At 44.9% G+C, this 228,001-nt stretch overlaps 1 protein-coding gene and 1 long non-coding RNA gene across 5 annotated transcripts in view; one reads left to right on the top strand and one right to left on the bottom strand.

Moving 5' to 3' along the window:
* Positions 1 to 4,963: 4,963 nt before the first annotated feature.
* Positions 4,964 to 210,965, bottom strand: DGKG (diacylglycerol kinase gamma). 4 transcript variants are annotated; one of them, XM_036066663.2, is made up of 27 exons: positions 210,687 to 210,965; positions 176,641 to 176,951; positions 163,881 to 163,957; positions 155,863 to 156,025; positions 155,222 to 155,284; positions 146,948 to 147,118; positions 139,142 to 139,191; positions 135,849 to 135,923; positions 135,065 to 135,187; positions 130,263 to 130,380; positions 128,626 to 128,714; positions 125,482 to 125,598; positions 124,422 to 124,514; positions 122,839 to 122,898; positions 120,157 to 120,236; positions 118,965 to 119,039; positions 116,330 to 116,415; positions 112,013 to 112,102; positions 109,755 to 109,915; positions 101,332 to 101,396; positions 72,379 to 72,469; positions 52,329 to 52,506; positions 30,692 to 30,812; positions 28,082 to 28,142; positions 15,691 to 18,028; positions 6,053 to 6,199; positions 4,964 to 5,958 (listed from the first exon to the last, which is right to left on the bottom strand). In XM_036066663.2, exons 2-25 carry the CDS (start codon positions 176,705 to 176,707, stop codon positions 17,930 to 17,932), a joined length of 2,373 nt encoding a protein of 790 aa, XP_035922556.1. In that variant the 5' UTR covers positions 176,708 to 176,951; positions 210,687 to 210,965; the 3' UTR covers positions 4,964 to 5,958; positions 6,053 to 6,199; positions 15,691 to 17,929. The 4 variants fall into 4 exon arrangements, with proteins under 4 accessions (XP_035922556.1, XP_035922555.1, XP_035922558.1 ...); XM_036066662.2 differs by having other exon boundaries at positions 6,057 to 6,199; XM_036066665.2 differs by lacking the exon at positions 125,482 to 125,598 and having other exon boundaries at positions 6,057 to 6,199.
* A 12,397-nt stretch (positions 210,966 to 223,362) lies between these two features.
* Positions 223,363 to 228,001, top strand: part of LOC118519285 (uncharacterized) — an 11,574-nt gene continuing 6,935 nt past the window's right edge. The window contains exons 1-3 of the long non-coding RNA XR_004909087.1: positions 223,363 to 223,485; positions 226,416 to 226,560; positions 227,159 to 227,315. This is a non-coding gene — a long non-coding RNA (uncharacterized LOC118519285). The remainder of the gene's footprint in view (positions 223,486 to 226,415; positions 226,561 to 227,158; positions 227,316 to 228,001) is intronic.

Here is a 228,001-nt window from a genome sequence, read left to right as displayed (position 1 = left end):
GGAACAAACAAGGAGGCAGATGGTAGGAGCTGGCTCCCTTTCTCAAATTTTGGTTTGCTTTTCATTACTTTTCCCTCTCTCGATAGGGACAAAGCTGCTGTAGGATTCAAACTTGGCCAGATAGGAATGATTTATTTCCATTTTATTAGACAAGGAACGCAAACTAACATTTACAGAAAGTCTGATGTTTGCAAGATACATGTCATCTTCATAGTTACCTATGAGGTAAATATTATCATCCCCATTTTATAGATGAGGAAATCAGGGCTAAGCGGGGTAAGGTAAGTAGCACACAATCACTCCCAAACCCCTGCAGTGAGCTCCCTGTAAGTGGTCACCTCGCTGGAATTTGAATCTAAGTCTGTTGGACACTGAGACTCTGCTCTCTTCATAATGCTTCCGGAGGTTTAGGAGGAGGCAAGATCCGGTGAAATGATGACGTGTTTTATTGTCAGATCCTTAGGTTCGAACCCAAGCTCTTCCTGTACTGCTTACATAGGCGAGCTTGCATCCCTTCCTTCCTTGCTTCCTTGTCAAATGTCCATCAAGGGCCTATGATTATCCATGTCAAACACGGAGCCCGGAGCCGGGACATACCAGTTAACTCACGGTCCCAGCCCTGCTAGACCTCCTCCAGTCTGATGGATAACGCAGACCGTGAAGCAGGCAGTTATCACGTGGTTGGAGAAGGGTTATGCGGGGGCGGAGCATCAGATGCGGTGGGAGCACCTCGAGCTTCTCTGTCTGGCGCAGCAGCTACTCCCCCCTGGCTAGCGCCGGCATGTCAAATAAATACTGGGTTTTGAAGGCTTCGTACAAAAAAATGATGTTCAGTATTTAAGTATTAAATTAACTATTTCAAAGTATTCAAATTATTATTTAAAGTTGTTTAAAATTATTTCAAGTATTGAAGTGTTTAACTGATTATTAAGTAATTAATACCTTTTATATTGATTACATATGAAAATGATAATATCTGGGAAATTTTTGAGTTAAAGAAAATATTTTATTAAAGTTAATTGCACCTGCTCCCTTTTACCCTTTTTATGTGGCTGCTAGAAAATGTAAACTTACATATGTGGCTCACATTATATTTCTATTGAACAGCTTTGCTCCAGAAGAATAAGAACATGGGATGATATTTCCCATCTTAGCACAATGATCTGAGACCCTTTGCCATGTGACCTCCCCAGGAAGGTGCATGAGAGATGGGTAACACGTCCTCTCCCTTCTCATGACATTTCAGTGGCCACTGTTCATTGCGGGACCCTTGGCCTTCTGATAACATGGAGAGGGTGTCTGGTGACAGCTGCAGAGCTTCTGGCTCGGCCCCCTTGAGGATTCCTTAGTCTTTGGGTCCGACATCTTGAGATGTAACTCTCGTAATCCTTCCTTCCCCTCCCCCACCCCCTAAAACGCAGGGCTGGCAATCAATTGAAATAGATGTTGCTTGCCTTGGCCCCTAGCCATCTTTGCTTTTCTTTATTGTAGCAAAAGAAAACCATGTGAAATATTTGGAGTGAAATCTGTTGTCCAATATAGTCATTGGATTAAAAGAGAAGATCCATTGGACTAACGGTAAGGTCTTTTTCTACATTAGGTTCATGAAACTGGGAGAAGTCTTGGGAATGGACTAGTTCGGCGCCCCCTCCTGGGAAAGTGAGGCTCTGAGAGGCTAAGTGGCTTGTGTAGGGTAGCAGAGCCCTCGGCGGTGGTGGGCTTTGGAACCCAGTCTTCCCCCTACCCCAACATGCCGCACTATGCTGCCCATTCTTCTCTGAGATGCTCCCTTTCCAGCTCCTTCCTCCTTCCTTGTTTGGTCCTTCATCCTCTTCTGCTGCCTTCTCTCTTTGACCCATTGTCTTCACTTTAATATATGGGGCAGCAGAAATGGGAGTCAAAAAGATCTAGACAGGTTCGAGGATGGGCAGAAATTAACAAGACAAAATGGAACGGAAAAAAGAAAAAAATGTTTTAAAAAAGATTGTATTTATTTATTGACACAGAGAGAGAGCGCGCACAAGCAGGGGGAGTGGCAGGCAGAGGGAGAGGGAGAAGCAGGCTCTTCTCTGAGCAGGGAGCCTGATGTGGGGCTCTATCCCAGGACCCTGGGATCATAACCTGAGCTGAAGGCAGATGTTTGACTGAGCCACCCGGGTGCCCCGAAAAAGATTTTGAGTAGACACTAACAAATGGAGCCAGGGAGACTTTCTTGGCCTTAATAGACGTTCAAGTGAAAAGGCAACATGGGTGTGTGTGGAGGAGCAAGGGCTTGGAACCACAGGCTCAGGGCGTGAAGCCTGGCCATGCGGCCTTGGAAAAACCTTAGCTTCCTCATCTCTAGTCACCCTCCCGGAGCTGTGGTGAGGAGTAAACGAGGCCGTGTTTCTGAAGGGACTTGGTGATCAGTGAAACACCGCCCCAACGGTAGTGACTGGCGCTCCCGGGAGGTGGGAGATGGCTGCCGTGAGAGGGGGTGCCCTAGCAGAGCCATCTGGCTGCCAAGGGAAGCGAATGCAGAGTCCAGAGCGCGGGATGTGGCTCTGCGCTTATCCACCCGTTTCTGGGGCACTGGGTTCGGTTCTGGGAATTGCATTTTAAGAGGGACCTTGGCAAACTGTTGTTGTTTGTTGTTCCAGAGAAAGTTCCAGAGAAAGAATAGCTTAGGGTCTGAGAGTCATGACATATAAGGGATGATTTAAGGATTTGGGGGATGTTTAGTCTGGAGGGGAAAAAAAGGACGAGGTCGCTGTTCTGAGGTATCTGCGCCCTGTCCTACAGCAGAGGTGAATGTATTTTGGGTTGCTAGTGGCCAAGCTGGGGCCCAGTGGATGGGAGTCAATGAGAGGTAGACTTGGGTGTAATAGGAGCCTGCCTAAGGCTCAGAGACCTTCTGGAGGTGCTCCCTGGCAATGTGGCGGGCTGCCCATCAGCAGAAGTCTTGAGGCAGGGGTGACCATGCACAGGACAGGGGCTGTAAAGCTGAGTCTCGCTCTGGCTGAGAGGTCAGACTCGGTGCTCTCTGCAAGCCCTCCAATCTGAGACCACTGTTTTTCCTTCGAACCTCTCTGATCTTTCTTTCTGAAAGATCCTTGCCACGTTGGCTCTCTTTGACTTTCTCCTCCCTCTCTGAATGGCTTGAAGGTTTTAGATTCAGAAATATTTCTGTAATAATTGATAGTCTGGTTTAATGGAAAGTAGGAGGGAAGAACATTTAAAAACAAAGGCAGTGTTGTTACTTTTAAAGGCACACAGTAACCTGTTAAGTGGGGGAAGGAGCAGGAACATGGTCACATGTGTTAGAAAATCTTGTAAATGCTTCAGCAAATGGCTTATTCTTTGCTATTGTTTAAAATGCAAACACAACTGCTAAGGGCCTTTGTTCTTGAATGGAGCAGAATTTTCCTTGTTTACCCAATTCTTTTCCTAGCTACAGAGATGGGAGAGAATTCTCACTCTAAGAGCTCTGTATCATAAACCACTTTGTGCATTCATAATTTAAATGTTTTGCTGATTTGGTTGCATCAAATTCTGTACAGGAGGTGTTTTCTTGATTTCTTGACTCCAGAAAAGCCATTTCCTTGAGGAAAATATTTGTCCCACATAGTTAGTGTTGCAGCGGGCTGGGTGAGACCGTGGCTGACTGTCCCCAGTTGAGCGGCCGTGGAGCTATTTCCAGAATCTTGTCCTGCCCCCAGTAGGAGTGATGCATCTGTCTCACAGTGCCCCACCTCAAACATCCCCACCATCACTTCAGAAACCTCCACCTGGACTCCAGGGCACAAAAGAGAGCTCGGCAGATCCAGGTGGAAAGGGGAGGGAATGGGTAGGAGTGAGTAACATGTTGGTGAGGTTCCCTGAGGCCAGAGTCCTTGCCCAGCCCCAAGGATGACAGCAGGGACACGGAGAAGACAGACTTCAGGGCCTGAGTTCTGGGTCTTTTGGAACACCGTTGGTCACTTGTGGTAGGAAGGACCTGGCGAGGCAAAGATGATGGCTCTTCGGATCCTGGGACTGGCCAGTCAGGCGGGGCTGGGCAGGGTGATGGCGACTGAAAAGGCAGTAGGGGCTGCACCATTGTAGGTCGCTGTCCCCAAGGCTGCCGGGTTGAGCCCACACCCCCTTGCCTAGCCCCACCCGGGTGTGACTTTGAACCCTTGGCTTGAGACCGCTCAGCCTGGAGACGAGCTGATGGACCTGTTGTTGGGGTCCACCTTCTGGGGCGAGGGGCCAGCCAACTCTGATGTGCAGTGCACAGCCTTGCTTCTTCCCAGATCTGTCTCCCCTCTGGGTCTCTTCTGTCTCATGGCGCTCTTCCACAGACTCCAGTTTCTGAGCTCTGCTAAAGTGCTGGCTTGGCTGGGCCTCGCAGAGTGGTCCTGTCCCCCCAGCAGGGTGCGGCGCGGTGGGCGCAAGGATTTATGTACCGACCCAGATTTGAGGGTCCCACTCTCAGAGACCATGATTCAGGAGGTCTGACGGGGCTCAGGAATCCAGACCTCAGGTGTTTCTGATGTTAGCAGTCCCCGGCCCCCCCTCGGAGAAACACTGGTGTAGAGGAAAGAGCAAGACTGGGATATGAGAGAAGAACTGGGTTACTTATTATGTTACTTGTGAGCAGGTTAATGACCACTTATGAGCCTCTGATTCCTGATCTCTAAAATGCTCATCCCTTCAGAGGGGAGTTTTCTGATATCAATGAAATGAGGACTATGAAACGTTTAGTAAAGGCTTATTTAATAGGATTTTTGGCTCCCTCTCCCACTCCTGCAACACCAGGAAAGCGGCAACAGAGAGCTTCCCTTCTTCCCAGTCCCTGCGTCTGAGCAGAGCCGTGGCAGGGGGCACCTGTGAAGGGCCACAGACCAGCCTCGGGGAGCCTGCTCGTCTCCGGCGCCCTGTGGCTGATCAGACAAGTCCGGTTTCTCGAGCGGCGGCTTGGAAAGAAACCACCAGGAGGTCAGAGGTCAGCGGTCCGCTGTCAGGTTTATTTGTAGTAAACCACAGAGTCAGGACACACGTACACACGGCACATTACAGGAACAAGTCCACGGCACTCCGGCAGGCAGACAGGCAGGCTCGAGCAGGCAACCACCCTGACGGAGTAGCGTATCTACGGGTGGACGAGGCAGCGGAGGTGGACGAGTGAGGAGTGAAGGATCGGGACCCTGGCACCGTGCTACCCAGTCACTGCCTCAGTCTCGGCTGGCAAGAGTCTGCATTTACGGGCCGCAGGTGAGGTGCGTTAGGACGTGTAGCTTCAACCTATGCCCAGGGTCACCCCAAACACTGTGCTTTAGCTAAGTTCTCTAAAAGGAAGTGGTGCTTTTCCACTGGTGGGAATGGATTCTCTCCTAACACACTGGCAATGAGAAAGGGTAAAATAGGTTTGATCCACAGAATGGAAAATGCTTACACGTCAGGGATCGAGTATGTGTGTTTGTGTATGTGTGTGTGCGTGTGTGTAAAGGTGGAGGGCTTACCAAAGAGTTTCCTTGTCGGTTTTTTTTTTATGTTGGCCCCCCATATCAGCTGATTTCTGAGCATGATCAATCCTGAAGAGGAAAGAGAAGATTCCTTAAGGGGGGAAGAGTAGCCCTCCAGGGTAGCAGGGCTGGGGGGAGCCTTGGGCCTGCTGGAAGACCCGTAAGAACAAGGACCCCACCCCCTCTCCCATGGCCGCAGGATTTACTCCAGGTAAGGGCAAGATCATTGAAGAGGGAAAGTCTTTAGAGCCCCCTTGTTGGATAGACGGAGAAAGAAAGGTCCCAGAAGGCTAAAGGACATGTCCAAGGCCATGTGGCTGAGACAGCATGTAGCCTACTCCCCGTGTTGCTCTTGTTTCCCAGGCAGTGTTTCATCCCTCACATCATCCTGGCACATGGAATGGCTCCTTCCACAGCAGCTCTATGGAACAGTGGCCAGACTTTTCCAAGCTTGAAGGGTCTTACTTGTTTCCTGCAGAGAGAGAAAAGCATCCGTCAGAACCCCTTTAGCAGTGGCTTCTTTGGGTTATGCTTCCTGGCTAACAAGAACACTTTCTCACACGTACCCACCGAGTGTGGAGGATGATGGTACAGAGAGGCACAAGAAGTTACTTCTGCCCATTCGATGGAAGAGGGCAGCTGTGATAGAACTTGGGTCAGCAACTTGCTGTAGGACCCTCTTCTCTTTAGTTTGATCTCCTGCCTCTTGCCATCTGAAGAAGAAAGGAAGAAAGAAAATGCTGTAGATTTTGAAATCTGCCTCCTTGTCCGGTGACCTACTCACTAGGCACACTGCCTCCCTCAAGACTGTGAGCCACCTTGGCAGGTTCACACAGATCTGAGAGAGCAACATTTGGTGCATCGGGCCCTGCCCAAGTGTAGACCTGGCCTGCCTCCTCCCCAGAGGCCAGGAAAAATGGCTTTGGAGGGGAATTCTGTATATGGTCACATTGGAACCGAGATTGAATGACCACCATTTGTAACTCAACTACCATCAACAGACCACAGACCTGGTGCTACGCTGGCTACCAGCTCAGCATGCGAGGCTGAACTCGATGACATCTAAGGAAGAGCCTTTCCAACAATAGGGGACTGATTCCAGAACTCCCTGCTCAGTGGACTTTTTGTGTTAACTGAGGTAGTCGATCCGAAATTGCGACTCCAGTAGGATTATGCTTGAGGGTTATTGCTTATTCTGTTTTTGTTGATTTCACAGAAGTCAAACCCACTTCACTGCCATGGCCTCTGGTCCCTTTGCTCCTGATTCTGTTGTTTTCATACTAATACCCTCTGGTCTGGGATGTTCAGCTACGTTGCTTTGCATTAAACTTCCCAATGGTTCTATATCCACAAAGGTGCTCTATGCCTGAGATGTGACTCAAAGGGTAAAGAGAAAAAGGAGAATAGTGCTGAATAGAGGGGTTTCAGTTAGACACTGGGGATAATTTCTTGATGGCAGAAGCTGTGAGACACTCAAATTACATCCTGAAATCGGGCTCTGGACTATGTTCTCTGATCTTCCCTGGGCCTTTTCAGCACAGCCTTGCCTGGAGATAACAAAGTGGGCAAATGTCCCCTTAAGATCCCTGCGATCCTCTGATTTTATGTATGAAAGCTCTAAAAATAGAATTGTGGGAGAAAAGGGAAGAGAAACATCATGAGAATAAAAGAAAGAAGAAAAGGTGGAAGAAGTGGGCATTGGGGGTGGGTGGAGGTTGGGAAAAGCAGAATGGGATGGGAAATGGTGGAGAAAAAGCAAGAGAATCGTGTTGAAACAGGTTAAGAAGTTAGGGTCCAGTGCCTGGCAAATAGACATTGGTTAATAACACAATATTTATCGATGGATAAATGAACAAATATATGAACCAGCGTCTCCAGCCCCATCTGACAGGCGGGAAAGGTGAGACATGATCTGACACTTGCCCATGTCCCTACTGCTGCTTGGTGTGAGGCAGGAGGTGGTGTTGGCCTCGGGAGAGGAGCAGGGGGAGGAGAGGGCAACCCCCCCTTGCCTGTGGGTACTAAGCGCCCCGGGTCCCGGCCTGTGAAGCTCAGGAAGGAGAATGAGGAGGCAAAGGCTGAGCTCCTCCGTCTTGTCTGGCACTGCCCCTAGCTGCCCAGGCCTGGAGTGATGGGGGCAGCAGAGGGAGCCCATCACAGCCAGGCACCCCCCCCCCACCTGCTCCTCCACCTCCTTTTCGTCCCTCAGGGGCAGGAGAAGAACCAAATCCCTTCTCCTCTTGGGAGCTATGTAAAACATCCACTGAATTTGGAGATTGGGTTGACAGCCTTCCCTTTCTCTCTCTCCTCCCTTCTCTTTGAGTTTCCAGAGCGCAGTTCCCCCATGTTTCCCCAAACTGTCTTTCCTCCCTCAAGACAATGGCATCTGGGAGAGGAAAGGAGTTTTCACCAAGTCTTTGGGACACAGGATCAATTTCCTGCCAAGGGGAACACCTGGAAGATCTCCATTAATGTTCTGTTTCTTCCTTTGGGGGAAGAGGAGGGTTTCCATCTTATTTTGTCTCTCCTTGCCCTAGACCTTGCTCACAAACATCTCAGAAGGGACATCAGAGCGGGAGTCCTCTGAGATGGCAAGGCTGCTTCGGCCCTTATGGCTTTCACTGCTCTTCTGGGTGACGGAAGCCGCATGGGCTCCTCATAGACAAGAGCCGAGAGAAGGGGTAGTGCCAGTGTGAGGGGGCTCAAGGCCTGCAGGTGAATTCTGTCTCGTAGATACTATTTCTCCCCCTCAGAAAACATCTGCCAGTTTGAGTCACTGGGATTTAGGAGGGAACACTGTGCTTCCTTCTCCCAGCTACAAAGCCACTAATGAGCAGGAGGACAAATCGGCCTCTCTGTTCTGAGGAGATAGAGAAGAGAAAAATCACATTGCCTAGACAAGGCAAATGTGAGCATGCTCCCAGGGAAGGCCTGCCAAGAGCTCTTATATAAGCTCCAGTGAGCTCATGTGTTTTCTCGCCCATCAGCGGATCCTGGGCTCCTCAGGGCCAGGGGTGAGGCTGGAGGAGGGAGCTCAGGAGAGACTGTGTGCTTCCAAAGAGGGGGCGCTCTGGGAAGAAAGCATGTTCCTACTCTCAGGAGGATGGAAACAATTTTCATCGCCGAGTCAGTCAACAGAGACTTGCCTTCCTTATGGCAGCAATGTTACGAGAAAAGGAGGTGCTTCTTCTTATGAGCCTCATGGTGTGGGGGAAGGGGTGGTGGGGTGGGGTGTTTCATGAGTCAAAAAGAAGTAGATGTGCCCTGGGGGTATGGATAAGGAAGTTTTTCCTCCTGATGCATGGAAAGCCAGATGGGTGCTCAGTTAGGTCCACCAGCCACAGGCTGGGTATCAGGCCTTGGTTTCCAGTTGTTGCAGCCACCTAGGCTGTTTTGAATAGGAAACTTATTTTATTTATTGATGGAGACAGGCTGAACATTCTGGAACCTGCTGTCCCTCATTTTGCCTGCTTCTCTTTTGTTCGGCAGAATCACTGAGCCGGCAGACTTTTGTAAGCAAACCACCCAACCACCTTGCCCGCCATCTTGCTCAGAACATCTGCGGTTAGCCTGCCCTGACCCCAGCAGCGAAGCACAGAGCAAGTGGAATGATATCTGCTTTCCTTACTCTTTGCCTACTGAAAATGATATCTTACCCGGCATAAGTGAGCCAACGCTTCTCAACCAAGCTTCCCAGACGTTCTCTTGGGAGTTGACGCACTTCCAGTTCAGTTATGCCCCAGCGGAGGGGGAGGACCTGTCTGTACATCTCAGCAGCTCACCTCCCGCCCCACCCAGTCTAGCGCCATGTTCATCACATGGTGGGGGCAAAAACCACAACGGTCTTTTCTATGATTAAAGGAATCTGCAGATAGAATGTTTTACTGTTTTACCTGTGCCCAGTCTTTCTGTAATTACCCATGTTTTAAACAATTTTTATTTCAAAAACAAGAACATGCACTGTTTAGGTAAATTTCTACCTCCTCCAAGTGCTTTGAGTTTTCTCTCTGGTATCATTAGTGCTTGTAACAAACACTTCCCCACTTCTTACCTTCTGAGAATTTAGTTAATGTGCTGTTGACTTTCCTCTCTCTAGATCAATCAGGAACGTTTTGAATACAGCTAAGACCTTCCTTGGGTTCCTCCCAAAACTTTCTCCTCATTAGTATTAGAGTGATGTCCTGATTAACTTCTATTTGTGAATGAGAAGTGACCGAGCTTACCAGAGCACCCAGACATCTTCTGACAGCAGTGTGTTTGATATACACAGCCTTTCCCACATCAAGAAGGATCCCCTATAATGATATATGTGAAAGTATTTTGGTGTGAGATGTCATGACGTCTGTAATTTACTTTAAAATACCTCAGAAAAAAAATGAAACAGATATGGCAAAATGATAATGATTGTTGAATCTAAGTGACAGGTATATGTGTTCTCATTATACTCATGGCTCTGCTTTTCTGTATTTTGAAAATTTCCATGATAAAAAGAAATTATTCCCAGCTATTCTAATTCAGGAAAGTATATTTAACCTGGACGGCCATGGTGGGAAGCTTTAGGAGGCTGACAGGGAGAGGGAGGGAGTTGGGATTACTTCATCCTTTTAGGTTTATTATCATTACCTACATGCCTGGTGGTGGCAGAGTATGATGATAGCAAACCCCAAACAGCAATTTAATGATATCCTCTATTATTAACACCTTCCGTGGATGTACGTTGCTGTGAGTTAAAAGATCTAGTTAGTTCTCAATCCTTTTACCTCAAAGATGTCGGGGAGAGAGGAAATATTCACCAAGAAAATTTTTCTTTTCTTGAAGAGCATGCCATTTTCTGGTAACCAACTGGTACCAGTTTTTTAAAAAAATAAATAAGAACAAAAAATAAGTTCATTAATTACTTTGAACGTACTGATGTTTAATCCCTCAACAGAAAATGCACACTTTCTGGAATCTTTTTCTGGATTGCTATTTACATTGTGAGGTTTAGAAATTAATTTCCTTTTGTCTTGTCTAAGGAAAAAAGAGATTACCATTTTATTATCACTCACCTTGTAATTCTTGCTAAGTTTCAATTTTTAAAAGGATTTTTTGGGGGATTTTTTTGGAAAGGAAAAAGTTCAAAAAATTTTTTTGCATCATTCTAGAGCAGTCTTCTTACCCCAAATTATGATTTATCCAAGAGATTTTTAAAAAGATGTTTCGGATCTCTGTTCCACCTTTACTTATCTGTTACTGAATTCAGATGTTTGACTACCTGACCTCATTTCACTTGCTCCTGATCCTTAATATGGTCTCTGTATCCTTTAAGGTGGTCTTTCATATCATGTGAACAGCGTGATCTGGTGAGTTCTTTACCAGCTGTCCATTGTTGACTGAGCCAGGTCCTAGAACAAGGCCCAGCTGGCGCCTCTGGAGAGAGGGCCTGAGAAGAAGGGAGGGTAAGGTGTGCGTGCGCCCACGGGACTGGTTTGGGGTAGTAAATCCCTGCCACTGTGCTTGGAGCTCAGAGGAATCCACACTGGCCCTGCAGGCACAGGCCTGGCTTTGAAGGTAGATCCTGATGGAGCTGCCGCTAGGGGATTTGCTCTGTTTCTCAGTTTCCTTGTTTCTCAAGTAGGGAACTTTACACCACCAACTTCATTAGGGTTCCTGTTGCAGGTTAACAGTGCTCATCAAAGTAATAGGCTTGGGACCACACAATAAATGATAGTTACTTACTAACAATATCATTAATGCCTGGACATGTCCATCTTCCCATTAACTCAACTTTTAAGCTGCTTTTTTTTTTTTTTTAAAGGATTTGTTGGTCCTTTCTTTCATTTTTGAACTATAGTGCTCAGCTCCCTTGCCCAAATAAATCTGCTAAAAAAACATCCAGTTCTCCATGTCTTTTCATCTCTTGAATCTGTCCCTTATTATGTCGATCTCTTACTGTGTTGTAACCCCACTTGTGTTGCCTTTTTATTCTTTGTCCATTCTGACCCGATGGCTAAGAAGTAGATTGCAAATATTTCTGTCTTTCTGTCCAGGTTGAATTTCATATTTTCTGAATCATGAAACTGCCCTCCATGTGACCTAGAAAGCCCTTTGATGATCCATATTTAGCTGTGTCCATCATTCAACAGATGTCTGTGTAGTTAGAGGCCCCCATGAGCTCCCTCTACATCCTGTGGTTTCAAGTTCCTGAGTTGTTAGTTAAAAAGCTTTCATCGCCTCTACCTCCCCTTCCCCTACCCATTCCAGGATAGAAGGACAGATGCCCACTTTAGCTATTTATTCATTTAACACATATTTATTCATTACCTACTACATGCTTGATACTGGGTTATATGTTCTCTTCTTTGCTTCCAACTTGCATTTTCCTAATTTGGAGCATTTCGAGTTGTCCTCACGTTTTCTGATTATCCCTCTAGAATCTGCACTGAGCATCCAGTCATATGGCCTCTCCTAGCTGCTGTGCTTCCTGGCCCTTGGGAGACTTGCAGGCTTCCCTGCAAACTCTGGTGCCTTGTTATAATGCACCTGCCACTGCAGCCACAGATTTCAGGATAACGTGGGTTCATCGTGGGTGCTAAGGGAGTTGAGCTAGCAGATGAGGCTGCAGGGCTCGGCTTGCCATTCTGCACCATGGGCATGAAGAATGAAGTGGTGGCCGGGGGGCGGGGGGGTGCCCAGCAAGTTAAGCCGTTAATTTCCAAAAACCCTTGGCTTTCTGTGTCCCTTTTCCCACAGAGATCCCCGTGCAGAAAGATGCCTGTCTGCTTTTTGAGCTCTCTGGATCTTCCCATTAGATAGCTTCTCTTGGCATCTGAAAGGCAGCCTGCCATTCTGTTCTCCTGTGGAATACAGATGGCCCAGCCCACGCCTATCACTAATGAGGAGCACATGCAGAGCCTTCTTGCTGGAGGCTCCCGTCAACAACACCAGCCCTCCTTCCCCGTGCAGGCCAGTCACCATTGACCATGGCATTTACGTCTGAGAAGGCTGCTTGTTGCTCTCCCACTCACGGAGTTGAACAGAAAATTTATTAGGGAGCCCTGGGAAACGAGTCCCATTCCGCTAGAATCTGAAACACTGAAGATCGAGTTTTGGCTGCCAATCTGATTGCAAAGTTGAGGTTTGGGGTTCCAGCTGCCCACGGAGGTTGCTGAGTTTAAATGTGAGCAAGCACTGTAAGTTCTTTAGTAGGAACATGATTAGATGGCTATATAGAGGTGGACCTGATAGATCAACCTGCCAATGCCGTGTAACCTCACCCAGAGTGATTGCAGGGTTGGGAACAGACGAGGATGGTAAAAGCACTGAAGTATCGTAGAAAAAGCATACATTTTTGGTGAGACAGATCCATGTCAAGTCTTAGCTGTTACTACTTACTATCTTTTTGACCTTGGACAAGGTACTTCACCTTTCTATGCACTAATTCCTTTATCTGTGAAATAAGTACAACGCCCATATCATAGGCTATTCTGAGGATTAAATGGGACAGCACATGAATAGACCTTGACATGGTGCCTTGTAGCCAGTAAGCAATAAATGGGAATTCCCTCTCCTGTCTCCTTTTCCTGTTTTCTCTCTATAGTAGAAAGTTGAAAGACCTACTCCAGCATGATGAGACATCAAGGTGAGCTACAAACAATGGCTCCATGTGAAATTCTATACAATTCTGCTCTCTTGTTTTATCTAAAACTGGATTGATATTTGAGATGTGGGATGGTTTCTTTTTCCTGGTTATCGCAAGCCAGATGCAGGTCTGGTATTTGTCGGACAAGAAGAGTTCCACACTGCCAATATGGACCCCAGTAAGAAAGGCAGATCCTCTTTTCGTCTGAATACTGTACCTCATTCCTTTAACTCTCCAAGCTACTGAGGGGAGATCACCACATATTAGGTGTGGTCTAACTGGTTAGTACCCGCTGATCCAGAAATCTCTCTGGGAGTCATTTTCATTCTTTCAGAAAACAGGGGACACTGAGGTATGCTGTTCAAAACGAAGTAACAGATATTGACTTAACATTGTTGCTGACAAAACCAGTTTCAATAGCTTGTTGGACAAGGTAGATCAATCATTGCTTCTGCCCCACCTAACACTTCCCATAAGAGCGGCTAACTGTTCATTGCCCCGGAAGGCAGCCCCTTCCATATTTGGCCAGTTCCAAAAGAAGTCATTAAATTGAATACAAATCAACCTCCCTCTGACTGTGCTGTTTACACCTGGTTCTGTTCTCTGGAGCTACACAGATGAAGTCTGACCCCTGGCAGCTATCATGTGTCCCCAGTCCCTCCTTCCCCTCCCGCCTCCCCCCCCCGGGGGGACAAAGAGTCCAGATCCTTGATTCTTGCTTGAAGACATGTAGAGGAGAATAAAAATAGTTAAAGAATCACATAGAAGAAACTAAAGAGTGTCTTAAGACTGGAGATTCCTTGTCCTAGAGAAGTACTTTTTGGAACATTATTGCTGAGGATGGTTACTTGTGTGTTCCCATCCCCACTGAGAACAAAAAGAAGAAATGGTGGGCATAAGGCAGTGTTTCTAATCTATAGATGTTGGCAGACAAACAAAGGACCCTATGGTTCTTTACTGTGAATTCTTAGAGTTAAGCCTTTCTATGTCTCTCCTAGAAAGGGAGCTAGTACTTGATCAAAGAACTCTGTTTTCATGGGGCATTTTATGGCTACTAGCATTTTGTGAAACACATCTTAGGAAATTATGGTCTCAGATATGCTGTGGGGACTTAGACATTTGAAATAACTTCCTGACTGGTTATTGTTGGATCCTGGAACTGGTAGCCAAGGAACACTATGAAGTTTCCTTCTTTGGAGGGTTGGTAGACTCTTCCTCCCTTCCTCCCTCCCCTCTGCCCTCCTCTCTCCCTTTGGTATTAACATTAGGCACCCACTTGCCTGGGAATGTTGAGGTGTAGGCCTGGGACATAGGGGAATCTGGAAGTCTAGATCCTTCCCATCCCCATGATTCTATTTTTATGGACCCAATTGTGGTGTGTTCCATGGAAGGTACAGCTTAGCTGGGACAGGAGGTAACTGAGGGTTTTGGCCAAGAGGAGAGGGGGCTAGAGATGGGAAAAGTTGATGCAATTATTTTTGTCAGGAATTGGAACCAAAGCAGCAGGAGAGAGTAAGTTTTAAGACTCTCTGGCAAAGTAACTTCCTAATCTGTCACTGAGTATGTGTAAAAAAGTGATTAGTGGGTCTCTATATTTATCATGATTACTCACAAATATGTAATTTGCATAATATATACAGCACATTAAGTACTATGTCACCTTATATAATGTGCATATGTATAATGTATATGCATGTTATGTAACGCCAGTCTGGAGGCTCTTCCAGATTCTGCCAAGTATTTCCTAATTTATTTGGCAATTTTAACATATCTTTTCCATCTGTGGAAAGAACTATCTTGAGAGGAGCTGGTCTCTGACCTGAAATATAATCATTCTACTAAGCCTATCTCCATTCTCAACTCACTGGAGGAAATCCACAAAGACCAAGCCATAATGAGATGCAACTCTCAGCTCAATAGTCCAGGGACAACATGATGTACTGAAGATTTTCTGTTTCATTATTTTTATTGCTGGTAGGGTAGAACCGTGGGGGCAGGTGGGAACATGTCTGTTGCATGGTCACAATCAGAATAGGATGAAGACTAAGGGACTGGATTCTGCCGACTGCCTTAGTGTGTGACTTTGAGAAGTCACTGAACCCTTATTAAGCTTCACTGTCTCATTATTAAGATCGGGAGATTAATACCTTCTCCACCAACCTCTGAGATTGCTGGGAGGCCCACTATGGTGAGGTACTCTACAGGAAGAAACCATGGTCACAGTAGTTAAGGAATGAGTTGCAATATCACACTAAACAACACCACTAGACTTACTGAGGTTACCAAATTGGAAGTACTATTCCACTGCCTTGTTATACTCTGTGGCTCTAGGGAGGCTTTGGGACATGTCTCTCAGGCAACACTGCAAGTACTATGCACTAGACTAGAACAGGCAGGGGCCGCTCTGACTTGTGAATCTCTGCAACTCAGCTTCACCTGTCCATAGTGCCACGTCTCAACAGCCTCAATCTTGGGGGATTGGGGTTGAAACACATGCAAAAACTTCTGTAAATTTCTCAGAATCAGTGACCTCAAATCTGAACCTGCCTCTGTTTCAAAATCAAGTGGCTTCCAAGACAGTACCTGTTGTTATTCTGGAACTTGTTGGTCCATCCCATCACCAAGGATCCCATCATTCAGGACATTCTTCAGGTGGCCTGGTTGTCCCCTCACCCACTGTTTCGCACTGTTGGGTCCAGCAGGATGGTCTAGATGATTGCTTCCTTCAGAGTTAGGATCAGTGTATACACACAATCTTAATTTCCCTTCCTTGTGCAAAGCTCCTGACTCAGTGCAAGGAGATTAGAGAGCGCACAGTGGAGTGATGTCGAGTGGGCCCACGTGTCCTCTTAAGACATCTCGGAGGGGATGGAGGTCCAATGGAGCAAAGGCGCCAAGGCAAATGTTTCTGTCTACTAATGAAGCTCTACACAGACTTGCCCTCGCAAAAGGAGGGTAATGCTGGCACCAGCTGCATGAACCCACTGAGCTCTGCTGGGAGCCCTCTGGGTATTGGCTGGCAACACCTTGCAGAAGGTGCCTTGGTCCTTCTTCTGAGTCTCCAACTGAGGTCATCCCTGCAGCCAGAGGTGCTTCCAGACTAAGAGGCCATGACGACCATGACGAGCTGACATGTGGAGAGCTTAATCTGATGATCTGTCTAGTGCCTTCAACCCAGACCAACTTCTTACCAGTTCAGGCCAGAGAGAATCTCTGGGAAGCATCATGAGGCCCTCATTTCCTTGTGTGGGCCTGTCACATCCACACATGTGCTACGCATTCATCCTTCCCTGGAAACCTGGATTCGAATGGAATAATTTCTCAGTGACCAGAAATGACCCTATTCTAAGACGTGTGGATTCTTCTCTCTAATAAACATCCTCTTAGTGGCACCTATTCTCAAACCACATTAGTTAAGATACCATGTACAAGTCTCTTAACTTTTCTGAGACTCTCTCTTTCTGGCAAGTGGGAGAGTAATTCTGTCCAGCATATCTTTCATGGCTGTTTTGAGAATCCAGAATAGGAATTCTTAGTCTCTTTATGATAAGAAGCTACTTTCATTTCCCTTAAATCTCATGATCGCCACGGGGAAATGTGTCTTGACAATGAAATGGTGGGATGGGGGAGTAAGAACCTACTTTTTCTTTCCTACTTTCTGTTCCTCGTCTACATATGTTTTTTTTTTTCAATCAGGAAAAGTCCATCAGTAAATAAATATTTATATATATAAATATATATGCTACATATATGTACACACACATAAGACCATCAGAAGGGCCCTCAGGTCATGCTCTGGGAGTGGTAGGTGCAAAGAGGCAGGTGGGAGCCACCTGATGGGTTTGTCTCCTGGTCTTCTCAGCAAAAGGCCCTTCCTTCTCATCTTCTCTGCCTTCAGGAGTAGTCTGCCACCAGGGCTTGGAACTCAAAACAGGAAACACGCTTTGGCTTGAAAAAGAAAGAAACTGGGGGTGGTTTTTTTTTTCTTCCCTTTTTACACAATATTATGACACCAATTTGAAAAATAAATCCCAGTTTCTCTGCTTTCCCTCCCAGGTGTTCACAGAACTAAGAAAATAAATACCACATCGAAGGTGCGCTGTGCAGGCTGCTCTGGGGGCTCTTGGAGCCGTCTCTAAACAAACACACAGCCACCAGGAGAAGCCTTTGGGAAAATAACAAGTGCCCACTGACAGCGTGGAGAACCAAGAATGGAAACACAGCTTTCCACAGCCTTTCTGCCTCCTCAGCAAGTTCAGGGAGAAGTTGCTGCTTGAAGGACAACTAAGCAACCAACGTGCGCTTGCTGAGCCCTGCCAAGGGTTATGCTCTGAGCGCTGGAGGCCGTTGGTCTCTGTACAGAGGGACCTTTGTGTAAATTCTCTGGAATGGGAGCTCTTTCCCTTGGCCACATCCGATCTCAACATAGGCAGGAAACCTGCAGCCTGCTTCTTGTGAGCGTCCGTGAGGGAACTTGCAGGACTGGCGGGAAGAAAGGGGGACTTCTCCTTCAGTCTCAGAAAGTCCCACTCACGGCCTTCTGGGAATGTGGAGGTTGCCATACGAGCCAACCACACCCCGGTCGGCCCTAAGTCTGTTCAAAATTTTCTGTCGGTACTGGCTCTGTTGGGGTGTGTCCACTGTTGAAGTAGAGAGCATGTACGGCAAGATGAAGATTTCTTCCTGATGGGTGGCTTTGCTTCCACTGGTTAGAGATGAGTGTGCGTGTGTGTGCGCGTGCGTGTGTGTGTGTGTGTGTGTGTGTGTGTGTGTTACAGTCTCTTGTTTTCTCTCTTGGCTTAACTGGCATTTGGCATATTATTTAGTCTTTTGAACGGCTCTTCCTCCTCAGCGAAAAGAAGCTGCTCTTCTGGGGAGGCCCCATCATCATAGGCGCTTGATTCTTGTGAGTAATTTTAATCTAAAAGCAAAGAGACATAAATGAATTAGTAGCATGCAAATCCCAGTAACCTATGAGAGAGGGAGTTGCAGAGGGAGGAAGGCAGGCCAGCTTCGGGTTGGAAGGAGCCCCATGCAGAAGGACGACTGTCCTTGAACAGCTTTAAAATTGGCAACTGGACCCTCACTGGGCCTGGAGTTTGGCACTGCTGGAAGTGAGGGGCGGAAACACTGGGGAGAGACAGGTGTGAGCTTCCCACATGGTGATCAGCTCGCACCTGTCTTGCGTCCTTGCTATTCATAGATTCTCCAAGTGTCACAGCCGGAGGAGATCTCAGGGACCATCTCATTCAACCTCTCTGCAGGACAGATAAAGGAATGGAGGCCCAAGGCTCTGTTGAGCCTTGGATTAGCCTAAGGTCACACAGAGGGGGCAGAATAGCGAGGGTCCAGTTCTTGGGATTCCTAGCTTCCACTGCTCCTGGCCGTTCCTGTCCAGGCAGTGCAGAGATATCAACCAGTGAACTTCAAGTCAACCTAGAGGCTTCAGTCTGACATCTGACCCAAGCCACATCATGTGGAAAGTTTCAAGTGAGTCCCTTAGGTGTTTCCTCTTTTCTTAGCTTTCCAGGAAAAAAAACAACTTTCTTTTTAAAAGCCTCTTCTTCTTTTTTTTTAAATTTTAGGTTCTCTATGAGTTTTTTTCTCCTGCAGACTTTAAGTCAGTTGGAAGTGAAAGACACTAGTGAATTCTCATTTTTGCCTTTCTTCCCAACCTTATCCTTAGGGCGTGGCTTCAGAATGCTAAATCCCTATTTGAATATGACCTGATGACACTGCACATTACTAATCTGCATTATCAGTCCATCAGCATTTATCAAGTGTGACACATGTCCAGAGTAGGAAGATGATGTGGGAACAAGGCACTTAGGATTCAAGGACCTGGGTTTGGGTCCCTGATCTCCTGCTTCTTTGCTGTATGACTCTGGACGAATCATTTAACCTTCAAAGCCATGCTTGCTGAACTGTAAAATGAGGGTAATAACATTTGTCCTGTTTTCCTCACAAAGTTGTTGTGAAGATCAAATGGGAGACTGTCCATGAAAGCCCGCTGTGATCTGTAAAATGGGATGTAACGGTTAGTTAAATAATTGTTATCTTACATTGGAGGTGAAGGAGAAAGATGTATGTCAAAAGAAGCCATCTGTGAGCTCATTCTCATGGTTTCTATGTTATTAGAAATGACAGTGTGGCCACAGAGAACCACAGAAGAACTCTTGAAGAGAGAGACCCATCCACAAGTTTAAATTAATGTAGGGATAGACCAACTGGTGTCAAAAAGAAGGTAAGGAAGGAGAAGAGTCTGGATGCAGCAACCAAGGAAGAGTTTTAAGAGCTGAACAGAAGGGAAGGAGATGTATTGGTGAAAAGAGAAAGGGAAGGCACCGGGTAGAAGGGCCACGTATGAAAAGGTTGAGTGCAGGGCAAAGGATGAGAGATGAGGTCAGAGATGCAGGTGGGGCAGTTAGTCTAGGGTTTTCAAGGGGAGGTGGCAGAGGCCGGGTTTAATGTGAGGTAATGGGGAGCCATGATAACTTTTAAGCTGGAGAATAACAACATGATGAAGAAAAGAGTTCCAGGGAAATTATTCCATAGTTCTTGTCAGGGTAAGTTGGAGTGGGGGAGACTCTGGCTAAAAGGGTACTAGGGTGAGCCAGGTATAAATTTAGAAGTCCCCAGGATATGGGAAGACAAGGATGAAACCAAAAGACATTGTGGAGAATTAGCATAACCTGGGTGATGGAAGCTGCAAATGACTCTTATGCTGGTTTTCACCACCCAGCAGCTCCAGGAGGGGAGGACATCTTTGTTTTTGTGGCAGTCCTCGGAAGAACAAACCAAGAATATATCAAGTACCATTTTGTGTTATGGGCCTTATTATGGGCATTGTGTTTATTCCAGAATTCACGGAAGCGAGACATAGATGAGGGACTCTGACAGAGCTTGTCTGCGGTGTGTGATTTAGCACTAATTGACCAGAGTGACTTGTGGCACATGTCCTTGTGTTGTGGTGAGCCTCTTCTCATTCCTGGGCACCAGAGCCCCCTATGGGGAAGAACTTCATCTTCTTCATCATGCTACTCCCTGAACCAGTGCTCAGCATTTTGACAGCACGGGCCGTGGAAGTGCTGATGGCTGAGCACGACCCAGGAGAGAGAGAGAACGTCCTGGCAGTGGAGATGGCTATGTTTGGGGCAGACAGCGGCAGCTGATGCACTGCCTACATTTCCCGCTGATAGAGCCCGTTTTTTTTAGATGATGGAAGACCCTTACTTCTCCTTTTTCTTTCTCTAGCTGAGCAATTTATTTGCTTGTTAGCACCTCCAGGACAAAGAGGAGGAAGTGAAACTCAGATCCCTCCCATTTGGGTTTTCAGCAGTTTTGACAAAGGTCTCGATGGGGTAGGAGTTTGGAGATGCTGGCTGATGAGATTTTGATGTGGTCTGTGGCTTCCAGGGCTGTAGGTAACTGAGAGCGCACTTATAGGTACTACACTGAAGGTAAGAAGTAGGAGATCCTATTTTCATTTTGAGTCAAAGAGATGTTTATCCCCTTCTCCCCTATTTGGGAGAGGCTAGTGGGTTAACTAGCTCAGAGCCCATTGGAGGAGGTAGTTGGACATGGTGAAGCTTGCCTTTTCAACCCCTGATGGAAAGACAGCAACCACTATCTCCGTAGTTAGAACCCAAATTTCCCTGCTAGTTGGGCTGGTCAGGCAATGAACTGAGGTCTTTATGATTTTCTTAAAGACCTTTCAAGAGATTTACAACATCTGCACTAAGAATAGCAGCCCCATTTTCTTAGTTCTCTGCTCCATCAGGGAGAGCACCGATACAGTAGGCTCTTGTGTCACAACTCAAAATTCACAAAACTACTGCAGCATGTAATTTCCCCTTTAAAATGGAGTACATTTTAAAATTTTACTAGTGCTGGGTGTTGAGTCTGTTTTGGGGACCATTTCCCGCACATCAGCACATTTTTATTACCTCAAGAGAAGCAATAAACTGAGGGACTCCTTCCTGAACGTTGCCCCCTCTGGGCAGATGACTCAGATGATGCCCGACAAAACAGCCAATAACTCTAAGTGTGGACCCCTCCCAAGTCATTTGGGAAATACTCCTGCTTAAAGGGAGGCTAGGGGAGATGGGAGAGGGCTTGTACAATCTTTTTCAGGTCTTAGCTAAGTTCTTAGGATGCCCTGCTTCACGAGAGGGTTTCTTGCCACTGGAGGCTTTCAGATGTAGCTGGACAATTGGGTTTTGCTAGTGGTGGAGGAGAAATCTGGGATTTGTTGGTAAGTCAGGAAGTTTGACTAGATTATTGGTTCTCCAAGTGTGGTCCCTACACCAACAGCGTCAGCATCTCTTGGGAACTTGTCAGAAATGCAAATTCTCAGGCATCCAGAATTACTGAATCAGAAACCCAGCAACCTGTATTTTAAAAGCCTTCCAGGTTATTTGGATACACACTTAAGTTTGGGATTCATTGGACTAGATAACTGGAATCCCTTTCCACTTTGATATCCTAACTGCGGGGGAATATTCTTAATTTTAAGGCTCAAATTATGCTGCCTAACTGATGATAAAACATGAGAGGTCATCTTACCGTGCTGCAAGCACAAGGCAAGTTTGCTTAATAATACATTTCTTATATACATATATTTATATGTATAAACAAACATATGCTCCTTTTTGAGAATTTGGGAAGTATGGAAAAATTTAAAAACCACCTAGAGGTAATTGCCATTAACTTTTGGGTATATGTTTTTTGGTTTATTTGTATGTTTATACATTTTCAATACATTGAAATCAGCTTCTTACTCTGTTTTCATTTAGCATTATTTTACAAGCATTTCTGATGTCATTAGATATTCATTAACATGGTTTTCATTGACTGAAAATTATTCTATTTGATGAATCTCACATAGCTTATTTAACCCTTTTCTTAAATGTTGGGTTTTTCTCCCATTTTTTTCACTGATAACCTATATTTTACTTAAAATAAATTCCTAAAAGAATAATGAACAAAATTTTAAGGGTCAAAGGAAATGAACTGGATCAGGGTATATTAATATTTGTAAGGTTCTTCTTGATATATGGCTCCCAATATTTTCCAGAACGGCTTTCTGGTTTTACTTTTTTTTTTTTTTTTTTTAAAGACTTACTTATTTGAGAGAAAGAGCACACGTGTGCCACATGCGAGTTGGGTGAGGGGCAGAGGGAAAGAATCCCAAGCAGACTTCCTACTGAGCGTGGAGCCCCACGTGGGACTGGATCCCACGACCCCGAGATCACGACCGGAGCCAAAATCAAGAGTTGGAGGCTCAACTGACTGAGCCACCCAGGTGCCCCTCTGGTTTACACTCTTATCTCACCCCTTGTGTGTTGGCCTCAACACATCTCGACAGCAATGAGTATTATTTTAAAAAGAAAACCAAATTGTGCTACTTTGACAAGTGAAACATGGCATGGTTTTCTCACTATTTCAATTTGAAATTCTTTCCCCCCTTTTTTCTTAATTTATGATATTAAATAATATTTCACGGCTTTGGTAGTCCATGGTATTTGGTGAACTACTGCATTGTTAGCATCTTCTCCTGGTTTCTAAGAGCTCTTTAGACATTATGGGAATGAATCTCTTCTCTGAGATAGCTATTGCAAACATCTTGTTCTTGGACTTTACAATTTCTACATTGATTCTTGACTTGTAGACTTTTCAATGTGCTAATAGTTAAATGTGTCACCTTTTCCTCAGAAATTCCATGCTCACAGTGTGAATATAGTCATCTATATTTCCCCCTAGGTAGTCCTAATTTTTAATTGAATTGGAGTTTTTCTGGTTTTGTTTTTGGAGTATAGTTTGAGGTGAGAGGTTTTGATATATAATGACATTTTCCCAAATGCAATTTCTTGGATACTCTATGTTAAAGAGTCCATTCTTTTCAAATTAATTTATGATCTTTTTTCTTCCTTTTTTAAAATAGATTTTATGTATACTAGGGTTTCTTAGGGCTCTCTTCTGTACTATTGATATATCTATTCAATATCATGCCAATTATTGTGGCTCTGTAACTATTTTAATACCTTGTGAGAAGTCCTTCCTCATAGCTCTTCCATAAAACACCTCAATTATTGCATTGTTTTCCCAAGTTAAAAAAGATAATTGCATTGAGATTTTGCTTGCGATCCCTGTTTAGAAACATGGGATGTTTTAAAACTCAAATATATATATTTTTTATATTGGTCAAGTCTTACTAGTTTTCATTTTTTCTTCACAATTCAGTTTAATATTTTGGTTTTGGTTGTTGCTATTATATTTTAATTTTTTCTATTATATTCTTCTGATTAGTTAGTGCTGGAATATACAAAAGCTATTAACTTTTGTCTTTCTATAGAGCTTCACTGAAATAATTTAATCTTTGGGGTTTTCAGTTGATTCCATTAGCTTTCTATATACATAATCATAGTATTTGCAAATAATGACAAGTTTTGACTCTTTTCCAAATGGTCACATTTTTTTTTCTGTGTCATTCATATTGCGTTAGCTAAAACTTCCAAACAGTATTAGTGTACATGTCTTGTCCAGGATTTTAATGAGAATTCTGCTCGTGTTTTACTATCAAATAAAATATTCATTATTGGTTTAAGATAAATATTTTTTTATTATTTTGAGGGAGTATTTTTCTGGTTTTAGTTTCTTAAGAGTTTTTTCTTAAAAAATCACAATTTTGGGGTGCCTGGGTGACTCGGTCAGTTAAGTTAAGTGTCTCCTTCTTGGTTTCGGCTCAGATCATGATCCCAGGGTCATGAGGCTGAGCCCCGTGTCAGGCTCCACACTCAGCGGAGTCTGCTGGAGATTCTCTTTCCCTCTCCCCCTCCCCCTGCTCATGCGCTCTCTCTCTAAAATAAATAAGTCAAATCTTAAAAAAAAATCATAATTTCTGTTCGGTTTTTGTATCTGTCCCAACTTCATGAAATGGATCAGGTGACTTTTCTATTTTGTTTATAATATGGAACAGTTTACATGAATATTTATTTCCTAATAGTATGGAAGAACTCACCAGTAAGACCATCTGTTTTAAGATCATTTTGGATGTAATTCTTTGAAGGCATTTTCTCTTTCATTAGAGGTTATCTGGAATTTTCATGAGATGATCAAGTTTATTAGAATCAAGATGATTATATATTAAATATGTCATATTATGTCTTATAATTAAATGAAACCATCACATTCATGTTTATATTTTATTACATTATATATTTTATATTTTAATGTCTCTGATTTTTTTGTTTTTAAAATTGGCTTTCAAATATTTGACATGTTAAAGAATTAGTTCTCAATTTTCCTGCTTCCTAATTATGTAATTTCTACTCTTATCCTTATTATTTTCTTCCTTCTGCTTCTCCTGTTTGTTTTACTGTTGTTCTTCTAATTTTGCAATTATTCATTACATGTCTTCCCTTTTTAAATGATGGAAGTATATGATACTTTGAATTTACTTCCAAATATAGTTTAGGCTATATTCTACAGTTTTTGAATGAGAACCTTCTGATTTTTATTATTTTTGGAATAGTCTATGATGGTGGTTTTGATCTCCTTGTGAATCTACTGTTCTTTAGGAGAATTTAAAAATCAAGTGATTGGATTTTGCTTGTTTATTCATTTACCCTTCTATTATTAATTTCTGATTTTGTTGCCTTATGATCAAATAAAATAACCTTTACGATTTTTCCTTCTGGCTTTATATAGATTTTTTTCTTTGTGAACTAGTTTAAGATCTATTTTAGTAAATACTCTCTGGATCCTTGAAAAAAATGAGATATTTAATTTGTTTATAGGTTATAGAGTTATTTCATCTAGTGTTGTGATATTTATTTTTGCTTCTTGACCTCAGAGGTAGAAACAAATATTTTAAAGCTTCTCAATACTTGTATGTCTGTCAACTTCTTCTTTTATATCTATTTTTTTCTCAGTATATATATTCATCCTGTTTTTCACAGTGTATATTTTGATTCTGTTATTGCACACCTACAATTTTATGACTATTACATCTCAGAAATGAGTGTACCTTTTATCCAATAAAAAGTGACCTTTTTTATTCCACTTCATGCTTTTGACATGTTGGAAGGTTAGTTTGCCTAAAATTAATGTAATTAATAATATCATTTTTTACTTTTAATTTCTCCATGCTTGATAACGAATAAAATAAAAAGATATATACGTCCTTTTGCTTTAAGTATATCTTTTACAAGAAACACATCATTGGGTTTTAATTTTTAACCCAATATGAGAGTACTGTTCTTTTAATAGGGGACTTTAGCACATTTTTTGGGTCGTTATTGATATAGTTAGTCTTAACCTCCTTCATCTCGCCTTAAAATTTTTTTAAAGTTTGCTTGTTATTGTTAGGGTGATGTATGGGATTGTCGAATCACTATATTGTACAGCTGAAACTAATATAACACTGTATGTTAACTAACTTGAATTAAAATGAAAACTTAAAAAAATTAAATGTTTGCTTGTTATTTGCTTTCTGTCTGGTTCACATTGATAGGGTTCATGAGATTTAAACCCTCCCAGATTTGAAAGGTGTGCACCCTGTTTTTGATTTCACTAGTGATTATCTAATTATTCAAATTTTCTTCTGACTTAAGACTTCTTCATTATCAATGTGCAGAGAGACAATGAAAAGATTCAGCATATTTTTGCTCTCCCTTTTTTTAACTTTTAAAAAAATTTTTATTTTTTATTTATTTTTTAAAATTTTTATTTATTTATTATTTTTTTACTATCCCTTCACTGAGGCCTCCCACGTGCTTTCAGCCTTGGTTAATCTAACCTTAGGTTTGGGACCCAGCTCCCTAATGTTTACATGACAGATCTTCCATCTCCTGGAATGATTTTCACCACGTGCATTCAGTGGTACAACCATATTTAACAGTTTTTATTTTCCTTCATCCTAATTTAACTGGTTTCAATTTTTACCAAAAATTGTTTTGTGTCATGATGTCCTGTCATTAAGCCTTTCACTCTGAGTTACTTCCCAGCTGGTGTGTGCCTTCAGGAAAACGTTTCAACAAGGGGACTTTTGTTTTCACTCTTGTGAGCTGAAGGTGACTTTCTGTTATGCCCTGAATTACGTCTCCCCCAAATTCATATGTGGAAGCCTTAACCCCCACTGTGACTGTATTTGGACACAGGATCTTTAAGGGGGTAATTAAGGGTAGGTAAAGTCAGAACGGTGGGGCCCTAATCCATGAGGAAGAAGAAGAGACACCAGGAGTGTGCACACACAGAGAAAAAGCCATGTGAGGACACAGCAAGAAGGTGGCTGTCTGCAAGTAAGGAAGAGAAGCCACACCAGGACAACCCCACCAGCACCTTGGTCTTAGACTTCCAGCCTCCAGAGCCGTGGGATAATACATTTCTGTTGTTGAAGCTGCCCCGTCTGTGGTATTCTGTGATGGCAGCCTGAGCGGACTCCTACATCTTCACACGTGGCTATCCACGGACTGTATCTTAAGATCACTGGGTCACAAATGTTTTCCCAGTGAGGTGAAATCTCTGAAGGGTGGCCTGGAGAGAGGGTCAGGGTGGGGGCAGGAGAAGCGTTTGTTTCAAAAACGAAGTCCTTGCAGTAAGAGAAATGGCAATCCAGTTTCCAGATCTCGCTGAGCCAGGTGGGAGAGGATTTGATTTCTTCCAGCCTTTTTTTAGAAGACAAGAGGAGTTTGGATAGATTTTTCTCAATTTAGCTCCATCAAAATTATAAGTAGTAGAAATTTCCTCCATCCTTTCTAATTCTAACAAAGTGGTAAGCTATTATTAGTTTTTGCTGTAGTGTGTTTTCATCTTTTTCTTAGGCTTCATAGAAGCCCGAAGATTGAGGTAAGGTTTTGCAGAAAAATCTCTGCTTTTGATACCCTTTATAGAAGTTGCCATCCCTAGAGTCTGTCTCCAGGGGCCAGTTTTATAATCTGTAGAAGTCACATGGAACCAAGAGTGATGGAAATACATCTACGATTCAGGCCTGGTAGAAATCTCATGCAAACCCTTCCGCTAGTAGAAGAAAACTTGATGTTCTGAGGGTTCAAAATAGTAGGTTTTTGAGCTATCTGAATACTCCACAAGTGAGGGAACTTAGAAACACTACTTTTGCCTCTTGAAGTTTGCACATTCACGATAGCACTGAAGGTGATACTAATGTAATAGCCCAGGGAGCACCCTGGCCCCGAACACCGGGATAGTGCTTTCTCTTCACCACCGAGTTTTTAGCTGGGTTTCTAGCTAAGCAGGAAGGATGCCTGACCCCTGTCGTGGTGCTAAATGGAGGGCTGCTGTGGGTATGGTAAGTTGGGGAAGGAGGATGTTCCCTTTCTTTTGCTTGCTCATTTGTTCAGGGCTTTACTCATTGTTCAACAGATATCATTGTGCACCTGTTCCGCGCCAGGCACAGTGCTGGGTGCTGAGTGAGACCTCGCCATCTCCCCTTGCAGTGGGGAGTTCAGGTCGGTGCCTCTGTGGTGAAGTGTGTGCACTGCGGGGTCCTCCCCCTGGGGCTCCGGGGGTCACAGTGCCTGGGAGGAAGTTCCGGCGTGAGGGTACACACTTGGCTTCTATATAAGGAGACGCTTTCTAGCAATTAGACTTATTCATCAACAGAGCAGGTTTCCTTTTGGGGCGGCAAGTTCTCTGCCACTGCAGTGACTCTAGAGGAGATGAGATGCTCAAGGCTACTGCACATGAAGTCTTAGAATTCACCAGTTCCAAGTGTGAGCACTTTGGGGACAGGTCTTTGTTTCACTCGGTTGGGGGACTGGTACCTCACAGGCCCGACACATAGTGGGTGTTCAATAAAGGCTTAGCAGGTATGTGAATGGGTGGATGAAAAAAGTGGAAGACAGGCTGCACTAGATGATTTCCCCAAACCCTGGGCAACTCTGAGAGTCAGCGACTTCATACTATCAGTGCCCCAAAGGAGCCCAAGAGAAAACTTCTCACCCTCATCACTCACCGTGCATGGGGGCTGCATCCAGGGCTCTCCATCCACTTGCATTGGCAGCAGCTTGTTTGTCCTGGAATACCAAGAACCGAGAGAACACAGTGAGCTTTGTCGCTTCTGGAGTCCAAGAATTTTAGGGTGGTCCTCACAAAGGAGACAGAAGTGGGAAGACCTTCTCTGCCCACCTAGGAGTGGTTCCCTAAGACTCCCCTGGAGGGCTTGTTAAAAATTGATTTCTGAGCCCACCTCAGGAATTCTGACCAGGCAGGTCCCAGGGTCACAATTCAGGCTATGGGCGATTCTGTTGCATTGGTGCTCAGACCCTAGTTTGAGAAACATTGTCCGGGGTGAGCAGTAAAGTCCACGGAAGTCTGGGAAACAGCGGCCAACAAGGATGGCAGCACCACTGCTGAGCAGACCCTCAGTCAACAACCAGCCGGAGGGCCTACAGACTGTGCCAGAAACTCCACAGTGAAATGGGAACGGTTATGAAATGGGAAAAGGCCTGGTTTCTCTGTTGAGTGAGAGGTTGCATCATGTCAATGAAGTAACGTCTCCATCCTATGCAAGGTACAGCTCAGGTCTGAGTGTGTTTGCCTTGCCCCCGCTCCTAACTATCCTCTCTTTTATGTCTTGAACAGTAGGGCACTCTGTGGTTGTATTGGACTATGAACCTGACTTAGCTGGGAAATGGGGTCATTGTGAATACTGTCCCCACAGGTAGAAGGAGAGGAGAGAAGACCGTGTTGCTTTCCTGTTTGGGACAAGGCTTCTCTGCCATACAGATTCTTTAAAGGAGAGAGATGAGGTCTTTTGACTCCCTTCTGCGGAAGAGTTGTGAATTCGTACTATATTGCCTTCGGGAGAAAAGGCAAGTCCTTTTGGAAGCCTCTGGTCTGGGTGAGCAGGGAACAATTGCTACCCACTGTCTGGGAAGCTCTCACCTGGGTTTGGCATCTGCCCTGCTTTTGAAATGATAAAATGAGGGACCCAGGCTATGTTCTGATGTCGATGACTCTCTGACTGATCTTGAGAATATTTAATAATAAAAAATAATAAACCTAATAATAAAACCAATCATAAGAGGAGAGAGTGGTATTTTGGTTCTTGGGACTGAGGAGGGTGTCTGGGAAATGCCCAGGAGGATGGGGATCTTGGCTCACCCCCTCTGTCCTATCTGAAAATAGGTCCACTGAATGTGAAGAAAAAGTCCTCCCTCTCACACATGGCTTTTTTGATTCCCCTGGGACTAAGATGTTACGTTCTCTGTGGTCCATATCAGTTATGGCTTAGCTGTGCGAACAGACTGGACCTACTCAGTGCTGGAGTCGTGGAGGACAGACAAGGAAGTAAATGTGGAGATTAATGTGGAAAACAGGGGCCCCAGAATGACAATAGCCCAGAGAGAAAACAAGCAAAGCTCTGGGTAATACTAGAAAAGACAAAGAAGATACAGGGAGGGAATGAAGAAAAGGGTTTAGTGGGATAGACCTTTAGCTAAGAGATGTCAGGGAACCAGCTCTGGGGATCTTTCCGAGGGATACAGGGTAGCGCCAAGAGCAGCATTTCCCTAAAAGTGTGCTGAGGACACTCGCCCAAGAGGTTTTGGGAGAAAAGGGTTCTGTGGTCAAATAACTTTGGGAAACCTGCATACTGTGGCCCCTCCAGGAGATCCCTAAGGCACACTATAAGATTTGAACTGTAAAAATTGGATGGGGAAAAGGAAGGGAATAAAGGCTTCTCAAATAATCAGGTGGAGAAGAACCTGATGAGTTTTATTGACTAAACAGAAGCAACTGAAATCAGAGGATCCCCCCTCTGAGACTCCATTTCTTCCAGCAGCCTGCAGTGACTGACCTGTGAGGTCCACACCCTGCAGAAGCATCACCCTCTTAGGCAATTACGACCCATTTGCTGATGTTGATGGATTGGCTCTACAAAGGCAAATAGGGAACAGTATTTCTAAGGCCACTATCCAAGAAAGAGTGAGCTGAGAACCTGGTTTCTGTCATAGTGTGCCCTCTGGCATACATCTAGCATCTTAATTTGTAAAGATAAGAAAGGCAACACCAAGCAGAGAATTATAGGGGGAGGGAGGGAAAACTGAAAGGGAAGAAATCAGAGAGGGAGACAAACCACAAGAGACTATTAAATCCAGGAAGCAAACTGAGGGTTGCTGGAGGGGTGATGGGGTAACTGGAGAATGGGCATTAAGGAGGGCACGTGATGTGATGAGCACCGGGTGTTCTACATAACTGATGAATAACTGAACTCTACATCTGAAATGAATGGTGTACTATAGGTTGGCTAATTGAATTAAAAAAAAAAAAAAGAAAGGCAAGAAGTTGGATCTCTGGTTCTCTGGACCTCATAATCTTATACTATTTAGAGAATTTCACCAATTAATTGTAAGGTAATAGCAAACAGGTCATGGTGGACCCTTCAGTTGATGTCTTGGATGGTTGGGAAATGGTCTCTAAAGACATTCTTTATAAATGTTATCAAGCTTCTGTCCCGCACTCTCCCTGCACTGAAATCCAAAGATGGCTTCCTAGTTCTTGTCTGTAAGAACTCTGAGGGGGGCGGAAGACCTGGAGGCTGCTGGATAATGAGGAAGCATACCTGATGGTGACCGAGGAGCACTGGGCCAGCCTCCTGCCAGCACTCTTCAGGCCAGTGTAGATCTGCCCCATCTCCATGGCTCCCTCTAGCCCCACCACTTCAAGGAGCTGGTCACTGAGGTCTGCAGAGTGAGACAAACAGAAGTAGTGCATACACATCTCTCTGTTCCTCAGGCTGGTTTTTGTCAGAAACCCAGATCTATCAAAAATACCCTTTCATCTCCCACCAAACAGCATTTTCAAACTCATTCTGAATAGGGAATTTCCCCAAAGGTCAATAAATGTACTTCTCATGAACAGAAACCCAGTTCTAGTGAAAAAAGGTTTTGATTCAGAACATTAATATGCATCCAATGAATAGGTTGGCAATTCTAGAAGCCTCTTTAAATGGAGAGCAACAAATGGTGAACCAGCTATTTCTGAAATGATTTTCAAATCCCACCCCCACCCCCACCCAGTGCAGCTAAAGACACATAGGAAGGAATGGTGACAAAAGTCCTTCTCCAAGCTGGTTCAAGTTTCTTTTCTCTGAATGTCGGAATAACATCATGGCCCTAATGATGATGACTGATGGTTAACCAACCTCAAATTTGGCCTGTAGGAAGCCAGTGTGAGCCAACCTCCTTGGACATCCTTGGGGAAATCAGTGACCTCTTTCAGGACACCAGGTACCTCATCTGAGCCAAGGAAAAGAGTATTTCACCTACACCAGATTATTCTGGGTCCACAGTAGAAAAAGTGGGACAGAAAATATGAGTCTAAGTCTCAGAGTCACATAGGATCAATGGCTTCCCACAGTGGCAGTTACTTCTGATTCAGCACCTGGAAGATGTCTTTTGTTCAGAGTTCCCGAGGCTTGGGCTGTCCCTACCTGATTTCTTGTGAAAGCAATGGCAGAATCAAGGTTTGATGTTGGGAACAAGACTCACTTTTACAACACAACTTTTGTAGTTGAAACAGAAACAAAACAAAAAGGCAGATTCTTTAAAAGCTTCCATTCTTTTGCCTACTAAAGCAAAGGTACTTGGGGCGCCTGGGTGGCTCAGTCATTAAGTGTCTGCCTTCGGCTCAGGTCATGGTCCCAGGGTCCTGGGATCGAGCCCCGCATCGGGCTCCCTGCTCAGCAGGAAGCCTGCTTCTCCCTCTCCCACTCCTCCTGCTTGTGTTCCCTCTCTCGCTGTCTCTATCAAATAAATAAAATCTTAAAAAAAAAAAAATAAAGCAAAGGTACTTTTCTCACAGATTGTACTTAGTCACTAATATCCCAAACTAGAAAGTTAATGTTTTTATTTATTTAATAGATGGGTTTTGTCTAAGGTGCCTCCTGGTATAGTATAATGGTGTTTGTTAAGATTGTCAAGGAGATATTTGGGTTTGTCTTTACTTTTTTGTTTAGAAGACTGTTGTTTAAAAACATTTTCTTGATGGATGCATTTCTAATGAAGAGTTAAGCAGACCACGGAGCTGACCACAAATGTGTCAACACTGCTCCAGTCCAGCCTACTGATGATCACTGATGGACAGCAGCTGCCAACAGATACACAAACTGCACTCCTTCATCTTCCTGTGACAGGCACAGAGCTTTCCCCTCTATTTCAATCCACACTCCCATTCTCCTTCTCTGGTTCTCCTTCTTCTTCTTCTTTTTCATATCTGTGAAAAGATACTGTCTCCTTAAACTCTCTATCTCATTTGGGCTTGGAACAAGAAGCCATGAAAGAGCAGTGTTTGTTTAGGAGAATGCTCCAGGCTCTCCTAAGGAGTTTGGATCCAATAAACAACAAATATCTAAACCTCTAGTCATTTAATTAGTTCCCTTCTTACCAAAGAGCATTAAATAACCATTGGATAGTCTTAGCTTACTGTGTCATTTTAACAGTGTCTGTGAAATCAGCACGGGTTATGAATGAGAGAGGGGAGAGAAAGGGAGGAAGGGGGAGGAGGGAGGAGGGAGGAGAGAAACAGAGGAGTGTGTCTAGGGGTGAGGAGGGTGGGGGAGTTATACTGGGGTAGGAGAAAAAAAGCAGCAGAACTCTTCAGAGGTTCCCCTAATGGCAGAAAGACAGATGTCTTGTAAAATGTTGCTCTTTGTACCAGGCTTGGGTATCTGACAGTGCTGTTAGAGTTCAGCGTTTTCCCTCCTTGAAACATTTCCTGGTAACAAAATGTTCTAAGAAGCAAGGGACTTAATAGACTCAAGTGTTTCAGCTTTTACAATGTCTTGGTCTTTTAACAAATTTTCCTGTTGAATGGCTTTAAGTTGTTATCACTTCCCACACATTACCTTGCAGCTATCACTTCCCACACATTACCTTGCTTCCTGGCTCTAGAAGAGAAGTAATGAAGGCTGATCTCATCCACATGGTGGGTGGGTGGGGGGCAGAGGCTCACACACATGTGGGACTGAGGAGATAAATGCAGGGTAAGGGGCTAGGATATACTGGTATACTTTTTGCCATTTTGCTTTTGAATTTGTACTCTGAATCTTCCCTGGCATAAAGAGGCTAGGATGACTCCTGTCTACCACTGAAGGAAGACTTGATTGTTCTTCTTTTTTTTTTTTTTTTTTAAAGATTTTATTTATTTATTTGACAGAGAGAGACACAGCGAGAGAGGGAACACAAGCAGGGGGAGCGGGAGAGGGAGAAGCAGGCTTCCCGCCAAGCAGGGAGCCCGATGCGGGGCTCGATCCCAGGACCCTGGGATCATGACCTGAGCCGAAGGCAGACGCTTAACGACTGAGCCACCCAGGCGCCCAAGACTTGATTGTTCTTCTACTTCTCCACCATTGCCTAGCTGATCTTTCTTTCAATTTCTTACAATGCCTACCATGAGGTTCTGAGATAAAGAAATCTATTTAACGTTGTTTCCCAAACTTATGGGACCACAAGTCTCTTCTTTTGTGTGATACCTATAAATAGTCCATGGTAGTTTTCTTTGATACACACTTTGGGATATTTTGGCATCACTTAATTCCCTTTACTTCCTTTAGCACAGAGATACTTATGCATAAATTAAATTTGGAGTTAAAATGAAACAGAATAGAGTGCAAGTCAACATCCAAGCACACAGAACAATTAATGTTTGAAGCTCAGAATCCAGAATCAGGTCATCTGTTATATCAGGTCTGTTTTACCTGGTACCAGTGATTCAGAGTGTGGTTTTGGCAATTCACATCATCTCCCTATTGTCTGTCTTTACACTTTTCAACTCATTAGTATTTAAGCTGGAATACCCATGCACCTTAGTAAAACAGGAATTCATTCATTCCTTCATTCGTTCATAAGTTACTGAGTAGCAACTGAGTGCCAGATAAGAACTGGGAATACAAAATGTTCTACTCTTGAAGGACTCTTGACCAAGAGGGAGAAAATGTATTAGGTGTAGAAAATGCTGTAATTGAACTATAGGGATAGGGAGGCCTGAGTAACTGATTCTGACTCGGCTAAGTATGGGAAGAAGGTGTCACAGATATTTAAGGAAAGTCTTGAAGGATGAATGCCAGGTAATTTGCTGTGTTAAGAAGGAGAAGGAGCAAAGATGTTCCAGGGACAGAGATGATCATATGTAGGGTTGGATGGTCACAGAATGCAGAAAGAAATTAATTTAGCAATAAATCCACTTGGCAATTTCATTGAAAAATATAAAAAAGTATTTCTACCTAAGGAGAATTATTGTCCACAAATTATTATTATTATTATTATTATTTTTTTTTTTTTACAGAACTATAAGAAGAGGGTCACTGAGCTGGGCACGAGTTTGTTGCAACCACTAGAGCTATAGGCCTTTTAGCTCTGCTCTTGGTAACAAAGCCTTGTGTTTGTGTGCAGGGAACACTTAGTGTACTCTCTCTGAGGAGGAAAAAACGAAGAATGGGAAAATGGAAAAAGGAGAATGTGGAAGCAAAGCAGGAACGGCAAGGACGGCAATAGCAGCTCCAATCTGGCCCACTTGACTCAGCCTCCAGTATGTGATTTTATAGATGCAAATCTGCTCATGTCATCCTTATACCAAAAATCCTTCAGTGGCACCAATCATAACACCAAGTGCTGGCAAGAGAAGATGAAATGTGCATTCTTTCACACCTATGATGAAAGTGTAAATTGGCAAAAACTTTTTAGAAAGAAATTTGACAATGGGAGTCTACAATTTTCATACTGTTGATTCATTAATTTCTTTTTTGGTACCAATCACAAGAAATCATTGACAGGATCTAAGCGCACACAAATATGAACACTGTTGTATCATTTATAATAGTGACATCCCCTTCTTCCTCATTTCCGTCTGTATGAGAATAAAGTATATGGTATCCATGATGATAGACTTTTGTGCTGCCATTAAGATATTTACAAAATTTCAAAAACATTAAATATGTATATAACATTAAGTGTGAAGGTGAGATATACACTTATTTATACAGAGCATGCCCTCAGCTAAGTAAAAATATGTATCGGAGAAAAGGACAAATACCCTTAAAATCTTAACAGCGGTGAGTTCTGGATAATTAGATTCAAGATCATTGTTATTTTCTACTTGATGCTTTTCTACATTTTTCGTATTTTCTGTAAGTATGTATTAATGTTATAACTTAAAAGTCCTTTAAAAAAAACCTGTCAACTGACTGCTCTTCATACTTGTAAACATGACGTAAACTCCCTGGCTTGATGCCCAAGGCCTGTACCCATCTGTCAAGAGGCTGCCTCTGCAGTTTTGTTTCCTGGCACTGTGGGGCCAGGTACCTGCTCCAGACATGCACAACAGCATGACGTTCTCCAAGTTATCCCTCCTCTGTGCTTCTACGTATGCTGTACCCCTGCTGGAAATGCCCACTTCCACTTTTACTTTTTCATTAAGACTCAGCTCAAGCACCATCAACTTCGAGAAGCCTCCCTACACTTGCATGCCTGCAGTTTGGTTTAGATCCTCCAACTTTTCCAGGTGGATGTGGTCAGAGAAAGAACAAGAGGGTTGATGTACCACTGCTGGTGGGCAAGAGAAGGCTGAGATACTGTAGCATGGGGTCTAGTCTGAATAGGGAAGGAGACGAAGGACTGGAGGAAAGGGAGGAGGGGGAGTTCTAGAAGGTGTTGAGAGCCAGTGGGAGAAGGAGGGCTGGAAAGAGGTGCGGTGAGCAGTGCTAGTACATGCCGAGTGCCTCGTATGACCCCAGTGCTGGGCAGCTGAAGAAGAGGGTGGTGATGGGCCTTAGCATCAAGGCGAAGTGAGGCTAGGTCAGTGGTTGCCATACTTTGCTGCACGTTAGTGTTACCTGGAAAGTTTTTACAAATAACAATGCCCAGATTGCATCTATACCAGTTAAATCAGAATGTGTGGGACTGGGAGCTAGGTATCAGTGTTTGTTTTTAAAGATCCCCAGGCGATTCCAAAAGGCAGCACAGTTTGGGAACCGCTGGGCTGGGTTGTTGGGTGGATCATCCCCTGAGGCTAATGGTTCTCAGAGTGTGGTCTTGGAGCAGCAGCCTCAGTGTCACCCAGGAACTTGTTAGAGACACAAATCCTCAGGCCCCACCCCAGACCTACTGAATCAGAAACTCCGGGGCTTAGGCCCAGCGGTCTGTGTTCTAACAAGCCCTCTGGAAGATTTTGAGGCATGCTCAAGATTGAGAACCTGAGCCTTAGGCAATAAAACTGCCCAAAATATATGCGGGAGTTAGAGTGAAAAGAATTATAAACAAGTTCCTTCCTGACTACTTTGATCTAGAGCTTTTTCACTTGAAAATTAGGAGTTAGGAATAATAATGCTGACCTCAAGTGTGGTTATGAGATTGAAATGGCAGAGCTGAATGCTAAAGTGTCTGGCACAGGGTGGGCACTAAAAATCTATTAGTTTCACTTTCCTTTTCTGCCAGATTCAGTCTGACAACTCCCAATTGTCTGTTTGGCTACCTTCCTAGAGTTGTGTACAAGTGTCCTCAAACCCCAGTATTCAGGCTAAAATTTTTAAAACACCTTCAGTGGTCCTCATAGTTTCACACCTAAACACAGAGGCCACAAATTCAGGGGAGCTTTACATTAAATGGACATCCCGCTCAGTCTGTTTTTCCTTCCTCTTATCTCTTCCCTCCCTCTGCCCCTCTTTCTACTTCTTTGATCTCAACAGTCCCATTTTGCTTTTATTTTCTTAGTCCTGCCCACTGTCGGCAGGAGAGATTGGAGCTAACAGGTAAAGTTGGCAGAGCATTCATAGTGAAGGGGCATGTCTGATCTGTCCACTCCCTCCTTCAGACCCTTCAGAGGCTCTGGAAGCCCAAGGGACAGTGCCTTGGCTCCTCAGCCAGTCATGCAAGGTCATCTGCTAGCTGGCCCTGTTCCCTGCACTGGTGTCCCTCTGCTTGGAGAACTCCTGTTTACCTTCCCGGGATACCCCAGGCACCGTGCTTCTTCCTCCTCCTTTGCTCAGACAGTGGATCTTAGCAAAAGACAACTGTTTCTGAACATATCACTCTCCCAGCTCCAGTGAGAGTTGAAAGTGGGGATGCTTTCCTGTTTTGTTTATCTTTGTAACCCTAGCAACTAGCCTAGCCCTGGGCATATAGAAGGCTCCCAATAAATGTTGGTTGAATAAACTGAATAAGATACATGCTTTAGTGCCAAAGACCTTAATAGGTTTGACCTGAAGGAGGAAAATGATAGTGAATAATATAATAATAATAACAACAACAACTACTTGCCTAGATTGAATTGGGTAGTAGACTTTCCATGAATTAACTTATTTAATCTACGTATAACAGGTAATGATAACCCAGTCTGGTTTTTGCTTCTTTTTTTTAAAAATATTTTATTTATTTATTTGAGAGAGAGAGAGAGAGAGAGAGCATGAGCAGGGTGGAGAGGCAGAGGGAGAGGGAGAAGCAGACTCTCTGCTGAGCAGGGAGCCCGACGTGGGGCTCCATCCCAGGACCCTGGGATCATGACCTGAGCCGAAGGCAGACGCTTAACCGACTGAGCCACCCAGGCTCCCATTGCCTCTCTCTCTTAATGCATAATTTTTATGATCATCCCTATCTTGGCTTCTGGTTCACACTCATGAAAATTCAATCATTTAAGATGCAAGGGAAGCTCAGAATATAGAGTGGCATGATTTGAGCTCCTTGCTTGCCATACCATAGGGAAGCACAGGAGATCCGTAGCCTAACAGGATGCCTTGCTACCCTCAAGCCCACTCCTACCCGTTTCTCCTTCAGTCAGTCACACTCTGGATTTAGGTCTGAGAACTGCAATGGGCCAGCCTAGGGAACAAAGCAACCCCCAATGGAGGTGCTGAAACCCTACCTGATGGCACTCAGAGAGTTTCTGAACCATCCCACCATATTGCCCCACACCCTAGGGTGCCTATGGGCACTGTCCCTTTACCTGGATTCTAGCAACATGGGTGGACTGAGATGTTGGGCGTCATTGCTTTGGGTTGGAGTCCCATCAGCTCAGTGGGTAATACTAGTCAGCTAATGCTCATCTGAAGCCTTCCCGGCAGGGTGTGTGTCTGACTAATTAGAGACGCAAGAAGGAATTTGTCTCTACTTAATAAATGGCCTCTGGGAGACAAATAAGGAGTCACAGGGTTCACGGCAAATGCTGAGAAACTCTGTAGAAGGTCTGGAGTTTGGGGCTAACAGCTTCAGTTTAATCTCTGTGTCCATATAGGGCAGGCTATTTGTCTTTTCTGAGTCTGTTAGTTTGCTAAGCCTGCCATAACAAAATCCCACGAGGCTGGGTGGCTTAAAACAACACAAGTTTATTTTCTCACAGTTGTGTTGGCTGGACAGCTAAGATCAAGGTGTTGGCAGGGTCGGTTTCCCTTGAGGCCTATCTTCTTGGTCTGCAGATGGCCACCCCCTGGCTGTCTCTTCACATGACCTTTCCTCTGAGCGTGTGCATCCCTGGCATTTCTCTCTGTGCGTCCAAATCTCTTCTTCTAAGGACACCAGTGAGATTAGATTAGGACCCACCCTCACTGCCTCATTTCATCCTGATCACTTCTTTAAAGGTCCTGTCTCCGAATACAGTCACATTCTGAGGTAGAGGATTAGGGCTTCAACATACGAATTTTGGGGGTGACAAAATTCCCCCCAGGTCCCTGCCCCATAACAGGCACAATAATAAAACCTACTTCATGAGTTATTTCGAGGACAAAAGAGTTAAAAAATGTGAAGATGTTCTATAAACAGCAATTAGAAAGGTTCCTCATCCCTTTGCTAGAGAGAAGCTGACCTGCACTGGAGGGGGACGGGGCAGTGGGACCTTCTTACCATCCTCAGAAGGAAAGGATGCAAGTGGAGCTCTGCCTTGTGGTGGGGCCAGGTTCCGTCCCCACAGTCTAGACAGGTGAATGGTAGCTGGCAAGCCTCTCTCAGACTTGGCCTGCCAAGGCTGTAGCAGGTGTCACCTTGGACTCCTTTCCTGCCTCCAAATTTCCATGGAGATGGGCCACGTGCCCTTGGCCGCTCAGGCACCTAGAGCCCCACAAACCCAGACACTGATCAGACCGCTTCAGCTTCCCACTGGGTCTGGTCGGCACAGATGAAAGCCTGCTCCAGGCTAAAGAGCTTCAGAGCCAACTCAGAAGCCTGGCAGCCCGAAAAGAGCCTGGGCACAGGGAGATGGAGAACCCCACAAGACTGTTGCTTGATTTTCTGGAGGGGAGAGGCTCTGGGGTTTCCTTGGGCACAAAAGGGTGAGTAAGGAAGGAAGGCTGTAACTGACAATCAGGATTTTCACTGGCCGTGTTCCCACCTGGCCTCTCAAAGCACCAGGCCCTCAGGTAGCCCAACCACATCTACCCTGAAGAATAATCTAGGACCAATGCTCTTCCTAGAGATCCAAGCTCAGACACAGGATAGAGGCAGAGGGACATTTACCGGCAAACTGAGCAGGCAGAAGGGGACATTCCTTGGCATTCTGCAAACCCAACGTGAAGAATGTGCCCCTGAGACAAGCTGTGGGGCACAGAGCATGGGCTCTGGACAGGCTTACATCAATTACTACTGCTTGGCACCCACTAGTGTTATTACCTTGGGAGAAGTATGCTTCTCGCTTCCCCGAGTCTTTCTTTTTTTTTTTTTTTTAAGTGGGTTGCATGCCCAGTGTGGAGCCCAACAGGGGGCTTGAATTCACAACCCCGAGCCGAGATCAAGAATCAGATGCCCAACCAACTGAGCCACCCAAGTGCCCCCACCCCCCAAGTCTGTCTTTTATCTGGCAAATGGAGATATAATAACTCACTGGCAGGGTCGCAGTGAGGTTTAGAAGTGAAGCAATCAGGAGCCCTGCACAGAAAGCCCTCGAGAAACAGTGGCAGTAATTGTGATTTTATGTTTCCTTAGAAAGAGGTGTCTTCAGAATATCCTGTCTTTGCTACATGGTAAGTGAGTGGCCCTCTGCGGATGGTCATTAATGTGACCCAGAGAAGGTAGTGAAGGAGGGAAAAAAAAAGGAGGGAGAAGAGGAGATGGAAGATGGGGGAGGGGTGGCTAGGAAAAGAGGGAGGAGAAGGTAAGGGAAGAATGAAGTGCTGGAAAGAAAAGCAGACATACCATGATGGCCAGAGATACTGTGACCTTGAGCTTTTGGGATGACTGCCCCTCCTGGCAAATGAAGCACCCCTATTTCTACTTCTTTTACTCTAAAGCAGGGAGGAGGCTCAGCATTTTATTTGGAAATGAGTTCCTTTAGTTCCTTTCCTTTCCCTGAATTCCTGTGTGTGTGTGTGTGTGTGTGTGTGTGTGTGTGTGTGAGAGAGAGAGAGAGAGAGAGAGAAAGAGAGGAGAGAGAGATACAATCCCACAGTGATGCACTGTTCCTGGGCTGAGCAAGGAGAGAGTCGAGGAGGATCTGGAGATATTTCAGGCATAATTTTGACACCCCTGGTCTAGCTAGGCACCTCCTTGGAGGGAAGTTTCCTTTGTGCCCTGCTGTTGTCATACTTGCAGGTTTCTTCTACTCCCAGGGGTCTGTAAAACCCCATAAGAGCAGATACTGAGTGGTCTTTGCCTCTGGATGATAATCCAGATGGCAATAGGAGAAATAGCCCAGAGCCTCCACTTTCTGAAGAGGAGAGGTGTAGGGTTGGAGTGAAAGGGAATGTGTTGATGTAGCAGGCAGGAGCTGGGATTTTTGTCTCTGCTCTGGCTGTCTAGTTGGGTGACCTTGGGCAAGTCACTTTCTTCCTCAGGGCCTCCATTCTCCCTGACTTTGGGTGGGGGCAATCTAGCCTTCAAGTCTGTTTGAGCTGTTCCCACAGAAGTAGAGTCCGCATTTCCTGACTGTCTGGATCAAAAGCAGATTGGCCACAACCATTCCTTACACTGTGCAGAAGACAGAACATTCTGTGCAACCCTACACTAAGGCAAGAGAAAAAGCAAATGCGGGTTCACAATGGCCATTGTTGCTGGCTCCTGAAAGCCTGCTGTGTGGTGGGGTGGGGAGGAAAGAGTGGGGGCCTCCATTCTGTGTGGCTTCCTGGGTTGGGCAGGGCTCTGACGAAAGCTCTGTCTTTTGTGAAAGGGGGGCTTCTAGTCCCCTCTGTGCCCAAGGGTCAGGTGATTGAGAAGGGGAGGTGCAGTGTGCTAGGGAAGTTGTGTGGTGAGGAATTTTTCAGGAAGAAATGATCTCCTGGAAGATCTGAAGTGAGGGTCTGACATCATCATGCCTCCAAGAAAAACCAAGAGTGAGAATGTCTTAGAAGGCCTGGGAGGCAGTGGAGGTATGGGGAATCTCGACTGGGTGGTCCCAATGAAGACATGAAGAGAATGACCAGTACTGAGCACAGACTCTGGGCCAGGCCTAGAGCTTTACAAAGGTTATTGCTTTTAACCCTCATGGCAACTCTTATTAGATAGAAACTATTATCTCAACATAGAAAAAAAAAAAAACTCTTGAGGCTCAGAGGGCTTGAGGAGTTTGCCTAGTATCACAAAGCATGCGGTATAGCTGGAATTCAAACCAAGGCTTGTCTGACTCCAAAAATAAGCTCAGAATAAAGAACTCAAGGCAGAGACAAAATACCTAGGAGTGATATGGTGTCTGATAGGCAGGAAATGAGCATGGAGGGGCTGAGCCTCTTCTCGGCTCCTCTCAGGGAAGACTTCTTGGCTGCACAATCTTATTAAATGGAATGCTGAATTTCTCGGCTTGAATGTGAAATGCTATTGTTGGTATTTTGTTGGTATATTATCTGGCTTTATTTTGCTCACAGAGCTTGAGAAGCTTCAGTTCCAGATACAATGTAAATAATAAAATAAACCAATTAGTGGTGAGATTTTCCAGTTCAACTCAAACCTGATTCTCAGGCATGACACATATAATAAGGTACATTGCACACATCTACACCCACCAAGCTAATCACAGCTCAGAAAGATGTGCACACCACCCACCTGCCCCAGAAAGGCAAAAGTAGAGACTTGTGATCAGGAGGGACTGTTTCTGGTTGTTGGGTCAGGATTGGCCAGAGATGGGGAGGTGGGGGAGGATACTGCAGTGTCTATCGAGAGAACACCATGTTTGCAATACTAGGACTTGGCCCTAGTCCCAGATCCACCAATTAGTGTTTGGCTTTGGACAGGTCAATTAACCTCCCTGAGTCTCCTTTTTCTAATTATAAAGTGTTTCTCAAGGGTGCTGTAGGGGATTAAAATGAGATGATGAGTATAAAATATTTCTAGCATCTAGTGCTAAATTCAAGTAGATGCTTAACCAGTATTGGACGAAGTGGCCTGAAAATGGGAAGTGGTGGGTGCCGGCAGCACGCTGGAGGTGGAAAAGACCCAGGTTCCGGTGCAAGGCCGCCGCTCTGTGAACACGGGGAGCGGTTTGGTGCGGAGGCAGACAGGAGGGCGGAGCGTGTGGGTAGAAGCTGGGATTCTGTTGGGTGGTTTGTGGGGAGGGCAGAACCACCCACGGGGCAGCGTCCCCTTTGTCAGTCCCCTACTTCCTCCTGGCTTTTGTTCTCTATTGGCCTCTGGTCTCCTGACGCCCGCCCCTTTCCCTGTCCTCTAACCCAAACTGCACACTCCTCTCCCATCTTACTGCTCTGGGCTTAAATACCTTCACCTCTTCCTCTCTTCCTATTATTCGAGAATCATGGACAAATTCCATGGCACATGACTCAAAGATCTCTTATCTTTCCAGCCTTTCTTTTTCCTACCTCTGCAGGCTAGTGTTCTAGCCCATAGTGCCCTTCTCTCACTCACTGTCTTTTCAAAACCTTGCCAGCTTCGCGTGTCAGCATATAGACGTTCTGTATCTGGCTCATTCATTCATTCATCCATTCATTCTGACATCAAATAGTTCCTGATCTCCTGGGTGCAGGGCACAGTACTGGCAGCCCAGGATCAAGTTCCTAAGGAAAGCCCTCCTTGTCTTACCCCCGGCATTCTTATGATACTCTGTTTCTGCCACTCCACGGGGCTCGCCTATCATACCAGTGCTAACAGGATTGTTCTCCATGTATTTTCTGGAGGTAGACTGTGAGTTCCTGGAGGTCTGGACACCTCACACTCTTGCTTGCATCCTCCATAGCACCTGGAGCCCTACAGGTACTTGAAGGCAAGTTTGAATCCAGGCTCTGTCCCTTACTGTCTGTGTTCTTGGGCCACGTAACCCTATTGACCTCAGTGTCCTCAGCCATAAAGTAGATTAAATACAGAAGGTTTCCGACTTACAATTTTATGGTGATGCAAAAGCAATATACTTCACGTTTTGAAACCATACTTTACATTTTGAATTTTGATCTCTTCCCAGGCCAGTGACTGGTGGTACCATACTGTCTCGTGCTGCTGGGCAGGGGAGCAAACCGCAGCTCCCAGTCAGTCACGCGATCACGGGGTAGATGATGGCTATGCAGACAGGTATTCTGGTTTTCAGTTTCAGCACAGGATTCATTATATTAAATGAGATATTTAACACTTTATTTTAAAATAGGCTTTGTGTTAGATGTTAGTGTTCTGAGCACATTTAAGGTAGGCTATGCTAAGCTACGATGTTCGGTAGGTTCAGTGTAGTAAATACACTTTCAACTTACAGTATTTTCAGCATACAACGGGGTTACTAGGGTGTAACCCCATTGTAAGTCAAGGAATATTTATAATTAAATATGCAACAGGCTTTGCCCGTAAGTAAGTGCTCAGTAAAAAGCAGCCCAATACATATTAATTGATTAATTAAGAACATGAAACACTTCTTACTCAAATTAGGAACAGATGAAGAACACCAATGTTCAGGCCATGTGGAGCGGAATGGCCAGTCTGGAGTTTTGCTGTGGGTTGAGTCTTAGCAGACACCTGGTATCAAATGGCTAAGAAGATGCTACAGAGAAACAGGGACTGGTGTGTGGGCCAAGGTGGGGCAAGCAAAGGCAGAAAAATCTAAGGTATCTAGACCTGCCAAAGAGCTACTCTAGAAGTTTCTTCTCCATGTGAAAAATGAAGGGTTCATTGGCTCTGTGGTTCTATCTTGAGCAGCAAACTTCTTAAGGCAGGAATTAAGTTGAAGTTTAACTTGAACCTGAGTAGGCACGTTTCCCCCTGCCAACGCTGAGCAGCCTCCAGAGGTACAAGTCTACCTTGCCAGCCCCTCCCGGGTCTTGGCTGGGGAGGAGGTGGGGAAGAGGACGAGACACAGCTGGAGTCAGAGCCCTCTTGATTCAGCAGTCAGCTGAGGAAGGACGAGGGACGGCTTTTCTTGACTTTCCGGTGAATTTAGTTGGGTCAGGGCCAGCCAGAAATGAGGAGGCCGGGGCCGGTACTCTGGTGTGTGCAGAAAGAATTCGATGTTGGGCTCTGGTCCCATATCCACCAATGTGTGTGACCATGGCAGGTCCACAAATCTCCCCGGGGTCTCATTTTTCTAATCTACAAAGTTTCTTCTTGGCATTCTTGGGCAGGGGGGCAGCCAGGCTCACCAGTGCCCTGTTTCTCAAACTCCAACACACATATGATCACCCGGGGGCCTCGTGGAAATGCAGATTTGGCTTCATCAGTCTGCCCTAGGACCCGAGGGTCCATCTTGCTAACACTGTCAGGTGATGCCCTTGCTGCTGGTTGTGGACCACATGAGGTTCTGGAGCAGAAATGGGCAAACCACAGCTCGTGGGCCAAATCCAGCCTGCTGCTTGTTTGTGTCAACAAAGTTGTGTTGCAACACAGCCGTGAGCATTCATTTGTGTATTGTCTACGGCTGCTTTCACACTAAGTGGATGGAATGAGGTAGCTGCATCAGAGACCGTACGGCCCACGAAGCCTTATTATCTTAATAGTTACTATGTGACCCTTTACAGGAAAAGCCTGCGAATGCCTGCTCTCGGGTACTGAGAACTGGCCCGTGTGAGCTAAAAGACCTGCACTTCAGTCCGGGTTGGGCCAAGGACAAGCCACTTCACCTTGCTCTCACGTTTCTTATCTGGAGGACACAATGATCTCTGAATTTCTAAGGAACTTGGGATTCTGGGATTTCAGTGCTACACAGGAACATCATAGTCTCTATAGAAACAGCCTTCTGAGAAGCAGGTGGTGTGGCCTTGATTTGGAAGCTGCAAAAAGCCTACCTGGCCGAACCTGCAGATTGAGCAGGCAGCTCTGACAGGTGCCCTGAGAACCACACCTAATGTAGGGTCAGCTGGGAACAGACAGGGGCTTGGAGAGGGAAGAGTGAGGATAGGGAGGTGGACCTCCCGGCCTTCGGTAGAGCTTGGTGCTGGCACAGAGGCCCTGGGACGTTATGCCTCAGCACCACACCCCCAAATTCCACTTTGCTGAGAGAGCAACTCAAACACAACTTCCTAACTCACCATGCCAGGTGCCCCTGACTCTGGGTGCTTTTGGTCAACCAATATTAATAAGCCCTTTCGAGGTCTCAGGGACTGTGCTGGGCACAAGAATATAGAGAGAACTATGACATCTGGAGCTGAGGAGCTCATAGTCGGGTGGGAGACACCAGGGAAGGAAATAATTGTAGAAGAGTTCCACAAGCCAGCTGTGAAAGGAAATGCATGACTCTGGGTCTCTAGCGTGGGCCACAGGTATTGCCATTAACAAGGCAAGGAGCATGGGCAGGGGGCGGTGGGCTTTAGGAGGGGAGAGGGTGTGTAAATAAGATAATGCTTCACTGGGGGCATGTTGATTCCAGCGTGGGCACCCGAAGAACTGAAAGACAATGCTGTGAAAAGCAACACAGATTCTCTCTGTAGGCCTGCAACGGGTTAAGAGGAATGACATGTATGTTGCCATGGTTACTCCCCAGCCCTTAGGGGACACCCAGTGCACACCCAAGTACTCCCGGCTCTTTAGGGATCACTTGCCTTGCTCTATCTCAGCCCCCAGGAGAGACCTTGGCCCGAGAGACCTCTGTGGAATGCGCACTTGTTAGGAACATTTCTACTTTCTCTCAACACCCATGAGCAGTAAGTGGCTGACTACTGTTCATTATGACTGTCTTTCTGGTCAGCTCCCCACCAAATGGGAAAATTGGGAACCTACAACTCTGGACAGCTCCTGAACCCAAGAGGTCACCTTCTGTTATGGTTTCATGCAAGTGAAAAGCCCTGAGAAGCAAGGAATTCACAGGCTCACAATTATTTTCTTGGCTCATCTGAGCTCCAGCTCCTCACCTGGGAACAGGAGCCTGAGATGGCTGGATGGCAGCCCACTCCCTTGCTTTGACATTTAGGGTACGGGCCATACAATCCGTGAAAATCCACATGGGCACAGCATGGAGGCAGAGAGAACCACGTGTGCCCCTGAAGTAGTGGAATCAGCTGAAGTGCAAGATTTCCCCTTCCCAGGCAAGACATCTGCATCGGGGCAGATTTAGGACTCTCTGTTTGCTAGGAGGGTACCTGTGTGAGGCCTGCTCGGTTGGTTTGGGGACGAGGCTAGGGGGGCATCGCTGTGAACCCCACACTGGCTGGCTGGCCTCGCTGGGGGTCCAGGTAGACCTGCGACTCTGCTTCTTTGCCACTTATCACAGATCCTAATTATATGCTTATCTTTTGGATTATTGTATTGAGGCCTGGCTCCCATGCTCCCTAATGGCTACAGGGACCACGTCTGTTTTTGCTCATCACTGTCCCCTGGTGCCTGGCACTTGATAGGTGCTTCATAATGTGTGCTGAATAGATGACAGAAAGCCTGTCCCCGCTGCTGGAAAACTGACACGAAGGATACACTCTACCAGTGGTGGTCTGTCTCCCTGTCTTCATTTACCAGGTATTACAAAAATTATTACCAACGGAAGTCTGGGGAGATTTTGCCCTCTCCCTTGTATAGGACACCCTGTTTGCAGTTCAAATGGGATTGACTAAGAAATCACTGAGAAAAGTGTTGCTTTAATAGCAGATAGACAGACGGGCTTAGGTGTGGATGACTTAGCCTCAAGGCTATTGCTCTTTTAAGGGTAAAGGCTGGATTGCGACAGATAACGAGGCTCAGTGAAGAATGTGAGAAAATGTGTAGGAAGTCCCCTCATTCATACCTCGAGTGGGGCTAAAGAGAAACAATGGCAGAGCTTCCCAGCCTTCACTCCCCAACCTTGCAGGGACTGGTCCAGCCTTGTGTCATGCCCTTGGTGCTTCACCTGGATTCAAGACTTGGCACACTTACTCTTATCTTGCTTCACTGGAGAGCCAGCTCAGGGGTAACTCCCATATTGGAAGCAATAGCCAAACCAACTGAAGCATAATGCCATCAAATAACCCTAGAGGTACAGGTTTTCAGAGCCACAGGTAATTTAAAAATAATCTAGATCAAATTTCTGAAAGCAGAGGTTAAGAGAGCGAAGCTCTAAATCTGGCCCCTTTCTTATGATACGCTAAATATTTATCACCATCCATTTATCACTAAACAATAATTCTGATTACTATTGATCAAGCTCTCACCATGTTCCAGGCACTCTGCTAAATGCTCTACATGGATGATTTCATTTAACCCTCAAAACAATGCTGAGTGAGAGAGACTATAATTGTTTCCATTTTGTATGGGTTGAAATGGAGACTTGGGGAGGTTTAATGACTTAACCAATGTCACGTGGCTGGTGGTAGGAAGGCCTGGGTCTTTCAACTTCTAGCTCAATGTTTCGTCCCTTATCCTACATTGATTCTAAGTCCTCAAGATAGATCTGAATTACTTATTTGCAGATAGTTGCCACATTTTACTTATCAATTGAGTCTAATGGTATCACGAGATGAAACTCTCAGCCTCATAAATACTCACATGTAACTCTTTAAAATACCTTTTTTTTTTTTTCAAGATTTCCACTGAGTGCTTGTTCCTGTTCCCTCCCTCCAAAAAACATTTCTGTAGAACAACGTGAGCCAGGTGGGTAAGATGTTAGGCTTTGAAGGGAACACAAAGATGAAGATCACATGCTCCCCATTTTCCTGGTACTGGCAGGAGAAAGAAATGACAATGATACACATGCCTATGAAACAGGGTGACCCATAATCAGCGTACTGTCAAGACAGCAAAATCAAGTGCTCTAGGAATACAGAGGTTGGATTCACTTCCAGAGGTGCCACCATAGGCTCCAGAAAGGAGACAGCCCTGGACGTAGACCTTAAAGGATGAGCAGAATTTTCACAAGTCTATGTGGAGCCTTTCCTTGGCCTGGTATATAAACATTTTCTGTTTTCTGAGTGTCTGGCATGTACAATACATGCAGTAGGATTTTCAAATAAATTTTCTGGTTGGACACTAGCCACTTGAGGCCAGCTAGGAATCATGGACTTGGTTCTGATGCTACCACTGGATGTAAATTGTGTAAAAGGCCCCCTTCTCTGGGCCTCTGTTTTTCCCCAGCTATGAAGTAGGGATATGGAAGGGAGTGGGTGTAACCTTGCTCATGGGTCTCTGGTTAGGATCACCTGAAGTTAATATATGCAAAACTAATTGTAAGCCAAAATGAAATGCAAATATAAGGGATTATCTATCACTCTTCTTATTGGTGTTATAAAAATGAAAAAGAACCAATGCCCACGTACTGCTCATTATCTAACAACTTTGTTTTGACTAACCACACTGGGTCAGGCACTGGGGATACAAAGATGACTACGCCAAGCCTCCATGCTTGGAACATGAAAGGTCTAGGAAAGGAGATGTCGGTACAATTGATGTTATAAGTTGAATGTGCTAGGACAATGGTTGAGCTGGACTTTGGCAGAAGCTCTGCTCCTTTTTATTGCTAGTACAGGTAGATGGCAATGCTAAAGTTAAGAACTTCAAAATCAGAAATTTAACAAGTATGCCCCAGAATAAACTAGGATGAAAGGTGAGGGGAAATTTTTTAAGTTTGAGCTTATACTATGTTCCAGGCACTTTCACATCCATCATCTTCATAAAAAGTTAGATATTATTATGCCCATTTTACAGATGAGGAAGCTGAGACTCCCAGGAAGTTGGGTTTATAAAACCGGAAGGTGTAAAGCCTAAATGTAAACCCACGTCATTCAATTGCAAGCGTGGTGCTTTTCCCAGCACTCATTGTGTTCTAACTAGGCAATGTTTTTATAGAACTCATTCCATGCTCATTTTGAACGACCTTATTTCTTAGATTGCTTTTCGAAGGAGAAAGACTGATCTGTGATGAAGAGGTCTGACAGTAACCCCTTCTAGTGTCATTTCCTCTTATACCTCCTAAGAGAAATTGCTTCCCTCCCACTGCTCTCTCCTGACTTCTTCCTCACCTCTAATCCCAATGAAATTGCCAAGGAGTAAAGAACAGCAGAATTTTCAAATGAAGAGCCTGTTGAGAGAGATTCCTGCCTTCTCAGCAGCTGGCCTAAAAACTGAAACAAAACACACTGAAAGATGAAAGGAACCTGCCATATGATTTAGCTCAAGGAGCCCACCTAGACCGACACCTAGCCATGCCTTAATTTTGTGGAGCTGCAAGGAAGGTGCAAGGATCTATAGGAGCCTATGTGATTGTCACAGTTGCCTATTTTACAGATAATGAAAACTGAAACCCAACAGGGTGAAAGACTTGCCCAACATCACACACTAGTGAGAGGCAGAGTATGGACTGGAACCCAGTCTCTCGACTGTCAGGCCAATGTTCTCTATTAAAATAGGTTGTCTCTTTAGCTTTCCCCCATTAACATCTCAACGTAAATGAGATCACAGCCCTTTCAAAAGAAAGCTCAATACCACTTTCTCTGTAAAGCCCAGAAGCCAGGCCCCACTTCGGCCTTGGCTCTGATCAACTTATGTCCTCATCTAAAGAACAGGAAGTAGCTTCATTTTTAGCTCTGAAAGCACATTCTGGGGGTGGGAAAGGGGGATTTGGGGAAGAGAGTTCCTGTAGATGATGGGTAGGAGTGATCAGCAGACACATACATACCTCTTGCTGGAAGGGGAAGATACATGGTTCAATATGTAAGGAGAAGATAAGTCCTTGAGTCCTAACCAGAACATGTCCTCAGCAAGAGCTTCTCCACACCCTGGGGGGGGGGGGGCGGGTAGGGGGAAGATTCTGTCCTGATTCTGTTCTGCTGGAACTGGATGTCAGGGTGGGTGTGGGGTAGGAGCACCAGGGTGGGAAAATTTGTACAAACTTTCTACAACCTCCAATGCTTCCCCACCCTCTGCTAGCACCCACAACTTCCCCTGCCAAGGGAGGAAGGAGGAACACATTATTCAGTTTAATAATTTATACAAATTGAAAAGTTTACTGTGTGAAATAAAGGGGACTTAAGAGGGCAACAGAGAAATAAAAATTCCTGAGTCCTCTCTTAAAGGCTTGAGGTGTAGAGATGACGCCTCTTGATGACCTTGCCTTGGAATAGAACAATCTGTCTAACAGATGGGTCTGAAATAAACAAGTAACCCCTCCCTTTGATGGTCAGCCAAATTTTGTCTCCTTCTATGGTAGGATCACATCCAGTGTTAGCACTTGTCAGCCAGGGACATCAAAGAACAGAGATCCAGATCCACGGATAGTTTGTCTATGTTAGTGGTTCTCAAAACTGGCAGCCCATCAGAGTTGTCTGGGAAGCTCATTATAAATTTAGATTCCCAGGAACCAACCCGGTGATTATTAGGTAGATCTGGGGTAGGGCTCAGGAACCTTCATTTCCAATAAGCAGGCCTGGTGTAAGAACCAACGATCTGGTTCAACCCCATTCATTCAGCTATCAAAATTTTACACGAAATCCTGGTTTTACAGCAGAGAAAACTGAGACGCCAAAAATAGTTAGTGCCAGTACTTGGACTTGAACCCAGCCTCCTGCCTCTTGGTGTGGTATCTTTGCCAATACCCTCACACATGGCTTTCTTCCCTCAGCTCACCAGTCCACTGAGAACCCCTGAGGATCAGTGGGTGCCATTTATCCAAACCACAGAGAAATCAGAGCTGCCCAGGTACTCTGATTAAGTTCCTACTTGGTTCATTGGTGGAAATGGCTGGTAAGGGGTAGGGGTGAAGGTGTGTTCGGTATCCTGGTGGGCTGATAGGGCAAGGTCCAGCTGATGGCCTCTAAGGCATACTTCCCAGTTGCTCCAGTCAGCAAGTATAGTCAGTCCATAGAAGCAACCTGCTGTGTTAGAGGAGATAGGGTGTCAGAGGCAGAGGGATGAGGGGGAGAGTGATAGAAGATGAAGTCACTAAGGTAATGTGAGGCCAGACTATCTAGGGCCCTCTGGGCCACATATAGATCTTTGGCTTTTACTCTGAGCCACTGCAGGATTTTGAGCCAGAGAGTGGCATAATCTGACATATTTTCCCAGGGGTCCTCTGATGTAGTGGTGAGAACAGACTCTATAGGGCAGGGAGGGATAGAAGCAAGGAATCCAGTTAGGAGGATTTGTAGTAAGCCAGGGGACAGAGGAAGGTGGCTCAGATCAAGGTGGCAGAAATGCAGGGGTGAGAAGTGACTGGATCCTGGATGCTTTTTTAAAAGTAGAGCTAACAGCTTTTCTGATGGGTGGGATGGGAGGTGTGAGATAAAAAGGAGTCAAGGATGGTGCCAAGTGTTTTGGCTCGAGCAACGGGCAGGCTGGAGTTAACATCAACTGAAATGGAGAAGGCTATGGGTGGAGAAGGTCTGTGGGAGGGACATCAGGAGTTTGGTTTTGGGCATGCTGAGTCACTGACACTCACGTGGTATTTAAATAAAGTCTCACGCCTGGATGAGGTCATCAAAAGAGTGAGTACAGACAGAAAAGAGGATTGAGGCCCTTGCCGGTGGGCTGCCAGCACAAGAGATTAGAGAGATGGAGAATCAGTGAAAGAGACTAGAAAAGGGTAACCAGTCGGGGAGCAGGAAAACAGGAACCTGTGGAATCCTAGTATTTGCAGGAACAGGGAGGGATTGGGTGAAATGCCACTGCTGAGTGAAGGAAGATCAAGTGTGAGAACTGACTACTGGATTTAGTTACTGGAGGGCACTGGTGACCTTGAGAGCAGCGTTTCACTCCTGACCTCAGAGTCTCAGTTTGACAACTGACTGTTATTTAGGGCTCCCTTACTGTTAATTTTCTCTTCTCAATTAGGTTGTAAACATTGCAACAACAGGGATGATGAGTTGGCATAGCCCCAGAGCAACGGGCCCTGGTAGAGTGTGCTAACAGACCCACCTGAGTGCCCCTCTCCACTGGGGCGCCGACCTAGAGCAATTTTCCTCATGCCTTGCTTACCTTGGACGCAGAATTTCAGTTCTTTGGGGTCAGTGACGACTTTCCTGCTTTCCCGGATCACAGCCCGGTTCTTCTTGGTTTCTCCCCAGAGATTGGTGCCACCGTACATGCTGGGAATGTTGAGAATGGCAATGCCCTCAAGGAAGATGTTGCTCAGGTCTACCCCAACCCCGTCACACTGAGGGGCAGAGAGAAAAGATCATTGGTTAGTGTTCTCAGTGTACCCCGACCCAAGCGCTATGTGTATGTGTGTGTGTGGTGGGGGCTCTCATGAAGGGTGTGATGGGCCCTCAGCCAGCAGCTCAATCTTGAGCAAGGTGGCGGAGGCCTAATGCCTTGGCCATTGAAGTGGGTTGGGGAGATGCAATCCTGGTCAGCTCTGAGGACAGCAGTACAAGGCTTCAGATCTAGAAGGGCTTTAGGGATGGTTCTCGAGACAACTGCAAACCTGTTCTCTGGTCCAACCTCATTATCATCAATTCTGTCCCTGCCTAACCATTGTGGAGATAGGGTGGGAAGCTGAGCCCCGAACCTAACACACAGTAGATCCTGAACAAAGGAGAGAAAAGTTTCACTTCACACCCCCTCCCTCTTATTTTATCCCTCCGGTGAAAAGGACAAGATGTGAAGACTTGGAAGGCTTTCAGATACAGCATGGAATAGAGTCAATGGTATTGTCATAGCATTTTATGGTGACAGATGGGAGCTACCCCTGCGGTGAGCACAGCATAAGGCATAGAGTTGTTGAATCATTATATTGTACACCTGAAACGAATGTAACATTATGTGTCAAACATATTTCAATAATAAAGAAAAAAGATTTGGAAGGCTTGCAGAATTCACCTGTCTCCCGTATCTGCATTTTAAGTGCCATTTTGGCCCTTGTGCTTGCTGACGTTGCAGAGTTTCTTTATCCATTCTCCACCACCCCCGCATCCCCCACCAGGTACGAAAGGCCAGACGGCTTGAATCTGCCTGTCTCAAATATCTATAAGGTCAGCCTCCTTTTGGCATACTGTTTACCAATGCAGCAAGAAATGTATTAATTCTGATCGTTGTTCCTCACGATTGTAGGTAGTTTACTTCCTTTACAGCAGAAAACAGCCAGACCCAGAGAGGGAAGTTAAGTTATTCAAGGTTGTACAACTGATATATAAAAGAGCAAGGATTCAAAGTTAGGGAATTTGACTGTAAAGCCCAAGGTCTGTAGCTTACTTATTGTGAGGCAGGAAAAATGAAAAGCATGCAACAAAAATCCACTGTCTTTGGGGTTACCTACAAACCCAAACTTCCAGAGATTTCTCAACAGAGGAGGAACAGGAAGGAAGGGCTTATTGCCATTCATATTTGCTTACCTCTTGATTTCTTCAGAGCTCTTAATTTATGGTACCTTATCATCCCCATGGCTTGTCCCCCAACTACAAAATGGAATGGAGTGAGCTTCTCTGGTGATTGGAAACTCATTTCTTCACTGGAAAGTTCTGATTATTTGAAAGTTTGTCTCTTTATGTTGAACTAGATTCTCTTTCTTCCTGCTTCCACCTATTGGTCCTCGTCTCCCTTCTGAAGCCAGACAGAATGACTCTCCTTCCTCCTCCATGGGGACAGCCCACCAGCTACATGATGACAATCATCATCACTGTTCAGATGTATTAAGCATTGCCATCTGCCAGGTAAGCTTTTGTACACAGCTCATTTATTACCTTCATAATAATCTTGGAAGTCAGTTACTGTGACTATTTCCTCTTTATGTTTGAGGAAACTGAGACACACCAAGTGGTTAAGCAATTTGCCCAAAGTCACACAACGTACAAATGGAAGTACGCAGACTTGATGGCAGGCAGTCAGAGCCTAAGTCCTAACGACCCCTTTATCTCTCCTCCCTCTCACACCGCCATTTTGGTTGTGCCTCTTCTGGGTGGAACACGGTCAGCTCTCTCAGCCGCTCCTGTGGGACCTGGTTTCCAGACTTCCCTGTCCTGGCTGCCCTGTTCTGCACAGACTACTGTTGGTTACTCTCCCATTCTGTAAGGCCTCCAGCATTGTCACAGGATCTGATGGCAAAGGCGGCCAGGACAGGAGCACATCCTGGGGCTGGGCTCCCCTCACACGGTCATTCCCCCAGAAATAAGATAATGTGGGAAACCCATGGAAAGGCGCAACACATGTCCCCCATTATCATTATCCTTATTGTTAAATATGATCACAGTTGTACTAGCTCTTTTGTTAGCAGCTAGATGAGAGCTGAATCACTTCAGCTTGAATGGGTGATCATCACAGACACCCAGACCCTCAGCCCATTATCTACTTCTCAGCCAGCTCTTCCCTATTGTGACCTTGTGTAAGTATTTTTTAAAATAATGTAGACATAGGGCTTTACATTTACATCAATTTCATTTGGTTCCTAGCCCAAGTCCCCTCCGTCCATCTAGTTCATTTTAAATCTTCATTCCACGACCCCTTGCCACAGCTTTCCTATCATTTGGGGACTAAGTCATTAACACATGTATATAAAGGGCAAAAACAGGGGCCAAGCTCTCTCCTTGGTCAGTCTAACATGGCAGACACTGTGCATTACATAGCCCTTGAGGTGTGGCTGCCTTGCTGGGGCTGCAGCCTCTGGATGGGACTGTCACTCAGTCTCCTTTTCATTACAATGTGGAATCATGGAAATTAAAAATGAGAGCGCCTTAAAAGAACATGCCCCATCTTTCATAAATGAGGCCCAGAAGGGTTTAGACACTTGCCTGTGGTCACTCAACTTACTAATGGTGGAACCAGACTAGCATCCAGGTCTCCACACCTCAATCCTGTGTTCTCTCCACTAAAACACAAGATTGTGCTGAGACCAAACACCATTTTTCTAAATGACCACCCTACAATCTCTGTCAGAAAAGGAATAAGAGAACTCATATGAAATCACTAATACCTATGTGCAAAGGGCAAACACTTGGTTAATAATTTATTTCAGAAACTTGCCAGGGATTGGGATGTCTCCTTTTCTAATTTTTTGAAAACTGGGTATTTGTCCATTTACCTCTCATTGGATGAATCCTACTCTGTTTTCAAGATTTGTCAAAGCGGCCCCTGAAGGACATCTATAGGTTTGTCCAGCAACTTGGATTCTAATGGGTGTGTTTTTCCAAGGCCAGTTAGTTCTCTATTGATCTTCCCTGGGCTCTGGTACCCACCTTTAGCATCTGTTCTTCCATTTTTTTGTTAGGGTTACTCTCTGGAAAAGACAAAAATTCTTTTGGTGGGCAAAGTCCTAATGAGCTATTCTTTCCATGTTCTCTTTCGCTTCATTGTCTAACATTCTGCTTGGCCTCCAGCATCAGGTCTGAGTTGCTTTTGTGCGTTCACACTTGGTTGCATGGTCACACCCTGCTTCTGCATGTACATGTACAGTCTGCTGAAAGCATGGGCCCAACCCAGAGCGCCCTGCTGCAGGCACGGTAATTTTTATAAATCGTTTCCCTTTTCTTCCCAATGGAATTAATGAATTGTTAAAAATTTATTTTGGAATATCTTCTATCCTTCCTATCCTTTCTACATAAATTCTTATTTAAGGATTCAGGCTAGAGTTTGGGTCAGACTTTTTCCAAACTCTCTGAAATTAGCTTGGCTCAACTCTGTCTGGCACTGACTTCCTGTACCCTTATCACTTCTGAGACAAAACGACACTTTCCCTCTTGGTTGTAGTTACTTCCACATCATCTCAATTTATTTATTGTTGGTCAAAATGTCCCTTCCCTCCTAGAGACAGTAATAATAATAGCATGAACAGCTCACGTTTGGCGAGAGCTTCCTTGGGCAATGCGCTGGTCCTTGCCCTGCCTTCTCTTGGGATCCTCAGGGCACCACTGCTACCGCCCAAATGACAGGGTCTCATGGGGGTTAAGGTGCTTGCTCAAATCTACATAACTTGCCCCTCTACAGGCTGGCAGAGCAAGGATGCAAACCCAGGCAGTCAGATGCCAGATCCTACTCTGGAGATGAAAGAGTCAACGAGGCAAATCAGGACTTTTGCTGATGCTAGACTTATAGCAAAATTAAACTCCAGCTGTTGTCTGAATAATTGAAATCTTCCCACCACTACTCTGTCTTGCAGAGTACTTAGAGCAGTGCCCGGCACATCAATGTTGGATAATAGTATTATATCTTGCCTCGTTGCCAGCTTTGTTAAAAAAAAAAAAAAGTATACCACTAGCACAGCACAGCCTTGGCACAGCAGATTCCACAAAGTCATCTTTCTTCCCTGCTGCCGTTTTAAGTGTACCCTGTCCCCTCCATCTCCAGTCATAACCAGCTGGGAGCGTTAGCTATTAACTCGGTCAGTTGTTAACCTCTCTCCGCAAGAGCAAACAGTCCTCCCTCTGCTTTCTGATGGATTGTCCCCTTCCCCCATTATGTCTTGGGTCATAGGCAGACTGGAGCAAACAGAATGAAGAGATGGGAGTGCCTGGAGGCTGTTGGACAGTGGGCGCCCTCACCTTTGGAATGCACCTATTTGAAAACTGAAAGGCAATGCAGTGTCTTGGAAAGAGCATGATTGGGCCTGAAGGCAAAAAGATACGGGTTTAAATCTTGGCTCTGACACTGGCGGTTGTGTGATCCTTCCTTAAAGCTCCTTAACCTCTTGGAGCTTTAGTTTGTCATCTGTAAAATGGGGGTGGGTGGTGGTATAACCCCGAAGTGTCTACTCTGAGGGTATGAGTGGTGTCTGGAAAGCAGTAGCATTCCATAACTGTCTGCATTGTTATTACAGTTAATAATAATATTACCTGTGCCACCAGGCATATTTCAGCGTGAAATCAGTCCCACTACCTGAGACCTTGCTGGAAAAATTTTAATGGCCTCTTGGCCCCACCCATGCTTGTGAGAGCCCCGCCAGCCCATACCTGCGTGCCCACTCTCCAGGGTTCTTGGCCTAGACATTACACATTGATTTCTTTCAGAACCCCAAGCCTGCTTAGACCTTGGGAAGGTGGAAAGCCGCCGTGCTGGATTTGGGAAAGTGGAGCCGAGAGTGGTACACCGTCGGCTTAAATAGAACATCGGCCCCAGGGCTGCTCCCGGGTGGGTTCCTGAGCTAAATCCTCCACCAGTTCCATGACGTCATCGGGCCCCCTCCCCCTGCTCCGGCTGGGGCGGGGAGAGGGGGGCGCCCTCCAGGGGAGAGTGCAAGGAGCGCGGCGGTCCCTGAACGCACTATTAGTCGTCCCTAACCTAGGACTGGGCTAGCAGGCTCCCTTCCAGGCTGAGGCTGCGCTGAACTCAGGTATTTATAGCCTGCTGTGGGGCCGAAACAGAGAGCTCTTGTCCCCGGCAGCGAACGCGCACACGCCCGAAGTCGTGCTCACAGTCACACTGGGACGACGGGCCGCCTGGGTCCGAGGCGGCGCTGCAGGCCCCGGGCGGGGCGCGGTGCTCGAGTCCAGCTCGGCTCCTGCGCCCTTGGAAGCGGTTCAGGAATCTGCCGAAGCACCGGCCCGGAGGGCCCGCGCCCGCCTCCTCCCAGGCCCCGCTGCGCCGGCCCGCAGCTGTCGGCCACGTTCACCACGGCCCCCCTTGCGAAGACAATGCCCCTAGTTCTGGTTTCTTTGTGAGCCGGGGATGGTTGGTTTGTCTGGCGGAGAGCTAGTGAGTAAGCAACCAGACACGGGGTTAGGGAGCCGGAGCGCGTTTCTGAGCAAATGCAAAGCGCTGGGAATACGTATCCCTCCCCTCCCTCCCAACCGCCCTCCGCCCTTCATCTCTCGGATCCCTAAAATCCCCATAACTCTGGGCACAACCAGGACCCGCCAAGTTCTCCGTACGCCCCGAGAAGGGCAGAGAGCACAGGAAACGAGGGAGGCATCGATGCTCCCCTGCTCCGGCTGCAGGCTTTTCCGCGCCCCAGTGCCTGTCGGCCTCGGTGACCTGAAAAAGGCGGCGGATCTGAACCTCCTCCCCGCTGAGCGAGGCCGCCTCCATTTCAGCCCTGTCGATCCTATTTCTGAAGGTCCTCAGGGAAGGAGATCCCATAATTTACTTGATGACCTGTTTCAGTTTTTAGCAACTAGGAAATTCTCCCTTCTTCTAACCTCAATTCACGGGGCCACGGATTACGTCGATTTTCTCTGGTTTAGAACGCAGATTGTTTTGTTTCATCTTCTTGCGGTTGGTCTGTGTCTGTCTCCTCTCTGGGAAGACCCCTCCCGGGCCAGATCGGAGGTGTAACCCAGGCCTCAATGGCTCTGGGGCATTTGTCCCCCTTCGGCTTGACATTTTCTCTCTTGGGTTCCCTGCACTGCCTTGTCTTGATTTGTCCGTCCAATCTTTGCTGATTCCTTATCAGTCTTTCTTTTTCAATCTTTGTATTATGGGTATTTCTAAGTACACAGGAAAGTAGAGTAATAAATCCCATGTACACATCTCAGCTTAAGCAATTAGCAACTCACAGGTAAATCATGTTTTAACTCTACCCCAGTTTGTTTCCCCATCTCCATATTGAATTATTTTATAGGGGGCGCCTGGGTGGTTCAGTCGGTTAAGGGTCTGCCTTTGGCTCAGGTCATGATCTCAGGGTCATGGGATGGAGTCCCTGCATCAGGCTCCCTGCTCAGCGGGGAGTCTGCTTCTCCCTCTTCCCCTCCCCCACTGCTTGTGTTCTCTCTCTCTCAAATAAATAAATAAAATCTTTATTAAAAAAAGTTCCTGATATTCTAACATTTCATCTACAAATACTTCTGTATGTATCTTTAGATGACAAGTCTTTAAAAAAAGACTCACCCAATATTATCATCACTCTTAAAAAAGTAACAACTCCTTAATATCAATAAATATCCAGTAATTGTTCAAATTTCCTTGGTAATCTCACTGTTAAGAATAATTGGTTTGTCTGAAAAGTCTACAGATTTGTTTGATATGTTTCTTAGGTTTCTTTTGATCTATAAATTCCCTGTCCTTTTTTTCTTATAGTTTAACATTTATTGAAGGAAATGGGTCAACTGGGCATACAAATCACTTCAGGATTATTAAAATGCAGATTGTGATTCAGGAGACCTGAGGTAGGGCCTGAGACTCTGCATTTCTATGTGCTCCCAGGTGATCCTGAGTGCTGTGTGTGATGGACCACACTTTGAGAAGTAAGGCCGTAGTTTCCCAGATTCTGGATTTTGCTGATTGTGTCTCTGAGGTGTCTTTTAAACATATTCCCAGTCTATCTCCTGTATGTTCACTAAGTTGGTACTTATAGATCTAGAGGCTTGATCAGATTCAGGGTTGACATTTTAAATCAAATTTAATTAATTAATTCATTTAACTTTTAAAAATTTGAGTATAGTTGACACTTGGGTTGACTTTTTGGCAAGACTGCTTTGTCAGAGGGGGTGTATATTTCCTAGTGCATCTCATTAGGTGGTTACAGTTTATCTCATTTTGTTGTTGTTGTTATGTTCAGATTGGTTAGTGGGTTCCAGTGTGGTCAACTTGAATATTCCATTATAGAGCTCTTAATTAGTGGATGATGATCCTTGTCTAGACCCATTATTACAGTCCCCTAGTGGAAGGATACCCTTGAGGACACCCTAGGACCCTTTCTGTGCTTTTCTTTGGAATCTCTACAAATGTCATTTTCTCCATGAGTTCTTCCCTGTCCACTCTCCAAAAAGGATCTCTCTCTCTTCTCTGTGTCTGTGTTCTCACGGAATCAAAGTTTTAAAAGGTCATTCAGTCTAATCACTTTATTTTATAGATGAGAAAAACGGAAGTTAAATTGGAATGGTCCAATGTCACAGAGCTAATCAGAATCAGCAGGTCTGAACTTAGACTTCTGGTCATTTGGATTGGCAATCAAGAGGTCATGAGTGATTTTGTAAAGAAGGATTTTGGCAGCTGGACGAAGGCCTGAGCAGAGAATCTTAGAATGGTGAAGCCAGATGGAATATTAGATTTGGTAATCTCTAATTACCAGAATGAGAACACTGAGGCCTAGAGCTTGTAAGTGACCTTCCTAGATTACACAGCTAACTCTTGGAAAATCTAGGGCTTAACTAGGGACTGAGGGTGAATAGGGGTAGTAGTGAGGGAACAGAGTCAGAACAGCCATGTGTTTTTGGAGTACATGGGGCTGGAGAGAGAAGATGGGATCTAAAGGTAATATGATTGAGGAAAAGGGTTTTCATGGATGTTTGAGGCAGAGAGGATACTCAGTGAATACGTGTTGGATAAATGCACAGAGGAAGGAGGATGTTGGGAATGCCTAGGATGGAAGTAGATGGAGTGGAAGAGAAGATGCTGAAGATAGTGGTGGACATTGGTCTGGGGATGATACTGGAGTCCTTTCCTACCCTGGTGAGTGAGAAATGGGGGTGGGGTGTCCTTTGAAGAGTGAAGCAGGGAAGTACTGGGGGATGTCTAGGGAAAATAATATTTCAGTTACAGTGGGAAGAAAGAGAGAGGGCTGAAGAGGAGGTGGACAATATCCAGACACGCTTGAATAGGGGTTCTGATGGGCTGAGAGGGGGATGGACAGGAGGAGAGGGAGGCCTTGCTTGATGCCTGACTCTATGTCAGAGCCTCAGGTACACACTCAAGGACAGAGGAATGGCTGACATAAAGACCTGCCAAGATCCCCCACCCCCCTTTTTTGAGGGAACAGGATGCCCACAGGCATTAGGAAAAGGGAAAGCATCTGTACCATCCTATACAGTCCCAGGGTCCTGTAGGGCCCAGGTGAGAATGGGGGTGGTAGGGCTCGTTTATGGTGGCCACATTTCTGCTTTGGTAGGTGGGGAGGGTGTTCTCTCTGTGAATTGGCCTGGCAGGTTGGAATGTACCTTAGACTATGGGGAAGGAAGGCTGGGCACTGGCCCAAGGTATCCTTTGATTTGGAAAGAGGAGAGTAGCTGAGAAAAAGGGTGACCTGGGTCCTGGCAAAAGGCAGTCATGATAGCCCAAACTGGTCTGCATGTAGGCCACAGAGTTGGGCCTACCTGCTTTTATTTCTGTACTCACTCCCTAAACTGCCAATTACCTCTTTTATGCCTAGTAGAATGCTACCCTTCCAGCTCAAAAGCTATCTCCTCTATAAGACTTTTCCCAATGCTCTAGGTAGAAACCGATCTTTTCCTTCTCTGACTTTTCATTGCCTTGCTTCTCTCTCCAATATGGAATATAGATTTTGCTATGTATTATTCACCTGTCCCCAGGACACTTTAAGCTCCCAGAGGACAGGGACCATATGTTACACAGCTCTGTGTTTTTCATGGTACCTGGCATGTCTTACCCACATCAGATGTCCAATATAACTGTTGCTTAATTGAAAGAAAGAATGTGTGGCGAAATCCCCAAATGGAAATCAAGGTATTCTAGGTGAATTTCCACAACTTCCAAGGATGAATATATTGACCAAATAAAGTGGACTGAATGTCCAGGTTGGGGAGAGATAAGGAAGGTGAATCCAAGTCTGCAAGAAGTAGTCCTCTGATCACAGCTAAGGGAAATCTACAGCTGAACAGCTTGTAACAAGACTAGGGCACATGGGGCATGATTTATATGAGAGAGACATTAAGAGACAGAAGACAAAAGCATTTACTCATCTATCAAGAATGATGAAAACCTACTTATTCTGTGCTAGACCCTGGGGATGGAACAGAAATGGGACAGAGTCCCTGTCTTCAAGGTGCTCACAGCAGGTCAGTGCTGGATCAATGGTGTGCTAAAAGCTTAACAGCAGGATCTCCGGGAGGGGAGGAAAAAAACCCAGCAGCAGTAGCTCTGATTGTGGTGTTCCGTGGTATAAATACTCCCACTATGGCCAATTTCAAGCTACCAACGTGACATCACTGAAAATGCGGCTGGAGCTGATGTGCCAGCAAGCGAGCTGGTTCTAGCACATCACTGAGGAGGAAGGAGCTATCTGCGTATCTGCATGGCCTATGGCCAGAAGAGAGACATTTATTGGGAGTGAAAGAAAAGCAGCCAGGGCAAACAATGATGTCTGTTTTCCCTAGAGAAGAACGAAAGAGAATGGTTTCGGTGTCAATAATCTGATGTGTATCCTGAGGGAAGAAAAGGTGATAAATTCAGTGGTGTTGATGAGTGGTGATAGCATTATTAGAAAGATAGTCCAGTGCTATCTACACTGAAAAAAAAAAAAAGTAGCCCCTGGCATGTAGGTAAACCTTAGGACATGGCTTTCCCTGCAGCCAGAGGGGCAGTTTTAGGTCATTCTAGGAGCCGATGTCTGTCACGGGTAGTTAGATACTAATACATACGAATATTATATGATGATATTAACATAGGTCATTTATTGAGTAACTATTATGAACCAGGCCCACTTCATATATTTTATGTTTAATCCTTACCACCCTGCGCTGTTGGTATTTGTATCCTCATTTTTATAGGTGAGGAAACATCGCCTCAGTGAAATGAAGGAAGGTCCTTCTTTTCCTAATTTATGCAGGTTCGTGGTAGGCTTCATGAACCTGAAGGTTTCCTGCATGAGATGCAAACAGTGAGCTCAGGAAGACAGTCTAACTTACACAGCATGTACCAAATGCCTGATCATCTTGTGCTTTGTTACCTAAGAGACCACTTCTTGAGTATTCTAGACACAAGGGATTTGAGTCTTCATTTTAAGGAGGACGCTGGAAAAAATGGAGTCCATCGAGAAAAGAGTTGTCAGGATAGTCATGGGTCTGTACATCGAGTCACATGAGGAACTGGGGATGGTTAGCTCAGTGAAGATAATAGGAGATGCTGTGGAATCAGATCTTCAGCCCTGTGAAGGGCAGTCACATGAGGAGGAAGAAGGCATGTTCTATGGGCCTCAGAGAGTGGAAACAGGCCTGCTGGATGGAGACGGATGGGGAACTCAGTCATGCATCCCACAAACACAGACTGGGCAACTATTTTGTTCCAAGCATTGTGCTATGTGCTGACAGGGGAAGGATATGGCGATGAACAGGACACATCCTTGTTCAACATCGGGAAGAACTTTCAGAAAGTCAGAGCGGTCCAGCAATATGGAATAGGACTCTGGGAAAGTAATAAACTTCCTATCCATGGAGTATCCAGGAGGAGGCTGGATGTGCACTTATCAGAATGTACCAGAATGAATCTTTTTGTTGAGTGGCAAATGGGACTAAATCCCCTTCCAGTTCAGAGATTCAGAGTCTACGTTCAGCCTTGCTTTGGCAGGCTGGAGTGCTGTACTGAAAACATGTCATCATGACCCCCTCCCACCAGCTTTGCCCACCCAGCTGCGTGCTCTGCGTTCCCTGACAGGGAGTTGTGGTAGGCCAGAAAGTCTGGAAAGTGGCTGCCATCTGTGACAGGGATGATGGAGTTTTGGCGGGTTTGTGTGGGCTCAAGGAATGCAGCATGAAGCCATGTACACAAACCTGCTTAAGAACATCCCATGGGCAGAAAATGTTTTCTTCCTCTTCAGCCCTCCTCTGTTGCTGTGCCAGGCGGGCACAATGGTGCCTTTGAGAGGGGCAGCTGGAAGGGGGTGTTGGCAGGGAGGCTGGAAGTAGAACATTGCAGCTGGGGGGGGTGCAAATTCATTTCCAGGAGCAAGCCTGCTCTGGGTGCCAGTTTCCAAAACAAAACTGCTGTTTCTCAGAGCTCATGGTGGTGGGTTGCCTCAGAGTTGGACAGAAGGCAAAGCCATTTCCTATACACTGCTCCACCCTCCCCAAGTTCAAAAAAAAAAAAACCCAAAAACAAAACTGGTGTATTGAGATATTCTTGCTCTGGATGCAGATTAACAGGTTTTGCTGTCTGTCTGGGTCTCTCGGGGCAACGTGGGGTGGATAGGGCTTTCTGAAAGGTCCAGCTTTTTGGCAGACAGAGCAGAGCTGATTGCCATGGGGACTGGCAGGGCCCAGGGGGGCAGGTAGGCTTCTGGGCCCTAAGAGAGGGCTGAGAATGGAGACCCCTTCTTCTGGCTTTCAGGGTCACTTCCTCTGACCCCACAGCCACCCGGCACTGTTGCTGCCACATGGGCTCTGCCCACTTACTGTCTTAACTCTCTCTGGTGGGAAAGAAGTGGGAGAACTCTGGCATTTCCTGCCCTGGGTTGACAGTTGTCCCAGACCCTCTACTTTCAGAGGTCCTAGCAACAGCTCAGGGATGGACGTGGGAGGACTTCCCACTCAAGGCACTTAGAAGGCACAGTGCCAGGCTGCAAGCTCAGCTACCTCCCCCTTTGTGTTTTAAATGGAGCAAGGTGGGTCCTTTTTATTTTGATGGCTTCCAACAAAAAGGTCTCTCTTGAGGCTGGTCAAGTGGTAATTTCTGTTAGTGCTTACACTAATTATGGGATTTTTCACACTTTGGTTCAATTTTATAATGAATAACTATAGAGCAATTACTTCATTTCAGGCACTGTGCTTGGCCCGGGGATCCAGAATGAGTAAGATAGAGACCTTGCTTCAGACAGCTGACTGCCTAATAGTTATGCCAAATCCTACATGGGAGCCCAACTATCGACTCAGGGACACGTGCCTTAGGTGGAAAGCAGAGTGTAATGCCCCAGAGGTCATCTCTTCCAGGGAGAGGAGGAACTGTGGGCACATGGGCCAGAAACCCATCTGATCTTAGAGTTCTTATTTTTAGGAGACTCAGTTTCCTTGTATCAGTAATGGGAATAATATACACCATACAGAGTTGTTATAGGGATTAAATAAGACATGAATGAAGATGCCTGGACAGAGCTTGTCTCAAGGTAAATGACTGCTGCTATTATTAATCTGTTGATCCTAATGGACTTGAGATATAACATGTATGTGTGCACAGTGGTATTTATCTGATCCTTTGTTAGATTAGATACGCTTCCTGAGAGAGTCAATTCTTCTACCTTCTTAATTCCTCTCCTGTAGAAGACTAGGATCAGCAAGTTTATGACCTCATGAAAATAGATAAACAAAGGCCTATCCACTAGAGCCAACAAGTCATATCCATATATAATATCCTCTGTCTGTTATATAACCCAGTTGTAGGAGCAGTAAAGGATTGGAATGCTTCTATTCCCTGAGGTTCTTGAATCTCTTGAGTGTGGAGATGAAGATGATGAATTCTTTTCAATATTCTAAAAAGTCTAAGAGAAATGATACATTTCCCACTGACAGAAGCTCACAGTTTATCATTACTTGGGACGATGCATCTTTTTGGTAGACATTGCTTAGGGAAGTTATTCTTTGACTAAGGAACCTTCAGGGCAGAAAAGTTAAACTCACCGGGGCAGAGTTTAACACCGCTAGAGTTAGCCTAGCGATCTTCCAGGAACCCGTTGTGGGGGTGCCTCCTAGCCCGACATGCTGTCACATGACCCCAACCCGGGGTCATCTGAGACTGAGTACGGCCTCATCTAGCCTCTGTGCCGTGTATCTCCCCACTGCTTTGTGAAAATGTGCGCATGAGAATTCATCCTTAAAAGTTATTCCAAAGTCCTTGGAAGACACAAAGTATGTATAGCCAGGAGTCTGCAGACAAAGAAAATCAAAGCAATTCAAAAAGAACAAAGGAAATGGAAAAGAACAAGAGAATAAGAGCATATGGATGAATGGCGGCTTGAAGTGAAATACAGGGTTCACATTTGTGGGAATAAAAAAAGAGGGATCATTTAAGAGAGGAAAAAATTTACATGGCTGAAACTGTAAGCAGACAGTGGCATTTTGTGAGAAAAAATCGACAGAAACCATTTGTTCTTATTTGGCTGAAAGCTTTTAAGGATCTGTGGAGGAAACTTGTAGCCCGGACATGGCTGAAAGAGGTAGAGAGGGAGGATGGAGCTGTGTTGAAAAATGGGTAAAGATGTAAGAAATTGAAGAATCACAGAGGTCCTCCTGGAGACCTGATTTTAAAGAAACAAGGGCTAATATTCTTACAGGGTTGAAATAAGGCCTGCATTAGAACAGTGCTGACCTGACTGCTGAGATCTTGGGTTCCCTTTCCTCTCTCTCTGTAGTTTAAAGTGCTCTACCACGAATTTGGGTTACTTTTATAATCAGGAAACGAGTGGCCTGCATAGCAGGAGGAAGCAGGAAGGAACTGAGGTGGGGACACCAGCAGCAGTAAGGACTGGGCGATGGGCAGGAAGGACCGTGAGCTGGCCAGAACTGCCTTGGGTGGCCTCAGTGTGACAATGGTGCTGGAGTGATGGAGCCATTGGCCTTGACTGAGGAAGGGAATAGACCAGAAGGAGGATGTCTAAGGCCTGTTCCAGCCTCCCTTTGACTCTAGGGTTTAATGCATAATTAGGTTGCCCCCTTTTTATTTTCCAGGAACTGAAAATCCCTTTGAATGCTCTTCTCACCTCTCCCTTCCCCAGGAGCATGTTTTCATTTCATCTGCCTTGGATTTGCAGCCGGGTTGATGGGCTGAGTGTTTGGCCGGTTCCCATCTTCATTACTCCAAGCTCTGAAGGGCTCTACCTGCCCATGCTGAGAAGGTCTGGATGCCAGAAGAGGCCTGGCTCGAAGCGCTTGAAGATTTCTTCCTCGCATTTAAGAGTGTGCACTATTGCTGGTGGAGACTGAGGCAGGATAAGAGAATGCCCCCAGTTGGAGCTTGTGCCACTTACTGGCTGGGTGAACTTGGCCAGGCTACTTAAACTGTAAAGTCCTTGATTTCTCTCTTTTGAAAAATAATGGCGCTTGATTGGATTGAAGTAGCTAAAGGTATCTGCCCAATCTTAAAATAATCTGATGCACTTGTTATTAACTTCTTTACACGTACATGGCTTGCTTAATGTTAGTTTTAGAATTTAGGATTCTCATAGAGAAGGCCCATATCATGAGGAGCATCAACTCTCCCTAGCACTGTGCCCAGCACACTCCCTTTTGTAAAAGTAAATTTCTAAAAATTGAGATGAAATCCACATAACACAGAATTAACCATCTTAAAGTGTATAATTCAGTGGCATTTAGGACTTCCACTCACACTGTCTTTTTAAAGTGTTGGAATAACAGTCAGTTGGGTTGGTTCCATTTTGTTGTAATAACAAAATGCTGCACTGCACCTCCATGCTTACCCTCTTGTGAGCTTGCATGCAGGAAATTCTCTAGGTCTGGGTTGCAAAGAACCTACTGGGTCATACAGTCTACAAATGCATTTTCAGTTCCGTATATTGCTAAACCGCTATGCAAAGTAGTCACCACTTGCATTTCCATGGCGGCGGCTAAGCTTTCCCACTTCTGCGCATGCTCACCATCGCGGGCAGGGGTAATGAACTAGCTCTGTCAACATCAGCACGGAGAGATCTCGAGAATATCGTGGCGAGTGAAAAAGGCAAGTTGTAGGTCACAAAAGGATTGCGGGGGAACTCAGCTCTCTCTGTAAGATTTTCTTCGATTAAAAAAATACTTGAAGGGAATAAAGCAAAATATTGACAAATATCATTTCTAAGTGAGGGGAAAATGGGAGTATTTGATATATTGTCCTTGGGACTTTGTTGCATTTTAAAAAGTCCTCAATTAAATGGGGGGAGGGGAGGCAGTGATGTGCAGATTCCCAAAATATATAAGATAACAGATTTTTTTGAGCAGCTTCCAAATTTGGATTCACTTTTCCCCATGCAGAAATTCATATTAGTAGAGCCAGCTAGCCTTCCCTTGTGAACATTGTTTTAAAGTAGATAAAATATCAAGGAATTTTGGAAGTTCTTATTTTTAGCCAGTAAAATGAAAAATTTCCACAGCATGTAAAATAAAGCGCTCTAGTCGAAGCCTGCCTGGTTGGCTCCACCTAACTATGATCACGTCTAAGAACCTTTCCAAAGCTATTCTGAGCCTGGGGTGGGGGAGGTGACTCACTGCGTCCCTCCCTCACCCCAGCCCCTATCTGTTTATTCAGGTGAAATCAGATTAAAATGAACCTTAACGGTAGCTTTGGAAGGGAAGAGAAGTCAGAGACGAAGAGATCCTGTGAGAAGCCTTAGACCAGGGATGATGAGAGTCATGGGGGTGACATGTTGGCTTCTTAATTAGCATCAACCATAATTTATGGAGCACCCATTTTCCAGAACAACACTAGCTTTCATAGGTCTTCCTCTGTGTTACTGGGAAAGAAGCATTCAGGGCGAGCATGTGTAATGTTTTTTATGCTCTCTTTTTGATAAACGTAAAAATCTCATGCCTACTTTTAATGCTATCTGAAATATTAAATACAAGCATGTGAACAAAAGGAGATCACATAGGCCCCAGACCTAGTTGAGAATCTGGATTCTAAACTGTGTGCCAGTATCCAGGGGTATCCAGGATTTGCCTGGCCTGACCATTCGTAGGCTGTAGACTTCAGGGGAGCTCCTTACCCTCTCTCAGCTTCTATCCCCTACTCTGGGAGGGTGATTATGATACCTGCCACTTGGGGCTGCTTGCAGATTCTGTGAGGCACTTAGCTCCATTGCTAGTTTTAAAACAAAACAAAACAAAAACATGAAAACTTTAATCCAGATAATAGCCTTGGAAGTAGGCTAACCCCTTTCCTCCCATTTTATAGATGAGAATACTGACACCCAGACACACTGTTCTACAAGTGACTTGACCTAACTGCAGAACAGGGTTCACCTCTTGGTCATGTGTGTCTGGGCCAGGCGCCTTTCACGGTGGCTGCCCTGGCCACGTCTCTGCAGGTGAGCAGGAAATCTAGAGTTATCTTCTCCCCTGAGTCGCTGAGCAGCTCAAATAGCATCTAGAGTGATCTGGCTCACGTGGCTCCCTAGGACCCCTGGATCCAATTTCCTTAGCACTAGTTAAGTGAGGATACTATATTAACCAGCTGTTGTGTGTTCTATCAGCTGGGCTGTAAGCTTTCAGAGAAGCGACCAAGTCTCCTAGTCCTTCTCAATAAGCCACTAGCCTCAGAGAAATAAACCGTGTTTCCCGTGAGAGATTTTTAATGAAGAACTTCCCTGCATAATCTCAGGTTTGCTTTAAGTCTTACCCACCCAGATTTTGACCAGCGTGACACACACACACACACACACACACACACACACACACACACACACACACAGCAACTATATTGACTTTACTATCTGTTCCCCTCAACCCCTAACCTTTGTGCTCTTTCTCAAGTTGCTGCACCTCTTGGCCTCAGCTTCCTCACCTATAAAGTGAAGATGTGAATATTTGCCCTGGATGTTCCGAGGATCAGAATGAAATGAGATGCTGCATGGGAAAGCCTTTTGTAAACTTGAAGGCATAACTCTGACTCTCCTGTGGTCCAGCATGAACCTATTCCTTTCTTTCTTTTTTTTTAATTTTTTATTGTTATGTTAATCACCATACATTACATCATTAGTTTTTGATGTAGTGTTCCATGATTCATTGTTTGTGCATAACACCCAGTGCTCCATGCAGAACGTGCCCTCTTTAATAACCATCACCGGGCTAACCCATCCCCCCACCCCCCTCCCCTCTAGAACCCTCAGTTTGTTTTTCAGAGTCCTTCGTCTCTCATGGTTGAACCCATTCCTTTCTAAACGGAGCCGTTTAGAACGACTGTGTCTTCTGTTCTTTTAAAGCATTTCTTAGCAGACCCACCTAGCTGCTTCGGCTGAGAGGGAACCAAATGGGCCCACATTCAACAAAGGAGGAAGAAACTGTGCATCCATGCTGAAGAATTCACGGAGTTTCTAGCACTTTCAAGGTAGATCTCTTTTTAGTGAGTTCTAAGCTAAACTCATTCCAGGAGACCTAGAATCTTCTTACTAGTTTCCAGCAATAGAATCTTGGTCAAGTCACTTAATGTATCTGAGCCTCAGTATCTTTATTTAAAAAATGTGAAGATACTTGCCTCACTGGGTGCTTGTGTCAAATGAGGACACATAATGGTAGGCAGTCCAAGCATCTGACTTTTTCCTCTTCCCTTTGTACTTTTCTCTTCCTTCTGTTTACCCTTCTAAACTTCTGTGCCTCCGCTTGCTTTTCCATGAAATGAGGATAATAACACCTGGCCAGCGCAGCTCACCGGGTTGTCGTGTGACTATGCAATGAGCCGAGATAGGGTTTTGAAAACAGTGATGTGTAGTAGAAACCCCTATAGGGGTTATTCTTGGGGTCACTGACCTCGAACCAAGGAGTGTGCTGGTCCTCACAGGCCTGGGCTGTTGTGTGTAGTGGCTACTTTAGCAGGTCACTTTGCCAGCTTCTGCTCATGCTCTCCCCGAGGCTCCTAGTGCTCTCACATCTACCCGTGATGCTCTGCGGCCGCCCAGCCCCTGTCCCCCACACGCCCCCCATCCCATCTGCCTCTCTGTCCTCCTCTGGATCACAGGGCACGGGACCGTCCACTCACCACTGTCTGATGCAATAACGGTGCCTGCCCCAATCCTGCAGGCTGTTGGAAACGGCCTGCACGTGACCCCCTCCCCGCATGAATAAATACTAAAAAGACTCATTATGGGTAGATAAGGAACACAGGAAATGCTCCCCCCGCAAGCCCCCAACAACCCGTAGATGGAACAACCCCACCCCCTCCAGAGGTCCCCCGCGTCTTTTGCAACGAGCCCACTAGCCCTCTCTGTGGTTGAGGAAGAGCCCTTGTGTCTTGGACCCAAAGGGAACCATGGGCAGGGCGAGCTGCAGAGGCAGGGGAGCTGAGCTGCTCTGTCCTGGGCACAGTTTCAAGGCCAGCTGCAGGGAGAACAAGCAGGCGCTGTGCGTCTGTAGCTGGCAGTGCTGAGGCCAGGGCTGTCCCTCACTTGGGGTAGATTTAAAGAGACCCCACCAGACGATCACGCCAACAGGAAAAATGCACGTGCGTCTCTGTTGGCCTGGCTCCATCTCCAAGCCCGGCCCCCCTCCTCCTCCACTGCAGCTCCCAGGCAGTGGGTTAGAGACCGTGGGCTAGCTCCTCGGCCTCTCCCAGGGGTAGCTGGTCCCACCTGGGAACACACGGCCCTGGCTCCCGGGCCTTTCTGTCCTCTAGACTGAGCTGGGCCCAAGTTGCAGGGATTAGCCCCCTGGGGGTGGTAACCCGGCACCCGAAGGGGAGGGGCAGGCAGATGAGTCAAATGGAAGCAGAGACTCTCCGGCTTTGTGTTTTTGTGAAAACTCCCTGTGAGCACAGGCTGCCTTCCACAGGGAATAGAGGGCTTTCCCACACTGCTTTAGGCCAAATGCTCCTCCTCCAAGGGGTGCCCAGGCCCCACTTGACTGCTAATGCAGGCTGAGGGACAACGCTGGTGGGCCAGGGGGAGCCCATCCCAGCTGAACGCGTTGGTAGCTGAGAGCTGAGGGCCGGGGAACCTGCGGCCTGAGGCCCCGCAGAGCAGACAGGCTGGTGTGCACAGACGTCTGGGCTGTCCTGTGGCCAGAGACCAAGGAGGCCTTCTCCTAGCGGTGAAGAGACTTCTGAGGGGAGCCCAGCAGGGGTGGGCTGAGCGGGAGGGAAGCCTCAGGCAAGCCCGTGTGAGGCAGGCTGCTGCAAGTGCCGGGAGAGGTAGGAAAACATGAGAGTGCCAACAGGGGCAGCTACGGAATTTGAGGGGCCCAGTTCACGATGGAAAGGCAGGGCCCTCTGTTAAAAAGTTATCAAGAATTTCAGGACAGTGACACAAAGAACATTAACCGGAGGCCCGTCTGAGCAACTGCACACCCACAAAGCCGACCCTGGGTACCACTGAGTCGGCTCCTTGAAGCAGCTGTGACAGCAGAGGCCGAGTGAGTTGGGAGATATCTGCCCTGCGGCTGCCGGCTCCCAGACCTATACCGGCCTTGGGACATTTTCGGCCCCCCTCTCCCCCTCCAAGCAGCCTGTCTCCCTGTGCTGGCTGCAAATATGTCTGGGCCTCTCTGAAAAGGGGGAACTGCAAGGCCACGGTGGGGACAGGGCTGAGGACAGGAATGGACCTCTAGGCCCCAGAGCCCCAAGGCCTCCCTGGACAGGCCAAGGAAGGCAGGTCAGAGGGAGGTTGCAGAGGTCTCTGGGAACAGGATGGAAACAGAACAAATGGACTCCACTCTGGATCACTTCTTAAGGACCCCAGGGACATGTCCTGAGGGTATGTGTGAGAGACAGTCCAGGACCAGAACCAAGGCCTGGGAAGCCTTACCTCCAACTCTATGTGGTCGTGGAGCTTCTTGCAGGTGGCTGCAAAGGTCTCTGAGGTGCCAAATTCAAAGTACCACAGCTTGTTCTTCATCCTGCCCCGTGAAGCAGAAAGCTGGCTCAATATTCTGTCTTTGAAACGGTTGTGTCAAATAGCTACGCTGTTGGGGCTGGGAGGCCCAAGCCCTCAGCATTCCCCACTCCTATGTTTTCAGCGCTTGTTAATCAGACGATCGGGGGTAGACATTTTTCACTGACTGTTCCGGCTACGACCTTAGAGAAAAACGCTTTCATTTCTTAGACATCATGGCTACTCGGCTGAACCGCCAACGGCTGTGAACTTCCTGGTCAGAGCAGGAGAAAGGTGTGCTTGCCTCCTTACCTGGACCAAGGGAAAAGTTCTCTGAAAATCAGCCAGAGGTGGCAAGTGACATCATGCTTGGATCGTGGTCCTTTCTACTGCTAATGCAGAGGGACTATTGGTAGAGCCCTCTCTTGGGTATCGTTGGGGCACAAAGGGAAGATCAGACAGACTTTGGAGACTTGAGGTATATACAGTCTCGGGGCAGAGAAGATAGAGTCCTACACAAAACCAGGCAAAACATGTGCTGCTCTGTCTATGCTCTGCCTGACGGAAGCAGAGTGGAGAGAATTAGACACAGATTTGCAGACAAGGTGGAAAGAGAAGAAAAAAAGTGAGTTGTTTGGTAGCAAGAGCTCCCCCCGCCCACCTCTTCCTCAATTACATTTGCTTAGGTCACAGAAATACTTCATTTAGGAGAAGACCTTGTCATTTGCTTCAAAGTAAGAGCTCACCATTTTGAGTTTTAAAAATTTTCAACATTTTCTTTAGTGGGGGGAAAAGAAAGGGATTCCCATGTAGCTGGGGGCTCGGCAAAGTCAGATGGTGTGCCCTGACACTTGGTCATTTATATCAGATGGTCTCACCAAGAAGTGTGTCTGCTGGTCTTCCATTCCTTCCATCCTACCTGTCATCCCATTATTGAGGGGCTGGCTAAGAGAAGGGACACCTGTCCAGTTGATAAGCTGGCAGATTTTGCTAAGGAAGGAGTAAACAAAATCACATTTTTCTTGGCACATTCTTCAGGACAGGAAGCCACCTTGTGCACTGCTGATCCTCCATCCTCAGATTTGTGGCCTAAGAGGAATGGAGCATTCTTTGGAGGGAAGAAGGCTCTTACTTCTTCCTAGTATTCCTTGGGCCATAGTAGATGAGTCTTCAGAATAAAAGACAACTTTTATCTCTGCATTTCTCAAAGAGAACATAAAGATGATGAGACTGTGTTCTTCCATTGCATGACGATTTCTAAGACCCAGTTGACTGGGAAGTAGCCTTTCTGACTCTATGTATGTATGAAAAGAAAGAATAAGTAACGAGGGAAATAAGAATAGGCAAAATTTAGGGAGTTCTGCCTAATGAAGAAAGTTAGCAGAACCGGGTATACTTTTAAGTAGCCTGGTACTTCTCAACTAGTGTGCTGCAATCAGGCACGCCTGGACTGTCAATCCCCTCGGTCTTCGGTGCAGCCAGGCTGGGGTCTAGGGCCAGCTGAGTCCCACTGTCACAGTGGGCATTCTTATCTGTATGCCAAACAAGTGTTTTTGTTTTCTACGCCTGCCATGAAGTGAAAAATAATATGGAACACTGTTCTAGATCACTGGTTCTCTGTAGGCACAGTAATGTGAATACAGATCACCTGGGGACTTCATTAAGATGCGGGTTCTGATTCAGGCGTTCAGGACTGGGGCCTGAGAATTCTGTGTTTTCTAACCAGCTGCTGATGCTGGTCCAGGGATCACACCTGGTGCTGTGAGGATGCGGAGACAGATGTGTGGTTCTGAAACATTAGTATTCATAAGAATTGCCTGGAGAATGTGATTAACATACTGCTTCCTGGGCTTCGATCTGTAGAGAGTCCCTGCGATAATTATGGGATGGGGCCCAGGAAGAGGCATGAGTGCCCCGGGGATCATTATGCAGGTGGTCAGTTGTCATGACTTTAAGAAGCATTCCTCTAGCTACCAATGAAGTGACGACCAAGGACCAGAACGGACTGATTAAACCTGACAGAGAGGATTCCTCAGGAAGGATAAAATGAGGGTCAACGCCTCTCCACAGACCATGATGGCAAAAGACCCAGGGACAGGAAAAACACAGACTGTCATAAATGTCAAGGTTGAGCATTCCTCTCCGGCAGCGAAAGCATCTCTGTAGCCAAGAGACCTGTGTTGTGATTCCATTTTCAAATATCACTTCTGGTCTGAATCATGACTTTTGAAAGTTATTGCCAGGAGATTTAGAGTTTTAATAAAAATTTCCGGAAGCCACCAGCTATTTTTGCCCAGAAGTGGCTCTTCTGATGATTTAATAAGGTTAAGAGGTCATGGTCAGGTCAGTGTAGCAGAATGACTGAGAGGATCAAACAGACTCCTCGTCCATGGCTGGTAAGATGTCTGCTGCTGCCTGTGTAATCTCTGGCAAGCATTAAGCCTTAGTTTCCTCATCTATAAAATGGAGTTGATAAAAAGATCTGCTTCAAAGTGTAAGTGAGAAGATAAAATGAGGCAACTGCAAAGCACTTCACATAATGCTGGCTGCACAGCAAGCTCACCAAGAATGTTAGCTACTTACATATTGGCTATTATTTCAATGTCTTGAGTTGACATATTTGGATAACATAGTAGGGCAAAAATGACAGATCAATTTGGGTGGCTACAGACATTATACGTGCACACTTTTCTAGGACAGGAAAAGATGTGATCCTATTTGTTGGATCATGTGTCTTGACTTGTGGTTAGAAACATATGTTCTCCACATGTTTATTCCAATAGGTTTTTCCAGATCACAGACCACACCCTAATTCTTGGTTAATTATCTTGACTGGTCACACGATTGTCCAAAGACATGATGTTGATTAGGAATATGCTTCTGAGAAAGTGCATGTTTGGTGTGAGACAAAGCATTTATCAGAGTCCAAGAAACTCATTGTGCCGGAACTGAATGGGGGTCTAGATGGGGGTCTGCTAGGTATACTGAAGAACAAAACACAGCACTACATGAGCCAGGCACCTAGGAAGGACAGACAAGGAAAAAGATCATGGAGTTGTGAGCTAAGCTTTAAGCACTGGGGTTACCTAGGAGAAGGGACATCCAATTCTTAGTGAGGCCAGGGGCAATCAGAGAAAGCAACCTAGGGGGGCAATGCCAAGGTTGAGTTCCAAAGAATGTGGAAGAGAACAGAGAAAGTGGAACATTCCAGGCAGAGGAAGAAGCTTAGGCAATGGCGCAGGGCAACAGAGAGCATAAACTTGCTGCAGGTGACCTGAACTCAAGGTGAGTGGGCTGCTGACTGGCCAGGTAAGGCTGGAGAGGCAGGTAGGTGCAGGTTTGTAAAGGCTGGGGATGTTACGCTTAGGTGTCTGGGCTTTATCTTTAAGTCTATAGTGTCATGGACCATCCTTACATGACGCTGCTAGTGTGGAGTGGGGGGGTAGGGGGGGCAGTAATGATCTGATCAAATCTGTGCTTTTTAAAAATCACTCTGTCCTAAGTGTGGAGAGTGGCTTGGAAGGGGTGGGTACAGACTGGAGGCCTAGAGAGTGGTTTGGAGGTGGTGTAGAAATCCAGAACAAACTGGGAAGGGCCTGAACAAAGGTAGTGACAGTAGAGTTATGGAGAAGAGAATGCACTCAGAAGCAAAAATTTAGGAGGTGGAGTTGACAAAGCTCGTTGGTCGTGAGGAGGGAATGAGAAAGAGTCGTCGCAGTAACACCCAAGTTTTTGTCTTAGCATGGGAAATGGCAGATGCTAGCCACTGAGAGAGGGACACAGGAAATCAATGCTCCAGTGGTGGTCCTCTTTATAACTGAAGGGCAGTACTTTGGTGTTCTGGCCTCTCTGTCCATGCATCCGCCCACAGAACACCTGTTGAGCCGTCCTGTGGGCCAGGCACTGTGTAAGGCTTGGAGATAGTAACGAATAAGAGTCTCTGGCCTCACAGAGCTTACATACTTTTAATAGCTTCACCCAGACACTAACATTCGACCTTTGACCCACAGGAGACTATGTGTCCAAAATTTAAGAGCTTTTACTTCTTTTTCTAACTCAGGCACGTTCTAGTTAGAAGTGAATACATTCTATTTCCGTGGCCTATAGCCCATGGCTGCTGAACATTTTACATATGCTGTCTCTTTCAAGTCTCAGAAGAACCCTATGAGTTGCTACGTATAAGGGAACTAAGACTTGGGGAGGATAAGTAAGTTGTCTAAGGTTGCAAGGCGAATTAGTGCAGAGTGGCGCTCAACCCTGGCTGTGCTTTGCTACCCGGCCACCAACTTTAGTGGGCTTTTGTGGTGTGGTGCTGTGTGTTCCTATTGTGCTTCCTAGACTGCTGTGGTTCTCCTTCCCCAGGTTGTTAAACAGATGCACTTGGGGACCTGGGGTGTCAGTGGTTACATTATATCCTAGGAGATGTTGTCTGATGCAGAGCGTCAGGGCCCTCCCAGGGGCCAGGGGAGTTCCAGAGGAGTTGGGACTGGGTTTTCCACAGGAACCTCCTGATTTTGAACCTATACAGTCTCACAGAGTCAGGGAGACCAGAACGACCCTGGTAAAGATGCTCCAAGACACCCTACACTTTGCCTTCTCTCAGCTCACCCAGAAATTGGGTAGGGGCAGGGCCCTGGGGCCATCCCCAACACAGAGTGCAACAAGGAAAGCTGGAAGGCAAACCAGTTTAAGAGACATGTGAAATCATCTACAACAGGTCCCGACCTCCGGAAGGCCCTCATCCCCTCTACATGTTGTTTGTTGATTGAATGTTGCTGATGCCCTGCCAGTAATCAAAGTACTCTCCTCATAATGAAGAAGGTCACTTATGTGTTTAATCAGAAAAATAGCCACTGGCCTTATTTGAGATAAATATAAAGGGGGATTATTTTGGTTGTCTCTGTCCCAGCCACCAAAATGGTTGCAAGTACGAAGGCTGGGGCCGTGGGGGTCGAGCTAGAGAAAGGAAGGGACCTCTACTGGGATAAAGGTTGATCAGGTTAAGATGGCTCCCAGCACCCTGCCTGACTGAGGTCAGCCATTACTGGTGGGCCCTGAGGTGGAGGCTGGCTTCAAGCCAAGTGATGTAAGAGAAGAGAAGACAGAACCTTTCTTTATACATGTTGTGGTGTTGTTGCCAAGGATTTCACTGGTAGGCGTATCTGAGGCAGGGCTCCCTGCAGGTTCCTGGTTGCCCCCTTTCTCAGCCTCTGTAAGCTCAGGAGGGAAACCAAAAGCCCATCACTGCACACCAAGACACCAGGGGAGCAGCAACTGGGATTCTTAGGGTCTATCTACACTGTCAGAGCAGATCTGTATAGCATGGAGTGCTACGGGTTTTTTTGTTGATCTGGAACTAGGCTCTGGCCTCTTGATTTTGTACTCTGCTAAACATTTTACATATATTATCTCTTTCCAGTCTCAGAAGAAGTCTATGAATAGGTCCTGTTGCTACCAATAAAAAATTCACAGATTGACGTGCGTTCTCCCCTGCCTCACCTTCCCTTTTTACCCATTCCTCGACCAGCACCAGCACCTTTCCAAAGCCTTTGGTAAAAGCCTATAGGCATGTGATACTCTATGACTGGCAGTGGGAGATGCAGCCCCTACCCCACCCTGCCAACCAGAGCCTGAACGCCAGTGTTCCTTCGTCTCTTTTGAAGATGCCTCCCCAGACGCTTGACGGTTAGCCCTTGCTAGACGGTTACTGCTGCTGCCTATGGCGCTGGTTTTTGTGTTTCACCTGCATTTGGGATCCGAGAGGCTAGTGTTCTGCCACTTGCCACCTGGGTGAGTGATAGGAGTTCTTCGAAGCTTCATTTCTTCTACAAAATGGGAATATTATTTTCTTCTTTACAAAGATTTTATTTATTTTATTTGGGGGGGGCAGGGGGACAAGCAGACTCTGTGCTGAGTGCAGAGCACTACAACCCGGAGATCATGACCTGAGCTGAAATCAAGAGTCAGACATTCAAGCCACTGAGCCACCCAGGCGCCCGGGAATACTGTTTTCTATCCAACAAAATTGTGAAGGTCCTGTGGCAAATACAGAGCACCAAGCAGTGTTTAATGCATGGGAAGTACTCACTAACTGTTCTTTCTAGTTACTAGGAGATGCAATCACTGAGAGACTCATTCCCCTACGGCTGCAGGCGGAGGGGCAGAATAGGGTGGGGGAGTTTATCTTAGACAGCCAATGTATTTGAAGAAAATAAAGCTAACAATGTTTTAGTGACTTCCGGAATGCTTTTTCCGCATCTCTCTTCCTGAGTTTTTTTTGGCTCACCAGATCTTTCCTTCTCATAATCACCTTTTAGCTGGAGATGATTAATCCTTAACCAGTTGTCCTGGGGCAGGTTTCCACGTCCACACAACTCCCAGGTGCACTGTCAGCCTCGAAACTACTATCCAGGTGAGCCCATCCGTGAGGCCGAAGACCCTTGTCGGGGCTCCTCAAGCGACTTTTAGTCACATGGAGGAGAGACAATCAGCAGCAGTGACGCCGTGGGTTGATTCTATTTCTGGGTTTTCTTAATTTCCCCCAGCTTTATAAGAAAATAACATCGATTGCACACTAGTGAGTTGAATCTCTCATTTGACAGATGAGGGCAAAATGAGACTAATTAAAAATGTTCTTTTGTATTTGTCAGCAATTTAGGGCTGGATTCAGTCATCATCCCGACAGCCTATGAATAGCCCGTTTTCAAGGATGTCCACAAGTAAAACCAAGCTAGCTGCTGGGCATTTTTACCCACAAAGGCAATGAAGCTTCTGATGGCCCTTTTCTGATATTCTAGGAAGTTTTAAGGGCAATAGACTTTTGAAGTCATGAAAACATTTCTTTGGGCTTAGAAGGCTACAAAGAGGACACTACAGCTATTTCTAGAAATAGGAGCCCTTGAAGTGATGGTATTCCTCTTTGTGGTCTGGACTTTGATAATCAGGTTCCCTGAGTGGGTCATGACTCAGTCAGTCAGGCCTTCTTTGTCAGCCTTGTCAAGCAGATGTTCCCCACAAGATGGGGTTCTGTGTTGTGTGAAGGGGGCGGACTGATGTGGTGGAGGGCGTGCTGGGCCAGCCAGCAGGGGATCGGCCTTGTAGGCCTAGTTCTCATATACATCGGCATGTGACACCATGACTTACTCAGGGTGTCCTGGCCTCCATTTCCTCATCACAATGAAGGGCTTGGAGCGGCTGATTTCTAAGGTTTCTCCAAGCTCCCTGAACAATGCGAGATAAAGGACAGGGTGGGAGAGCCCATGTGTTCCACATTGCCGCCATGTTGGGGTGTGGGCCCCAGTACTGCCAGAACTGCCATCTTTTAAAGAGAAGCCAGAAATACGGTTTTATGTAAAATCGGATTATTAAAGTTGGCAACAAATTCATTTTTTGGTTGTTTTTTTAGAGAGGGGGAGAGAGAGCAGGGGCAGATGGAGAGGGAGAGAGAATCTCAAGCAGCTCCACGCCCAGCATGGAGCCGGACATGGGGCTGGATCTCACGACCCTGAGATCATGACCTGAGCTGAAACCAAGAGTTGGACACTCAACTGACTGAGCCACCCAGGCGCCCCCGAATAAAATTTTTTAAAAGGCCAAAATCTACACATCTGGGGAAAACTCTAGCTGGCCAACAGGCTACTTCAGCACATTAATTATAAATTTTCATAAGGTTCAACTCAATTAAAAAACAAAGCAAAGAATTTCAGTTACTACTCTTAGAGGTTTGTTGAGTTATTGGTGGTGTTATTGCTACTCCTACTGAAGACAGTAGACTAGTGTCAGGTTACTAAGGTAAATAATAATCTAGCAAAATCCAACAGATGTGATAACACAGAAAGAGCAAATGCAACCTGAGCTGAATTGTAATTGGTTGATGAAGGTTAGTAATAATAGTAAGAATACTTTATCTGTTAACATTTTACACTATTTGAATCCCAAGTGCCTTTGGGAGTTCAGTAATTGTGTTAACTGAAGTTTAGATCAAAGGTTTAAAAAAAAAGAGCCGAGGCAGGTGGACTTGGTTCTAAGGCCAGGATATAAGTCCTATATGGGGCCTGTGACTGTCCCCTCACAGGTGCTGTAGAGACCATCTGTGTCACCCGTACACCCAGCTGCCCTGGCCCATCAGAGAGCCTGTCACCACATCTAATCCACCCTGCATGCTGTCCCCTGTTCTCACTGCTCCCTGGAATGGGCAGTCCATGACCCTCAGGCACGGAGCTGTGCATGGAAGAATCTTTTCCAAGAGGGGGCAGTGGCCCCTCTGCTATAAGGGAAAGTGAGCCCCCCAGCAATCAGGAAGGAGGCTTTATAAATAGCTGTTTTTGTTCTCCGAGTGTGACTCTTGTGCCCACTGTTCCTGCCAACAGATTTGTCTTGGCTCAGTGTATTTCGGCTTCGAGGGGCAAGGTATTTGCTGGCTGTTTTCCATAGTGGGGACAGACTGGTGTTCATGGCACTCAGGAAAATCTAGGGTGGTGAATAGATTGGAGGCCTGGAGACCAGAGACCAGGAGGGGGTGGGTAGAAACGTGGGGAACAAAAAAGAGGGAAGAGCTCAAGAAGGAACTAAAGGAAACAAAAAGGGCAAGAGAGGAGGAAGAACATGCCTAGCATGTGTTTTACAATATAAATATGGAATCCTCTTAATAACCTATGTTATAATCACCTTAATAACTTCTTAGCTCATTTTCATGTGTGAAAAATTACCTGTAAAATCACAGATGACAGATCGTTTGCACTTAAGGGGCCTTGGGGTCCGAGGATTCCCAGCCAGAAGATCACAGGTTCCAAGGAATCTTCCAAAGTATGAAAGGAATCCATGAGTTGCTGTCAATATTTCTTAATGTGAGACAGTATTTGTGCATTTACTCGTAATAAAGACTGCATAGGCTAACTAGTAGGTTCGAATTTTTTGCCATGGAATGGAATTAAACCAATTACATTGGTCACCTCTTGGTAACCACAGGCACCGATTGCATAGTAAATGGATGTTGTTGAATAATAAAAATGGGAAAACAAATTATTACTTGGAAAAGCTTAATGGCTGACCGAAGTCTTATTCAATATGGCACCCATGGTGGTGAGCGATGAGGAATGAAGAAAAATAGTGCACTATTTGACGATAAGAGGGTACATGCAGAACTGCTAGTCCATACCAGCTCTGGAAGGTGGTTCTCTCCTAAGCCAGAGCCGCCTTCTCATGGTACAGATTAGGAAGCTGAGACCAGTCCTTGGTGACGCACTGGCCGGAATCCAAGGCCCAGCTCCCAACTTCTAGTCCATGTCCCTTACCTTTCCACCTGCCCTGGCTCCTGTTGCTATGGCTGGGGTGCATCTGAGAGAAGTGGAAAAGTCAACCACTTCAGTGGAGCTAGTGAATACAAAGCCGCCAGCCATTCTCAGGGGTGCTTATGGGCTGGCTTTGCTTGTATCTACCTAGCCACGGGCATGGCCGAGAGAGTGCAGCTCTAGGCTGGCCGGCTCTGGTGGCTCAGGGTCCCGTGGCACTATTCTCCACAGAGTCTGTGGTCTGGGCCTCCTTATTGGCCTCTGGTCTCCACTCTTCTCCCAAAGTAACAAAGGGCCAAACCCACTGGGCAGCTTCTCCACCACTTTGATGGAGTCTGCGGTCCAGACAATCTACCCCCTCTGAGCAATGACCCTTCTCTTTCATGCAACACAGTTTGTTTCTGTGGACTCGGACATACTCTCCTTTGGTAAGCTCTCCCCATTTCTGTCTGGCACCTGACAAAATCTCCTTCTAAGGGCAGGACTCCAGCATGTAGCCTGCCAAAGTCTGAAATCTGATCCTCCCCCACTGTAGCATCTGAGGACACGTGTGTGTGTGTGTGTGTGTGTGTGTGTGCATGTGCGCGAAGGCACACACACAGGCCAACACAGGGAGTCTTCTCTGATCCTCTGCTACTGAGCACACTCACAGACATGGCCTCTCTGAGGTGATGGTGTCTCTCGAAGCCCCACAGCCCGATTTGACATCTGCCGCAGGGATGTGCATGCCACCACATGGTCCTGCCACTTTGGGGGTGACCCTCCGGAGCGACAGCTGGTGAGGCAGCTAGAGTTTTCCTCTCCTGAGGGCCTGAGGGTCTGGAGTGTTTTTCCAGTCAGTATCTGCCCTGGCCAAGAGAAAATCGCTCCCTTCCCCCATCCAAAAATAAAATAAAAATTTAAAAATCTCAGAGTTTGGCTGCTTTTAGCAATCTTTTCTTCCTTTGACGATTTATTCGTGGAACAAGAATCCCCCTCAGGCCAATTTGGCCGATGCTAGAGGGCTCTGAGTAAGCCTGCTCTCCCAGTTCCAGAGAGCAAAGCCAAGTACCGGGACAAGAAATCCTGTGCCTGGAGGAAAGGGGGCAAAGGCAGGTGGCGATGTGTGTCTTCAAGGTTCTGTAATGAGTGCTTAGCTGTTGTGTACCTTTTTTTTTTTTTAAGTAGGATGCCCAATGTAGTACTTGAACTTACGACCCTGAGGTCAAAAGTCACATTCTCTACCAACTGAGCCAGCAGGGCACCCCTGTTGTGTACTTTTTTGATTCTGAACTATGCTTTACCAGCATTCACACATCCATCAGCCCGGGAGACTGGTCTTCGAAGGCAGATGGGGATAGCTGATTAAAACGTTAAGTCCCAAATGCCTAGAAAAGACAGGGCACTTTGCTGGAACCGAGCTCGTGTCCAGGAAGGCCATTTCCTAGGTCCTGAGCAACCAAGGCTAGAAACTAAAAACCATCCGGGCAAGTAGAGACAACCCCAGAAGCAGGTCCACACCTGCTCCTTACTCTGACCACCAGGTGGGCCCCTGACAGAGAGACAGCAGAGCTTTGCCTTCCCTCTGCACACCCTTCCGTCCAGCTCCCCCTCCAGCTGTCGAGAATCATCTCAGTCCCCACTTACCCAGTGTTTATTGTGTGCTGGAGCTGCACTAGCTGTTTTACAAACCAAAGGGTTCCCCCTCCCGTGGTCCTCACATCTACACTCGGTGGTTATTCTATCCATGCATCTGAGACTGTAGTTCCTTCAAAATGCAAAGCTGGACTGGAATCGTATCAGAGTTTCTGAGGTGATGAATGAGGCTGCTCTCTTCTCTCTCTCCCACAACCAGCTTTTCTGAACGTGAGGCTGTGCCAGATTTATGACAGGTCAGGTTACAAAAGTTCCTTGGTTAAGCCAGTTGTTTGTCACTCTGAGCACATTTCCCCATAGAAACAATGTTATGTGAGGTTGGGTTCCCAGGCTAACCTACAAAAGGCAAGTAACCCATTAGCTATCTAGTTTTGGAGACAGCTAGGTGGAGCTGAAGCAGCTCTGGTTGGAAGCCAGAAAGGCCCGGGTTCAAGCCACAGGTCAGTCCCTTACTTGCCATGTAGCCTTGGGCAAGTCATTTAGTCTCTGTGCCTTAGTATCTTTATCTTGCATTGGGATGATATTATCTACCTTGCAGGGTTGTTGGGAATGTTCAAAACGGGCTGTATGATGTACCCTGGAATAATAGCACAACAGAACTCCATTGCCAGGTATAAAACTGGCTTTGTGGCCTCATGGATTCTGAATTCCAATTTGAAATACAAGTGGTGCACCTTTCTTGCTGAATTTGGATTGGGGAACCTTTGCTTTCCTGGGAAAGGGACATGGCGACTCTCGTGTCCTCAAATCCCTGGTGGCCACCCTGAAGTCTGGGCTGGAGTTCTCAGAATGGGACAGGAGGTTCCAGAGGGAAGTGGGAAGCAGCAGAGGTAGGAAGTTGAGTCAGGGCACAACGTAGGTATGCATCCTATTTTTTCCTTCTGCTATCATAAAACTAGACGATGATCTGGTTACTTCTTCTTAAGTTTCCTGTGCCTTCCACACCACCAACCAGCCGGACACCTCCTGGTCAGAGTTAAATACAGACTAACTAGTTGCTACCTTGCTTCCTCTACCTTTTAAGTCATGAAATTGTTAGCAAGGCAAGCTAACGATTCATTAGATGGGGCAGATGCCTGGATAAATACCCCCTTCCCATCCCTATTGCATCTTCTTCCTGTTGCCAGTTTTAAAAATCTGAACTAGGAAAGCACCAGCCAGAGCCTCACTCTGCCTGAGAAGGCTGTAGTAGACGCTGCCAGCAGAATCCTTTCTATTTTGCCCTTTAGAAAATCTCATCCATATGCTCTCGGCTTTGCCTCCACTCTGATGTTTGTGCCTCCTGATACTTGTGTATGCAGTGCAGTGACTGTGGTCATGTGAACTTATCCCCCTCATGAGCATGGCATTCTGGTTGTGCGTCCAACCCCACCAAATCTCTGCTGTCTCTCGGAGGTCACGCTCGCTCCCCAGAGAAACCCAACCCGTTCCCTTTGCCCCCTCGCCACGCAGCTGGCCAACGTGTCCCCGCTGTGGGTGTGACCCCACTGCTCCTGCCTGCCGGTTCCTCGGGAGAACCGCTTGGCACCTCCTCTGCCAGGCTTCTTATTTCTAGCTCACACCTGCTGCCCCTCCATGGGCTGTGATTGTAGAGTTTCATTTGAACATTCTACTTTATCCCCTTTCAATCTCATTTTAAAGCTCTCCTGTTTGGTCTTCAAGGCTCCGGCCAAAAATATTCCTCTTGGTTTATGTGATGAGCTCCTGATTCCTTGCCAGGGGCCTGTCAGTCCAGCACTGAGATTGATGGTCCAGAAGAGCTCGATCCATGGTCTCAGATCAGCCATGGAGCAGCTCTGTGTTCCCCATATGTGCCTGTTTCTTCTAAAATCATGACTCGTGGCTGAGGAAGAGGCTTGAGCATCACCTCTGCCCCACGTCCCTTCATTTCCTATGCAAGACACCAGAGTCACTAGAGATACTGACCAGGATTCTTCTGGATGTGCTACTTGCCCCCACACCCACAGGCAGGAGGGGGTTATAGGAGTATGTGTACCCCCTTTTGTCTCTAGTGCAGGGGTTTTCATCAAAGTCAATTCAGCAAAATATTGGTTTCATAAGATGCTCTGTGGTAAGGGAATTCTATGGTCAAATTTCGGAAACTCAGTATCTTGCTTTTGCATGTGTCAACAAATAGGTTAGAAACTATACTAAAGGCTCTATAATATCCTACAGAAAAGAAATATACTTAACTGGGAATTTCCCAAGTGGATTTGATGATTACCCTCCTGGGAGTTTCCTTTTAACATCCCACAGAATGCACTTTCACCAATGCTGCTTTGATGCATGCTTGAGGCACACAGCCTAAGAAGCTACTTTCATCGGCTCTCATTAAACCTATGATGAGTCTGCTGGCTGTCCTGCTTTCCCTTCTCCAGAAGGTCCAAGTCTGTTCTCCTTGGATACAGTCTCAGACTTTTGTTCTTTCTCCCCAAACAGGGATGGGGCATTTCCTCTTTATTTCCATGTTATATCTATTTATTAGTCAGACTCTGACCTTACTTTATGTCCCCTTGACCTTCTGAGTTCATTTTCTTTCTGGATCATTTCTTTTAGGCCACCTAGAAACCCTTCATCAATGCAAATACACTGATCTCTTAAGCTTCCTGAAGCCCATTCATTTGCTCCTCTGGTAGGAGACCAATTTACATGTGCAGTACCAATAATTTGTGACCAAGGTCAAGCAAGAAAAAGAAATAATTGGCCCCCATCACATGCCTAAGGTTATATTTCTTGAGCAGTAATGTGACAACTTGGGAGGTCCACGGACCTTATAAGGCCTGGAAATGTGTTTATTTGACTTGCACCATGATTTCTTAAATTGGAGGATTTTACATAAAACACCTGGAGCCCAGCTTCTCTTGAGAAATCACATTTGTTGATACTGGGTTGCTTTCCAACTGGGCAGCAATTGGCTGGAGCTGAGTGCTGGCTGCTCCCATGACACAGAGCACATGCTCTCCAGTTTGCTAGAGTCCCCACCACTCCCTAGAGCCCCACGTCCTCTCACCTCCCTCACTTACAGTAGCTACCCAGCCTCTGCTGCCATTTGGATTTGTGACCCCTCCCAGAGACCTTCGTAGTTTCCTCTGAGGAATTTTCCTAGGAGCTGCCTCAAAAGTGTCTCTCCCACCTCCTTCCCCATCTGATTCTTCCCATTTGAGCTGCTGGTACCTTTGGCCATGAGTCCTAATATGTGTCTAATGTCAAGGGTTGACCAGTTGCAGCAGAGTAAGAACTGAAACCATTGGCATTGCACTGATATATGCACAGAAAAACAGTATCACCCAAGTCCACCTCTTCAGAGAAAAAATATTTTCAGTTGCTGTGTGTTTACAGGTCAGGCATAACAGGGTAGGCTTATCAATTGTTTGACGAGCATGGAACACCAAGTAATGAACTTGTCCTTTACTGAAGAAGTAGCTTAAGCTCATGTTTACCTTTTCCCTGAATTTTCCACTTTGCACAAATGATGGTTATTATGAATGCTAACATTATGCTATCAAGTCTTGATTATTAAAGGACAGATTATTATCCAGTCCTCAAATCTCTTCTTTTCTAACTCATTAGCTTGTTGTTGGCGGTTTCATTTTTCTTTAGTATAGTTATCACTAGCTCAGTGGAGAGCAGAATTAAAAGTACAAATCATGAACCAGGTCATCAGCTCAAGTCAGAGGGCATCCTGTTTATTATCTTTGCCTCATCCCTGCACATGTTGCAGAAACCGTGATTATGAGCAGCCTCTATTCCTCTCCCTACCCAAGTTCGGGGACGAGGTGATACAGAAGAGGAAAGGGAGAACCTGATGAATTAGAATGCTAATTAACAGGAATGTATTGATAGCTCAAGTAAGTTTCACTAATACTAACAGTTTGGGGTTTTAATTCACCCATGATGTTCCTACCACCTCTTGCCCTGTGGTAATCCAAAACTGGAGGTTGCAGACACACTTTCAACCCACTGAGTTCAAAGGCAGGGTAGGGTACTTGGCTTGATTGGCACTTTGGAATGCTCTCCAAGAAGGCCCACTTTTGAGATTAAAGGGACTCTTCATTCAACGGAATAGAAAACATCTTGTTATTAGACAATGAGGAATTTCAATCTAAGTGTAGGTCCAATAAACATGACTATGCAGCATTTATGTAAGTTCCTGACACTTTAGCAGTTGGAGGGTATAAGTACATTCCTGGAATGAAGAGAGCCTCTCTTTCATTGAAGAGCATTGGAAGATAGGGAAACTGCTTTCTTAGTAAAAGGTGAAGTGGTAAAGCCAAAAGAAAAAAGAAATTAAACACTCATTCAATCTTCAAAGTAGAGATCTATAATCTTCAAAGTAGAGATTTGATGACCCCTGTCAGAGGGGTGTTTACAGAAGGATGCTTACACTGGGAAAGGGGCTGAAACCTAAGGGCCGGTCCAAAGCTTGGAGTCTGCAAGTTATTATTACAGTTAAGAATTAACTGTAAATGAGAGAGGCTACAGTGTACTTGCTTATATATTGTTACACGTTCTTCTTACAAATTCCCATAAGAATCAACAGTATCACACCAATGTCTGAAACATTTCAAATCCACTCATTTATCTACTCTCATTCTCAGATGCATCCTGTGAGATAGCTGTACTTTCCATTTTACACACCAGAAAATGAAGAATCAGAGAAGTGAGTAACTTTCCCCAGGGCAGAGAGTAAGTAAGAGGCAGGGTGGAAGCTGAAACTCAGCTCTGATTTTTGGATGCTGTGAAACCCAGGGATTAGTATCTACATTTCATGTGAGGGGAACACAGCCTAACATACGGAGTTGTAAAGCCATTTGCCCAGGGTTTCTGGAGAGATAATTTACTTATTTCACCAGAGAGTTACTCAGTTTCCTGATAAGTACAGCAAAAGGCTGCTTTCAAAATTTCCTTTGGCCAAATAACAAAGGCATTAAAACGGTCTTTAGTAAATGTGGTTTTAAACGAAGAATTAAAATTAATCATCTGAATCTTTCTTGAGAATATCTACTGTTTTTCAATCTCTCTTTCATTAAACATGTGCAAGTATGAACAGTTTAAGGAAAATATATCAGACCGAATATGCTAATCACATCAGCTCTAAATATAAAGATGGACTCTGGTGTATGATAGAAACGTCCCTAATGTAAAAGGATGATAATTCTTCAAAGTTCTAATTAGTAAAGTATAACAGAGGGATAATAAACTCTGATATTCTTTTCTCTGGAGATAAAAAACCAAGCAAAGAAAAACCATGTTCAGCTAAGTTTAGAGGCCACCTAAGTCAACTTCTGCTTGAGAGAATCTGAAATCGTGGTAGTGAGGAAGAGAGAATGACGTGTGGAATTTTGTTCAATATGAATTTCTACTTCCACAACCAAACAGCACGCTTCACAGTTCAGGGCTTGGGAAAAAAGCCCCGTGGTTGGTTTCCACAGTTTTCTTGGCCCTGATTTGCATGAACTCCCCCAGGTTAGCAGAGCTTGTTCACGTTTGCCTCTCTCCTGACAGCCCTCTTCTTTCTGTCTCCCTGAGGCTTACCTCGTCTCTTCTCTCTCTGACCTAACACCCTGTACACCCATACATTTCAGTATAAAGGTCCCCGTGTTCCTAGGAGCCCTGAAATTTGGGATCTGGAAACACTTGGCAAGATAATTCATTCCTTCACTGACCTATTCAGAAAGTATCTGCTGACTGCCCACCTCCCCATCCACTCACTCACCTATAGGATAACATGTCTCCCGTGCACAGCATAGAGATCATGCCACGGCTGCCTCCCACCTGCCTTCCCACCCCACCTCAGAACTGCTCGCCTCTCTCTTCACATCCAGCGTCCTCTTGCATGGCACGTCTGCCCTTTGCCCAGCCTGCTTCTCTCTTCCTAACATGCACCTGGCTCCTTCTTTCCTCAGGACATTCCCATTTCTTTCTCAAGCTCAAATGTAACATTTTCTGAAGTTGAATCCCACTTTCTCAGTTAGGTGCTCCCACAACACACTCATTATTCATGGCTCCTTGTTCAAACAAAGCCCACCATATTACGTTGAATTTCCTTCTTTTGTGAGGGCTTGAGGGAGGGTGGGTCTGGTTGGTTAAATTGTGTTCTCCAAGAAGCTCTGTTGAAGGCCTAACCCCAGTACTTGTGAATGTGACTGTATTTGAAATCGGGGTCTCTGCTGATGTAATCAAGTTAAGATGATGTCATACTGGGTTAGGGTGGGCCAAATCCAATAACTCGGTGTCCTTATAAGAAGAGAGAAATTTGGACAGACAGACACAGAGACGCAGAGGGAGAATGCATGTGAAGATGAAGGCAGAGATTGGAGTTTTGCAGCTACAAGCCAAGGGACGCCAAGAATTGCTGGCAACCACCAGAAGCAAGAAGCAAGGCATGGAACAGATTCTCCCTCAGAGCCTGGGAAGGAACCAATCTTGCTGACACCTTGATTTCAGACTTTTAGCCTCCAGAATTGTGGAGAAATAAATTTCTGTTGTTGGAATCCACCCAGTTTGTGGTAATATGTCATGGCAGCCTTAGGAAACTAATATAGTTGGTGATAGCTTCTGGATATGCTCATCTTCCCAACTAGACCCATGGGCTCCTGGAAGTAGGGGCGGTAATCCATATTTCCTCGGTCCTAGAACTATACTGACACAGAATAGATGCTCGGCACATTTTGGCCAAATGAGGGAACATGCTCAGCACCATGCTTCTGCTTTTAGGTCAGTGGATCCCAAGAAGGGTTCACTTCTCTGAGTGAGCAAGCTTAGGAATGAGGTGGAGAGATAACAGTTTAGCATCAAAACAATGACTTAGAGAAGACAAAGAGGATAAATCAAAGTGAGAAAAAATGCGTCAAAAACCTTGTAGGTGGATTATAAGAGAAAGTGGAGGCCAGGGCTGGGGTTGGTCAGGGAGAGAATGTTTCGAATATTTTGGACTGCATTTTGAAACAATGGGTGATGATCAGGCCCCAGAAGGAGATGCCATATTAGACTGAGAAGTTAAGGGTGGAGTGGGGAAGGGCAGAGCAACAGAACAAGCAAACGACAAGGTTAAACTGGCATTCAGGAGGAGATGCTTATAAAGGGTCCCAAAGGCAAAGCAAGTGACTTTAAATTCTATAAAATGGGACAAGGAGTGTGGCAGCAAGTCCTTGTGTGACAGAATCAGGACAAAAACATGGGCGGCTGCCAAACTGAGGGTCTGAGAACAAAGAGCCAGGGGCCTGCTGAGAAAATCCTGAGGAGGGGACATCGTGGGGACCAGCTGGGAGCTGAGGAACAAAGGAGGTAAAGGTCTCCTAGGGGGCACCCCAGTTGGTTGTTGGGTGGGAGGCAGAGGGTTCTCATTCAGTGGGTACCATAAGCTCACCCCTGGGCTCAGAGAAGATGATGTGTTTGTCATCCAGATGAATGAGTCTGGCTCCTTTTTTTAGAAACCTTTGAAAGATATTCCACAACTTCTCTCAGTAACTCATTTTAGCCTTTAATAGGTCTCCAGGCCAGGAGAATCTTCCTCCCATCCAAAACAGCAATTCCTCACTTTAGAAACACATTTTCCCCCTCTCATTCTTTCCTGAGCTGAGATGAAGAGTAAGGTGTGGTCAGTATTTCCTGTTGTGAATCCTTCACACACTTGAGGCCTAGTCCCAACACATTCTCTGCTTTTCCTCTCAAAAAAAAAAAAAAAAAAAAAAAAAAAAACCCAAAAAAAAGATTTTGGTTTATTTAAGTTTTTCTCATGGGGCTGTTAATTATCTCTGTGGTTCTTCTCTAGTCTCTTTCTTGGGTGTTTCCTTGGTCATGGGGCACCAAACTGGGCATCCAGAGATGCAGGGAAGTGCAACAGGATCAGTGGAGGCTGCAGAATCAGACAGACCTAGGTTTTAATAGCAGTTCCCCTGTTACCTAGGTGTATGTTCTTGAGCAAGCTGCATCATCTCTCTGAGCCTCAATTTCCTCATCTGTAAAATGGATCAACAATATTTACCTTATACTTGGAGAGTTGTGCCAGTTAAAAATAATGTACGTGAAATTCTTGAAAACATTAAAAAATGATGGCTCTCATTGTCAGTGTAGGTTGGAGCAATGCTGATTACGTTGGGAAAACCACCACTTAAGGACTTTAATAAATACCCAGATATTCTGTGTGCTTAAGCCACTAAACCACTGCATAGTTCAGATGGCAACTTTTGTTACCTCTCATCGTCACATAAAACACAAACTGGTCTTATTCCAATACAGCAAAACCACGTACCGACTGTGCTAAGAGAGTCAAATTTTCAAATTTCCCTTCCACAAAAGTAGAGTTGCGTAACATATCAAATAGTTATTTCACTTGCAAAGGGACTTGAGTAATGATATCTTTAAAACTCTCATATTGACTGAACAAAATCATTGGGATTTTTTTTTTTTAATTAGAGAAGACTAATAAAATTCCCGCTGCAGATAAACTCATTCTAATCAGCTCCTTTATATCCACTTTCCTCCAAAACCTGTAAATGTTACTGTGTTAACAGTATTTTTAAAAAAGAGTTATTTATTTGAGGGGGAGGGAAGAGAGTGAGTGCAAGGGGTGAAGGTCAGAGGGAGAGGGAAAGAATCCTCAAGCAGACACCCCGTTGAGCATGGAGCCCAATAGAGGGCTCGATCCCAGGACCCTGAGATCACAACCTGAGCGGAAATCAAGAGTTGGACACTTAACCATCCAGATGCCCCTACTGTGTTTTAAACCAGTGTGCACAGTGTGATCTCAAGTAAATAAAATTGTACAGTGCAAGTATGGAAAAAATATATTATAATGCTAACAGTGTTTATTTCCTGGGGGACAATAAGATTTTTTCCACAATAAGCCTTAATTACTCATATAAAGAAAAGTTGTTTTGAGAAATGGTACATATAACTTTATAAAAACATGTTATCACAAATATTTAAAAATACGTGTATCAAGTAAACTGCTGAAATGCACCAAAAAGGTAATATTGTGTTTTTGAGTGATGGCACTATGAGTGATTTGTTTCTTCTTTAATGTTTCTGAACTTTACAAAATATTTATTTATTTATTTATTTATAGAATATTTTTAATTTTTTTAAAAAAGATTTTATTTATTTATTTATTTGAGAGAGAGAGAGCGAGCGAGCGCACAAGCAGGGGGGAGCGACAGGCAGAGGGAGAGGGAGAAGCAGGCTCCCTGCTGAGCAGGGAGCCCGATATGGGGCTCTATCCCAGGACCCTGGAATCATGACCTGAGCCGAAGGCAGACACTTAACTGACTGAGCTACCCAGGCGCCACTACAAATTATTTACAATGATATTGCAATGTATTATGTAATCATACTTTATGATATATTATTAAATAATGATAAATGCATTGAAAAAATTTTATCAAGATAAGTGAAGAGAAAAAAGCACGTCATATATTGCTGTATTGATGACTCATGTCCTATGACCAATAGATATTTATCTGTCCCTTTCAGGGAATCACCAAATCTCAGTAAGGGCTTGAGTCATCCAAGATGACTATTATTTGATGTAGGATCTATTTTTGTAATAATGTAAATAATAATAATAATGATAATAATAATAATCTAGTATCAATGTGCCAAGCCTTTGTAATAAGCACTTTAAATGCATTGCTTCACTGGAGCTTCAGAATGATTCTATGGTACTTAGGTAAGGTATTTGTAGTAGACAGAATTCTGTCTTGAAAATGTCCATGTTCTAATTCTTGGAAGCTGTGAATATGTTAATTCATATGGCAAAAGGCAATTAAAGTTGCAGGTGGAATTGAAATTGGCAGTCAGCTGACCTTGAGATAGGGAGGTGATCCTGAATTATCTGAGTGGGTCCAATATAATCATAAGGATTATTTTAAGTGGAAGAGGGAGGCAGAAGGAGACTGTCAAAAGGATGCCATGTAGAGAAAGACTTGACTGGCCACTGCTGGCTTTAAAGATAGAAGGGGGCCTCAGCCAAGGAATGTAGACAACCTCTAGATGCTGGAAAAGGTAAAGAAATGGAATTTCCCCTAGAGACTCCAGAAAGGAATGCCGCCCTGAGGATACCTTGATTTTAGTCCAGTGAGACCTATTTCAGATTTCTGACCTCCAGAATTGCAACATGATAAATCAGTGTTGTTTTAAGCCACTTAGTTTGTGGTAATTTGCTACAGCAACCATAGGAAACAAATAAAATATTATATCCCAATTTTGCAGGTGAGTAGACTAAGCCTTAGAAGAGTAACTTGATGAAGGTCGCATGTAAGTGATTATGACAACTCCAGCACTTGAATCCAGGTTGTCTGATGATAGCACTTGTACCCTTGGGCACCTGGCCTCCCTGGATCCCCAGATGTTTGTCCAGCAGCTGCCTGGACATTAAAATCTGAAAATGCTCTCATCGGTAGCCCCCTGCACTTGAGGATGGCTCTAATTGGTAGAACTGATGTCCTATATACGGTGCTTAAATTGGTCTTTCCAGTCATTTTCCCCATTGATTTATCAGGCAAAATAACCCAATTCCTCCTTTATGAGAAATACTTTTTAAATATTTGAGGTCAATAATCACTTCTCCCTAAGTCTTCTCTTCTTTGGGTGAAACAATCCCAGATTCAGTCTTTCCTTATAAGACATTAAATTATAGCACTTTCCTGACCTCTTCCCTCTGGAAAGCATCCACACTGTCAACACCCATTTGAGGAGCTAGCCAGTTCTTAAACTTACTTTGACTTTCTTCCGGGAGCTTATCACTCTGACCTTAACCCTTCTGAACTTGATGATATATTACATCTTGAGCTCTTTGATGGAAATACTTCTAAAAATCAATCAACCAATAAATACTGATAATTTTTGGATTATCTGTTCTAAAACTTGAAAATATAGCTTGCTTTCAAGTTTCTTCTGATGTTATCACAAACTGATTCCACTCTTTGTTGACATGAATCATACCTTTCTTGTTTGAGCCTGGCAGGGGTTAGAAGAAAAGGTCTGTTAAGCTACAATAAGGAACTATTCTGGCAAACCAGCAACTTTATAAGGATCCTTGAGATCTCATAGGCTGCTCCTGTGTACCAATCTGAGAAGCTGTGCTACCCATTCCAGTGGGCTGGGGAGCCAGGAGGAAAATGAAGGAAATGCTAAGAGTCAATGTGATTTCGGGGCACCTGGGTGGCTCAGTCGGTAAGCTTCCGACTCTTGATTTTCACTCAGGTCATGATCTCAGGGTCGTGAAAGGGAGCCCCTTGTAGGGCTCTGTGCCCAGTGGGGACTCTGCTGGAGACTCTCTCTCCCCCTCTGCCCTTCCCCATGTGCTCTCTCTCCCTCAAAAATAAATAAGTAAATCTTAAAAAAAAGAGTCAATGTGATTTCATCATATTATTAAAATGCTGTGAATCTTTGAGGTAGTGAGACTTGCACACAAGTATTAGTAACATTCACAGCTCTAAATGATCCATGTTGCTGTTCCCTTGTTTCCGCAAATAATCAAGGGCTGACTGTAAACAAGTAAGACAGCCAAGAAAAACCCCTGAACTTATGCAGTTGCATAATGATGAACGCTTGGTGAAAAAAACATGAACCCATATTTCATTCATTTTACTCCCTGCATCTCTTCCAAGGATGGGTGGGGAGGGTGGGGGATAAAACATTTTTGTGGGCTAGTATATAAACATTCCAGTAATTAAGTAAGCTGCTCTGTCAGAACTGACTTGAAGAGTCAAAGGTACTTGAACACAAAGCATAAGGTTTGCATTTCCTTTTTAAATATCTATGGGAGTAAGAATAAAAATAGAAATGCCATAATCAACTTCACTTGGGGTTTTTCTGAATCCCAGATGTTTGAAGAAATAGTTTGATATGTTGAGGGAAACAGGTGCAAGACAGTTTGGACCCCTGGGTACTTAGGGCAGGTCTCTCTTGGGTGCCGAGTATTAGACGAGGAGGAGAAAAACCCAATTCAGGGCACAGAATGAAGCCTCCAATGGTGAGGATTTTAACCCTGCTGTTGTACCTTTATGCTTTGGGAAAGTCAAACACCTGGGCTGTAACACTAGGCTACCTCACAGGGCTCCTGGAAAGAATGAGTTAGAATGGTTTCATTTCTAGATTAAAAAAAAAAAAGAAGAAAGTCTTATGTAAATGGTGATACAGTCTCTGCTTGGGACTACTTCGGATACTCAGGTATTCAAGAGGGGAGGCCCTTTCATTTTCGGAATTGTATGATTTGAGCTTCGCTGGCTTCTATTTTGCCTCCTACAGAGTATCTCCGTGTTCATCTAAAGTAGGAGAAGAGATGCTCGGTGGGTGAGGGGAGAGTCAGCATGAATGAAGGAAGGGTCGTCACGAATCGTGTCGGATTGCCCTTGGCCATCCCCCTACCCACCGACACTGCGCTCCATGGCCCCAGCTGGTAAGCCCTAGGTATCCCATGGAGCACATGACACCTGCCCAGCAACTCCCCCTTACTCACTCCTACCCTGTTCCTCCTCCTACCATTGTCAGCTGGGGTCTGTGGCCCCAACCTTGATCCTGTCTCTAGCCTGGCCTGTGCATTTGGACTTAGCATCTCTGGTGTTCAGATCCCAAATCTCTGCCTCTTGAACACCCATGGATCCTATGAAGGAAATTTTCTCAATCGCTCCAGGCCTATAGAATCCAACTCAATCCTGGCTAATTGATGCTATCCTCCCATCCCCTAGGAGAGGAATTATGATAGATTCAGTGTATCACAGATGGGGTCTCCTCCAACTTTTAGTTGTCCTCCAACTTTTCAGTTCAAGGGCCATGCCAATAAAGCAAAGACTTCATGATGACTGATTTCATTGGCAATTTAAGGTGTTTTCCTCATGCTTGTTATTCAACAATACTCAATAACAAATGTTTATTGATTACCCACTGTGTGCCATGAACTTACACATGATCTCCTTATACTTCTAGCAATCTTGCAAGATTTTCAGGGGAGGAAGCAAAGGATTAAAGAGATTAAGTAACTTGCCCAAGGTCACACAGCTAGTAAGTCGCAGAGCCAACTTTTGATGCCAACTTAGACTTTTCCCTGCTGCTTCATTCTATAAATACCTGTTAAGTGCTTAGTTATTTGCAAGATGTATTTCCAACCTCTTATGGTCTCGGGCTACATTAGGGCTTCTGGGGGAACCCCTCATCAATTACTCCATGGGCTTGGTTCCAAGAAAGCTAACACTCCAGAGTCTATTAATTACCCAAGGGCTTTTGGGAAAGGTGGTCAGCTTTTGGTAGGAATGAAGCACTGTTTCGGTCCCTCTGAAGTGCCTAACAGGAAATATCTTGCTTCAGCCTAAACTGCTGAGGGACATATTCAAGTGGATGGCACTCAACAGGTTTGGAATAACACATTCCTCAAGTGTTCTGAGTTTCTGAGCAACAACAAAAAAATTCCATAGTTAGACTCCTCTTTCTGGACACTCAACCACAGTGACACTGGAATTTGGTAGCTTTTGTGTACATATTCCATATATAAAAAAAATCCTTCATGGAGAGTTAATCCAGAAACTCCATGGAGGATTGGTTCTTAGATATCTGCAAGACTTCAGCGGTGTCATCAGCTCATCTGCTAATACTGACTACCGCCTGTTTGAGGGACTGACGATCCCTTCCCTCCTCCCTAGCTGAAGCCCTCTTTCCTCCGTTCCTTTACCTTTATTGCAAACTTCCCCCCTCTGTGAGCCCTGGCACATATGAGATTTTTTTAAAAAAATAAATTCCTCTCTGCTTGCCAGGGCCAGCTTATGGAAGAGAAATGTGCATAGGTGCAAGGAGCCCGACACTCAGAAGGGCTTTGTACTTGGCTTAATGAATGCTCTACTCCCATGGACTTGAAATTCTTAATAATTTTGTACAAGGGGCCCTGCATTTTGACATTGCAGTGGGCTGCACTAAGCATATATTTGGTCCTGCTCTGTGCTATGGACACTGAGATAGGGAGAATAGTCATACCACACAACTTAAGAGTGGGTGGTGTGCCTGTGGTCCCCTTTTGGAACTCAGGAGGCATCTTCCCACAGAGACAATCCATAAAGATGGATAGAGATGATAAAAGCTCTACCCTCCTTTGCCTCAATATTTTCATCTCTACAATGGAGAGAGTAGCACTTACCCTTGCATGTTATTATGAACATTGAGTGGGACCATGTATGTAGTACCCATCAGCGTGTTTGATATACAATAGGTATTTGATGAATGAAATCCACCGGAGACAGCAAGTGCAGAAAACAAGAGTTTGAACTCTGGAGGAGTTAGGAGCTAGCTTAGAATCACACCAGCTCTGGTGCTTAAAAAGATGTCTGACTTCAGTTATGTGACTTAGCTTCTCCCAGCCTCAGTGTCTTTATCTATAAAATGCCTTTATCTAATATTTCCCTTGTAAGGTGATCTTGGGATTTCAATAATATAATGTATTTGAAGAATCTAGTTTAACAGCTGGCACCTAGTAGGAGCTCAAAAAATAACAGTTCTTACTTTGGTTCCCTTATAACACCATTTCTGCACTCCAAACAATTCATTTACAAATGATGTAGGCATACAACCATTAATAAGTGTCTTACGCTATCCAACTTCCTTTATGCTGTATGACCTACAAAATGGAACCTCCATGTATGTGAAAATCACTTTGTAAAAGATATTTGAAGATTACTCTTCCTTCTTTGCTAGACGATGAATTCCCTGAAGGCAGCAATCAGGTTTTATTTACCCTCGTAGCCTAAAACACCTTCTAACTAACATGTTAGAATCTTAGTCGAATTAAATCTGTCTTCTGTTGTTTTTGCCAACAACAAGATGATACTTTTTCATAATATTTCTAAATTAGCAATTAATTATTAGCCTGTCAATGATTAGGAAGCAGAATGTACCAAAAATAGCCCCATCTCTGCCATTAAAGGCCTTTTTATCCTCGCCCATCGCACTTGGCTCATGTTCCTGCTTTCTTGGGTCTGGTTCTTGCTCCATTAACAAAGCTATTCCACTAGGGAACATAACTTAGTTTTGGACAACCAACCACCTTCTCTGGCAACAACCTGTGTAAAGAAGCCACCAGAGGAAGAATTTCCTAAAACCCCAACCAAACCCCAAGCCCCTTTTAGGAATTAAGGAGGCCTCAGAATTGTGACTTTTAACCATTAGAGGGCTACGGGTCCCTGTGAGAGCCTTCTGATAGTTATGGACTGTCTCTCCAGAAAACTATATTCAGTGTCCTCTATACAATTTCAAGGTATTCTCAGAACTCCTGCAGCCTTTATACCTCAGGTTAAGAATTCCTGTTAGAATAGCCCAGAAAACTGAATGAGCCTTGTGAAAGATTCAAGTTCCCTGATAAATTCTAGCCCATGTTCAAAACAAAACAAAACAAAACAAAACAAAACAAAACAGTTACAACTTCCTAGATTTAACCTCAGGGTTGTCCCCAAATGCCCAGCCCGGCACCTTCACCGTAAGGACATCTAGCCAAGCCCTGACTACTCTCTGGAAAACCTCAGTTCAGCAGAATAAAACGAAGGCTCGTTTGATAATATCGTTTACATTTCCAAATCCCGGGTATCAAGCTTTCTTCCTATCCCTTGTGGCCCTTCCTAAGTTTAGCCGCTGGTGTAATGGGGTAACCATGGCAACAACCACCTGCCTATTTAAAACCATCTCCAAAGCTAAATAAGGAAGCCTGGAGAAAATGGCTGCTCGCCTGCCTCTCAGCGGACAAAGTGGGCACTCATGAGTATTTTCCACATGAGCAAGCAGGCGGGGTAGAAGCAGCAGGGACTCAAAGTTCTTACTAGGAAGGCTGCTAGGACTTTATGCAACAGGGCCCACCTCTGTGCCACTAGGTCTCCACTTATTTGCAGGCATGTGGATTTATACACAAATCTGTGTGCCTCTCGTCCTGGGCGACCACACTACCTTGACCTCGACCAGGGGAAGGGTGTGCAGCTAACTGCAGAATAGTCTTATTAATAGGATGGGGAAATGGGAAGGAAAAACAGTCATAAGATCACAGTGAAATGCACAATGACAACTTTTTTTCTGACAGAGGTATCTTTCTAATTGTATTTAATAATGTGGGCAATTGACAACTACTCTATTTATGTCCTGTGTTGACCTACTGATCTATGGAATATGGAGAAATTTCTGCCTCCCTCTGCTTCCTCACTCACTATAAACTACAGGGGTTTTGCTTCTTCCTTTGCTCTTCCCCAGGCATCCTGCCTTCTCTCACTCCTTGTTATTATCCTTCCGTACATTTGCTTCCTTCTCCCTGGGCTACCCTTCTCTTTTTGCCAACCTGGAAAATACACACTTGTTTCCCACGTCTTGGCATCTCCATGGGTAGAAGCCCCTCCACGCCAAATTCCATGTCCTTGCTTTGTGTTCCATAGGTTAGCTCGATTCATACCACTGAACACAAGTCATTCTGCATATCTGCCTTCAGGTCCGCACCACTGGACTGTGAGCCCCTACACATGTCTGTTCAAAACACCTACAGAACAGTGCCTGGCATGGAGTCTATTTTCTAAAGCTAGTGTGGAATGAATGAATGAGCAGAACCCCTATGGATCTCACAAGCATATGGCATTTTAACAAGTATGTGTGCATGAGTATGCATAAGGCCACCTCTGTGAAAAGAGCACCTAAGACGTCTGCAACAGCTGGAAGAGAAGGAATACTTTAGCGTGTATGTGAGAGTGACAAGGAATGTACAAGGAGGGTCAGCTGATTACAGTAAGGGTGGGGGTTAAATGTATACCTGTTAATAGTGATTTGTAAGTATGTGTAGGCTGGGTGAGAGAGCCAGATGGAATAGGCTTGGGACAGAAGGCCCACGCTAAGAAGATTAGTTCAGCTAGTAGATCCCATAGATCACTTTTCCTGAAGCTGAAGTATGTTATGATAAGACTTTCTTTTTCCCGGGTTAACCTCCCAGGCAGTGGGGTCAGGGGAAAGGAGCAGCAATGAAAATGATGGTGCTCTTTGGGGTGTGAATCTTTAAACAAATGTCTTCGGACAACCTCTGCTCAATCCTATGGGCTACGTAAGTCACTCCCTTCAGGCTCAGTCTGCATTCCTCCTCCCCACCTGCTGGAGGGTGGGGTGGGAGCCAACGGTCATCTTGAAAGGGCACAACAAAGAGGAAAAGGGATGGAAATCCACCAACGAGAAGAAAAAAAGAAAGAATGGAGAAAGGTATTTTAGCAATCCCAGGGGTAGCTATATGCCAGTCACAACTCACTTCTCGCATATTCTCTCTCACCAGCAAGAAGGGTTTAGTTTTGTTTGCAAAAGATCTGGTTTTCTCTCTCCTTGTAATTTTGGATCTAACATTCAGGCTTCACACAAGGGCTGAGGCTGGGACCTGGTGGGTTCCCGGTCTCACAGCCCCTGCAGGGGCCTCTCTCTGCTGCCCTCTGCTGTCGGGGGACGCGGAGGCGACGCCCTCTCTGCCCTCCTAGCCCCGGCCCCGCCGCTGCCGCTCCCTCCCTTCGAGACAGAGAGAATCTGAGGCCCCCTCTCCAACACCCCGCCCTGGCCATCCTGCCTGGCCCTCCCCACAGAAATTCCGGGGTGGGCTAGGGCTGCGGGAGCTTTCCGTCTAGAGAAAGCGGCCAAGCCCCGGGAGGCGGGCTCCAGTTAGCCAAGAGCAGATCCCCACCCCTCACGGCGGGCATACCACGCCCTCCCTGCCAGCCCCGCAATCTTTCCCTCTGCACGGCATCCTCTGGGAGGGGACAGGCGGCCAGGCTGCGGCAGGTTTCTGACACCGTTTTCTGCTTGGAAATGGAAACCGTCCTTCCGGCAACGTGGCAGGAAAGCCAAGTCCCTGGGCTGCCGGGCCAGAACGTTTGGGCGAGAGCAGGTGGAGGCCTCGGTCTGGCCCGGCTGCGTGGGGGGAGGGGCGGTGCCGGCGGGCCGTGCGGCGGGGGCTGCAGCCTCACGGCACTCTTACCTGCTGTTGAATTTTTCAGGGTGTTTCTCTCTCATCACGTGGAATCTGTGTGCGATGGAAGCATCCTGAAAGGGAAAGAGAGGGAAGCAGACGCCTGGTTAGTGGTCATGACCGTGCCATGCGGAAAGAAAGGAAGCACACAGGCTCTCACTGAAATCCCCCAACCCTGGAGAGTCCATGTCATAGGGGAGAACAGGAGGCTCCCGCAAAGGGTGAACACCAGGTCCAAGGTTAGGAGCTAGCCACCAGTGCTTGTAGAGCCTATGCTGGTCGACTCCTTGCAGTTTTCATTCTCGGCCATAGTTTAGGGTGAATGAAGGGGACAGCCGCTGCCCTTTGAGGGGAGAGAGGGTATCTGGGTGTGGGGGCAGTTACAGTGCAGAAGCCCGTGTGCGCGTGGGGCTGAGTGTGAATTTCTGGAAGTGCCTTGCCATATTAACTCTTTTTAAAAAATACTTTTTATTTTGGAATATTTTAAGACTCACAAGAAGTTGCAAAAAATAGTACAGAGAGTTCCTGTATCCCTTTCACCCAGCTTCCCCCAATAACATCTTATGTAACTATGGTACATTGTCAAACCCAGAAAACTGACTTTGGTGGATGCTGTCATATATTAATTCTAATCATTCATATCAGTAGAAATAATTAGTAGCATTGAATAACATGCTTAGTAGATAATAAAAATACATTGAAACTTCTGCCTTCTTTTACTTGATCTCCACAGAAAGGACCTTCCCCAAGGTCAAGAAGAGTCGCACTACCACCGTCTATGGACACTTTGCTTTTCTATTTGCACACCCCTTTGCTGCGCTATTGGCCACCTGCTCCTCAGAACTCACTATTAGGAAGGCTCCCGTGACACCATGCTTCTGGGCTCTCCATTCTCTGACCAGAACTTCTCAGCCTTGAGTCCTATCTGTAGCCTACACTCCATGTCATGGACCATCTCGAGTTCTCACACTTATTACTAGCATCTCTGATGTCTCCACAACGTGTATCTGTAGAACCAACCCTGAGCTTCAGACCTAAAACCGAGCTCATCTTTCCTCCTCACACTTGGTCTTTCATCCTCATTAATGGTCTCATTTTCCAGCAGAAGAATGTGTTGAGCCCCTTCACCGCTCAGGCCTCATGCCAACACGTTAGGTGCAGGGGTGGACTTTATAAAGAAACAGGAGAATCGAGCTATGGGTTGGGGGGTGGGGAGTGACACAGAAACAAGGGAGCTGACTCAGATACGTGCAGGAAAAAAGCTACAGAAACTCGTTTACTACACTATATGGCTAAGAGAGAACTGAAATTCCATTTAAGCCAATGCATATTAATTCCGTTTCTTGGTATGGACTCACAAAAGAAAATTTCTGAACGTTATTATTTTTTAACATCAGGAGGTATCGTTCAGTGGAGAACCTTTTTTGGAGCATGTGCTGTGTGTGGTGAGTAAAATATAGGATAATGGTGGGAGACAAAGTCTGGAAGCAAATTAGGGGGTCAAGAGGGGCTTCTGTCATACTTGTACTTGGCAGAGTAAACCCAGCGAGCAACCCACTACAGAGGCAAGTCGAGGCTATGGGTTTTTTTGGTGTGTGGTTGGCCAACACTCCCTGCTGAAATAATGTGTTGGGAATTTAACATTTATTTATTTTTCTTTTTTTAGAAAAATATTTTATTTATTTGAGTTAAGAGGGAGAGATCTCACAAGCAGGGAGAAGGGGTAGAGGAAAAAGCAGACTCCCTGCTCAGCAGCGAGCCCAATATGGGGCTTGATCCCAGGACCCCGGGATCATGACCCTAGTTGAAGGCAGACGCTTGACTGACTGAGCCACCCAGGTGCCTGGGAATTTAACATTTAAACTCTAGTTACTGATTGTTTCGTTTTTCCTTTAAGACACATGAAGAGTTGAAGGTCTTGGTTAGGCCCCCCTGTGGACACATGGTGGGAGATGTGCGGGGCCCCCCAAGCCTGTCCCGGGTGGCTTCCCCAGACAGCAGGTCTTCGTTCTCCCTCCCTGGCTCTGAGCAAGTTTCAGTGAACACTCTGAATAAAGATTCATGTGAAATCTGTCAAATGCTTCTCTAGAATTCAAGAAAACATTCCATCAACTTGTGTTCCTTTGAAGCACTAATTTTCTTCTGTCAGGAGAAAAGAAAAGAAAGAAAGAGGAGGAAAGAAAAAAGCCATCACACGTTGCCTGGCATGATTTGTGCTTTGCGACCCTCTCTATACCCCTAAGACTATTATGACTGGCTCCTGGTTTTCTTATTCTCAGGGATATGTGCACAGGCTCCCTCCCTCTGCACAGTTCTTATCCTTGTTGTTGTTTTTGTTTTTAAAGATCTTATTTATTTATTTGACAGAGAAAGAGAGAGCACAAGCAGGGGGAGCGGCAGGCAGAGGGAGAAGCAGGCTTCCTGGGATCATGACCTGAGCCGAAGGCAGACGCTTAACTGACTGAGCCACCCAGGCGCCCTGTTGTTGTTGTTGTTTTTTTTTAAGATTTTATTTATTTATTTGACAGAGAGAAAGAGAGAATGAGCACAAGCAGGGGGAGTGACAGGCAGAGGCAGAGGGAGAAGCAGGCTCCCCACAGAGAAGGGGGAGCCCAAAGTGGGACTCGATCCCAGGACTCCGGGATCATGACCTGAGCCGAAGGCAGTCGCTTAACCAACTGAGCCACCCAGGTGCCCTGTTGTTGTTTTTTTAAACTAGGTTTTGCAAAGCTTCTTTTCACAAAGACCAGCCTTTACGATATTGTTAGTTAAGCACGGGGTTCCAATGTAATCTCCCGACAAACACACAAAGTAGCAAGGGAGAGCCGAGCAGTTCCTTTGCTGTTGAGTATTGGTCCTTTGCTGTTGAGTCTTGAAAAGGACATGATAAAGACTCTGACTCTGACCACGTTTCTCTACGTGGGGATTTAAAAGAGCGGAGATTCACCTTCACCCTCTGTTGAGCTCTGTGGCAGGCACTGAGCTGGGTGTGTTTATATTCAATAGTGATTTCTTTAAATTTTGGGAACCAGTGCTACAACGGTTCAAACCCTTTCTTGGTAATAATTACAGCAAAATAAGACTTCCATTTTTGAAGGGGCAGGTGGATGGAGATGGGAATTGCAAAGCCTTGGAAGTGATGGCATTTCTGAAGGTCACTCTCCGGTGTCCCTTCTGTGAGGTGTGAGGAACAGAGGAGATGATGGGCTGCTCTTTCCTGAGTTAAAACTGAAAGTCCAAAAGATTTTTGTGTCCCTTCCAAATATAAGCTGCCGTCATTTGGACTCTGAGATATTTGGATGTCTAGGCCAGTGCTGATAGAAATAAATTTAAAATTTTCTAGTAGCCACATTAATAAGTGAGAAGAAAAAGGTGAAATTAACTTTGATAATATATTTTCACTGACAAATATTATCACTACAACATGTAGTCAGTATAAAAATTACTGAGATGTTTAAAATTCTTTTATACTACATTTTTGAAATTTGGTGTGTATTTTACACTTAACAGCGTCTCTCAATTTAGACTAGCCCCATTGCAAGTACACAATCGCCATATGCAGCTAACGGCCACCATATTGGACAACACAGGGCCAAGTCACCTGGGCAACTTATGGAGATGAAAATGACAAAGGAGACAATAAAACAGATCATTTGGAATTTGAATAGTTCTGAAAAATTATGGCAGATCGGAGGATGAAAAAGAGTGTAGACCCTTTGTCCCAGACACCTTTCAGTGAGTCCCATTGTCTTAGGACCTCCAAGGGCTCTCACAGGTGACAGACAAGAACCTGACACTGAGGGAATCCAGAAAAGTTGCAGGGAAAATGATTACTTTTTGATAAATTCCCTAAAGGGTAGGGGGCTCATCATTGTGGAAACTTAGCTGATGAAGCCTGAGAAGTACAATCTGTAAGGGGGAGAATGGTGTGCGGGTTAGTGTGGTGATTGCGGCCTCTCCTTGGCCCCTGGGCTCCCCTAGCATCAGAAATAGATTTCATTGAATCAAGGGATTAGCTGTTCACTCCTCCCGTGGAGGCTCAGTGAAAGCAGAGCCTCTGAGGCATTTGGAGTTACACATACCCCAGCAATTATTTTCATGGGCCCAAACTTCCTGTCACCGATACCTGGCCATCCTGACATTTCTGCAAATCCAAAAATAAAGAGCAGGGACGAGGAGGCCAGAGAAGCCAGAGGAAGTAGGAGCCTGAATGATTATGTTGAAAATCTCCTGCCAAGGGGTGTTATCAGTTGGGGGGATGGAGAAGGCCGATTCTGTCAACTCGTCACTGGTGGAGGGCCGGCACATATGTAGGTGATGGAAATGTGGTGACGATGGGGCCACAGTTGCTCTCCGGGTGGGCCAGGAGAGGAGGGTCTGCCCTGTTTATCCCTCCACGCATGACATGGATTCTGCTGGCACCCGGGGGCCCCAGTGAACTTGTCAGGGCAAATGCCCTACCACCTGCGGCCACCACAGAGGCAGTCCTCCCTTTTATACACAAGGGAGCAGACTCCGGACATCACTCAGATATTCCAGGTCCTTCGAAAGGGGCAAAGACTTTGCACGACTCTCTTTGCCAAAGGAGTCTGACTCTAATTATCACAAGGAAGTAAAATTGTGGGGTTGGTTTACATACCGACGTCTTCTCTTACAAAGTTTGGGAAGTCAAATAGGGAGGAAGAGCTTCTGCAAATGTCAGCCCCAGATTCTGTTAGAGTTGCGTGTTGGCTACTTGTTTTCTCAAGAATTTCCCTTTCCAACTTTTAAAGAGCGAGCATACAAACCCTGCAAACATTTTATTGAGAGAAGCCTAAGGGTACACCAAGGAGATAAAAACCATCCTGGTTCCTCACTGCTTCGCAATAAAATATTAAACATGCACAAGCGAAAGGCGTATGAAAAAAATAATCATTGAGAAAGATATTGTGAAGTTCTTTATAACTTGAAAGACGAACAGATTGGATTATTATAAGTCAGCCCCAGGCAAATAAATACCCTGACCACTGAGTGTGATGGAGAATCTGTTTGTATGCATTTCCTTGGGGGACAATTAGGTGGTCTCCTTTCCTTCCTCCTGTCCCCCAACTTCCTTCCTTCCTACTTATTTGCAAAAATGAATTAAAACCATGATCATCATGGCTCTTGGGATTAGGGTGAGGTTATCTAGGTAAGGTGAGGCTGTTTATTCCTTTTTGGTGTGTTTATGCATGGTCAGGAAATACTGAGTGAGTGAAATTTTTTGCATATGGCACTATGTAGAAACAGACAGGAGGTATCAAGAACCATGTTTTGGGGGCACCTGGGTGGCTCAGTCGGTTAAGCGGCTGCCTTCAGCTCAGGTCATGATCCCAGATTCCTGGGATCAAGCCCCATGTCCGACTCCCTGCTCAACGGAGAGCCTGCTTCTCCCTCTCCCTCTGCCTGCCACTCTGCCTACTTGTGCTCTCTCTCTCTCAAATAAATAAATAAAATCTTAAAAAAAAAAAATCATGTTTTGGCAGCCAGAGCTGAGTGTGTCAAGAAAGAGAAGATGTGGGGCTAAAGACTCTGAAGGCAGCCATGGCTGTAAGCTGCCATCTAGAAATTCCCAGGCAGGGCAAGCAGCCCTGCTACTCTGCTCTCCGCTCTCCCTTCTGTCTGCCTGCTTGCAGGGCCTGTGTCCCCTCCTCACTATCATTTTTCTCCTTCATCCAGTTCAGTTCTGGTTTCTGCTCCTGTGTAGGAACGCTTCTTGGACCATTCTTCTCTGTTCTGATGGGCTGTCTCCACTCACTGAAGACTTGGTTGGGACCATCTACATCAGAATTATCTCAGAGGCCTGTTAAAAATACAAACTTCCAGACCTTGCCCAGACCAACCGAATCAGAATACAAACCAGGATCTATCATGGGGGTGGAATTTGCATCTCTGACAAAGGGCACCAGTGAGCCGTCACACACTAAATATTGAGACTCCCTGCTGCCCTCCGCCCCCCCAGTGAAGGAAAGCATTTGAGGACGGAGGGGGCTGTGCGGGGGCTGTGCAGAGGCTGTATGGCTCCTGGTCCACAGCTCAGGGGGCTCTGGAGCTCAGCACTAGTGGTTCTCAGCTCCACCACTCACCAGCTGAGACCTGTCTCTGTATTGTTCTAAGCTAGAGTTCCTTCTTACAAAATACAAAAGGATAATGACTATACCTACCAATAGGCCACCTGGGCCTCATGTGCAGCAGGAACTCAATACATGTTAGCAAGCTATACTCTGGTTACTCTAAGAAAAGGACACAGGTTTTTGTGAAATTGCCATGATGGGAAGCCCATGCTCTAGAAGCCTCCTGAACGCCAGACCTGTTGGTCATGTCCCATTGGCAGTAGCTGAGGGCTGTGTGTTCCTGTTGGGGGAAGCAGGGCCTGAGGGGGGTCCAAAAGGGAGAGGGGCCTTTGAGCCAACAAGAAGAGGAAGGAGGGGTCTGCTTAGGTCACTGGAGGGGGCAGCTCGAAGAGACCTAGGGAGAGGCGTCTCCCCTGAGGCCAGGTGAGCTGGGGAGATAAACCAAATTGGGGCACAGGGACCCTGAATATGCTGCCAGTCCAATCCGCCGTCCCCTCAGACCCTGACTGTCGGTCCAGCAATGCCTCTGTCTTCTGTTGTAGTAATAGAAAAACAGTGCTGGCTTAGGAGCCAGAAAATGATAGCAAGTCCCTTCATCTGACTCTTTGTTTCCTTATCTACAAAATGGAGAAAATACTGCCCTTCCATGTAGTCATAAGAATCAAGAAAATACCTATAATTATGGTAAATTTTAAATTCTGTAAATATATGGTATTTTAAAACATCCTTTCCTCTTCTGTGGTTCTTCTTCTAGTCTTCTTATTAAAGATTGTATTTATTTATTTATTTAATTTATTTGAGAGAGAGAATGAGAGAACATGCACAGTGGGGAAGGGCAGAGGAGGAGGAAGAGGGAAATAATCCCAAGCAGACTCCACACTCAGTGCGGAGCTGACGTGGGGCTTGATCTCAAGACCCTGAGATCATGACCTGAGCTGAAACCCAGAGTTGGATGCTCAACCAACTGAGCCACCCAGGCGCCCTTCTAGTCTTATTAAAAAACCCTTTCCTTAAACCTGCTCTTCCCTTAAGCTATCGATCATTTCCCCTTCTGTTTCCTTTTTCTTTTTAAGCCACCAAAGTTTTCAAAACAGGCACAGATGAGGATGGTTGACCAGAGCAGCTATCCCACAATCCGGACCTGGATGGTTGGTTTAGAGGGATTCCTATGCATCTGAAACTGGGCAGCATAATTCCAAAGGCAGGGTACCAGGAAAGCCTGTAAGGCACAGCATGCCTGTGTCAGTTCCTGGCCCTCACTAGTCAAGGAACTAGTCAGGAACTGACAGGCCCCAGGCCCCATCTGCAAAATGGGGACTGTGGGGACAGTGATACACGCAAGACTGTGATGAGGATTGTAATACATAAGGCCTAGCATAGTGGTGAGCACACAGTAGGTGCTCAATAAGTGCTAGTATCTTTGTTGTAGAACCCCAGCTCTATCTGTGGAATGGATGGATCTCTTTTCTCCCTGATTCCATCCTCAACAGTTTGGGAAGAAGGGTCCACCTCCATCCTCTTTGGACCAGAAGCTGAGTTCAGTAAAACTAACTGGGTTGTGCTAGATGTGCTGGGAGCTGGAGGAAGAAAGGAATGTGGTGCTGTCCTTGTGCTCTGGAGGTGTGTGTGTGTGTGTATGTAGGGGGTTATGTGTTAGAGGTGTGTGTTGGGTGTGTGTGTGTGTGCAATGGGACTGTGTGAAATGAGCACAGTAAACCAATCCCTTCACGCGAATGCAGAGGATACACTGACAGGGTGAACACAGAAGGCTGTGGAAGCACCGAGGAGGAGCATGGAGCTCACCTGAGGGAGGGGTCAGCTGGGAGGAGACGCCCCCAGAGATTTATGAACACCTGGAGTATAGGGAATACAGCTGAGATGAGGGGAGAGAACAGGAGAGAAGGAATTCTGACAGCTAAGTTAGCTAAACCAACTTGGGACCACATGGTTCTCCTTGGAGGATCAGAATTCTCAACTCTGGAAGCTCACATGAGAGTCTTCTCCTGACTCCGCCCCTTGGTTATTTCTTGCTGTTACTTCTTTTAAACTGTTTCAAATTATCCAAAGGGTAAATCTCTTTTTTTAAAAAAAGTTCTTATTTTCTTGTGTTAGTTACAATTATAGGGGAAGGAATTTCCTCCATCATCTAGGGTCGGGGTTTGGTACATTCAGGGTGGCCATACCCAGGCCACACGCAAGGATGCTTGGACCCAAGTCAAGACTGGGGTAGCTGGGAGAGCTGAAGAGTAGGGACCCAGAGAGGGATGATGGGGGACCAGAACCTTTCTGCCCACCCAGACGTTTCTCTTCCATGAGAAAGGCAATCCTTGACCAACTCACCACACCGATGGAGAAATAGTTGTTCATGATGTTGTATGGGACCTGGTCCCCATTCTCCACCTCCTCTCTGGGGATGACTTCCAGATGCCAGCGGTCTAGCATCACCAAGGGGCTCTGCTCGATGTCCTTCAGGATTTTTGTCAAGCTGCCCCCTTCATAACCTGTGGAGCACGGCATTACATGTGACCCCAGGGCAGAAAGGCTAACTTGTTGCTGATGTACAGGCAGCTATCAGGGCAGGGAACTCTGTGGGCATCTGTGACCAGGAGACTCCCCAGTGTGTCTGGGCGCCAGAGACACTTAGGTTCCCTGAGCCATGGAGAAGGAGAGGACAACAGGGTGTAATCAGAAAGAAGCTGGGGAGATTTGGAAGGCAAAGCAGCTGGGGAGATTTGGAAGGCAAAGGGGTGGGGGCTGGGCAAAGGTGGGCAGGCCTATGTAGCCACAGCAAGCCCTAGAGAATTGGTGGGCTGGGGGGCTGGGAAGCTGCACACGGGAGAACAAAGGATCTGTTCCAGGACTGGATCATGTTGGAGATGGACAGTGTGGTAGGCAGAATTTTAGGATGGTCTCCCCTATCCCTGCCCACCCCCCAAGGGTATATATCCTGCAATTCCCAGGACTTACAAATAAGATAGGATAGTCCCCGTCATGATTAGCTATACGATAGGGCACAGTTGACTTTAAGCAAGGGTGATTATCTGAGTGGATTTGACCTAACTGGCTGGGTCCTTAGACAGGACTGGGCTTTTCCTTAAGAAACTGATTCAAAGCTCTCATTGAGAGGGATTTCAGGTGAGGGAGATTCTCCGTGGCTGGCTTTGAAGATGGAGGGATCCATTTGTCAAGGAAAAAGGAAGCCTCAAGGATTTAATAGTGGTCCCAGCTGATAACCAGCAAGGAAACAGGGACGTCGGTCCTATAACCACAAAGGACTCACTTCTGCTAACAATGTGAATGAGCTTTGAAGCAAATTCTCCCTCCGGAGACTCTAGAAAAGAGCACAGCCTGTCCAACACCCTCATTTCAGGCTGTGAGGCCCAAAGCAGAGAACCGAGTCATGCTGTTCCTGGCCTCCTGACCGACAGGACTGTGAGCTAACAAATGGATGTTTTAAGCCTCTACATTTATGATCATTTGTTATGCAGCAATAGAAAAGCAGTATAGAAAGTGAATTTTAAGTCATGAGAGATTAGGGGGAGAGACAGTCTTTTCTTTCAGATTAACACTCCCACGTTCTTGCTTACCTTTAGGGCAACCCTGAAGAGTGTTTTCAAGTTGTTAGTTTGGTCAGCTCCTTAGGGACGCCTCATAAGATAACAATGGTAGCAACTATGTAGCTGAGGACCTGGAGGCTCTCTGGGAGCATAGGGCTGGGCTTCCTGCGTGAAATTTGCGCCTAGCTATGCTGCCTGGATGCACACAGCCTGGGACCACATTCTGCTTGTTCCTCTTGAACAGAGGGCTCTTCCCTAGCCTCAGGGTGGGGCTGAGGACATCTGTTCCTGCCAACTTCCTTCTGGGCCTGGCTTCTGCTTCCTGTGCTCCTGCCACCAGGCATGCACCCAGCTCTGAACACTGACCACTGCCTGAGCTGGTCTTGAATCCTCGCTGAATCCATCAGCCATCTGGAAGTCCATCCCAGTTCTGCCTGCCAGACTGCTCTGCCCCCTTCCATGTGCTGTCCTGACCTCCTCTGCGCTCTGGAGCATTCCCAGCCCCATGGGGGCGGCTGCAGTTTGCAGAGTTCTCCTCAGCTCCTGCCCCTTGTCCCGTGAGCTGGTCACCACTTTGAGATCCCCCACAGGGGGATTGCAAAATGAGGGCCAATGACCATGGGGGCCTATGATGATCTGGATGCCCCAAGTAGCTGGCAACATAGCTTTTCAGTTTGCATTCTGAGTCCTAATTCAGAAGAAGAGCAATAATTTGGAGAGGAGGGAATTTTATTCAGGAAACACCTGAGTGAGCCCTTACTAGAGTGAGCATTGTGGGGGACATAGAGGAGCCTACCCTAAAGCTGACTATGTTCTGCTGGGGTGGGCAGGCTCTAGGCTGAGAGTTTCAGGATCAGAGTAAATAGACTGAGGGGTGAGCACAGGTCTCAGCAAAACTTGGAGGGCAGGGGAATGGTCATGGAGTAGGTAGGACTCTGTGGAATGGAATTCTTAGAAGGGAAGTTCAGCCTAGCCCTGCAGAGCATCCCTGGAGATTGGCGTGCTTGTCCCCGGGGGAGGGCCACTGGCACGCAGACTCACCTCCTCCCCAGCGGAGACAGCGGGCCAGGTCATTTCCTGTTCCAAGAGGCAGGACAGCCACCGGTGGATGCTTTGCAAAGTTGGCCTTATCTGCAATCCATGCAGAAGAGAAAACCATGTGCCACCAGATTACGGAACCTGTGGGTTATTTAATTATCCCTGATCTGACGCTTAAAACCCCTCCATAGCATCTTTGTTTGCAGAGCTCCCATAATGGAGAGCACACTACTTCCTAAAGCTCTTCCTTCTGCAGTGTGTGAACCGTTACAAAGGATTCTTTCATACTGAGCTAACTCGGTCTCCCTGTAACTTGCACCTGCTTATCCTCATTTCATCCAAATTCTTTCCTTTGAGGTGACAGCGTACACCTCGAAAACATTAGTTTGTAATCGTAATTAACACCTTCTCCATTTGTCCCTCACAGCAACTCTGCGGGGTATTATTATTCTCCTCATAGATGATGGAAGTGAGGTTCAGAGGGGGAAAGTAAGTCTGGAGTCATGATCCAAACCCAGATCTCTGTGGTCCCAAGTCCAGGCTCCTCCTTGCTTCAGGGGCTACGCAGGTGCACGGAGAGTAACCACAGCTGGGTCTGAGAAATCAAGGAATCGTGGGGCATTTGGGAAACTGGCGCTGTCTCATCTAATGTCATCCAGGTTGAAAGCTTAAAAATAATATTGTATCTAACAAACAAAACCTCAAGGTGTTATTTGGCACAAGGTACGAGTTCGTCACTTCCCCCACCTCCCAGACTCGCAAATCCACAGTTCCCAAGCTGCTCTGCCATGCGGCTTGTGAGGAAGCATCAGACTGAACCGCTGGAGAAAGCACAAACATGCGTGGTTTCACGGGGCTGCAGACCCACAGCAACATGTTGGTGGCACGGAGGAAGGTGGGACAGGCTCGCGCACCCACTGGGCTCCAGGGGGCGCCACTGACATAAGCTGCAACAGGCCCGGTGCGGGGATGTGGGTGAGGCTGACTGAGGAGTGCGCATGGGGGGACGGGAATCAGCAAGTGTGGCGAATGCTAGGGCTACCCCCGCTAAAGGGGGAGTTCACAGGTCCCCCGGGTTGTCTGGCTCATGCCACAAGTGACTGAGCTCAGGCAAGGCCCTGGGCTGAGCTCACCACCAGGAGGTTTAAGGTGGGGGACAGAGCAAAGCAATGGGCTCTGTCATTGTTCCTGGAACACGTGGTCTGCATTTCTGCTTCCCTGCCCTTGTACCTGCTGCTCCCTTTGCCTTATGTCTGCTCCTTCCGTGGGCCCCATCTCAAAAAGTCAACCATCTTCCTGGTGTTGAGGCTAGAAACCTGGATGTCATCCTCGGTTTGTCCCTGTCCCTCACCCGGCATCCATTCACACAGCAGTTTCCATGCGCTGTTTCCGTAATAGATCTCTTGGCAGTCTCTTCTCGATATTCCTATGCTGATGCCTGAGCTCAGGTACATGATTCCTCCCCCCCGGTACTGAGCCGCTGCCTCTTTCCTTCCCCAGTCTCAGTTTCCCCTAGTGGCTCTTCACCCCTCCAGGGCAGGTGGTTCCTCTCCCTCTGTCATGGTGCCCATCATCTCCAGCATGGCACCAGGCTCTGTCCTCCGCTCTAGCCTCCTCCTGCTCGATGGGTCAACCATGCTCAAGTATATTCAGTGCCTTAAAGTCACAAGCTGTTTGTTTAGAAGCTGCCTCTGGGAGGCCCTCCCTGGTTGCCCTAGTCTAGGCCAGGTGCCTCTCCAGTGTTTCGTGTAATCGACTACTCGTCTGTTCTCGGTATGCACTGTAACCTCCCTGGGGGACTATGTCTCATTCATCACAGTATCTCTGCACACATTTACTGAGGGCCTACTATGTGTCAGGTGCTATGTTAGGTACTGGGGCTCTAACAGTGGGTCAAAGTGCCACGACACAGGCTCTCATGGTGCTTACAACTGAGAGCGAGAGACAGATACTAATAAAGTCTTCATATAAATGATCCAAAATTCCAAATTCATATTGGAAAGGGAAGAAGTGTGATCATATAATAAGGTGACTGAGGCTGGGTGTCAGGGAAGGCTCCTCTGAGGAAGCCACACTTTGGGGCTGAGAGCTGAAGTACAAGTTGACCAAGGAATGGCCAGGGAGCATGCCAGACCAGAGGAAGCACTTGGGCAAAGGCCCTGTGGTAGAAGGGAGACTGGTATATTCAAGGGTCTGAGAGAGGGACTGGGTAGCTGGAGTTTAGAGGGAGAGGAATCGAGGTACGAAGTAGGGCTGGAAGGGTGGGCAGCTACTAGAGCACCAGGACCTTGTAGGTCATTTAAAAGGCTTTTGTCTCTTTCCTAAGAATAATGGGAAGCCACTGATGTGTTTTATGTACATCACAAACCCACTGACATTTAGGAAAGACCGCTCTGGTTGTAGAGCATAAACAGGTAAGTGGGGGGACCAAAATGTGGTGGCAGAAGGCACTGAATAAGTGCTTTAATATTCTTGAACGAATGAATGAATGAATGAACATTATGCAGTTATTCCTTTCACCACTGTTTTCTCTCGTCAGGCCACCAACCTGTCATATGACCTTTATTCTTTCAATTTTGGGCATCCCCTTTCCCCTGTGTTCTCTGCAGATGAATTTTATAAAACCACCAAAGCCGACATCCTCCTTCGTGATGGAGAGGGAAGCATGCAAGCAGCTCCCAGGCCTGCAGCCACCCAGCCTCTGCTGATCAGCTTTTCCTCCCTGGGCTCCCAGAGGATGCCTCCCCCCTCCCACAAACAACTCCCAAGCTGGAGGTGACAGGAGAGCGTGGGTGGCTGCTTGGCAGGGCTGTGTCCATGGAAACCGGAGTGCCTGTGGGGAGCAGAAGGTGGCAGGTGTGCTGGGTGTGGTCCCACCCCTCGTGGTAGGCTGCTTATGACCCCCACAGGCGCAGCCTTCCCTGCCCCAGTCAGGGTCTGCCCATGCCCATCCCTGACGCCTATCTTCCTCGCATCCTGTTGCCTCCACCTTCAAACAATATCCAGAAGCTGACTCCTCCTCACCACCTCCGCTGTGTCTCCTGTTGTCCAAGCCTTGGTCACCTGTCACTCGGATTACTGCAGGAGCTTCCTGACCGGTCTCCCTGCTGCTGCCCTTTTCTCATGATCTGTCATGTCCTTCCTCTGCTCCAAACCATGCAGCGTCTTGGGACCTTTCCTGTACGAAAGCCATATTCTGTCTACTATCCCGCATATCCTAGTGACCTGACTCTGTGCTATCTCTGTTTCATTGTCTGTCACTCTCCCCTCACGCACCCTGCTCCGAGCACGCTCTGCAGCCCTCTTGCTGCCTTTGGCAGCCTGGCCTGCTCCTACCTCAGGGCCTTTGTATTTGCTGTTCCTTCTGCCGGAACTGCTCTTTCCTCAAGTATCCTCACGGCTCACCTCTCCTCCAGGTCTCCATGCAAAAGTCATCTGCTCTGTGAGGTCTTCCCCAAACACTTGGGTCTTAGACTTAGACCACCCCTGACCCTACCTACCTTGCCCCTTCCCTGCTGTATTTTTATCACCTTCCAATATGCTGTATGTTTCCCTTGTTTTTTGGTTGATTGCCTGTCTCCTCCCCCTAGAAAGGAAGCTCCAGGAGGGCAGGATTTCTATGCATTTGTTCACTGTTACATCTCCAGTGCCTGGAGGAGAGCTCACACATGGAGGTGTACATGCAGTATTTATGGGAGGAATGACACACAATTCCAGAGTTAGCCTATATCATTTACGGGGGATGAGATGTCCAAGGACCCACAGATCCAGGCAGAGCTGGACTGAAACCCAGGCCTCCTGATTCCCAGCCTGGGCCCTCCCTACTTCCCTTCTGATCTAAGCATACTGGACACAGAACAGTGTGACCTTTCTTTGCTTGTACTGAGCTGCACTTTCTAGGTGTGCTTTCTGGACTCAGGCTCAGGTGCTCATCTCAAGGTGATTCGCCCCAGGCTATGTACACACCTATGCTTAATTCTCTGGCCTTTACTCACCACCCTAGGTCTGGCTGGAGTCCTAGTCCTGCCCTCTCTCCCTCACAGCTCCCCAAACTGGTCTGTGCTGCCACCGCCCAAACCCCGGCCGTGACAGATGCTTATGAGGCAAGGCCTGAAACCAAACAGTTACACCTGTATCTGTGGGAATCCTTCCATTTCTCTTTTCCTCCCAAAGTAGATATGTAGTTAAGCAATGCTCCAAGAATGGAAATAAGGATGAACAAGACATGGCTCCGTTTCTCTTTCCTGTTGATTGCCTTCCTCTGACTTTCAATATACTTATTATAAATAAACTCTAAAGCCCCTCCCAGCCCATTCTTACCAATGCAATCCAAAATCCAGCCAACTGTCCCATCTCCTCCGCAGGCTAGAACACGGAAGTCTGGAGTATCACGGAAAAAGTTCAGTCTGGGAAGTAAAAGGCCAAAATGGTCTTATTTACTAGGCTGTGGCTGACATTTGACACTACTTGAGTCAGAGTCTCCCCTATTCCCTGGGAGTATGCTACAGCCCTGACTCCTTTTGGGGTTGGAAGGGTCACTTAGTGTTCTGAAACCAGAACTTCAGTGCCACTGAAGTATAGGGAAGAATCCTGGGGAGCCATGCTTGTAGAAGGAGAATCTAACTCAACATTCAACACAAACAGAAAATGGTTTTCTAGAAATTCGCTACTATTTGTTCAGAGGAGGCCATAGTTTGCTTCTTTGGGCACCAATACAACCAACCCCCAGTGTTCTGACTCTTCTCTGGCTCTCCTGCTTGCTCTGTCCTCCGAAGCTCTCCTTTAAGTCAGATGCAGTGAACTAGCTGGATCTTCATCCCACTGTCCTGTGGGTCCAGACCCGAGTGGAGGGAGCACCATTTCCCCTCTGGGGCCTTCCCCCTTTAGAGCAGGGCTCTTAACTGGGGGCCCACAAATCTCTAAGGGATCTGTAGATAGAATCTGGAGGGCCATGAACCTGGCAGGACAAAATGTTACATTCTTATCTTCCCTAAACTCTGAGATTTAGCCTCTCCAATTATGGAAGCCGGCAACAAATCACAGGTGTGAACAATACCTATGACTTTGTTAGAAGTCAAATTCAGGTATTTTTATGTTTTATTACAGTTGTGGTAGCTGCCCCATGCTATCACTTATGCTCATCACTGTTTTTAATTAACAGTAGTTACTAGACCTGCCTCTGGATCGTATCAAAAATGTGTTAGTAAATCACATATATTCCCATATCCCAGTATTTTTGTTTTTAATATTTTGATAACTGTCTTTTCAATATAATTCATTTCCCTGGTGATCCTATAGATTTCATTTTATGCATTAAGAAAAATTCTCTGAGAAGAAGTCCATTGGCTTCATCAAGCTGCCAAATGGGTTTCTGGCACAAAAAGGGACAAAAATCTCTGCTTCAGAATAGATGTGACCTGCCAACATCCATGGGAAGCTGAAGCTCAGGGGTTCCCCTCTGTCCAGCCTGGTGGTCTGAGAAGACCCCTGGGGCTTTCTGAGTCACTGATGCGTATGTGGGCAAAGCAATACTTCCTCCCCTCCCTGACTCCTGCAGACCTCTGCTCTCCTCTAGGAAGTGAATTCTGAATGGAGGCCCCTTTCATTTCGGCTAGACAGACACAGAAAAGATACTCAGGGCACAGCAGTCCTGGAAGTAGCCCCCAGGCTTGTCATGCAAGACAGAAACAATTTAGGATGAATGAGGTTAAGCCAGAGTACTGTATTCAGGTATCACAATGCCCCGAAAGAGAGGGGGCTGGTAAAGGTACTTGCAGGCTGCCTTTCAGTCACAGGTCATGACGGGGCAGTAATTACGATCACGGTGACAGTGAGGACACCCACAGCAGCATAGGTGGGTTGTGTTTAGAAATCAGTTTTATATGTAAGTCATGGCAGAGGTGCTGGACTTGCACTCACATTTCTTTCTCCTTTTAACTGGGTCTTGCACCATCACAGCCATAGAAATAACAGCTTTGTGTCAAACAATGGAAGACTGGGACATGGTGCCTTTTTATAGTCCCTCCTGCAGCCCTGTCCCCCGCCCCCACCCGCTGAGGGTCTTGCTGAACTGAGCCTAGAAATGCAGGTTAGGAGGCTGGGCAAAGCAGCTGTGTGCTGGGAAGCCCAGCCCAGTGTGCACGGATCTGAAAAGCTGGCCTGGAGACCCACAGGCTCGGGCTGGCCAGCAGATGTCCCTAGCGCACCAGCCCTGTCTGGTAAGAAGCCCAGTCTGGGTGCCTTCCAGCTCCAATGCTGAAGCGGCCTCTGATTACAGGGACCTGCAGCCATCACATTAGCGCTCCCAGCGGGCCCAGCCCCTCCCACCAGATGGGCAGTCCGACCAAAGAGGGGCTGCCTGTCTCCTCACTCTCCCGCTCTAATGGGCAGTGAAACAGCCAATAGGCACCCGGTAGGAGAAGGGCCAGGGGCAGCTTAACAACCTCTAAATTGGATAATCCTGGGAGGGGGAGAGAAGTGATTTCATTGAATAACCAATTGCCTCGATCCTAAAATGCTCCCCAACAGCACACGCAACAGAACTCTGAGTCAGCTGTATAGATTTCCGAACTGCTGACTGCGCTAGGAAAACTCTTCCCTCCTCCCTGATGACTCAGTGTGAAGACAGCGGCTAACAGCCTCACATAATTTACCAGCCCGCTCTTCCTGTCAATCCAATGAATGGCATGTGTGCTTTTTCTCTTTTACAAAAACACCAACTTTTTTCCCGGTGAGGTACACAGGGGGCTTCTTTCCAGAGCTAGCCACAAGGAGTGTTCCTGAGCGACTCCAGGAGCAAGTAAGTGTAGACGTGAGGAAATGAAGACAAAAAGTATTAAAAGGGCAGGAAGGATAAGTCCATAGATGAAAGAGACAAGGAGGGTGACCAAAGAAAGGTATCTTCTTCAGATGAAAGGGGGAGGAGGAGAGATAAGTAACGATCGTTTCTCCATACCCTGGAGTAGGCCCCCCATTGTCCAGGTTGAAAACTTGTTTGGGGTTGAGCAGATAGTGGAATTTCCGAAGAATTCTATGGAAAAAAAAAAAAAGAAAGAGGGAGAGAAAGAGAGACAGAGAGGGAGAATGTCATCGTGAGAAGTCACAGTAGAGCAAACACCTCTGGAGCCCACTGGTGGCGGGAATCTGGGTCCATTTAAACCCAAGAGGGGAGAAGACTGCACAAGGCCCTGCAGACCCTGAAGTCTCAGGTCCAGTTGGCTTCATTCACACCCTCACGCCCTGGCTCAGGGCCTCCCCACCATCTAAGATTGTAGCATTCAACCCCAGGACTGTCCTCCCTTGCGGATGAATAAAACTTCTATTCTCCTAAAGCTCTGTCCTCCTCCCAAACGTTCCATATGTTCTAGGTAGTACAATTCTGCTCTTTGTGGACTACACAAAGGTAACAAGGAACCCTTTATGGAAACCCCCCCAAAATTCTGGGATCAGGAGGCAATGCAGGAGGTGGGGCTGGGGAGGGGAAGCCAGGGGCAGTGACCACCTGTAGGCTTGGTGTCAAGGCTCCAGCTTGAGACTAATCAGGTCAGTCCAGGGGGCAGGGGTTCTCATAGTTCTCACTTTAACCCTACTTATTATTTTTGTAAACCTGGATTCCAGATCACTGCATCATCTGTCCATTACCCTGAACTGAACAGGGTGGGGAGACAGAGCTGCTTCACCTATTTTCCCTCTCTCCTCCCATTCCCTTAGTGCTTCCAGGAGACTGGGCATTTCCTTCACTGAGGAAGGAAGGAACTCATTTCTTAGGAGTTGGATAGCCCAGGAGGTCCCAATCAGGTGAGTCCTGCCACTCCTCTTAAATCAAGAAAGGACCTGCGAGGCTGGGAAGGAAACAGGAGTCTCAGAACCTGGTCTGAACTTGGGAGCCATAATAATGGCTCACGTGATGGGCCCGAGGCTAAGCATGTGTCTACTTTAATCCTCACAACGGAGCTATGAGAGGAGCGGAGGAAACCAGAGCACAGGGATGTTAAGCAGTTGGTTGATCCAGGTCATAAAGTGGTCGGGGGTAGGGCTGGGACGGGAACCCAGGTCTGCCCGGCTCTGCAGTCCGCCCTGCTGAGGGGAAGAAAAAACCTGAGTGAACTTGTCTCAGCCTCTCCATTTTGAAAAAGAATAGAACATACCTTTCTCCTTGTCTCCCTCCACTCTTGGGGTTCACCAAGACCAGCAGGGGGTGGGTACCCGGGGTAGGGATGATCTTATACTTCAAAGGTAAAAGAAAAAGAAATTAGCTCTTTTTCAGCCAAGAGGATGAATGAGATGAGAGTTGACGCTAAGATGGCTTCCAGAAAAGGGGGACAGGAAGCAGTTCCCGGCATGGAGGAGAGGGAGCTGGGAGGTAGGTCTTTGTCCACTGGCTGAATTTTCTGAGGGGTTAAGCAGCTAAGTGTCTTTGACTTGAGTGGACCTAAGCAGTGTTAATGTTGACAGGAGTCTGAGGCTAGGATCAGAGATGCAAAATGGCACCACAGCTTTAAATCATTCAACAATGGTGTGATATTGTGGCTATAAGCACAAGATTATAGATGTATTTTTTAATTTAGTTTTTTAAGTAAGCTCGATGCCCACCCAGTGTGCGGCTTGAACTCATAACCCCTGAGATCAAGAGTCGCACGCTCCACCCACTGAGCCAGCCAGGCATCCCCTATAAGCACAAGATTATACTTTGTGAGGGATACAACTGAATATAATTTTAGAAGTTATGGTCTTCTGGTCATACGCATCAACCAAATAACACTCGTGAAGTTAACCATCACTTCCACCAGCATCTTCCAAATCCACATTTCCAGCCCTAGTTTTTCTCTTGAGCCCTGGTTCCATATTTCTCACTGTCCAATGGATACTTTTAACCAGACATCTCACCGTCACTGCAAACTCACATGCCCGAACCTGACCTATCTTCTGTCCCCACAAAACTGGTCCTCTCTCCCGGCTCACTGCTTCTCTTAAACATACTATTAACAGTTGGCTAGTCATCTAGGGAAGACCCCATCCTGCCAATTATTTCCTTGAATGTCCCTTAATCTCTGGCAGTCGCCATGGTACCCACACTGCTCGGGCCTTTCCCACCTCAGGTAAGGCCTGTATGCAGTTCCTTCCTGGGACATCAGTCATGCCACTTCTGCTCAGAAACCTTTAATGACACCTTGTTGCCCAGAGGATAAAATCCAAATCTCTTAACGTGGCATCCATGGCATTTTAGCACAGCCCCAATCTCCTGTTGCCTCTTAAATGCTAAAGCCCTCAGCGGCAGTCCCAGTCAAGCCTGGCTCTGACTCTCCAGTGAGTGTGTCTCCTGCCTTCCCACCCTGGGGGCCTGCTCACACTGGTTTCTTCTCCTCCTTGATGCCCTGAAGAGCCCACTTCCTTCTTTTCAACCTCTTAAAAAGAACTTCTCATTCTCAGGGCCCAACTCAAGAGCAATTTCCTCTATGAAGCTTTCCTTGATCACTGCAACCAAAACCATTGCACTTGAAGCATGGAATATCTCCTGGGTTCCTTTTGTTGTCTGTTCATGTGGGTTTTGTTTCATGTGTTCTTAGGTAAATGTCTCAAAATGTCAACTGGATTCTAAATGCCTCAGGAGCAGGGCAGGTGTGTGTATAACCCTCCTCCCAAGCATCCCATGACACTGGATCAGGAAGTGGGTACTTAATAAACACTTGTGGATCCAGCTGAAGGACAGACTGATATGGAGGTGTAGCTGTATTCCGTATTCAATGTGTGATGCCTACCTTTCCAGATCTCAAGCTAAAATTTGAGCTAACACAGTACCATGTTGTTTGAAATGGACAGCAGCATTCTTTATGATTTTTTAAGAATTTTCTCATCTGCCCAGGGTGACTGTCTGTGTGACCTCCGGGGATGATATTCAAAATATTTAATGATCTGTACAGTATGGGCACTCTCAATCAAAACAGATGCAGGATAACCAGATGGAGGCCAGCTGTAAACAACTGGTATACCTTCATTGTGTATTTGTGTGTGTGTGTGTGTGTCTGCTCCACCTGACTTTCTGTCTTTCAAAGTGTCTAGAGCTATCCCATATTACTATGGTTTCTCCATCATTATTGCTTATGTTTTAATTTTCAAGACACACTAATTTCAAGACCCACTATTTCCTTTTCTAATACTTTTACTTGGTGAACCCAAGTAAAAAATGAGTTCTTAAGGGACGCCTGGGTGGCTTAGCTGATTAAGAGTCTGACTTTGGCTCAGACCATGATCTCAGGGTCCTGGGATTGGGCCTCGAGTGGAGTCCCGCATCAGGCTCCTTGCTTGGTGGAGAGTCTGTTTGTCCCTCTCCCTCTTCCTCTGCCCTTCCCCCTGCTTGTACTCTCTCTGTCTCCATCTCTCTCTCAAATAAATCAATAAATCTTTTAAAAAAATTCTTAAGTATACATTCTTAAGTATATATTTAAGGTTAAAGAAGAACTTTTGGATCTGATTAACTTTGTTTTGGCAGATCACATTCTAGAAACAGCTTGACAGTCTTAGAAAACCCATTGTATATTTTCAATAAGTTTTACATAACTTGTTCCTAAAAAGGTGATAAAGTTAATTTGGCCAGCAATGGAATCGAATCAGCCAACCTCCCTTTTCACCATTTGCCAACAGTGTGGTGGTCAAAGATAATTCCAGAAGGTGGAAATAAATTGTCCCTCCTGTGTGATGTAATTATGTAATTGATAGATGAGAAAGCAAATGTTGAGATCTATTTCTCTAGAACCCAAACCCTGTCCTCCCCACAGGCAGCCTTGGACACACTTAGAACAAGAGACTGGACTTGGGACTCGCTGAGGTACCTGCATGACAAGTTCACCCTTGGCTGACACACTGCCATCAGACTTCCCACCTTGCCTGTCCTGTGACAAGAAAGACAAATATACTTTTTAAAAAATGCCCTAATTAAAAAAAAAAAGAGAGATCAGAAGAAAAACAAATAGTTAATATAAAGAAAGAGAATATAAAACCAATATAGAGTCAGGAGGAGTTTTTCAAAATGGGGCTTTGGACCTAAAAAAAAGACATGTTCCCCTATGGGTTTCTCTAGGACTCCCCAGGCCTCTGTCATTCTTTGCTCTGACTTTAACTTGGAGACATTGCAACAGACCTAGGGAGAAGAAACGCTGGAATTGGCAGAAATCTAGTTTGTTGATTTAGAAGCCTGAGCTCTGGGAAGCATGGTCTTAGATCTGGCTTCTCTGTTCAGCACTATCTAAATGATGTGATACTAAGTCATTTTTCTTAGTTTTGTTTGTTTTCTTCAGTGTTTATTATTTTTTATTGAGGTTTATTTTGCATAATAGGGTAAAATGCTCAAATCTCAATCTCCGGCTTGATGAATTTCTATATACATGTATGCCCTTTTAAGTATGGTCTCTTCAAACATAACTCCTGGCATTTGAATTTCATAAATGAAATCATAGGGAATCCTTTTTTCTTCTTTTGAGTCTAGCCTCTTTTGTTCAGCATTGTATCTTTGAGACTGTCCATGCTTTCGCAGCTAAGCATGGCTCTCTCCCACTGCAATGCAGGATTCCTTTCCACGGATATGCCTTAGACCCCTGCTGTCAGCGATCATTTATTTAGCTGGTTTCTAGTTTTTGACTGTTCTGAACAAAACCGGTATGAATATTCTTGTGCAGATCTTTTGGTGAAATAAGTGCTCATATTTCTCAGGCAGATACAAAGGAGGACGTGTTGGGTCACAGAGTTAGTGTATTTAGAACCCAGTAGGTACTGCCACTTTGGTTTTCCAAAGTGGTGTTTTTCCTTCAGTTTTTTCATGAAAAAGAGTAGCTGGTCAAGTCAAGTGTGAGATAGGAGGGATCAACGGGACTTGGCAACATCTTGAAGACAGAAGGGGACGGTTAAGTTGTTTGGTATTTGGTCAAAAAGAGGAATCTCCAACACAAGAGACAGAAAGTTTCAGATGGAGATAAAGGGACTTTAATTTTCCTGTTTTCATCTCCAAACAGGGTTGGGACACCTAAGTGGGAGTCCTCAAGGGAGGGAGAGGTTCATGTTTAGACAACAGAGACAGGCTGACAGGGACAAGGGAGGCCTGGGAGGCCTAGCCACGTGCAGGTGGTGACAGAAATTCCCGCAGCTGTGCTCTGCTGGCAAGGTGCTTAGAATGTATGTGCTTTCCTTGATGGGCCATGTGGAGCATTCTAGAAGGCCAGCAGTGAGCCCCAGTCAGAGAAGTTTTCTGTCACAATCTGATGAGTGCCGCACTGCCCTTTCAAACGTGTAGTGAAAACACAAATGGTTTCTCCTTAGGAGTTGTGCGGAAGCCCTCGGAGGGATGTGACCGTCTGAATGCTGCCTGCATCTGAGCCATGAACCCAGAGAGCCCAGAGCCTGGCGGGGCAACAACACTTACCCGGGTCACAGGGCATATTGAAGTGGGCAGCAAAATATGGTCTCTGAGTTCCCCACCATCACACAATGTTGATAATTCACATTTTCGGTGAAACTGGAGGAAGAATGAAGAAGAGAGTGAGTGAAGCTGACCGAGGCAATGCCAGGTGTGAGGGTTCAGAGGTTTGCTGGGGAGACAGCTATGCAATGCTCCCCCAAATCCTTATGCACTGCTGGCTTTGGTAGTAGAGCTGCATGAGTGTGTGTGTGTGTTTGTGCGTGTGTGTGTGTGTGTGTGTTGTGTGGTGTGGTCAGGGGTGCCACGTTGGCTGCAGGCAGAGAAAGGAGACCGAGTGCCGTCCACGACTGCTGGAGTGAAATGGTCATGGGCAGGCCTGGGACCCTTCAGCGTGGCACTGCCATGTGGATTCCAGAAACCCCCTTGGACATTTGCTCCCTAGGCTCTGAGACTCTGTAAGGAAGGAGATCTTATTGAACAAACTTGCAAGAGGGTGGAAGTAAAACCCAAGACTCAACCTGTGCATTTTAAGAGATCTACAGTCTCATGTGGAGACACAACCTTTTTGAGGCTAATACCTGGTCAGGGGGACAAGACAAGGACACAGAGCTGGCTTTGGCAGGCAGCCTGGGCAGCGTCAGGTGTCCGGAGGGGACGTGGAGTGAGGCTGCTCTAAGGGGTGTGCCTTCCGCGATGACTTGAGGAGCAGGGACTCTCGTGTCTAATTGTATGCCTACTCTGCGCCCCCGGTCCCAGATGACAACCGGGTAAGTTAATGGTCTGGTGGCTGCTCACGGCTGCCTGGCCACACAGGCAGTGGACTGGCCCGCTTCTCCTTCAGCAGCTCTTGCTCCCCTGGTTCTGGGGTCGCCCTCTCCCCAGGCAGCCTGGAGAGGTGCTGGCGGCACTGTTAGACTTAGAGCCTGGAATGGGGGCTCTGGGCCTCCAGTCTTGCTGCCCTAGCTCTGCTCATGCCCTCTGGCAGGACGTCCGCTGCTCACTGGCCGCAGCCTGAGCAAGAACACACCGAAAAGAAACAGGGCCACCCTGCACGCCGACCCACCGTCATCCGGCACCACACGCAGTGCCGCGCGGTGACGCTCTGGTAGCACTTGATACTTTTGTGGCACCGGTCACACTTGACGGAAGAGTTCCCTTCCACCCACGCGTGCTGCATCACCTGCAGGAGGGAAGGGAAGGATAGCAGGGAAGGCTGCAGAGCCACATCCCGGGGCCCGGGGCCTGAGGAGAAGGGCCTGAGAGGAGCACGGGGTTGGGGAGGGCAGAGGGGTTGCACTCCGTTCAGTGGGTTTTACTTAGTGGGTACGGGGCTGCTTGGCTGAACTGCACGGACTCCGTCCCTCCCTGCCTAACCATCGCCGTGCTAATCAAAGTCGATGAAAAACCACTTGGCCTGCACTTTGAATAGCTCATTCACCCTGGCAGGCAAGCCTCTGAGCAGCATCTTGTCTGGCAGTCCATCTGTCTTGCAGAACTCCTTTGCAGAGTGGTGTGCTTGTGTGCGCCCTCTTCTGGAAGGCAGCGCGATGCAGGCAAGCACTAGAGGGCTTGGGCCGCCGACAGAGCTGGTTGGAGTCACTGACCTTCCACTTCGCAGACGGGTGACCTGGGGCCAGTTCCTGGACCTCTCTGAGTCTCAGGTCCCTCATCTATAGAAATTGGCATGGTAAGCCCCACCTCTGGGTTTTCTGGGATGATTTAAAGATAGCGCACATGGAAGAGGCTCTCTGGCACAGTTCTGGCCCTTTGGAGGTGCCTGCTGAGGGATAACTCCCTTCGCCCTCCCGTCTTCTATAGGCCAGTGGCTCTCAGCCCATAAGAACCACCTGGGAGTTTCTAGAAGTCCTAATGCCCAGCCCTCACTCCAGACCAGATAAATCAGAGTCTCTGGAGACAGGACTCGTCATTAGTTTATTTTAAAGCACTCTGCATGATTATAACGTGCAGCTAAGGTTGAGAAACACTCTAGAAGGAAGTTAAAGGAAAAAGTACAAAGACGTTAGTGTGGTTCAGCAGTCAGCGGCTTGCGTTATCTGTTTCCTCGAGAGCTGGTTGTACCTGCTCCCTGACCAGGAAATGCCAGCAGTGCAACTCGGGAACTTAGGAAGCAGGTGGGAAAGTCTGTGTACGTGTATGTATGTAAGTGAAGCCAAAGTGCCCCATGACACCGACTTCCGGGAGTCTAAGCCCTCAGGCAGCTCCGTCTAGGATTTCTACAGAGCTTCTCAAAATTTTCTGCCAGGCCACTGCCAACAGCAGAACAGAGAGGATATGGCCTCTACAGGGATGGCACAGCCTGAAGGGCCACCTACAAACACAATATTAAAAACACATGGAATATTTGCACCATACCATCCTTGTGTGTATTAAATAAAAGCTTTAAGATTACTTATCAATTAAGTTACTATGTCCTCCCCCCTAAAGGTTTTTGGTAAAATTGTTGCTCTAGAAGATGCGTCATGTTTATTTTGTAGCTTCTCACCTTCTGCCGCACATCCCCCCAGGTATAAAATATCCTGTTTGCTGGTCAATTTGTCGCCTATACGGTTGCACTGAATTTGCTCTGAGATTCTGGTTATCTTCATTTTGCAGAGTAAAAACATGAGGCATCAGAGAGGTTAAGTGACCGGCCCTAGGTTCCAAGGCTGGTAAGTGGCCTAGTAGGGACTCACGGCCAGGTCTTCTGACTCCAAGTCCACGGCTGTGTCTCACCACCACATTGCCTTCTCCATCCTCTTCTGGGATCAGAAGAGATGGTGAAGGACCTGGGTTGCCCTGGGAGACTAAGAAGATTGAGAATGTGCCCTGCTGGCCCATCAGCGGCCTCCCTCTGTGGCATGTGTGCAAGTGGCCTGAGCCCAGGAGGTACGTGGTGTGTCCTGGTGAAAGGTATGGACATGAAAAAGGGTGTGTATGGGCGTGATGCAGGAGTGGACAAGAGACCATGTGGCGTCTCATGAGGCACGCATGCGTGTCCTGGAGGCTCCCTTCTCTCTCTCGAGTCCTTCTGTGCAAGGCTGGATGCCACTTCCTGCCGCTAATCATCCCCTGACTCAGGATGAATGGACTCAGAGTGCCCTTCCCCTGCTCATTTTAAGGAGAGTCTATTTCCAGACTCTGTGAATGGCACCACCCAATGGCCAAGTTCAAAACCGGGGAGCCATTCCTGACCTCTTCCTCACTCCCATCCCCTACGTCCCCATCACCAAGTCCTGGTGGTGCTACCTCCAAATTATGTCTCGAACTCTCTTCATCTCCCCTACCTTAGCCAGGGGACAATCAAAATACGCAACAGCCGGCACGGTCGGGGGACCCTGAGCAGACACCGCCACGGCTGGACGGCTGCCCAGTCAGCAGGGCTGAGCGCAGGGAGTGCAGACCCCACCCCCGGCAGGCCCGCAGCGGGGCACTGCCTCTCGCCTGAACTGTCGCAGGAGCTCTGGTCCCCGCCCCCCATCTCTCTCCTGCCCCGCGGTCAGAGCAGCTAACCTGATTCGCAAACCCAATCATCTCTTCGTGTCTCCTCCTGTGCCTACAGCTCTTCAGAGGCCCCCCTGCTGTGCGGGAGGCGCCTTTTGGACTCCTCAGCTGGCCTCTCGAGAACTTCCCCAGCCTGGACCTACCACTTCTGGGGCACATCTCCTGTCACTTCCCTTGAAGCATCCTCTGTCCCAGTCACACCAAACTAAGTACAGAGCCTAGACTATGCCTTGTCTCCGTGCCTTGCACTCAAGGCTTCTTCTGCCTGGGGTGCCTTGTCTTCCTTGATGCCTTGTGAAGTCCTCCCGATCTGGGTTCAAGACACAACTCAGATGCCACTTCCTCTGGGGAACCTTCCCAGGCCTCCTCCTTGGTGTCTCCACTGTCTGTCCCACGTAGCCCTACTGTGATCATACATCTCAGTTGTTTATACTTTGCTCACATGTCTGTCTCTCTCCCACAAGACCACACAGTTCTGGAACAAGCTGGGGACCATCTTGTAACCTGGGTACCCCCTAGCACAGTGCTTGGCACACGGTGGGCACCGGGGAGATGCTGATGGATTGATGGATGGACAGGATGATTTAAGGGTGGTCCCTGTGGCAGAGAAGGGACTTGAAAAAGCTTCCTGCCCAGGAGTCTGTGGTGATGGACATGTTGCCTGGGATGCAGCATGCAGTAGAACAAAGCAATAGGGATCACTAACCTCACCGCCCTTTTTGGTTTTTGAGTACGTTTTGACACATCCAGGAATGTTTTTAGACACACAGCGTTCATGGACAGTGTACTTGCAGTCTGAAAAAAAAAAAAAAAAAAGGGAATTGCTTGGGAGTGGCTACCTAGGAAGGTCCAGCCATACCCCCCGCCCCACCACCACGAATTGTGCCTCCCTCTGGGTGGCTGGTCAGAGGCAGGCGACACACGGAGCTGGCTTTCCAAATGGAAATTGCCCAGTGAGAAGAGTCCACAGTTCTCTCCCAGACATGCTTCTGTACCCTCTACCCCACCACACCCGCCTTCCACTGTGGAGTGTGAACGCAGGAAGAAAACATCCCCCAGAAAGGCACGTTCTGCTTAAGGGGAACGGGAGGAGCCCGCCTGCGCAGTATGCCAATGCCATGCATTCTGGGGAGGAAACGGAAAGACCAGGGGTGTTTCTCACTTCGGAGTTAGGCAGGCCTGGGCCTGAATTCTGGCTCTGCCCTTGGTCACCGCACACATAATTGTGGGTAACTTTCTTCACGTCTCTGAAATTCAGGGTTTTGTGTAAAATTGGGATAAAATGACCTTTCTCTTTAAAAGGCTTTTACAGCATTAGATGAGATAATTTGTACAAAGCACTATGTGTCTGTGTCAGAATAGCTATCCCATAAATTATTATTGTGGTTGTTACCACTTCTTACTACTACGCAAACAGCAGAGGCCCACAGGCCTGGAACCCACTAGGAATGAGACTGGGTTCTTCTTGAAGAAAAGTGTGAGAGCTGGATGTGACTGGGTGCTGGAAGGACAGGTGGCCCTTCACTCGCCCACTGGTGCTGGCTCTTGGTAGACCAGGGCCCAGCTCTGCTAAGGTGACTTCTGTGGCCATGTTACTTGCTGCCTAGCTCACGTGTGCATGCTCGGATGAAACAGTTCGGCGGCCTGATCTGCACCCAGGGGCTCTCCTGCGCGGCAGCTCACCAGGCTCTGGTGGCTCCAGGCGGAGCGTTTGCTGCCTCTGTGGTAAGGTGGTTGGTGAGACTCTGCGCCACAGGCCCCGGGCCCTATAAAGCCTTTGCGCTGTAGTCTCTCCTCCTCTCCCCCCCCCGCCCCGCCCCGCCGCCCCGTCTCCACTCTCCTTCCTACATCACCCCTCCATCCTTCTCCGGTTCTCCTTTCTGGTCTCCTTCCCTCCTTTCTCACTGATGTTTCTTTCCTCCTCTCCTGTCTGACTTTACTAAATGGATTATAAAGAGAAACAAAGGGAGAGTTGTAATTTCCATTGCGTTTACACAATATAGTTTTATAGTTTATTAGTAACAACCCCCCAGCTTCAGCAAAATAAATATTCGCTAGCAAAACCCAACTAAAATTGGTGTGAGATGTTTTAAAATTTTGTGTGAATGTTAACCTTTTTTTTTCCTAGGGCTCAGTGGCCCTTGGTAGGATTCCAACAACAGGACAGCGTTTGTCCGTTTGACGTGGACAACACAAAAATAGGGCATAGAGCTCTTGCTTTATTCCCTGCTGTGGGTTCCTCAAGCTAGGAAGCAGCAAGCCCTGGACTGTCGCTAAGAATGGCTCCAGTATGTGCACAGCGGGGCGTTCCTGGGGCAAGGGGTTTGAAGGAAGTTGACTCACAAACACAGCACAGTCCTTGCTTCCGAACGCCCATCAGCATGATGTGGCAGAAGTTGCAGTAGGTGGGCTTCTTGAAGTGCTTCATGGTCCAGGCATGCCTCCCGTCCCCCTTGGAGCCCTGCAGGGATACGAGGGAAGGAGATGCTGAGCGGGCAGCCCCGTGCTAACAGACCCCAGGGGGCATCTCCTGGAGGTTTCTCTTTTTTCTAAAAAGACTCTTCTCATATATGGAAGACAAGATAGTCATTTATTTCACTGTTTTAGGGTTTCTTTTAAAAGAAGCGCAAATCAAAACAAAGTCCTTTGCTTCTAGAATTAGCAAATATGAAAAATCAGGGGTATCTGAATGGGAATGTATGTATGGGGATAAAATAAGACCTCTCCTATGTGGCTGGCAGAAGGGCAAGTCAGAAACTCCTTATCTATCTTCTATCTATCCATCCATCTGTCCATCATCATCCTTTAAATGTTTATAACTTTTGACTTAAAAATTCTCCCTCTTGGGTCTATCCTAAAGAAATAATTTTTTTAGTATATGTGCTGCTGAAGTGAGCACAAGAAATAATTTTTTTGATTTATTTATTTGAGAGAGAGAGAGAGCATGAGCAGGGGTCGGGGGCAGAGGGAGAGGCAGAAGGAGAGGGAGAAGCAGACTCTTGAGCACAGAGCCCGATATGGGGCTTGATCCCAGGACCCTGAGATCATGACCTGAGCTGAAATCAAGAGCTGGCTGCTTAACCGACTGAGCTCCCCCAGGAGACCCCCTCCCCCACAAAGAAATTTTTGGATGTCAGATGAACATTTTTGTGCTCTGCCAGATGTTTAATCCAGCACTGTTTAAACTAATGAAAAATTGGAAATATCCTGAAGTCGCAATATTATCCAAAGTTTAGTTGTGGTACATCCATATCATTTATTGTTAACTGACCATCAAAAAGATACTTTTAAGAAGATTATCTAATGGCATGGGAATGTGCTCATGATACAATGCTAAGTGAAAATGGTAGCATGCAAATTTGATGATATATTATAATCTCAGTTTCACAGAAGATCTTGGATGGGAAGAAATGTCACTAAACTGTTAACAGAGGTTAGCTACTGTTAGCAGTACCACCGATGTATTTTAATCTCTAATTTTTCCTCTCTTCGGTGTTTTCCAAATTTTCTACAGTGAGCATGTACCGGTTTTGTAATCAGGAAAAAGTCATTTAGTAAAAACAATATACTTCTCTCAACTTTCTGTACACTGATAAAATAGTAAAGAGACAGAGATAGAGAGAGGTTTAAACCACTTCCTCCTGACTTGACCCAAAAGCCAATTCATCCTTATCCACGAGTTGAGCCAAGCCTCACACAACCACCTATGAGAGGGGGTCCACTCTCATATGGCTGGAGGAGGGAGACAGAGACTATTTCTTCAACATTACCCCCAATGTCTCCCCCAAATGCCAAACCAGCCTCGTAGTAGACTGTAATTTACATCGGCAAAGTGGCAAACAAAAGCAAATGTGAACGTAGTTTGTATTAATCGGAAGGTTTATGCATTTATTTTTAAATATGCACTAAATTGTAAGTTTTTACATTTAATATTCAAGATTCTAAAGAAAGCATCCCTCAGTGTCTTAAAAATCACATTGCTAAGTGTGATTAGATCTTCCAGCTTCTAGCTTGGGAGCACAGCCTCCCTGGAGGCTGTGGCTTCAGGAACACGTCTCCATGTATGTTGTCCCTGAACTTTTCTCTTGGGCTCCATCAAAAGATTAATATCTTTGGGCCTGTCTTAAGTGCAGTAAGAACTACTGTAGTAAGGTGGGGAGGACTGACAGGTACACAGAGTCAGTGTGCTGGACTCACACCCAGTTCCTACTTCTGGGCACCTCTGGTTTGGGCCGGTCACAGCAGCCAGATCCATTCTTGTGCCCAGATTGTGCTCCTTATGGTCTCTAGAGAGGCCCATCTGCTTTTCCAAATGCTGGTCTCCTCCAGGGGGAGGGCTAAGCATTTTCTTTCTCACCACCTCAAAACCCTGCTTCTTTCAAGGTCTGAGTTTTACAGAATAATAGTCTTTTTATCTAATGGTTTCCACTTTAGTAAACAGATTTACTAATTGATTAAATGGTTCATGAAAAGATTGATTCATCCACTCATTTGATAAACATCCAGAGGATTTCTGTAAGAATTAAATGAAATAATGTAAGTCAAGCTCCTAATCCAGTGCTTAACACATTGTGAATTAAAACTTTTATTAAGTTTCTCTCCATGTTAGATACTAGGGAACACAAAATAAGTAGAGTGTTTTCTTACGTGTAAGGAGGTAGATTTATACCTATACCAGAAATGAAGAAAGAGGGCCCTGGAGAAGTTATATAAACAGTCCAAGACTATAAAATAACAAGCGACTGATTTCATAATTGGGGGTCTTGCTGGCCTGAATCCATGCTCCTTTCATCCCTCTCCCCTACCTATATATTCTAGGGTTTTCCTTTATGGACAGAAGGGAAGTTACAGCACTCTTCAGCACTGCTTCTTCGCATAGCCTGAAGGGCTGTCATTTTACCCTAAAATCCCTTTATTAACTAAATCAGCTGACTTTCCTTTTCTCAGATACTATTTTCTCAGATACTATTTTCACAGATACGGGGGTTAGAAGCAAAAGGACCCAGATGAAGGCGAAAGTAATATTTCTGCTTGGGTTATAGCGCCATCATGTGGCCCTTTCATTTCCACACATCGGAGTCTGCAGGGTGTAGGCGTCACCTCCCACGTGCCAGCCAGGTACCAGGGAGGCAGACTGTTTCTCCTATGCATCTGTGCCATTCAGAGATCTCCAGACTTTTTAGTGGCCACATGTGGGTTTTGAAAAAGCTAAAGGGGCAATGTGATTTTTAAGACACTAAGGGATGCTTTCTTTAGAATCTTGAATATTAAATGTAAAAACTTACAATTTAGTGCATATTTAAAAACAAATGCATAAAACTTAAAAACTACATTCACATTTGCTTTTGCTTGCCACTTTACTGATGTAAATTATGCTCTTCTACAAGGTTGGTTTGGCATTTGGGGAAGACATTGGGGGTAATGTTGAAGAAATAGTCTCTGTCTCCCTCCTCCAGCCATATGATAGTGGATCCCCTCCATGCAAAGAGTTGCATGACGCCTTGGACTTAGCAAGTCCAAAACAGAATTGAAAATAGAAATTGCTTCCTTGTGGTTAAAATGTCTCATCTCCATTCCCATGTTTCAGAGAAAAAATCAGGAATGATGGAACTTCCACTTTGATTCAAGTACTGATATCAGAAACTATGCCTTCCTTATCTGAGCACGCCATGTCCTAGCTCATGTGGGTTCTTACACATGGTAGGTTCTTGGTAAGGAATCACTGAATGAGGCGTGTGCTCTTCTGGAACATGGAGGTTGGCCTCTGGTACTAACTGGGTGTGTCTTGGGGCAAGTTCCTTTACTTCTCTGGCCCTCTGTTTGTAAAATGAAGAGACCAGTGCGTGGATCACCAAGATCTTTTCCAGCTCTGACTTTCTGGGTCTTAAGGAATAAGAAGGCAGGAGTTGTGTAGCTCCTGGTTCCTTGATTTCTACTTAGCAATTGGGAAGAACTGGACATGCTGAGATGATTGCAGGATTCTTTGTTCTTGAGTGTTGGGAATGGAGGCTCAGCTTCTGAATTGCAGAACGGTCAGATGGAGACATTATGGGTGATGGCAGCCAGCTAGGGCTAACCCAGCTGAACTTCCTCTCTATGGCATTTCAGTTATCTCAAAGAGGTGTTGTCCACAACCTGTGTAACTGTCCTGGTAAATGCTTAATGTCACAATTTAGTGACATTAAGCATTTACCACCATCTAGTTCTTATCTTTCCTGCCTTGTGTATGGAAGTTATTTCCCTTGCAAGATAAGCAGACTAGGTCAGATGCAGACATATATTACCATGGATTTCACATTAAGCCTCTGTATGTATCCCCTACTCTGATCAAACTGGGAGGTTTCTCTAATACACCCTGAACTTTCTTTCATTTAGGACTTTGACCAAGCTTTTTTCCCAGCCATAAACTTTCTCTTCTGTCATCTTCCAATAGCCAGATCATACCCATCCTTGAGAACCAGATCCAACATCCTCTAAGGACCCGACCTTTACACTCAAGAACGAGATATCAGACTCCCACACGTACTTTGAACCAGGCCAAATGACCTCCAAGGCTTCTTCCCACTTTCTTGCTCCTCAGTGTGGGAGGTTTAGAAAGCATGGGATCTTTGGAGTCAAGTGCAAATAAATTCTGGCTCTTCAGGGCCAGAATTTCAGTTTTCCATCTATATAAATTGGGGAAAAATAAGTATCTTATCTGGTTGTTTTGATGGTTAAATAAGATAGTATCTGAACAACCTCCAACTTGCGACAGATCGGTATCTTTCCTTCCCTTCCTTCTTTCGTCAACACTCTTAGTGTATTTTTACCTAATCTGTTGAAAAGATGGGATTCTTCCTTGACTTCCCTCTCTCCCACCTGGTTGAGTCTAAGCTTCTGGTAGGGGAATATTGTATTTGTGTCCCCTTGCTGTGCTCAGAACAGTATCTTTATTTAATTTAGTAAAGGTCCTCAGTCAAATGAATGAATATATGCCAGGCACTAACAGGTGGAAAGAGAGGACTTTGAGGCTGGCCTAGAGCCTATGATGTGCCCATTGGGGAAGTTGGGACAGAAGCCAAGGCCATATACAGATGTTAATTTCCACATGGAACCTGATGCTTCTGAAAGACAAGAGCTCTCTGAGCTCAGGCTTGCTGACTTACAGAGTCGTCCATGCCCAGCAGGACCAGCAGTGGGATGGTGGTCATCCCTCCATGGACCCATTCCTCTAGAGACACAAAGCCGTCCCGGTCATAGTCCATCCCCTGCAACATCTCCTTCAGTATCTGCAGAACCCAGAGAGCAACAATTGTCCACTTTCATCCTGCACTTCCCTGCCTCCCTCTGTCCCCTTCTTTCTCTTTTGCTGTGTTATCTGTTTTGTGTTTTACCCCTTTGTCCTCTGATTTACAGCGGGCAGAGCAGTGAGGGAGCAAACAGGGGTGAGGAGGCCAGTCCATGCCCTGCCCTGCCCTGACTATGTGGACTTGGGCAAGCCACCCCCACTCTCTGGGTTCGGCTTTGCTTACCTATGAAATGAAAATAATATTGCTATGTGTGTAGCAATGTAGTGAGGGTAAGAGAAAAAGTACATAAAATGTCTCATCTAATACCTGACTCATAGGAACCCCCAAATGTAATTATTATTATCCGGTGACTGAGAAAATCTTTAAAATTCTTTCTATCTCTAAATTCCTTGAACCCCTGCTATAAAAATTTAGCTCTGGTGGAAAGGTTAGGGAGCATTACTAGGTATTATTATTATTTGAATTAGGTCTTTAATTTTTCCTATCAGAGAAGGCGGAAGTCAAGGTATAGGACCCCAGAGGAGCTGCCTATGAGAGGGTGAGTCTGGGAGAGCATGCACGGTAAACATTTGTATCCTGAGTGTCCTGCTTTCATCTTGGAAGCTCACTTGGACGTCTCCCCTTGTTTCTGGAAACTTACAGGCCTCAGCTCCGTGGGATCCCACTCCAGATACTGGGCAATGTGAAGCATCTGGTTGACAATACGGTCCATCTCCTAGAAAACATCAAGGGATGATGAGGGAGAACCACTGAAGATGTGTTTTCGAGAGCAAGACTCAAAACCAAACCCTGTGGGAAGATGGGCAGGGCAGAGCGTGAGAAGCAGCAGTGTAACATACTGGTATTTCATAAGGAGCTCATCATTTGTCTCTGCTCTTTATTTCAGCCCTGACTACAAAGCTCTATGGAGAGTAGATGCTCACAAGAAACACAGAACATGGATAAGCCAGAGGTATGCAGAAAGCTCACTGAACACTGACCTCTTCTTGGACCCCCCTGGACTCCCCTTCCTTCCTCAATTCTGCACTTTGACTCAGCATAGAAGGAACCCGTTTTCTTCTTTGTGATTCTTGCTTCCTAAATGCTTATAAACCAAAGCAGCTCTCTCCTCCCTCTTTTATTCCTCCTCATTCCCACAGCTTTAGCAGCTTGGGATCCATCTATATCCTTTAGGGGTCAGTTACAGGTGGATGTAGGGCCACTGCATTGGTCCTAGCTCATGTCCTAGCTCTATAACTTAGATTCGTTTGGGCATCTGAGCCCAGGACTCTGTGAACAGGAAATTTATAAAAGCTACATTTGCCTGGTGAGTGAGGCTTTTGTTTAGTACCAAGGTCAGGCTTTATTTAAAACCTCATAGAATTGTTGGATGCAAATGCATCAGTGCACCAAGAGTCACTCAGAAACACGCTGGACTGAGGAAGCATTTATTTGTATCTCTCGGGCATCATCGAAGATGTTCATAGTAAGATTGATCTGGGGAGACACGTTGGTGAACTGAAGCAATGTTCAAAAGTGTTACCTCCACCAGGTAGAATGCTGGATCAAAATAAGCAAGCTAAAACCCAGGAGGGATTTAAAAAATTGTATTTTATTTAAATTTTAAAAAATTCATTGCAAAACCACAGATGAGACTATAAATAGGAGGTAAGGTAGTGGGCTAAACAGTGGGGACAGGGCTCAGCAGAATTTCCAACAAAAAAGAGCTTGGTGGATCAAGCTGAGTCCCAGATTCATTGATTAAAACAATGTAATTCGGGAGCTGAGAATCAGCCTCAGTCTTTGTCTGTGTGAATGGGTGGGCATTTTCAGGAAGCAGAGGAAGATTTTAGGAAGACCTGTTCCCTCAATGTCTACCCTGGTCAGGCCACATGTGGATACTTAAAGAGTCATGGAGGAATGGGTTCAGTTCTGCGCCATATTTTAAAAATGGCATTGACAAACTAGAGCTTGGTCAGAGTGGTTATTTAAGCCTGCCTTGTGAGAAACAGTGTAGAAATTGGGGGAATTTGAGCTTAGAGAAGGTCTTGGGATAGATGTGACAGTACCTTCTAAATCTTAAAGGCCTATTGTATAGGATCGGTTTTCCACTGGTCAGCTGTCCTGGTCACCTACACGAGGCAGAAGTAAGATGAGGGATGTAGGGAAGGCTGGCCTATTATGGTCTCACTGCTAGGTTGGGGGAGGGAGAGGGGAAAACAGAATCCTGTTTTGTGCTGAGAATTTCTCTGGCAGACTAGAGGTGCCTTTTGTGTGGGAAGGAAGCCCTCTCTATCAGTCTCCCCAGTGGTGGAATGGCTGTCTTAAGGTAGAGGGTAAACTCTCCATTCCTGCAAGTGTTCACATAGAGCCTGGACATCCATCTGCCAGAGATCCTCTGTGGAAAATTGAATCAGATATCTCTATTGGGACTCACTTCTGTCTACTGGTGTTGTCTTCTAAACAGATCTGAAATTTAACCACTTCTTACCATCTGCAATGCTTCTACCTTGGTACACGTTACCATGATTTCTTCTCTTGTTTATTCCAATAGCCTCCTAACTGGTATCCCTGCCTGAGTCCCTATGGTCTAGTCTCAACATAGCAGCTAGAATGACCTGGTTAAACTGAAGTCCTGTCACCCCTTCGCTCAAAACCTCCAATGGTTCTCCATTCCTCAAGAGTAAAAGACAAACTCTTCCAATCACCTCTACATCCTGCTATGTTCTGTGAACTCTCCCCACAACCACCCCTGGTCATTATTTCTCTGATATCATCTCCTATTACTTCTTACTTTGACCTCCTCACTACTCTGTTCCATCATTCCCCCTCATTAATCTGCTAACATTCCAAGCACCCCTAAGGACCCTTGCACTTGTGCTTGCCTCTGCCTGGAAGGTGCCTCCTCTGGATATCCCCATGACTCACTCCCTCACTTCCTTCCAGTCCCTGTTCACATGTCCCCTGAGGGAGACCTTCCTTAGCTCCTCTATCTACACCTGCAGCTCCCCTGAGCACTTCCCTTCCTTCCTTTATTTTTCTTCCAGCACGCACCTCTCTCTGACACGTATCTTGCTATGCTTTGTAGGGCGTGTGCTTGCACTAGCATGAGAGCTTCATGAGGGCACGGATTTGTGTCTGTCGGCTTCACTGACATAGCCCCAGGGCTTGAAGTAGTGCTTGACGTGCGGCAGACCCTCAATAAACATGTGTTGATCAAATGCTTGAAAGTCTGTGATTCTCTGGTTGTTCTCTGGCATGATGCAACCCACAGCATTGTCATGAGGCAATAGGGATCCCTGAAAGGAGCCCTGGGGTTTAGAGGACGTTGGTCTAGTGGACTTGTTTCCTTCTTTCCCCCATGGGTCTGGTGTGACTCCGTCCCATGCCCCTCAACCTCACAGCCTTTCTGTTAAGGAGCCCCATCTCTGCCATTGCCAGTGATGAGTGCGGGGCCTGTCTGATTCTGTTTGCCTTCTCCCCTCCCTGCCTTCTTCCTTTTCCATACCCCCTTTTACTCCATGATCCCTGTCCTATCCCTGCCTATTCCTGAGGGAGAGGGGGCGGGAGGGGGGGGTGTCTCAGGCTTTCCCAGGTACAATGGGATGGGACCATGTGCTCAGAGCAGAAAGAACCAGACTCGTTGAGCTAGTGCCCTGGGTATGAGAGGAAGACTGGGAAGTTAAACTAGATAAGATACTAAAGCATCTCCCCTTCTGAAATTGTGTGATCCTGGGCTTCTGGAATGAAAAGGTCAGGTGGAGTTCACTCTCTCCCAGGCTGGCCCTATTGGAAGTAGCAGTGGGGGGTTCTACCATGATTTCTGCAGCCCATATTGAGACACTGCTATTTCTAAAAAGATGGAACTGGGAGTTTTTAGACTCTTCCTCCACCTGCTCCCCTATCTCTCAGATTTTCTTAGTTTCAGGAGGGACGTTTGGAACGAGAGCTTACCGCTTGATCCAGGAGACCGTTCTCATCCGAATCATAGAGACGAAACATGACTGCAAGAGACACAGAGGTGTGGCTTGAGGTGTCCTCCGGGCACCAGGCATGGGCTGTGGCTTTGATGCTGCCGGTCTTTAGCTCAGTTCTGTCACTGGGGCGAAGGTCCCTGCAGCCAGCTCACCCACCCTCCAAGGTGCAGAGTCTGACTTCTCACACAGAGGGTGGAAAAAGGGAGGAGAACCCAGCCGTCTGGCTTCTGGACCTGTCTAAGCAATAACTCTGTGGCTGATGAGATCCAGGTCATGGTATGGTTCCTGGTAGAGCATGCACACCTTGAAACATGCCCTAGTGGATTTAGGCAGACTCACATCTTGGCCTTGGCCTACCACCTCCAAGGCATCAAACAAGTCATTTAACTTCATTGGACCATGTTTATCTGTAAGATGGAGATTACAGCGGTTTCTTTCTCCTAGGTTTTTTTTTTTTTTTTTAATGAGGATTAATACGTAAAGTATAGGACAATTTTTTCTCTGTAATAATTTTAATTGTTCTATATAAGAGATATAAATAAGCATACAATGTACTACAAGATATAAATAAAATAAATATATTAATACCTTTAAAATGTTCATAAAAGAAACATGCCAAGTAAGACTACATACATGGTAAATATTTTTGCTGGCCTTTTAAATACTTAGAAAGGTTTTAGGAGAAGATTTTGACAACCTTGTTCTCTTTAAAAAAGATTTCCAGGGAAGTTTAAATTGATGTGTTCTTTCTCTTAACATCCCCATAGCAAGCAAAGAAGTTCAACATCATTTCATTAACCTCAGGATTTAATGCCAGCTATGATCACTGTAAAAATCGATATTGTGACATCTAAATGTTTTTGGCCTCATTAAAGATTTCAGAAAGATTGAGCTTATATGATACAGACTTCTATTTATGTGCCCTACTCCTTAGTCACATGGTGCTTGGAATGGAGAAAGCACTCAACAAATGTTATTTATTGTTACTTTCTTTCATTAACGAACATTTATATGTGGCATTTAATAAGTACGATGCACTGTCCTATGCACTTTATCATTCCTACTTATGGAATCCTCAACAAGGCTATGAAGTAGTTACCATTATAGAAGCTATTGTATTTGTTTTTCTAAAATGTCAACATGCTATCCTTGATGAACATGGATGCAAAAATTCTCACCAAAATACTAGCCAATAGGATCCAACAGTACATTAAAAGGATTATTCACCACGACCAAGTGGGATTTATCCCTGGGCTGCAAGGTTGGTTCAACATCTGCAAATCAATCAATGTGATACAATACATTAATAAAAGAAAGAACAAGAACCATATGATCCTCTCAATAGATGCAGAAAAGCATTTGACAAAGTACAGCATCCTTTCTTGATCAAAACTCTTCAGAGTATAGGGATAGAGGGCACATACCTCAATATCATAAAAGCCATCTATGAAAAACCCACAGCAAATATCATTCTCAATGGGGAAAAACTGAGAGCTTTCCCCCTAAGGTCAGGAACACGGCAGGGATGTCCACTATCACCACTGCTTTTCTTTTCTTTTTTTTTTTTTTTAAAGATTTTATTTATTTATCTGAGAGACAGAATGGGAGACAGAGAGCATGAGAGGGGGAGGATCAGAGGGAGAAGCAGACACCCCGCTGAGCAGGGAGCCCGATGCGGGACTCGATCCCGGGACTCCAGGATCATGACCTGAGCCGAAGGCAGCCGCCCAACCAACTGAGCCACCCAGGTGCCCCACCACTGCTTTTCAACATAGTATTAGAAGTCCTAGCCACAGCAGTCAGACAACAAAAAGAAATAAAAGGCATCCAAATTGGCAAAGAAGAAGTCAAACTCTCACTCTTTGCAGATGATATTGATACTTTATGTGGAAAACCCAAAAGACTTCACCCCAAAACTGCTAGAACTCATACAGGAATTCAGTAAAGTGGCAGGATATAAAATCAATGCACAGAAATCCATGGCATTCCTATACACCAACAACAAGACAGAAGAAAGAGAAATTAAGGAGTCGATCCCATTTACAATTGTACCCCAAACCGTAAGATACCTAGGAATAAATCTAACCAAAGAGACAAAGAATTTGTACTCAGAAAACTATAAAATACTCATGAAAGAAATTGAGGAAGACACAGAGAAATGGAAAAATGTTCCATGCTCATGGATTGGAAGAACAAATATTGTGAAGATGTCAATGGTACCTAGAGCAATCTACACATTCAATGCAATCCCTATCAACAAACTGAGGGCTGCTGGAGTGGTGGGGGGTGGGAGGGATGGGGTGGCTGGGTGATAGACATTGGGGAGGGTATGTGTTATGGTAAGTGCTGTGAATTGTGCAAGACTGTTGAATCACAGATCTGTACCTCTGAAACTGATAATGCAATATATATCTTAAAAAAAAAAAAAGAAGAAGATAGCAGGAGGGGAAGAATGAAGGGGGGGAAATTGGAGGGGGAGATGAACCATGAGAGACAATGGACTCTGAAAAACAAACTGAGGGTTCTAGAGGGGAGAGGGTGGGAGGATGGGTTAGCCTGGTGATGGGTATTAAAGAGGGCACGTTTTGCATGGAGCACTGGGTGTTATACACAAACAATGAATCATGGAACTACATCAAAAACTAATGATGTAATGTATGGTGATTAACATAACAATAAAAAATTAAAAAAAAACAGGAAAAAAAATACCACCAAGTTTTTTCAAAGAAATGGAGCAAATAATCCTAAAATTTGTATGGAACCAGAAAAGACCCCGAATAGCCAGAGGAATGTTGACAAAGAAAAGCAAAGCTGGTGGCATCACAATTCCAGACTTCAAGCTCTATTACAAAGCTATCATCATCAAGACAGTATGGTACTGGCACAAAAACAGACACATATATCAATGGAACAGAATAGAGAGCCCAGAAATGGACCCTCAACTCTATGGTCAACTAATCTTCGACAAAGCAGGAAAGAATGTCCCATGGAAAAAAGACAGTCTCTTCAACAAATGGTGTTGGGAAAACTGGACAGCCATATGCAGAAGAATGAAACTGGACCATTTCCTTACACCACACACAAAAATAGACTCAAAATGGTTGAAAGATCTCAATGTGAGACAGGAGTCCATCAAAATCCTAAAGGAGAACACAGGCAGCAACCTCTTTGACCTCAGCCACAGCAACTTCTTCCTAGAAACATCGCCAAAGGCAAGGGAAGCAAGGGCAAAAATGAACTATTGGGACTTCATCAAGATAAAAAGCTTTTGCACAGCAAAAGAAACAGTCAACAAAACCAAAAGATAACCGACAGAATGGGAGAAGATATTTGCAAATGACATATCAGATAAAGGGCTAGTATCCAAAATCTATAAAGAACTTATTAAACTCAACAGCCAAAGAACAAATGATCCAATCAAGAAATGGGCAGAAGACACGAACAGACATGTTTCCAAAGAAGACATCCAAATGGCCAACAGACACATGAAAAAGTGCTCAACATCGCTCAGCATCAGGGAAATCCAAATGAAAACCTCAATGAGATACCACCTCACACCAGTCAGAATGGCTAAAATTAACAAGTCAGGAAACGACAGATGTTGGCAGGATGCAGAGAAAGGGGAACCCTCCCACACTGTTGGTGGGAATGCAAGCTAGTGCAGCTACTCTGGAAAAGAGTATGGAGGTTCCTCAAAAGGTTGAAAATAGAGTTACCATACGACCCAGCAATTGCACTACTGGGTATTTACCCCAAAGATACAAATGTAGAGATCCAAAGGGGTATGTGCAACCCGATGTTTATAGCAGCAATGTCCACAATAGCCAAACTGTGGAAAGAGCCAAGATGTCCATCGACAGATGAATGGATAAAGAAGATGTGGTGTATATATACAATGGAATATTATGCAGCCATCAAAAGGAATGAAATCTTGCCATTTGCAACGAGGTGGATGGAACTGGAGGGTATTATGCTGAACAAAATAAGTCAATCAGAGAAATACATGTATCATATGACCTCAATGATATGAGGAATTCTTAATCTCAGGAAATAAACTGAGGGTTGCTGGAGTGGTGGGGGGTGGGAGGGATGGGGTGGCTGGGTGATAGACATTGGGGAGGGTATGTGCTATGGTGAGCGCTGTGAATTGTGTAAGACTGATGAATCACAGATCTGTACCTCTGAAACAAATAATACATTATATTAAAAAAAAAAGAAGAAGATAGCAGGAAGGGAAAAATGAAGGGGGGGACATCAGAGAGGGAGACGAACCATGAGAGACTATGGACTCTGAGAAACAAACTGAGGGTTCTGGGGGGGGGAGGGGGATGGGTTAGCCTGGTGATGGGTATTAAAGAGGGCACGTACTGAATGGAGCACTGGGTGTTATACGCAAACAATGAATCATGGAACACTACATCAAAAACTAATGATGTAATGTATGGTGATTAACATAACATAATAAAAAAAATAAAATAAAATGTCAACATGCTATTCAGAAACATCCTCTATCATGTTCTAGTTGTAGGGAGGTGATGCAGGATAAGGAAGATCTGGGAGGGAAATTTGGGCAAAGGACTAAATTTTCATTTTTGGGACCTGGGAACTTACATTTCATTCATTTTAAAGGTAGAGATCCTGTTTGTGATCTCAGTAGTAAGCAGAGTGGGGAGTAGAACTGAACACATCTTCATTTTCCTCTCGTTCTTGAAACCCTTCATCAGGCCTGCTTTCTCTATGGAGCCTCCCCAGACTGTCCCTTCCCACACATACCCACTCTGGACCTCTCAGCATGTACCCACAGTTCACGACACTCCTGCTAGTTTGCTTGTGTGTTGTCACATCTTTCTATATGTTGTGATATTCCTGCACCTTGTGTTTGTTCAGTGGTGTGATTGTGGTGGGAGTCGAGGTTCTTTCAAAGTAGGGTCAACGGCCTTCCAATTCCCCATGAGTCTTCAGAATGTCTTGGTCAGAGGCACTCAGCATATGAGGCTGACTTGCCAAACAGATGGCTGAATGACAGAAAGGACAGGCCTTCCCACTACTGCTGTTCCCAGACCCTGGGCCCGGGCGACTCTCAACATGGAGCTCTCTTGGTCCTGCTATGCAAGGACAGTAGAACTATAAAGAAAGCGTTCAGTTTATTAGCAGCATGGGCTTGGGCAAGTCATTTATACTTTCTGTGCTTTCTGACACATATAATGAGAATAATCACATTGACCTTCTAGGATTATTGTGAGGTTAAAATGAGATATATACATTTAAAGTGATTAGCAGATAAAAGGTGTTCAATAATGAGAGTTATCGGTAATGTATGAATGATAGGATTTCAGGCTATTATTTCCAAAAAGATACATGATTGGTTATTAAAAAAGAAAAGCTTAAGTTGCTTTCAATCATTAAAATCAGGGAAGGATTTGAATTCATCCAGTTTAATTAAAAAAAAAAAGATTAAAAACTCTAGAGAACAAACATAACCAAGTTTCTACAACAAAAAATTACACAGAAAAAAATAAGCAAAAGATTAAAATAGAAGAAACATAAGAAGCAATGGCAATGTATGGAGTACATTTGGATTCTGATTCAAATAAACAATTAAAAATATGTAAGATAATTGGGAAAATGTGAACACTGACTGAATATCTGATAGATAAAAGGTGAAATTAAATGAAGTCACTTATGTCAAGGGGTTTTAAAATGGAGCTGGGAGGCCATTAAGGAGGTAGGCCTCATACACGTCCTCACTGGGTCGAACAGTGAACTCTGAACTGGGCCAGACTGCAAATATTCCAAAGACTCAACCCAAACACCTGCAACTTGCTACATAAAGAGACTTTGCTTAGTGATAACCTCAGTCACCAATTATATTCAGTCAAGATTAGTTTTCTGCCATCAACACCAATCAAAATTCTCTGTAAACAACATACACAAGCATTCCCTTTTGTCTGTAAATACCTTTGACTTTTGTTCCCTGGGAGGGGCACTATTTGGGTTGCTGCCCAAATCTGTGTTCCCCAAATTGCTATTCTGAGGCCCTAAACGAATGCTTTTGTTCTTACTTTAGCTCTGCCTCCTTTCTCTGTGAACAGGCAATAGTAGGGAATCATTGTCTTTCAATGTGATAATGGTGCTGGGGTTATATTTAAGAAAAAGTCGTATTTTAGGGTGCCTGGGTGGCTCAGTTGGTTAAGCAACTGCCTTCAGCTCAGGTCATGATCCTGGAGTCCCCGGATCAAGTCCCGCACCGGGCTCCCTGCTCAGCAGGGAGTCTGCTTCTCCCTCTGACCCTTCCCCCTCTCATGTGCTCTCTCTCTCTCATTCTCTCTCTCAAATAAATAAATAAAATCTTAAAAAAAAAAAAAAAGAAAAAGTCATATTTTAGAGGTACATACTGAAATATTTACAGGTGAAATTATATGATGTCTGGAATTTTTTCAAAATATTCTGGGGCAGAGGGAATGCATGGGAGGTATTAATAAAACGTGATTGATTATAAGCAGGTAATTACTGAAGGTGGCTGATGGGTATACAGAAGTTCATTGTGCTTTCTACTTTTATCTGTGTTGGAAATTTTCTGTAACAAAAAGTATTTTTTTAATGCAGTTTCTTTTTATTGCCATTACAAGACTCAGTCTGAGAGCCACAAATATGAAAAAATCTGCCACATCCTCTCTGGTAATTATGAACAAATACAATGCCTGAAACTCAAAATCCAGCTGAATGTTGGAAATAATTTGACATTTCACTTTTAACATTAGCCAAAAGAAACAGAAATCTGCTATATTTGCCACCAAATTAGCACTTCAGACTTGCAATTGTTAACACCTCAAAACTATGGGGGAGATTTTAAGCTCAGCTAATGAGCGAACTGTTTCATTTTGGTTTTGGCAAGGGTTAACCTTTGCCAGACATTTCCTTGTTAGTGTTTAAGCTTTATTGACTAGCCTTCTTATTAACTGGAATTTTTATTTTGCTATGATGTGTATGTTTTTTCCCTTAATACCTACTAAGTTCCCAAGAGGGGCCAAAACAATATATCTTTTTAAACAAGGTCCTATTATCTCCTCTTTTAAAAAGTCTGCCTCTAGGCTCACGGAGGTCGGGGAGACCATCCCTGCAGTGAGTCTTCTACAAGACTGCAGGCTCTTTCAGCCGCTGTGGGCTTTCCTTTCTGCCACCAGCCATTACTCTCTCTCCCTTTGAAGATATGTTTTTGAAACTTATGTTAGTCACATTATGGAACAAAGCTCAACTCCCTCACTTAACTAGTCCCTTTTCTATAGAGGCCAAAAAACTTGGGGTGGGGGTGGGTGAAGAAATAGAAGTAACCTTTAAAAGATAGAGGTTGATCAAGAAAAAGGAATTCCTCATAAAGAGCTGCTTGGGTACAGAATAAGAGGGGGAAGATAGATGTTGAATATCCCCCCTTGAAAAATAAGGGAAGGTAGGAACTTTCTGGTTGGAGGCTTTTAGGAAGTCCTGCCAGCAAAAGAAGGGAGTCCTGGCCCCCTGTAGAGACTTCTCCCCTTTCCAAATCCTGATTCTCAATAGCAAGGTCTCAGATGCACTTCCTACTCTCCATATAACTAGTACTGTCTGCCAATGTGGATTGCCAAGAAATGTCCAGACTACTGCTGATGACAGGACAGAAGCACTTTCTCCAAGCAAGTGTCACCAATACCCACAATCCCAGATCAATCTCCAGCATGCTTAGAATGAAGGACAAGGTACTAGATCTTCTAGGAAAAAATTGAAACCCCTTGACAGGGCGAGCACTTACATTCCAGCTTATCCTGAGGTCTCCCCGTCTCCAGCAGGGACAGGTAACACACGACATCCTTCAGGTACACTATGGGGGATTCTGAGCCTGGAGTTGGAGCAACAGCGTTTCCCAGGGGGGCTGCAGCAACCTGTTCTTTAGCTGGCATTTGCTTCTCGGTGATCTTTGATTCTGTGATAGGCAAAAGGAAACCATCCAAAGACACTTAATGTTTGGTAAATATTAAACCCCTTTTGTTGCTCCATCATTTTCTTGATAGAGGCCAGAATTTTATACAAGTGTCCTCAAAAGTGTTGGTTACTTAAATATGATCAAATCAGTGGCCCTAGAAATCTAGTTTGTGGAGTTCATACTCTCTGAATGGACCTCATTCTGATCCTTTCAAGACTCTATAACCTTGTAAGAAATTCACCTATACCCTGTGAATTTTCAGAGAAGATGACAGTGATTTTTAGTAATATCAATAGCCAACAGGTAAATGTCATTTAGCCTAACTGTCTGGGAACACACTCAGTTTGTAGAATTTTGGCTAGGATTCCAAAATCCAGACTATTGGTCATTTACCGATATACCCTTTCACAATTTTCTTCTCAAATACATTTAAAGATAAATAAGAAGATGAATATTTAAAAAAGAAAACTGGGATCAACAATCAACGAATTTCCAGAAACTAGGAAGAATTTTGACTAGCTGCAAGCCTAATCAATTGGATTAAGAAAATGCAGAAAGTGGTTTATCATACCACAGAAATAGAGTAAGTTTTCCCTCTGGAGTTTTTCTTCTCTTAGGTAAGAAAATGCTGTCTCTCTTATACTCTTTGTCCTCTAGTTCAGAAACATGAGGTTATTACTAATGAGAAAACTGGGCACCTATATTTTACTGTGTGAATTATACTTTCTTGAGGTACTTTAAGGGCCATCTCTCTTCTCCCAGTCTCTCCAGATCCATGCCCATCAGAAATGATCTCTTAATATCCAGGAAGAGGGTGCAACTCATAGAAAACATGGGGAAAAGTAAGAGGAAGAATGGGAGTGGAAAATCCAGGTAGGTGTTGTACCACTAAGTAATGGAGTGCTGAAGGCATGAGCAGAGGGAGACATAGCCCTGATAGTAATGCCTGCTGGGGAAGGCAATGCTACCAGTACACTTTTTGTTCAGAGAGCCAAAGTGCCATGCAAAGGAAAACAGTTCATGTCACGCCAGTAGAGCTGTGCCACATGAAAGCCTACCAGTCCTAGGAGTTTTGTGGTCTGAAAAGGCATTTAACCATGATCCAGATGGACAGGGGGTGAGACCACTGTCTCACCGACATTCTATGTATGCTACAAGGGGCCCTGTGAAGAGACCAAGATGGAGCTTATGAAACAAAGCTGCAAGACAAGGAAAGGAAGCTCCATCCTGAAGTCTCCAAAAACCTGACCTTTGGAAACAATTTCCTACTGGACAAGACCCTAGGAGGTTGCAAGAAGATATAACCTCTAGGCAGAAAGCCTCACAGGTGAGCAAGTTGAGACAAAAATATAATAGGATGAGATTAAAAAAAAGATAATGAGATGGGGGAAATTGCAATAAAATTACATATGCAACAGAAGTATTAAAATCATCACTGGAGGAAAAGTTAGGAAAAACATAATAACATAGAAGACAAATGTGAGAAATCCTTTGTACTGGATAGCCCGTTATACCTCAAGTTACTGTTACATCCTCAGATTATCCATCCATTAAAATGCTATTACAATGACTTCTATTTTGACTAAATTGGAATAACAGTACCAGATTTACCCTTCTATTGAAACAACTAAAAACTGGACAAAAAATATGAAACAATGGTTCATAGGACACTGAATGTGGTAGCACCAAATGGTGATCCCAAGAGACAAAAAACAAATGAGATGATCACTGTAATTGTCACATTTTACTGTCCAGAAAGAGTTTCTAGGCTGCAGCACAGGGAAGGGGAACCCAGGAAGATCCTGGAAGTCTCTCTGAGTTGAGGAGGCGGAGTTTGGAGTCTGGGGAGTCCCATGTGGCTAGAGTTCACAGAGTAGTGCACCAAAGAGGAGGAAGCTGCACAGGGAGAACTCCAGAGATCTATAGAGGGTCTCCTGTGAGTAATCAGTGGAGAGTTTCCCTCAATTATTCAGCCGAGTAACAATTAGCACAGATGTGTAAGGAGACTACTTGAGGCTAGGGAAAGAATCAGTATTGGAGGGAACAATCCCTGGAATGCAGGGATAGTGTCTATTCTCACCAACCAAGGTAGAAAACCCCCATATCTCAACAAGCATCAGATAGAGTACTTGGAAGAGTTTTGCTTTGGTAGTTGGGTGAAATTAGTAAATACCTCTCTGGTTCTGCCTAACAAAGCTTCAAAAGCTTGACCCAAAAAAGGTTAAGTATTTCCAAGCAAACCTCAAGAATTTTTATAAGAATACAAAAATATCCAACACCCAATGATGTAAAATTTTCAATGTCTGGCATTTAACAAAAAAATGACAGGTATGCAAGAAGAAAATACGCAAAATAATGAGATAAAGCAATTGACATGGAGCCAGAAATGACACAGTGATACAATAGATAAAAACTTTACAATAATTATTACAAGTGTATTCCATCTGTCCAAGAAGCTAGAGGAAAGATTGCATATGTTAAGAAGAGACATAAAAGATATGTAAAAAATGCCCCCAACAATTGTCTAGATATGATGAGTGGGAAATGAAAAAATGCACTGAATAGGATTAGCAGTGGATTAGACATTGCAGAAGAAAATATTAGTGAATTTGAAGCATGGCAATAGAAACTATCCAAAAAGACTAAAAAAAAAAAGTATCATATCAGTGAGCTGTGGCACAACTTGAAATAGACATGTAATTGGAATACCTGAAGAAGAGAGAAAGAAGTAGAAAAAAATTGAAGAAATAATGGCTGAAATTCTTCCAAATTTGTTGATATTTGATAAAAGCTATATAATCTCAGGTCCAAGATGCTCAACGAACCCCAAACACAAGAAACATGAATTAAACTACACCAAGGAACATTATAATCAAGTTGATTAAATCAGTGATAAAGGAAAAAAATCATAAAAGAAGCCAGAGGAAAAGAGACACCTTATTATATAGAGACAAACAAAGATGAGAATAACTGTAGTTTTCTCACTGGAAAGAAAGCAAGCTGTAAGCTAATGGAACAACACCTTTAAAATACTAAAAGAAAAAAAAATCTGTCAACCTAGAATTCTTTTTTTTTTAAGATTTTACTTATTTATTTGAGACACAGAGAGAAAGAGAGAGAGAGCATGAATGGAGGGGAGGGGCAGAGAGAGAGGGAGAAGCAGACTCCCCTCTGAGCAGGGAGCCCAACTTGGGGCTTAATCCCAGGATCCTGGGATCATGACCTGAGCTGAAGGCAGATGCATAACTGACTGAGCCACCCAGACACCCCTGTCAACCTAGAATTCTTTACTCACAGTGAAGTATCTTTAGGAAAAAAAGGCAAAATAAAGGATTTTTCAGATATACAAAACTGTACAGAGCAGCAATACAAGAAATGATATAGAACATCTTTTTAGTAGAATTATACCATATGGAAACCTAGATTTATACACAAGAATAAATAGTACTAAAACAGGTAACCACATGGGTAAAGATAAAAAGTATTTTTATTAGTTAAATCTCTTTAAAAGATAATTAACTACTGAAGCAAAAATAATAACAATGTGGTTGTACAGTTTATAATTTAACATACATAGAAGTAAAATGTGTAACAATAGCACAAAGGCCTAGGTGGAAGAAATGGAGGTATACTGAGGTAAATTTCTTTTTTCTTTTTTGAAGATTTTATTTATTTATTTGACACAGAGAGAGAGACAGCACAAGCAGGGGGAGCAGCAGACAGAGGGAGAGGGAGAAGCAGGCTCCCCACCGAGCAGAGAGCCCGAAGTGGGGCTTGATCCCAGGATCCTGGGATCATGACCTGAGCCGAAGGCAGACACTTAACCGACTGAGCCACCCAGGTGCCCCTATTGCAGTAAATTTCATATAGTATATGCAAAGTGGAATAATATTACTTGAACATACACTGTGATAGTTAAAAGTCACTAAAATAATGTAACAAAGAGTTACAGCTAATAATATTAAAAAGGAGATAAATGAAATAATAATTCAACTAATTAAAAGAAGACAGAAAAAGAGCAAAAGAGAAAGAAAGGACAGATGGGGGGAAAAAAACAAATAGCAAGATGGTACTTTTAAACCTAATGATATTAATTATCACAGTAAATTTAAATGTTCTAAAATTCTAACTAAAAGGCAGAGATTGTCAGCTTAGATAAAAAAAGACCCAACCAACTACATGTTTCCTATAAAAAAGTCATTTTAAATATAAAGACACAAATACATTAAAGGAATGGAGGAAGATATCACTATAACTCTAGTTAACTAGAATGGCTACCTTAATTATGAATATAATTATAATAAAGTAGATTTCAAAGCAAAGAGTCTTACCAGGAATAAAGGGAGTCATTTCATAATGAAGAGGTCAAATCATCACAAGAACATAATGATCCTAAACTTTCTATTCCTTGATCTTTACCTAAAAGGAATGAAAGCTGTCCACATAAAGACATGTACTAAGAATATTCATGTTTTATATGTAATAGCCTCAAACTGGAAACAACCCAAAAGTCCATCAAGAGGTGAATGGATAAACAAATTCTGGAATATCCGCCTATATATTGGAATACTAATCAGCATTAAAAATATGTTAATTATTGATACACACAACAACATGGATAAATTTTAAAACTATTATGCTGAGTAAAAGAAGCCACGCCAAAAAATGTACACACTGTATGATTCTATGTATAAAGATAGAAAATTCAGTCTAATCTATAGTAACAGCAAGCAGATCAGTGATAGTATAGAGATGCAGGTGGTGGTAGGGAGGGTGGGAGAAAGCGATTATAAGGCAACTTTGGAGATGATAGACATCTTCATTATATCGATGTGGTACTGGTTTATAGGTGTATACATATGGAAAAAATTATTAATTGTACACTTTAAACATGTGCAATTCATTTTATGCCAATTATACCTCACCAAAGCTGTTTTAAAACATTATTACAGCCTTTTCCAAAGATCCTTGGATTACCAGAACTATGACTGGATCTTGAACCACTGTTCTAGTCTACACTGAGATGTACTGTTCACCCCAGTCATGGAAATGCTGGGGTACAGAAGGACTGAGGGGCACATAGTCCTACTAGTGCTTTTCCTCCTCAAGCTGCCTATGTAAAACACTCCCAACCCGTGGCCATCTAGGTACATCCCTCAGGGACCATCAGTAATAAAAGACTAACACCGTCTTCCAGATTACAGCTAGGTGCCATGTCATAAACCTTTTTGCTTGAAGGTTCTTAGGCAGGCCTGACTAGTTCCACCTTCTCTCTTAGTCTCTGTATTACTTGTTGCCTTCTAGTTGGGCAGTGTTGCATAGTGGAAAGAAAACCAAGCTAGAGGCAGAGGACTGGGTTTCTAGCTCTGGGTTTGTGCTAAATGGTGTGTGATCTTGCACGAGTGGGCTTACTATATTCAACCTCAGATTTTTCATCTGTGGAAAGAGGACTTGCATTAAAATTGATCTTTACCAAAAGTCTTGAATGACATGAAAAATGTTTGTGAGTATAATGTTAAGTGAAAAACAAAGCTGGTTCCAAAATATGTATAGTCTGATTCCAATTCTGTAAAAAAAGTATAGAAAAAACCTACAAGGATACGTGTATGCATGCATGTGTGTAACTTCATTGGTAAATTATGGGTGATTTTGTTGTTTCCTTCTTTTTTTTTGTACTCTTCAAATTTTTTGCAGTGTAACTGTGTTACTTTTATAATTGGGAAAAACTAAGAAACAAGTGAAGGACTGTCCTTGAGAGTTCAATATTCCAAGTTGCTGAAATATCTCAAGAGCCTGAAGACCGAAATAAAAACCAGGAGAATAAAGTTCACATCGTTTAACCCATTTAGAGCTGGGCATTGAGGGAAGGGTGCATTCAGGCTTTCCTAGCTGACATCCTGACAGTGACAGATTGCTCAAGGCTCTGAGCCTATGTCTGGTCTTAGTGAAAGCCTCTCTCTGTTGTGCCTATGGACCCAACCGTTCACCTACCTGGTTCTGGAAATGAATAACTTGAACTGGGTTGTTCTAGATCCTAGCTTGGAGATTGCTCTCATAGGCCTAAATAAGCCATAGCAAATGAGAATCTAGTTTCCTCTGGCTTCTGCTTGGGCGACAGGAAAAGGTTGGGATTTTTAACAGATGGCCTGATCTAAGGTGATACCAGAACTTGGCTCTTCCTTATTGGCAGAGGCCCCTCTCTGTGGTATCCGTCTGTCCCTACATTCCTGTTTCTGGTGAACTGGGGCATCTAATTAAGACATCCATGGAAGGCAGCCTAATAGGAAAAGGATTTTCTACTTTAAATTTCAAGTCACAAAAGATGAAAAAATGCTATATACCTCCCTGGGCCAGCAGTCAGATCATTACCCTTTTATTATCTGACCACAGGAAACTGATACTCTCCAGACACAAGGAATATGGTACATCACAAATCACTTCTCCAGGAGGAAGTCTCTAGAAGTTGCTCTCAGACCCAGAATGATACAAATGTTGCAAATAAACCTGGTGGTCAAATACACCAGCCAAGTTCCATTATCAACATCGATTACCTTTTCTCAAATATCATGTAATGACAGCATCCCCAATAAGTCCTTCCTTGGTTACTCAGAAATTTCAGCCACTAAAACAAGTCCTACCCAGACAATTTGGAACCTCGGGGAATGAAGTACAATTTCTCTCAAGTTCCTCTTGAAGTTCCAGATACTTGGACTAAGAAAGTCTCTGGGTAAAGAATCTGGGTCCAAATGCTTGTCATGGTTGATTTTCTTACTCAGAGTTTAGAATCTCAAGGTTTCCAATTTCACCCTTCTCTTCCTATTATGAGAATACTTTATGTCATAACATGCCTCTGCTATTCCACATATGATTTAAGACTTATTTATAACTTAAATCCATTTACCCAAGCAGCCATGGACCTAGGATGGGTGGGTGGATGCTGGGAAGGGCAGGTGGGTGAGCCATACTTTGTAGAGTCTTGCCTTGATGCTGCCCCTGAAGGCCTCAGGAAGGCACCGATGCTCGTAATCCTTGCTTCGTGGAGCTCTATGAGAAGGCTGAAATTTGCTGAGCTTTTGGTCCAGAGGCAACTTTCCTTTCCCAACTGTGCTCTGCTTTTCATCCACAGTAAATTTTTTATCTCACCAGTCCTTCAGTTATATCCTGAAAACTCTATAATCCTTCCAGTTGCCCTTTTTGCCATGACTAGAAAAAAGATTAGAACTACATCTAGTATCCACTTGAAAATATTCTCTCATCCTTCCAGGTCCCTGGCAAATAGATGAAAATAATGTTAACTGCTTCAACTTGCTCCTCCTCCTGACTTATTAAAACCAGGGCATGTAAATACCTCCAATTCTCCCAACTGTGCCCTTGTGCTAGTGTTCTACATTTCACTTCTACGTATGTTAGAAACTGCACAACACAATGTCATTTTTTTGCTTCGATAGTTAATTGCCTTTCAAAGAGATTTAACTAATAAGAAAAATATTCTTTGTATTTCCCCATGTGGTTATCAGTTTCAGCACTCTTCATTCTTGTATGTAAACCCAGGTTTCCATATGGTATAGTTCTACTAAAAAGATTCCCTTTACCATTTCTTGTAGTGCAGCTCTATACAGTTTTGTCCATCTGAGCTCACTCTTACTTTCTTGCCCTACCCACCATCAACCATCCACGGGCAGAGTCATCTGTATCTCAGCCCTAGAGCCACCTCTTTATGTACATGCTCTGCCTGTCTCTGCCTCTGCGTCTCTCTCTCTCTCTCACACACACACAGACACACACACACTCACTCAAACCCCCATCATATACTTTCTCCCGAGAAGGTTCCCCTTCTCCCCTTTCTGGCCAGGCAGCCCCATCAGAAGTAAATTAAGTAATGAGCCGCCCTGTTTCAGGGCAAGTGAAGCAAAAGCCTGATCAAGCCTCAGAATCCCAGCACATTTGAGTGGTAAAGACCCCAAAGACAGAGGCCGACAAGATCTGCTTAAAGGATATACAATGACATGGAGACAAACTGCTGGTTAGATTTACCCCTCCTCCCAAGGATGCGGTATTCTCCACTGCACCTCACCCCGCAAATCTAGTATTATAAAGCCTTACCTGTATCAGGGGCACAGGCCTCATCTGCTTTGGCAGCATTATCCACATTCTGTATGTTGGTATCTGGGGAGTAAAAAGAAGGTTTGAGGACCAGCTCATGTTCTCTAGCTTCTTAGAGAGACAGGTAGGGAACCTTCCTATGGGGTCTGGATCACTTGAGTTGTGTGTCTCTGAGTGTCAGCTGGGTTTATGCTGACTTATTGGGGTTGGCTATGTCTCCCTCATTACAGCCCAAGCTTCAAGAAGACAGTGACCACACCTTACCCTTCCTCTGCCACTCCTGGGCTCATTCCAGCCTGGGTACATGACCTGAAGATGCTCCCTCCAAAGGCTTCTTGCAGTCTTTGCAGAAGGTTCTCTTCCCCTGCCATACATTTGTTTGGGCTTCCTCTCCTCCCCATTGTCCCCTCTGATCCTGAGGGCAGGAATTTTGCCCCTCTTTGTTCCTCTGAGAGAGCCATCAGACATGGCTTCCTGTGAGGACCTATGGGGAAAGGAGTCCTGGTGCCCTGATCCCCATTCACACCCCATAAGGAAGTTACTATGCACAGGGCACCCCCTAGAAATGCAGCTGTGCCTGTGGCAAATGCATCAGAGCTACAAAATCTCCTTTCTATCTTGGGTAACACTGGTCTACATACCTGGGCCACTGGCCTCATTGCTGGCCCTGTCCATTGGGTGGTCAGGGGTCTCCCGCCTGGGCTTCTGGCTGAAGGCCAGGAAGAGGTGTGTGCTCAGTGGCTGAGGAAGGTCCACCTCCAGGTACGCCCTCATGAACAGCTTGAAGACATCGTAGCTAATTGGCTGAGAAGAAACAAAGAGGACAGAGAAACTGGGGAGGGGGCAGGCAGGCAAGAGAAATGAAAGGGAAACAGAAGGAAGTGTGGGACTTGGTGGGTACAGGAATGAAAAAGCCAGGAAGTGATGGAGAATAACAAGCACAGGGAGCAGACAGGATGCAAGAAAGAGACGACACTGGTGGTTGCATGTTGGGGCTTGCAAGAGGCTTCTGTAATAAGATGTGTCCAAAACTAGGTAGAAAGGGGGTGATGGGGAACGGGCATTGGGAGTGGAGGCCACAGAGAAGGGCTCTGCCTGAGTCGAGGCCCACAAGCCAGACTGCTAATGAGCAGGATTTGGTCTGTGCCCTGGAATCTTAGTGAAGATGAAGAAGGACGTAGTGGAAAACACGATGGAAAGATGGTTCTTCTGTGGTGTCTCCATTTTCTGCTTGTGTTGTGAGGGATGTGATTCCTGAGTGTTCAGGTCTCAGAAAATAGGAAAAGACAGGCTCCATCCTTCATTACTTTCATAACTGATCTTCCCTGGATGAACCTCAAGAGAACAGGAGAGGGTATGTGATGGCTCAGCTGCTCTCAAAACATGTCCTTGTGAAGGTTTTAGGCACTGGGAGAAGAGCAGGAAGCCAAGGACAGAAGGTGGAATCAAGAAACATGCCAAAAACTAGAACCTCTCCCTGCTGTATCTCTCCCACTACTGCCTGGCTTCTGGTCCCGGGCTGGGAGCAACCATGCCAGAAAGGGCTGCTGTACTCAGCAAACACTCAACAAAGACAGTTTGCAGTGAGTCATCACTGGCTCGTGCTCTGATGGCATCAGATTCTTCATCAAATCGGCAGATGCTCCTGGAAATCACTGAGGAAGCTCTACTCTAAGATCTGCTGTGAAGGCTTTTGTAAATAATAACAGCCATGAGAATAAAATCCCTTTTTGGGAGCCTACTTGGCTCTCCTTCCAAAATGTTGATAGCATTCAACCCCTTGTCTCTTCTAGAAAATCTGGGAGCCTTCCCAGAACCATGAGCTGGCTTAAATATATACAACCAGGTCTGGAATACAAAGTTTTGGCCCTAAAAACAAGCGATGCCCTCTTGACCCCATTGGGAGGGAACTCACAAGGCAGTTTCTACTTGCTCCAGGCTATCCTTTGCAGAGTGGAGGAAGTCTGATTTGGTTGGACAGAGGATAATGCAGGCTCCTAGCAGATTAAGGGATCTCTAAGCAAATGGTGGATTCATATTTCTTGTGACAACTACCACCGATATGTCTCTATCTCTCTGTCTTTTCTACCCCTGAGTCTCTGTGTTTCTCTTTCTGACCCTGTCTCCACAGCCTCATCACCCAAGTGTTCTGCCCCACACATCCTCCTCTTTTTTATCAGTCTGCAAGAGCAAAATCTTTTCCTCCTACTTTCCAAGTGGAACCTACCCACTATGACCCTTGATTCCACCCTCTCTCCATCTGAAGGCATCTCCCAGCATCTGCTTCTCTGCCTGCAAGCACGTTCAAAGTCACTGTTCCAAAGAAATGGCTGGATACTCGAGTTACTAGCCTGTCCTTCTTCTCTTCCCCTTCTATGTACCCTGGCCAGACCACACTAGCCTGTTACCTCTTTAGTCCCATTTAGTCTGGGTTCTAGCCCATCACCTCTGAACCCACTCTCTTGAAAGTCATCAATTCAGTTATCTCTTTTCTGACTTGCTCATCTTTGGCTTCTCTGTAGCATTCCATCCTCTCTTCTTGAACTTTCTGTTTTCTATGTTGTTGTGCTATTTTGGTTTTCTTCATTCTCTGATTTGACTGAGTATTTGCTGATGGCACTGTTATATTTTAAAAGGCTCTTTTTGCATTGTCTTTTCCTTCACACTATTTAAATTGACAAGCACTGTTTACAATGTACAATTGACTCTTGAACAACATGGGTTTGAACTGTACAAGCCCATTTACTTGTGGAAATTTTCAATAAATACAGTACAGCACTGTCAATGTATTTTCTCTTCCTTATGATTTCCTTAATGACATTTTCCTTTCTCTGGCTTCCTTTATTGTATAATATAGTACAGTATATACAATACATATAATATATAAAATATGTGTTAATCAACGGTTTATGTTAAAAGTAAGGCTTCCAGTCAACAGTAGGCTATTAGCAATTAAGCTTTTGGGGAGTCAAAAGTTATATGTGGATTTCCGACTATGTCGGGGTAGAGCAATCTTAACCCCCACGTTACTCAAGGGTCAACAGTAGTTTTGAGCCCCAAAGTGTCCCGTTAATCTTATCAAATTGAGAACTATCAGCAGAAAATATTTCTGGAAAACAGACTATACTAAATGATTTTTAAAAAGAGCAAGTTTAGTTAAACCAAGTCTAATGTAACACTCTTCAAAAACCGAAGTTGAAAGATCATCAAACAAGAGCAGTGTGGGATTCAGGGGACCTCGTGACTGGTCTCAGCTCTACCCTATTTCCCCCTCTTTGTGAACCTCAGTTTCTTCTTCAGCAGATGGTGAGTGCTGAATGAGAAGATCTCAAGTTCTCAGCTTCTATTAGCTCCCTCCCTCAACCAGCTCCTCTTCCTGACCCTGCAGTTTCTGCTAATACTGACAATACCAGGCTCCGTTTTGAACTCCCAGTCATCGGAGACTAGGTGTTGTCCCTTCCTTTTATTCACTGTTCTTTTGCCACGTCTGTCACCTCCAGGTCTTTTCTGTGTGTCCACTGTCCAGCTGCCTCCACCCAGACGAGAAGCTATGGAGGCCCGGTGTTCCCTGGTTTCAGACTTCTGTTCTGTACCTCCTACCTGGACCACTGCAATACTTCTCGGTTTGTCTCCACCCGCATCTGTCAGTCCTCCCATCTTATCCATCCTTGCCAGATTGATCTTCCCAAAGCACAATTCTGAACAGATTGCTTTCCTACTCAAAAACATTCCATGCCTACTAATTGCCCATGGGAGAGGTGAGATCAGTTTTAAATCATATGCCCCTCTATAACATTTTGAGCATGCATTCCCATTTATCTTTACTTATAAATTGTATACATGTACTACTGTGCTCCTCTATTACATACTATAAAACATACACAAGAGAAGAAATTAGAAAATAGAAGAAAGATGAGATAAAAATCAATGTGAATAATGAATCATGGAACACTACATCAAAAACTAATGATGTAATGTATGGTGATTAACATAACATAATTAAAAAAAAAATCAATGTGCATAGAAGGTCTAATTTGCAATGTTCCCACACACCAGGGGATCATCCTGTGTACTCCTTGAGTCCTCTGGGATTCACAGCCCTCCCATAATCCCACTCCAACCTAGATTTATAACTACTTCAAGCTCTGAGATCATTCTGGTCTTTTCTCCTATTATTCCCTATGTGTACCTCTACCCTGTGTCCACACTGATCTCCATGTTCTTTCCTCGTCAAGCCTCCATGCGTTATCTCATAAAATGCTTCCTTCTCTACCTGTTAAAATTCTAGCTATCCTTTAAGGTCCAGCCCAGATGTCACCTCCTCCAGGAAGCCTGGTATGATCCCTTGTACCTGAATTTCTGTACTTTTCCACTTCGGTTCATGTCCTATGATACTTTTATCAGCTGCCCTCTTATTAATACAGAGTTGTTTATGATAAATATATCCTTAGTTCCTCAACTACATCTAGAGATCTGGGAAGGTAGTGAAATATCCTATTTTATCTAAGTATTCCCACACCACATATGACAGTGTTTCCTGATAGGTATTTTAATGGCTGTGGGGTTTCTTGCTGTACACTTGGCTGTCATCAATTACTGTAGGGTCTATTCAGTCAATATATATGTACTGAACCTCCTACGTACAAGAAACACCTTGGGGAACACACCTGTGACATACACAGAGGTCTATACCTTCAAGAGACTCAGGTGTTGAAATAATTCCAATACAGGATCAATAGTGGTGAGTACAGGAAAAGTACTGACAAACTATTATGAGAACTTAGAAAATGATGATTGAACCCATGTCCAACCATTCATGACCCTATTCAGGGGAACGGGATGGCATAGAATAAGCCCAGAAACAAAGGTCATTCACACCACAAGAGCGCAGACCTCCTCATGTCACTTAGGTTCTGAAAGTTCTGTCACTTGCCCAGCCATCAAGCAGCAGAGTAAAACCAGAAGCCTGATCTTCTGACTCCCAGTCCAGTGCTCCAGCTCCCGCGTCTGTTCCAGGTCCCAGTGCTAACATATGGCTCCCTGTCACTCTCTCCAAGAACCTCAAGTACAGTATGCAAAAAAATGTGACTGTGTACCACTCTCAGAGTTGTATCTGAGTTATGAGAGAGTGAGTTCTTTATGAGCAGAAGCCAGGCTCAGAGGAGCGGTTAGTGAATGTGGGTAGAAAGTGGTTTACTATGCCCAAACCAGATAAACACTATGAGGCATGCTGAGCCATGTCTTTGCTCTGGAATAACATGCTAGGCACTGTCATGACGCAGGCCTGTTTTTTCCCAGAAACTGCCACTTTCGTATAGGAACTAACTGGGAAATTGCTGTTTCTGCAATCTGTTTCAAGTGCGAATTTTTGCACAGGTCAAGAAGGGAGGGGAACCAGATGGACAGCTTACTGTGTATAGGGCAGTTTATATACATGATCTCATTTAAGTCTTAAAACAACAGTGTGAGGTGTGACTATTACTGCCATTTGGTGAATGAAAAAAATTCTGAAAACATGAATAACTTGCTCAGAGTCATAAAGCAAGTGGCAGAGCTGGTGGGCTCTGTGCTTAGATGTGTCTGAGTCTAAGATCATAAGGCCACCAAGCCACCTTGCCCCTTTTGCTCCACTGTGTTCTGCTTCACTTTCTGGCTGTTGTCTGCTGTACTCGGTTCTCCAGAGAATCACTCAGCACTGATGGGCAGGGGACTGCTTGTCACGGCCAGATGCACTTGTATTCCTGGCCTCGCTTTCCTAGCTACTTGCCCCTTCCCACAACTAACTCATTCTTCCTTGAGACATTTTAGCAGCAGTAAGCCATCAAGCTCAAGAGAAATTAAATTCTTTTTGTTTCCCCAACCACGTGCGGGGACATTACACCTACTAGAAGCCAGCCACACTGTGAGAGAGAATACAATCAGAGTGACAGAGCTTCCCTGGGACACAGCAGTGCCAGGCGTACAAAGAGTGGGGGCCAGCCTGATGGAGGCGGGGGTGGCAGCAGGCTCATAACAGCCAAGCTGCTCTCTGCTTCTGAAAGCTCCCGGGGCCTTCACACCCTCAGTAGCCCTGACCAAATTGTTCCCCTCCTACTCTTCAGCCTCAGGACTGATGGGCTGATTAGCAGCTCCCACCCTTCTTTGTTCCTGTGTTTTTGGAGCTGGGGGGAGGGGGGGGTGGGAGGGGCAGGGAGTTCTTTGCTGGCTCTGCCATCTTCTCTGCATGGCTTCTCCACAGGAATGTTCTTTGAAATGGTTCATTCTCAGTCTGGCTCTGTATGGGCAACCTTCCTCCTGCTTCATTCTCCTGAGGATTGGTGCATTTGATCCAAAACCCCTGCTCAGGTAAACCTTGAGGACATGTGCTTTGTTGGTTCGCTGCCAGTGCCCAGCAGCAGAGTTGACTCAAGGGTCGTTGAAAGGATGACAATACGAATAAATAAGTAACCTGTCTTGTCCCAAGTTTGTCCTGCTGATCATTTTTCTGCAGTTAGCCCTCATGAAAGGACCCAGGAGCAGGGAAAAGGAAGCTGAGTTTTAAACATTCTGAGGAAAGGAGCCAGAAGGGGAGTAATAGTGGGTACCATTTTTAAAGTGTCCTATACATTTTAAAAATTATCTCATTCCATCCACTCATCTGCAAACTTCCATGTCTTTGTTTGTTGTTATCTTCAGGTCAAAGATGAGGCAAGTGAGGCTCAGAAAGGTGTAATATTTCAGGCCACGCTGTTGGCTGGCAGCAAAGGTAGAAGTCTAACCTAAGGCCATGTAACTCCAGAGCCTGCCAATAGGAAGTAAGTTCTGGAGGGCAAGAATGGTGCTTCTTCACCTTTATATCTTCCACAGTGCCTGGATGTTCAAGAAACATTAGATGACTTGAATCTGAACGTAGTGGAGGTCTTGCATTCATTTATTCATTCAACAAATATTTCTTGAGTGCCTGCTATGAGCCAGATTACTCCTCTGGACATGGGGGATGCCAAAATGAACAAATATATAGCAGGACAGATGGTGAGGAATACTAAAGAGGACAATAAGGCAGAATAGAGGGATAAGACACATCAGGAAAGAGGGCTTAAGATTTTAAATAGAGAAGGTGATATTCACTGAGAAGGTGATTTGAGCAAACGCTTGAAGGAGATGAGGAAATAACAATGTGGATATATGTGGGAGAAACAGTCTAGGAAGAGGCAAAAGCAAATGCAAAGGTACTGAGGTTAGAGCAACCTTGGCTTGTTTGACAGCATCAAGAAGGCTAATAATAGCTGGAAAGGAATGAGGAGGAGAGTAGCAAGAGATGAGGTTAGAGAGCAGAGGGAGGTACAGATGGTAAAGACCTTGATTTTAACTCTGAGTAGGGGGTGGGGGAACCATGAGGGATTGTAGAGCAGAGCAATGACATGATCTGACTTAAGTTTTAACAGATTGCTCAGGATGAGCGTGAAGAATAGACTTTAAAGATCAAGAGCAGAAACAAGGAGCCCAGTTAGGTGACTATTACAATAATCTGGGCAAAATATGGTGGTGCCTCAGGTAAGGGTGGAAGCGGTGCCTGTGGTAAGATGTGACTAGATTCTGGATATATTTTGAAGGTAGAGGTGGCAGGGTTTGCTGATGAATTGGACGTGGGGTGGGAGAGGGAAAACTCAATGATGACTCCATAGTTTTAGACTGAAGAACTTGAAGAATGGAGTTGTCATTTACTGAAATGGGGAAGACTGCAGGAAAAACAGGTTTTACAGGGGAAGATCAAAGAGCTCAGTTTAGCTCATGTTAAGTTTGAGATCACAATTTGATTTTTTAGTGAAAATGTCAAGTTAGAGGGATGAAAGGAAAATCAGAAGAGTGCAATGTCCTGAAATCCAAGTGAAGACAGTAGAGGAGGATCTGACCAACTGTGTCCAATGCTGTTGAGTAAAATGCCTATTGAGTTTAGCTACATGGAGATCCTTGGCTATCCTCACCAGTGGTTTTAGTAGAGAAGTGGGGGTTATGCTCTGATTGAAGGGCTTTCAAGAAAGTGGGAAGAAGAGAAATTAGAGGTGATGACTATAGACAAATTGTTTGCACAGTTTTGCTATAAGGACAGGAAAGAAATGAGGTAACTGGAAAACTAGAGTCAGGAGAACAATTTTAATATAGGACAAATAACTGTATGTTAATATGTTGATGAGAAAAACCTAACAAATAGTGGAAAGCTGATGTGAAGGAGATATATATACAGAAGGAGCAATGCCTGTCAATAGACTAGAAGAGGATGGGAATGAGTGCATACCTGGAGGTGCTGAACTTACTAGGAGCATGGAGAGTTCATTCCTAGTTACAGGAAAAAAGGTACAGAGGTGGGTGAGGATCTTGTGGAAGATCTCTTGTGATTGTTTCTATTTTCTCAGTGAAGTAGAAAGCATGGTTGATAACTGAGAATGAGGACAGGAAAAGGGAAAGATTTGAAGAGAGAGAGGAAGGTATGATGTAGTCTTCTAGGACAGTGAGAGAATCATTAAACTTGGCAAACATATAAATGGCTCATTTGAGACTTAGGAGAAAATATGTTGAGAAACAAGTTCTTTAAAATGAGCTAAACTTTTAAGAGTGGAACAAATTATGGAAAAGCTAGAATATAGGGCTTTTTAAAGGCTTGAAATGGAAACGTTCTTACCTCATGTGGGTCATATTGTTTGAGGCTCCCACCCTCATTAAACTCAGCCAAGACATCCTTTATCTTCTTGGAAGAATCTGGAGAGACATAACGCACATGTGAAATATTGGTGAACAGCTAATGGGAGCTGGGCCAAGTAAATTCTCCCTGTCTAACCTTGGTTATGATGGAGCAACTCCTCATTTCCAGGGCTATGTGGAAAAATGTCACTCTTACCTGCCCTTCTGCCCTCTTATTTCCTTTTTTCCGTATAGTCTCTCTCCTACTGTATGAACTATCTTTCTAAAACACAAATGTGATCTGATCATGTTCCTACTCAATACACTTCAATGGCTCTCCGTTTTCCCAGGATAAAGCTTAACTCCCTTAGCTCGGTATGTAAGTATGCGGTGATTTGACCTAGCCCATTCCTTATCTCTTACTTTAACCTTCCACTCACCCCACTTTTCAGCCACATCAAATCACATTTCCACAAGTCCCTGAATACACTGTATTCACTCATTCATTCTTTCATGGAGTCTCTTCTCTATGTTGTAAATTTCACTCAATTCTTGGTACCCAGCTCAAATGCCAACTCCTATGTAAAGTCTTCCTTTATCAGTTAGAATTCCCTCTCCTGGATCCCACATGACTTGTACACAACTCTGTAACAGCACTTGTCATATAGTGTTATAACTGCTTCCCTTACTCATCTCCTGCCTCAGTTCTACCTTGAGATCTGTAATTGGCTAGTGAGGCTTTGTATATCATATCATGGTCTGACACATAACTAGTGTTCAGAAAACCAATATACTAGGTGACTGCATAAAATCTGAGCAGAAATTTTAAAACATTTAAATTTTTGATTAAATAAGATGAATGGACATTAAGTCCAGTGATGCTCTGTCCTTGGTGCTGAAACAGAGACTTGGGATTCATGAAGCATAGTGACTTAGAAAATTTTCCTCTCCACTGGAAATAATTTGGAAACTACCAGAGAAAATGGTGGCTTCTTCTTCTTCTTTTGAGTTTTGTAAGGAAATTGGGAGTTTAGAAAAGGGAGTCAATAATTGTCATTATAAACACATCCTGAGTGTATCCTGTGTATTTAGCAGAACTCTAGACATCAGAGAAAACCAGGGTCTCTGTGCTCTCCTTGTCTCGCAGTACTGTGGATAATTAAGAGCTTCCCAAGCTCCATTACTGCCATGATTTGAACATCTGAGCAAAGGGCAATGCTATCAAAAATTGACATAGTGTTCCTTGGTGTTTTTACAGAGGGCTACACTCTCTCATAGGCCTGTGTAAAGTAGATGTGCACATGGGCTGGGCTGTTCTCCATGGCTCTGATGACTTGGATTCAATCAAGCACAAGTTATAATCATTTCAGGACTGAGACATACTGAAATGCCACAGGAAAATGTTGATGTTGCCTAAAAATGGACATTTCTTCCTGAAATGCAAAACAGATGTTGAAAAACTAATAGCTCAGTGAGATCCAGGCAGCAGATGTCATCAATTTGGGCTGCTTCCATTCAATTCAGAAGACACTATGGAGGGTAAGATGCTGCAAGGGACTGTTGATGAACTAGCTGGAGAGATTATCTGAATAACTGTGGTAATGATGGCTACCTCTTGTTGGGGGCCTTTACTGCATATGCTTATATACTCTCCCCTGCCAATCCATGCACATTTGGTTATATTTTCTTTACAGAAGAAAAAGCTGAAATTCAGAAAAATTAAGCGACTTGCCTAAGAGGGTTTTAATTCAGGTCTAATTTGGCTCAAAGTCGGTATTACTTTCCCTTAAGCACTATTCACTGTTACTTCCCAAACACTTGTTAACACAGGAAAAAAGGTAATTAATGCTATAGCAATAATACAGAAGCTCTAGGAAGCACAGAGCAGAGAAGTAGAATGAGCAGGAAAGAAGTAAAATTAGGATGATAGTAAGCTTGGGTGGGGGCCAGGGATGTCCTATACAGCAGGTAGATTTGAGCTGCGCTGTAAAGAATGAGTGAGGTTTGAAAGGCAGACATGAAGTGGAAAGAGTATTCTAAGAAGGGACAGGGTGAACAAAGATGCAGAGATGGGCATCACAAGACATCTAAGAAAGGTCAGAACCAGAGAGTAGTTTGGGGCCAGATTTATGGGAGTCTTGAGTGCCAAGCTAAGGACATTGATTTGAAATTGTTAAAGATTTCCTGAATAGTGGAGTACCATAATCAAGTCTCTGTTTTCTAAAGGCCACTCTGGCAACAGAATGGAAGAGAGCTTAGAATTAGGCCAGGGCTCAGTTAACATTACATAAAAATTATATTCAAATCATTCTACGGGCAGCCCAAATACTTAGAAAAGACTACATTTTAGAATCTATTTTAATGGGCGATTTTCAGTCCAGCCAGAGTGGCCAAATCTGGATTGCATTAAAAAGTCAAATTTGGAAGCATGGGTACCCTTGGTGTGGTTTCTGCAAGAGTAGTAAAGAGCCAGCATTTTGACTGAGAACCCAGGGAGTGATTTCACTTGAATTCATACTTTTAATATTATTGTTACATTTTAGAGATTCCATGGTTGATCCTAGCAGAAATCCTATTTTTGTTCTAAGTGACTACATATTTGTAAAATCCTAATTTATATTTAAATGTATGCTATAAATGCATGCTAAACACACACATGTACATATATGTATATATACATACACAAGTATGTTCATCCTATGTTCACATTCAAATAAATAGGCTTTAAAAAGAAAAACAGAGAAAGTATTTTAAAATCTCTGATTAATAGCCTAAAATTAAATTAAAAAAAAAAAACAATCCAAGAGATTGCTGGTTCCTAGATTTCTGTGAGGGGTGTCCTTCAGCACACATTTACTTCAATTTGCTTCATGGGCCTTAATGAGCTCATAGTGTCAACACCTGCCCTTTTTAAAAAAGGGGAGAAAATCTAATTCTCAAATTTGAGACCCATTCCTTTCTCCTGGAATGTCCTTTGATATTTTATTAGCCCGGAAACCTGGGTTTCTATTTGCCTGAGGAGCAAGTGGGTACTACTCCATTCTGTTTCATCTTATGACAGCTAAGAACAATGAGGGACCTCTTCAGAGCTTTCCTTGATCTTATCCCAGGCACCGCCTGTGGGTCCAACTGCACAGCCTCAGTAGAGAGCAGAAGCCTCTACAGTAGTACAACCACCAGACTCGGAGGAGATCCAGTTCTATTCCTAAGTGTCTACCAGAGGGCCATGTCCACAGTTCTTTGTAAGAACTCCTATTTTGTTGAGTGCTTACCGTATGCTAGGCACCATCCTAGTAATCTTATATGTTTTACTTAAATCTCCACAACTACTCTCTAATGTAATAATGGTCCTTATTTTATTTTATTTTTAAAGATTTTATTAGAGAGAGAGAGGGAGAGAGCACAAGCAGGTGGAAAGGCAGAGAGAGAAGCAGACTCCCCACTGAGTGGGGAGCCCAAAGTGGGGCTTGACCCCAGGATACCAGGATCATGACTTGAGCCAAAGGCAGATGCCAACTGACTGAGCCACCCAGACACCCCAGTGGTCCTTATTTTAGAGAAGAAAAAACCAAGGCTTATGAAATTTAGATGATTCTTTCAAGGGCACGCAGCTAATGAGTGGGTGACTCTGATTTTTAGCATATCTAATAATGTGACACAGCTATTAGATTCACTGGATACGTGAACATGGGTAAATCAGAAGATAAGGCCCTTCCTCTATGACAGTGCCTCTCAAACCTGGCTACATGTCAGAACCACCTGAGGAGCCTATGTACATTTGAAACCCAGGCCTCCACTGAGACCAATTAAGTCAGCATCTCTTTTTTTTTTTTAAAGAAATCTAATTTTATTATATTATGTTATGTTAATCACCATACACTACATCATTAGTTTTTGATGCAGTGTTCCATGATTCATTGTTTGCATATAACACCCAGTGCTCCATTTAATACATGCCCTCTTTAATACCCATCACCAGGCTAACCCAACCCCCTCTTTAGAAACTCAGGAATCAAAATATTTTAAAGCTTCCTGGGGATTCAAATGTATAGCCAAGGTTAAGAACTGCTGTTCCATGAATGTAATTTTATTGTTAGAAATTAAGACTCTTTTAAGAAGCAGCTAAACTTGTTGGATAATTATTGCAAAATGAAGAAAAGTTTATAACTGCTAAATCCGAAATCACCACGCTTGGCAGACATTCTCCATTGCTGAAGTGGACAACATTAAGGAACTTTACCCAACAGGTCAACTTATTCAGCTTCGTGGCAAGGCAGGGATACATTCTGTATTAACTTGCACTGGCTGAACCATCAGCATGCAGTTTTACCCCAAATCAGGGGTCAAGAAGGCTCTTTTCCGTGATCAAGGTCACTAGTAGTAACAACTACCCTAAGAAGTTTCAATCCAAAATTGTCTCTTTGTGCTTTATGTGCCAAGAATTCTGGGACCTTAACCAAACACTTGTTCCTAGTGTTTGAGCACATTCAAAGCCTTTTTAAGGAGAAAATTTGGCCCAACTCACAAGCACCTTCACTGCCACGCTTGTGTGGGAGAGGGATGCCCTTCAACTGAACAAGCAGACAAATTAGGAGATTCAGTGTTTATAGCAGAACGTCAGCGGTGCTGCTGGAACCAGAACCCAAAGTTTATGGACCATCTTCTAGTTAAGAACACTGAGTATATGAGCACTAGTCGGGCCATTAAACTCTGAAATAACTATAAATCAACATTTTCAAATGGGAACCTGAAAACCCATAGATGAGAGTGAAATTATAAGATGCATAATAACTCTCCATGCCTCAAAGTCCCCCAAGAGCATCTCAAACTGAACACGTGTGGGAAATGCCTGAGGGTCAGGTTTAAATGGCCTGATTCAACAGGTACTGAGTCGGGGCCTCACATTCTGCATTTCAAACAAGACCCTCGATGATGCCAATTATGCAGGTGCATGGACCTCACTTATGATAAGGCCTTAGTAACATTCTTGTATATTTGTGGCTGACTAGTAAGGCTTGCCTGTCACAACATAGACAAAACCATGATACTGAGGATAGAGGAACATATTCCATGGGTTGAGAAGACCACAAATGACTCAGCCCTGGGAAAGAAAGACACAGAGAGGGGAAAAGATAAAGTTGGCACATGAAAGGGGGAAAAAAAACCTAGATCTTCCTTCTTTCGAGGATGGCTAGGATGTATGAGTAAGTTTTATAAGTATTCCAGGGAGTCAAGAACACAGCGAGGTGCACAAAAGCAAGAGTGCAGTTTCCCAAGGGTTCTAGAAAGATGGAGAATGATGTCAGAACAGAGATGCCAGATCCAGGAGCAGTGCATCAAAACGCCCACCTTTTCAGCCAGGAGGAATCAGGCCCCAAAGTGGAATGTGGGAAGCATGTGTAAGAAGCCCAGCCTCATAAGCATTGACACATTCTCCCAGCTACACTTCTTTTCCTGTGCAATGTTACTCCCCAGCATAGAGCCCACTGCCTGGCATAAAATCAATGTTCAATAAAGATTCATGAATAAAGGAGGACTAGAAAAGGGATTTAGGTTATTGTGCTTGTCCCGTATGTCCTATATTTCCAGGGGCATAGGGAAAAAAGCTGGACCAGTGGTTGTTAACCTTGGCTGCAAGGTGGAATCACCTGGGGAGCTTTAAACACTACCGAACCCCGGATTCTACACCTATAGATTATGATTAAATGATCCCAGGGGTGGGGGGGGGAATGTGTGGACAGGGCACTGGAAGGGTTCAAAGCCTCCCAAGTATTTCTAGTGTGCAGCCAAGGCTGAGGACCACCGAGGTCTACCAAGCTAACTACTGAGGGGAACCAGTGAAAGTGATAACTCTGCTACAGTGTTATATATAGAATAAGGGGAAAAGACTTTACATTGAAAGTAGAGGGTTTGGGGGCTCATATAAGAGAACCCTCTTTAGGATACTGAGATTTTCTGATTCACCATAAATGCTCTGAATGACTGGTATAGCTTATCTGTATAAGCAAAATTGGTATTGATAGCAAAACTTCCCACTTTTTCTTCAAATATTTGGCCTCATTAGTCATAACCCAAATGAAGGTGGAGGAATGGATCAGACAACCTGAACCTTCTTGTGACTAAGAGTGTGGTCCCTGGACCAGCAGCATCAGCAACCTGGAAGCTTGTCTGAAATGCAGCATCTCAGAACTATCCCAGACCTACTGAGTCAGAATCAGCATTTTTAACAAGATCTCCAGGAGATTCGTGTGCATATTCAAATCTGAGAGCTACTGTTCCGTAGAAGTCTATCCCTATCCATAGATTCTGTGACTGCTTGTGGGTAGAGTCCTAGTCATCAGAATGAAAAGAAGGCCAGTTATGCTGCAAGAGACATGGGTGAGAAATAGCTGTGGTTTCCTTCCAAGATGGAAGCAATGAGACATGACACTTTATGGACCCAGGACTCCAAGAACATTTGACTAACTCTCATTCCACTGGCCCATATAAATAATAAGATTTCAATGAAGCTTACTTAGAGCCTTACATTGTTCTATAAACCAGCCCTCAACATTTTCTCTGACTCCCATATTAAACTGACAGGTTTGAATTTTGAGCTGTAATTTACCTACATCTTAAAGTCAGAAACTTTGCGTTGATCTGATTCTAATGAAATATATTTCTGAATAGCACAATTTACTGATTTATTCTCTTTAAATGTACTTTAAAATTTTGCTCTATTATAGTTTAATTGACATACAAATATATATAATATTTTAATAAATAATATAAAAATATATATATATATATTTTTTCCCCACTGTTATCATTGAAGGTTGAGCTCCAATGGGTACTTTTTGTTTAATTTATTGGAACTGGATTGAAGCAAATTGAATTTTTTTTTTTTTTTTTAAAGATTTTATTTATTCATCTGAGAGAGAGAGAATGAGAGACAGAGAGCATGAGAGGGAGGAGGGTCAGAGGGAGAAGCAGACTCCCTGCTGAGCAGGGAGCCCGATGCGGGACTCGATCCCGGGACTCCAGGATCACGACCTGAGCCGAAGGCAGTCGCTTAACCAACTGAGCCACCCAGGCGCCCGAAGCAAATTGAATTTGACCTGGGATTGAGAACTTTGGTTCTAATTCTTATTCTACCACTGACCTTCTGTGTGACCTTGGAGAAGTCATTGAGCAATTCTGGACTCAGTGTTCTCATTGAAAAATGGATAGGAGTTGGATTTGATGGTGGCTTAAAATTTCTCCCAGGTGTAAAAAGTCTACAAAATCTAGCAACCATGGGCTGATGTTGAAAATGTTTGGTTTAATTTCTTGGAGAGTTAAAAGTTAAAATTGATGCTTTATCATTTTTTTCCTTTTTTCCCTTTCTGAAAAAGTGGATAGTTTTGTCCTTGACAAGTTATGGAAAAATAATTGCCCCTCCCCAAATATCAGGATTAGAAGGATAATAAACCCATTATATCTCTATTTGAAGCTGTTAGGGGAGGGTCAGTGGGAGGCCTCCCTACAAGCTCATGCCCTCTGAGGTGGAAAAGAAACCTGTTTCAACATAGAAACTAAGTATTAGAAGGGCTAATGATGGTCATTTGATCAACTGGATATCTAGGGAAAGAAAACTCAATTGCTTTTAAGTCAATTCTGTTCTGTCTTAGGCAGGTTTGACCATTAGGCATCAATGAATTCCTTGCTTTAAGTCTTTCTTTGATGATTTCCTCCCATTAGTCCTAGGGCTACTTCTGCAAGCCATTCAAAATTAACAACACACCTCCTCCCCGCAACAGCAATATTTATTTATTTATTTGAATCTTCCCTTCTCCTGCAAACAGGCATAGTACTTGCAGGCACTTCTTCATAACCCTGCTGTGAGGCCCCTCACCATGCTAGTGGCACTTCTCAAACACATTCCAGTTTGTCCATATACATCATGCACTGTGGTGCCCAGGAATAAATTCAGCTCTCAAAGAGGTCTGATCAGGGCAGGACACAATGTGGATACCAGTTGGCCTTACTAGACACTGTGAGTCTATTAATACATCTTACGATCGCAATCAGCAGTTTGGTTAAATAAAATAATGTATCAAAAGAAATCTCAGCAACCCCTAAAAGTCTTGCTTCTGGAAAGTTCTGAACAACACAGGAACACCTCATGATATACTGTGCGCTAGCTAGTCTCCAAAGATGGCTGTCCACACTCTCCCTGTGCCCTGTGTGAGCCGCTCTCCCATGAGATGTGCAGTCCATTCCCTGGCCCCAGTGCATCTGGGCCAGGCCAGTGGAATGTGGAGACAGTTCTGTTTAGGGACCTCAGAGTCCAGGTGTTAAAAAGCTTTTATGCTCTTGGAGTCCAGGGCCACATGTAAGAAGTCCAGGCCAGCCAACTACAAAAAGAGGCCACATGGAGAGGCCCTGGGAGATGACAAAGCACTTGGAGAAAGCAATCTGATGGAGGAATGCTGAGGTAACAGTATGGCAGTGAGTAAGCCTGCTGGATCCTGTGAGGCATCCCACCCAAAGCCCCAGACACTGTGGAGCAGGGACCAGCCATCCCAGGTGCGCCCCGTCCAGATTCCCGAGTCAAAACAAAATGGCTGTTTTAATGCATGAGGTTAAAGTTGTTTTGATGCAGCAGTAGATAACTGAATTGAATAGATAATTGTTAGGGTGAGGAGAACAGCATACGAAATAGCCTCGCATGTCTATTTTACACACACACACACACACACACACACACACACACACACGTAGTGGTTATCACTGGGAGATGGGCTCATGGGTAGGTTTAAATTTCATCCGTTTTTCATTTTTGTACTTGATTTTGTGACAAAAATATCCTTAATATCACAGTATGTTTTTTACAAACACTTTACTGACTCACATTAAGCTTACCATATATATATATATGTATCAACTGTGTGTGTGTGTGTGTGTGTGTACATATAAAATAAATACCTACACCTATGAGGGCAGTTTTAACATGGCTTCTCCCCCACCCCCCCGCCACCCCCAGCAGAAGGCCACCAAAGAAGGTACAGGGTTTTTGTTATATAAACAGAATACACCAAGAGCCTCTTACTCTGAAATTCTTGGCCCGTCCTACCTGGTAACCCCACTGGGGAAAGTTCCCAATTCTTAGGCTATACACTTCGGCTATTCCACTACCGCAAAGCTCCTGTTTATGTAGTTATGAAGAGCAGTTGCTATGGCAATGCAATCTGACTGAATACCAGCATGTGTCTAAAATTGGTAGAAGTGCCTTTTCCAGGGTTTCCTCTGAGGATTAATCATTTTCCAAGAACTGTAGCTTTTTTTCCTCTCCTGTTACAACAACAGTGCCAGGGCACTTGTCCAGTCCTGGGACAAGGATGAGATGAGGAGGGGTCAGAGAAGGACAAAGCTGATGGTTGAAAAAGAGACCCAAGACTCAAAGGAACCCCTTCCTACTAAATAGTCTGGTTTCTTTTTGACACCTGCCTCCCCTACTGCTTTGCCACATGTGGACCCCTCTGTCCCTCTGCTCCCTCCACCCACTACTCTTTTTGCCCAGCCATCTTTCAGGTTCTTCTGTCTTCTTCTGACTCCTTTCCCTTCTCTGACCCCTGAGTGTAGGCAGACTCTTGGTCTTGTTTCCCACCTTCTCATCTCTTTCCTCATGTGCTTGTTATCTGAAGTGCTTTCATTCCTGTTGTCCCCTCCTTGCTGCCTCCACACAATGATTCCAATGTCAGAGCTGGAGCCTAGCTCTCCTGCCCACTCTCTTCCCACCACCACCCCTCTCAGGCCCATAGGATACCTCACTTGGAAAGCAGTATCCTCCACAATGGGCTCTTATTTATCATTCCAGTTCTTGCCCCCAATCCTTTCCTACCACCACCACCACTTGCCCTAGGCTCCAAGTCTGTGACCTGCTTGCCATTCTCCGAAGCTACCATGATGACCTCTCTTCCCTGCTCCCCAAGCCACTTCCTCTGCCTGCAATGCTCTCCCCTCCTCCCTCCTACTAGTGTTTCTGGCATCTGGAAACCACACCTGCCTCAGGAAGCCTCCCACCAGGCTAGGCTAGTTCTCCTCCTCTGTGTTCCCCACTTCTTAGCACCTGTCATACTGAACATCATTGTTTGAGTCCCATCTATCTTTCCCTACTAGGCTGGGAGCTCTTTGAGGGCAGGGATTGTGTCTCCCTCATTGCTGGTTTCCTGCAACCTGGCGCATATGAATGAAGAAGTGGATGTGTCATCACCATCCCAAAATCAACATTCCCAAACCGTCCCCACCACCCTTGAATACTAATGTTGGCATCTGCCAAAGATTCACAGTCTTCAGGGGTATCTTTGCTGGCTTCCTTTCATTCCGCAAATGTTGGTGATACTTCTACCACAGATTTCCACAGATCAGCATTTATTCACTGCCACAGTCCCTCCTAGCCCCGATACTCAGCTCACACTAGATTTCAGACCCTGATCTACTACCTCCCTGATCTGACAGCTTCTATATTCAGGCCACCCTGCACACAGCCACCAGATTCATGGCTCTGAACTTTGCCACCTTGGTCCCAACCCACACTTTGACCCAAGGCCTCCTACTATCCCCATCCCTCCTCTGTCCTCCTCCCCACCCTCCTCTCCTTAGAGCCCAGAGGTTCTCTTCACCACCCATACATATCCCTCTCTGTGCTTCTCTCCCTTTGTTTCTGTTGTTTCTCCCCCTCCCCCACTATCTACTTACTATTCACATTTTAAACTTCTGTCCTCCATAGAGTCCACCCAGCTAAATCCTCTGTTGTGGGGTAAATTGTATCCCCTCCCCCCAAATTCATATGTTGAAGTTTTGACCCCCCACCCCAGCGCCTCAGAATATGACCTTATTTGGAAATAGCGTCATTACAGATGTAGCTAGTTAAGATGAAGTCATACTGGAATAGGGTGGGTCTAATCCAATATGACTGTGTCCATATAAAAAGGGAAATTTGGATATGGAGATACACATACACAGGGAGAATGTGGAGAGACAGGGAGAAGAGAGCCATCTATAAGCCAAGGAGAGAAGCCTGGAACACATTCTTCCCTTACAGTCCTCAGGAGGAACCAACCCTGCTGAGACCTTGATTTTGCACTTCTAGCCTCCAGAACTGTTAGATACTTTCTGTTGTTCTAAGCCACCCAGAGTGTGGGTACTTTGTCACAGGAGCCTAGCAAACTAATACACTCCGGCATACCAATTTCCTCTAGCTTTAAATTCCCTTCTCATTTATGTATTCGGTTTAGATAGCTCTGCCAGAGGTATTTGCCTGCTGCCTTAAACCTGCCTTTTGCTTGTGTTAGGAACACATTTCTGATTCCTTAACAAGATTCTGATTCCTCAAGAGCAAGCCTTTTCTTTGTGCTTCTTTTTCATCCCTGACTAGGGCCAGTCTTTGGCTGACCTACAGAGCATGGTGAATGAAATGTAATTTACCCTGGAAGGTGATGCCTTGCTCCTTGTCAGTACATTATAGAGTCTCTCTAAGCCCATCAAGGTCAGACAGGAGGCCATGGGCTCCAGGGAGCCAAGAGGGAGACTGGCCAGAAGTCCCATGGGGGGCTCCTGTTGACCATGGGGAGCACAGAGTCATGGGTGTCAGGCCTGGGAAGAATCACAGGAAGAGGTCGTCTCGTCCAACTCTCTCATCGTGCAGAAGAAGACAGAGGCTGTGGGGGTTTGGGGCTGTCACATCACAGAGAGCAAGACCCACAGGTGGCACTGAAGCCCAATATTTAGACTCCCAGACCAGGACAGTGGACAAGGGCTGCCTGCTCTGTAGGAGCGGGGCAGGCTGCCAAAAGGGCATACAAGGGCTCCCTGGACAAACTTTGGAGGGAAGGTCAACTTGCCATTGGCCTAGTGATTTACAAAAGCGCCAGAATAATTAACAGGAAGGGAGAGGTGATTAGACTAAAGGGGCAGGGCAGTCAGTGCAGCTGGAAGTCTGCAAAGCAAAGGGCTCTAAAACGTTGGTGCCACTGTACAAACACCATGGTCACCACGTGTGCAGAGGGCAGTGGTCAGGTGGCGTTCCAGCCTTGGCAAATTCCTGTCATGTCAGGATTAGGAGGAGCCTGCAGAGGGCACAGCTGGGTGCCCACATGTGAGCATCAGCCTTGCCACCAAAGTGTCCTGATGCATTGCAATTATTCCTGGGTATAACTACTGGGAAACCAAGAGCCCCCGTTGAAGAGCCAGGCTTATTCAGAACAAAGTCAAGAAAGAGACACACACATCAGCATTCTGTTCTTACTGAAAAAAGGCACTGGGTCCAAACACAAGCGTATATTAAAGCCAGTGATTGAGTAACCTTATAAATACGCAGCCTTCAACCTTTCAAAAATTATGCTATACACAGGAGAAAATACAGTATTATGTTAGGCAGAAAATGTAGGCTAAAAAAAAAAAAGGTACTGTATACTCAGGAACTCAACTATGTAATGCAATATGCACAGGAGGGGAGTGTTCCAAAATGTTCATGAGTTTGGCTGTGATTTTTAACCTACTCTTTATTTTTTCCCCTGTATATTCCAAATTTCTATGGTGAGCATGTATCCTTTATAGAGTGTAAAGATAATTGTTTTTATGTTTAAAGACACTGGTTCTGTGTTTATAAGGAAATATAATCTGTCAGGCCCAACCTCATTCTCTGTGGCTTTGCAACAATTACACCATTCTGCTCTCCAGAAATGTTCTCCCCTACCAAGAGGAAATCCTGCCCCAGGTGGGTCAATCCATTTACTCACATTCTGAATATTTCTGGAGTTGGTCAAATTCTTCTGGAGTGAGGGAGACCCACCGTTCTTCACTCATCTTTAAGCTGGGTGTGAGTGCTTGAGGCCAGGGATGGAGTTTTGTTCACCAGGGTGAAGCTGAGGCCCAGCCCAGGGCCTGGCTCATTGCAGGTAGGTGATGGACCAGCCCTTCGGGAGACTCTGAGGATCCCCGGGTCTATGGCAGTGGTGGGCACCTTTCAGCAGATGTGAGAAGGCCTGTGCTATTGCTGCAACAGCATGCTTCTATCCGTAGTCAAGGTCGTCAGAAATCCTGGCTCCTCCTGGGCAGAAGTAGAAAAGACATTGTGAATGGGAGTGTTAGAATTCTTAAGTCATCCTTTCTTATAAAAGAAATCCCCAACTGTTCTCTGGGGAAAGGCCTATGGGAGGCAGTGGTTCTCAGGGTGGGGTGGTGTCTCCCCAGGGAAGTCTGAAGAGGGCGTACAGACCAGACCAGCACAAATCCAGTTGGGTGGTCCGTCTGAATAGGTATTCATACTCCTCCACTCAGGAAATTTTACATGTCTCACAGGAGAGGTGTAGTAAGACCACCTGAGGGCATCCTCAAGGCATGAAAACATCTCAGGCTGTCAGATGCCTCACGAGCTAAGTAGGGACAGTACTTATCTGCTATGATTTGAAAGGTAAGCCAGTCTCTCCTCCACGGATTTCTAAATTCCACCATTACTCTGGACATTCAAATACCCGCAAGGCTGGCTAACATCCCAGTGACTGAAGTGGTTTCATACAAAGGTGATTAGAGGGAAGACCTGCCCGCCCCAGTGCAGGGGAACTTGTGGGAGGGAAAGGGCATGGATTCAGACAGAAGCTTAGCATCTTTCCCTTTGAGCCCCTCCTAGCACGGTGAGCTCTGGCAGTCAGTCATACCATCAGCCATGAAGTCCATTTAGCGGGTTGTGAAATTGACATGGTGGGCCCAGGCCAGCATTTGAAAACACAAAATAGAATAGGATAGAGTGGAATGGCATGAAATGGAGTTGAAAATAAGAGCGCATCTCCTTTTAGTTATACATACATGTTTATTGATTATATTGTAAAAATGTATTTCTTATTCTGGATTGAGGCTTAAAAAAGTGTTGGAAAGCTACCAACCTAATAGGGGGAGAAATACAGACTGATGTTACCAAAGAAGCTCAGTTTTCATAAAACAGGATCCATGTTGGAGGGTCAGACATCAAGTTAAATCTGGGAGCCTGGAGCATATGAAGGACGGTGGAGGGGCTGGATGAGACCACCCGGTGAGGAGGCAGGTTTGTGCAGCTATCTGGAAGAGCTCATGGACTTGGCTGGTGTGGACCTGGAGGGCTGGCCAGGAGCTGAGGGAAGATGCTGGAAGGAGACTCTGGCTCTGGAAGGAGGACCTTCCACCAATCAGAGCTCTCCACCAATAGGTGGGAATGCATGGCAAGGGAGTGAGATGCCTGCATCCCCAGGATCATCCAAGTTCTAGTTGCTCTTCTTAAAACGTCCAATTCTCTCCTTAATCCACTGCCCTCCTGGATTCTGCTCCTTGGTACCTGCTCTCGCCAGGGTCCCCGGGGACACAATTTTCAAATCCAGTAGGCATTTTTCAGGCCTTCCTTACTTCGTTTGCTTCTCTTCGCAGCCTCTGCCATGGCAGGAAACAGCCCCCTGGAAACAATCTTATCTTTCGGAGTGTTCCCCCTCAGTCTCCTTCCACTTCTTTGGCCATCGTTAAATACTGGTATTTCCCAAATCCCAACCTCAGCCCTCTTCTGGCTCTATACCCCTTCCCTGAGGGACCCACTGCCACAGCTTCAGTGACCCCAGGCATGCTGCCCCAACCGTTCACTCTCTCCTCAATCCAGATCCGAATATCCAACTGTCCAGTGTGACTCCTCTGTGTATCCCAGACCACCCCAGATCAGCCCGTTCCCATGTCCCCAACCTGCCCCTCCTCTACATTCTGGTCGCGCCCGGAGAGGAGCAAGGACACAGGCCAGAAGCCCAAGGCTCAGCCTCAGCTCTTTCCCCTTCCTCTCCTGCCAAATCCAGGCACCACTTTCCAGAGTGACCGTCTGTTGTGTGTCCCCTCCTCTCTGTCATGCCAGCTTCATCAACTCAGACCCTCATCGTCTCACTCCCAGTCTCTACCAACAGCCTCCCGATGGGCTCTCTGCCTTGGCTTTTACTCTCCTGCCCTGGGTCTGCTTTAAATGGCCAACCAGTTCATATCTCTCCCGGTAATAAAATTCTTCAGTGGTTTTCTATTGCCTATGGAATAAAACATAATCATCCTTTTATGATACACAAAGCTCTTTATGATCTGTTCTCTGATGATCAATTCAGTCCAAAAGTGAGGGGTGACCTTTAGAAACATTTTCCATCAAACCAGGGAATTCAACATCACCACTGGTGTTACTAAGGCTGTGGCTGTCATTTAGAGGACACTTACTTTACCCTATATGCTTTACAGAGTTTAGCCCATTTGCCCTCCTAACGACCGTGTACATTCAGCATTGCTTTCACTATTTTTAGATGAGGAAGATGAGGCAAGGTGTTCAGTAAATATGGTACAGAAAAAGAAGGAACCTCCAAGCTTTTGTTTAAGAATGCCTCTCTGGCCGTATCATTCTGCACACTTCCAGAAACACAGAGCTAGGTCTGAGGTGACCGAGAGATGCATTGCCTGAGAGAATACCGTGGAACTCCAAGTCAGAAGACAGGGGCTTTGAATCCTGCTCTACCTCCTATTTGCTATTTGATGTTAGACAAATTTTGTGTTTCTTGACCCTTGGTTTTCACCTCAAAAATGGGAATACTAATAAAAATCTCACTGAGCTAATGCTAGGAGTGATTTAATATATGCAAAAACCAAACAGAGAATCACAAAACCTCACCTAACATAATGCCTAACACGCAGTGGGCACTCAATAAGCAATTACCATTATCTTCCTAATTGCAAATTCAACACTTAGCAATATGACTTAAGCAATCAGCTGACAGCTGTCGGGGGCAAAGACTTTGTGTTATGCCATAGATTTCTGAACTTGATCTTCTCCTGCTCCAAGCTGTTTTAATTTTGTAATTACTCATCAAATTGTTATCCACGAGTTTTAGCATCCACTGATGATTCTTGCCTGGATTAATTATTTTATTATTTTATTTATTTATTTTTTAGAGAGAGGGAGAGTGTGCGAGTGGGGGATGGTGGAGAGGGAGAGAGAGAATCTTAAGCAGGCTCCACACCCAGTGCAGAGTCCAGCACAGGGCTCGATCCCACGACCCTGAGATCATGACCTGCACCGAAATCAGGAGTTGGATGCTTAATCGAATGAGCCACCTAGGCGCCCCTGGATTAATTATTATTATGATAGAGAACTTCTAATTCTATGACCCCCTCTATATTTATTAGTTTGGATTCTACTGTAAGGAAGAGCTTTCTCTTTATTTCTTTATATCAGTTTCCTTATGTGTATTTTTTATACTATAAATGCTATAAATATATAAAATATAAATATCATACATAAATATCTATATAAATAAGTATGAATGTATGTTATGTTTACATATAATATGCATATTCATTTATGTTAATGGATTCTTATTTTATTCAGAGGGATATAATCCATCACTATCATTATTTGTTTTGATTCGAATTGTCCCAGATTTGGCCAGTGGAAGCTCATTCAAGTTGATTTCTTGTTCTTCAGACATCTTCCCATCATTCTTTGAGTACATCTTTATTTTCTAGTACAACAAAATGTCTCAGTCTCACCCTGTACTTCCTCAGTTGTCCTGAAATCAGTCATTTCTCCAAAGCACAGATTCCTTTTAGTGGAGAATAGTATTTGAAACCAAGCTTTGGGCACTAGGTATGCGCATCGCTACTGGGGTGTCATAGCTTCTAGACTTTATCAGGGCCAGGGCCAGGAAACCCACGCAGGTATACACACACATCACATTTCTGGCTGGCTGGCTGTCTATCCATCCATCCATTCACGTTAAAAACCCCAAGTTCATACTCAGACCTCCAACTATAGTCCAGTATTACAATGTCGACTGTAGACTTCCCCTCATTCCATATTTTTAAGTTCCATTCTCCAACAAACTTCATTTCCATTATCTACAATATATTTATTTGCCCAATCCTTAAATACACAGAAAGAAGTTTCAAAATTGCTAGCTACAACTCTGTGAAAAACAAAAAAGAGTTCCAGATTTGTTGACAGTTCTTTTGTCTTCGCCAACAAAGCATGTCCTCAAAGTCCTATTTTCAAAAGTTACTTAGATTAGTTCTTTCACACTCCTATTCATTTCTGTTCATATTTCACTCTAGGGTTTCTCCCTCCATTCCCAATGATTCTTTTTTTAATACGGTTTCTTCAGAGAGGCCTGGCTGCCCCCATTCCTTTTACTCTGTGCTCATCCCTCTCCTTTCCATCTTATTCCCACTCACCCCTTCTAGTTTCTAGTTTATCCTTGTTTATTTTTGCACCAGTGAGCAGATTATTGGATATATTTTTATTTCCCCTTCTTTATTACACCAAATGCAGTCTTTTGCATATTGTTTTTTTCACTTAACAATATATCCCATGAATCATTCCATATCTTTCATAGAGATTTTCTTCAGCTAAAACCAAATTAGACCCCAACACTTACTTGCTTGAAAACCTTCGGTGGCTTCTCTTGGACTCTTTTGGGCAGGCTTTTTAGCCAGTCCAGAAAATCCTTTACCTGTGGTTCAACTCACCTCCCCATCTTCACTCCAATTATCTCTTGCCCCACATGCTCCACGTTCCAGCCAAATCATCTTACTGTCTCTCCCTAGCACCAAGCCAAGCACCTGGCACGTGACAGCACCTCATAAACATCAGTTAGTGGACTGACAAACACACCATGCCTTTAATCGACCTGGAATGTCCCTCGCTCTTTCCTTCCCATAACAAACCACTATTCATATCTGGTTCTAGATTAAAAGGTCACTTCTCTTCTATAGTTTTTTTTAACTCTTTGAGCAAACTAAGCTGTTCTCCCAGCTGTTCCCATAGAACACACAGGTCCTCTATGCTTCCCTACTGTGGTGGCTGACAGTCCTGTGCAGGAGACAGACACCCCAACCGATAATTAACACACAGGATGGGAAGTGTGGTGGTACAGGGAACGAGGAGGCCATCTTGTAGTGGGCACAGGGGCATGGAAAGACTCCTGAAGGAGCTGAGGAGGAGTAACAAGGTAAGGAGGTATACTCTGCAATAATACAACAAATACTCATTATCATCATTGTTGCCTGACAGCTCAGTGCTTGGCTTCAGGGTGGAAGAAGCTGCCCTGTTTATCTCCATCGGGAGAAGTTAGGGGCCTGAAACACGACCTGACTGTCCAGATGGTCACTGCTGACCACATTCCCACATGATGGCCCCTCTGGTTTTCTGCCTTTGACAGAGACGGCAGCCACCACGCAAGAGGTTTGCTCTTGACATCACTCAGCATATCCCTTTCAGCAGCCTGCCCGACACGCTCCTCTTGGCGGCTCTTTAGAGTATGCACAATCTTCTGATTACCTCCCTGAATATCTTCCCTGACAGGAGAAAATGTAATAGGGTTTTCTAAATAACACTCAGATTGGGTATTGTCAGGCTTGGATGGGAGAAGAGTGTTTTATGTCCCAAAGGCTATGCCACTCTGAGCACTTGCTTCAGGTCCCCGGGCCCCAGTGACCTTGTCTGTCAAATGACGGGGTGGGAATAATGGTTGCTAACACATTTTCTAGCTCTGCAATTTCATATCCCAGATCAAACTCTATTTGTTCTATAGAGATGTCAGCATGGAAATCACAAGTCAGAAGGAAGACGGCCTATTCAATGGGTATTGACTTGAGCCCCAGGTCTCTATTCATCCGAATGAATCAGCCATAGCCAATTACCCAGAACAAACACCTCTTCATTTCCTCCTTGCTCTCATAAAAACATTAATTCATGAATATGGCATCAGATTGGGGGAGCTTATTTCTATGCACCCGATGATTTATAACAAACCCATAATGAGTACTTTTTTCTAAGGAAAGAATGACTAAGAGCTAGAAAGATAAGAACCCCTCTCTCTTCCCAAACTTGTGAGGAGTCCCATCTTGATAACTGTCCTGTCTCTGGGCTTGTGCTCCTGCTGGTCCTTCTTAAACTGTATAACTCCTATGTTGTCTTTGGAGTTCAGTTCCAGTGTCACCTACTCCTAGAAGCTTCCTTTAATAGCCTGGCCTGGGCTAGGCTTGTCTTCTCTGCTCCTCAATAGCTCCTGGGGCTTTTTTCCATTATGGCACTTGCCACACTGCTGTGTACTTGCCAACTCTTCCCTGGGAGACTCTGAGCTCCTTCAGGGCGGAAACCGTGTCCTCCCGCCCGCTTTGCAGCTCTAGTGACTACAAGATTTCTGAGGGCTCATTTCTTGACCAGTAGAAAAGTAGCTCTCAACCTTTTTTGATGGAGACCATTTGCATGGAGCACAAGATCTTACCGTACCTGTTTGCACTTCCAAGCGGGAAAAGAATTTTAATATTAGAATCCTAATTTTAATATTAAATAATGTACACATTTTAATATAAAAAGAATGACCTGCAAATCTGTAACTATAAGCTACCATCTATAAACTTATAACAGTCACTTCATTTGGCTTAACCTGACAGTATGTTCCGAGTTACTTAAGTTGTTGGAATTCATTAATGAATTGTCAATATGATAGTAGTTTATCGCACCAGGGGTCCCTCCCAAGCCATGCCTCCTGACACTCGTGTCCGTTTCGGTCCCTTCCCCTTGAGTCTGGACTGAGCTCGGGACTTGCTTTAGAAGTGACACTGTGCCAGAGTTAGGCCCGGCAGCTTCCGCTTTTGTGTTCTTGGGAACACTGAACTGCCATGTCAGGAGCTCTGCCACCTTGCTAGAGAGATCCCAGGGGCACCACATGGACAGAGGGAGGCTTAACATCACCTGGAGGAGAAGTGAGCGACCCAGCTGATGGTAAAAACCAAAGACCCCGCCGCGAGATACTACGTAAGCCATCCCAGCCCGCAAGCAGTCACTTGGGCTGTTCTGGCTGTGCTGCCGGACACGGAAGACAAGAAGCTATTTTGGGTTTGGCCACCTCGGTAGACATGGTGTGGAGCAGAGATAAGCTGTCCCTGCTGAGCCCTGTCTGAATTCCTCATGCACAGAATTTTTCAGGATAATAAAATGATTTGGGGGCAGTTAGTTATGCAGTCATAGATCACCAAAACAACTACATAAGCGCTTCTGGGTTCAGAGTACATATGCACCTGTTTAGCAAGAGAATATGCATGATTCATGCTCGAGCTGCAACTTGTTCACGTCTTAAAATCTAGTAACTGGAAAATTATAGGCCTGAAGTATTTTTGAGGCAGATATGTGTCACTACATGCTGTTAGGTTAACCAAATATCCTCCACAAGCTAATACGATAATGATGAAGGTAAATGAACTCCGATTTCTAATTAAAAGGCAAGAATAGCAGTCGCTGAACACCACAACCAACTCAAAGCAAGTCTGACGCAGCAAGACAACATGACTTTCCCCGCAGGTCTCAGCGTTCCAACCATCTAGCTGAGTGAGGAGGCAGCAGCGGCTGAGTATTTAGAAGCAGCCGGACTCCACAGATAACTGAATTAGAGCCCCCTGGGGAACTTAGTAATGAGCTAATTTGAGTTCATGAATAGCAAATATGAGTAATCCCTAATAACTCATTTAATAAATTGCCAGTGTGTAGTCCTTATACAAACATAAAAATAAAAGTCTTGGGATGGCGTGCTACCCATAACAATTCAGAGAGGACTTGCAGTTAAGGACTGCATCTCATTAGCAGCCTCAGACTGAGCCTAAGAATCCCTGCTCTGGGGGTGGTGTGAAAATGTCAGGCTGAACAAAGCTGCCCAGGTGTAGGGGTCTGGTACCCAGGAGAGGCATGCAGTCTCCGGGGAGAAGCGGAGACCTGCTACTTGAGGGGGGCTGCCTTTGGCACAAGCAGGCAGTGTCAGGTTGGGGAGCACTTACAGCCCAGGGGCATCCCAGCTGGAGTATGGGTCACTCATTCATTTAATTATTTACCCGTCCAACATACCACTCTCACAATAAGCCATAGCAGCAACCTCCATTTCTAGACTACCACACATCTGGTGCTTTGCATGCTTTATCTGCAATAGTCACCAAACCCTGGGAGGAAGGTTTTGTAGTGGCAAAAACAGTCCCAGGGTGATTCTCCCAAGTTCACCCATCAGTAGGTGACAGAACTGGTATTTGAACCCAAGTCTGTTTGGTCCCAAAGCCCACGATCTTTCCTTTCATTATAATACAATATAATGGATAAGTGCCAGGCCCTATGTTACGTGCTGATGCCATCAATAAGCCAACTAGGGAGGACCTAAACCCTCATCCTCAAACTGGAAGGTAGACTGGAAGCCAGAGGGAAAACCTTGGCATGCTTCAGGAAAGCCAATAGTATTTGAGGAAAATAACTACCTTACATTAAACATGAACACACAATGGAACAGAAGAATGTAAAATATGCAGGAAGTTGGAGGTAAAACCTGAGACTTCAAAAAAACGTGCTCTTGCACTTGGGTCATCTCCGTTCTCTCCACATGGGAGAATGTAGTCTTGGCTTTGCCACTAGGGGCGCTACAGTGGAAATGCTAAGGAAACGGGGGTTGCAAAGAGAAACTCCATGGCCTGATTGAGCTCCAGAGCTTGGAGGCCTGTGGGAGGCACGTGCTGGACCATGAGGGGAAGACTCCTTCAAGAAATTACTGTTTGGGGAAAATGACTCCTATCCGGTGTCAGGGAGCCTTCTTCCCAAAGCATTAAGCACAAGTCTGGTGTTGAAATGAGACCAGAATTTAAATCTTGGCTCTACCACTTACATCTATGTGACATTAAACAAGTGGTTCTTCATCTCTAAATGAAAATAATAATAATAATAGTAACACATGTTTCACAGGGGTTGGTATGAGAATGATTTGTATAAAGTTTATGAGAGTCTTAGCAAGTAAAATTTCCTAACAGTGGTTCTTAAAGCACGGTCCTCACACCAGCAGTTACTGGCATTGCTGGGAAGATGGAAGAAAAGCAAATTCTTGGAACATACCACAGACCTCCAGAAATTTAGGGTGGCCCCACAATCTGTTTTACAGAGCCCTGGAGATTCTGATGCATGCTAGTGTTTTGTAACCTTTGCTTTACCTTAACGTAATGGACAGGACTAAGAAGAGAAGCTTGGAATACCTGGAGATATTCCTTCTCCCTAAGATGGCCCGGAAGCAGACAGATTCCAGATCTCTCAGTTCCACTTTCCCAAGGCAGGAAAACATTCTAGGGAAGCCAGAGCCCCTTGACTGCAGATGCCTGTTACCCTGCCTAGTTACTAAAATTCTCATGTTATGATTTATAGTCCCCTCAGAATTTTCCCTTCTTTACAATCTGGATCTATGTTTCATATTCCTCCTGTGACATTTTGTGCCAAACGTACCATCTGGAGAGGGCAAAGAACAGATAACAGGAATTTCCTACCATAAAGTGAAGGGCAAAACCCAACAAACAGAAAAGCCTGGAAGGGTGAGAAAGTGGCAGGTCCATTTGCACCACAGCTCATTCGGGTGTCAGAAATGGAACTGTCAGGGAAGGGACATGACCAGGCACGACTATGGGGCCTGGCAGGTCTAGAAAAAGAGAGCGCTGTAAAACACAGTGGTGTGGGGCATGCTTGTGATGGCGTGTGTGGTAACAATAACCACAACCAAACCACACCAAACACACAACATTCACGTTTGGAACAGTGTGTGAAACCACGTTTAGGTTGGAGAGGCCCCACAGACCAGGAGGAACCTCTGGTGAGTTGGCCCGTGAGCATTTTCTATTTCATTCTCCTCTCCTTCCTCTGCTGCCCTCCGCCTCCCATTCTCTAATTCTCCTTTCTATTTCTTTCCTCCCACGTTCCGCTTCCCATAACAACCTCAACAACAGCTACCATTTATGGAGAATCTACTGCCTTTCTACATGAGGAGAATCCTCAGAAAAATCTTTCAAAATAAGAATTATTATGCCACCGTACCTAGCATCAGACTCCTTGCAGGCAGCTGAGCCATCACTCAAACGCAAGTCACCCTGAACACCTAGGAAGATCATGAATACCATTTCTAGATTGTAAACTGCCTGAGGATCAATTTTCTGGCTCATCTGAGGAGCCCAGGACTTAGTTTATAAAAAGCTCTGAGCTGTCAGGGGCCTCTTCCTCCAACTTCAGAGAATAACAATGTCCTTATGGGCAATCATGCGATAATAATTAAGCACCATGGACAACGGCACCCAGGGATGCTTACACTTCATTCTGACTCCAGACAACACATCTCTGGATGGCCCTCTTCAACCCAGAGGTGTCTAGGCCCCAGTCTGAAAAATACTTCATTAATAATAACCAACTTTTACAACATGCCAGACTGTCCTAATTAATTCACGTGAATTATCTGGCTGACTACTCATAACCACCCTATGAGGTAGATACAAATATTTTGCCCATTTTAAAGATGAGGAAACTGAAGCACAAAGGTTTATGTAGCTTGTCCTAGGTAATGTAGCTATTAACGGATGGATGCAGGATTCCAGTCCAGGTAATTTGTCTCTGGAGGTTGTTCTTCACCATTATGCCATGTGACACAAAGATAACAAGGGCACTGAAATCACACAGCAGTACTTGGTGTAAGGCAGTCATCAAGAAAAAATACAATTATATTTATAATGATTTTAAAATAGTCTTATTTGAGAGCACCTGGGTGGCTCAGTCGGTTAAGTGTCTGACTCTTGATTTTAGCTCAGGTCACGATCTCAGGGTCATGAGATTGAGTCCTGCATTGGGCTCCATGCTGGACGTGGAGTCTGCTTCAGATTCTCTCTCTCCCTCTCCCTCTGCCCCTCCTCTCTCTCTCCCTCTTGCTCTCTAAAATAAAATAAAATAAAATAAAATAAAATAAAAGTCTTACTTGAAAAAATCTAAAACATTTCATAGGGGGCTCATGAATTCCAGCTTCAGAAACACCACAGTCTGGTGGAGTTTTGGAAACTGGGAAGAAAGACACATTCGTTTCCCAAGCAGATCAGAGAAGGTGGAGTGACATGGCCTGGAGCCCTTAGGTCTAACGCTGGTTCTGACATTTTGTAGCTGGGTGACTTTGCTTCTACTCTTTAGACTTCAGGTTCCTCATCTGATAACTGCAGAGAGTGGAGTAGTAACATTTAAGGTTCCTTCTAACAGTAACTCCATTTTCCTTCCAGAAATGTTAGACATCAACTCTTTGCTTTTGACACATAGTATCTGTGCCATCATTTTAGGCTGGGAAATGTCATTTGTTTTTATATTCATTTAAATCATACTTCACTGGATAGCCACAATAGTAAGATACTACTGCCACATTATCAAATTGTTAACAATTAAAAAATAGGTAATATCCTTACTGGTAAGAAAGCAAGAAAATGGAAACTCTCCAACACTGCTGGTATGGAACTATATTAGCCAAAATAGCATGCTATATCAAAAACCTCAGAAGGTACATTTCCATGTAATTTTACTTCTGTAAATTAACTACAGACAAGAGTAACAGCACTACGCCTGCAATTACTCTTACTACCTCTACAAGATTTCAACTCCAAGGATATTTGTGGTGGCACTGTTCATAAGAGCAGAAATTCCAAACAATTTAAACGTCTCACAGTATGGGACTGCTAAATACATTTTTGGTTACATGCATCTAAGTAAATACCCTGAAGTCAGGGAAACTCAGTTAAAAAAAAAATTCCATGGAGAAACGTCTCATACAGATTAAACATCAACAGCCAGAAGTCAGTTAAACTATTAAAACTATATTTGTAGTAGGTGCTGAACTGTGCCAACCTTTTGGAAAGAAGGATTTATTCCCCTAGCTGCTTGGGAGTACTGCTGGCAGACGGCTCTTAGCTGTCAACCCTTTTTAGGAATTGCCTTAGCTGGAAAGAGCTGCCTTGCCCAAGGTCACGGCCCCTCCCTGGGCAACCCACACACAATTCCTGAATGATACAAGGTGGAGGGGGAGCTGCTTATAATGGCCCAGTCCTCTCAGCCAACTGAAAATAACTCAGCAGGGCCATCCCAGTCCAACTTCTTACTTTGCCAAATCCTGCTCTGTCCCTTCCCTTCCACAAGTGGTGATCCCAAGAACACTCCCTTGAAAACTAATAACCCTCCCACACTGCCAACTCTGTCTCAGAATCTGCTCCCCAGGGAATCAGATCTGCAACAATATGGAAATTAAGGGAAAAAACCCCACATATTCTTAAGTAACTTCTTGTTTAAAAAGAAAATGAAAACATGGAATCATTATATATCAATTTAGGAGACGTGCAATTTGGTCATAACAATGTTTAAAAGACATGCTATAGCCTTAAATGAATGTCTTAGAAAACAAGAAAGATGGAAAAAAAAAAAATGAACTAAACCTCAACTCAAAAAGTCAGAAAAGGAAGAAAAGAAATCTAAATAAAGTACTGCCCTTAGGAGGGCAGTCCTAAAGACAAAGGCCGAAAGTAATGAGCTAGCACCCAAAACAAAACAACTGGACGGTTAGTAAATAAGAGCAAACACCATTTTGATTGTTTTGAAAAAAATAATAAGTTAGACGGTTCTCTGGGGTAGAGAGATAGGAGAGAATGAGATAGAGGAGGGGGAGGAGGGAGAGAAGGAGGGAGAGGAGGGGGAAGAGGCGAGGGAGGAGGAGGAGGAAGAGAAAACTGGCAAACGTTAGGAATGAAAAAAGAGGCATAACTATAAATGCAAGAGATTTTATTAAATTATGAAAAAATAAGATAGTCAACTTTATAGCACCGCATTGGAAAAACTGGATGACAAAATTTTGAGAAAATAGAAATTTTCAAAAGTGACTCAAAAAGTAGAAAAACCTGACTAGTCCAATAATAACAGATGAAACTGGATCAATATTCAAAAGTCTACTTGCCCCACCCTCCTGGTCCAGACAGTATTACAGGCAAGTTCTAAGAATCAGCAAAGAATAGATAATTCTCTGACAGAAGCTGTTCCATAGCATAGAAAAAGATGTTAAGTTACAGTTTATTTTATGAGGCTAGTATAACCCAGTTACAAAAATGGAATAAGGAGAACACAAATAAAAATAAATTATAGACCAATCTCCTTACTAAATTAAGCAACCCCCCCACATAAACCCTCCAAATTTGGTATTGGGTTAAAAGGACAAAGGACAATACATAGAGTTTATTCTAGGAAAGTAAGGATGGATCAAAATTATAAAACCTATATAATTCACTATATTAACAGAATAAAAGAGAAATTCATAAGACCATCTCAATAAATTCAGAAAAAAATTGATAAAATTCAATACCCAAGTAGGATGAAAAAGCAAACACACCTCTAAGCACACTAGAAGGTAAATGGAACACCCTCTACTTCACAATAGCTATGTACCAAAACCCCACAGCAAACTTCACATTTAAATGGCGAAGTATTAGAAGCACTGCCATTAAAATCAAGGACAAGATAAGGATGCATGTTATGACCTCTACTATTCAACAAACTACTAGAGCTCCTAACCAATGTAATTAAATAAAAAGAAATAAGACGTGTACATATTAGAACAGAAAAGATGAAGCCGTCACAATTTTTAAATGATATGATAATATACCTTGAAAAACCAAGAGAATGAAATAAACTATTAAGGAATTTCAACAAAGTGACTGTATATAAAATCAATATTAAAAAATAAATTGCTTTCCTTTATACAAGCAATAGCCAATTAGGCTAGAAAAAGATCTCTTTCAAAATTTTAATGAAAAGTAGTGTTCTCTGAAATAAATCTAACAAGAAATATGCAAGACCTTTATGAAGAAATCTATAAAAATTTACTGAAGGACATAAAGGAAAACCTGAACAAATGGAGAAATATCTTATTCATGGAAAGGAAGGCTCAAGTTAGATCTGGTAATACTTACTATGTATGTGACCTTGGACAATTCTTTTAATCTTAATCTATCTGAACCCTAGAGTCATGTGTAAAATGAGAACAATGGAATCTCCCTTACAGTCACTGTGACTATTAGAACTAGTAGAAGTACATAGCATTGGGGTACCTGGGTGGCTCAGTTGGTTAAGCGTCGGCCTTCAGCTCAGGTCACGATCCCAGGGTGCTGGGATTGAGCCCTGTATGGAGCCCCTGCATGGAGCCCTGCATCAGGCTCCTTGCTCAGTGAGAGTCTGTTTATCCCTCTCCCTGCTGCTCCCCCTGCTTGTGCTCTCTTTCTGTCAAATAAATAAATAAAATCTTAAAAAAAAAAGTAAATAGCATTTTAAAAAAACCTCAAAATCATATGCAATATTTTTAATGGTGCAAATGTATGTGTGTAACCTAAAAAAGAGACATATGAAAGGATGCACATAAAATATCATAATTAATACCTCCAAGGAACACATAGAAATTAGAAGTTGAGTTTCTATTATCTGTAATGTTTTAATTCTTTTAAAAAGGGGCATATATTATTCATATAATTTCTTAAATATAAAGGAGATTCCCCCTTTCCCTACCATTTTGGTCTGCTTCTTTCTCTTTCCTCTGGCACAACTCAAATCAGTCTTCTCCAAGTTTACCTATATTGGTTAGAGATTGAAGAATACGGACTTGAAGGTAGAAGTACTTGAAGGTATTCATACTACATATGAATATGTATTGTGTGTGGGCTTATAGTATGAACAAAGTACATTGTACGTCTTTCTGTACTTTATGAGTAGTCCATGCATATATGTGAATTTCGGTGTTTGTGAACTATGCATAAATGCATACCACAGTTAAATAAATGAATTACCTACCCTTGAAATTCTCCAACACCAGAATTGTTATTCTGTACATCACAGTGGATTCTTTTCCAACTTGAAATCCTATTCTATCTTCTATTTATCTTATCTTTTCTATAAAGATTGGTTAAAATAATGATGCTCAAAAGGCAATTAAACTTGTACATTCACCCATCCCTTAGTAAAATATTCTGTTAGGAGCTGTGAGGGCTTCAGGGATGAATAAGGAATAAGGAATGACCTCAGTCCTCAGTGAACTGACAGTCCATGGGGGATGACACAAATCTACCATAAAAGCTTAGCTGTGTGAGTTCAAAACTGTGGAGTTCAGAGATAGAAGAGCTCAGTGCACAAGGTTGACTGGGAAGAAAGGATAGAGGAAAAAACTCATTTACTAAGTGTACCCAACATGCTTACATTGGGAAGAGGAACAGCTGAAATCAAAACCTCAAGATTCCTAAACTCGGTCTAATTTAAGAGTTTCTTCATGCTACGAGATTATTCCTATTTTTTTTTAAGTAGACTCTACACCCAGCATGGAGACCAACATGGGGCTCGAGCTCATGACCCTGAGATCAAGACCTGAACTGAAATCAACAGCTGATGCTTAACCAACTGAGTCACCCAGGAGGCCCTATGCTATAAGATTATGTCTTATAGTTTCAATTTCAATAAAAAATTATAGTTAATGTATTCCTCAGTTCAAACTAATTAGGTGTGAGCCATTTCATTTCCCCCAAATCTTTCAAACTCATAAGCCTGTTCATTCATGGGTTTGCACAGGTTGGCGTGGGTGAGACATCAAAGGGCCAGGGCCCTGGGGCCCCTGCGCTGTAAAGGGCTTCTCTTCCACTGCTTCCTCACACTACTGGTTTCTGATGAGGACAACATGCCAACAGTATCCTATGCATGGAAATCTACATCTGTCAGAAAAGAGTATCCCTCTGGAGTCCAACAAACCCAAGTTCCCATCTCACCTGTGACATTTCCTACATCTGTGGTCTTGAGCACATTACTTATTCTTACTTAATCTCTCTGAGCCCAGGTTTTCCCGGCTGGAAAATGGGACTAAAAGTGTCACATTATAGAGTAAGATCAGACATCATGAATACAGATTTCCTAGCACAGTATCTGGCACATAGGGCTCAATGGATGCCAACTGCCTTCCCTTCTTCTTTGTTGAATGCAGGTAACTGTGCCAACATTCCCTGATACCTTAAAGTAGAGCCCTCATATAATGGAGAAAGGGGTTTAAGATGAGAGAGGGTATGAATTTAGGGATGGAAGGGAAAGATGATGCTTTTCAGAGCCAGCTGTTTTAAAAGATGAATGGTATAAATTTTACCTTTACCCCTAGAAGCAATTAATGAATAAGGCCGAAGACCATGACATGGGAACTTTGTGGCAACTTCTGCTTGGAACAGTTAGGAGTGGCTGGATACATGAGCTAGATTAGGACACTGGGGCGTTTGGAGAGAGCACAGAGTTGGTTCTTTGTATTTAATAAATTATCATTCAATTGGAGAGGCCTCCCTGGGTGAATCACTTCCAACTAGACAAAAATAGCCAACAGAAATCAGCCCCCACTAAAGAAGAAGAAGAAAGGAAAAAAAATCATTTGATTTGATTGACTGACATTGTTTTGAACAGAGCGTGAAATAACATGCTGAGCTTAGTTTGGTCAGAAAGACATCCTGCTGCTGATGAAATCACATGCATTTATTCAGTCCTCCAACCATTTCCTAGGTGTGACTTTTAAATATATAAATAGATCTACTTTCAAACTTATCTTCCTCCTACCTCCACCTCCAAAATGAAATAACACAGATTTTCCTCACTTTTTCAATGGAAATGTCATTCTCCACATTCAGTGGGCTTGATAATTGGTATTATTTACCTTCGACCTGCCCCTTCCTCCCCAAAATTTCAACACCAAATCAGAAACCAACTTAGCAACTGTTTTATATTATCTCTCAGCAATATCCCTTTCTTGTGCCAGACAGTACCCCCAATTTCTAAGTAATTGGCTCCAGCTTCTGCCTCTGATCTTTAGAATTGCCTCCCTCCATCTTAGCCCTCCCTTTGCCTGAGGACTTTACCCTACAAAACCCACAAGTTTCACTTACTTTCTTTCTCAAGAACCAATACTTGCCTCTTATTGACTATCAGTTTGTGTTCCTTTTCCAGGCATTCGAGGTCCTTTATGATCTAGTCTGACCTGATCTCCCACTAGTTTTAAGCAAAACAGTGAAAAATCTGGATATAGGGATGGTGCTGTCATCCACTCTTTCTGCTAACAGTTGGGATTCTGGGACAAAAAAGAAGCAAAGAGTGTCAACACTGGCTATTGCTTTCTGAGCCACAATTCACCATATGCTGAAAGGGGGAATTCATGTCTAGTAATAAGAGGCTTGTACCTCTTGAGCATGGGGGGGGGGCATGTATTTGCCTAGAGGCTGATGGGGAAGAGGAGCAAAGAGCTGGGATAATGCCATGAACAGAACTACTGGTAAAACAAAGACAAACATGAGAGGCAGGTGCCTGGTGACACATACACGCATATAACACACATACGTGTGGTTACACAGAATTGCTAGAAACTGTATTTATGGACTGACATGTCTCTATGGCCACATGGCTTTGGATCCAAAATTGGTTTATAATGAGGATTCATGTCTCTAAAGATAGAGCACACCTAGAATATCTCATGACTGAACAGAAAAGGGTGAAGAGCATGTGATATATCATTGTGAGGATTTTTTACAGGCCACATGGCCCCAAGAAGGAAATGGAGGGGTGCCTTCCTATCCACTACTGCTCCAGCACAAAAGAAGCTGGAACAGAGCAAGGGAACTTGAACTGCCTAAATGTCTGCAGAAAGCTCCATTTGGCTAAAAGTAGAGAATCAAGACTAGTGTTTTTATTTCCCTTGTTGACATGGAGTAAAGAAATTTAAGCAAATAAAGCCCTCTGGACCTCATTCCAACAGATTTTCCTCACTTTTTCAATGGAAATGTCCTTCTCCACATTCAACAGCCTTGATAATTAGTATTATTTACCTTCAACCTCCTTCTTCCTCCCAAAATTTCAATACCAAATCAGAAACTAACTTGCTAAGTGAAGCAGGCATAAGAAGCATCTTGAGAGAAAGAATTCACTCCAACTCAGAGGTCCTGACTGTCAAGGAGAAACTTGGTTGTAAAAAATAGCCAAGATCTCTAGATTTAGGCAGATACCAGAGGAAAAAGGAATGATTCGTTAAAAAAAAAAAAAAAGTGCCTGCAAGACTAATGCATGGTTCATATCTGAAAAGGATATTTGAAATAAAGGCAAGGGCACACGATCATGAAATACATAGGAAGATGCCACAAACTTATACAAATTACATCATGAAAAATAGCTGAGAATGATCTGAAAATACTAGTACAAAAAAACAACTATATTAGCCAAGAAAAGGTTGGGGGTAAGTTTGGGAAGTGGGCTGGTTAATTTCAGAGCAAGAAGAGCAAAGAACAGTTTGGTCTACTGCTTGGGAACAAGTATGACCAGGAGAACTTTCAGTGGTTACTGAACCACTTTTATTGACTTTTGAGGAATTCTGGAGAACAACAACAGCAACAACAAAAAGCCAAAGATCTAGAAATAAGCTTATTTAATCTTATTTTCATTAGCAAAAAAGTGGAAGAATATAGATTCTACAAACTATAAACACTATAAGCATAATATTAATCTTAGTCAAGAATCCAAATCATATTTTAAAATAAAGATCACATATAATGCCACTACCAACTACAACCACAATTAACATGTTGCTGTAAATTCTTTCTAGAATTTTCCCATGAGCAGATGCTTTTTTTTTTTTTGAACTCCTTTTTATCTTTTTGACTTCTTTCACGTAACAGAATATGGTGACTATTATTTGGTGTTATTAAACATTCTCTTACGTACAATATTGTTTTCCATGGCTATATAGTACATTTTATACATACATATTATATAAATCAACCGTGATTTACGACTTGTCCCCCATATTGTTGTTTATTCTTTATTACTCATTTCTAATATTCGGAAACTGTGACCTTTAGCGTTTCTGCTTTGAGGAACCTCCTAAGGTTTTATTTGTACCCTAATAATTAATATTTGTAAATGTTCTTTGAACTCTGGAAAAAAATTTTCATTCTCTTTATTTTGGATATTATGCAGCATATATTCAATCTTCATTCAATCTTCATTATATTATACAATTCCTGTATTTATATTATTTCTTGTTTGTTTACTTGGTATATGAAAGCCCGAGAGTGGCATTCTAAAATCTTTCAGCACTACTGTGTTTTGGGTGCAACATTAATTTTTCATCTGTCAACATTTACTGATGCATATATTTTCACGACAGTGTATCTTCACTGTGAACTGGACCCTTTGTTTATATAAAACCACCTTCATTGCCTTATTCAATGATACTTGTGTTAAGCTGCATTTTGTCTTATATCAATGTCATGACTTCTGCTTTACTGTTTGTTGCATCTGCCTTCTACACCTTGTCTCAGCATTTGAATCTTTGCACATCGTTTCGTTTCAGGGATGAATTTGGTAAACAACGTATGGTTGAGTTTTATTTTCCGGCACAAGATGAAGACCTTTATTAAAAATGGGTCACTTAGTTCATTAATGGGAACTGTTATAACTGAGGTACTTGATCTCATCATTTTCATGGTCCTTTTAATTTTTTTAATGCTTCCTCGCCATCTCCTTTATTTTCTGTCTTGTTTCGTATGAAGTATGTTTCCTTAGAGTCCCTGGGTTTAGAAGATGGATTAGTAGAAAAAGAAATTCTATAACTATTATTTTCTAAAATTAAATGTCAAGAACAGAATGACTCTCTCATAGTTGAACCAAGGAATTCAGAACATTTTATTTTCACTGTCCCATCCTTTCCCGTAGACTCCAGACAAACACCAGTCTTTCTGGGTTTTTAAAAATCTAATCTGGGGCTTTAAGTCCCAACTTGCTGTTTCATAAGTTTTTGTAACAAATGCATATCTTCTCTTTGAATATATTTTACTTTTGCATACAATTTTTAAAAGATTTTATTTACTTATTTGAGAGAGAGAGAGCGAGCACAAGCAGGGGGAGGGGCAGAGAAAGAGGGAGAAGCAGACTCCCCACTGAGCAAGGAGCCTGATGTGGGGTTCAATTCCGGGACTCCAGGATCATGACCTGAGCCGAACGAAGGCAGATGCTTAACCGACGGAGGCACCCAGGCGCCCTTATTTTTAAGAATCTTTTTTTATTTTATTTTAAGTGGGCTCCACGCCCAGTGTGGGGTTTATACTCATGACCTTGAGATTAAGAGTTGTGTGCTCTACCAACTGAGCCAGCCAGGTGCCCCCTCCATATAATTTTAAAACTGGATCCACAACAATAATTTAGACAACTCTTTTTAAGTTGGCTTCAGTACTAATCCTCTTTTATAACATTACTTTCTCCACGTACTTGATTTGATTTTCTATAAAACAAACTCTGCTCATTAGTTGCATCCAAGAGATTTTAATTCTGTTGTGTTTTAGTTTCCTTGCAATCTCATCTGTATCTTTGCATACCATATTTTATTTTCATCTCTGCCTGCTTTCGTTCTCTTCTGATTTGTGAAGGCCATGGTTTCCTGCCCTCTTAAAAGCATTCCAGTCTCCTAAGATACTCTCTTAGGTCCAGCTGGAGGAGCTCATTTATTTTCATTCTGTATGCTATTCTTTGTTCCTTTATCTTGCATTTTCCTTAGTTCCTATCTGTTTTACTCTTTACTCATTCTTAGAGAAGGAAGCATTCTACAGATTTGATGCTTGTCAAATAACAGATCTTGGGTCTTGTTTTCACTGAATGCTGAATTAACAGTGGCAGGTGGATGTGCACAGGTCCCAGGCTACATCAAGTTTCTAGAATATATTCTCCTAGAGAAACTCTACTTGAATTTTATTTTCCTCTGTGTGCCGGAACAATTTCTACTGTTTGGAATGTATCACAAGATTTTACAAAATGATCAAAATTTCTCAATATTTTAAAAGTGTTTTAACAGATACATATATTCTTTCATTCTTGAATATGAAATCCATTGCATATATATCCATTGCATCAAACTCCTTATATCCTTAATATTCTTTACATACTCATTTGTTTTTGTTACTCAATATATTGGAGATTGATAGAAATATGTTGTTTTCCACTGTGATTGTTTTGACAATTTTATTTTAAATATTTTAATATTTATATTATTTAGAATAAAAATACTCATGGATAGTATGCCTTCTAATGGATTATATCTTTTAGGCACAGTTAATGTACCATTCTACTTTGTCCAATATTAATATTGCTCTCCTTCCTTTCTTTGGTTTGCATTTTCCTGGTATATTTATACTCTTTCCTTTTCTTCTCTCCTTTCTGTCCCACTTTGTTTTAAACAGCATATATTTAGAATTAGTTTTGCCTGATCCATGTCTCTTTGTCTTTTAATAGAAACAATTAAGCCATTCACACTTAATGTGATAACATGTTTGACCTCACTTCTATCGTCTTATTTTATACTTTCTTTTTTTATGTTCCCTTGCTATTTTCTTTATTAGTTTTTAATCTTGGCCATACCGTTCCAAATCTTTCTCCTAATTTGAAGTTAAATATGGCATTTCTAGCCTTATATTCATCTTTCTTTCTTTTTTAAAAATGTATCTAGTATTCAATGTGTCTCAGCACGAACTGAGAGCTTTAGTACTTCCAAGCATTCTTGTTTTTCTGGAGTAATCTGAGTTTTTAGACTCAGATTATTATCATTAAATTTTTTATCTATCTTTTTAACTAAGAATTATTTTTGACAGTTGTATTGTTTCATAACCGTATTAATAAAGTTTAAACATTAAATCTCCTCTACTAATTTCATTGTTCACCTCCTATCTTTTAGATCACATCATCTCCATCCCCCAATTTTAATATTCATTAATTTCCCTGTTGATCAGAATATTTTGAATACTTTTTCCACTAAAGGATTTTGGTGGTCTACTTTCTGTGTACTTCTTTTGTCTGACAATATATTTTTTTTCCCTTGCGTAGTACTAAATACAGTTCTTGGTCACAATCTTATTACCTCAAAACTCTATAGCCATATATCAACTTCCTTCTGACATTTAGTGCTACAAAATCTCTGACACATGCTTATTAAAAATAGTTTTTTTCTGATTGCATACCAATAGATTCTTTTAAATCTTATAAATTAGTAACTTCCACTAGAATATGTCTTTAATTTTCCCTGGTACACAATATTTTAAATTGAAATCATAAAAATATTTCTCTATACTTTTTGTAACTCATCTTCCATTTTCTCTTCTAAAAAATTCCATATTTTAATATTTAATGTGTTGAATTATAGCTTCCATTTTTTTTCACTCATTAGTTTGTTTTTTTTTTTAAGTTTATTTATTTATTTATTTAGAGAGAGAAAATGTGTGTGAGTGGGGGAGAGGCAGAGGGAGAGGGAGAGGAGCAGACTCCCCACTGAGCAGGGAGCCCAACTCCAGTCGGATCCCAGGACCCTGAGCCAAAACCATGAGTTAGTTGCTTAACTGACAGAGCTACCCAGGCGTCCCTTTTGGTTTGTTTCTTTATGTGTTTTCTATCAGAACTGTGAGAATTTACACTCATCTTTAGTGTTCTGCGTTGTTCTAATGTCCATGTTTCCATTACACGATTTTAATTCTGCAAAATATTTCTCATTTTAAAGGAAGGAAAGTTTCCTAATCTCAGATTGCTTTCTTTTGATAGTTTCTGTTACATTCTTTTGAATCTCTGTAAATAGAACTTGGAACTTCAAAAAAAAAAAAAAAAAAAGGTTTTCTTCTTTTTTTTTCACTAGTGTCTATTTTACAGGGAGAAATTAGTTTTACATTCTTCAATGTCTCCCTTCTTTTGAACTGCTAAATACTGTTTTTGTGAGCTTGGACCATGTGTTGACTGTGAGTCCCATGATCCATCACCATGTGTGTTGGCCAAGGTGTGTCTGAGGAGGCACTAATATGATTGAAATGCTGAGGTGGTGTCTCCCATCACCAACCTTCCTAGCACTGCTATGTCCCCTGATATACACACACACACACACACACAGTATTTATATATACATCATATATATAAAATATATTGAGATATATATTGTAATATTATATATATATACACTTTCTAAAATGGTGGTAAAATATACATTATATACAATTTATGTTTATTTATGGTGGTAAAATATTCATGACATAAAATTTACCACTTAACCATTTTTAAGTATACAGTTCAGTGGTATTAAGTACATTTACACTTTTGTGCAACCACCACCACCATCCATTCACAGAACTTTTTTCATCTTACAAAACTAAAACCCTGTACTACTACATGATAACACCTCATTCTCCCCTTCTCCATCCCCTGGAAACCACCATTCTACTTTCGGTCTCTATGGAGTTTGACTATACTAAATACTTCCTATGAGTATTTGTCCTTTTGTGACTGGTTTATTTCACTTAGCAAAATGTCATCAAGGTTCATCCATGTTGTAGCATGCATCAGAATTTCATTCCTTTTTAAGGTTGAGTAACACTCCATTGTAGGTATATACAACATTTTGTTTATCCCTTTGTTCATTGATAGACACTCAGTTGCTTCCACACTTTGGCTATTGTGAATAATGCTGCTATGTATTTAGGTGTATGAATATCTCTTCGTGTCCTTGCTTTCAATTCTTTGGGTTATATATCCAGAAGAGAAATTGATGGCTCATATGGTATTCCTATTTTTAATTTTTTGAGGAATCACCATACTGTTTTCCATAGTGGTTGCACCATTTTACATTCTCACCAACAGTGCTCAAGGGTTCCAACTTCTCACATCCTCATCATTTGTTTTTTTTTTCTTCTTTTTTTGACAATAGCTATCCTAAAGGATATGAAGTAGTATCTCATTGTGGTTTTGATTTGCATTTCCCTAATGATTAGTGATGTTGAGCATCTTTTCATGTACTTATTGGCCATTTGTGCATCTTCTTTGGAGAAATGTTTCTCAAATCCTTTGCCCATTTATTAATTGGGTTGTTTTTTTGTTGTTGTTGAGTTTGGGGAGTTCTCTATATATTCTGAATATCAACCACTTTCAGATATATGATTTGCAAATAATTTTCTCCCATTTTTGTAGCCCCTGTCACTTTACCCTTAGAGATGCTAGTGAAATTCTTCTAGGAGTTCCTTCCTTTTCATCTGCAGGCCAACTTTTCCTTCCACTCTGGTGACTTATGGGTTAGTTGAGCTTTCCCTTTATTCACTCTCATGTATACTGTTTATCATGGATTGTTGTCAAAATTTGTGACATGTGGATTACATTGGTATCCTTTTTCGGCTGTCAGTACTATAATAAATATCTTCAAATATTTATATATTAATCTGATCATTTCAATAAAAAATTAGGGGAGTAGGTATGAGTTAAATGTATATTCTTCATTTCCCATTTTTAACGCGGTATTTCTTAAAGGTAATATATCTGCACCAGAATCACCCTGAGTGCTGGTGAAAAATGCTGCTTCTGGGCCACCACTGCACATCTCTGAATCAGAATCTCTGATGGGAGAGTCTCCAGGCAAAAATCAAAATTCAAGAACTGCTAGATTGAGCGCTGCCTTGTGAGCACTTGGAAGAGAAAGCAAGGATTCCATGGAACTAACCAAGGTTCACTCAGAAGTCATAGCAGGTGATTCTTAAGTCTTTTTGACAGGTATATTAGTTATGTAATTCAGGTACCGGATATTTAACAAAGCTTCCCACGAGCCTTGCAGGCATGAGGGAGAAATAACTGTTGAATTCAAAGACAGGGGTAATGTGCAGACAAGATCATGACTGGAGTGCGGCGTCCAGTGTAGGTTCTGACATGCTCAAGTGGGTTTTTAGAGAAAATGTACTGCACTCAGGAGATTTACCAGAGAAGCTAAGGAATTAAAAACCCTGTAGAGGAATCACTGAGGGAACTTCTTGGTTAGCAGTGGTTCTTAACTCTGTGTCACTTGAGGATCCTTAAAAAAATACTCAGGCCCAGGCCCTGACCCCAGACCCATTCAATTAGCATCTCCAGGAGTGGAACCCAGAACTGATAGTTCTGCAATGCTCTCCAGGTGATTTTAATGTTCAACCAGTGTTGAGAACCACTGGTCTAGAGAAGAGGACCTTGATTACATATTTGTGAAGCTCAAATATGGAAGAGGAAGATAAATGTTTCAGAAAAAAAAAAAATCCACGCTTGACCATTCACCTGGCAGAAGGGACACTGAAGGTCTAGCTGAGTCAGCAAATGGCTACTGGCACAGCTTGCCTATCAAGCCCAGACTCTCAATGCTGTGAGAAATGTCCTTCCTTACTGAAGAGGCACGGATCTCCTTGACATGGATCTTTCAGATACTGGTAGTACATGTATCAAGATAAATGAAAATCGACTCTCATAATCTCATCAGCTCTTGCGGTGTCACCTACCACTTAGAGTGATGATTCCCTAATCTGGGTTTCTAGCCACAGAGCTCATCTATCAACCACATCTCCACCTGGATCTCTCACTGACGCTTCAAATGTAACATGCCCCAAACTGACTCATTATTGAACCCTACCCTGTTCCTTGGTTCTCATGGTCATTGGAACCATTATTCTTCTAGGCACACGAAGTGGAAGCCTGTGGGCTACCCTTTGTTCATCTGCTTCCCTCACTACACTCACATCCACTTAATTACAAGTTCTTTCCTGATTCTGTCCTTCCCTCTGTACCACCTTGTTCAGTCCTCATATCACCTAAATTCCCACGGAAGCCCCCCAGTGGGCAGCCCTGCTTCTTGTCTTCTCTTAGCTGGAAGGATTGCTCTAATGTTAAAATCTGGCCATGTCAGTTCCCACTTAAAATTTCCCAGTGGCCCTCCGCTGTCTACCAGAAAAGATCCACATTCTTTTATTTGACAGACAAGACTCTCCTGCCCACATTTCCAGGCTTGTCTCCCATCACTTCTTGAATCACGGTTTTTGCTTCAGCAACACTGAACTGGAGACAAGAACTGCCTCTGAGCCTCTGCTGACACTGTTCCCTCTATTACCCACACTCAGAATGTATTACCCACATTCACTTCTTCACTTCTACCCATCCTTCAAATTTCAGCTGAAGTTCATCTACTCCAAAGAGTAATGCCTGACCTCCTTGGTCTAATACCTTCCTAGGCTGGGGAGGTGACCCTCCACCAAATCTCCTCTAAACATAATGCTACATGATATCTGTTTCTGGCTCTGTCGTACCCAGCTCCTGGAAACCCAGTGGGTCCTATCCCCAGAAACTACTGCTATGCCTAGCACAGAGGGGATGTTCAGTATATATTTGCTGATTTAATGTTAGTCAAATGATTGGTTGAATCTCCTCAGGAATATATTTGCATGATTTACAGATTAGAAGCAATGGAAGATTTGGAGCAAAGAGGTAATTTCCCCAGCTATAGGAACATGTAACTACTGGCTTCCTAGTGCTTGGGCAAGATCACTTTGTGATCAGCCAAAGGCTGCTGGACATCCATGCATGGGAAAATGGAGGGGACAAACTTCCACCAGTGGGTGTCCTGGGGTTGGATTCTGGGGATCATGGACATACTTGTTGATGAGACTCTGGGTTGAGGAGGGTGGGAAACTGGATGAGAACACCCACCCCCCTTTGCATGTACCTCAAGGATTCTGGAAGGAATCCTCTGGCCCTCTCAGAGACAGAAACAACTTTATCTAGCTCCACTTTAACTGAAAGGCAGGGACACCGAGGCAGCTGGTAAAGGGCTGTGGGCCACTGTCCCAGAGCAGAGAAGTGGAGAAATAGAGCAAGGAATGAAAACATTTAGGCCAAACATTTCAAGCATTTCAGCATCTAAGGGTCAAAGTAAGTGGCCTTGCTGACCTCTGGCTACTTGGAACTTTCACATCAGATCAGCCACCAGGGAAGCTGGTTTCTGTATAGATGAAACACTGTTTGTGCCTTAAGTGAGGAGAGAACTCCCCATGCAGACCAACCAGAAGAGCGTGGTGGGCCCAAATGGCCATCTGGGCAGGTGGGTCTGGGGTCTGTCAGCAGCTACGTTGCCACTGAGTTTTACCTGTCATCCCTTGTCTTGCCGTAACAGACTCTTCTAGACCCCACGGCCTCTGCTTTAATGAAATCACACTACTGAAAGAAGGCTGGGGATACCTGTGCTGTATCACAAGCATGATTGGAATCAGGAGAGCTCATGAATATGAGCACCCGGTTATCTTCTAAGTGTGGTTACACGCAAAGGACGGTTACTGTTCTCGTGATTTTTATTAATTAAAAAATTCTTTTCTTACTTGAATGTTTTCTATCTGTGCCCCTGTCCTGCCTTGAAGAATTTTGGCCCCATTTCCCACTTGGAAAACGAGAGTCCTTAAGCGCCCTTACTTTCTCCTTTTAAATCACAATGCCAGGAAAGAATCTTGAATTTTCACTGAGGCATCAATGACTTCCAAGGTTAATTCCAAGAGGAAAGTGGACATTGCTTAAAAAAACCCAAAAAACAAAAACAAAGGCTGTGCTTCTTCAGAAATGAAGATGAAGAGATGGAGTTATGCCCTGGGGAAGAGTGGGAGACCTCAGTTCTTTTCGGGGATGTGGGACCCCATGCAGGACACTACATCTTTAGGTAGAGGAGGATTCCTCACTTTAAGACGAAGGCCTGGGATCGGGTACTCCCTAGGCTCCTTCCCTGATTTCATTTTCCATGATGCTAGAGACTCTTAGATCTGCCTCAAACTAATCCAAGTCTTTTGGCCTAATTGAATAATATCCCAGGGAGCTAAGACAACATGTAACTGATATCCCTGGACCACTCTCCTTAATCTGTTCAGAATCATAGAGTAAGTGAGCCACCACCACCATCCTCACTGCCAACCACCATCATCCCCACCACCATCACTGCTACCGACACCATCACCTCCAGGGCAAAAACGGTTCTAATTTTGTAACGGGAAAAATAATATACAAGAATTCTTAACTTGAGGGGCTGATGTTAATCCCAGAGAACATTCTGGAATAGGATGTGGAATGAGATTTTAGGACTGAAGTTGTGATCTCTAAGAACGAACAAGGGTTAACTGAAAGCAGCTTATGTCAAACTAGCAAAATAACTTCTTTGACAACGTAATTGGCAAGCAGATCAGGGAAATACCAGTGATAAAGAGTATCTGGACTTTATCAAAACCTTAGATAAGATTCCTTTGATAATTTTTTGAAAAAGTCGAAGAAATATGGGCTGGGTAATAGTATAAAAAGTTGAATAAATTTTCTGAAAGAGTGTTGTTTACTTAATGAATTAACATCTATCTTGAGGGAGCAAATAGTGACATGCCTCAGAATTCCGTAATGTCCGTCATTTTTATCGATGACTTAGTTGAAGAGGTCATGCTCATCAGATTTGGGGATGACAGGAAGCCAGCTGGAAGGGACAGTAAATATACTGGATAACAGAATCAAAGCTAGAAATATTTGGGCAATTTGGCAAGAGAGACTAAACTGAACAAGATGAAGGGAGTAATAAATGCAAGGGCTCTATATTCAGGTCCCACGTCCATCTGTACGAGCCTGGGGGTGTGCGGCAGGTGATATGGTTCAAGAGGAAGTTTAAAAGAGAGTCGCTTTTTTTCAGTTGGCACTAAGCTCAACAGGTATTACTGGTATAGATTCCTAATTCAACCTTACAGAGTTTTAACAGAAATATGAAATGGAAGATGAAGCAGGTAATAATCTCTCTCTATTTAAGGCTAATTCAGCCTCCCTTGAAATTTTGCATTTTATTCTTTAAGAACAAAGACAGGGAAAACTGAAGCAAGACTGACAATGATAGTGAAGACACTGAAGCCGATGACGTAGGAGGCCGCATGGAGCAGTGCAAAGGCACTGGTTAGGGAGACCGGAGCCAGGCTGTGCCATGAACTGGCTGTGAGATCCTAGCCAAGCCAGTATTTCCCTCAGAGCTGGTGACAGGCCTCCCTGAGTGGTGGTGGTGGGCTGGTCTGCTCCCCTCAGCTTTGGCCCTCTGGTCAGACCAGGCTGTAGGTGGGTTCCTTTCTCCCTTGTCACTCATCCAGGGACAAGGCCTCTGGAGCTCCCAGCAAAATTTTGCACTCTTGAAATGCCATTAACATTCGCAAATTATACCAATTATTTCCCTTGGGAAGCCTTCAAAAATACCCTTTCTTTGGCTCCATGGGAAGTCAAGCTGATGGCAGTTCACATCCACAATACCACACACGACATTTACTGAGGCAGGAAAGAAAAAGGCCTAAGACAGCAGGCTCTGAAATCACCGGACTCTGAGTTAAAACGCAGCCTCTCCTACTAGCTTCGTGAGCACTTACTTAGACTTCCTGAGACTCAGTTTTCCTGTCTGTACAACAGGGTTAATACCAGGCTCAGAGAGATGTGAACATTAAGTGAGACAATGCATATACAAAATACAGCACCATGTGGAGCACAAAGTAGGCGCCCAATAAATAGTATACCTAATATTACTACTCCATTTACTACCGCTATCCCTCCCGTTTCTTCCTCCCCGCTCCCATCCTCCTCCTGGGCCAGGTACTGTGCTGGTTGCAGGGAATATGGTGGACTCACATCCCCTGCCCCCGCCAAGCTCACAATCCAACCAGCACCGTCCAGATCAACTTTCTGCCACGATGGAAATGTTCTACACATGCATTTTCTAACGTGGTAGCCAGAAGCCGTATGTGGCATTTACATACTACAAATGTGATTGACGTGACTGAAGAATGGAACTTTAAGTTTTATTTAATTTTAATGAATTAAATGAAAATGGAAATAGTCCCATGTGGACATAGACAGCACAGCTCTAGATACTTTCCTGGTACATTTCTGAGGCTGCCTAGTCTGAGCAAATAAAGATACATTATATGTTAAAAAAAAAAAAAAAGAAGAAGAAGATAGCAGGAGGGGAAGAATGAAGGGGGGTAAATCAGAGGGGGGGACGAACCATAAGAGACTATGGACTCTGAGAAACAAACTGAGGGTTTTAGAGGAGAGGGGGTGGGAGGATGGGTTAGCCTGGTGATGGGTATTAAGGAGGGCACGTTCTGCATGGAGCACTGGGTGTTATACGCAAACAATCATGGAACACTACATCAAAAACTAATGATGTAATGTATGGTGATTAACATAACATAATAAAAAAAAAGATACACGGAAAGACAAATGCACAAAAAGCACACAGTACAGTACCTGGAAAATTCTCTTATTTGTTCGTTCACCACATTTAATTGTGGTGCAAAAGTTCTATCTCAGGTGCTGCGGCCATGGTGATGGCTGTACCTTCAATGAGCTCACAGTTTAGTGGGGCTATGCAGAGAAGTGATTTCACCTTACTGAGGGAAGTGTATGCACAGGTGCTATGGGTGAGGCAGAGAGAGGTCTCTAACCCAGATGAGCAGTCAGGGAGGGCTTCCCCGAAGGATGGTTTAAGATCTGAGCAGAGTCCTGAATAGATTTCAGAGAGGGGACTCAATGAATATTTATTCAATTTACAACAACAGGTTATATTCCAGGGCTATGAGACCCAGTGCTGGTGGCAGAGGCGGCTATGGGGCAAACGCTGTCTTAGGGAAAACTCATAGCCTAGGGCCAATTTGTTGTCTTCAAACAGTTCCCCTTTGTGTCTTTTTGTATTGCTTAATTTCATTTCTCTTCTGCAGCCGTATCTTCTTCACCTGGGGGCATTTTTTTGGGATGTTTTATATAACCTTACTTTTTATTGCTTTATTAGTAGTCACTAACCGTAACTGATTTGGTGGGGGGTAGGGAGGCAGAAGTAGTCTGTTACATATAAGGTGACATCAACTCCCACTGTGGTTTTGATGCGGAATTCTTTTCCTTGGTATAAACAAAAGGCTCTGTGAATATGGCCAGTACATGAAGAAGCTGTTACGGATTGGTTGGACTGGCTGCATCTGGCTGTGACAGTGATGCACTCTAATAGGAGTAAGGATTATTCTAATTACTTACATGGAGCAGTGGGATCTTACCAACATTTGTATATTTTACACAATTTTTGATTTGCCCAAAGCTGATATGTGACATCTAGCCAGAGAATTCTGCCACTGACAGTTGCTCACATAAAAGCAGGTACGGCTCTATACTGTATAGTTTCCATAATCACAGGTGTGTGTGTATAAAGCTGGATGATGTAGTGATTCCTTCGCCCAGAAGGCCAGGGGGATGCTCGGGTGGTGTGGTTTGGTCACATGAGGCCCTGGTCTATTTGAGTCTTTAGAGGTCATCTGCTTTGACTGCGGCAGAGCAGTGTAATGGAAGTGTAAATTGGTGTAGCCTTTTCAAAAAGCAGCTTGTCCTATATATCAGGAGCCTTGAAACTTTCATGCCCTTTAGCCCAGTGATCCTGCTTCTGGGAATCTATCCAAAGAAAGTATTTGGGAAATGTATGCAGCAGGGATGTTGTGCAGAGTTATCTGTAGTTGCTAAATGACTAACAGTGTAATAATATACAGCCATGAAAATGATGTTCGTGAAGGACTTTTGCTACAACACTAACTGAGGGGACAGAGAGAACAGAGAAGCAATAGTTACAGAGGCTAGGCAACCACTCAGGACTCAGTCTGGGTTTAAATCCTGGGTCTGCCACTTACTAGCTGTGTGGCAGGGGCAAGTCCCCTGAACTCTGTGGCTTTGGTTATAATGCTTGCCTCAGAGAGTCTTCTGAGGATTGAATGACACAATGAATATAAAATACTTAGCACCTAAGACGTACATTTAGTAGATACTCAATAAATGTAGGCTCACTATAGGTTATATGATTTCAAGGCAAAAAACGGATAGAAAAAAAATATGCCAATATAGTAACAGTGAGCAAATTGGGTGGTGGAACTGTGGGTGGTTGGTTTGATTCTTTGCACACTTTCCAACTTCCCTAATTTTTTTCATTCCACTCGAATTACTTTTACACTAAAAAGATATATGTAATGATGGAAGACAGTAAGATGTTTTTAAAGAATTTTACCACAACTCTCCCTTCTTCCAAAGCAGGAGCTGGGGGCAGCCTCCTCCCCTAGGGATCAGCAGGAGAGGGTTGTTCCCCTGGCAGAGCCTCAGAGTGCACAGCTGGGACCTCTGGGTGCCACCTGTTGAAAGTGCTCTGTGGAGAGTTGGTGGGGGAATCGGAACTGGTGTCCTTAGTGGTTTCTCCTATCTCTAAGAGTCTAGATTCCAAGATGCTCTGATATTTATCCTTTTCTTCCCAGGTCTTGATTGATCTGAACCAAACACTGAACTAAAAGTATAAGGTGACCCTACAATATTGTATAGTGACTAACATAACAAAATTAAATTAAATTAAAAAAAAAAGTGTAAGGTGGGAAAGACTCATCTACTTGCACCCCTCCCAGAAAAATACCGGAGATAATGCCTACAGTGCTACACATAAACGCTACACAGACACATAAACGTTAAGGGTGACTGGCAAAGAGAAGACTTAGACCAGGGGTACAACAGGGAAGTTAGCTTAGTTGCACCTGCTTTATTTAATGCGTATAATTTATATTCATAACGGACTCTCTGGCAAATACAGCCCTTTGTAACACGTCGAGCGGCGAAGTCCCTTCCCACGTTAATTAGGACATATCCCTGGAATGAGAGGATCATAAAGCACAAAGGTAGGGGTGTGTGCGTGTAAGTACGTGACCAAACCGTGATGACAACTGCCCTTCCGATCTAATGTCCTTCACTGACAACGAGGGTGCCTTGTGCTCCAGCAAGTGGCTCTGGGGGCTGTATTTTACACAAAGCATCCCAGGCACCGAAATCCCGGATTCATTCTCCCCACTCGAACCTGAGGGCCTGTTCCCAGCCCTGTGTCCTGACCGATGCCCCTCATCAGTGACTACCCCCGGTCCACACCTCCAAACCCAAGGCGCGTGCCCCCAGACCCCGAAATGAAAGAACGACAAACAGCGCTGCCGGGCCCTCGCGGGACGGCGAGGTCATCGTATGCTAATGCAGCCGGAGGAGCGGGCCTGGCCGCGAGCGCGTCGGCGGGTTCTCAGCTCTCCCGCGCGCCACTGCGGTGCAGCCACACATCACCGCGCGCTGCCGCAGACCCTCGGCGGCGGGGAGGGGGAGTCGTGCCCGCCACTCTCAGTTCCGCCGCTGGATCGCTCACATCTGGAGACGCCTCCTCGCTCCTGTCCCAGGCTTCCCACTGCAGTGATGGCGGGGGTGGGGGCGGCGCAGCAGAGTCACCTGTAGGGCTTTCCGGAACTCCGCGGCCCCCTCCGCAAATTCTAGTCCACCCATCCAGAGGAAGAAAATGTCAGAATATGCAGGATGAGGTGGCCTAGTGGAGTTTTGGAAAGCCCCACAGGTGATACTAGATGCTCGCCCTTCAAGACACACACACACACACGGACACGCATGTCGTGACTCGGTCACTAAACAGGTCAGCTTTATGTTCTCTCCCGACCTTCCTCTCCCTCCCTAGCTCGTATTTGTCAAGGTGTCAGTGTTCTCTCCAGCCTCCCTTCAAGCTCCCCTAGCCCAGAGGCTTTGCGGACTGTCCCAAAGTCCTGGAACCCCGCGGGACGGTCAGAGGCTTTGGCGGCCAGACGTTAGCAAAAGTGTCCCCGCTCCTCGCCGCCCTTGGGCACCCTGGCGCGCGAACTGGCTACCAAGGAAGCAAGGTGCGTCTAGAAGGCGAAAATCTGGTCAGTGGCTGGAGCCAAGTGCCCGGAGCAAAGCTGCCTCCCGCCCGCACACCTTTGGCGTGTGGAAGATCTTCCCAGTCGGAGAGGGAGCCGCTGCCCCACCCGTGCCGCTCCCGCGTCCTCAGCCTTCCAGCGGGGCATCTCCTCCCGCAGGGGCTTTGCGGCAGGTGGCAGCGCCAGGGTGGGCACAGGGGCCTCGCCCGCGGCTCCCTTCCCTGGCCGCGCGACTGGCTCCCGCTCTGCCCTCCTTTTCCAAGTTGCGGCCGCCCGCGAGCCCGAGCCCCCTCCGCTGCGCCGGCGGCCGTCTTACCTCACCATGCAACACTTGGTTGCGCGGTTCCCCGGGGCGCTCCTTCCTCGGGGCTTATTCCCTTACTTGGGAGGAAAGAGGAACCGAGAGACAGAAGGGGGACCAAGGCTGTGGTCTGGGCGCCTTCCCGCCAGCGCAGCCCTCTGAAGGAGGGGGGCAGCCCGAGAGGGCGCCGCGGAGCCGGGGCGGCGGTGCTGGGGAGAGGCAAAGCCGGGGTCCTGCGCCTGCCCGCGTACCCGCGGCTCCCGAGCAGTGCGTCCCGGCTGCCCGCTACTACGGCACTGCGGCGCCCCGCCCCTAGCCGCCCGGCGAGTCCGCCTGCCACTCTCCCGCGGAGCCCTGCCCCCGGGCGCAGAGCCCGCCCCGCACCCCCGCGCGCGCGCGCACACACACGCGCCACACACACACGCGCGCGCGCGCGTTCCGCACACGCGTGAATGCGGATCCGCTCGCTGCGACCCCGCGTCCCTTTGGTGTAACTTGGGCGCGGGCGCCGCGCGGTTCGGGCACTTCTCCCTGATGGAGCTTCGGTCCGGGAGGAGGAGTCAGGGGCTTAGGGATTCGGGGAGGACGCAGCAGTGGTGGGCTCCTCAGGGCGCCAGAGGCCAGCTGACTCCGGGAACGGAGGACAACTGCTTGACCAACCGAATACCCACGGGGCATTTCCACATCTCAACCGAAGTCTAGGCTGCCTTAATATCCCGACCAAATCAGAGGGAAAAAAATGCAAATTAAAAATCAACAAGTTCTCTCCGTTTCCTGGGGACTCAATGTCTCTAACCTCCAAATCGCTTCCCCGCCCAGGGCACATTATCTGACAGCTCTGGCCCTGGTGGCAGGAGACTGGTGACTGTTCAATCTGAAACGATTTCCCCCTCCGCAGGTATGGTGGGGACCACCGCATCCCGCCGGCGCTGGCCGGATCACACCTCAGGACTGAGAGCTGTTAATTCCCTTTCTCCTTTGCTTTTAGGCGGCTCTGGACAGTTTTCCCGCGCAGCAGTTTGTTCTTTAAAAATGTGGAAAAGCACAGAAAAGGGGCTGCGGGTCAGGGGTTAGGGATGAAGGCCAACACTGGCCAAGGCACCCTGACTTGTTGCTGCTTTTTCCGGGACGTGCCTGTCCGCATGGGTTGGTGGTGGTGGGAGTGACACTCTCTCAGGCATGTCATACCAGCAGGATGACTTCTGTCCATTTCACACCACATTTAGAGTCATCGGGAGTTTGGACTCTCATTTGTAAAATATGTAGAGTTTACCATTTTCCACAACTGAGAATTCTTTCCCGCCAGCAGGCAGTGAAGGTCCCCGGGTCAGGACTGCAGCCAAGAAAAGCTTTCTGCAGATGCGGAGGCGCCAAGGGGCCTTGGGTGTCTGGGCATTTGGGGTACAAGACTCAAACATGAATGTCAGACAGCTCTGAGCACCCTGGTGATCAGTGTCCATATTAGACCATGTGCAGGCAGGCTGATGGGACAGATGAGGAACTGAGCTTCAGAGATTTCCCCAAGGTTCCACGTGGCAGTGAGGGCAGAGCCAACACCGGAACCCCGTGTTCACACTTCACCCTATCACTCACTATTCTCATTTCATTCTATCACCCCTGGTTGGTTCTCAATGCTCCCTTTAGCTAAACTGTTACAACCCTAGTGAGGGTGCTCTTGACGTTTTTCTTTGATCTGGTTTCCCTTTGACTCACTGACTCATTCATTTCACAACTATCTGTTAAGCTCCTACTGTGTCTTCAGGCACTTTCCTTTGACTCTAGTCCTGGGCTTTCCTTGGGAAGAGAAGAACTGAAAAACAGAAAGGGCTTAGAACTGTCCCTGTCCCCGCTAGAGGAGAAGGCTGCTCACAGGCTTACGTTGTATATTCTCAAAGTGCTAGGTTGGGTGGATGTGAAAGACACGCTCCTTGCCTTCTGAACTGCACTATCTGTGGAGGAAAACACACTCACATGCATGTCATAAGAAAAACATTCTTTGCTCTGTCTATTCCTGACTCTTTCTAAAGAAGGCAGAACTGATGGAGAGCCTCCATTTGCCTGAGCATCAGGATGGATTTGGGGGTGCATGCTTGCAAGTATGGGGTTCTGCCTCTTAGAATAGGAAGGAAATACATTGGATGCAAGGAATGCGGAAAACATGCAGAGATAAGAGTATGGAGGCCTGACTTGATCTGGAGCTCACTGAGGAAGACTGAGGACAGAAACTCCCTGAGCAAAGATTTGGAGAACAGGAGGGCTTGCCGAGAATCGTAAACAGTTTGCTGGGAAGGTGGGGGTGTGTGTGTATGGCTATGAAGTCTCTGCTCTCCACCCTACCTATAACACAATCATTTGTAAAGGCAATATTTCCCAATTTGTTTGTGAGGGGATGCCTTTGGGGAACTCAGGGTAGGGCTGCATTTAGCATCTGGGCTGATGCAAGGTGAGCACTGAGAAGCCTATGTGGACAGAGGGCTTGAAGACAGCTGACCGTTGGGTTGCACACTAATAAAATTTGGGGGAAGGGTTGTAACAGAGGTCAAAGCAATGGGGAAGGCAGGGAGGGCTGTGGGTTAGGGAGAAGCACCAAGGAGAATGGTTATTTGGATTGCGACATCAGGGAGGAGGTAAGGTTTGTATTTGAAAGGGGAATGGGGATCTGATACAAAGCTCTGCAGGACAAGGGCACTCTAGGCTGAGGGCAGAGTAGGAGGACAATCCATGGTGAGTTCTGGGTCTTCGGTACAGGGAAGGAAGGTTGGGACCCTATTGGAGAGGGGCCCCAAGTACCCTGCCCATAGTGTAGACTTCAGTCCATTGAGTACTAAGGAGCTCTCAAAGGGGGACCTTTTCTGTTGTTCTTGCTTGGTTTTGACAGAGAAGAGTCTGGGAAGTAAGCTGGGGAAGCCTCTGATGCCAGTTTTCCCAGGAAAGTCCGCCCCTGTGCCCCTGTCAGAATGGAGAGCGGGGGAGGGCCTAAGCCAGTGAGATCTGCTTGCTGCCCTCGTGAGGGACCAGAGCCCGGGTGGTGCAGGGGGCTCACTGCATGGGACGCCCAGCTGAAGGGCTGAGGTCCAGCCATGCTCCCCAGAGCCATGCAGCTTGGCAGGGCTGTGTCTGCCTGGAGGAAGGAATTTTCCCTGATTTGCACAGAGGCTTGGTGTGGGCTGACAGAGGCTCTGGCTGCCGAACTATCTTTGAAAATGCTGAAGCCACAGGGAAACAAGTGAGGATTTATTGCACATTTGCTGTGTGTGTGAAGGCAAGGTAAAGTGGAAAGGGTCTTGAAGCCAGGAGTAGCTGTGAGCCTGAGCATGTCTCTGCTCTGCAGTGACAGAAGTAAGAAAGCTTACTTCTTCCCCTCGGAGCATCTGCAATCCACGCAGCTATGGAACAAACACTCAAAATGATTAAGAAGGAATAAAAGACAGTATAATATCAAGTGCTCAATTATATAGAACAGATTCTCAGGGCTTGAGAAGGGAGGGAGACCTTCTCCAGGCTTGAATAGTCAAGTCTTCAGCGAGGAGGGGGTCTGGGCTTCCTGGGGGCAGTGTTTGGGCTCTAAGTTGGAGAAGAGAGCTGCGAGCAAGGGGCCAGGGGCAGAGAAGCTGGAGGCTTGTGAGCATGAGTTTTTTAGCTCCTCTGGCCACTGTAATGCCATTCCCAGTCATAGCCCAAGCACTCCGATGAGTCACCCTTGTTTCTGAGAGACAGGGCATTTTTGGATATTTAACTGGCTCAACACTTAACGTTCCCTGAGACTTCAATGTTGGCAGCTCACACTCGCCATGTTGCTGGGGGAACACATCATTCAAGCCGGCAGCTGATGCCTGATCTCCACTGCCAAGGCAAAACCAGGGCTGAGTCAGGTACCTGTGTCTGGAAATTTTTAAGTTGGACAGTCTGACAAACTGGGCGAACAGCACGCGACACTGCAGACAGCTGAGGTTACAGAGGTGGGGTCAGTGACTGGGGACGCGGAGACATGGGTTCAAGTCTCTGCTCCAGGGGCTCCGTTTGCCTTTCTGCACCTCACTTTTCTCACCTACAAAACCAGAGGATTCTACCAGATGATTTCCAAGCTGCCTTCCTCCTGGTAGTTCATGATTCCATAATTGATGGGATCTTTCAATTTTATCAAACAAGTACAGGTTGGGGACTGATCTCAGCCAAGTCCTGACCTTTGCTTTCCTCTTTGCTTTGATTGTGAGGGCTGTGCTCAAGAGAGGAGGTGAGACGGTGGGATGGGGATGGAAGAGCCGGGAGGCTCGCTCCTGGTCACAGTTTATCATGAATGGGATTTGTGGATCCAGCCTGGGAATGTCGGCAGGTCAGCTCCCTTTGTGGGTCTCAGTTTTCTTACTGGTAAGATGAGGAGTTTTGGAAATGGTCTCTACAACCCCTTCTGGCTCTGATACTCTGAGTACTATCAACTGAACAACTTTTAAGTACTGCCCCATCACCAGGGTGGGAACCCCCTCACAAAGCAAGCTGGGAAAATTCCCATAATACCAACTGATAAGCTTGGGGAAAAGCACAAGAGAGAATCCATCAGGTTAAGAGTAATAAATAGACCATTTAGATGGAGCTGGGAGACCCGCGTCTGTGTCTCTAAGCTGCAGTTCCCTCTTCTGTAAAGTGGGGATAGAAAGACCTGCGTCACTGGGTGGGGTAATGATGAAGCAAGTGTGAAAATACTTTGTATATTTAGAAGTGCTATGCAGAAAATGTATAGTTAATATAGTCCGTTTCCATAAGACAGTCTGTTTCAAAAAGAAACAAAACAAAACAAACCCAGTTATATCAGTTACTCACTTGTCTGCTTCCTAGGAAGCAACAATTTGGGTCAGCAAATTGTTGGCTCCTAAGGATAGTATTATTTTAACGTGAAAACTTTAGGACTGAGTAGCAAGACAGTGAGTCTGCCCCCCACCTAAGAATTCTGCACTGTCCCTTGAGTTACTCACAGTGGATTTCTCAGGAACTTTGATTGAGTTTACTTGACCGTGAAAAAGATACTCACCCATCCGAAATCCCGCTTTGATTATTGCCTGTCAGGAGAGAGATGGTAGAAAGAAGGGAAGTGTGAGTAAGCAGGGAGAAAAAGAAAGAAAAGAGCCTTTCGCCTTCCTGTTATATTTTGGGCAATGGATGCTAACCTTTATGCTTTAATGAGCTTGTAAAAAGGCTAATTTTGGTTCGCTCACATTACTCTGGTCAGGGACACTGCTGTAGAATTCTTCACTGTGTTCCCTGGAGGGGAAGCTTTCATGGGGGCCCCTGGGAAAAACCACAGGGAGGAAAAGGTTCTCATTCCATAAATGACCATATGCTTCAAAGCCTGCCCAACTCAAAACTTTTGAGAGCATCAGTCCATTTTTAGAAATATCAGTCACTTCTTTATCTCTTGTTAACCAGTTTGGGGGGACCATATATCACAATATGTTAGAAGTGAAGGGAGGCCCCTAAGTGCTGGCACCTACCTCATCCATCCTTCTCATTTGCTGCTGCCAGAATTACTTTCTGAAAGTATAAATCCCAGAGCCCTCCCTTCGCTTAAAAACCTTCAAGCCTTCAGCTTCTTCATCCATAAAATGCACTAATGATATTTATGCATATGCTTTTGTGGGGTTTAGAAGAAATAGTTATAAAAAGTTTAGCAAAGTGTTAGTCACATAGTAAGCTCCTGATAAATGCAATTATTGTTATTACTGCTTTAGAATAATATGGATATTCCCTAAAATGGTATTCGAGGCTCTCCATTAAGTGGCCCCAGTTTAGTCATTTTACTCATACATCTGCTAAGCCCTTCAAGGACCCAGTACACCAGCTTCATCATCCAAACCTACCTCGCACTCATCCCTCTCTGTATCCTACTCAGGCTGCTCCTATGGCCAAGAGAACTGCCTTTCTTCTCTCTGGCTCTTTCTGTTGTGTCACCTCTTACACATACCCCACAGAAGTTCATTATCCTCTCTCCTGTCCATTGAAATTTGTTTATAATTTGTTCTGGTACTTACAACAGGCTACCCCGCCCTATTCCTGTGAGGGCAATCGATCTTCCTTAGACTACGTCTTAATCATCTTCCTATCACCCACAGAGTATAGTACATAATAGGGGATCAATAATATTGGATTGAATTTAAAGAAGGCAATTAAATGTCCCTGTTGGCCCTGAGATTCTACCATTGAGGGAAGGTTTATTCCCACTTCCAAATCGTCTATAGAGCTATCATTCATTGAGTACCTCCCATGTGCCAGGCGACAGGCTTCTTAACCCTCCCAAGAGCCTCATGAGGAGAGAACCATCAGCCTCGCTTTACACTGATGTTGATTGCTCAAGGTCTCCCAGCTAGTAAGGGTGGGGTGGGGGGGAGCTGGTATTAGAAACCAGAAGCCTCAGCATGCAGTCTCCACTTCCTCTAAGAGAGTGTCTCCCACTCCGAGCTTGCCTTAATTCTCATACTATAGCACTTGTGAACAAATTGAACTGCATTATATAAAACAGGTTTATTGCTGCCCGGCTGTATTTTTTGAAATTTTTGTCTTGATTCTCCAAGTAGTTGCAGAGCAATATAATCATAGAAATAAATAACCATGTATTAAGCACATATGTATTTAGCACTTTACACAAACACGTTAATTCTACAAAGAAGATGTTATTAATCCCATTCTGCAGAGAGTTTAACTGAGGCAGCTGCAGGCACTGGAGTGCTAGGGGTGCGGCATACTCAGGGCAGAGGCTATTTTCCAAGAGTTACAAAGTGGTTTTTTGTTTGTTTTGCTATTTTAATCACCAGCATACCAGCTGAATCTCAGCCCTAAATGTGTGATGAATGAGTGATGGAGTTTCTTTCATCTTTGTAACCTACGCTGTTAACCCTAAATCCCTGATGCAAACATATCCTGTGGAGTGACAGGTAGTTTTACCGGTGGAGGAAGGAGGGGCGTGGCACTGGACCAAACAGAGAAAGCTCAGGTGATGACACCTCAGCCCAGTTGAGGTGATGGGGCGTTCCCTCCAGGCAGGCAGAGGTGTGGTCCTCTTATCATCTGGGTCAGTCTCTCCTGAGTGCTTGTGAGAAAACACGTCCCTGGGGACACCTGGGTGGCTCAGTCACTTAAGCGTCTGCCTTAGTTTCAGGTCATGATCTCAGGGTCCTGGGATTGAGCCCCACAGCAGCTCCCTGTTGTGCAGGGAGTACTTCCTCTCTGCCCCTCCCCCTCCCCTGCTGTCCCACCCGGCCTCTGCCCTCCCCCCACCCCGCCTCTGCCCTCCCCCTGCTTGTGCCCTCCCCCTGCTTGTGTGCCTGCTCTCTCTCTCTCAAATACATAAACAAAATCTTAAAAAAAAACACATTCCTGGGTTCTCTCTCCCTGGGACCCACTGAATCTGCATTTTAAACAAGTCTGGCAGGGGACTCACCACAGCCTATGCTGCTCCCCTGAGGGATCCATTCTAACCTTTACAACTGTTCTGCAGAAAACTGACTTTTTCTCAAGTATCAGCATCCATAATAAATAAAAAGAAACCATTTATAATTTCGCTTGGTTGCTTCCCAGGGTTGCCTCTTGTCCAAAGGCTACTGTGTAGTTTGATACATTCCATATATTCCCTATGTCTATTTGATGATGTTTAAAAGAAAAGTTGCATCTCCGTATAGTTTTATTGCTTCCTATTATTTTCCTTTGCAAATGTCTCAAGTTGGAGCTACATTCTTAAGAGGGTTCTATAAGAGAGTGTATTCTGAATTTCAAACAACAATTTCATAAATAGACTTTTGGAACACAACGTGTTCCTAACTAGGGAACTGTCTGTATTTTAAAGTTTTTGTAGTTATTTGTCTCTAAGAAAAAGATTTTTACAATTGGCCGTAGAAGGATGTGGGTTGGGGGACTCTGAGTTTTTCCAAATTGACTTCTCACAGAACTCTGGCTATAGCGTGGTAGCTGACTTGATCTGCACGTTGTTTTTATGTGTTTCTGGGAGTTTTGCCAATTTGGGACGTATATACGTTGAAGGTGTAGGAAGTGGATTTCTTTTTTCTCGTTTGCGAATTTGTTCGTTTAACAAATGCTTCTTGGGCACCTCCAATGTACCAGATGCTGTGCTAGGGATTCAGACAGTAATCTCATTCCCAAGAGGCTCAGAGTTCTAGTAGGTGGAGCAAAAATTACAGACCACACAGGGAAAGGCGTTGGTGGTGAGAAGGATGCTGCTGTGGAGTTAAACTCTAAAGGGGAGAGAGTCAAGCAGTTGTGGAGGGAGGATGAGAGAGAAACCCAGAACACCCACCAGGAGTTCTTTTATTCATTTATATACTGGGACGTGATACTCAGGACTGTGACTTTGTTCCTTTGAGTAATGCCAGCTTCTTCTGGGCTAGGCACACACCTGGCCATGTTCCCTCAGTGTCTGTGGCAATAGTAAAAGCTCCTTTCCCTGTGCAGGGGTGTGGGTGCCGGGCTAGAAGCCGGAGGGGTGGGTAGACTGGAGCTAGTTTTCAAGTGGGTGAGGGGCAGGAGATGCTAACTTAGAGCCCTGCACTCTATCACTTTGTAGGGGCTAGGAGTTTTATTTATTTTTTTCAAAGACCCTACACCTGCTTTCCTGACATTTCTTCTTGTTGGTTCTGGCTTTGATCACTGGTATCCATAAGATTAGAATACATCCTTTTTTTTTTTAAATGACACATCTCTGCAGCTGCCTGATGGCAGCCCCTGTATTCTTCCTCCTCTCCTCCCCAGACTATTTACTCATTCATTCGGGTGTCCATCCAATAAACATGTATTTACTAAGTGTTCTTAAGGAAACCACTTGTCTTGGCACTCTGCTAGGTGCTGGGGATATGGAAGTGAAGATGACGTCCTGTGTTTAATGAGAGGACTGGTATGTGGACAAATGATGACACCAGGGCTTTGCAAGTGATCTGGGAGACAGAGAGGCACAGGGGATCCAGCCTGGGTGGGTTGGTGGAGGGGGGCTGCAGGGACACTTCTTAGAGGCAGGCGACAATCCCTTAGCTGTATCTTGAAGGCTAGTCAGGACTTTCCATGTGGGACCTATTGACAACTGCAGGCAGTGGTGGTCTTGGAGCCCTACCCAGTGGTGTGCTCGAGACAATAGTGTGCATCTCCTCCTAATTTTGCATTGTGTGACACCATGTTGGTAGTTTGAAATCAGCCATGGTGGGAGCATTTACACCACTGCAATCTGCAAATGCTATAAATCAGGTCCCCCTGCTCTCTTCCCACCAGAGCTGGTTGTCAAATATTTACTAGGACGACATTGGCCCTATCACCCTATACCTCATGCCGTGATAGAAACTGTCACAGGGAAAAGGAAGAGATATAACTTAGTCTCTGGTTCTAATATGTGAATGGTCTGCCTACCCGCCTACTCCTACCTCTCCCTGGCTCCCAGGTAAACACTTCCTGGGGACACTCACAGTAACCACTGGGTCCCTCAACAGAAGCTCAGCTGAGTCTCTAGGAGTGATGGAGTGTACCACTGTGATGTGAGTCCTTGAGCTGGTTTCCTACGGTGGGTCTAAGGGTAAGGAAGGTAGGAAGGTAGAGACTATAGGCCACACAGCTCTTGTCAAACATTTCCCTCAAAAATATCACTGTTGTTGGAGTGTAAACTTGTGTCTTTATTCTCAGGTCTTAAGGCAAAACTTGAAACACATCACTGCAAGCTTTCGATTTCTTTATCGCCCCCATGTTTGGTCATTAAAATGTATATAAATTTGGACTTCAACTCCATGACCTTTTCATGATTTTTTAAAAAGATTTATTTATTTGTTTTAGAGAGAGAGAGAGAGCATGCATGAGCAGGGGGAGGGGCAGAGGGAGAGGGAGAGAAAGAGAAAGAAGCAGACTCTCTGCTGAGCATGGAGCCCAGACGCGGGGCTCGATCTCACAACCCTGAGATCATGACCTGAGCCAAAATCAAGAGTTGGATGCTTAACCAACTGAGCCACCTGGTCACCCCTTCATGGTTTTTTAATACAGAAATAAACAGAAATAATACAAAAATATGCTGTTTATCCCCTTGCTTTTGGGCAGTCGGGGGGCATAGCGAAGAGTCCCCAGCTGAGCTCCAGAAGCTGAGTGTCTGTATAAGTGGAGAGCATCACTGGGCTGCTTTGTTCTAGATGACTGTTTGCTCCTTGTATTTGAAAAGATGACACTCAAAACATAAATACACTGAGACATTTTCTCCTGCAGCCTGGGCATTGGTGTTACCTCATATCTGCAGCATGAGAGAAAGGGAAGAACAGGAACTGGGCCAGCTAGTCATCAATCCCCAAAATCAGAGTCAGCTTATTTTGTTGGATTCTGGATGCTTGTTTTTCTGTGCTCTCTGCTGACAATTACATTTAATAGTAATTTAAGAGATTGATGCGTATCATTTAGCCCTGTGCGGTTTCATACTTAAATTCTAATCTTCTCGGGGATCTCAAAGATCTTGAGAGAAGAAGGGAAAAGAGAAGAGGTGCCACGGATGGAAGCACTGTCTTCTAGGTTATACCACTTCATTCTTACAATGCCCATCAAGGTGGGGGGGACAAGGACCCTGAAATTTAGGGGGAGGAGGTGAGTTGCCCAAGGTCACATGGCTGGGGTGGCGCTGACAGTGACGTAGTAAGAACTACTGAAATTAGCCCAGTTCCTCCCCAGCACTGTCTCTTTGCTGGGCCAGATCTCACCCTGACCCTGCAAGGAAGGTATTATCCGAAATATTCTACAGATTAAGAAACTCCGCCTCAGAGAGCTTTCATGACTTGGCCAATGTCACACAGCCAGGCTTCCCCCTGAAATTTGAACCCAAGACTGTGCAGCCCCAGAACCCACGCTCTTTCTATTAGGTCAAGCCATCCTCTGCAGGCAACTATGGGCTCTACTTTCTTTTTCTCTCCCAGTGTAGATCACTTTGGGGTCTCCTTTATATATAGGTTGTTTGTCATCTTTTGTCCTGTCTCATTGTTCCTGCTTATCCCTGATCCTTCTGCTTTGTCCTGACAGTACCCCCCACCCTTGTGACTTTCCCCTGAGGTAGGAGTAATCCTGAGTCATCTTTGACCAGTTTCTTAGGACCACTAACCTGTCGCTCTATCCTCCCTCTCCCATACCTAGAACCAGCAGAGAAGAGGCATATTCACAATGAAGGCAAAATAAGAAATGGTAGGTTTTTGTGTTCTGCACAGCGAGTGAGATTTCCTGCTAGAAAACTTAGAAGCATTTCCAGACCCAGCCATGGTGGTTGACAGCTTCCAAAAGGACTTCCCAGGGGCACCTGGGTGGCTCAGTCGTTAAGCATCTGCCTTCGGCTCAGGTCATGATCCCAGGGTCCTGGGATCGAGCCCCGCATAGGGCTCTGCTCAGTGGGGAGTCTGCTTCTCTCTCTCCCACTCCCCCTGCTTGTGTTCCCTCTCTCGCTGTGTCTCTCTCTGTCAAATAAAGAAAACAAAACCAAAAAACCAAAAGGACTTCCCAGGGAAGGGAAACTTTCAGATTGGTCTTAGCTAGTTTGGCTGTTCATCTTCCTGGAAATAGGACCTGGGGAGATGAACTTTTCAGACGGGGTCTGTCTAATTGTGTACCCCAACAGTTGGATTCTATGCCATCAAAAGGAACATTGGCAATATTATCTCCAATTCAGTATGTCCCACACTCAACTTGTCCCCTTGGGTTGCTGTTCAGTCCCTCAGCAAGGACAATTTAGTTTGTTTCCTAGCTCATTTCCAAATCTGCTGCAAGAGAGGCAGATTCTTCATTACTCCACTCCTTGCCTTCACTTAAGACTCTTATCATGTCTCCTAGGGTAACTCTCCATGTCATGCTCCCTTCCAGTCTAGTGCCAGTCCAATCCATACCTTCTGCCCTGTAGCTAGAGTGAGCTTCCCCAAATGCAGATTTGATCTTATCACTGTTCTGCACGTTTATCTTTTGATAATTTTATCTTTTATCTGCCCCATTATTTCAATATAAAATCATAAACTCCTTTGCCCAACCAAAAAAACCTTTTGTGATTTGGCCCTGCTTACTTGTTCTGACTCATTTCTCACTTCTGCCCACTCCTGTCTATACTTCAGACATTCTGAACCACTGCTTTTGGAGCTTTAAGTAGTTATTAGTCCTTATGATACTCTACAATATGTATTTTTACACCCTCTTTTAGGTGAAAAATGTGAGCCTCAAAACACACATCTGGTAAGTGACACAATCTGACTTTAAAGATGAATCTTGCCGTCTCTGAAGACCAGGGTCTTCCTAACAGACTTGGGTAGCCTGGCATACCTGTGGAGTCCACCAGGCCTGCAGTGAGAGAGAAAGGGAAAGACTGGACCACTTCTGCTCAGAAAACCCTGACATTTTCTCACCATAGCCCTGTCCTGTCCCTCTGCCTCACGTGATTTAGCAGAGGTGAGGGGTGACTGAGCCCCATGATTAAAAATCACTGCAAAATTCACTGTGGCCAAGGAGAAGGCACACCATTCATCATGTGAACTGTGCTCAGATTCCATTGCTTGAGTTTAATCAGACTAATGAACCAGCTGGCTTCCTTTCCAAAGTGATTTCTGCTGTTTCCATTACTGGGTAACAGCACAGCAGGATTTGAAAGGGAGAAAGAAGAAAATTCAGCTGGGGGGAAAGGACATCCTCTGAGTGTGCCAGCTGAAGGCTTGGCTGTACTGGGGGAGGTGGGGCAGAGTAGCTGGGGTATGGAGGACGAACTGGCCAGGATCTTGTGGTGTCTGGGCCCAGCCTATCACCTCCTAGCAGATGATCCCAAGGAAGGGAGGAGGTATGTATGTATGTATGTATGTATTTATAAGATTCCATTTATTTGTCAGAGAGAGAGAGAGAGCCCAAGCAGGGGGAGTGGCAGACGGAGAAGCAGGCTCCCCACCGAGCAAGGAGCCCAATGTGGAACTTGATCCCAGGACCCTGGGATCATGACCCGAGCCGAAGTCAGACGCTTAACTGGCTGAGCCACCCAGGCATCCCAGGAGGAGGTTTTAAAGTATTGATGAAGACAGCTCCAGGTGACTTAGAGGCCAGTGCCCCCTGCCCCCACCAAGGGAGTCCTTATCCACAGGCCTTGCTTCAGTGAGTGGCCTGGGACAGTCATGTTGAACTAGCCCATTCTGGTCACTTAACATAAGGGCAGCCAGCCAATCTGGAGGCTGGCAGTGGCTATAACTTGGGTTTGTCCTTGAAAAGATGAGCGGGGATAAATTCTCTATTTCTGAAAACCTGAGCCTAGAGACACAAAGAGAAGTTGCTAGTTAGGTTCTGGGAAAGAGAGAGAAAAACTCATGTACATGTGGGGTCTGGGATGGCCGTTATGGATTAGATGACACTTAACGTCTGAGTGTGCCCCGGGGAATCCCAGTTTATCCCAGTATAATTATGACTGAGGCCTCTTTTCACTCTCATAAGTATTCTGGTTTGGAAGAAAAAATATTCAGTCACTCTAATTATGGATCACAATGAGTTGTGGAGCGGGGGGAAGGGGAGGGAGGAGAAGAAGACTGGGGTCAGGCCTTGGAGAGCCTTGTGAGTTGGGCTGAAGAGTTTTGGATTTATGCTAAAGGCAAAGGGGATTTTAAAACATGGGAAAGTACAAGATCAGATTTGGCTTTTTACAAGATTATTCTGATGAAATGTGGACAGCAGATGAGCCATGTGCTGATGTGGAGGCAAGGACATCAGCTGGGAGGCTGATGGAACAGTGGGGGCAAGAGACACAGAGGCCTGAATTAAACCAGGTGACGATAGAGAATAGAAAAGCAGATGTGTTCAAGGACTGTGCTGGAGGAAGCTCTGAGAAGATTTGGAGACTGATTAAACTGGGGGGATGAGGGAGAGAAAGGTGTTAAGGGTGAACGGCAATGCCTTTCCTTAGGAGGGGACAGCTGGGAGCAGGAAGATGGTGAGTGGAGCTTTGGACGTGTTGGTCTCAAAGGCCATCAGAATGGCAGCTGGATGATTAGGACTTGACTAGGCAGAGAGGCCTGGGCTGGAGACACTGAAGGGGGAGGTAGCTTCATTCGTGGAAATGGAGAGACCACACAGAGAAGAGGGGTAACGTGAGGAGAGGGAAGAGGGAGAGATGGTGGGTGAGGATAGCACTCAGAACTGTCTGTGCTTCTGTGTCGCGTACCCTGCCTTGCATTATGTTTTACTTCGTCTTCTCATTCCCCACTGCCAACTGTAATCCCTTTGAGGCCTGGCACCTTTATAAATGTTGAATCATCTACCACAGTGCCTTTATGTAGTACATTGTTAGTATATATCTGGTACTAAGTGATGGGAAAGTTTTTAAAGGCCCATGGTCTGAGCACCAGGAGATCACTGAGGTCCTTGGGAGAGCATCTTCCCCTGGTGTGTTGGGCCAATGCCAGACTGCAGTGGTGCACAGACTAGGGGACGAAGGGAAAACAAGCTAGTGACTTCAGCCACGCTCTGGGTTGCCTCACTTTCCACTAGCCCATCCTCTCCCTCCTCACCTTGAAGGCAGTATTATTTTTAATTACTTTTGAAGGAAGGATTTGAGATACTTAGTCACTTGGGACAGGGCAAGCGCCAACGGGGGAGTTAGAATGTCTGTTTTTCCTCCTTAAATTCAGTGCCCTGAGGAAAATGGACAGCACCACCATGCGACAGGAAGGGCTGCACTGTGCTCAGATCCCAGCTTTGCACTTGGGAAGGGCACTGATGAAGTAGCTCAGAACAGCGGGAAGAGCTCTGGAAATTGAAATAGGATCAACCCAGGGCCAACGTCTGGCTCTGTTGTTAACTTACCTGATAGATTTGTAAACTTGTAAAGTTGCAATATCTTTGAATCTTGATTTACTCAGCAGAAAAATAGGGATAATGATGAATATCTTTCAGTTTGCATAGCTAATCCGTGGGCCGTGGAAACTGGAACTCACAGAGGTTTTATGTAGTACTTCCTAGTCACTGGGCTAGTAAGTGATGGGGCTGGATTCCAACCCAGGGCTCATCGACTTTGTTGCTTTTGCACTTTCTGGGGCATTTTGCTACCTGGCACATGGGATGACTTACAGATACCCTCAACCCTTTTTGAATGAAGCAAGGCATCAATCACTAGATAAATGCCAAATCAAGAATATGCAAAGTTCCCTTGCTAACCCCCATTTTCCTTGGGACCTGAGGAAAGTCCCCCGTTTCTCATCTATAAATGGCTGCAAAATTACATGTCCGACTGCGAAGGCTAATTGTGAGAGCTAGACGAGTCAGTGTCCGCAAAGGTACCCAGCAGAGTGTTCACGTAGTAGGCACTAATTAAACGGTAATGAAAGCTGATTGTCACCGAGTTTTGGGGTTAAGTCTTCCAACAGGATTTGCTGGTAGTGGCAGTGATTGTTGTAGTGCTGGAGGTAGCTGTAGTAAGAGCAGCATTCACTAACATTTATAGAACACTAGGAAGTTTTCAAGTGCCAGGAATAACTCTATTTAAGTCTCATTTAAATAATCTCATTTAAATTCACAACAAGCCTCTTAAACAGATATCATTATTTATTTCCATCTTTACAGATTAAGATAGCAAGGCACAAAGAAAGAGGATAAGTCCCTTGTCCAAAGTCCTCTAACTAGTATGTGGAATAATAGGGGTCAGATGCAGGGCTTGGGCCTTAGTGAAGTCTCCACCTTCAGTGGATGCCAACACATGAACCCTAAGGTCTGTTGGAATTTATTCCCATGCAGAGCATTGTGAGCCAAGATGGAAATGAGAAGGCACCTTCCAGGAAGTACCATGACTGCTAAAGAGTGGCAGACCCCATTGGTCTCCTGCTCCGATTCCAGAGCTGACCCTGGGTTTCCAAGGACAGTGCTAGCAGCTGGGACAGAGGTGAGGTTATTGTCACAAACCCCAGCCTGCACTTTTATGGCCCCCTTACCAGCCAGTCCCTGTCCAGAGATCCTGCCAGCCTTGCTTAGGCCAATGGGATGGAGAAAGAGACCTGGGCTAAAGGCTGGTGAGAGACTCACAGAGTCAGAGGGAGAGATGTGGAGCAAGGAAACCCACTAAGAGGGGCTGGCAGGGAGGCCACCAGCCTGCTCAACTGCATGCTCTGCGGGGGAGTGCTACAGCCAAAGGCACAGTCTGGGCCGCCATTTGGATGTGGGCCGTGAATCATTCAAAGCTCATGGGTACAAGTTCTGGGCTTCTGGGGGCTCTGATCCCCCTCCCTACTTGCCTTTGCCTTCTGCCCCAACAGTGGGATTGGGGTGTGTGTGTGTGTGTGTGTGTGGTGCATTTCCATATTGAAGAGGCAGAAAAGATGGAAGCCCTAGGGTCCATCCTCATCTGGGAGCTCAAGCCCAAGACCGTGTCCTCTCACTCTCTCCCTGTAGCTGCTCTGGAGTCCGCTCCCCCAGATTGTTGGCAAAGCCACTGAGCTTCTGATTCAGTGACATTTTCCAGGATCACTGTGTTCTTTCTTCAGAGCCGTTTGAGATAGAACTGGGAACAGGAAGCCCACTGTCTCAGAGGACTGGATCAACAATGGTGCTCCCCAAGCACCTGAAGGCTGCAGGATCTCAGAGCTGTGGGGAAGAGGAAGGAAGGAAGGAACACCCCTTGGGTTCCAGGCCTGGCATCAGGTATTGTCACAGATTGTCTTTTCTTTTCATCCCCTCAGTAATACTAGGAAGTGGGTAAAATTGTCCCACTTCTCGGGAGAGGAAATTGAAGCTAAGAGAGATCAAAGTGACCCACCTAAGGTCACTTGGTGAGTAAGAGGCCTAAATGATCCTTCACACCAGTCTTCTAATTCTCTGTGATAACTCTTCCTTACGTCGCACACCCTCCAATTTTTACCACAAGCCAGGATTTCTGGGAAGCATCACTGGTTTATAAGGCAATGATGAAGGAATGGTGTGAGCTTGTAGGGGCTTACACATCCACAGTGGGTCATTGTGCCTTGTCTCCTTCTATGCGCTCTGGATCTAGAGTCTATCAGAAATTCTCATGGAAAGTCAGATGAATCCCAGACCTAATTGGCAGCCTCCATGCGTATGGGCACGGACAGGTGTGAGCATAATCAGACAGACACATGCACCTACCAGAGAATCTTGGAGCTGGAAGAGAACTTGTAATGTAATGTAATGTAAATCCCTGATTCATGGACTAAAGTTCCAAGAATGAAACCAAACAGCTTTGTAGTCTGTGCTTGGAGATTTATAGACTACGAGTTGTCACGAAAGGAGAAACTATTGTAAGAGATTGTGACAAGAGATGTGTGGCCCCAACAACACACAGGCTTAGGCTGTAGGCACCCCAGTGACGT

Source organism: Halichoerus grypus, chromosome 1 (assembly GCF_964656455.1).
Source record: "Halichoerus grypus chromosome 1, mHalGry1.hap1.1, whole genome shotgun sequence".
NCBI lineage: Eukaryota > Metazoa > Chordata > Mammalia > Carnivora > Phocidae > Halichoerus > Halichoerus grypus.
This window is presented reverse-complemented; position numbering and strand designations above follow the sequence as displayed.

Coding starts and splice junctions, on each gene's coding strand:
- DGKG (XM_036066663.2), bottom strand. CDS start 176,707: ATGAGTGAAGAACGGTGGGTCTCCCTCACTCCAGAAGAATTTGACCAA. Junction 135,188..135,848: donor ATCCCACGGAGCTGAGGCCT/GTAAGTTTCCAG, acceptor TGGGTTCTGCAG/ATACTGAAGGAGATGTTGCA. Junction 28,143..30,691: donor TGCTCCTCGGTCACCATCAG/GTATGCTTCCTC, acceptor TTGGTATTCCAG/GACAAACAAGCTGCTGCCAA.